A 253697-nucleotide genomic window follows, 5' to 3' on the forward strand; every position below is an offset into this window, starting at 1 on the left:
CAGACCTTGAATTCCTGTAGAATTAATTACACCTTTCTCAGGAAAAGACCTCAATATTTCTGCTATGAATAACACAGCAACTAATGTCCCTGAATGAGACATTAAACAATTTAATACAATTTAAGAATGCAACAAAATGCAAATTACAAATCTTTATCTTAATTTATGTAAAAACCTCAGTTGGGCACAGGAAAAACACTGATATATCCATTTTAATGCAGGATAAGTTAAGCCTTGCGTTAACAACTTTGAATAGTATAAAACCCATTTGATAATGGAAACTATGAATTCATGAATTATTTTTTTTCTTTTTTGTGTTTGAATATGTATAATATTCAAGAGGTTTATTTTTATTGTAATCAGTTCTTTCAGAAAGTTTTCAGTGACATCAATATATGCAACTAACACTGGATAAAACTGCCAATCATTTGATATTAACTGCAGCTCCATTATGTTCTTATCAAATGGAGGATGAGAGTCATTTTGTTTAACAGCCCTTATAGTGTAATTATTTCTTAACAGTCTGCCATTTGTCCGCGAGATACATCTAGCATAGAACTGTTCACAATTACAAATTGTCCTAGGTTCAGCCGAGAATGTCAAAAACTTATTTGCTGTGGGACTGAGGGCTTAGGAAACACACAACTCAGAGGATTTACAGGATCTTCAAGAAAAGACAGATAATTTCCAAGATATTTTTGATGAAAGGTGTCATCAACAATAAAATAAAGCAAACAATTATTTCTTGAAGACCTTCTTGAAGTCACAATCGTATTCAAGATAAATGAAAGTTGTTTTATCATTTACTTTTCCTGTGTCCTTTGTTTCTATAAAAGAAGACAGTAAATGGATCTATTCTGTATGCTGGTATACCGTACTGTACAGAAACTGTCTTCTATTTCACCTTTTTACTGTATTATTTTTCAATTCTCTTCTGCATTTGACAATTTTAAACTCTCCAAATGCAATTTATATTCTTTTTTAAGCTTTTCTTTCTTCCAAAATGCCTTGTGTTTTGAATTCCATGTCAGTAGTCCAGTAAGAGCTCCCAAACAATGTCTTTTAAAACAGCAGGATCTGAGGACTATATTATTTTCGTAAATAATCAATCAAGAGCTACTGTATCTTATACAGCAGAAAAGGTCTAAAAATAACTGGTTTCTAAGTGCAAGTAAATGAGAAACCCATCTTACATAATAATACTACATTAAGTGCTCAAATTAAGAACACAAGACACAAGAATATTTCCAGTAAACCCTTTTCTCCTATTTTCTGTTAAAATAAAAAATAAAAGAAAATATTACTGTGTTGTGAGTGCAAGTTTAAAGATACAAACCTGAATTTACAACAAAGTATTCAATATACTCTGGGAATATTTCAGAATAGGTATATTCCCGTTTTCTTCCAATTTATCTCAAAGGATGATTTTCAAAATGGTTTTTGCTCCAGATCAAAGTTTCGTGGCGATTTTCTGAATATAATTGTAAAAGTCTAAAGATGTAACATCATACAGAAGCATCACAGGACTGTAAAACAGTATTAAAATTATATTGTTATATTTTTAGTTAGGAACAGATTTGGAATTTTTTAATTAAAAGTAGTGCAAACAGCAAAAGGTTGAAAGCATCAATAAGTAATATTGTGCTGTTTTTTTTTTCAGAAAAAATGGGCAGCAACATTGCAGTTTAAAAAAAAGTTCATCCAATCTTTAATGTAACATTTGTGTTCTTTTATGCTGCAATAATCTATTACTCTGTCTGAAGTGTAATTGAGGATTTAATTAATGTTAATCTGGAGTTAATCTGCGACACTAGAGTAAAAACTAACAGATTGGATGTGCAGTAAATTGAGTAACCTGGTGCTGAGTTTATACTGACGATCCTTTGTATAGTGTGCCAGATAAAACCATTGTTTTTCACACAACAGGAGAGCTCATGGAAGTCCTGACATGCTTATTACTCTGCTTTACATTTACCCCCCGAACTCCTTCACATATTATAGGGTAAGTAAAATGTTGTGCATTTTAACTGGAAAATTATTAGGTCAATGAATTCACACAGGTCTTCTCATTTACTTCAGATTTAGTAATCCCAAGGTAAGAGCTTCACCAAACTCCCAAAAAACCAGTGTAATATAAAGTGATTTGATAATATGGAGTAATTAGCATCTGGCAGTTTAAATTACTGATCTGTTACAGGTAATTGCTATCATCCCACATGAGCTTTTGTGAAAAAGGCAAAGAGCTTCACTGTTATCACGTAACTTGACACCTTACTATACAATCATAATGTTAAAACTCTATTATGACACAGTGGAAGGGATAAACCATCTGGATTGTTTTAAGCTATTACGTTAATTCTTTCATATTTTTGGCCATGTTAACTAATGAAATTTTGATATTACTTTAAAACAACAAGTGTCTTTTTTAGGATTGATTACTGCAATACTCTGTTCGGTAGAGCATGTAATTGTGTCTTAAATAGCGTAGAGCATAGAGGAAATTGTACTCCTGTTTTATATTCTTGGTATTTGCTACCCATTGAATACTGAATTACTGTAATTTTAAAATTACAGTTCTAATCTAGGTAATAGTTCTAATCTAGGTTTGAACGCAGGACCCCAGAGCTGTGAGACACCCCAACGCCACCCACGCTTGTTTCATCTGTCTCAGAATTTTTACAGAAGATAATAAAAAATGGGGGAAAAGTTTGAAAGGTTGAATTCTGTAATTGATGAAGAATGCAAATGTCTGCTAATATTTCCCCCTGCTTCAATTACTCCCCTAGGTTACAAACACATTGTAATTTTCTCATTTAATTTCAGTCTTCTGAAATGAATATATGCAGAGTAATGAAGCCCGCTTTCAATATTAGACTCCAACTGTTTTTCTTGATTTTTACCTTGTTTTGCTGTGAGTTAATCACCTGGTTAATTGAACCATAGCCTTACAATACACAAAGATGGATTTATTAATGTACCACTCTGTGAAGTAAATTTTTTTCCACCACCTAATTGTACTGTATGTAAAAGGGAACAGGTTCCCCAAATAATGTTTTTCGTAAATGGTCATGTTAAAAATGAGACACACTTTTCATCCTGCTGCTGTATTGTGGATTGATGAGCCCTTTCTCCAGTCTCTTCCTCCAATCAAACGAATTGAAGATCTCTGACGTGATATACTGTATGTGTTGGAGATATCTGTAATCACTTGCCATATGTGAGGTCCTCCTACAGGAGCTCAGCTCAGGACATTATTTTTGTAAATGACACATGTCATTATTACAGGACTCCTGCATTACGCATGCTTCCATGATTTCTGTTCACAACAAATACTTGGCAGAATGATGCAAAATGTGTTGTAAGTCAGGTATAGTGGAATTTGAATAAACATTTTTTCATCTATATTGAAAAACATTCCAACCTTATTGAAGTAAATAGGTCCAATCGAAAATCTGTCAAAGCAAAATTATTTAAATTAAAAATTGTGCCAACACAAAAACGGAATAATTGCAATACAAAGAGATTTGTATCACTGAATCAAGTATTTGACAGTTTTTGCCTACATATTGTAGTTCCTCATTTCTGGTGCTTTTGCAGCAGAACAGAATGCTTAATCCCCATTGAATGCAGTCTTGGTCTGAGGAGGCAAAGATTGGCTGTAGATTGTAAAGCTGCCATTTCGTATTGTGGTATTTCTGTTTCCCCCCCTACTTTTAAAGGTTTTCATCACACAATGACACTGCCATCAATTGTGGGTTCATTCCTACCTTTCTCACAACTTCATTTCTATAGCAGTTGAGATAAGACGTGTATGCTGTATTTAAGAAATGTCTCCCGAAGATGTTGTTACAGACGCTACATGTGTCAACTCTATATAATTTTGGTACAGAATGTGATGCACCCTTTGTAAAAATAAGATTTCATGAATACAATGCCATCGTACTTCAATCCTAAACTGTGTGTGAATAATAAATTAAATTAATAAATTTAGATTTAATTGGATTTCAAATTCATTTCTAATTCCTCACATGTCTATCCTTCTTGAGAAGAACGGCAATACTGCTGCAGGTACAGATTGTGATCACTTTGGCATTCACTGGCAGTCAGTAAAATCAAGCTATAATGAGGAACTGCATAACCCAGGCATTGCTTTATTACATATTTGTAAATGTTAGAAATCCCATCTAGGTTATGGAAGTTGTTCAAGATTATAAATTGAACCTGTTTAACTTTTCTTAAAGCAGGTTTAGAAGAGGTAGACACACACTGCCAGTTGTGTCAGATCAGTGCATTTGCTTCATGAATGTGTGCTGTCTCCTTTAGTGTGGTATGCATGGCTCTGACTGTGCCACGGTATTTTATTGTTGTGTAAGAGAGACGACTTATACATCATGGTTGCACAAGTGCGTGTTTTACAGTACATACAGTACTGTAAGTGTTCAGTTACAACACATGGGGTATGCTCATATTGTCCCAAAAACTCTTGCTCTTGGAGAACAAACATAAGACATGGGTCACAGGAATCAAAGTCTCCTAGCCTGCCTGATATACCATTCTGACACTTTACAAGATATTAGTGGTACAAGTCAAGAAAAAGATAGTTTAATCCATTATTGCACAGCTGGAGTTTGTGGAGGTCAGTATAACAGGTTGCTGTTTGAAACCTGTGGGTGACCAAGTGCTGTACTGAGGTAATAAATTATTAGCATTTGCTCCTAGCACATTCTCAAAAATTACTTGCAGTACAGTATGTATCTGATCTCTGTACATTTTAGAAAAAAATTGAAAATGACATTCCAAATCGCCTCTGGTTCATTAGACACATTTCAAATCAGGTTTGTAATGCATAAAAGCCTGAAAGAAATATTTATATGAAACCAATGATTCACACCTCATTTTTTCAATAACAAAGAGACAAACTCAAATATCAACACAACCTTTTCAACATTGTGTTTTCTAAGGCAAGGTAATCACAGTAAGGACTCTGCTGCATGATTCATAACAGATTTTTCTATGTAGTCACTGTACGTAGCTAATTCAATATTCCACAGACTAAAGCAAAATATAAAGGGAACCAATTATTGCTTTTATTTTAGTAAGTTAAACATTTTCCTTAACTTCAGTATAGCTGCCATACTGATTAAAATTACTCCTCATCTTCTATCCTTCATGAAACATTCCTGGCTACAGCTCACTATGAAAGCAAGATCAACCATTAACCTTTTTTAATCTACTCTATTTATGAATACCAGAAAACCCAAATGCCTCCTTCTCTTATTTCTTAGTGTTGTATACTGAAGGAAACCTGGTATCATTTTCTTGAAAAATCAACTCAAACTTCAGACAAAACTAGTCAAATGCCAAAGGGCTTAAGTAGTTCATCCCTCCCTGTCTGGATCAAAGAGAGATCCTGTCAGAAAGTCAAACGGAAATGCCAATTCTTAATGTTTAAGGGGAAATCTTCCACATCTGACATTTTAACAGGCAGACAAAACCACAGACCTTTGAGCTAGCTAGCAAAGTTCAAAACAGCCTTTAAAGACAGCAGCAACTATGAGGTTTATTAATTCTTGGCATTGCCCAGTTGTCTTTGGTGACAAGACAGTGGCTTTTCAGGTTCAGCAAACAGGGAAAGATGTAGCCTGCTGCATCATACTGAGTTTTCTATTTAAAGGAGTCTATTTACATTTTCTATTTAAATTTCTAACATTCAGATCTCACAGTCATAACGTTGTATAGTCATTATGTCCAAATACTGTACATTCAAGTCGCATCCAAAATTCTCCAATGTCTTCATTTCTAGTTTATTTTCCATCTCAGAATTAGGATTAGAGAAATAAATAAAGAAAATAGTCATGGTAAAACACATGAAAAGATATGTCACAGATGAATATGAGACTCCAGGAAAGAAGCATGCCAGCATGTACCAAGTTTCTCTTCTATTGCTTGATCAGCAATTAAAAATAATCCTGGAGATAACTTGTTATCAAACAAACCTGAATGGGAAAGTAATAGGTTTATTCCATGCTGAAAAAAAAGGAAAGAAAACACAACATTTCATGTGGCATGTAGAGGAAGCCAGTTAGCATTGCTATTTCATAAGGCCTGATTCCCAGGTTTGTAAATGGGCTCTCACCAGGATCTCCAGCTTCCAACCCACATCCCAAACACACGTTTCTCATTTGTTCCCTGTAGGCATGTGTGATGGATCAGTGTCTTGCTCAGGATGCATCCTGCATTTTGCCCACTGCCTTCCAGGTTTGACCCCAGCTCACCGTCATCTTGTATTGGACTAAGCAGGAATTGAAAATGGGAATATAGTATAAATGGGATCATTCTTTACGTATACTGTCGCTTCAGTAGTTTTGAAGCAGATGGCTGAAGATGTGAAACCAACTGAGGGTTAAAAACCGTTAACAAGTTTGAAAGGTCTTAAGGCATGTGATGTATCGCTTCAATAAGAGGTCCGTATAAATAAAAAATAAATAAATGAAAGGAAGAAAAACACCAATAAAGGAGAATGACTGAAAAAAATATTCAATGTCAATGTGTGCCTGCAACATATGAATTATAATGTTTTAATTTACATACTGTATGTCAACGGTATGGGATTAGATTTTTTACATTTTTTCTGGGAATACACCCAATATTGCCATATCTACAGTAAAACCACAGGATGTGTTCAAACAAGCGTAGCAATGCTTTGCGTTAACAAACCACGTTAATTGTTTTTTCAACAAATAAGAAATGAATACAAGATCTACGAGAAGAAATGGCAGAGTAACAGGTTTTCATACAGCAGTTCCTAACTCCTCTGAGCCTCTCCCCAGAGCTATTTTAAACGAGCAAGTTCTCCATCTGTTGCCTGCACAGAACAAAGCAATTGATTGAATTCTCGCATGTGACCACATTTCCTCAGTGCTTCCTTTGATTATGATGAGATTCTCTCTTCATGAAAGTTAAATAGCACTTAAGCACACCAGGTGTTATTTTCAATTTAAAAAGCTGATATTGTTTTAGACTTGTACTATTTTCAGTCTATTTTCTGCTAATTTGTTTATATTTGCATGTTGCACCTAAGAAATGTGGATCAGAAAATAAACAAACATGACCATACAGTAACAGATTTACTTCAGTGATAAATATCTTATTGAAAAATATTCAGACCTGAAGGTTACATCATTTTTCATTTTGTGCCTTCCCATGCAGATATCTTACCGCTTAAATTCAAAAAGCTTCAACTAGACAAAATTAGAGAGGTACAATTACATCTACGTGAGAGAAAAATCGAATGGGGCGCTTGGCTAACCTACAGCAGTGCAGCTAATAATAACTCCAAGGCAGTTTGATATTCCATACCATGAAGACAAACCACTCAGGCTGCCCCATCAGGAAAAGCAGTCACGCCCACTTTGCCTGGAGCACTGGCTGCTACAGAGTCTTTGGGATATACTGTACCATCCTATTGTGGAAAGGTGGTATGGGCTTGTTTTTTAAATAGTATAATTGCCTTCAGCCCTGGGTGATGATGATAAATTGCTAATTTAACAAAAGCAATCAGAATATACTCCCCCAGGTTCCCTTAAATGCTCTGCTGTGACAGCATTTTGTCTATTTTGTGAAAAAATAAATGATACACATGAACAGGATGAGGTGTAGCCACGCTGAAATTGCAACACAACAACATTACAATAATGTAAGTGGGTCTGCAGCTAAAACACGTTAATCTTGTGTTAACACCTGTTAAAACAGATGAGTGAATCAGATATGTACAAATCAGATATGTTTGCGTAGGTCCAATCCCAATTTACAAGGGGCAACGATATCCAGGATTTGAATGCTTGGCGAAGCAGGGGTGGAGGGACGGAGATAGAGAAGATGTGCACAGAGTTGTGTACAGCAAGGCAGTATTTATAGGTAAGGGAGTTGAAGTGCAACATTAACATTTGAGTTCCTTCTAAACATCTGTTAATATGCACAGGGTTTCACCGTACCTATGCAATGACAGAAACTGTCAACGTACGAGAAGACAACTTTAGAATTACTACATGACGCGGTGCACCTTAATGAAGTCTATTATGTAACATGAAACATTTTTTCAGTCCTTTCCTGAGGAACCAGCCTTCAGCTTGCCTACTGCTGATCAAAGAAGCACATACAGGAGGTCAGTGAAGATGAGTGCATCTAAATATAGTTCTAGCAAGCTTATGTGATGTTGTTTGTGGGGTTCTAGACAACTGAACATTGCTCTCTGAGAGCACAACCTGCTTCGGAGCGGAATATCAGCTTGGTCATGAGTAAACATGAGTGACTGGGCTTTGATGGAAGGATGTTATTGCGAGAAGAAACATCAGCTGCTTTATAGTTTCAACGTCAAAATATTTGGAAGCATAATGCCACTGTCTTGCTTTATCCAAAACTGTGGAATTACATTTCTTTTTAATTAGAAAAAGTCATAATATTTGAATCAATTTTTAAAATCAAAATCTTCCTCAATAAATCACTCTTGACCAATGTTACTTCTCACCATTTCCTAGTAAAATCCTTCAGCTGAACTCTAAAACTATGAAGGTTTCAATTATCTTGCCTGGTGGTACTAATTCTTTGTCACTGAAGTGGAAAATGTGCTGCAGTAGATATTAGTTTACACTGTCATGAACTTTGAGCTCAACAATAATTTATTTTGTTTGTAGAACCAGTGATGTGTATCATCTGAGATGTTGCATGGGGCTCATATTGAAGAGATGCGGAATCTGACAAGATTTCACAACATGAAACATTTCCAGTGAAAGAGAATGAGAATTTTTTTAAATTACAATTTTCTTTAATTCATAAGTCTAGGGTTCCCAAGCCTGTCAAAAGTAAAGGTTGGGCTTCAATGTCTTAAGAACAAGAAGGATTACATGTGCATAAGGCACTTCACAAAACATAATAGTTCAATAAATTACCATTCATCTTTTTAACTTATGTTTCTGTTTTTTGCAGGCATTATACTAACTCCATCAAACACAACTGTGAACCGTAGTGCACTATCGCTTTACACTGTTTTTTTCCTGTGAGCAGAGTATCTTTTCAAAATGCAGTACTAAATGAAATCCATGAAGTTGTTTATCTGCACTTGCAAATAAGCACTTAAATAGTAGTGTACAGAAATGAATACATTTGAAAAGATATTACACAAAAGACTTTAATAATGTTGTAGGTAATGCTTTAAGGCACAGAACCAAAATGATTCACCTCTGCAATCATGTTTTACATTTAAATCGAAAAGTGAAGGTGACAACTGCAATGTACGTTCAACACCCTCAAAGGGGCCGGACAGCAAGTGTCAAGGGCTACAGTTAACGCAAGGTTAATGTGAAATGGAAACTACAGACTGACTGCAGGACAGACAGTCCTGCAGGACTAATCTACAAAACTCAGACATGAAAGAGGAAACAGTCTTAGAACCACTGCTGAAGATTTAAACAGTGGATTGCAGGGAGCCAACATGCCCACAAATATTTATTTTAAGCTATGTAGCACAGATGTTATACTCTGACATTGGTTTATATAGCCAATAGAAAAACATATTACACAAGACATTGTTAATACAATGTGTATATTGGGTCAGCACCCAGCACAGCTATCTAATCACAACAAAGCCCAAAGTGATACGTTTTGACATCTACAAGCACATGATCCTTACCATGCTGGCAGAAGTATATTGTATGTACAGTACAACGCACCAAGAGCTTCCCAAAGACAAGCCGGGGGAGGAAGCAGGATGTTCCAACAGAAACCAGTGCAACCAGAAAACAGCCAGCAGGTGAAGAGTCAGAAAAGACCTAAACTCTGGTAATCAATAAAAAAAGACTTTTAAAAGGTACCTCCACACTGCTCTGCAGGAAAATAAATGACCATTCATTTCATTTGTGATCTCCTGTGACAATGCTTATTTAAATTTATCATGGTAACTTTGTGGTAATTGTGCACTTTTGAGAGATCTCACTACAGTATTTAACAAAACCGTATCCGTTTTACAGCAATTTTGCAGTGTTTTATTACAGTAGGCTGGTAAAATGCAAATTATATAGTAAACATTTAGAAGGACAGTGTAAAAGATACTCCGATTGGTGTACACCTTTTTTAATGTATGACCTACTTTTTCATTTGCCAGTCCAGCGCAATCTACCAGTGTAAATTTGAAGCTCTGATATAGGAAAAACATCCATACAATAACTATACCCATCTCTAAACCAACAGCAAATAAAAGCAAGTGATTCATGCTACAATGAAAAAGTATTTTTCCCCATTTTAGAAAAAAGAATATCCTACCTTAATGTGAGCATTGGCACTGAGAAGCTTACTTGAGAACACTTGCAATTTTTTTTTGAACGTGTTGACATTGCTGATCATGTCGATGGCACTTTTATTTTGTCCCTGCAGCTTGAAATTCAGCTCATTTAGCAGCTCAGCCAAGTTTGTGAAGATTGCTAAATCCAGAAGGCACTGGTCATCCTCTAATTGAGCATATTCACCATGTTTAGACAACCTGAGAAACATTTTGATTTCAGGCAACAGCTATCTGAACCTTGCCAAAAAGGTTTGTTTTTTAAATCTCTTTGTTTTTCGCCATTTCCCTATATTTCCCTTTTGTAGTGAATGTGAGGTACATGCGGCAACAACCAAGAGACGTTCTTGGGTAGCACACACAACACTACGGAGCTCCTGTGGCCTTTTTTTCAATGTCAGACAGCACTCAGGGAAGAGACTTTTACAACCCATTCAACAACGGTTAAACACACACAAGGACAGTTAATTGTATGACATTACATTACGCACATATCTGAATGACTTTTTAGGCTATAGAAAAAAGCAGTCAAATATCGCACTTATTTTGTGCTGAACATTCTTGCGATCAACTGGCAAGCACTCCTTGACTGGCTGGGCAACGAATGTAATGTCACAGCAACCCAGAAAAAAAGCCAGGTTGAATATCAATGGTACAATGTTAAATTACCAAGATGATTTAAAACACTGTAACTGAACAGTGCATTCCTGTCTCCTCAGAAGAACACGCCGTACAGTAATTCAAAAAGAGACATGTCTGAAATCAACGAAGCAATGCCAGATCCTTTACTGTTGGACACACTCTACATCTGGCTTATTTAAGAATGCAGACTTGTTACTTGTTACCAGTAATGGAAATGGTGCTTGAGACAAAAAACAAGTGACGTTTTTTTTAACTGTTTTGCAATTTCAGCTTTTCTGCATGTGGGCACCAGTCAGGGGTGTTGATGTGAAAGACAGAATAGAAAACCAAGGTGTCAATAGTAAAAAAAAATTAGGAAATAAAGATCCCATGAACAGGTAGAATCCAAATATTTTGGCGGAGGACTGAGTGGCAGGACCAGGTTATCATGACTCTGAACCTGGTGGGTTATAGGGCTTCTCTTTTCAGCGTGCCAGTCGGCAGCTTTGTCCCGGCCTGCCAATGATGGCACCCGCTCCCTCATCAGAATGTGATAAGAGGCACAAAGGATGTGACAGGTTCTATTATTGCAGCCAGACAACCAGGTAAAAAAAAACTATTAGCATATGAATGAGTTTAAAAAAAAATATTATAGCAACCTGACTCCTTTTAGCACCTTGAATAAAAACAGGATGGCTACATCAACCTTTTGAACATTCAATACTTTCAACTGGTTTTTATCCCACTCCAATGTGGTTTTGTAGGTAGTAAAAATTAAAAAGTATGTTTAGAGTATAAACAGATAATTTAGACATTTATACTGCATATAAAGACAAATCCTATCTTCCTGACTGTACATGTCAGTGTGATATCTAATAACCTCTAGGACACCTCTGAGACAATTTTAGGATGTCATTAGACATTTGTCCACAATTAAATTCAAGATTAATGGTAATACAAAAAAACATGAAAATTAGAGGCCATTTGAAAACATTCGCACTCATTTTGAATGCAAAGCATTACATTTACTCATGAACATGCAAGATGCATTCTAAGTTTGTACAGCACTGAAATTAAATTTTCTCACAATTCTTATATAAATTAAAAACAAGATTTGATTGTCAATATTCTCCAGTTTGGAATGGGCCTTTGTTTTAAGTTTGTCTCAGTCTGGAATCGTTAATTGTTGTTCAATGATGAATAAGGCTGTGACATCTGCACCAGAACCTTTGGACAGAGTTTATATTCAGCTGTTGTCACTGTGTCTTCCTATGTAAAAAAAGTGACAAAACATTGGAGCTGTCTATACTTAGTGTGGGCTGCATGGGGGTGCAGGTGTTAGGATTGCTGCCTTTTTGATGGCCCTTAATTCTTTTAATTTCACAATTATATCCGTATTATTGTATTTGTGTTATTGTATTTTCAGTTTACTGTATTGTTTTCTATTGTATAATTTACGTAAGGTGCCCTAAGAATGCTCGGTATGGAAAAGGTGGAATGTGATCCAAAAATTTGTTTTGCTACTGCCATAAAACCATTTACTGTATGTGCTTCACAAACCATTTTGGACAGTATACTCAACTGTATACTCACTCAAACCATGCAGAAGATGCAGGCTGGACTCTTATAATCATCATGCTACTAAAGCATGTCAATTCCTTTAACTATCAGGATTTTAGTCTCCTTGGAAACATAAGAAAACAGACTTTTGCAGTGAACGGTCATCAACCAAGAAAGCAATATGGGCCCTGCCAACGGAGCGATTAAACTTGGCTCATTGGAGGATTTTGGTGCTTATGAATATGTATCCATCATCTAAATGTTGAGTGCTGCCTTGTACTTACACTAAACACTGGAACATTTCCTGTCCATTTAATTGGCTATATTTTCTTGAGAGTCAAATGCAAAACAACATTCTTCTATGACTGAAATATTATGATTCTCTTTTAAAATTATCACTGCACTGAATAATATTAGGTTTGCACTGGAAACAATAACCACAAAGCTCAACAGATTATAAGTTCTAGATGGCCTGAAAAATCTGATTTTCTAGCAATACTTGATTTCATTTTGGAACTTGAGAGTGAAAATAATTGCATCTATTTCCCGTTCATTGATTTTCTTCTTAAGCCATACAAACTAAGCCTGAACATGTCCTGTATCCTCTTCAGAACCAATAACCATGGCTAAATGCAATTTTAATCATTTTCTTTTTAATGTGTCTTTGTACATTTATTCCCTATTAAATAGGATGTACTGTATGACAGACACTATGAAATCCGTAATAACATGACCCACATTAAGGCACAAATATCTATCTTATCTCCTGTATGCCAGCTGTAGAATTTTGCAAGTAATGAAAACTAATTCTGAAGGAGCCTCTGCAACAAATGACCTCCAATTCACAGAGATACGTAAAGTCCTGCTACCAAAGACAGCCACACCTTATTTGCTGGTGCTAAATCCATGTTAATCATAGCAACACAAAGCACTGTGTCTCTAGGCTGAAGGCTGTAATTACTGCTGTAATAAGTATTGTATTATACTTGTACTAGCATAGACAAATAATTATCCAAAGCACATAAAACAGTGCTGTGACTATGATGTTCCACAAACATCAGGACTTTGAAATGAAACTCTGTTGTACTTTAATTTAGCAACATTTTATTGAATCAGATAAGGCAATTAGGGGGAAAAATCCTCGATCACAATAATTGCCTGGGATTCTCCTGTCCTGTGTATTTTTACGGAGTGCTTAAGGAAACTCACTCAACCGACACCTGGCTCCAAAATCAAACTCAAAGAACCCTGGAGATGTGAGGCAGCAGTACTGACAACCAAGCAACGTTGCCATCCATAAAATACATGTAATCAATTTAATACCTGTCAGGGGCAGCATGACGGCACAGGAATGAACACTTCTGCCTCGCAGTGCTGGGGCCCTGAGTCAGTTATAGACCATGGGGTGCTGTGTGTGTGGAGTTTGCATGCTCTCCATGTGCTCCCGTGGGCTTCCTACCACAGTACAAAAACATACTGGCAGGTTAATTGGCTTCTGGGAAAATCAGCCCTGGTGTGGGTGTGTGTGCTCTGTGATAGACGGGAGACCCACCCAGGGTGTCTCCTGCCTCGTGCTCGTTTCTAACTGGGATAGACTCCGGCTACCCTGAGACCTGAATTGGTTGAACTGGATGGATGGATGAATACCCAGTCAATAAGGTCTTTTGTAAAATAAGTAATTAATGAATACACAAGTACACCAATATGGTTTACTTTTTCACATCTGTTTCTTACAAAACCTCAACTGAAAAACGTTATTTTGAAGAATACTTAATTTTCCTTCAGTTGAAAAACAGTGGACTTTCACAGCATAGCAGAAAAGTGTACGGGTCTTAAACTAAAAATCACCAAAAAGTAACCTGCAAGTTAATTGGGCATAGTCCTTTGTTTTTTCAATACGGTGAAGCCAGTTATTTTACCTGACAAAAAACAGCTGTCAAACACCCGGAAGCAGAGAAGTAAATTGGCAATGCATTTAATCCAAAGAGAAAAACATTACAAAGTAGTAAAATATAATAACCATTGAATGTAATTATCTGATAGCACATTTCAATGTTTGCTGTTTTGATCTAAGGAAGTGTGCTCTGCCTTTGGAAAATTAAAAGGCTATTTGAATTTTTTACACGATTTTAAAGAATGAGAAAATTAGACAAGAAAATGGGTAACAGAGATAAAATAAATGCCAATGGAACTGTCAGGGTGACATATTAAGAAGTCACAGATAAAGTAAGGCATCTAGATGGGATTAAGTAGCAATCTGAATGATCAGTATCATCACTCACAGGATATCTGGCTTTTATTTCTGGCCTGCTTTAATGGGAGCACAGCTCAAGACAAAATGCTAGGGGAAAAAAGAGCAGCACTATTCTGCATGGAGCATCATTTCCTTAACACCAGCCATTATGTCTTCTTTATGGAATATTGATTACTTGACTTCCTGTTGGGAGGTAACAATTATATTACATCTCCTCTTACAAAAAAAGAATAATGGTTTTAATTACTCACTTTAACACCTGTAATCTGATGCAAACCCTGCTTAAAGTATTGCCTTTGACAGTGCTGAAAAAGCAAAAGACTGGAGGTTAACCATGAGCCTAATAATTTGTTTCATACTTTGACAAGTTTAAAGAATGAACGATTCCCTATAAATCTGCAATTTGTTACAGATAATTAAAATTAACCTGCCAGCACTTCTCATACTCCAAGAGCCTTGTGAACAGTGACTCTAATCTACCAAACTGGAAGGATGTGTGTCATAAAAATAATGAAATCACATGACACCATGCAAAAGTCAATAGCATTTATTTAGCAAACGGTTAAAGTACCTTATCTAAACATTATATAAACAAAACTGAAAAATACTGGTAACAATGCAGAACAATCTACATTATATGCAATTGATCTGATAATCTGACTAAATATCTTCTGATCAGATCCTTCTAAAAAGCAGAACCAATTGACCTCATTTTGGATGGGTTCCAATACCTTTCCCTAGTGCATCCTGATAACTTTTTAATAAGTAGGAACTTGCCAAGGAGTGATATCCTATCCTGAATCACTTTACTACTTTCTATCTCCATGAAATTACATAGCTATGGGATCTGCAGAAGCAGCCACACTATAATGTAGCTATGCCACCTATACAGATATTTATGATCCACTGCCTTGCACCCCAAGCAAGAAGGCCATGTTTAACCAAGGTATTCTTCCATCAGGAAATCCAAGTTCCCTAAAAACACAGAATAACAAGCTTTCTGTAGCAAGGTTCATACATGTAGGTTCAAGCTTTGGCTCCAATGAGGTTTTTTCAGACAATTATGAAGTAGGGATTCTCTCCTGGCATAAGCTTCAAGTTCTGTCTGATCCTGGCTTCTCTCTCTCTTGTAGTCTGACCTTCTTTCCTGTGTTTTTTTTTCCCTTTTGTTTTTCTCTGTCTTGATCTGATCTTATATGGTGTCTTTTTTGGACTGTTGATTGACACTTGAACTAAATTGACTAAGGTAAACCAGAAAATTGTTCTTGGTTTGAAGCTCTCTAGGAAGTGGAAATATTGACACTAGTTACAGTAGGTACTGTATTACCCATTGTGTCTAGATTCTTAGAGAGACCTCCACTGTCTACCTTAGCCTATAACAGCATCGCACGTACAGTACTACCTACAATGGGTTGGTTTTCACTTTGAAATTTAAACATAACATTTTAAGAAATTGTAAACTGAAAAGGTATTCTTTTACTTTCTGTTGCGTTCAGGCTGTAGGATATTTTAGCAGGTTCTTGCACTTTACAGATTTCTAGTGAAATAGAGCGAGTGCAAATTTGGAGTCTGTATAAGAACTTTCAAATTACTCACTTCAATCTTCAATATACAAATTAAAAAGAAATTCAAATGTTCAATTTTTGTTAGTTTATTTTGCTAACTACCATATGTTACAACAAACATATGAAAGACTAAGCATTATATTTTAGGATGTTTAGATAAAGGAATAGTTTAGGCAGCTAAAAATAGATGATTTATCCAAGTTATTTTTATAAAGTTAACTTTTGGGTTCAATAAACATGTCTGAAAATGTCTCAGCCAATTCACTGCTTGTCTGATCCGAGCATGTATCAAAACCAGCCAGCCTCACTTGGTTGCATTCCCAAGAGGTTATGTTTTAAAAAAGAAAAATAAATAACAAAAACATTTCTAAAGGGGGGAACATGTGGCATAATGTACAATACTTGTGACACTTCTTGCCACCCAAAAAGGCAGTTTGGGATGTGCCAATTCAAAAGAGCTCAACACATCCCTGGGGTGTTGGTGACTTGCGGCATTTGTGGTTGGTGTACACACATTCTTAAATTGTACTGCTTTAGAAATCCTTTTAAACCAGACCATTTTTATTGCCTCTTCTGTTTATTAAAAGTATGGAGATTGTTCCAAGTCACTTCACTAATGACATCTTAATAACTTTATCATTCACTCTTTCTAGATGCTTAATGACTGCTCCCACAGCTTTAATACTATTATAACCACACCTAACATAAAAGTCGATAGTTTATTAAATTCAATTATATTTGAGCTTAAAGGGCAAAGTAAGACAGTCTACACTTTCATTTTTGAAAGGAAATGGTGCTAGAACACCCTTTATGACCTTGCACACATTTCTTATTGAGACATTATGACAGGGAGCCTGCTTTGTATTAAAATTACCCATCTTTGTATAAAAATGCAATCAGATTTCAGACAAAGTCAATACAGAAGAAACATACATTGTATTGACCTTTTCCCGCCTGGAATGTTTATTCCCAGCAATGGTGTAGTGAGATATAAAAGAATCCATTTGCAATTTAAAATATTCAATTCAAATAATCACAATGTACATGATCAGTGAAAAGTTATACAGTAGCAGTGCTATCGGGAAGAAAATTATTTTTATTCATTTCGTTCTGAAAATATTTTCATTACCACAGCAGAAAGGGAGAACCTGCAGGGCCACATTGCTCCTTAACTTTCATAAGCTGGGATAAATGACTTTACATTGTTGTGTTCCTGTGGTGGTATTATATTGATCACATATGAAAATTTAATGTAGTAAAATAGCAGGGAGAACATGCCAATATTGTTGACCCCCTGCTAATGTAAATGTGACACTGTTTTAACTCTTTAAATGCCACACCAGCTGTTTCTTTTGAGGGTCCCTGTAACTGAGCTGAACAGCTGAACTGCTGCAATATTTATTGTATGTCTTGTTACTTTATTATGTGCCATTTAATTGAGAAAATCCGAGGACAGAAAGGGTTAAATGTAATGGCAGATGGAACAATGTAAAATCGAAAAGCTAGTGAACAAAACATCATTGGGCATGGATGTGACATTGAAAAAGTAACAAGCAAAGACAGCCTGCTTCCCTATATTTAAACCTGTCACACTTTCTGATTAATATTTTTCACATGGACCTGTTGATTATTCCACAAACATGGGAAACAATATATTTAGAAACTGTGAACACAAGCTGTAGGATAGCAACATGCTGCTATTCAGAGATGATAGCCAAGCTAGAGCTGCAAAATGTCTCAACATGTTCAAAAACAGTCTTATTAGTGAGACAATTGCAGAATACTGGATCAATAAACACTAAGAATATACCTTTTTCTCAGCAACAGATGTATCTCCAAGAGTCTGAAGACTCTTTTTGAATAACAAAGATATTATAGTTCTTTTTAAAGATTATGCATTTTTTAACAACAATAAGCAGTAGAATTGTGAAAAGGGCAATCAATTTCACAGCTAAAATTAATAATTCATTCAATAAGAACTTAACAGGAAGAATCTAAATGTAGAAAAGGCTTGAAGTTTCCAATTATTTTCCCAGATGCATGTTACTACAGTACATCCTTTAAACGTTTTTTTGCTGTTGGAGTATTAAATGAATGATTTTATTTCGGACTCCACTGAGGTATTTTTTTCAATCTCTCTCTTTTACCAATATGGTAAAAAAATATGGGCTACAAAGACTGATCTTGTTAAATGCATATTCATCGCTGTGTATGATTTACTGTGCCTGATGTTTGATCTGCCCTTGTGAGACAAGATTAGGAGTTGTGATCAGCACTCTTTCAAGCCTTAAGAATTACATTGAAGAATACTGTTATCCGTTGATGAGAACCAAACTAGAAAAGAGAGGGACCGGTTCAACTACTATATTTATAGTGCCCTAAACTAAAAATAGGTTATTAAATATTGGTGTCTGGAACAGAACAAATTGTCCTTTGATCCATGATAGCAAATGACAGCCAAGACGTGTACTAATGAGAAGACTAATCAGAAGTAGATCTCCACAAGGGCTGATCCTGTCAGACATATGAGATGATGATGATGATGGCAGAAAAGTTCCTTCTTGTCATTAATGTCTCCCTGTCCCTGCATCTATCATCTATCCCTGCTCAAAAAGACCACAAATATCCTCTCCAGAACTTCCAGCTGAAAAAGCCTGGACACCTGAAGAACACTGAGCATCTTATCATTAGAATCAGACTCCTCTTACAACAAGCTCTTGGAACTGCACATATTTGTAAGGTAATACTATTTTTTTAAGTTGACTGACAAAGATTTTAATGCATTTAATATTGTGGACCATCGATAAACAAAAATGAAATAATGTCACTAATGTCAACAGTGGACTCCAAGGCTTGGTCTTGTCAATCGATTCTGTTGTCTTTCAAGAGTTCATAACTTGAGAGGTATATTTTTCACCATTCTGTGTTTGGGTGACTCCTGGTGATGATAAACATGAATAAACCTCTTTAGTTTTGGTTAGGTTAGAAAGTATATCACTGAAAGAACAGTAACAAGGCTCACTGTAAACAAAACCTCAAAAAATAAAGAATTTAAAATACTTTAATGATTCAAAGCCCCATTTTTCATGCTTGCATACCACGTATAGTATGTAAGGACATAATACATGGAGTGTTCAAGTTTGGTCTAAACGTATCATGTACAGTACCATCAGAGTCCCAAACAGTGTGGTGCCCTTTGAATGCCACAGTGTATTGAAGGTTGGTGTCTACATTGACAAAAAAAGCACCACCTCAGATTTAAAAAAAAAACACAAAATAGGCATTTAGTAGGCACTTTTATCACATGGAACTTGTAGCCAAGAGCTACTGAAGAGTTACTGTTCTAATACAGTAGTGTATGTCACATTTTATTAGAACTGAGTATGGGTGACATAAGGATTTACCAGCCCAGGTGGAGATCAGTATACAGTATACACCGATGGTATTTTCACCACTTCTTATATTTTTCATCCTATTTAAAGGATGCGTGTCCTTTATTTTATTTTTATTTCACTAAATGTGTAAGAGAAAAGTTGAGAATTACAGAGATTGTTTAAGGTGGGCAGATAAGGGAAAAAAATAGTGTGGTAAATTTCCTGGAGACAGCTATTCTGTGCTCAGAAAATGAAGTGTGCTGTCCACCAAAAAAGAAACAGCATAACATTTCTGTGATTCACACATTGCATTCACTGCAACCACATAATTCACGTGAAAATGAGCGACAACAGAAAACTTGCAAGCATGGCACAAATTCCTGAAGGTAACCGTGCAATGTGTGAACTGAGTATATTTATAACACTTGCTTCAATGCCAACTACTATTAAAGATGACAACTCAGTCCACCTAAAAATCAGAACAGTCTGTCAGAACAGTCCACAGTGATGCCATGATTATCCAATGACTGTAAATAAATAGGTTTTCTTCAAGATGGTATGTCCTAACAGCTTGTGATACATGCCTCACACACTATTATACTGCAGCATTTCTGAAACATTACAATCCCAATCATAATGTCAATGGTTCAGGACAATTGTATCAAGAGCCGTTACGTAACTGCCAAAGTATCGACCTTTGCTCCTGCTGAGAGCTACTGTATAAGGTGCCTGCTGCCTCCTGCCAGAGCTAAGCCAACCTCCAGTGTTGCAATCAGTTGTACCACCGTGAGCAAATGTTAATAAATTCACCCTGTACTACACAAAACCCCCACCAAAAGACTTTCCCATTATTTTTTTTCCCGAGTTTCTTTCAAAGCCCCAGGCCCGTGTTTTCAGAGGCGCGAAATAAAAATTGTCACCAGAGAACAGTCAGAAAACCAGAAACTCTGGCAATAGAAATGCCAGCTCATGCTTGGGGCAGATTCAGTAAAAGATATTCCTGCCTTCTCCGCAGTCATATGAAGGCAAGGCGGTTAAAGAAGGAGGAATACCATAAAAAGGATGCAATTTATTTTGTTCAGATGTTGGATTTTAACAAGAACGTTTAATACTTCAGTTTTATGCTGATTAATACTGTAATGGGGTTTAGTAAAAATACAAAAGGGAGTATGAAAAAAAATTAAGTGAAAGACTTGTAATAAAGTTAAAACATCACAGAGCTCATCTATTTGATGTACCTACATAATTAGAAATTGAAGAGAACGCATTTCTGGGCTGTGTTTCACCACCTACAGCCAGGTTAGTGGCAGACCCTTTGAAAATCATGTGACAGGCTTATTTCAGAGTACGTCAGAGCGGCTCAAATGTCTTGACTGTACCTTCTTAGCGCAGGAAGTGGGTCGAATAAACGGCTACAGAAAACCGCATTTCACACTCGCGCTTAGCAGAACGATTTTTTTTGGCAACTTTTCGCTATGGCTAGCGCTTTTCAGAACTGCCGCTCAGTTATGGTCACCGGTGCTAGCCGAGGCTTAGGTCTGCAAATAGTGGAGAGCCTGGCAAAGAGCTGCCACTGTCCGGGAAAAGTGATTGCTACAGCCAGAGAGCCAAGCAGAGCCAAGGTAAAGCTGTACAGTATGCAGTGGTGTCAAAAGGCCATGAGCTCATGTAGTGAGTGCATGGCACGTAAATTATCACAGCCTTTTCTGAACAAACTATGTGCCTCTTTTTACTGTGCTATAAAACGTTATGACACCACCAACCTGAAAAAAACAGAACAGTTGTATTTATAAAGTTGTTAGAAACGGTGCGGAAAATGTGGACAAAAAAATCTGTTGATTTAATATTTGAACTCTTCTCCACTCATAATAATCCATATTTTCTTAAGGTATACAGAAATAGAAAGTACAGTATTGTAACGCTTACGGCCGACAGGCACTGTGTAAGAGCTGGCGTACCAGAGCAGGTGATGTCACCGCCCTTCCCTGTGATAGCAGGACTACAGCTACTGGGCTGTGGAGAGATCTCTCTTTGGCTCACGGGGCTAGGTCGCTGCAGAGAGACGCGGAAGTCCCGGGGTCGAGCCTCAGTCGGATGGGGCCGACCTAATGTGGCAAGGGCGCCCGCCTGAGCCCCCGTTGCGTTACAGTATATTGCAGACAAACAGTACGGTATGCTACAGATTTCTCACGTGTCTCTTCCATAGGAATTGCGGTGCTTGGTTGAGAAATACCCAAATATCCATATTGTGACACTCGGTAAGTCTCCCGACAAGTTTCAATAAAAAAAGTAATACTTTGTACTAAACAATGATTTAAACTGAATAGGAGTGGTTGTTGCAGAGTTAATTCTTTGAAGATTAACGAAATATTGCTGTACTCTTTTAGAATATTATGTGGAATTTTGGTCACATGGTTATAGAAAAGATATTGCTGGTCTGGAAAAAGTCTGCGAACAGAAAACAGATTCCAGGGTTTAATGGAGTGTCCTGCACTAACAGGCTGAAGGAAGTGAACCAATTTAATCCCGAACAGGGAAGATTATGATTGGACCTGATTCAATGCTTCAAAATCCTCAAAAGCATTGACAAAATCAGCCCAGCAGATTTCTTCCGAATGTGCAGTGAACCCTGAAATGGAAGACAAGCAGAAGCTACATGGAGGTGCAGTTCAAACTGAGAGCAGGAAGCAATTCTTAAAGGGTTGTGGGAATATGGAACATGCTAGCCAGCCACGCTGTTGAAGGCCTGCTCTCACAGTATGTTACTCTTGTTATCTTCTTCTTCTTTTTCACAGCCTTAGTCCCAGACTGTCCTGGGGTCAGCTGCTTTTGTTGCCCTTCTCCACTTGTCTCTGTCGAGCACATCTTCCTCACTCACTTCACATACCTCCATATCTTTTCTCACACAATCTATCCATCTCTTCCCCTGTAACCTTCCACCTATGTTACTCTTGTTATATGGTGATGAAATTGAACATATAGTTTGAAGTGAAGTCTTTCCAATGCACCTGCGATATTAACATGACTTCATTTTAATTTTAAGTCTACAGTTTTGACAAAGCATTTTGTGGACATTTTCCTGCCTCCCCGCCATTTGTAAAGACATAACTTTGCACATGAACATGTGAAGCACAGAACATGTGCCCTTTTGTCAGCACTTGTGCAGCATTTGTCAACATGAAAATTACTTCAACCAGTGTCTGCCCAGTCCTGGGCAGGACTTTTCCATGTGCTCTGCTGCAGTGTTAGTAGCTGCACAGCAAGCCAATAGAAATTCCATTTGCAAGTTATTTGTTTTAAGGAAGGGCGGTTTTGTCTCTTTCTTTAGATGTGGTAAATCAGGAAAGCATTGCTAACGCTGCCAAAGAGGTGGAAGCTCTTGTGGGCGAGGAGGGACTGAGCTGCCTGATTAATAACGCTGGAATTAATGTCGTGGCAAATTTGGAGAAGGTGACGGCAGAGCAGATGATGCAAAATTTCGAAACCAACTCTGTAGCCCCCCTCATGATCACAAAGGTAGTGTCTGTCCATTTCCAGACTACACAAATATTTTTTCTTTTACTTTTGTTACATTTCATCCAGAAATGTCTGTATTTCTTGCAGAATGAATGCTTTTCCTCACGTTTCGGGATTACTAAATATAGCTTGAATGTTATGTTCTGTTTGTTGTGTGATCTGTAAGGTGATTGGTTGTACCTGACCAAGTTTACAAATGCAATTGTAAGGGGGTGTTCACTAATCCCAATAAGATATTTCACTGTTATTAATTATTCATTTTGGTTTTGAGATACACATAATTTAAAAGCCAGCCAGCCTATTTACATGATAATTTAGAGCTGTACTTTAAATTTTAACGTGCAAATAAAGGAATATTTGAAAAGGGTGTAGAACTGATCTTTTCAGAAATAACTGCTTTACCACATGAAAACATCTGTTCTTTCTAACAGACGTTTTTGCCACTGTTGAAGAAAGCTGCAGCTCGCAGCACTGGAATGGGAATTCACAGAGCTGCTGTCATTAACATGACCTCCCTCCTGGGATCTGTTGAACTCAACTGGGGTGCTAACACAAATAACTTTAAGTGGTACCCATACAGAACATCAAAAGTATGTGTTTCTTGTTGTTACAAAGGCACGATATTATGGTTTTGTTGTGGTTCTGGGAGGAAAAAAAACAGCAGGTTACTGAAAAGTCAGAATATTGCAGCATGGCAAAAAGGTACTGTAAATGCCTTGTTCATAGGAAAACATGACTGACAAATTGTATTCATGTCTGAGTACATTGACATAAGCCTTCATCCACCACATACTGTACTTAGAAAAAAGTTTGGTTACCGAATGACAGCAAATGTTTTGTTAGATACAGAATTATTTTTCAGTTTAGGACTTTCGAGTTGCGTATGAATTACTGAGCACTGTCTTGACAACACTGAAGAAAAGGTTCTTATGTGATGTCTATGTTTATAGTGTATTTTGGGGTGACTTTTTGAATTGCCAGTCTATGGTGAAGAGCAGGATCTAGAAAGGCTTGGATAGTATCTTCAGGAACTCAGAAACCCTAAACCTTTCTGATGAAGCTTGGGATACAGGACGTACGCATTAATTGCCTCAAAAGACATTATGATCCACCTCCACACAAGAGTGTGACCAATATATAACTAATTTAAAAAGTCCACTTCTTATTTCAACCTGCAAGAGAGAATTTAAGTACTCTTTAAGTGAGTGCAGGTAGTCTTACAGAAAATATTGCCACAAGTTAGGAACAGCTGTATCTATTTTTACTTCAATTTCCATTGTCTTGACAGAGTCTGCAGTTACACTTCGCAATTGTTAACTTGCGCATAGAGTAACTGAAACCCAAGCTTACTCCACACATGCAAACACCAGTGCGTTTTTTATGTACAAACAATTGACATTAGCAGGTGTCCCCTCACCTGTGTGTTAAAAAAAGTTTTGTTCATTTCGTCCTTCAGGCGGCTCTGAACATGGTGACTCGCTGTCTGGCTGTTGATTTAGAGGCAGACGGTATCCTGTGCACAGCCATCCACCCAGGCTGGGTCCGCACTGATATGGGGGGGGCAGAGGCAAGTGATTCTGTCATTTGGTGATTTATATGGCGGCGTTTTTTAACTTTTCTTTTGCCGTAATGACTTTTAGTCTCGGCTTTTCCGGGGTCTGATCTGTGCCTTTTCTGCACCCATTTACGGAAAAAAGAAATTAATAAAATTCTCACGTCAAGTTTCATTTAAAAAAAGCTGGGACGCCTGTACCAAGTATTTAAAAAAAAACTAAAGCTGCTCCAAATCTTTGAGTTTTTTCTTCTTAAAACCCATGGAACTTGTAGCGTTTTGAATAGCTGCTTTCTGGTACAGTTAATGTGCTCTGTGCCTTTTTAAATTTAAAAAAAAAATGTGGGATAGAAATTCAAGTTCAATCTGTTAGGACATTGCATTTCGGTTTTGCTCATGATAAAATGGTGTGAGTGCAATTCCATTCAGCCCCATTGAATGGATTTAAATGATACCTTTTAGTGGACATACAGTACACTTACAGAAATTAAATTTAAAAAATGTATCAAAACTTTTCTTATCTGAAATGGGCCAGCTCTTGGGTATTTGTTATTTGCTGTGCTTCCAGGCTCCTCTGAGTACAGAAGAGAGCATCTCTTCAGTTCTCTCTGTGATTGGCAACTTGTCTGAAAAGGATCACGGGGGATTTCTGCGCTACACTGCGGAGACACTGCCTTGGTGAACTGGTGGATGTTTGTCTGAGACAGGAATGGTAAATTTCTTAGCAGGAAACAAAAGTAAATCAGTAGTTCCCAATCCTAGTCCATTTATCTGCTGGTGTGTATTGCATTTTAGCTCTTTGGTTAAATAATTTGTTTTTAACCAGGGGTCTACACTTTCTACACTTTCCTTTGGTGTGGAAGATGCCCTTTTTTTCGGGGGTAGTAGACATGCCAGAGTTTTTAAAAGGTAGAGTAAATCATTTAAAACACAAGGAAAGTAGAAGCAAATTTTGTTTCATCAGACCTAGGTATTTTAAGGTAAACTTAAAAAAGGTTAATTTTCTATGTATTCTTTATTCTAAAAATCTATATTTCTGTATTTTCATTCATGTAGTGACGGTATCTTAGGTTTAAAGAACTGACCTACAATAATGATGTTTGATAAGGGGTGAGAGGAGATATTATGAGAAGCAAAGGAGTGTAGACTGCAGTAAAGATTAATAATAACTATTATTCATTACACCTATATAGCGCTTTTCTGGATTCTCCACTCAAAGCGCTTTACAGGTAATGGGGACTCCCCTCCACTTAACATTGCAACTGTTGTGAATATTTTATAATCTATCCCTTAAGCACAATTTACATGCAACAGTGATCAGTTCCAGAGCTCATTTAACTTACATTTCTGTCCTGCAGTTTGTCAATTGTGTGTATAATGTATGTTTGCACATTTCCTTTCAACAGAATGGATACACATGTGATGTACAGTATAATAAGCGAAAGAGCAGTATCAGTTTAAATAATTATGAAAAATCATGATAAATAAACATCCTTTATCCAGAGGGCAATTAATATTTTTTCTCAACTGGGACCTAATGAATATGCAATGACTGCTAATTTCCTTTTACTTTAAGGTGTGCTGTAATAAAATAAAAATTCTAAAAGTGAAGAATACTGCACAACAGTAGTGTTGCTCTTTAAAAATCTGTTGCACCCAAAACCATATATGAGTTTGATCCTACTTTTTTACTTTGATCTGTATGACCTATAAAAAAAAATATACAGTATATTTAATTTCTTAATATAACTAGATTCCTTGATGGGAAGTCGACAGTCCAAAATGTGACAATGTGGTTGGATGCTTTCCCTTGTCTTCAAATATTTATCCAATTCAATCCTTTTGACCACTTTTTATTTCATGTTGCCTTCCAATTTGTATATGTATGATATATTTATATTTGTTGTAGAATTGTTAGTATTTTTATAATATATGAATAGATATTCATTAATTTTTAAAGACAGTGGTGTTTATAAATGTAAGCAAAAATAATAAGACATGGATAGCTTACCATCCTTGCAAAAACGGGAACTCCCTGAATTCTCATGCACAGAGTATTACCCGTTAAGCATGTTGTAAAACAGAGCCCCATGTGTAATTTCATTTACCAAAAATTACCAGAAAGCAAAAGCTCGATTTCTCATTTCTCAGAGCCTGCTAATTAAGATTAATTGCCTTACCTTGCTCCTTTGAAACGCCACAGGAGCTTGCAAATTGGATACATTTTTGCAAGCTGGTCATGAGATATGAAAAATCTTATGAAAGATTGAGCTGATTTTGCTTAATGGTTAGTGCCTATCTTTTTAACACTGTCACCAGCAATAATACAATATGATAATATTGTGTACATATAGTATGAGAGTAGATTACAGTCATGTCATTTTCCTAGACCCTTGAACAGCCTTCACACTCCTGTAACAAGGGATTGGTTTGCAGACTTGGCCCTGGAAAAACAGTGTAGCCATAGATAGGTTTTCTGTCTAACTAGGCTTAATGGGACCAGTTAAACAGCTTCTGCTGGATCTTCAGGTGCTTTTACATTTAAGACATTAGAAAGTCTGCAGACAGACACTCTGGCCCTCCTGGACCATGGTCAGGTACACATGCTCTGGAGAGCTTGGGACACTTCGTAAGTGTACTTTAAATCCAGAGTCAGTCTGGACCACAATGACTGGAATACAGTGTTTTTAACTGGTAATGGACAAAATACATCTGTGGACTTGCGATGGACTAAACAAAGGTCAGAATTCGTCCAATACCTCAAGCAAGTACACATGTATCTTTTTACAGGGTAGTATAATATTTACCATCAAGAAGAGAATGATTACACTGTAACAGGACTTAAACAAGAGGTTCTGGAAATGAGGTAGTGGAGCAGGAGTGACACAGCATGTTCCTGGAGGACCATGGTCACCCTTAAGTCACCCTTAAGTATTGCATTTTGACCAATGTAGTAAATACATTATAATTGTCATTGAATTAATATTATAGAAATTAAATCTCTAAACTACTTTTAGAACTGGCCACCCCTGCTCCAAAAGTTCAGTTGAGGGATCTGAATCTTTGTTTTCGAAGGCCTACAGTGACCTGAAGAGAGTTTGTAGTTAATTTATTGAACTACTTTTCAGTTACTGCAGTTTAATGAGATAGTAGGAGCAGTTCCAGTAATTAAAGCAGAGAGATGTACTACAGCATGTACCAAAGCTGCTTTGACTAATTAAAGACAGGCATAAAGCGTAAAGAAGTGGACTTAACGATAAAAGAAAATGGCATGTTCTAATTGAGAAAATCAGTAATCATGCGATTAATGAAGTACAAATTAAAAAAATCTTCATTTAATTCTATTCATTCTGAAGATCATGATCTTGTTAATTGAGGTATATTTTAAGTCATTTTTATGTAAGTATAAAGTTCTACTTAAAAATCTGCATCTTTTAAAAATATATTAACAGGCAGTCATATTAAACTATAAAAATGAATATACTGTAGTTCAACTGCATTGTATGTTCTAACCTCCTGTCCCCTCAACATACCGTACTTATGGAGGTTCTCAGTGAATTCAAGTTTTTAACATCATACTGCAGGGTAGAAATACAGTAACAAACGTCTCAGTGTACTTCAAGTGTACACATATTCATCAACACTGATACAGTATGTCACTATGTTTTTATTAAACGTGAGCTAGGAACTGAAAATGTCAAAATACCCCTTTTCAGGTTTACACTAGCACAGGACTGCTAGCACAACAGTTAAACCATTTTTTTCCATTTGCAGCTGTACATCTTTTCAGTTTGTCACAAATGTGAAGTATAGTCATATTTTTTAAAACCCTGGCTAGGAATAAGGGATAATACTAGGGATAAGGACTTTTTTTTTTAAATCATGATTATGGCAAAAGGAAGCTGCACAAAGCTTTTTTTAAAAGAAATATTTTTTCCCCGAGTTCATAATCCTCAGTATATTCAAATTGATAAGCAAAAATAACTCAACTATGATTAATGCATTAGTTATATTAAGTTAAAGTTAAAGAGCTGCACAAGCTCTAAATCTGTTAGAAGGCAGCCATATTAAACTAGATAAATTAATACAAACACTAGGAATTCTCAGGCACTGCAATCCCTAATCAGCTCTAAATTGTTGAGCCAAGACAAAGTGACAAAGCAAGTGTACTTACGATGATGGGTGATGCTAAATTTAAGTGACAGCCTGAACCCTCTATTATAATAATCTTCTCTAGGGCAATCCACATAGACTGATGCTGACATGAGGTAATCACTTCAAATTGAGCCTTGAATAACTACCTCTCCAGAGTGAAAAATGTCTCAGAAAAGCAAGTGCTCTCCCCCTTTACAATGTCCTGATGTAAATGGCAGAATTTTTGTTATTATACGATAAATCCCACAGTGGGCCTTAAAGTAATGTAGTCTTTGAAATGTAACCATGGGGGTGAGTGGCAAATTTTTGTTGACATGCCCCTAAAAAGTGTTGTATGATGGAGGGTTTTGTTCCCCTCTCTAAGGGGAAGGAGAGAGGTGTTTTTAATATTATTATGAGGGGCACTGAAACAACAAATGAGTATTAGGACCAATAGCAGTTGTTGCATTTTTCATGCCTCTCAGTATGCATTACTATGTTGCAACTTTGTTTACCTTTATAAAAAATGAGCTCAAACAATCCTGTAATTATAACCGTTTTCAGTTAATAACACCCAGAAATGTAAATCAAACAGTTTACAAATGCAATGTAAAAGGAAAATTGACAGCTTTGTGGACCACAGCAGGGTCCACTGCTACTGTGTCCCAGAGCAATAAGGCTTACTTATGGAACCAGGCTACATGAGCCATTTCTATGCCTGCCAAAGACTCATAAACATTTTCTAATCAGTTTCTTTATCTGGCTTGACTGCTTCAAAAGAGAACATTTTATTTCTGTGAAAGTCTGTCAGAAGCAGCAGCTCTTGAGATTTTACTGAGCTGATGTTTGCTGAACTGGAAAGAAATCAATTTAGGAAATCCTTTGGAAAAGCTGGGCATGACAAATTTAACTCTCATCCTGAAAATAAAAAAAATGAAACGATGGTCACAAGAGTCAATATTATTCTTAAGTACATTCAAAAAGACCTCTCAGCAAGCTGTTTGTTGTTCAATTTTTATAAACAAACTCAAATTTAAAAAAATATTCTTCATGTTCAATGGAAAATAAAATGATTAATCTGGCAAGGTTTCCTAAACTAAATTATCAGATACATTTACTGTAATACATACATTTACTGTAAATCTCCCCCTCAGTTCCAATTTACTTTATACTCAGCACTTAGGACATACTGTATGTTGTTAACATATTAAATTTCAGAATTTAATTTTCTCTTGCAGATAGCTCTAGAAAACTAAAACCCAAGGAAAGTGAAAAACGATCTCTTCTTTTTCAGAACATCTTTGCAGAACTGTTCCGACTGTGATGTTCTCCAGTGTAAGTCCAGGTGAAGCAGTTTGAAATCTGGACCTCTCCTTTCGGAGCTTCTCCAAGACTTATACCACCTATAGTCCGCCCCAGATTCAGCTCCATTGCCGTGATTTACTTTGTATTTTCAGTTTCAGAAAACAAATGGTAAAATTAAAAAATGTAGAAGTTTGATCCGTTAGATAATTAAGATTCATTGCACTTTTGTTTCAATATCCAAGATTCATTCAGTGCTTAACCTAAACTTATTTCAACATTTATATTCTTATAGCATTTGTGCATATATCCATTTTCAGTCTCATTCTTTAGAACCTCTTTATAGCCATTTCAATAACTATCAGTGCACTGAAACTTCATTTTAGCACTCACTAGCAAACCGGTTCATTTTGAAGAAATGAGCCATTCAGACTCTCAGAATTAAGGACAATAGAGGCTGGAAATGAGGCCATAGATCTTTAAATTTATGTGCTTATGTGCACTAGGTTAATATTTGTGATACAAATCCAGAAGAGTCAATAAATTTTGAAGTGGAAAAACTGACACAAACAAGTTATCATTTTTTGTAACAACCCAAATGTTCTATATCTAGAAATTCACAAACGTGATTTTTAAAAAATACCTTACAACCTAACTTCTCACGTAGACACCACCTGAAAAAAAAAACTATTTTTGGAATACAGTATAATCAGAGTTGTGCACAGTTCTCTGAGCTGCAGAAAGCTTCTCTTCAGATGCATTTGGATTTGTAACCTGCATGTCTGGATTTAGGCTGTAACAGAGTGCAATGGTGCAAGAGACCTGCCAGTATTAGGTCTCATTATCAGGCTTTAGTGCACAAGGGGAGGGTTAATAATAGCTAGTCACAGTGCACTTTTTCAAGTGCTAAAATGCTCATATTTCATTAACAGTTCCAGTACAGTTTGAACTAATGCTACTCTGCATCATTGTACAGTAAAAATTGAGTACAAATTGAGTACCATGGTAGGCAATTAACCCCTTAAGTCTCTATTTTTGAGAAAATGAAAAATAGACTACTATCTGCCAGGCGTGTTGTAATAAAGTTAGTGCGATAGCATACAGTAGCAGTAGTAGTTTCCACCATCATTATTTTATTGACACAATTATGACAAAATTATGATGACAAAAAACATATTACTCTTAATGCTTAGTAGCTAACTTTGTGGACTACATCAGAGTGGGAAAAAGGTTATGGCGGGAAAGCTGTAGCATACCTTGGAAGAGGACTCCAATTAGGAAATGAAACACACTTTTAACTCCAACAGAGTTAAGCTCAGAATCTATCTCCATTAAATAAACACAAGGTTTTGTACATGCTCACATAAAAAAATACTGCAATGAAGGGTAGAGGAGAGAAGAACTCGCACAACAGCCCTGTTGAAGTCGGTAATGACTAAGCCACACACTTCAAAATCACACGGACTTGTTCTCTCGCCCAGTAAGAAAACGACTGCCATTAAAAAAATAAAAATGAGGAGAGAGCTATTGCTGCAGTGTCTTGCTTTAATATTTATTTACTTGTGGTGCTGAAGGAAAGTAGAAAGTATACAATATACACTGCCGAATTACACATTCTAGTCTGGATAAAGGCCCAGAGCGAAACATTTGTTAATGGTTGGTCTACATATGTGGACACATCAAAAGACTCTATTACTCTATAAAGTGACAGCATGAGATAGCAGCACTGTTTCTGTCTTCTAACACAGTCAAAACATTGCAGCATGCCGCCCACTCAGCCCTGCAATTATGGAGTCTCTCACTTAGTTACAAATGAAAAACATAAATCTGTGAACAGTTATTCATTAAAAAACAGCATCCGTACATAGAACTGGTGCTGGGAGACTTGTAGCCCTCAAGTTTTATTTTTGGTAATGTAACACCCTGAAATGTACATCCAAATGTACTGAACATCACCTTTTTCACCTGAATAATAAGACATCCTTGCATTTATACAGCAGTTTTCATCCTGAAAGTAGTCAAAATATTTTACACATAGGAGAAGACACACTTCATCCACTATTGAAGTGCAGGACCCACTAACCCAACCCAAAACATGGGTAATGAGGAGCACCCCAGAAATGCACCAGCAACCCCAATACATAGTAGTTCAGTTAGAAAAGTGAGAAGCTGCTTCTACCTCTGAAGCAATGGGGTCTGGAAAGCTAGACTGTACAAACCCAGACTGGAATCTAGCCAGGACACTAGGTTTAAGACTCCTTCAAAAAGTGCCATGGAAGAACCTCTCATGACCAAGTACTCAGGACCTCAGGAGGGTTTCTGTTCAATGCTTCTCCCAACTGGTTTTTCTATTTTTCAGACTACATGTCCTTGTCATTGACTCAAACTGCATGTCAGGCCAATTAGGCCCATTCCTGTTCAAATCACTTAGCATATCACTTATACTCCCGCCCTTAAAGAAGGATTGATGCTGATGAAAAATACTCAAGTGAGGTAAAAGATGTGTCAAAATGAAAAAGTAAGTGAAAACTGAAGGAATGCATAAAAATGGGTGATGCAAATGGGAAATATTGGGGGAAAAAATCTAAAACTGAGTACTGGAGGCACAGGTTTACACAGACGATTGAAGGAGTCTGGAATAAACTTCCTGACCTGTTGATGAACATGGCACCCTGGTGCTGTATCACATCCTCGTCACATTTAGCTATTAGTAATCAAATGAGCTAGACAAGCCGTAAAGCCTTCTTATCTGCAACACATTGTATGTTCTTATATTCTTTGGCATCCATCTGCTCTGACCTGATCATGCAAATATTAAAATGACTCTCCTCTCACTTTCCCCCTCTCTCTCTGTTTATAAGCACAGGGTTTCACAGAGAATAAGGAACATTCCATCAGATCACTGCGCTGCAGTGGGAAAAAAACCTGTCAATTTCATGGCTTCTTCCTTGAGCACCCTCTGTTTCAGCAGAAGTGTGAAACCATGCACTGTAAGGAGAGAGAAGAGAGAGAAAGTGAAAGAGTCAGTCTTGTGTTTTTGCATTATCAGGGCAGAACAGATGGCTTTCTGGAAAGATTGGTTCCAATACTGTTGCTGAATGCCATGGAGATTGTCAAGGAAGGAACTAACACCACTGACAGATCCCCGAGCTTTTCAGTCATGTCTGAAGGGTTCTGAAAGTTGTCTGGCACCAGATGAGAAGAAAACGGAGGTGGGTCACTCGGTATAAGAAGCAAAAACACATTTCACCCCTTTGACACAAAAGCGCATCTTTGTGTTGAAAGCAAATTGCATTGAGTCCAACTTAAGATAACTCTGAAATGCAGAGTACTCAACAGAAAAGAATGTACAGCTGAATGAACCATTTAGTGCAGTTAGGAGTTCAATAGTACAAATACATTGACACTAGAGCATGCGCTGAAAACACTGTTTTAAGTGACCTCACTCCACCCTGAAAAGATCATGTAAATTCCAGAATCCTGCAATTCCTCCAAAATCCCCCTGTGTGTGGAGACAATCTCATTTCTCTTTGGGGTGTATTTCAGGGCTTCCTTGAGTTTTAATGCAAATGGAGATTTTTTGGCTATTAAGAAAACACCCATAGAGATACTCAACACTTTCACTGGGAAGTCAAAATCCCTACTGTATGTCCTGGTTTCACAATACAAAGCACTAAAAAGTATTTTATAATCAGCACTGAAGCACACCCTTTGAGGGGACTTAAATCCCAAAAAGATTCAGAAAATCTTTATTCCCTCATTGGAATTAAAAAGTTTCTCACTACTGAATAAATTCCATCAAAAGAAACTACTGCTGTGATGTGCTTTTATGAAGGTATTATGAAAATGTAAAAAAGCTTACATCTTACCATCCACCTGTAGTACCATACTTGTGCTAATAAGGCTTATTATGTTCTGTTTTCACAGACAGCATGGATTGTTTTCTTCCGTAAGTAATGGAGAAGTGTGAAATTTAAGTAGTTTTCTTTAATGGCGCGGTACTGCTAAAATATAGTCATAGCAGAGCAAAAATCCACTCAATAAATATGTTGTAAAAGACCATGATTACTTATCATACTGTATGTGGCATAACAGAATTCAAACAAAAGTACTGATAAAAAACTGAGTAAAGTACACATCATTAGACGTTTCCTTAAATGTCAGATAGGAATCTAACTTTAAATCCCGGTTTATCAGATGCACATCAGGTTTGGAAAGGCAAATCCCCACAAACATCCAAATGAATTGGCATCTCTAAATATGTGCACCCAGCAATGGGGGCACCCTGCCTGCTGTTCACTGGAACCCTGTATGGAACTATGTGGTTGTTGACGATGGATGGATGGAAACAGAGCTTATCTATGGGTGTTTTTCACAAGTGATTGTCTCCATCTAGGGGCCAACAAATGCTGTACTGAGCTCCATGCATCTCGCCTAGAAAAACCGTGTTCTGCTCTGCATTTGTGTTATGAATCGTGTTGGCGCCAAGAATGTCTCAATCAATTCCTGGAAGGCTGTAGTGTTTCCCTTATTCATCTGAATTGTTCCTTTAAAAATAAGTCTGCTTGATACCGGAGATGGCCTGGTATCTTGTCCATGGTGTGGTACCACCCTGCCTCCTATTCCTCCACAAGAGGCCCTGGGTAACTGTGACTCTTACCAGGAAAATGAAAATGAATGGATCAGTGGATGGGTGGATACTGGATTAACTGAATTTAGACTCTTCTCCGGATTTCAGTTCTGTCATCCGAAAAGTCTATCCTTTAAACGGAAAGAAAAAAACATCGGCTTAATCTAATTTGGACATGTTGAATATTTAAGTGCCTGGAATCTTAAAATTACTAAAAAATCCAGAAATAAAAAAAATCTGTGAAAGCACACACATACTGTACACTACAGTTACACCAAAAGATCTTGTCTGCTTACTAGGGGTGTCTTCTTGTTCTTCTCTTTTTAAATTCTTAGGAGTACATCCCAGTTAGGGAGTGAGCCCTTTATACTGTAGATGGAGCAACGTGCCTCAGAAACAATTCCCAGTTTGCTTCATTTCAAACCCAAAAGACATCTACATTCCCTATAATGAACCATTTGAAACAGTTTTGGAACCAGACTTTGTTACAGTGTGTCATAATATTTAAAAAGTACATTTAAAAAGCTAGCTGCCAAAATTTTAATGTGATGGTTGTGTTCCAATTTACATTCAGCTGGCAATGTAGTTTTTAGGTCCATGCAATTTATCTGCAGAAAATAAAAGCAGAGAATTGTTTTCTTTTGTTTTCATAAGCATTTTGATTATGGTTCTTGGCAGTTCTTTCAGTTCTTGGCAGTTAATATCTTGGCAAGAAACTGCAGGATCTCAGAAACCTGTCTGCATACCAGTCCAACTGGCAACCCCTACCTTTCTTCATCTTCCACTGATCAACATGTCTTTGTTCCTTTCTGTTCTTTCTTGGATGATTGCTGGCCTTTCCAGGTCTTGCACAAAGCACACGGTCAGCATCACCTTAATTTGAGATGTTCTCTGTCACCGAGCAAGAACATGATCTTCATCAAAAAGAACTTCGAAAGGTCTTAATTATTTAAGGCTTCATGTTAATAGAACTATAACTTTTAAATTCATATATTCTTTAGTCACCCAGCCTGTCCCAAATTTCTGAATCAGTTTTAAAAAATATATTGTCTCGGAATCTAAATTAAACTGGAACCAAGGCCAAGTCCTGTACTGACAGGGTAAAACAAAACATAGAGGATTACGAGGGGACCTAATGCAAGTGTTCAAATACTAAGGCACTGACAAAGTAAACCCAGCAGTCTTCTTCAGAATGAACACAAGCACTGGCTTCTTTCAAGAAACAGCTGGAAGACTCCCGGGCTTAATTACAAAACTATCAAACAGGCTAGATGAGCCAAATCGCTTTGCCATCATTCCTTTGCCAGAATTTCAATTACACAAGAAGTCAACATTTTCCACAAATTGGTCTTTTCATTTTTTGAATTTCTCTAAGAAAAAAAACTGATGTAACTTATCGTGTTTTGGGATATTAGAGTCTGAAAAATACATTCTGTTCAATCAGCGGTTTCAAACCCTAGTCCAGAAGGACCACAGTCTCTTCTACTTTAAATTCCATCCACTTCTAAATTAATTTAATTTGAATTTACAAGTTATTAGGCAGGAGCTTAGGTGAGTGCTCAGTCAAGGAACTGATGAGGTTGGAAGCCACTGTTTTGAAACATTTAGTGAATTTACTAAACTTCATTTGAAAGAGTCTCAAAGATATTATGAAAAAATATCTTTCAACAAATTCTTTCCCATCTAAACTTTTTTTTCCAGCAGTCAGCTCTATTATGGCTATTAAGAATTATGCAGTAACTTATTAATTGATGAGTCACATTATGTTTCAGCTTTCAGTTTTCAGTTCCTTTCCCTAAGCTTCATAATAAAAATATAAGTAACATTCACGAAGGCAGTCATGTGAAACTAAAAATAGAGAACAAATAGATGAGTTCAGATTGAAAATAGACATGTAGTACCGGTATAAGATGTACAATAACAACATATAACAGAGGAAACTACAGTAGCTCCATACTTTGTCACTTTGTGTTTGTCTTCGCTCAACGCTCTTGTTGTTGAGGTACTGTTTGTTTGCCCAGATACATTCCCAAATCATTCGCAACAGAAATATTGGTGAGTACATAGAGCACAATGTCTGTAGGTGTGGTCACAATAATATAATAATAACATGGATATTAGCACTACCAGGGGGAAGTTATAGAACTGCTTATATTAAGGAGAAGAAACCTGAAAATGTTTTGTTTATGCTTACGGTGACTTCTCTAAGGCCTTTTTACACTAGGCTGTGAAAGACATTTGAATGAGGAAAGCAATGATAAATTATCCAGCAATTTTAGTAGATATCTCTTTTACTTTAGTAATATGTACTAAGGCAAGATATAAACCAGACATAAAATTGGTCATAGCTTTAGAAAATGAAAATTTAATACAACACAGTCACAGAATTAAGCTTCTGAAAATAGAAAATGAACATAAAAATAAATTTCTGGCAACATTGTTTTTTACTGAATTAATAGCAGAAAACAAAGGAAATGAGAGCGTAAGTACTCATTAAGCTGTCCTGACCAGTTATTTAGTTTTATAACAAATGACCATTTTTTGATGAAGCTGAGCTCAAATAATAGCCTATTTCACTTGGGTATTATCTAATCATTCAACCAGGAATGTTATTTGCATAGTGTTTAACGATAACTTCAGCTGTGCATAGCTTTGCAAATAAGGCTTGCCTGTTACGTTTTTGTTCATGAGAAACAAAACTAGCCTGCAGAAATGAACTAGACAGAACTCAGTATCTTGTGCATTTACCAGGGACTGGTAAACGTGCTTAAGAGCACAAGACAGTCTGTGTGCTGAGAGACAAGAACTAGTTTTTCAGGTACTAACAGTATGGGAAGTTAGTGCAAGCAGGAGGATGGAAAAATGGGGATAAGGCAATATTAGGCTCTTTTCCGGAGAACGACAACAAAAGGTACTGTCTGTTTTAATTCTTCTTTCTTCATGATCATGTAGAATTGGCTGTAATGGACACAGAACTTGCTTTACATTACAGTAGGACATCAATCTACAAGCTTTTACTTCAAATGGGAAAAACAAAAAGACGTGTTACCTAACGGTTTTACTATTTTTATAGAATTAAACAGTACGACACAATGAAAATAGAAGACAAATTTATCCCCAGCCATATTGAGGAGCCAGAAACACAATGTTCTGCATGCGATTTCACAGCTTTTAAGCTACAATGTTGAGCACAAATGTAGTAATAAAGAGCTTTTCAGTCTTAAAGGAAAGATTAAAGTACTTGGTATAAAGGCTTGCAACCTGTTCAGTGGGAATGGATGTCATTGGCTAATCAATTGCTTGTTACAAAATCCAGTCTTTAATTTTCAAATCCAGGAAAATGTAGCAAAGAGCAGTCCAGATCAGATTTGCTGCAAATGCTGGATCAACAATGTAAACATAAGTTCATCAGTGTGTAACAGCTGCTTCTCGCTTTTTATGTGTACAGTGCCATTGAATTGGTCCTATACGTACTGTAAATAAATCCAGCCCCTATTGTTTAACACCCATTGATATAATGATTTAAAGATGCAAAGGTCCTGAAAGTACTGTGTACTGGAAATCAGAATGGACTGAAATGCTCCATCCCTTTCATTATGTCTTTTTCAACTTGTCTGCCACTTTTTAATGCCGAGCCAACATGATTTCTTTGTACATCTGGTGGACAACAGTAATTAAATGAATAATACAAGCGAAAACTATCTCTGTAAATTGTATCTTTGCTTTTTTGTTCAGATAAAAAAAGCCCATACGATTTCGCTAAATGCCAAAAACGCACTTGGAAGTATTCCAATGATTGTGTATTAATCGCTCTGCTGCATTTTCACTTGGCTGAACAGCACATTGCAGGTAATAGGAACTGCGAGTATAATGAAAAGCAAGCTTTGAAAGATTCTTCTACATCTAATTTTAAATATTCTGTTTGTCAGAGGTAAGAAAGCCTAACAAAATTGACTAAAAACTGCTGTACATTACGGCATAGAATGAGCATTGCTTTTCTATGTAAAATCTTTGCTCTGCTTTATACATGGAAAAAGAAATTGTACTATATGTGCTTAGCCAAAAATAAATACATTTCAGTGTTATGAACTCCATTATTCTCCTTACAGTGATTGATGCTATTTTGTTGTTTTGGGTTTTATGTGACTATGTGATTAGTTATTGTCGATGTTTTATGAGTTTTAGATATTGAAATGAGAAAAAAGGGGCCAGCAAACATGAAAATATTGTCTCACTATCAAGCCTAATATTTCCATAGATGAACAAACTAATCTTGTTGTTCTGCGATGGCCTTCCATTAAATCAAGCTGATTTGTTTTTCATCAGATTACAACCATTTCATGCAGATATACGTGTTGAGAGCTGTGCTGACACCTCCACCATGTTTTATTTAGGGCTCAATCTCACTTGTAAATACACTGTTAATAATTCTAAACTGACACCCTCAAGGAACTGCACAGTGGCCTATACAAGATCAAATACCTGGGGCTCGGCTTGTTGAAAATTGTACAGTCAAATTATATTCCTATGTCTACAATTTAAATTTACATTTTGCAGCTACAGAACTGTCAGACTGGTTATCAGCTAAATAAGGGATATGAAGGCAAGTGCACTGGATAGAAACTCCTGACATTACTGATAATATTTGGAAATGGCCTAGACTTTGTTACTAGATGGTGTGACCAGGATTTCCCCAATAAACATTCAATAGAGCACTGCCAGGGATGAATGGGCATGAGTCAGCCGATGTTTCCTCTGCCTGGTAACACAAGCTTGTGAGCTTGCAGCGTCAGGGGTGAGTGACACCTTTGCTCCCTCTGGTACAGACTCTCCAGTTAGGCACTTGTGAGGGTCACAGCACGTCAAATGACAAATGGCTCTGACTGTTGAGGGTGCCGGAGCAGATACAGTGACTGTAGTAGTTGAGTTGATTGAACAAGGTGATCCAAGATCGAAATGATAGAAAAATAACTCAATTGTTTGACTACATTGCAGCACAATGGCATGTTAGCGGCACCACAGCAATGGCTTTCCATCCATGGGGAGAAGAGTCTCATACTCAAAGATTCTCCCTTACACCCTGTGCTTCTGAGACAGGCTCTGCCTCATCAACAGGATTAATGTCTTACTTATAATGTACAGTATGACCATTTTGAGTTGTGACAATGGAAGAGAGGCTTTCACAGCCCTCAAACCTAGAGGTGATTGAGTTCAGTTGGCTGTGGTCAGCTTTTGGGGTCTCATAGTTACCTCAGACAGCCCCTTTCCAGAACATTCTTTTACCCTTTCATGTCCCCTACACCTACAGGTCTGGAAGGGTGGGACAACCATGAAGCAGAACCACTCTTCCAGCACGCCAGCAGGCCACCCCTGTGGAGCTGTGTGTGTGTAATCTTCACATTCTGTCTGGGCCTCACTACCTCTGAGCACAGGTAGAGCTCTGCACGTCCACCTCCATCCAGACACCATACAGGATCCACCTTATTCTGATAATCTACCAGCACTCTCCTCCTCCTCTGCTGCTTCTTAGATATACAGCATTATACAGTACAAATACATGGTTCCCGTCCATTTGTATACACAGGTAGAGAATTCGAGTTTCGCTTTCCAGTTCATGAAAAGAAAATGTAGCCTCCCAAGGAACATAACCCTAGTATGAGATGAAAATGAATCTAAAAAAATGTGAACAAGTGTATAACCGTCTGAACCTGGAAGACTAACAAATTCTTTGATTTTGCTTATCGTACCAATTTACCTAGTCTGAGATCTACCATTGGATATCTACATTTATAAATTTATTCAACAGTGGTATATAGAGTAGATATTATTTTTTCTAGCTGTATACCATACAAACAAAAATAAAAAATGTCCCTTGTCTTTTACTCCTTTTAGACTGTAGTCTTGCACTCTTAATGTTTTTGCCAGCTCATCGAGCTCGTGAGCACAGGTGTTCATTTCTTGCCAGTGCTTTGTGCGTCTCAAAGCAGCCTGGGAACAGCACACTCAGGCAGAACATGGCAAATCAATGAAAAGTAAAATCTTTGCTTTTACCTTTTCTACAGGGGTTTGCATGGCAAGAAGATATGAACTTCCCAGCTTTTCTGCAGCTTTCTTTGGGGGATCTTCGAATGCCGTTCTCTAATGAGATCAAATACACCATTTTGTCCCTTGCAATCCTTCTGTTTCTTGTGGCGGCATCCATATTAGCGTGGCAGATATACCGATACTGCAAACAGAAACCAAGAGCCAATAGAAAAGGTATATATTCAGTGCTTTAACCCATTTTGCCAATGGTCTCCCTTCAACAATGGGAGTATAAAACTCTGTGCCCAGTCCTATGTAACTCAGAAAATATCCAAATGCCCCTTTTTTCCCTGGGTTTTATTTGTCCAGCCGTTGACCTCTACCCTAAAAGAAAATAATGCCAGACCTGAACACTACTGAAACTCAATAAGAGAAAACACAAAAGTGATTCACAGTGGCAAATGCAAGGTACAAGGAGACAGTTTTCTGTCAAATCACTGTAAGAAGAATAGTGGCCTTTGCCCCAAGAAACTGTAACAAACTTCACAATCACACAAAAGCTTGGATTAAATAAAAAAAATTTCCCTCCTGCTAATAACACATTTCGAACATTGCTTGATGGCAAAAATATAACTTTCTTCTCTTCAATGGGAAGATTCCATCAGCTATCAGATCTGGAGCTGTAAGTGGACATTTTAATTTAACTCAACACTCTAATTAAAAGAGGCGGGGATAAACACTCATCATCAAAAGCCACATTGAGGGCACTTTACCAACTGTGAAAAGATGAGCAGAATCTGGAGACTCTCTACCCACAAACTCATCTATTTTTATCCTTCATTTATTTCAGTAACAGGACTCCAAAGCACAGATGAGAAAAGTGCAAAAGAGAGCATTGTTGAAAATATCCGTGATGGTGGCTCAGACACACATAACCTCAAGGTGATGGTCTTGTGTTCAACTTGAGAGACAGAACAGATCAGTAATGTGAGAGATAGGATGTAAAACTGTTATCAAATACAGTCACCTGGGTGAGCAGTGGTCAGTACAGCTTTCTCCTTTGGGTTATATTGTAAGAGATTTTTTTTACAAAAAGCTTAATAACCTGAACTGTACAATCAGGACTGTATCTATTCACTGGGAAGGTGTATATAAAACTCTGATACTTTATTTTATTATATTTGCTGGGATGTTATGCAAACATTTGTTCTCAGAGTTTCACCAAAGTTAAAGCATTTAGACAACGTTTTGGCCTCATGTAGTAAACCTCTTAGTTTTCTTAATTACTAATGATTTTCCAATGGGAGATTGAGATTAAAAAGTACATGACATTTTGGCATGACTTCCTGGAGAACAGGAATTCAGAGCTAACAGCAGGATATTTGATTAGTTGAGGGCGTTTCCAAGGATTGTTTCAGACTGCGGTTTAGCAGGAATTTTCATCTACTGTTCAAAGAGCAAAGACTATATTGTATGCTTTGTATTTCACAAACCGTTCCAGAAAACTGATACAAACCCTCTTTATCACAAGCAGTAAACCCTTCCAGTCTGGGGTGGTACAGTGTAGTGGCTGATAACACTGCTTGCTCACAGCTCTCAAGTTCTGGGTTCGATTCTGGACTGGGGCACATGCTATCTTCTCATGGGTTTTGCTCGGTGCTCCACTTGCCTTCCAAAGATATCCTGGCTAAATCGGTGTCTCTGATCTGTCCCTGTGCACTTGTGTACAATGGACTGGCAACGTGTCCAGGGATTCCACAACCCTCATCAGCAATAAGAAACTTTTTGACAAAGGATGGATTGATGCTGTAAATCCTGATGGGTGATGTCGATCAACATTCACAGAATTGGACAGATTGAAATACGAATACAAAACCTCATGCATCACGCAGCCTTAAACTTCTGAGAGACTGCAGCTCAAAATAAGAGTTTGTTGTACAAAATCACTTAGACCCTTGTCACAATCTTCTCTCAAGGACTGAACTCAAATGCTCAAATCAACCCAGCTCCTAGCATTTGCATTGAAACATTAGCATACTGTAGTTGATTATGATGCATATATTAGTTATTAAAATCATGTTTCGGGAGGAACTCTGTATCTGAAGGTTTATATTCAAACACAACTTAATCACAACTGATTATTGCTACCTGTAACTGAGCTGCATAATGGTCTTGATTTCTTTCTGAACTCAGGCCTTGGTTTGAAAAATATCCTAGAGCACATAATTTCCAACAATTTTAGGATACAAAACTATGCAGTCTCACCTCTACTTGCCTGCTAAGAATTTGCTTCATTTCTGAGTGAACAGCTCTTAATAGGGGATCAATGAAGATTAATTGGCACAAGTGGGAATGACACAAACAGACAGCTCCCACAGTAAGTCACTGTTTTCCTCGGTGTTATATTTCAGCAGCCACACCTGCGTGAGGGCAGTCCTGAAACATTCTAATTAGCCCAGGGTTTACACTGGATCTATACAAATCTTATTCAGCTTTTTAAGAGCAGAAAACGAAATTTAAAAAGGCCTCAAATAGAACATTGAAATCAATGAGCCTGGCTGGAGAGAAAATAAGAAGACACAGGGGTTACGGAGTACCGTTAAGGTATACACCTACTGTCAAGCCAAAATTACATTCAGGGTGAACTCATGTAAATGCTAATTGGCCTGTACTCTTGCTTCAGGTTTTTAGCATGTGGGTAATTCCTGACATGCAGTCACACCACACATCTTTCTTTCTTTCTCTAGAGCTGCTCAGACACACTAAATGAGCTCCTTCTGATGATTTACTTGAGCCAATTAGCCAGACTGTGAAAGAAAGCATGAAGTTAGTGCTTTATTGCCCATCCACCCATTTTCTAGCTATTTTATCCAGTACAGAGTTGTGGGGAAACTGGAGTCTAACCTAGTGAGGAATAGGGCAGGGCAGGGCACACCATGGGTGGGACACCTGTCCAGGGCGGAGAGACATTGCACACCCTCCTCACACTAGGGACACTTTTCCCAGAAGCCAACAACCTTACCAGCATGACTTTGGACTGTGGGAGGAAACCGAAACACCTGAAGGAAACTCACGCAAACATGAGCAGAACATGCAAACTCCATGCAGATAGCACCCCAGGTCCAGAGACCCCAGGACTCCAGTGCTGTGAGTCACACTGCTAACAACTCTCATGTCCCGGCCCCCAGGTGGAGAAGCTGCAGGACGAGATCGAGAAGCTGAGCAGGTGCCTGTCGCCAGCGTCCTCCCTGTCCGAGCAGGACAGCGTGGATCTGGACAGCATGTTGGAGGAGGAGGAGCAGGAGAGCCCCAGGGGGAAGCTGAGGTTCTCCCTCTTCTATGACAGGGAGCTGTCCCGGCTCCTGGTGACCGTGCTGGGCGCCTGCGAGCTGCCAGCCCGGGACTTCAGCCAGAGCGTGGACCCCTTTGTCAGGGTGCGAGTGCTGGCAGGCCCCCTGTCAGAGCAGACCGGCCTGCACTGCACCCTCCACGAGTGGGAGACCAGGCTGGTGAAGAAGAGCAGGAACCCCTCGTTTGGGGACCAGTTCTCCTGCTCGCTGACCGAGGAGGAGGTCCCCAACATCACGATCAAGCTGGAGGCATGTATCTCGAGCTGAAACCAATCAGCATGTCATGTATCAGTGAACCGCTGCAGTTTTTCAGGCTCCGCTAATACTGTACTTTAGCCTCTAATGTAGTTTTAAGGAAATGTCTTTAGTTCAGTTGTTTTTAATTCTGGTAAAGCAGAACACTACCAAATTAGTACAGTTATGATTAGGACACTTCACCATACTACTATGGATTTTTCATTATTTTTTTAAGTGTGATCAATATTTATAAGAATATGCAGTATGAATATAGCCCTTTGTTCTATTTATATTTAAGAAAGCAAATAGGAAAAATGTTTCAATATACAATGTGGATTTGTAGATTAATGACAACCGCAATGAGGATATGCCCAGATGCTTAGTTCCTGATGGTGTCACACTCTCATTGTCCTGTTTGAACCATATCATTTCCAAGTAACTTCTAAAATCTCTCTTGTAGGAAGGCCAGGTCCCCAAATCCCTATCTGACTGCTTCTTTTCACTGCTTTACAACCTGAAACAAGCTTCTAAAAATCAAAAAGTTATAACTGAATTCCAGAGCGGACCCATAGTAGGTCATTGAACTTTGCTGACTCAGTGCTTAAGCATGTCTGTAGCTTCACCCTCTCATTTCTCAAAAGACCACCGCTATACAGCCAAAAATCATTCTGTAAACGGACATAAAGGCTCATTTTTGAGGTGTAATTGCAGATGAAGGTTACAGACAAGATCTCATGTTCTTCACTTGGTTGTTAGCTGCCTGTCAACCCAGAACCTCATTTCTCAAGAATCATTTCTTGTCAAATGTCAAATGACATGGCTGGGTAGTTTTGTTACAAACACTAGAGACTGTGAAAACGAGCGCCTTATATTTTCAATCTGTATGGATACTTGCAAGTTGTATGTGTAGTGTTTTTTCCTAAATAATCAGTTAAAATGCCTGTTGTGCCCGTGACAGTTCGAATGTCAGTAGGACATTCTTTCCAACTACTTGCAACATCCATCATAGACTCTATCATTAAAAATTGGCTCCCTCTAGTGGAATGTTTGTTAAAGTAGCTCATTCACTTAATCAGCCACAGATTATACAAAATTTAATGTTGATTTTGAAGTCATTTTTTTCATGTGTGATTGGGGTTCAGTTCATTCTTGAGTACAATGCCTCATTGGAAACATTTTTCACAGGTCAGAGATTTTGATAAATATTCCAGACATGCTGCTCTTGGAGAAGTCAGGACATCTTTGACAAGTTCGAACATTTACTACCCTGTGGAGACCCTGGACGACTTACAGGCTGTAAAGAAGGTGGGAGATCCTACCATGTTGTTTTCTTTTCATGGGTCTTCTAACAGATTCACCAAGGACTCCCTCACCTCTGCTACTCAAACTCAGTTCTCTGGGACATCACCTACTGAAAAAACTATCAATACCACAGCAAGCCTCTCGCTCAAATTCATCTTTCTGCTTCGCTCCTCCACTCCCCTTGGTCAATGTATCTACCTGTATGGGGATTGATACAGCCAGGGGGTCAGCACTCAGCTAAGGAGTATTCAAACAAGGTTTCACGCACCCTTGACTCCTCAATGAACACTCCTGAATGCATTTTCTTATTGAATGATGTCATTCCTTGTGAATTGTTAACCAACCTGACAGTTACTTTAATGCTTTAGTGGGGAGTCTCAGTTTTCTACAATATTTTACAAGACATAAGTAAAGGCTACCACACAACACACTGAGAGGTTTCTAGAGTACTAAGAACTGAAAATAGTAATAGTCATTTCAGTTACAACTGAATGTAAAAAGTTTATTTGTAAGCCAAGTATGTGTCTTTGTAGAAAACATATCTTGTGGAGCCGAGTCCCAGCACCTGCCCCCAGTGTATAAACCACTGCTAAATACATTCGCATCTACATTCTGGGTTTTCACATGCAAAGGTTTATAAACTACAAGAGAATTTTAATATATAATTTAAGCTGTCTGAACGAATTGGGCTCTGGCTGCAGATTCAGATGTATTATTCATAAATATGCATGATGAAAAAGATCAGGACTAAGGTTGCAGGAAGATTTCAGAAAACAAATGTCTTCATAGTAAAGTGTTTTACCTCCATTTGAAGCAGATCCTAAAGACTCTCCCCCCTTGCCTGGCAGGTGATTAGTTCTCCTGATGACTAATTCTTATTTGCATTTTCAAGTGACTTCTTTCACCGCACTTTTCATTTGCACTTTCATCCGTTTGAAATTGCAGGACTTGGTGGGAGAGGTTCTTCTGTCTCTCAAGTACCTCCCTACGTCCCAGAGAATAGAAGTGGGGCTTCTCAAGATCAGAACTGTTTCATGGACTAACAATCAAGACAAAGGTGGAGTATTTATGCTGCCTTTTCAAAAAGGGGGTGATCTTTAAAGCTCAGTCTCTGTCTTTACTAAAGGACACTGAATCCTTGCACAATGCTTTCATAGCTGAAGGCCTTAAAAAAACACTGATTTCCAAAGTATTGCATATAACTCTAATTACAATCAAGATGCCTTTGTATTTCAATTTTCTCATTCTTTTTGATAACATTCCTATCAAAAGGTTAATTCTAAAATTACAGGCTGTAAGTTTTCAGGGAAACAAGAGTGTTTGGATTGAGATCTGTTCAACAAACAGAAAAGGGAGTACAGAACAAATTCAATTTTGGGTTAAGTATTTAGTGGAGTACAAAAGGGATCTGTCTTAGAACCCCAGCTCTCCCTAATCCATTTCAACAATCTACATTCTGAAATTGTTTTTATAGAAGTCTAAACTACACAGATGTAAACGTAAAACTGAGAACAGTATTTTTTTGCAACCATGTTGTTGAAGCTGATGCTCTGGTTTTCTTCGCGAAACACCTGGGTGAGAGCCTTAGATGTCCCAAAAGATGGACCAAGTTGCCCCTTCTCAATTGTAGTCATTGTAGTCAGCGACTGGAATGGCACACGGGAGAGACAACAGAGGCTAAAGACTAATAAAGTGACTGTAATAGAGTACTGTACTGACATCTGGCAGGGATGTGATTGTAGCTATGCTGACTTAATATACCTGTAATTCCTTATAATTAAGTCTATTAATTTTTCACAGGTTATAAAAGCAAACATGCAAACTAATGGACTTGAAGTAATACTAAATTTTGCTTTAAAAGGTAAATAGATACCCTGTTGAGCATTATTAAAATAACAACAGACTAATTATGGCATTTAAGTGGTATTGGTTTGGAAATACAAGGACGAAACATCCTGGCACAAGGCTTAACACTTAACAAGAATGCCAAGAATAGGAGCAAACTCAGTCACAAATACCCCGTGTTGTAGCTTCCCATCCCAAGACATTTTAACACCAGAGACCAATCTTTATTTCATGCTCTAGCTCTTCATGTCCTTGTCTTCCAGCACTCTATGCCAGAACCAGCATCTCCTGTAACCAATGTAGGCTGAAGACTCAGAAGACACCTCAGAAGTCAAAACAGGACGTGACCGTCTTCAACGAGATCATGACCTTTTCGCTGCCCGAGCCCCACATTAGGGAATGTGTCATTGCAGTCACCGTGTTTGAGACGAGCACAAAAAGAAGGAAGTCCAAACGCTTGATTGGACAGGCTGTCGTGAGGAAGAGAAAAGCCAGCGAGGACGAGCACTGGAGCCTGATGATGCAGTGCCTGCGTCAGCCAATCGCAAAATGGCACTCCCTGTTAATCTGACTCAGTTTGGTCACCACGGTTACAGGTGCGCAGAACTGAAAGATACTGATGCCACGAGGAAGAGCTTGTATCAGATCCCTCTGGTTCCAAGCGGACTTCCTCTGTTAGAAATGATTATTTCTGTATATTTCTCCCTTAAACCTGACCGAAAGAACTGATAGCTGAAAAAAAACAACTACTGCATCTGTAGGATTAAAGCTTATTTAAAACTTTGAATAGTATTAGATTTCAAATTCGGCACTTCTTGCTCGTCATGATGTACAAATAAAGCCTATTGCAACTATACAGTGCGAGCTTGGAATTGGATCATCTCATTTGGGTTAGAACTCGTCTAATAGGTGGGAGGTCCCTTCCTCGTTCAGCCATTCTGTCGGGAGCTGCTCTGCTTCAGGACTATTCCCACTGAAGTTGGGATCGTTCTCAAGTGAAGAAGACAAAGAAAACGTATCTAGAATAAAATACGTTCTTCCTGGCCAGTGGCAATGCCAAAGGAAGGTGTGGGTGTCTCCTCCTCCTCTGTCTGCCCCCTCTAAGCTTCCCCTAGAACACGAAATGTTGCAAGGGATGCGACCCCAGAACATGAAGATGTTCAGATAGGACCAGAGCCCTGAGCCCCTTCTCCGTGTTTGTGTCACGTACCTCTCCATCCCCCCTACCAGGAAAGATGATCCCAAGCCCCTTTTCAGAACTCATATTAAGAAATCTTAAGAATAAGAAGGATTTTGACAGGCATGGTGACAAGTTGTTTTTCCCCAAGGACTTGTTTGTACTGTACATGAAAAACACAGGCTGTGAAGACAGGGATCAGAAGTCGTCACGTGTTTAAAAAAGGAATAACAGCATGTGACATGCCCTCTGGGTGATTTACAAGCCAACATTTCCCCAGTACAAAATGTAAATATTCTATAAATATTTAAATTTATATCCCATGGCATCTTGACTGGGGCATAATTCTTCATGTATATCCACTGAACAGAGTGTTTATGGGCCTGCACACAGGAAAATAACAGCCTACAGTATTCCCCGAGAAACAGTCATGATGACGTCAGTAGATGCATGTCGTTCCATTAGAAACCAGACCACTGGCTGTAGAGTGTTATCAGTGGAAATGAAAAGAATCTGATTGTTTGCCTATGGTGTAGCAAGTAAGCAGTCACTTTTATTCAGTCTAGGTCAATGAGCAAACTTTCATCTATTTTATTTTTTGGAGGGGATCTTTTGTCTCTCAAGAAGAGTTATTTCTTAAGTAAAACACATTAAACAGAATAAAGAATCATATAGTAACAAAATGAATTGATAGCTATCAGTTTGTAGAACAGGCAAGGCAAATGTTGATTTTTCACATTAAACTTTGGTACCATCAAGTTCAACAGCCACCAGACAATGTACAGGTGTGTCACCCTCCTTTTACAACCACATGTCTGCAGTGCAGAAAGACTCCCAAAGGAAACAGTCATACATCGTGGGAAAGGTTACCATGTTCCATCGATTAAAAACCTTGCCGTGAGAGACAAAGGTAAGCGGACCTGCCCGAGAAATAAACTGAGTCCCTCCCTCGGCCTTCGGAAAACACACTGTCACGAAGTACTGTAGCAGAGGTCCAGAACCGACTCCCAGCACAACCAATGACATCAGCACACGCAAACACTGCTTGCTTGCTGTGGCAAATTCACTTACTCGTCACACTAGGCATCATCGGGATCTCCGCAAATGACCTTTGCCAGTTATCCACAAAGGTTCTCAACCTTTTATCTGCTTCAAATGTTTATTTCCATGGCATCATCGTGTAGAATTTCTTTTGCTGAAGAACGCGTCTTATCTGCGATCAACCTTTTCGGCAAGGCACGTAGAAACAGTTGTTCCACCGAAATCCGCTAGAGAGAGACACAACACAAATAAAGCCCTAAGAAAAGTGTTCTGGTGTGATAGTTGAACAGGAAGTACATTATACATTGAAAATCACAATGTAAGTACATTGTGATTATAATATAGAACGTAACAGACCTAAAATGTACTTCTTCATTCTTTCGAGATCTCTTCCATGCTCTAAAGAGGCTTTCATGTTAGGATCTTCATTTGTTAGCTTTTGGTGATCCTATCATTTTTAGAGACACTGTGGTACAGGGAAGGAAAAAATACCATGTGTGTTGGTAAAAAGATTATTGGAAAAACCAAATGAAATAGGTGATTTTGGCATTGCTGCTTAGTGCTTAGTATGTGACAAGTTACAATGAATTAATGTTGTTAGTCATGTAGTGAAGGTGTTTATTTTAGAAAGGAGAAGCCTAAAATTAATGTGCCACTGTTTCATAAGCTAAAAATATAGCAAATATAGTTTGAGATAGTCACAGACTAATATACTATGCTAATATACGTCTGCCATTTGGAGAATTTGTCCCTGTTGCTTATAAAGTTTTTTTTTACTGGAAAAGCTGACCACCCCTAGGTATACAGACAGGTGAGAATGGTCATGACTAATTCCACAATATGAGCTCTGGGTTTTTTCCACAATCAATGACTCAAGTCCCAGTGGGTGTGATTCACCATTTACCTCATCTTGTTACAGACTAATTCCAAACAACATCATTAACCTTCAATTAAATGTGTGCTGGTGAAGGTTTGCTAAATTCAACACCTTATTCAAGCAACACATGGTACCCTTATTAGGCAGGATATGTAATTGAAATATTTTTTGACTCACATTATCCATGCACAATGTATAAACCAGGGAATTAAGCATGCTGGAAACATAAATGCTGTAGTACTGTATGTTCCCCAACCTATCACACCTGGACGCAGTCACACTTATATATTCACTCCAAAATGGAAAAAGTACTTTTCTTAAATGTGTATGAGACTGTATATGGTGAAAATAACACTTGGATAACTGCTGTCAGTCTTAGACCTTAGAGAGAACTTACAGACAGGAGTTTCAAAAGCCAAAGCAGGCATGACATGACCTTCAAGTGTCCATTTTAAAAGATTGTCTCGGTATCACAGGAGGCTGTCAGATGCACCTTTACACCTTTACTTTCATGCATTTATAAAATCTTCCACAATGAGACATTGGTATGTTTCACCAATGCGTGATATTCATTGGAAAAACAACTGCCTTTTCATGCATTGAATATTCCTAATCTTTTTACCGATTTGAGGACTGAGAATTTCAACGCCCGTATGGGACGGAAAAGGTAAATGACTAATAATACTGATATTTGTGTTTGAGGGTGGGATGATTTGCATTAAAAAGTTTAAATGAAGGCGTGCCCCAACATACTGTATGTTACCCATTTCGTGTTTGTTGCACCAGCAGTGTAGCTCAAATCATTGAACTATTTTCTCTTCTCTGTTTTTTCCTTCTGATGAATGTTTACCAAACATCGCTTCTTCAACCAGTGGATCCAGATTGTACTGTGGTCACATGAAACAGCCTAAGGCCTATTTATTAGACAGTATCAGCTGAGAATGTGTGGAGGAAGGCGTGAGAACATTCTAATAAAGGCCTTGAAGATTTTTTTGAGAAAATAATTCATAGGCAACTAATATCTTGGTTGTTCCATGGATGCAGCTGCAGCTGTTAGAAACCAAGCTGCCATTTTCGTCCCTGGGGAACGTGCTTAAATGAATGCTTGATTCAACCAAGTTTATTAAATTAGAGCTTTAAAGTTTCCAGGTCTTAAACAGCTGGAATTATTGACTTACCTATAAAAGCCACAACATAATGTGGAATCTGCCCCCATTACAAAAAGGATGGAAACAAGACTTCATCATACAAAATATTTGGTCAAGTCTTCAATTAAGGCCAATGTGAGCAAAACTCAAACACAAGCAACCCATCCACCCAATTTCTCACAGCTTCATCCAGGTCAGGCTCGGATGCAGGATTGCCAGAGCAGCAAGCAGTGGGCACACGACACCATAGATGGGATGCCGGTCCATCACAGGGCAGACAGACACACACTCACACCAGGGCCAGTTTCCCCAGAAGACAGTTAACCTACCAGTATGTCTTTGGATTGTGGAAGGAAACCAACATATGCACATGGAGAACATCCAGACATCACACAGATAGTGCCCCAGGTCCAGAATTGAGCCCAGGGCCCCACCACAGGAGGGAAGCAATGCTATCCTCCCTGCTGCCATGCAAATGTACAAGCAAATGTGAGAAACAAACCAGGGACATTTTGGTCTAATTTTTGTTTATACCACCTCAGATCGAATAAAAAGTCATCTGCACTCCCAAACAACCTTTAAACAGGTGTGTAAAAGAAAAACATATACAGACAAGAATATGACCCACACACTGCTTCTTTTGATGTTTTGTGTATTTATTCTTGGAATGAAGCTGTGTGCCGGAATTTGTATGCAATTTTTTTTTTTTGCAAACTTTGCTCTGTCCTGCACCTGTGTCCTTGTTCCTCCAAAATTATTTTCTGTCATGCTTTTCTAAATCTGCAGTTAATTTAAACATCCCCAAGGTCTGCTGAACAGAACAGAGAACATTTAAAATACACCGCTTAATCTAACATCATGTTATGTTGAAACTCAAGTCATTTATATTCTGAGACTTCTAGAATATGAAATTGTGTACAAAGAAAAGAGACCAGCACCTGTCAAAGACATTGAAATAGAAAGTCTGCCTACTCAACGGGCTGAAATAATTTAACTTGAAACCTTAAAGAATGGCTCCAAATTAGGGTTTGGCTTTTTGAATGTGTTTCCTGGCAGATTATATTAATAAACAATAAATGCATTTCTTCAAAACGAGGCATGTACATGCATCTGTCTTTAAAAAATAAAGGAACAAAGTATAAATTTAAAATTGAAAGGTCTGGGAAACAGGACTCTACAACAGGATTGTTGCAAAGTCAGATTCTATTCGTTGGCCTTTCAATTCTATTCCAGTTTGGGCCTTCCAATGGTTTATGAAATACTGGAATGAAATAATGTCCTTCTCTAGACCCCTGGGTCATTTGTAGGAGATAATAATAAGCAAGCACAACTGAACACTTAAGTACAGATTCAAATGTCCATAAAATATTAAAACTTTTCTACCAGCAGAGAAATTTTAATCAAAACCTACTAGACTATCAAACAATTAAAAGTACTGCTTTATATTTATTAAGTATGGCACACTATTGATCCTGACTCTTCAATGAGGAGAAGGTGTACAGTTATTCTCAGCAAATATCAGCACAGTTCATGTTGTTGTTCTGAAGAGAGCAGCTTCTTACGGACACTGTAAAATCCGTTTTTATCACAATGCAGTGTTATCATTTGTGCAGCGTTCAGTCACTGTTAGATCCAAATTACTCACTGCCTTAACATTACAGTTGCTCCGTCCTGTAGAATTAAACCCAGGTTACAATTCCTTCAAAATTTGGTATCTAAAAATTCAGTGATGTAACAGGGAAAGCTAGTGTTGCATTATGTGTGGTACAAACATAGTGTCCGTATCAATATCATACATAAAGTCCAGATAATGATGAATAGTGTGGCCCAGAGGTACCATATGAATGTGTGTGCGGTGTTGTTCAGTAGCTTGGAAGTTTCATAAAGAAAGGCTAACATTTGTTAGATAAATCATGGCAAGGGACATATTTGAACAACTAATTGAATTAAAATATTTAGCGATTAAGTGAAACTGGAAACTGAGTCTAAAGAGAAACATTGAAAAGGGAAATATAAGTTCCGTTATCAGAAAAAATATACCCACTCCCCATCTGTACAGCTTTGCCAGTAAATGGAAAGGAGATGGGCTGAATGCAAAGATTAGAGCACCTGGGGATAAAATTGAAGATTGAACAGATTTTTTCCCCTTACCCCAGTCTGCTTGTAGTTTGTTAATGTGGTTTGCAATTTTTTTTAAAAGAGCTGAATGTGCAGTTCGATCACCAGGTCTGGTCAAAGGTAAGACACTGTTCTCATGAGACAGAAATGAGGTGTGGTGACTTGTTCCCTCCTTCCGAACGAGCAGACAGACACAGAACCCTGGGCCATGACTTTATCAGTGCCAAACTTCATGTACTGTAAGCCATGCGGGCCTTAGACATAGCATACAGATATTTAAAAAAAAAAGAAAAAAACATTCCCAAGTGTTACTGGAACTTACAGAACTAACCCTATTAAAAAGAATGGAATGGAACAGAGTTGTGATGCCAGAAACACTCTAAGACTCAAGTGTTTTGTAGCATACAAAGTATAAGTTGTAATGTTAAGATCGGAAATGAAATACAAACCTTAAAAAATCCCATAATTGTTCCTCACGTGGAAATTGGTGTACTATGATAGCAATGTCCATACTTTATTGAGAAGGTAGTGACTGAGTTAAAAAATGAATATTTTGCTTGCTTCCTTGATGTGTAAATATCCAAAAATAGCAGTCTCAAACCAAGGCAAGAGGCATCATCACACAGAAGAATGGGTTCTGATTTCTTTGGATTTCCTGCCTTGAAGAGCATAAGGTTGTGCAAAACAGGTGTCACACAGAACTTAAGAACGGTGTAAAAATATCATTTTGACATGGCAGACAGATTTAATAATCGGCTTGTATATCACTCTACAATTCAAGACACTCCATAAAAAAGGTCTAGTTTTAGTTTTACACATGAAAGAACAAATGCCAGGCCCTGGTTCTGCAGTGCAGGGATTGCATCTTCCAGACTTTAGACAGCAGGTTCATGGATCAGTTACAACAGGCCCCTGGCAGCCAGTTTAAATGGCAGGGTTTCAGCTTTTTAAAAACAAGAAATCTCAGTACATTTTGTTGTGAATCCGTGACTGAATCACTGTAAGAACCATTAAGCTATTTAAGGGCCAATTAATTGTAAATTGTCCCTGCATGGTTGTTTCAGCTCATGAGACAAGCTCAAATCCTTTTGCCTCTTTAATCGTATTACTGTTTTTAATATGGAGGCCTGTTATGGCAGATTATCACCATTTTTCCTTTTCTACAATGTGGTAACAAATAGGGTGTTACTAATGCAGATAAAATGCTTTGGTTTAGAACACAGGGGCTTCTTTGGAGCGCTGCATCAGGATCAGGTGATTTTTGGAAAAGCCAGGGCAAAAATGTAATTTGTCAGCCTATACCATCGCGCTGCTTTGGGTGAGGGCCTGCCTGACCTGTGTCAGGTCTACGTGGAACGAAGTCCTTTGGTCGCTTTCGAGAAACAACAGCTTAAATGACCTGGAACAGAGGACAAATCAGCACTCTTATCAGGTTACTTTGATTTAAACTCCACTAGGTCAAGGTAATAAAAGCAAAACGTTTAAGAAAGGACATGCTATAAATGTTACAACACACTGTTTTACAGCAAACCTCGGACCTTAACCACACAAATGTACCATTACGGAAATCATGCTTGGAAGCCCTGCTCCAATTAGATAATGCTTTATTTGTGTTATCATATTGACACGAGAGATCAATATTTAACCACTGAAACTGGAGGTTTTTTTTCCAATTGTCCAAATTGCATTCTTCTCACAACATTGCAGACTGTACTCAAGGAAAGCTGATCATATTTGTCCGAAGACAGGAGTTAATTTTAGAAACAGTAATAATAATGCACAAAAGTGACATAGCAAAATGCCCTCACTAGTCAAATGGTGGCACAGTGGCATGATGGTTAGCACTACTGTGTTATGTAGTTCAGGTGGGTAGCTGCGTCAGCATGCGTAGGCTGCAAAGGAACAAGTAATAGGTTTATTCCATGCTGAAAAAGAAGAAGAAAGAGAACACAACGTTTCGGCCGTGGAGCCTTCTTCAGGTGTGAGAGAGACAGGGCAGTAGGCAAAGGTAAAGTAGCGGGAGAACAAAGGTTGGGAGGGAGGAGGAGTGAGAGGCGGGAGCAGGGGACAGAAAGAGAGGCCAATCAAGAGGTGTGAAGTCAGAATGAGTGCAGAGAGGTGTGAAATGAAACTTCCAATGAATGGAGAAAATTTAAAAGAACAGTAATCTGTCGTTAAGGGAAGGGAGAATGTGTGATCCTAACTGCAGAATAATTTTAGTTTCGGTGGTCTTTCTGATGTATGAGTTCGGAAAACCGTCTTTGAGAACACAGACGGAGAGATTAGTGTGGTCGTGGCCGTCAGAGGTGAAATGAGAAACAATGGGCTTGGAGAGATCTTTAATCTTCACAGCCCTGATGTGTTCTCTGAAGCGGTCTCCGAGTCTCCTTCCTGTTTCTCCAATGTAGATGGCTGGGCATTTACTGCAAGAGATACAGTAAATAAGGTTGCTGGAGGTACAAGATGCTGTCTGGGTGATCCGGAATTGTCCTGAGGGGCCTTGAATGAGTGTGGTGGTGGCTGTGTACTTGCAGGTGATACAGCGAGCTCTGTTGCAAGGGAAAGTGCCCGGTGTGATGATTGCTGAGGGAGGTCAAGGGAGCTGTGAACAAGGAGGTTACGCAGATTAGGTGGTCGGCGATATGAGATGATAGGGCGATCAGAAAAGAGGGCCCCACTACTGTGTTATACTGCTTGTATAATATAGCACAGCCATTTAGCATTGGGAACAATGCAGAAAAAATTGAACATATTAAAAAAAACGGACTGAAACGGTCCAGCATGGAGTGGTTAACATTGCTACCTGACAGTGCTGGGGCCCCAAATTCAATTCTGGGGGTGCTATCTGTGTGGAGTTTGTATGTTCTCCCCAGATTCTAGCGGGTTTCCTCTGGGTGCTCTGGGATCCTCCCGCAGTTCAAAGACATGCTGGTAGGTTAATTGAATTCTGGGAAAGCTGGCCCTGCTGTTTGTGAATGTCTCTGTGTGTCTTGATTGTCCCACTGATTGCTGACGTAGGCTCTGGCTCCCCCAACAGTTAGATGAAGAGGTTAGAAAATGGACAGATGGGATGAAAGCAACACACAGGTGTCCAAGAGTCACCATGTGCAAGGCAGGCAGTTTCATTGGGATTTGTTTCAAGAACAAATGCAACAAGACAAAGTTATAGCAAACACATTAGAAAAGTTGTAATACTTGTAATAAAATATCGAGGTAGGGCAGACATCAAGGCCACTGTTGAAAAGAATGTGATATGGTCATAAAGTCCCAGCTTGGATGTACTTTATGCATAATGTATTTGCATTTAAAAACTTCAGGGCTTCAGTACTGCACCGGCCTCAGATATAAGGGAAGTTATAGTATTGGCCATCCTAAGAAGCTACTGGAACATCACAGGTCTCGACACATCCAAAAGCATCACTGCTATGAGGCCAAACCTGATCCATACTGTTTATCACTCATGGTTGAAGGAGTGTCACTGTCACGGTAGTGTTACTAGTAACAGCAGTGTTACTAGGTGGGAACCTTTTACAAGACAGGTTTCACTCTGGTGCTATTGCTGTCATATTTTATTTGAGAGCAGCATACCGAGGCGGTTTTAAAGATTTTTTTGTTTTGTTGACTTTCACAATAGCCATCTGTAAGCCTTTTTCCCCTTACCTTCCCAGCCACCTCATAATGTCTTTTAACACCCAGTTTTCAGCAATAAAAAAAACGAATATAATCATTGTGCTGTACTATTGCCACTGTACTTTTGTCACTGACAACAGTTTCATATTCCCGAAAAGGAATGTTTGAAATGAGGTGAAAATCCATATCCAAAGTAGAAGTATTTTCCTCACATTTGTGTTGTGTGTTGATCTATACCAGAGCATGGTAAATATAGATTTATACTACATCGGTTTAATTTGGGCATGAATGGTTTGCTACCCTTTAAACTCAGCGCCATTCATCAGTCAGGAATACAACGTGCTTCAGGAGAATGTTCATTGGTGAGTTTAGCTGTTTAGCTGTAATCCTCCACAAGGTATAACACAAATCTCAAAGCAGTCATCAAGAAGACCTTACAAGGACGTATTTTAACCCTAAAGCCTAATTCTGTGAAGGGCAGTGGATGTTTGTAGTGCAGATTGAGAGTTTCAAGCTTTGTGCTTTGAACCTGTTGATCGTGTAGGCCCAGGCTCTCTCTTCTTATCTGATTCTTCTACCAGGCTGACGTCAGAAGCATCAGTAAAAAAGTCTGTTGAAAACAGGGCTTACTTTTGCATTGTAAACAATGTCCTTCAGTCTGTGAAATATTTGCACATTTTCGGGAATCCACACAAGCCTTGTCTGCTCTCCGAGAGGGATGCTGACGTTTGAAAACTTGGTAATTGGCTGTACCAACTAACAAGTCCCAGAAAGACTTTACACCCTTCCTGATTGCTGACCATGGATAATTCACTACACAGTATCTGTGGCCTCATCGGCTTGTGGCTTCAAGGCTACAGTACATTCCCCAGAATACAGTACTGTATATCCTAGGTAGTGAACTACATTTTGAGCCACAACTGTTCTGTTGCACTGATGGTCAAAGGTTGAAAACTTATATTATCTTACAACTTCCTTCAGATGTTTCAGATAATCCTTCTACTCTGAGCTATAGATAACACCATCTGTGTAGGCTGCTGAAACGTCTTCACATGCTGCTGTGGCCATTAATTGTTGAAATGTTGCATGCACTCTGTGCAAATCAGAGTGGACAAAAAATCCAAATGGGATGTGAAAAGCAGTCAATTGTTTGTCCCTGCTATCAAAGGAACCTGCCAAAACCTCTTGCTCACATTTAAATGACTGATATAGCTTTATTCCAGCTTCCCCATTAGTTTTTCTATATGAGGCATAGGATATAAATGAACACTTAGAAACCTCAATTCATTTTTTGAAGTTAATACAGAAACATAAATTGCTTTGTAATTTTGTATCCCCAGGTTGTAGGTACAGGAAATGGTCTAGACAGTATGTTGTGGACATCCTTTCAGGGAATCCCTGTAGTCATAATGTCTAAGATTCAGACTGTAGCTTTACTGGAAAAGGTGAAATACTTAGATCTTTAATTTGCACTTTGGTATTAAGGCCAGCATCGCCTGCATTCTGACACTGAGCACCTGAGAGAATCTGAATTCTACTGATTGTTTTACATAAATGCCTCTAGCTAACTAAATACATGTAACATCATGCTGATGATAACCAAACCTGTTTCCTGCATTCATCAATGCATCAAAGACCAGTCTGGAGTTTTTGTGTCACAGTTGTAATCCCTGTGTGGAAGACAAAGTAATCGGTAAACTGTAGTTTGTTTAAGCAGCTTGTAAATTACACTATCATTATATATACACCCACGGTATTACATCCATTTTCTTAATCCAGTATGTGTTGTGGGTAATGCTGGAATCTAACTTTGGCACGAAACACCCTAGATGAGACGTAACTCTATCATAGGGCACACACAGACACACAGTCACACTCACACCACAGCCAGTTTTCCCAGGAGCCATTTAACCCACCAGCATGTCTTCGGACTGTGGCAGGAACCTGGCGTTCCTGGAGGACACCCAGGGGAACATGGGAGAGAACATACAAACCCAGGCAGCTCCTCAGAAATCGAACCCAGAGCCTCGGTGATACACTTCATTAAACAGGACTGTCTCTTTTCCAAACCTTTATGCAATGTACAGGCAAGATGCGTCACCAGCAGCCATATCACCTTGCAACTCACAACTGGCAACCCACTGAAGCTAAGCAGGTGTGAGCCTGGTCAGTACCTGGATGGATAGAAAAACTAAGGTTGCTGCTGGAAGAGGTGTTAGTGGGGCCAGCAGGGGGCGCTCACCCTGCGGTCCATGTGGGTCCTAATGCCCCAGTATAGTGACGGGGACACTATACTGTAAACAGGCGCCGTCCTTCGGATGAGACGTAAAACCGAGGTCCTGACTCTCTGTGGTCATTAAAAATCCCAGGGCGCTTCTCGAAAAGAGTAGGGGTGTAACCCCGGTGTCCTGGCCAAATTTCCCCCCTGGCCTTTACCCCATCATGGCCTCCTAATAATCCCCCTCTATGAATTGGCTACATTACTCTGCTCTCCTCCCCACTGATAGCTGATGTGTGGTGAGCGTTCTGGCGCACTATGGCTGCCGTCGCATCATCCAGGTGAATGCTGCACATTGGTGGTGGTGGAGGGGAGTCCCCATTACCTGTAAAGCGCTTTGAGTGGAGTGTCCAGAAGAGCGCTATATAAGTGTAAGCAATTATTATTATTATTAATAGTGTTTTGTACTCAGTGTACAGTAGCAGATGACACACCCTGCTCTCAACTGACAGCATGACCAAGAAATGATGTCAATCAAACTATCTCTATCACCTACAAAACAGCCTTTTGTTCAGGAGTCAAAGAGAAGTACCCTTAGGTGTTTTTTTAAGCCTGTGGAAATGTCTAGTTATTTTGAAAGAATACAATAAAGGCTATACAAAGAAGGGAACATCCAGTCAATCAAACTGGTTTAAGAGATCGTAGTGATTTTCTTATAATCCAACCACTTCTTACAAAAAGCCAGGGTACCAGCTTTGAAAGCACAGATGGGTAGTTTGTGTTTGTGTAAAAATAGTGCTTAATGTTTTAAATGTACTTCTCCAGAGTCTCTGGAATAAAGAGTGTTTATAGAAATAGTATATGGTTTATGCACACTTAAAATGTCGCAAATAATTATCTAAAAGACTTTTACTAAAGGATCATATACAGTATATGTGTCTACATATTCCTATAGATTTTTGAAAGTTCAGCAAAGGCTAAAAGTGAATACTGAATAACACAAACTCCCCTTTTAATTGTATTGCCACTTTTCCATACAGAAATTCCTGGCATTGCTTGTATATAACTCCATTTACTCATATTTTCTGAAATAATCTGTTTTTATATATTGCAGTTTTGATGTTCATGTTTAGCAATGCACCTACAGTGCATTCTGACTGTTTTATTGCATTGCTCAACAAAGTGTTCTCTCTTCTCTTTTCAGCATGGAATAAACCTATTACTTGTTCCTTATACTATACATACAACCTGTTTTAAACAGGCCACAGAAAACATGTCAAAGTCCAGATAAATTTCCACCTCATCAGTGAAACAGAAAGACCTTTCATTTAGTCAATGTACATTATAGAAACAAACAGTATTTGTGGTGCTTTACAGATATCTAGCAGGTTTTTTTCCAGTTTAACTAAGAAATGCAACTGAATTCTCTATTTTTGTTTATATTTATATATATAATATATATTTTAAATAATAGTGCAATGTGAGCTCATCTCAGAACTAGATTTCAAAGTCAGAAGATTCTGAGTAAATCTACAGTACATTACTGCATTGGTAAAAAGATTGTATTTTCTTGGAAAAGACATCAGTAAATGCTGAATGCTGTAAAGAGTTTTTTTTTAAAGAAATGTCCTTGTCTATTAATCAGTTTCTACTGAAGAAACAAGTGACTGATAAACTGAGACTTCATAAAGTGAGAGAAATCTAGTAACAGTTGTGCTCATATATTGGTGTTCCTAGAATTGAACTACCCACACCGGGTTTTCCAACAAAACCTTGAAATTCAAGTCTTTTCATTTTAAAGCCACACAAATATTTCATGGAGATTTTGTTTTTAAAAACTAATGATAACAAATTGCACAATTCTGCTGTTAAATGTGCAGGGAAAATGATTTTGAAACGTTTTGTAGTCTCCTGGTCAAATCCCTCAAACCTCAAGAAACGAAGTCAGAAAAAAGCATGATCTTGAACAGCCGGGATGAAAAAAGCATGCTTGTCACCATTTCTCCCTTACCTCAGTTAAGACCTTGAATTACATCATTAGGACACTTAATATGATCAGGAAAGGGTAGGGAGATTCTTCAATCACTTCATTTACCTGTTTTTTTTTCTGCTAAGTGGTGGCTTTACTGGAAGCACCTACAGTATACCAGGGGTGGTGCAGTGGCTCTGTGGCTCAGGATCTGCACCTGTGGCTGGAAGGTTGCTGGTTCGTACCCCGCAGCTGGCAGAGGAATCCTACTGTTGGGCCCCTGAGCAAAGCCCTTAACACCAACTGGTCCAGGGGTGCTGTATAAATGGCTGACCCTGTGCTCTGACCCCAAGCTCCTCTCTCCCTGCCTGTGTGTCTTGTGGAGAGCAAGCTGGGGAATGCGAAAAGACAAATTCCAAATGCAAGAAATTGTATATGGCTAATAAAGTGATCTTATTTTATCTTATCTGTGAGATAATGGAGACATTCTTGATAGTTCCTAACATTGATGGCTTCCCTCCTGAGTTTTATCTGACTTTTTGACCTCAGTTAACTCCCCTTCTACCTGAAATGCTGCTGCCATGCAGAAAGACATCAATACTGCCATGTATGCCATGTATATGTTTATAATGGTGTATATTACCATTATAAACAGTACAAAGATCCCCTTTGTGCATCACATCATCCTATCTCCTTGATTTGCTCAGAGTTCATTTGCTATCATAATGGCTGGAGGACTATATGATCATTTGCACTCCACCAGCAGACAGGCTTTGCACTTGGTAGTGTGCAATGGTTGCCTCTTTCAGTATTATACATGTGGTTACATTGTCCCTCTTTGCTATGCAGTACTTCTGTTAGACACAGAGAGGGCTTTTGACTGGCTTCAGTGGAGATGTCTCTAGCTGCTGGGAGTTGTTTTATTAACATAGCTAAAAATTTCTAACCGTATGAATGAACGGCCCGCACTAACCTCCTTACTCAAACTGTGGTGATCTAAAGGCCTAGTGTTCTTTTACTCTCATGACGAAAGACTGAATCCTTTCCTTTCTCCAGATCTTAAATCCCCTCTTTTTCAGGACTGTCTCCACTGAAAATTCTCTCTTCGCAGAGCACAGGCTCTCCCCCTCTGGCAAACTCTTTTCCCGTGACCCCCTCGCGCTCCACAGAGCTATCCTATGTTATGCCACCTGTCCGTATGAGATTCCTGCAATGTATGGAGTGTCCTCCCTGACTTACTGTATGATGCTTGCATTCTCACAAGACTCCTAAACACTACAACAGCACCTATAGACTACAGAGAACTTAATCTAATAGTGTAGATACACATTAGTAGTTGCAAAGTCCCTTTTATGCGTTGACTCTAGGTATTTGAGCAAAACCTCTGTCCTGTTCATCATTGCAACTACTAATTTCACATTCTCAGAATCCCAACACTGCTCAAGGGCATTCTGGTTCAAATATAGTTCCCACCACAGTGGTCAATATCACTGCCTTGCAGCGCTGGGGCCCGTGTTCAGTTCCTGGGGTGCTATCTGCATGAAGCTTGCATGTTCTCCCAGGTTTCCTCCCACAGTCCAAACAGTGTTCGATAAATCGGCCTCTGGGAGAATTAGCCCCGACGCGAGTATGGGTTTTTATGAATGTGTGCCTCGCATTACGAGACCTCCAGTGTATTAAGTTACACATTACAGCCAAAACCCACTGCTCTCTTCAAGGAATACCTCCTAGCAGCTGACTAGACATGGCACAGTGTGAATGTGTTTAAAAGACAGACTAAAGTAGATGTAGCACTTTCAAATACCAGAACTTTCCAAAGCCGGATTAAATTGTTCAACCGGGGAGCTGCTGTCTACCAGTCAGTCTGACTTGTCTTTTCTTGTACAAAGTCTGTAGCCCAGCTTGTCCCTGAATTAAGCTCTTTTGTATACTGTATTTTAGTGATTAGAAGCTTTTCATTGTCCATTGGAAATGTGATTTCAGGCCCTAAAGGAAATGTTCCTTGTATAGTGAGATGGACAGAGAGGTAAGAGGGAAAAAACAAAGACTGAATACAAAACATATTCTGAAGGTTTTTATTGCAGAAAAGAAGTACACAAAGCAATTTTACAGTACCTAAACTCCATTAAGATACAACGTGGGACATTTGCTAAGTTTCTCACCCTAGCCTGACATTAACCATCTTTAACATTACAAATATCTGGCCCTTTTTCAACTTCATTTTTTTTTATACTTAGCGTTCCAATTCATTGAGGTTCATTCATGTCATTTTGGAAAAAAAAATTAGTTTTTTTTGGTTTACAAAAATACATTAAAAAAAGATTTCCCTTCTAGGAATATCAAAGTTAAATTCAACAAAAAGCAACAGTTATTTGCTTATAAACTGTTTTAATGACTGACAAGTGCTCTTAACACTATCTGCAACAATAATAACTGAGTTTCTCAGTATACTATGTTGTTTAAATACTATGTTATATACAGAACTTTAAAAATGATCAGTTTTTTTAATCACATATCCATTCTGTATGTTACTTTTAAATATAACAAAAATAAGAACAAAAACAAAGGTAGATTTTAATGTTTTATCACAAAAGGAACCCCAACTATTTTTTCCCCACAACATTTCCCACACCAAAGTGATAAACATCAAGGTCCAAAATCCAACATTTTTTTTTGCAGTCAACCGAGAGTCCATTCATCAGGTCACCCCTGCTTCACAGTAAAAACACAGACTCATTTCCAAATCGCTTGAGAAAAAAAAACCTGCCCCACTTGCTTCACAGCTATAAGTAATATAATAACCATTTAAAATTGAAAATCCAAACTTTTCCATTGGTAATGCAGACAGCAGACCACAGCCATATCCAAATACCAGAGAGCAAACACCAAAAGTTTTTGAGAATGTACCAACTGTTGGCTGACCAACTTGAATGAAATCAGCTCCAGCAGAGAGTTAACTGCTAAAGCACTCGGTAAGCCCTGTATTTCACGGATGAAATACGGTTAGAAACCGTCAACACAAGGTTGTAGCACACAACAGGCAACATGAAGCAGATTATTTCTTCATTTGTATTTTCTGTTTTAGGAAAACAGCCCTTATCCTCCTAATGGCAGTCCTGTTTTCATATGTACTGTAGATGCAAGAAAGTTACTAGTAAACTGAAAGTGTCTTAATCAGTCCTGCTGCTATAGGTGGTCACTTGCAACAGAGACCTCCGCAAAGTTTAGTGTGCAGACATCAACCTTTCCACAGAGCTATAGTTCACAATAATTCTGCAGTGTTTCCTTGTGGGTCATTCTAATAAATATACATATATAGGGACACACATCAGAAGAATTCAAGGAACCTATTGTTCCTCAAATGGAATACAGTGACCTTGGTGGAAGGTCAAACCAAAATACATATTCCCCCTCCTCTAGGACAGAATAATATTGATCTTCTAGGTCAGCAGAACCCCCATATCAACCATTTGAACTGTGATCCAATAATTCCCAAATTAAACAAGCCAACACTTTCTTCATGAGACTGGGTGTCACACCCAGCTGGGGCTCAGGACTTCATTTTGCAGACGCTCAAAAGCAGTTCTCCAAGGAATCCCACCCCGGCACCCCTCAGTTTCACTTTGGTCCGCTGCTCCTCGCAGAATCCCCCCAAAGCAGGGCTGCCCCCCTCTGAGAACTTCACCTGCCAGTCTGTAGAGCCCACCCCAACCCCTCAATGAAGCACCACCCCTCTGATCAGCTGCCCTCCTCCCTCTGCTCTTCACACGCCCAGATTCCTCTTCTGTTCGAAGTAGGCATCAAACCTCGCCAGAGCATAATCCTGTAAAACACAGACAACATGGTACCCCAGTCCATACAGTCCCTTACCCGATGGACAGATTAAGCAGTCCTGAGACAGTTGGAGGACCAGTTATATCAAGAGATCACCCTACGTTTCAATTTGACACGATTAATCCTAATATTTTCCAATATGCATATGAAAGCTTTGCCTAACTAGGCTTTCTACAGAATTCTGAAAAATAAAATCACACAAGGGGTGCTCTTGGCTGCCTCTGATCGACTACAACTCAGGTGCACTGAATAAGAGAGAAGTCAACTAATGCAGCTGACCAAACGCATTGAATTAACAGGCTACCAGTCTGTAAATCAAATTATTTCACAGGATTTGAATGTCAGCAGAGCTGCCCCTTAATATATTATTTAATGAAACTGGATTTTAAATACAAGGCAGGAGTTCTGTATTAAGCATTAGTTTTCCTAAATTGATAAGTGCATTTTGACAATAATAGCAGTCTAGTTGAGTAGAATGCTCTTATTGCAATTCTGCATGTGTCTAGCACCATGAGGCATGGCTTTGAATACTGAAGTACTGCCAATAACTCGGGTATGAAATTACTTAAACTGTGAATGCAGCAGTTCTGCACTGGTACAACCAACTTTGTTTAATCAAGGATGAACAATTCCTTTTCTTAAACTGGCATTTATCTATAACATTACAATACTACAATGCAATGCTGCAATGCTTACAGTACTAACAGCCACCTGTTAGTTTAATGACAATTGATCTAGAGGTCTCATAAAAAGGAGAGAGAGTTTTCATACTGAAACTCCATTAAAAAGGCCGGATAGGTGTACTCACCATGTATCCAAACTCGATGGTGGAGATTCTGGCTTGAATTATGGACCACAGACCCCAGAAAAAGTGAGAAGCCAAAGCAAACCTACAGAACATTGAATGATTTAGTTTCAACAAAACAGTAATGGAACTAACAGTGTAGAGGATGATTTCCCAGAAAAATATGACAAGAGCTGCTTAGGGAAGCTTATGAACTATTTGCTGTATAACACAGCACTATTGTATATTCACCAGGAGGGGTTATTGCAGAAGTGGGAGCCCATTCACACTGTCTTGTACACATCACGTATGTATGAACATCATGGCCAGTTGCTCCTAATGACAGTTTAACAGTATCTTGCATATCGGGATGGAGCCTTGCCTACAGCAGGAATAGAGCGCATTAAAATCTTAATGGATCAACTGCAGGGCTAATGCTTCCTGCAGAACAGGCCTGAATTCTACCCTTTAAATTCACAGACTACAACCAGTGTAATACAGGGACAGGCGAGCCGTAATTCAGGTCACAGATGGACCCATCCAGCCTGACACATGGGATTATCACATTACCATGCTGATCAGATATCAACAGTCTGTAAGAAGATAACTGTGACTGTGTAGCCTGCATCCATAAAGGAATTAACTATTACAGCAATCCAGCTCAAAATCAGAATTTCTGTAAGTACAGTACGTATACCCTTCACTGCAATCTTTTACAGCTGTATCGTCAGACAGTGCACAGTAAGATCACCTGTCCTATATGACAACCAAAGAAAAAACAAAAAATAAGATGAGCACTACACTTCCTCCACTTAGTGCAGCTTAAGAATAAATGTTGTACAGCATAAAATATATAACTTATTTTAAGTCTATAAATCATCCTTCTGCACAAAGAATCCTCACCTGTTGACTTCCTCCAGCATTTCTTCTTTAAGTTTCATCTGGCTTTCTGGACTTAAATTTTCAATTCCACTGTCAGATTCTGCCAGGTAGCTATTGATGAAATGTAGCTGTAAAATAACACAAGTATGTAAAGTTTCCATTACATTTTCCAATCACTCTTGGTTTGTCTCATTTATCCTAGGCAAATAGTAGATCAGATTTCTGGTTAATTAACTAGTTGACAGAATACCAATATCTATGATGGTAACATCTCAAAAACATTACCAGAAGTCTAAGAAAACATCCCTGTTCTGTAAAACGTCAATAAATATTTGTATGCAGTAATGTATGAAAAATGATCACCACTTTTGGTGTCGTTAATGTCTTACAGCGTAAACTGTAATCATTTTACTGAAACCTTCTCTATGTTCCCTTCACTGTACATCAACAAAAATAAATTACAAAACTCTCTGCCGTCCATGGACGGTCTTTGTGCAAAAGCTGGACATTTCCGGCAGTCCTTGAAACACGAACCGTCCTTAGGGATGTCAGAATGTACACACACCTGCTGCATTCTGGTTGGGTAATTCCTAAAGTTAGCTTTGAAGAATGGAAACTTGTCATAGGTGTAGTCATACATCCATTCACAGAAGTGGTTTCCAATATCAAATCCTCTGGGGAACAAAACAGCAAAAATGAAATAAAAATAATGACAGCCAAATCCATTTAAACTAGCCTAATTTTGTAGACTTTCACAACCCTTAATTACCCTTTCCCTTAACAACAACCTTATAAGCAACTTCATCGTTAGTAAAAAAAATTCAGCAGGAACACAGCTGAGAACACAACAGGGAACAAACTTAATTCTTCCCCATTTCTTCGGTGTTTACCCAATTTAAATTTTGAAACCGCAAAGAAGGATTTAAAGACTCTTTATACAGTATACATGTGTAGTCTCTATCATTGGTCAGTGAAAGCAACACTACACTCATTGTTTTCCAGTCTGCATGTTCCAGAGTTTTATCTAAGCCAAGAACTCCCATGATGCCCTGTGTCCGTAGTGCCAACAGCTCCAAATGAAGATTAGAAGCTTAAAGCGTGCACTTAACAAAGATGACCTACAATGCCACATGAAGTGCAATTCCTTTTGTGTGTTTAGGCAGGGAATTAGCATCTTTATAGAAATCCGAGTTGCTCTCCTTTTTCCATGTCCGTTTTCAAGATCTTAAGTTTCATGAAGGCACGGAGCTACCAACATTTTTAAAATGTAGTACAAAAGGTCAATTCAATAGCTCTGGATTTCAGATGGCAACAGCAGATGGGAAAACCTTACATGACTGCGTCCATGTGAATCCCTGTACAGTGCACCTGTCCTATACCATCTCACACACAAATGTGTCTGGTGCAATCCACACTCCTGGTCATTTCAGAGCTGGATTTCTTCATGCAAAACGGCATCTGCTTCTCGAACGTGAACTAGCAAATCTAGAGGCTTACAATAAAATGTTTTTGATTTGATTGAAAAAGGGGCATCTGAAATATTTATCCCTCCACATCTACAAATGTGGAGGGATAAATACGGGAGGACTGAATTTCCCTCCCATATTTATATTTTAATACGGGAGGACTGAATTTCCCTCCCATATTTATATTTTAATACGGGAGGACTGAATTTCCCTCCCATATTTATATTTTAATACGGGAGGACTGAATTTCCCATTCAAACAAGCTGGCACTTCCAGCAGCTGTAAAAAAACAAAAAAGGGATCTACAAGCTCTTAAACAGTTTACAACAGGAGAAATCCTTCCCCAAACCTTCATCTCTGTGCTTCAAAGTGAAAATCTTTCAACATTTGAGTGTAGTGGTAGCTTTTTTTCCCTAAAAGGAACATGACTAAATGTTATTGATGCAGTGTGACAGAACAGCAGGGACACAGTATCTGCTGTACAGGGTAAAGATACATCCAACAAGTCTCGGACTCAAGCTGTCAACAATGCCTAGTGTCTGAAGCAAATGAGTGGGATGCTACCCTGTAGGAAACTGACCTGAAAATCTTCAATGTTTGACCAAAGTCATAACTAAATGGTTAAGTTTGGAGGAGGATCAATGGAGGCCTCCTAATTCCAAAATGCTAACATATCAAATTCCTGGTATCAACCAAACAAAAATGCTTAAAGTGATTCTACAGAACCTACTATAAAGTAGTAAACACCACACCAAAAATGACAATTTTTAAAAATACTTGATAAAATGTCCCCATTTAAAGCATATATACATTAGGTTAATTACTCACCTGTAATTGTAGCTGCTGTATTCAAAGTCTATCAACATAAGTTTCTGTCTGTCTGAGTTCTCCCTGCCTTTCAGAAGCAAGATATTACCTGTGAGGAGAAAAAGAGAAACATTTTTGAGAAAAAAAGAGGAAAAAAACTTAAAAAACATAATTAGAGAATGATTGAAAATCCTAACACAGTCATCAACAACTTACAATTTGGTCAGGATTGTTTTGAACTCCATCCTAAGATGGCTACTTTCTTGGTGAATACAATTTTAAACCACCCTGCATTCATTTTAACAAAGGCCTGTGGAGATGCTGGTGAATGACATTAAGAAAACAAGCTCACTGTGCAATCCTGCGAGAACCACTCAAATAAATGACGCTGTTCTCCTTTATGTACATCACGGCAAATAACTCAAATATTTTTACAAGGACAAAATGGCTGCCAAAGCTGATAAACAGAGCTGCTTGTGCTACAGTCTGTGAAAAGAAAAAATGCTGCTCTTGAGCGTCATCTTACAAAACGATTCATATTCCAGACAAATCAAAGAACAGAGAAAACAGTGCTGCCACAAATGTAAATAATAATGATGGACAACAAGCTGTCCTGAAACAAACACTGCACACTGAATTTGGTAAGGATTGGCGTCAATGGCTTTGTACAACCCAACACTATAACAGGAGGAATGTGGAGGATTTTAAAGTGGCTGGGATCCTTGGCATAAACCTGTATCGAACACTTCAGAGCGAATTTGAATCTGCTTGCCATTAGAGAGAAGGTGATCTTACCTTCCTGGCAGTCATTGTGGCAGAAAACAACAGGAGAAGCAGTGGATTCCAGTAAAGACCTGTGGCACACAAAAGACATGCAAGGGAAGAGGTCAAGGCTTAGGTGCCACAGGTGACAATCGGGTGTCATTATATGCTCCGGATCAAAAATATCCTGGGAAAGATATTACAGTTGTAGTTTACAACTACAACAGACCCACAAAGTAAGAAGGCATTTCTTATGCAGGAGCTTCACAGTCATGCATAGTAAATCCACTATAGTGATAAACGTTTGACAATATCAGGGTGCCAACTATGAATGTATCGCGTCTGCAACGCATTGTTTTCACTACGTTGTACTTGTGGGATTGTGTCCCAGTCCTCTTGTATGGTATAAGAACGTAAATCTCATAAATGAGAGAAAACCATTCAGCTCTTCTAGCCTGTTTGGTAGTTGGACATGAATTGAGCCCAGAATGCTGTTCCATGGCTTACATAGGCCACACAAGGATGTGCACTGTACCGCTGGGATGTGCATCACCCTTCCCTCCCTGTGGTGGGCTCAAGTCCCAGGACAAGACCAGTCCTGCTCAGACCTCCCCACTGATCCCGGTGTGGTATCGGGAGTCACGGTGGCACTGCTCTTAGATCCAGCATCTTGCCAGGTTAGACATGACTGGCTCACTCCGACTGTGGGTAACTGTGCACCAACAGTCCAGCCTCCCGCATTGGACATCAGGAAGGTGGTGCTCTCTTGGCAAGCAGGGCATACTGGTTCATTCCTTGACATTTACTAGCTTAGACATTCACCTCATTACCTGTGTCCAATCAACTCTCACTACAGCGATTCTGGGCTTGCATATCAAAATAACTTGAGCACGTCACAGCCATGAATTACAAATGCCAATTTGTATACGGTCCAATGTCCAAAATATGTTTTTTTTTCCCCTTAAAAAATGATCAACATCCTTTGGTACTCAGTACAGAAAAAACCTAGCTGTACCTATACAGCAGATCCTTCTTTAAAAATATGGGAGAGAAAACTAGAGTTACTCAGGGCAATCCAGTTCGGCCAATATCTAACAAATGATTTACAGGCATACTTCAGTCAACGTAAATGCTATACATTAACTAAAAAAAGCAATCTTCCCATGGGAACAAGAGTGTTGTGTAATACAATGTTTAAAAAATATCATTTAATATTTTACCTTAAAATCACTGGAGCATTCAATCCAGGAAAGTGCAATTTTCAGAAAGAACACCTTTACATTAAGTTACCATATATAGAGAGCTAAATACATAATATATTCTCCTAAACAATTTACACTCAATTTAAACAGATCGATTTTTGCAATTTCTTCACGAGCAGAGACCTATTAAACGTGTTAACGAAAAGTTTGTAAGTATGCAGTATCAGAATTAATTCCGCCCTCAATTTCTTTTCAAGGCTAGAAAAAAGAAATCAAGATCCTTTACAAACTCGCTTTAACCCTGCCAAAAAGATGAGGTAGCTCTAGGTGGTGAGTGTAAACTGTGGCGCCCACACTCCACAAACATTCAAAGAATGCGTGGGCCCAGTTCTACCAACATCTGAGCTTGTATTTCGCAAACCTATTTCACGTGAACGCTCGGTCTCAACACGTGGTTAAATGATAAATGGCCGAAATGTGCGATGGAAAGGCACAGCTGCCTGTTTGTGAACTCCTTAGGTTGATCATTATTCTCACATTTTTGGATCTAAAGCATCATTAGATCTTAAATAAAGTCTTAATAAAAAGTTAAGGTAACCCAATTAAATTTACTGGAAATAATCCAAATATATCTTATTTAATTCTAACAGTACACATGTGTGAATATGTGAATGCTTAGATTCAGTAATGGGGGTAGCTCCTTGTCCAGCACTGACTTGTAACTGTAACTTTTGATCAGTTTCTTCCCTTTCAGTTACTGAACTGCGTCTAGTTAGCGATGTTCGAGAGTGTCCTTGCATGAACAGCTCACTACACACTCTGTAGTGTGAATAAAATTTCTGCGGGGGTTCACAAACATTTCCTTGGCTCTGGAATTCCCCATCAAGTTCACTGTTAGGAAACGATGCAGCTTTTTACTTAAATTTCACAGACCCTGAAGGTTTGGTGTGCATAGCTGCATTAAGTATCCACCAGTGACACCAAGAAAATTTAGTCTTTCATTCATCCAAGTTAGTGAGATTTGTTTTTGCAATTCTGTGGTAAATCTGAGATTACAAGAATAAATATTATACACAATTAAAAAGTTTAGAGGTAAAGGCTGGAGGGGGCAATCAAATTTTGCTGGGAAGTTCTAAAAACTTCCCACAACCTGGGCTATCATTCGACTTACAAGACACTTGTACAAAAACCTTTGTGATCTTTTATAGCTACCGTAGATAAAATAGAAGACTAGCTTACTTGAGGTTCTCCATTTCTTGTGGCAAATTGTAGCTCATGAGCTTGGCGAACTTCCTGATGTAGGACTCTCTCGTGAAGGTTATCCTCAGCACCTGGTTTAGGTACCTGTTTTGAGTCATACTTTGATTAAAGATCATGATATATAAAAAAAATAAGCAAATTACAGCAAAATATACAGCGTCTTCACTGTGCTTTGTCTAAGAAAAAAAAATACCCGAAGAAAACAGTCTTTTCTTTTTTAGTCTTCAAAGGAACATAGCACTTCTCAGTATCATGTTTTCTTTCTCCTGAAAATGCCTATAAAATATTTTTGAGGACCATGCAGGTGGGTCCTGTTGACAATAAAAAGGTGACAATACAATCTGTTGACAATTGAAGATCAGAGAAGAGTAATATGGAATATTTTCTGAAAAGCTCTAACTTTTTACAACCCATAAAGTCTGCTTCTGTGTCTATCAGCACCAATAGAGCTGGAAGTTCTTCTCTTCATTCTGGCTCTACAATGTCATAGTAGTCCAGTAAATGAAAATGTCACACAGGCCCTTGGAGCCTAAATACTGTGATAACCTGTACCCCTGGGAAACCAGACAAAATTGGAAGAGACTATTGTAATTTGAAACCACCGATCACTGCAGCTGCCCATTTGACAATGACTCCAGATAAGAACATTAGGAAGTTTGGAAAGGAAAGAAGGCCCTTTGGTCCACTACAAGGCAATACAGGGCTTCCAGCAGATTTATGATCCAAGCATCAAAACCTTCCAAGGGAATCTACATCAACAGCTTGGATTACTAGCTTGTTCCAGACATTGTAGGCATAACCCTTTGAGTCAAGTACCTCTTCCTACATTGGACTGTCTAGAGTCTGAGGATTTGTTTGCTGTCAGCAGCCAAGCAATTCATAAGAAAAAAACTCACTTGTCCATTGTCCCAAACAGCCATTTAGGTTCTTTGTTAAAAGGCATCCTCATTCCATGGAACCTGGCCATCTTCTCTGCTATCTCAGCAGATAAGTCTGGTAGTGTCAATTCGCGAGTCTCCAGTTTCCTGCTCTGTAAATGAAATTAGGCCATTGTATGCACTTTAGTTCAGTTTCATTGCTGGATAGGAGTTGTCTTTTATTTACTTCAGTGAAATACGAAATAACATCATCATCATTTCCATGAAATAAAACCTTAACTGGGTGATTGATAAACTAACAATCCTTTATTTAAACTGTAAAAGCAGAGAGCTTTCTTCAAAACACCTTGAGACAATTAAGTAGTCTACCAAAAGCCTTTTCAACTTGGAAACACAATGGTTTGGCAGAAAAAATAAGCTGAACTGTCTTGTCACACTGTTTGTTTTATCAGGGCTAATCTCACTCAACTTCCTAACCATCACAGACCAAAGAATGCTCCATTTTCAACCATGAACAAAACAGAGCAAATTCTATTAGACTCAGTGCTGCTGGGATTTGTGCCAGTTCTGAATGGCTTATTTAAGAAAACCCAGCTAGCTGATGCCCATTTCCTTCTATCAGCCGGTTGCTGGACAAATGGTAATAAGCCAGTTATGTAACTAAAATTAAAAAAGAATGCATATTTTAGGTACTCCCTTTCAGCTCCATTAAATTAATTTAAGCCTCAAATACATTCAAAATGATTTGAGCTTGAATTGGGCAATGCGATACAAGAAACTTCAAGCATTAACACAAGCAAAGCTGGTATTCGCAACTTCAGCTGTTGAGCTGTTGACATCTTTTTAGGCTGGCATTTGTTTGTGCGTTTACTTTTTGTAACCCAAGTCTTTGATATAGCTGGATAATAGGGGAAAAAAAACAACCAAAAGGCATAAAATGGAGACATATGAGCCTTCAACATACAGTAGAGAGTATTTACAACAAAGTTCTGAGTTTTGGCTTCTGTGCCTGCCATGACTTTAAATCACTTGGCCTTGGTTCTTCTGAACTCTGTCTGCAAATCTTACGATGTAAGTGAGGAAATAGAGGGTTAAAATCTCTTAGCCTAAAGAAGGTGCTAAAATGAGCAATAGGTGTATTTACTAGAATGGTGTGGTGTTAACTAATCAACTGCTAATTCGTACTGTCGTGTGCCTGCTGGTATTCAGCATTTTAAACAATTAGCACTAAGTATTCCAGAGGGGAGGACAGACATTCATTGTTTCAATGTAACCATGCCCTAGTGTTGACTGGTCATGAAGATAATGGCACCAATTGTGTTTAGTCTGTTTCACTGGATTTCAATGAAATATTTAAGTGCCGAACAAGATAAAATAGTACAGTAAAATAGTCTACATTCTAGGAAACCATCTAATGGCATCTCTTGTTGCTTTGAGACCCAAATAAAAATCATTTTTAACCTCATTTCTGATGTTTTCAACATCTCATAATTTGATGGCACTATGAAAAAATGAAAGATGCTTTTGTGCACGAGTACACAGTGCTCGACAAAGCTTGGAACAACACGGAGCAAAGCTGAGCAAGCAGGCTGCCACCACGTTCCCACATAGCAACTCACAGGAATGAACTGCTCCAGGCGCCCCTGAGGAAAGATGCCATACAGTTTCGGGCCCAGTTCCCTCTCTGCCAAAATGGCAAACATAACACTCTCCAGCACCACGGCTTCAGCTCCCTGGAAAACAGAAAAAAAAACAGCAAAGATCAACCCCCAGCCAAAGAGCAGAAACCACTGCAGACTCAACTTGTTCTTCTGTGTCAAAAAAGCTTTGGTCAGTGACTCATGTTTTATCTTTTACAAAAACCGTAGATCACCTAAAGCGTCTGGAGAGACCTTTGTAAGTCAAAGATGAAATAAGTGAGGCAGAAACAATGCTGAAATGTTCTATCGTTGACCTGATATTATTTGTTAGTATTCAACAGCTGAAACCCAGCACCCCATGCTCAAAATAACACTAAATGATAAAAAAAAACATGAACTGCAAGATGATGTAGCTGGCATGAAAAGCTCGTAGTAATGCAAAAAACTATTCCGGTTTTTCAGTGATTGGTTGTTAACCATGATTTCTGCAGCACTATTGATTCGTTATTATTAATAATTGCTTACACTTATATAGCGCTTTTCTGGACACTCCACTCAAAGCCCTTTACAGGTAATGGGGACTCCCCTCCACCACCACCAGTGTGCAGCCCCACCTGGATGATGCGACGGCAGACATACTGCGCCAGAACGCTCCCCACACACCAGCTCTCAGTGGGGAGGAGAGCAGAGTAATTTAGCCAATTCATAGATGGGGATTATTAGGAGGCCATGAATGATAAGGGCCGACGGGAAATTTGGCCAGGACGGTGGTGTTACACCCCTACTCTTTGAGAAACGCCCTTGGATTTTTAATGACCACAGAGAGTCAGGACCTCGGTCTTACGTCTCATCCGAAGGACAACACCTTTTTTATAGTATAGTGTCCCCGTCATTATGCTGGGGCAGTAGGATCCACATGGGCCGCAGGGTTAGTGCCCCTGCTGGAACACTTCTTCCAGCAGCACCCTTAGTTTTTCCCAGGTGGTCTCCCATCCAGGTACTGACCAGCCTCACACCTGCTGAGCTTCAGTGGGCTGCCAGGTGTGAGTTGCAGGGTGATATGGCTGCTGGCAATATTAAATTATTAAAAAGTACAAAGGCAAAGCTGTGTATTTGTACTATTATAGGAGACAAAAATCCAGAGAATTTAAACTACAGTTTTTAACTTTGCCATAGAGGAAAGATGTGGTGAATATAGTGTCACACATAAAGGGCACACTTTGTGGACTGCTACTACCGTCTTCAAAAAAAGACAAAACCCTAAGCACAGCTGCAAAGTCAGACTTAGGCAGGTGGTCCATAGTTTTTAAAAATAAACATAAAAGCATTTGAAAGAACTGTTTTCCACCTTAAACTACAAAGCCAATTTACTGTGCTTAAAAACCAAAAATTACTTCAAAACATGCCTCAAATAACATCATAACTGAGGGCAGGGGGAAGAAGAGCTGAATTGCGTAATGCTTAATTAAAGAAGTTTAATGCCGTCAATATTCTTCTCCACATCACAGCCCCACTGGGCGAACAGTGATTACGTGGTAAGCTTGCTTTTAATTACCATGTTACAGTTAAAGTGAATACCATAGACACTGCAGAGTGCACAGAAATGAATTAAAAGCACAATGCACACATATCCTGTTAAAGTTCACGGCAGTGCAACATCTTCGAAACAGATGCAAATGCCAGTTAAGTGGAATTTCCCCATGTCTCTTCCTGGTTTGACTGAGGCGCTAGTTCCTTGTGCATCCAGTCAGGAAATGTTGTGCAATAGTTCCTGATTTATCAAGTGTCCTTTTAGACCAGGCACTCACAAACAGTCCAAAGGGAAACCATGTTTGCCACAGTTGCTCTGTGAATACCCAGCTCAGTTAGCTTCAGCTGGGCATAGCACTTCCAGTGATTAATCTCGATCCGTTATGAATGAGATTGTGTCGTTCACATAAAATAACTTCACAACGGTGTTAAAATATTCACTCCCTCAAAATCAGCATTTTAAATATCTTAATAGTAAATCCAGTTCACAACCAAATTAACAGAACATGTCTTCTTAAATCCACCAATTTATCACTCTCCTGTCGTCTTCATGTGCTGACAGGACTCAGACTAAACCTCCTAAACGCATTACCCTGCAGGAATACAACTGTAATCCTACCAACACACCTGGCCTTTAAACAAATGCACACAGGGAGAAAATGTTTAAGGGCAGTACCAGACCAAGAAGGCCAAAAAGAGTTTCACACAGTGACAGTCCATTTTTTAAAACGAATTTTTTACTACCCCAGCAGATATTTCTAAATAACATTGAAGCGACAGGTTTCAGTTTCCATTTAACTATTCTATCCACAAAGGAAGCACAGCAGACAGAAAACATCCTAACTTTGGCACAGTACATCAGTCCCTCAAAACCATCTGCCAGAACTTCATCTGTAAGACTAAAAACTTCATCTAACCTTGTTAGAAACGTCTAGAATCTATAGTTTAAAGATTTGTCAGGGATTATTCATTTTTTTATCTCAAATTATGAACTCCATGGTGACAGCTGTCAGACGAGACTTTACTGGAATGCAGTAATTAATTTCCATTTATATTCCTTTAAACTTAAGCACAAGCTTTTAGTGTCCCTAAACGCAACTTGGACTATTTTGTATGAAATTAATAATTAATTCTTGCATTAATATAGTACTTTCCAACCTGAAGGATTTGAAAAACATGAAGACACTTAAAAAGGGTCTACACTTTGAAATGTTGCATTACTTTTACTTTTCACAATAGAATTAACCTTCTCTTACTCCCCAGTTACGCATGATATAAATACTGTATGGTACTGTATGTTTCTCACAAAACAACTTATAATCCTTACAACCTTACAGGGGGCAGCAGTTACATTTTTCCACTCACACCTTCACAACATGCGGTCATGTTTCTCACCGAGAATGACTGAACTTTGGCAACACACACGACTGCACTAAATACCACAAAATGGCTCCCGCCACGCCGGGCAATCATGGGACCTGCTCATGTGCCAACTCCTAAAAGTGAAAAATGAGCTTATCAGAATGAAAACTTGAGAATGATTAGACTTGACAATAAACTGCTTACTGGGGGGGGGACATAGGAAAAGTTAACAGTCTTTAGCTCCGTGGATTTTGATTTAATCCCCAGACTCAATTGGGAATAAACACACTTGTGTTATTACTCATTTTAAAATCAATTTAAAATCAATCTAGGCTAACAATAATTCATACAATTAATTCTCAATTTAAAATACAAACCAAATACACTAAAGTAGTGAACTAATACTAGTATTAACTCAAAACTCATTAAAATGAATATAGCACAACATGTAGTACTCATGCAGGAATGAAGTTACTACGTGCAGAATGTAGACCAGTTGTCCTTTCACTAGCACTAAAGAACAGGAAAGAAACTTTCAGCAGGAAGTCTTAAAAGAATGTTCCTTTTAAAACAATGTGTACTCCCCTCCACCAGCTCATTTCTCATTCAAGCAGTGCCAAAATGCAACAGGCAACAATTCTTCAGTTATATAGCTGCAGAGCAACTGAACTTTCTGCCTCATTTAAAAATGCCAGGTCTATATAAGCACACTTTGTAAAACAAACACTGTATATACAGTACCAAAGTGCTAAATAACAGCATGAATACAGCAGTGTGAGACTGCCAGCACCTCATACCTCTCAGCCCTCGACGCTCCAGTACTCTCCACAGATGTACATGACCATACTATAAACACTACCCTAGGCTGTGATGCCAACTCATTAAAGGAAAACTGTGTACTGCTCAAGTTAAATGCAAATGAATGGAAACATTCAAACATGAGGTAAAGTGCTATAATACCCTTTTATGAACAGGTGTCACAACAGCCATTATCGGCAACACTCAGGGTTCTGAAACATGTTTTTTCTGAACTTTTGGAGGAAAAAAAATGGTGGTAAAGAATGAGGCAAAGTGAAATGATATTTTAAAGCCGCAATAAAGTACAAAGCAGTCAAAAGTAGTCAAGCATTACTCTACTGTTTCTTCACTAGACAATTACTACAAACATGCCTAAACAATGCAGGGCATGAAGTCAGTCCTTCCTTTTCTACACATTGAGTTTTATGTTGCATAAAAATCTTGCCTCTCTCCTACAACGACGGGGCTACTCAAGACATATTAATACAACAAACACACAAGGTGAAGGAGATACAAGGTCCTGATGATGTAGACGGGTAACCTAACTGACACCCGATAATATTGAGGCAAAGAATGGATTATCCTCTAATAGGATGCCTGCCAGTAATCACAGGTGTTCAGAAACACTAATGTAATTATTTGCATACATGATGTAAAGCCTGGGCTTACAACAGGGCTGTCCTGGTCCGGGAGGGCTGAGGTGTCAACTCCGTGCTCAACAACCTACAGCAGCTAGATACTTGCTTAAATACTGCTGCCCCACAGTGCTGGGGCTCAGGGTTCCATTCCAGACCTAGGGTGCCACATGCATGGAGTCGGTATGTACTTCCCATGTACACATGGGTTTCCTCCCACAGTCCACAGACATACTGGTAGGTTAACCAGGTTCTGGGAAAACTGGCCCTGGTGCGAGAGTTAGCATGTCCTGATGTCTATTTGTTTCCTAGGATGGACTGGAGTGCTGTTTAGGGTGTATCCTGCCTTACACCCTTTCTTGCCAGGATAGGCTCTGGCTCCCCTGTGGCCCTGAACTGGATGAAAAGGTCTGAAAATGGTTGGGATGGACTGAAATCCTGCAGAATCATCTGCCCTCCATGACCAGGAGTGAACACCTCTAAGTTAAAGAACAGTGAAGTCCAGGGCATGGGTCTCACATGTGCAAATCAAATTAGTGTTGTGCGCCATATTGTAAATACTGCACAAAGCTTACTTGTGCTTCTCACCTATGTCACTGATTCTCCTTCGACATCCAGATTGATCACTGAAGTGCTTCAGTCATACCACTGCATGGCCTCAGTAAACTGCCCGACTCATTTTCCTATGATCGCATTTCTACAAATTTGTTTTGCAAAGTCCTCCTAGTCTAAAGCAAAACAGCAGGCAAAAACAGAATGTTATCCTCATGACATTTAACATATACTTTTTTTTTAAACCGAGATAGAGAAAATAAAAGCATTGCGATGTGATCTCGAGTAAAAGTAGAGTAAATGGGTGGAAAGATGGCTTTTTCAGAAGTTCCTTGTAAACCTTGGCCATTTCAAAAACCACATTACCTGCTTCTATAAAATGGCGCAGTGCATTAGTAAACGGTCATCCCATGAAAACTCCAACGTAACATCTTACAAAAATGATAAGACTGGCCTTCTATTGAGGAAAAGATAAATTTAATAAACACTGAGATGGCTCCAATTGGAGTTTGGGATTTATTTTCTCTGACCGAATTCAATATGTAGCCGTTTTCTCCATCCAACAATTTTCTAACCACGTCTTCCAATGCAGGGTCTCAGAAGAGCCAGAGCCTATCAGAGGCCTCAAGACAGGGTACTGTACATCCTGGAAGGGACACCAGTCCATTGCTGGGTGCACACATAGACACACACCAGGACCAACTAACTTATTCGCATGTCTTTGGACTATGGGAGTAAACTCCAAACACCCCAAGAAAACCAACATGGACACAGGGAGAACATACAAATTCCACACAGATTGGCACCCCACAAATTGAACCCCGGACCCAGTGTTGAGAAGGCGCAGTGCTAACCACCAAGACACCCAGCTCTTTTCTCATTTTAACCTTTTCTCTCAAGTTTCGTTTCCTCCAGGCCGATATCATTCTTCTGGACCAAACCACATTAATTTTCTGATGGGGGGAGGGGAAGCTTCCTTGCTTCTCCTTTTTCTTAAAACAAAAATCGTATTTCTTCCAATTCTATTCGTTACTCCACTTAATCCACGTACAGTGCAGAGTACTGAGAAGCGCAGGAGAGGCAAATACAACATCCATTTCCTCCCCCCAGCGCCAATATCTGCTATCAGACAGAGAGCACTTCTTGAGGTGTCTCAGTCATTCACCAAAACCCAGCCTTAAGAACATAAGAAAAGTTACAAAAAGCAAGGAAACCATTCGAGCCACTTAGCAATTAGTAGTTAACTTAGCCACTGATCCCATCTCGCCCATTTCTTCTAAAAGAAACCAGGGTGTTTCCTTCAACACTGCTGTGTAGTTTGTTCTATGCTCCCACAAGCCTTTGGGTAAAGACGTCCCTGCTGTTCTTGGACTTTCAAATGCAGCTCCACAGTTCCCACTTGTGGCCTCTGGTTCGTGTTCCATTGTTCTTTCCCAAGCAGTCCACTGGATTGACTTTCTTAATGTCTTTGAGGATTCTGAATATTTACAACAGGCCTCCTTGTAATTTTCTCTGTTCAAGACTAAAAAGGTTCTGTATCTTCAGCATGTCACTGTAGGGCATTCCTCTTGTTAATCATGTGACTGCCCCACACCTCCCCAAGAAACTATGCCTTAAGGGCTTTTTTTGATCCATTTAGGAGGAAAAAAAACCTTTTTAAAAACAAAATGAAAGCCCAAAATACATAAACTGAGAATGTAGCTTCATTAATGTTAACGTCATGCGGCAAATTTTTTAAAACGCGATTTCATAATTTGAGCCAACTTTACATAAATAAGGCCAAAAGGTAATCCTTCTTTAAAGAAATTTAAATAATGAAACTGGGAAGTATAGGACAGATGAGACCTTTATTTTCATGTTCAAAATATTTTTCAGATTGGCAGCCCTGGCAGTAAACAAAAACTGCATACTTGCATCAAGGAAAGGAATGTCTGTACACCCGTGCTCCAAGTTCCTATGAAATTCCAAAGATTAGTGAAGCTGCCCTTCAAAATATCCCCGATGCCCAGGAGAATGTAAGGAATGTCAGTGCTAACAGGAACATTCCTTTTGATCTCCCAAGGAGCGCAGCTTCATATCCAATTAAATGGGACCACTTTGCTCAAATAAAAATCTGCTACTACCAGAAAGTAAACGAAAAGGGAAGCAAAAAAGCCACTGTCTTCTACGCCTGCAAATAGAATTGCATTTTTAAACACATCATTGAAAGACATTCACAACACAAATCGGGATATTACTCTTAATGTGCCTTTGATAACACTGGAGATTGCAATAATCCAAGTTTACCATGTTACATTTCTGAGCATTTTAATACACAGTGGAATCGGTTAGTTCAACAACAAGAGGGTGTAGCTGTCATTTGGGTTTTTGTTTTATACACCCTGCTAGTCGGGAAACAATAACAATTATGTGTGGACTCATGCCACGCCTTCCTGTGGGCTTGTGAATACGTGCCATTTTGAACCATTCGCCCATGAGGCGCGTCTGTCTGTGGGCCGACTCCACGCAGTGCCTCACAGGAGAGTGCGAGCACATCGAGGAGCGGGGAGCCCCCAGGCACCCAGGGCAGTAACGGCGGAGGGGGTGTGAGACCAATCCCAAGCCTACCCCCAGTGACCCTGCACGGACACCTGGGGAATTCCAGTTGCAGGCCGGGGACTGTAACCTCCTCATAACTCAGAACAATTCCCAAAATACAACAGCTTCTCATTTAAAACGGCATACATCTTCTCAAAGGTTTGATATTCAGAATCCATAGGAAGCAAAATAAAATCATTTTCTAAGGCCTCCCTGTTATATCATACAACAGTTCAGTAATCCTTTCAGGTAGATGTGGCTCCTACAGGCAGCGGAATGAATAAAGCTGGGTTAAATGGAGACTCTGATATTCAGGCAAAAAAAAGTTAAAACACCCAGGACAGTTAATCCTTTGTTACACACCTTCAACCAAATAAACGCTTGACACCACCACCTTAGATTTACAAGCTTTGAAGTGCTCAGGAAGAACACTTGCCTCAATATTTACACCGGTTCTGGGGAAAAAAAAAAACTCTGCCCAGTAAGTTACTTACTTGAAAGTGATTTTCTTTGTTTGCCTGTGTGGGTTCGCCTTTATTACAGGACATCTATCAATGAAAGAAAAAGCAAGAGACTAGCCGTGAGTACATTGCGTCTGTCTTATATCAAGGTCTTCACACACGGAGAAAAAACACAGGCCCCACCCCACCCCCTCCCCAACAAAATAATCACTTAGAGGGACAGACTGTGAAAGCAGTCCCATATTAAATATAGGTCTCTTTCTTTTGCAGCAGGACTGTAATATTTACTTTTTAATTTGATTTTAATGCCTTATGTTTACATTTGCCTATTAATCTCCCTGATAAGGACGTGTGGAGAGACGTATTTGTTAAGGTAGAAATATTTAAATGTGAATTAAACATCAGCTAGAACTCTAACAAAAAAAACACATATGCAGCAGTAGCAATTTGTGTATTAGTTCGATGCTGGAATTCAACTGTAAAGCTTAAGAAAGTACAGAACCTATTTGTGTGACGCAAAATTAAAATCTCATTAAGATAAAAAAAAGACTACAAATTCCTCTGTAGACTGGTTGAAGAACCATCACTGTAACGTGTTATGAATTTATGGTCAGGTTATTATGAAAAGCATGTTGCAGCTAGTTTCCTTCTAAACTAAACCAACACTGCAATATGGCACAGAAACCCATTACGGACTTAAAATAAACCTCCGAAGTGGATGGCCAAGCCAGGGTTGCCTTAGTGAAGGAAGTGCTTCTTTTACAAACAGAAGTTGCTTCAAATAACTGGACGAATTCTTCTGTTCTGGAGATGAGGTCCCCCTCAATTCCTTATGCTAGACACAGCCAAAATATGGGCCAAAATATGGGCCATGAAACAAAAAGCATGAGAACTTCACAAGTGATACATCAAGACCTAAATACTCCTTACAAATTGCTTTGGCAACACAGACAGACTACAGGGTAGCTAGTAGTGTAATTCTTTCTACATAGTACTCTACAGTTAAGAGCTCATTTGCTGAAGGATACTGCAGTATTGAAAGCTACTCTTTACTCTCTAGTCTTCTTCTCCGCTCAGGTGAACATGAAAGTCTTCATGAAAGCAGCGTGTCATGTCCATGGAGATGGTGCTCCGGAGTATAGTCATAGTCATATTAAGTATAGTCATATGACTTCAGCCACTCATGGAGCAGAGCTCTGTGTGCCAATCTGGATTACCAGCAAGCCATTAGACCAAATGCACGACACTTGAGTAATAAGGTCATATGATTCAATGATGTCACCAAGAAAATGACATCATAGTTTTGGTCTGTTTTTTTAAGTTACATAAATAGGCTGTATACAAACTACAAAATGGGACCACTACTAGGAAAATACCTCAACTTACTGCTACATGCTTTTCATTACAAGATCAAGTGAACATTTTTGCTTTAGCTTCTACTACAGCTAAACTCAATTTCATGCCTTTCGGCATCATTTCAATTTGAAGATTTTATAAAAATACTCAGAAAAGATTATATCAGGAGTATTTTTACATTTTGCCTCCTCAGCCATCTGAAACTTTAAATATTCACAAACTGCTGTACTTTTCATAAAAAGTTCCAATTATGCATTTAAATAGTGTGGACAACTGCTACCGTCCAATGTGTTAGTACGTTTTTTTTCCCCCCAATTCTCTCCAAGTGTTTTCCTTGATCGCAGAGCATCTTGAGGATAAACCTCTGGCTTTTACATCAATGAAACATGCGCCAATACTAATATTTCAGTCACTGGCCAAATGTATGAAACAATAATTAAAGAAAGAGGTGTATAGCTATTTAACTGCCTCTTGACAGAAGTCTAGCTGTCTAGGTTGATAAAGAAGATTAAAGGTAGTGCTGCAACTTCAGAGATCTCATACTGTACCGTGTGTGGTATCGTGTCTGTCACCTGGAAACAAGAGTGCTCAAGGCACCATCCTTTCGGAAAGCCTACGGCAAAGAACACACGCATGTACAGCCATGGTGATACATCACCCCACAACAAACTTAGCCCCACATTCAAGCAGCTCACATGCAGTCACTACGCTGACACACAGGAAGAGCTCTCCTCCTCCTGCACGCACCAAGAGCGCAGAAAGGCCGGCTTTATTTCCTTCTGCCACAGAAACCCTTTCAGGCATATAAAGGTAGAAGGAATCGTTCTGTTTTTGGTCAACTTGCTTATTTTAAATTTAAACTTAATACAAGGATACCAAACCTGTAGTGGTGATCCAATTAATCATTTCTCTTTTCGCTTTCTTCCAATATGTTGCAAACGACATTCTTGATCGCAAATAAAAAGTGAAATGCAGAATCCCCACCAACCAAATGTAAAGTACGGAAATGAACAGAATTTCACTTCATATGCTTTCACTGCCCAAGTGCACATTTTAATGTATAAGCTTGTTAAAAAATACAGCCGAGAACAGTGTGAGGGTTCACAATGCAGACAAGTGTCAACACTGAGTGCATTCCATATGGTGGAGAACTCTGCCATTAAAATGTATTTGTAGTTTTAAAAGATCTCATTTTATTTATATATATATATGAAATGATTGCTCTACAAGCAGAGCCTGTATCTGCCAATATTTCATTTGTTGCTGCTTTTGAAATAACAGAACGTCTTTTCTGTTTTACAAACATCTTGAGGTTCAGTACAGTCAGAAATATGAACTGACCTATACAGACGACAAGCCAGCTATTATGCATTAACGACTTAATTATTAATATTATTAACTGCCCACTGCTCCCATTTGAAGGGCACTGGATACTGGAATTTGAACTGAAAGGAGAGGGAAAGTCAACAACCTCCGATATTCTCATTGTGCCAATCACTCGGCACAGGAAAAGTGCCCTGGAGAAAGTGAGACATGGTCAGCCCTCAGCCAGTCCATTATTCACTGGGACCTGCAATAGTCAACAAGCATCCATCTCCCAGCCCAAGCTTCCACTCTCAAACCCTGAACATGCACGCGTGCTCTCATAAAACCGCGAGCTCCAGCAAGAACGAACCAGGACCTTTCTTGAACATTTAACAGGAGCTACTCCCAGAAACTGTTTTTTTAATGTATTTCCCCCCCCCGCCCCCCAAGTTGTTTGAGACAAAAACTTAAACATTACAAAAGACATTAGGAAAAGAAATTGCAGATTAATAGGAACATGGTGTAATACATCAGCAACAAGCAGTCAGAACACAAACGAGAGCAGAACCTCAAGTTTATTGACAACATACAATAAGCACTTGCCCACAGCCTATGGCTCCATAATTTAATGGCATAATGAATAATTTACATTCAGATGTCACAACATGATAAAACAGATTATTAAACAAATGCTCCACCCACCTTCAAAACTTAAGTTTTTTTTTAATGAAACCAGGAGATTTTTATTACATTTTATTTTGCATACTACAATTTTGTGCATGAATATTCACCAGAAACAGACTAATAAGGGAGCCTTTTGCTGAAACTGAGAAATGTATGCGATGTAGAAGATATTTTCCATCCTCCTGAACCTGGATTTGTTTTACTGTAAATTCTGGTTTTGGAGTGTTCACAATTTTTAAGTGGGGAATTTGTATCATTTGCGATTCCACAGCCATCTCTAAAGGATATGTGTAATGAACAGTCATACACTGTAAGTCAACAAGCATATGATACCACTTACATTTCATACAGACTGGTTATTGGGGGGGGGGGGAACCCCTATAATCACGTCAAATCTATTTCAACAATATATCGCTGACTTTTTTTTTCTCACCCCATTCAAGAGTCTCTTTTTCCAAACGATCTCAAAGTCAAACGGTAATAAAACAAGGTCCCGTGTCAACGAGCTGGGGTTCTTACACCCCGGTCCCGGCCAGACTCACCTGCAGAATTGCACCATACAAGCGGAGAAGCACATTGCGGGGTTCATCAGCTACAGTTCCTTGACTTTCGGGCAACGAGCACAAGAAAAGCATGTTGCTGAGGCCTCCCCTGTTGTAAGTGAAAGGATGTTATTAAAGATCGAAAAATTGCACAATAGTTACCAGGGCAGGCTATATTCTTGGGCGTAGGGCACCTCCAGTACAACATTCATAAGACTCAACCCATTTCGGTGTTCCGAGACGCTCATTTTCATACAGTTAAAAAGAAAAAACGTTGGTCACAGAGGGTACTGAGCTGGAATGGAGACTTCCACACGTCGGAAAGCTAAGCTTTACACTTAAACCCTCTCTGTGTGTGACTTGGAACTTTGCCCGTTCAAAAGAAACGAGAAAAAAAAACTTTCCTTTTGAAATTCCGCATCAGATTATCACGTGAAAACGTTACACGCCCTATATTTAGCAAAAGAATTTCACACATTTCTGCGAAGATACTCAAAATACAGGAATCGATGTTGCCTGCGGATATTGAACAATAAACACGTCTTATGTACTCAAATAGCACAACTTAAAGATACATTGTTGAAGGCATCACCAGTAAACCTAGACTGGTCTACCTCAGCGGATCGCACAGCGCGGCGGAAAACTGGTAGCACCGTGTCTACTGATTGAGGTTTTTTTACATGTTCATCAATGGCCACCTGAAATTGAGCAAAAACGGATTTCTCTTAAAATGGAAACTGAAAAGCTGAACGTGGGAGCTGCGTATGGCTTTGTACAAAAAAAAAACATCACTTCCTACTCCCACCCCCTTTCTTAACCAGAAACGCAGACGCAAATGTGTCTGGTTAAAGCGCAACATTAATGGCAAGAATGTCGAAAACGGCTCTCTGGAGGAACAAGGAAACATCGCCTGCAGGTGGACGGAGCAGCCACACCGACACGACGTGACCAAAGCCACAACAGGAGAGCCCACGCCGCCAAGCCCCCTCAACATCTGGTACAGGACGGGGGTTACCTGATTATGCTGATCTGGAAATCCTCCTCTCTCAGTGTTTTCCACGCACCGTGCAGGAATTCCTTGCACCACAGGACAGCCTTGCGCTTGGTCTGCAGATCGGGCTCGTCGGCGAGGACGATGTCTTTGCACTCGGGCTCGGGGTCCGGCTGGACGTGCAGCTCGCTGGAGCTCACCAGCAGACCGAGGGACATGGAGGGAGAGGACGAGACCCCGTTAATGAACTTGGTTTTCATTGTTGGTTGTTGTCTTGGAGAAGGATCGGGAGGAAAGATGAAAGAGAGGATATCTGCTGAATGGAACGCGTTTTATATAAAAAAAAGATTTTATGATCAGTCTTTTTTTTTAATTACAGTCGATTCTCTTTATCACACGCTTATAAACTAAAAGTAATACTGATCTTTTCCTATTGTCCAACAACCTAGCAAAAAGAAAATTCCAGAGACTTGGGGGAGTTTTTAAACGATATCCTGTGTCTCTCTCACACCACACACACACTGCAGCAACTGAATTGATTGAATGTGCGCAGCCCGTTAAATACCACAAGCGCTCTGCTGCTCGATTGACGCACCGATTGGGTTTTACATTCCTGACGTCACGCCACCACGCCTTTGATTCTCGCCCCTTCTTTGGCATGTGATATCATAGCCTATCAAAATCAATGGGGACCGACCTTGGGCAAATAACACTGCGTAGCAGCAGCTGGCTCTGTGCTGGGCGAGTGTTGTCTGAGATGTTGATGTGGAGGGACTTCATGTTCTCTTTACGTAAATACGGCTTTCTCCCACGGTTCAGGCGGGAGATTGTTGCCGTTTCTCTATACAACCTGGGGGCACTGAAGGAACTACGTGACACAGTCTGGGGGGCGTTGCTGTGACTCTGTGCCTGTGGCTGGAATGTGGCCGGCAGAGAAATCCTACTGCGTTGGGCCCCTGAGCATGGCCCTTAACCCCAACTGCTCCAGGGGCGCCGTATAAACAGCTGACCCTGTGCTTTGACCCCCAGCTTCTCTCTCCTCGCCTGTGTGTCTCACGGAGAGCAAGCTGGGGTATGCAAAAAGACAAATTCCTAATACAAGAAATTGTATATGGCCAAGGAAGTGATCTTATTTACCTGGACAGTTTGTACTTACTGTAGAGGTGGAGTCACGTACTGTATAATTGCTAACCAAGCAAACTTTATAGGACGGCATGATCTGTTGTTCAACAAAATACACCCATTGCCACAGCATACCCTATTAAAATGAGATGTTCCATTGTCTCAGTTCTTACACTCCTATCTGAAATATAAATGATAATGGTAGCCTTATAAGGCGTCTCCTACTTTTATGGAATTGATTCTTGACTATTTATTCTGAATGAAGAACTGTAACCTGGGTATCCTTATATAAGTCGTGCCAAAGACCAGAAAAAAATGGATATAATAATGATATTCAGTTTCAGGTACGCCTTCCAATTAACGTCAGCTACTATTAGTGATTCCTGCTAAGCTTAGAGGGTTGTATGCCGACAGAAGTCATACTGCGTAACTAAGGTGAAGACTAAAATCCTAATAGGAAGAAATTAACCTGGAAGCTGTGTTTTTATCATGCTGCACCACAGCAGGACAGTTGTGTCAACGTCAGATGTACACTTCAGACACCCAGCACTGAGTGGTCTTTCTTCATGTGAGACAGGCCTGTTATTGAATGGAGTTCAACATTGTTGCCTTGGCGACAGGCGCCACCTATACTGGAATAGTATTGCATTTTTTGTGATGTTCTTAGACTTGTTAAAATTTCTCCTCCTGTGTACTTAAAACAGTCCAGACAGATGTAGTGAGTCAGGGCGGCGCTGCTGCCTCCTCACAGATCCAGGGTCCTGGGTTCGATTCTGGCATGCTTGGAGTTTGCATGTTCTCCTGCATGCATCTGGGTTTTTCTTCAGGTGCCCCATCAAACTTTCCAAAGATCTGCTAAGTACACTTAATAGGCTCTTTTTCATTTTCTTGTTGGCCTTTAATGGACTGGTGTCCCACCCAGAAGGAGGGGAGTCTTCTGCTCTCAGACCTGCCTCTCAGCCTTGTTGATAAGATAAGATAAGATAAGATAAGATAAGATAAGATAAGATCACATCACCTTATTAGCCATATACAATTTCTTGCATTAGGAATTTTTCTTTTCGCATACCCCAGCTTGCTCTCCATGAGACTCACAGACAGGGAGAGAAGCTTGGGGTCAGCTTGCCATTTAAACGGCACCCCTGGAGCAGTTGGGGTTAAGGGCCTTGCTCAGGGGCCACAAAGGGTAGGATTCCTCTGTTGGCCACAGGATACAAACCAGCAACCTTCCAGCCACAGGCACAGATCCAGAGCCACAGAGCCACCGCTCCACCCAGATAGTAAGGGGTTACTCAAAAAAATCGAAATTATTAATACAATTTCCTTGAATATTGATTGCACTTTTTTAGTCCATTAAACCAAAAACGTCAAGAAATTATTTAAAATATACCTTTGGCGTGAAGCTCTCAATTCAACTTTTGTTTATTGGTGCCCTGAGGTGATTGCTGATGTCTAAAAACTGTCAGTTGTTCACATCTGCTCATACAGTACCTAGAGTTACGAAGTACGAACCATTAGAATGTAGAAAATGTCGAAAAACAGGCTCTGCAGAGACATGTTGATATTCATGTAAGTGTTAAACTGTTGATTTATGGCATGCGGAAGCCATATTGATATTTCAAGAAACATTTCAATCATTTTTGTGTTTTCTTATTTTTCTAAAAAGGTAAACTCTCAAGAGAGCAGTTAAAAATACAAGATACCTTTGCTTTATTCTGGTAAGGACATTTATGATTGGGACAAAGTAAGTCTAGAAACCAGCTTTATTGCCATTTTTTGCTCATTAAATTGAATAATGAAAACACTTTTTCCAGAAGCTTCTAATTTGTTATGTTTATTCTCGGCTCATTCTGTACTATCACTGTGTTGATAAGTGGACTTTATTACACTACTGGCTGTGTGAAAGTTATTCAAGTGCCCTGATGGCAGACCCGGGTCAAAGCAGAGTGTGCCAAACATTACATGGAGTGGGCTCTCCAGCCTTATACAGTCTTAAGAAGAGCCTGTAAAACCACTGATAAGGCATTTGAACAGTAATTTCAAAGGCAACGTCAATGGTGAAACACTGCAAGGAGTTTTTTCAAGATGATTCTTAACATTGACCTTTACTGGTTCCAAGCATTTAAAAATAAAGTTAACCATAACCATTTATTAATAGAAAACAAATATGTTAAACATACTGTACAATTCCACCAGCTACTAGACATTTTTTTAAAGATTTAAAAAAAGCTTTAAATTTTAAAGGATCTTTAAACCTTAAGGATTAAGGTTATGTGCTAACACTTTATAGTTGTTTACTTTTTTAATGCCCCGCCATAGTCCTTCCTTTATTCTTTTTTTGTTTCTTAGCTCTGTTTGCATTCTTACAACTAGACTGCTGTTCTCCACATATTAGAAAATGACTGCAGCATACTGCATAATTGCATAATATCAAATATCACATGTTTATGAATGTGCACTTCCCTCATTCCCATTGCAAAGGAATCGTAAACAGAAATGATAAAAGTTTTGTTGTTTTTTCTCTCCCGTTACTGGCACAGTATATTCATTCATGTGATCAAGGCCGACTGTTCACTGGTTGCTGTTCTCTAACCTTGTCCTCTGTCAAGGCCTGTTTTTGTTTTCACATATAATAATGGATATTGCCATTTTAAAGAAAAAGAAGGCTGTTCTTAATAATGTCTATTTAAAAATAAGGAATGTTCTTTAGTCAGTCCCAGTATTCACTGGGAGGCCAGTTAATAAAGGCAAACACAGAACTGATTTTGAGACAACCAATTCTTACTTAAGGGTGAAATAAAGGTATCTTTCTTTGCATTACTGTAATTACGTTATTTGTTACTGTATTAACAAACAAGGCTATAGCCTTGTGCTTAAGTCATCATTCTCTGTTATTAATGGGTGTTGTCTTTTACAGTGTGCGAGTTACTCACTGTTGTTGGCCACTGTTTACTTGTGGTTATGGAAGAATGCTTTTGTGACTTCTCTTACAGTTGTGTTTATTTGTGAGCTGTCCGGGGTGTATCCTGCCTTGTGCACCTTGCTTGCTAGTCTCTGGCTCCCCCACGACCCTGGATTGGGTAGGGACATTAGACAATTAATGGATTGATAATTCTTATTTAAATAAAACATACAGACCTCCTGCTTCCAACAGTCCACCTTAATGACAGATTACATTTATAAAGTGTTTTTTTACCAAACATCCAAAGAGTAACTTGTCGAACTTGGAAAATCTCACACACTACATCTAGAAGTGTCACCCCTTTTCTATAAATAATGCAGGTGGTCCAGCATGTTGTCTTGAAAATAGGTATTCATATTAATATAGATCAAATATTTTAGATTTTCCTCATGAGGAAACAACACTCCATAACGAAAATGCTTTAATTAAATAAATTATTTTTAAGCCCCTCCCTTGAAGGTCTGGCAGTGAGTACACACAAAGGAATGTTCATCTTTTAGATTGAGCTACAATCTTTCAACTGCTGCACTACAGGAATTTTGAGGATTACTTCAGCTAGCTGTTTCATAGGGCCAGCATTCAACAATTCTTATTGAAAACATGACACCCATCTTGTTTTGCCATAAAATGTATTTATGTAATCATACTTTTGACAAAGCAAATTGAAATCAAGGTTTATATGAAGTTTTTTTTTTCTGTGGTTGTGTGTGCACAGTGAAAAGGTGAGAATTCCCATCACTTTATTTTTTTTTTGTAAGTGGTGAGTTAAACAATTTTAAGTTTTAAAAAACTGTTCAGAGGATATTAATGGACTACAAAGTAAAAATGAAATACTTGTGTGACTATATTGGAGATACGAGGATAGCTATCATTAAATAAAAGCAAACACTTTCATTCTACTCCAGTATTTCAACACAGTGAGAGTGTCATTACCAGCTTATGTCCTGATTTAATCAGATCTTAGAAGCATCACAAGGCCTTACTACTTTATCTCTAAGTTGGGGGTGAGTTGAGTTGAGGTTTTCATTACAACTCTTTTCCTAACCTACATCAGCTCATAGTTGTCTTATTGGGCCAATTTAACACCCCCTCCCAGGTCTCAGGTAATGCTGCCTTGAAGAGATCTTGAACCCCTGCAGACACAGCAGCCCCCACGAACAGCTCTGCACACCTCTGCTGTAGGGCAGGGAATCCCAGTGCAGTAGCTTAATGACAAGCTCCAACACCTTTAAGAGCTGGGAGCAATCCACCCTTTCATATTAATCCAGTTATTAAGGCTGGTGTTAATCACCTGTGTAACTGTAACTGAGCAGCTATGTGGTCCTCCAAAACTGTGGTCTTGGAGAGGTTGTTCTCCTTTCATATCCAGTATGTTTAGTAAGTTTCCATCAAAGATTAGATTGTTCTAAAGATCTAAACAGGCAGTTTGTTAAAAGAATTGATCTGGTCATCATCTTTCAGGACACAGGGTCAGTTCTGCCTTAACAGAACAGATGACATAATTAACTTGCAGGGTTCCAGCGTCTTTAGAAAGGTGATCTGGAAGGCAAACTGGGGCTCTGAAGGGAATGGGGTTGGGGTGCCGTGTGCTGAGAAAAACAAGGTTGCCAACATAAGTGCAGTTGGTAGGCAAGTGGTATCCTTCCCCCTGGACCAGAATTTCCAAAAAAAAAAAAAAACAATGCTCTGGTATAGTGCCTTCCTTTGGATGAAATGTTAAACTAAGGTCTTGACTGCTAAGTCATTACCGATCCCGCTGGTTTGTTCATTAAAGTTGGGCAGGGTGTTAATCCCAGGGCCCTAGCTAAATTCCAGTCTACGTCTTGCTCAGTCTGGCCGCTGAACTGATAATGTTTCTCACCTCGTCACCCGATACATTGTGATGGCATGGCTGATGGCACATAGTAGCTGCTACACTGCCTCTCTCTGAGCCCATGTCCTCCTACTGCGCGCTGTGCTTCAATGGTGAACGAAATGGGTACCTTCCTACGTGTAAAGAGCTTTGGGATCCTTTGGGATGAACAACACTATACAAATGCAAGGCATTAATGAAAATTATAAGATTTTTTTAATGGGAAATTACAGCTGTTATACTTCCAGGTGCTTACAAGGGAATACCACCTGATCTATACAAAGCCACTTGTTTGAATCCCAAAGTTTTACCACATTCTTCTATTTTCTGTTTTATTCTTGTGGCCTAACATTACTCAAAATATAACACTTTAATATTGATCATAATAGCAATGGCATCCACTTGCTTAAACATCAAATCAGAAAGGGAAAGTAACTCCATAAATGAGTTGATTTGAGCTTTACTTACAAGAGAGCTCAAACCCATAAAATCTAATGGTGGGTTAACCTCATTTTATGAAATGTTGATATTTTATGACAAGATGGGGATATATACTGCACTAGGAATGCCTTTGCAGACCAGTCAGCCTTCACTAGTTGTGAGCAGCTGCTGCCATTCATATTGCTGCAACAAGACACCACAATGCCAGACACATACAAATACATAGTAAACACTATGAAAACAGAAGTCTTTATACTGTTGCTACTTATTTTTGAGCTGTTCTTATTCAGTCCCAGTTCTGGATTGGATGCGGTTAATCGCATTTGACTGCAGAATTTTAACCAAGCACCTCCTGGTTTCCACCAGCAGCTGGACACTGTTCCTCTGCAGTACTTTCTGTTGATGCACAGAACAGCTGTTTTAGTCTTCCTTCATTGAGTTCTGTTCTATACGTTTTCTTTCTCCTTTCACTCATAACCGCCACTGCAAGATCTTCAAATCCAGAAGACATCATTCTCCTTCTGCTGGAACGAGTCTGGCCAATGGGTACAACATGCAAAAAGTGTTCCACTGCACACGAGGTCCAGGACAGATTCAGCTGCACCTGAATATAAGTAAAAACACCCCAGAGGCAACCTAACTGAGGTGCCCAGAACAAATGGGACAAATGCTTCTCTCACAACATCTAGGAGTCATAACCTATATTCTCTGGACTGAGACTTGGTATCTTGGTCTATTATGTTTATGGAAAGTCAGTATATGTATTGACATTTTCACAAGGTTGAAATTACACAATTATAAAGTATTTATTCCTTAAAATTCAGGTCATTTAAAATTTGACACCTCATATGCAACTGCATCATCATCTCATTAGACACTAATGCATTTTGGCTTTTTTAATAAACAGCCATGTTTTAAGACAATTATTGGGTACAGTATAAACAGTTTAGCTAACAACTGCATGTAAGTAATTTCCCAATTTAAACTGTTTTATTATATAGACCATTCCTACATAAAATTAACTAAGAGCCCAAATATTTGCTCACAAATTTTGGCTGGTTTGGGGCTATATTATAAAAAAAAGATGAATCCAAATGGAGTTCCCGTTAAATACATGAGTCACTAATGAGATCCTTCTGAACAGTCTTAACACTCAGTGTACTATAATCTTGTTTCATTATAAGGAAAAGCACTAATGGCTTCAGTAAACATTTTCTTCCTTTCAGTTGCCCCTATACAGTGGCATGTATCATAAAAGATTAAGCATGCCCATTAAATCACCTCAGTTTAAAGCACAATAAATGGAAGGTTGCACATTTTCAAAGTGCTCTTGTAACATTTTCTGAAAAATGCCAGTGAATTGTATGACAGGGGAAATTTGGAAACCAATTTCAAACCAGGGATTCCACAGTACATCTTCAGAAGCCACCAAGGTCTTAAAAAGTGGTGTTTGTCATCCTTTTCGAATATATTCATACAGCCAAGAAAACAACTACACACTCTGAACACTGAAATATAAGTCCGAGAATGCCTCCACAATTTGTCTATACTCATGTAATCATAATAGATTTGTTACATATTATTGTATCAATAAATTGTTGCTAATGCTTAACGAGATCAGAGACAATATCCTGACTTGATTCTATGCCGTGTATCCTGTGCCCCAGGAACTTCAAGCACTAACTCCACACTTAGCTCCAGGCTCTTCCATTAGTAAGACCCCTTTAACAGACCTAATAGTAACAGGTCGCAAATTGGTTGAAACTGCAAGAGGCCAGAAAAAAAAATACACTGGTGATTTAACCATCACTTTAAACAGAAAATTGAATTACAAATTTGCAAAACCATGCTTGAAACATTTCCTAGCCCCTCCAACCCTGAAAAAAAAAAGACAAGTGGGTTCTTGCAAAGAAACTTTATCTTTTTCAAGTATTCAAAACTGTTAAATAAGTACAAGGTGTTCACATCATTTACATGGTGGACAATATCAGCACTGCCCTTATCTTATTCTGTATACTGTATACTGCTACCCTTGTACACATAATGCTCTAAAATGTCAGCAAACTATTCACATGTATTTTTTGTTTTAATAAATCAACTGGAATTCCAATAGCTGGCTACTAACAAAGACCACAAACAGTACACCTGGGACAGTATACAGTGTGAAATGGACACGTCTGAGAGGGGAAAAACATTTAGCAAAGTTCAAAGCTGCAATGGTCTGCTGGTGATATGAAGAACAAAGGAAAAGAATGATGGGATGATTATGCTCCCGTAATCCCTTAATTCTTTTGAGCAGTATATATGTACACACACTGCTCACAACAAAATGATATACAGAACGACTAGGGGTGGGTCACTCCATTACTCTACACTTCTATCACACACTCCAAGGGCTGTCAATCAAAAATAGTACTGTTTTCACAATGAAAGAATGACTGGATAGAAGTTATTTTCTTCAATTTACAACAACGGGCAATGACAATCCTGATGAGTTCCGACCCACATTCTCCTTTCAAAAACACAGAAATTTGTCAGGGCTAAAAAGGGCATGGGTTATATTTAGATTAGCACTATGTTATGGGAACACTGCACAGGAAATAAAATTTTCAAAGACACTTTTTTAAGGGATGCCAAGATATTTACTAAAGGAAGTATACCAAGCACCATGCACCCCCACCACGACTGAAATGGTTTCCTATAAAAAGACAAAATGTTGAGATGAACTACAGCTGAGAGATGTGTTTTGCATATTTTAAACAAACCATGTTTATCTGACAGATCATAATTTAACTAGTAATTTAAAGGTTTTTTAAAGTTAAATCTGCACCCAGTCATTCAGTACATCATGTTTCCTGGATACGTCTAGTGATGCAGTGTGTAAATATACATATATAAGTGCTGCCACTATGAAACCTAAGGTTAATTTTCTCGTAACAGAACAACTTGACACTCGGAGTTTAAAAAGTCTAGGGTAGTTTCATTATTGTGTTTCCCAATGATTGAATTAAGTGTATAACTGGATAGATCTGTTTTAGCCTTTATTCTACAACTGAGCATGAGCTCTTAATAGAATTTAGAATTGCACATAAGGCTAATAAAAAGTACAATAAAAATCTGCACATATCAGACTTAGGAAGAGTTAATATACTGTACACTTTCTACAATATTTATGTTGATAATGAATAAACAATTGAGAAATGCCATCACTAAAATTTACAGAAAGGTCTTTTGTGTTGTTTTTTTTTGTATTTCTGTTTTTCCTTTTTTTAAATCAACATACAGTTGATTAGAAAGTTAAACTTTATGTACATTAAGGTCAAAGACCCTCAGCTTATGCATTAAGCCTCAGCGACTGATCCTCTCTTCTCCTAGAGGAGATATCAATGTCTATAGAATCTTTCCCAACAATAAGTCGGAGTCTTTTAGCTGGAGGAAGTGGAATGAAATCATCATCAAACTCCTCATCATAGTAATCCTCTTCTTCCCCGGATGAAGATTCCTGGTCTGTGTTTCTGGCCCCGTGAACCCTGTGGTCATAGATCTCTCCACCTTCACTCACGGGGAGACCATTCCCAGTCACCTCCTCCGAACGCATCTGAGTCACCCCCCTGCCATCGTCTTCCCGCTTGAGCTGGATTTTGAGCTTTGTTGGGTTGCTGTTAGGTCCTGGGTTGAAGCCGTTGTTCAGCTTTGCTACATAGGAGCTGTTTTTGTCCTTGTCGTGGTCTTTGCTGAACTTGATGCTTATCTTCGAGGAGTTCACCATGTCTGCCTCCTGCTCATTCGTTTTGCTACTGCTGCTGTCGCGGCGCCGGCGCAGGGTTAGTTTGGGAATTCCCGAGCTGTTCTCTAGAATGAGCTGCGCATCGTAGCGCGTGATGCTGCGCTTTTTTTTGCCTTTGCCCACTGTGCGGCAGGCAGCTTTCCCCTTTTCTACAGCCATTATTTTTCCTCCGTTGGCTGCCCCGTTGTAATCCTGCCGCCTGTCAGGTAAGCCCAAGAGCATCTTCCCACATTCCCCAATGTCACTTGCACAGGAAGGGCTCATCAGGTCAGGGACACCCTCCTGAATGAACACCTCGCTGAAGGAGCCCCTGTCCTCCAGCTTAATCGCCCTGTCTGTTTTAACCTGCGACAGCCGCCTCCTGCGCAAACATGTTCCATTTCTCTGGCAGCTGGCGTCCAGTTTCGGCAAGGGGCTGTTCAGTTTTATTCCCCGCGTCACGCACATGTGCTCCTCAAAGTCCATCGGCTCCGTTTTTATCACAACCCCGCCGTGAGTGTGACCGTCCAACATATTTGGTTCAAGCTTTATGTCGGAGGTCTCATGAGGATTCAATCTAGTTCTTGTCGACCTCCGAGTTCGGTAAGTGCAATTTAAGCTCCCATCATACACAGTAGCACCTTTTAAAGAGTTATGCTTGTTTTCTTTTGCAGCGTGGCGGGTCAAGCACCCACTTGACCCCTCCACTTTCACTGGTCCCCCCGTTTCTCTCTCTTTTTTCACTGGGAGGTTTTTGTAAAGAACAACTTTAGGCTCTTTAAGAACCAAACTCCCCACATCTAGTTTACTCGAGGAAGTCTTTTGCTCTGGCCTCCGACACTGACTCCTCAACCTTACTTTTGAGAGCAAAGGCTTCGTGGGTTTTGATTTTAGTCTCTTTGGTACCCTGGAATTATTCATATGACTTTGTTTAGAAGATGAGGTAGACGAAGTTCTTTGCAAAGACTGCCTGGTCAGAGTCCTGCTTTTGTTGAACTTTTTCATGCTTGACGATGATCTTTTCCTTGCAGCTAAAATGACAAAGAAAACAAAAAAAACACAGATTAAACCTGTTCACTCACTTGTAGTGATATTTAGTACTACTACATTTACTAAGGTGACTTCTGTAATTCTGATTTTTATCATAAAAGAAAGGATTTTTGAAACCCTGGAATACCTTTCAGCTAAAGTCTTGAAAATAAACAATCACAAACACAGATAAAAAGTTATTGCTAAAAAATCTTAATAATGGTAAAATAACAGGAAAATCCATTCTTTACCACCTCTTCTGCAATACTATCAAAATCTTATCTGGGACATAATGTCAGCCCTGTGTCACCCAAATGCTTTACATGAATGGGGGATAACATGGATCTCTCTGCTTTTGTAAATAAAGAGCACTGGGATCATTTGTGATGAAAAATGCTACATAAATGCAAGGAATTATTAATATCCCTAAATAACACTTGATTTTTTGAAAACAGCTGGTATTTCCCAAGCAAAATGGTGGCAGTTTGTTCTTAATTACAACCAACAAAATAAGTTCCCATTAGTTTCAGTTTTCAACAGAAAAAATATAATTCATATTCATATGGGTTTTAAAGATTACATCATCAGGATAATGATCTACAAATTGCTAGAAAATAATTACTAAATATCTTACATTTACTGAAAAACACCAAAAAGCTATTTTCAAAAAATATCAAACCAAAATAATTTTTTAACGAATGTGCATCATACTGGTGAACCTACATGCTTGTGCATGAGACATTTCCTGAGAGTTATCTGCATCAGTATGAGAGCCAACAGACTGGCTGTCTGAGTTTTTGCTGCCCTCCCCCAACTTCTTTAGCCTGTTCAGGCGCTTGTCTGTTTCTCTCAGTCCATACTTGCTGTTGATTACGGGAGTAGGAACAGGCAGGCCAGCTTTAGATTTGAAAGCACCAGTGCCCCTTCTATAAAAACAAATAGACAACAAATATGACTCAGTAAAGAAGAAAAAGTATTTTTCCCCAAATACAATACATTTAAATTAGCTGTGACAAATAACAATGAACAAATGCTTAAGAAATATTTTCAAATTTATCATTTGTAAGGAAGTCCTTGGGGTGAAGCTTGTGGGAACATGCACTTGGTCAAAACTATTAAATTAATCTCAAAGCTACTTAACTTCCAACATTTCCAATCTCTTCCACTGTAGTATTTTGATACAGCCAGCTTAATTGCTATAATGATTGCCCTGCTTATGAGTTCAATAATTAAGGATCTCGTTGTTGCCAATTCCTACAATGCGGCACACTAGAGGAGCCACATGTTCAACAGTCCTGCTCTAAGACAACAATTTAGGGATCTCCGAAGTTTGATGATTAAAACAGTATTAACACAAAATTAACAATAAAATAAAATACATAATATTACACAGTGCCATTGTCCGAAAGACATTCAGCTTCAAATAAAACCTTTTCTCCTTTGTGAATCGAGTTTGCACTTTGTTCATAGCTGGGAACAGAACCTTTACTAAATACAATTTTATCTAATAACATAAGACACAACCATAGAAAAAGTAACAAGAGTAAACCAAGACAGATTCAAAGTAGATCACTTTGATATTAATAGTTTTAATCTTCCTAATTTCTGGTAAAAAAAAGGTTTTAAAAAAAAGAAGGTAATCAATATCTTTCGGTTGGAAGGTTTTGGCACACTATGGCAGGCCGGTGAAAAGTTCATACTGATTTGATTTTCAGCCCTTGACACCAGCAAAATTGCTGCAGGTTCACGGTGTGTGAACAGGAGAAAAGCTGTCTTTTGCCACATCATCACCGTTTAAAAATTATAACTGTGCTTCTAGAAAATTAAATTTACTTATTTATTGTAATGTCTACTGAAATTTATTTCACAAATTGGTAGTTCATTACAACAATATTCACAGAAAAGCTGAAGAGGGGCTCCTTAATGTTTCTAATTACAGACACCCTGTTAATGTTTTTTGAAGAAGAAAACTTTGATATCATTCTACTATGGATAATTGAATGTTAGTACAAGAGGCACTGCATATGTATCAATATACATGTGTAAACGTTTTTCCATCACTGGAAAACACGAAGAACAAAAAGAGTAAAGAGCACGACCTTTGAGTTTGTCATCAATTCTTCCTTGGCTAAACTGTTCTAGTCCCAATTTATTAATAGCAATAAATTACTCTTAACAAATAAGAATTAGAATGGGGTGCAATTGGTTTTTATATGTGCATTGGTGAGCAAAAATGTTGAAAACAAAGCACACTTTGTACAGCTTTAGCACCTGTATTACAAAACACAGAGATCAAACCACTGAAACAAAACTTGAAGTGGGGTTCCTAAACTATTAATATAAACTGTGTATAAACAAATTTAATTAAAACAATAAAAGAGCAATAAATACCTTTCACATGTGTAGCATTCACAGAATTCATTGTTTTCACCAAAGAAGCCATCACCATAATAACAGGAAATCTCCTCTCCGGGTTCAATGTCCCTTAGAACCTTCACACATGCAGTGTCTCGGCCAGTTGAAACAAACTGGAACATAGCAAGCCACCAACACGTTTTACTGCCTTTTACTTTTGAATAACAAATACTGACTTGTTTGCTTAGAAAAGTTATTTTAAATAAGACCACAGCATAAAAAACTCACCTTGCAATTTGGGCGGCAATCTGAAATACAAAACAAAAAGTTATTTTAATGAATAATTTAACTAGCAACACTAGGTTAACTCCTTTCCAACTTACAACTTGAGATTTCGGCAAGGTTTTTTTGTGAACTTCTACAGAAACCTCAAGTTTATGACGTTACAGCAGGAGACTGCAGCTCATGAATGGAAATGAAGTGCATCCACTCTGGACTGAGCGACAGTCCACATGTCACCAGACGGAAATAGGATACATACAGAACACAGTAAATACATACACGGTCCTCAACATTTATTTCACTAATTCCATTAATCACCACTGTCAGATATCCAAAGTATTAGTAATGAACTTTTCAACCACATCAACCTTTGTCAGGATGAAGCCAGGGGAATATTTTAGAAGTGACCAACTCTTCCAAGATATTTGGTAACTTGATATGTATAAATTTGGCATGCCCCAAACCCCCAAGTTCAATTTTTTCTGGCAAAATCTGATACGGAAGGGCAACAAGATGCCCCTTTTCTAGTTGAGCTGGCCTGGAATGAACCTTCAGTAACGTGGCCCGCAGTACAAGTGGATACAAACATAAGCTGATTTGGATAAATGCATCATATTTTGTAAAGGGACAAATAATAGGTTTATTCCATGCTGAAAAGAGAAGAGAGAATACACGTTTCAGCTGTGGAGCCTTCTTCAGGTGTCAGATATTTGTGCAATGCAAAATATAAAGGTTCAAAAGGTAGCAAGACTATTTATAACATAATTCACAACAAACTAAAATAGTGCCCATCTAAGTGCAACAGATGCAGCCAAGAAATATTAATAATCACCTCTTATCCCATTTACAAGAAACACACTGCAATTCTTTAAAAACATTCTTCAGACATTTCTGAAACTTCATGATATTCTATTTCCCCAAATATAGAAGCCCGCCTAACATCTCCTTAAAACATCACATTCACCCCTTAGTTGCTTTAAAAATGGGTTTAGTTTCCATATGCTTCTAAATTCCTCTGCCTGTGCTGGAAGTATTGTATCAAACTGATATTCCTTGTTGACATGCAAGTTATTAAAACAGTCGAATTACCTTTTTAGCACTGCAGTTCTTTTTTTTAATTGAGCCAATTTTAACAGGAAAACGTATTTCGAAATTTTCAATTCAAAGTTATTGATCCCAAAGGGGCAATTTAAGTTTTTAAGATAGCCAGTAAATATGGACTATACATTTGGAAAATGCACACCTTGTCTTATTTTTAAGCTTTGTATAATCTGTCAAGCATTAATTGCATTATGTGGAAAATATGACCCATGTTCTTACTGGGTAATACTTGATTCCACACTATAATTGGGTATGATAGCATTTCTAATGCTGTGAATATCATTGCACAATATTATGTAATACCCCATAATACCCATATTTAATTGAATCTTCTGAATCTAATAAACAGCATTTTTTTATTGCCAAGACCGCCTTCATACGAGAACATATTTGATATTAAATGGTGTTTAACTTTGCATTTGTTTGCTCTGTTTCCTTGTGATTGGGACCTGTGTAACAAAAGAAAACAGTTCTTTGATTCAATTTTTTATGTTAACAAAGTTAATATTTCCCATAATAACATTACTCTAGTGTGGACACTGTGACTCATGTCTAGAGAGAATGCGCCTTTAGATTCACAATGTTTAAAGTAGAACTTTCTTCTTCACATTCAGGAGTACACTGAAACTATGGTTATAAAGTATTTTGTTTGAATATGTTGCAAAAAAGTAAAGTGAGAATGAGAAACCTCTCTCATTTTAGTAACTAGCTACACTTTAGCAGCTACGGTTAGTAACTGAATCGACTTGAAAATTAACTTTTGTATCAACATAATTAACAAGTTAGTCATGCTGTACTGATTCATAATTCATAATTACTCCCCAGCTGCAAAGATGGGTCCAGGCAGACAGATTGAGCAGGCATACCATGGTTGATAAAGGCAGCTGGTCCGAGCCACAGCTGAGCACAGTTCTTCCTCGTGGAGTACATGACACTGAAGTCATTCTCCCCGTGACGAAGCAGCATGTTCTCCTCGCTCTCCGACAGCTCCGCAATACAGCCCACCAAGTACTCAATTTTGTCATTCCTTTTCCTAAGGGATACAATTGCACGAATCTGAATGACATGTGCTTGACCGCTCCCGATACTGTCCCCGTTTGTGTTAACTAATTAGTAGCAGGATTGTTAAAACTTACTCACACCCGGAGGACCAAGGTTAAGCCAGACATGCTTTTCAAATTAAGGACTTATTGAATGTGTGTAAAACTTTATCACATTAAAAAAAAGCTTGTTTTAACACAGTGCAGGCTACAGAGAATGACATTATGGCCCATTACAAAAGTTTACAATTTTCAAAGCAAAATGAATCAACCTCTTCAGTGTGTAGATTTAATATGGCAATTACAATATACATTAAAGAATCAGAATTATTGCACCTTTAAATTTAAATGTTCTACAAAAACCTGGGGTTTTAAAAACATACCACTCTTTTGTTGCAACAATTTTAGCTCCGTTCTGCTCTGAAGAATAGCGATTACAAGGAAGAATTTCAAACCCACTGTCAGAGGCAAACATTCGTAGATAAATGAATACCTAGGCAAGAGAAAAAACACAAAATTAATTTCCTGCAGTTAAAAATATATATTTTAACACTGCACAAACAATGTCTCACAACAGGAAAAAATAAGTGTAACAGAGGTATCAATCATATAACATTCTAACAAAATATAAGCCTCTTAACACAAATTAGCCAACAAAGCACACAATAAGGATGCGTGCAGAGGAAAACGCTTTGGTATGCTTCCTTCATTTCTATGCCGTCTCATAAATAAATATTTAGAAGCCTAGGCAAACTGTATGTAAGCAGGACTAAACTCCTTTATAATAAATACGCCCATTGTAGTACAAGTTCCATCATTTGTATGAACTGAAAACAACAAGAGTTCAAAGTAATCTTATTACTAGATCAATCGAGGCTTCAGTTCAATTATGTATCGGAGTTCAGATGGAATGAAAACGAGCAGGAGTGGGGATCCACAGGACCAGGGTTAGGAACCATTGCAGTGAAACCATTTAAAAGTGGCTCTCTACCCCTTAATTTTGACATGGTTGTTTCTTTCAAAATATTACAACATAACTGCTTCCTTAGCAGAAATCAATGCATTTCAAACAATAACTTATAAAGAACTTTCTCCTTCCAATGGCTATTTCTGTGTTTTTGATTGAAGAATTCTTACATGCTCCTTGAAGAGTTTTTCCTGGGCTTTCGTCTTATGAAGAAAGTAGTGTCTGGCCCAGTCTCCTGCAGTCAAGGCCTGAAATGCCTTTTCCAAGCTATCATGTTTTTTAAAGTATTCTATCACTTCCTTTAGTTCTTCTTGTCTTCCTTTGATGGGTCGAAACCTAAAAATATAAAAATGCCTTCAGTTTTTTTTTTAAGTTCAGGGTGGCTTATTTAAAAACTACCCCACTGGTGCACAAAAATATTGTTTTACAGGAAGAGCAGATTTTCAGAGATCTTCATTTCTTGTTTACAATGTTAACTAACTGTGTTAACTAACACAGCTAACGGTGTTAGAACACAGTTACTAATGCAGTAAATAAAAGCTATGGTTGGAAAGCATCAGGTCACCCAGGCTACTTACACTTTAAGAGATAGGCACACAGTAATTCTCTGTTCAAGCCTTACAGAAGGCAGAAAAGTAGTATTCAAGAGAAAGGCATTCAGGAATTTAGATGTTTAAACACAACCTTTTTCCAAGATTTGCAATAGGTTTAAATGGCACTCAGGACTCAGTTTTTTTATAATAAAGAGAATGGAAATATTTTCTATTTCAGTGAAATATGTTATTAAACTTCTAATATGTATGACATTCGTGCTGAAACATGCAAAAAATGAAGAGACACTTTGCACTAAAGAAAAATATTTTATCGCTATATTGCAATTTGTTCCCTTATTACCACCATTTTATTCTGAAAGAACATAAGGAATTTTCCACACTTAATTTAACAATTTATCTAGTGTTGAGAATAGAACCTTGGAGTTAGTTTTATTTGAATTACTGATTTATGGCACTGCTGTACTTTTAACAAAGTATTTTGTTGCCTTCCACTTACATTTTATTCTACAAAAATATATTTTTACTTGACAGATGCTACTTTTAACCCAAGGAGAATATGGTTCAGAAAGAAACTGGTGTTCTCCCATGGTCTCTAGACCTTTGTCAGAAAATATCGCAGTCATCAGTAAATCAAAAGTTCTCTGCATTGCACCATGTTTTAAGCTAGTCATTTAAAGAAAGCTATCTCCTTCAGAGTTAATTTTACCACTGTATCATACAGGAATATATATTCCAATCCATAAAAGCACCAAGTCACCACCATAGGCCCGTGCAGCTGAAGTCTTACAAACCTGGTGTTCATTTTGTGTGTCTGAAATCCTAAGTAGGGATCAAGGATCAAACTGGTTGCTAGATCATCATTTTCACACAGCTCTTTGGCTGTCATCCCTGAGGAGGGGACGTATCGTCTCTCCACTTCTAGGGAAGCACCACTGAAACCTGTGGGGAATAAAGAGAAATAGAGAAAAATGACTACATTGAGAAAAATTTAATGTGGACCTGTCTAATGCCTTTTAAAGAGCACTTAAGTTGTATTATGAGTATAAGAGAATGACTTCAAAATATGTCTATAGCTACAGAATAACTGTATTTGACTTACTGCACCTAAAGTAAAATGTAAATAGATTCTTTCAAATACTAGATACTGCAACTAATTCTCAAAATAATCAACCAAAAGAAAGGTTATAAGGCTTTTACATAATACATTCACTACAAAATAAAATTGCACGTACAAGTTTATCTAATTATTCTTCCTTTAAAATCTTTAAGAATGGACTGAGTTCTTAAAATTATGACAAAACTGGAAATTCAAGAAGCTTTACCAGAGGTCCCCACTGGAGGTTAAAACTCATTCAAATGAAATACAGATGCTGTGTTAGAAACAGGATTCCATTAAACTTCAATGCCTCTCTTTATATATGTGCGAAACATTATATGATGAAATGGCTAGGTAATCAAAAATAGTCTGGGCTCAAAAAAACATTTCTGATTTTTAAACTTTTTTTTTTACATTTGGAAACATTACAAAATCTGCATCCCCTTGAAAAAGGTTCAACATCAGAAATCTATCACCATCCACAATGTAAAAAAATGTATTGTCCTGTACTTGTATAGACATGCAATTGTTTCCACTGCAAGACAAGTAATGCAGCTTAAGACTTGGCTTTAAATCATTAAACAAAGGAATTCATAAAAAGGTTTCTCCTGCGTTTAGAAACAACCCACAGGAATGACCCGACATTCATTTCAGGCTTTGCGCCGCCATTTAAGTTGTCATCAACCTCCTGTGGAAGCAAAACTAATTTAAAACAAGATTTAAATTAAATAAAAACGCATCTCTTCATACATCTACCACAACGCCGGCCACGCTCTGTGTACTCCATATCAACTACCAGTCTCGTGCTGACCAAAGGACTTCAGACCAGCATGAGAAAAAGAATCTCATCTATTTCCGAAGTAGTTTAAAGCACCAAAATCGTCCTTTTAGTTAATGCCTTCTTTCCTACTCCAGTTAGGACATAACTCTATTAGCGTTATTGCTCAACTCATTTGTCAAATATTCAACAGAAGCATGTTTCTGGCTCACAGCTCCGCCAGGAAATATACTGTATATAGGGAATAACTGGCTTTGCCCAAACCCAAAGGTTGAGCAGTTAGAGCTAATTACAGAAAAAAAGGAATATGTACTATGTATGAACTCATTTCATTTTAATGCAATGTATTCAGAAGCTTAATTCTCTCGATAATAGGCAGTTATCACAGAAATTAACTTCAGATGTAACACGCATCACAGCAAATCTCAAAACAACACCAACGCTGCCCAAAAAACGTTACTTTCATTGTTGAACTTGCACAAACAATGACAGAAGATGACACGAGAAATGAAACCGCAGCGCGCATGAGCGAGAGAAGTGTTTAAAAGCGACAAAGACAAGCTTACGTCGACTACATCGTCTGCTACTTGGAGAGCTTTTGCTGTGCCTCAGGTGTGCTCTAGGAGAATGCTGCAGCCTTGACTGATTCGGAGTCTGTTCACTGGAGAACCTGCTTCCATGTCTCCTGCCATTTAATACCATGTTCTTGGATTCTCCCAACCACTTCATACCAACAAACAGCCTGATCTAGTTGCATTTAGTCTCTGTATTTATGATGCCCTGTAGAGTGGGATAGGTAAGCCCAGGTCCTTCCCCTGCAGGAATAAAAGATAAAAACAGCAATATTATTACAAATTCAAGACCAAGTATTTTTTTCCACTTTGAGACTCCAATAAATTCATAACATTCTTTCTGCTCTATGGGGTACTCACAAAAACAGTTTTACGGTGTTTTGAGAAGTGGTGAATGGCAATTATGAAACGGAATTTGGATTAAGAAGCACTACCCCTTAAAGATCCATTTCCACCCATTGTCAATAACTGGTAACTGCTCAGAGTGCGGCATGGTGGCGCAGATGTTAGCACTGCTGCCTCTCAGCGCTGGGGTCCTGGACCTGAAGGGTGCTATCTGTGTAGAGTTTGTATGTTCTCCCTGTGGTTGTGTGGGTTTTCTTTGGGTGCTCCAATCTCCTCCCACAGTCCAAAGACAAACTGCTACATTTATTGGCTTCTGGAAAAACTGGCCCTGGTGTGCGTGTGCTGTGTTTGTGTCTGTCTACCCTGTGATGGACTGATGTCCCATTTACAATTCTACTACAGAGAAAACTAACAATGTAAGCATGCATCTATCTGTGTGAGGTTAGTAAGGTTAGTAAGTTTGTTTGAACCAAAAATTACTTTATATAGTCCCTCCACCAAAGCACAGACAGAAATAATTAAGTCAGTGATTAATGCAGCATGCCTGCCACTCCACACATCATTTTTGATGATACATCCGCATTTATAGAATATATTTTAAAGACAAAATTTATAAAAACGTCCTTATTACTTCTAAGTTGATGCAAATAGAAAAATAACTGTAATAATATACTCGCTACCTTTTATTAACCTGTATACAACGTTCCAGCTCCAACCAACCAGAGCTACAGGCCATCTGGGTTTCCAAAAATAAAAACGTATCGTGCACAATTTCCCATTTATTGACACACAATGAGTACTGACAGTTATTTCATATGTCAGTTATATGTCACCCCATATGCTACTGGAGTGGCATATAAGTAGTATTTGTACTTTTAACTTTTTAAGTGGTGATTTAGAGTACTTCAGCTCTGTAAATATTTCTCAAGTCATTGATATGTTTATGGTACAATATAGCCAGTGTTCTTCAGTTGGCACACCTCCCAGCTGCTCTGACTGCCATGACAGATAACTAACAACTGGGAGTGATGTCATCACTCCTCATCAATGACACTGACAAGTCTTAAAACAATACACAGTTAAAAACTATCACAGGGAGGTACTAAACAAAGGAACAAAAAAATAAAATTAACTTTACATTTGCAATTGTAAGTGAATCCAGAAAAGTATCAAACAAAAAAAAAACATTACTTGATGTATGACAATTAGTGGCATACAAGGAATTGAATGCATAAAGTTTCTTATTTACCTTCTTCTGAAAGTAAATAGCAGACTTCAAAAATTCCCCAACACAACCCATACAAAATAATTAGTGCCAAATAAATAACTGCTCCTGATTACAGCAACAATTAAGCTAGTCATCATAAAATCATTATCCTTAATTTCAAATATGAAGGTCTCAAACATCCCAAACTACTGCAAATGAACACCTAAAAGCAGATTTTTAACAGTGAACAAGTGCCACAAATACAGCAGATAAAACCGTTCTGCTTCGAACATGGCTTGAAAAAGATTGCAAGTAGGGATTTGAGATGCAAGGTGTAGCTTGGAATTCACTCAAAATAGCAACACCTGAATGTGTTTTAATATGGTGCTCAGACAATGTGTCACATCACGTTTATCTGCATTATTGATTTACATTTTCAGAATTTAATACATTTCAACACAAGCTGTTCTTTAACTAGAATAACTGGAAATTCTTAATGACCAACGCATTTTAAAAAGTATTATGAAGATTTCTTTGGTGCAATAGAACTGGAGTAATCCATCAGTCACCGTTTGCAGTGCTAACTTTTAATCATGCATGACCCCTTTAGAAAAATCACACAGGTTGAACTCTGCTGCACAGTAATAAAACAATTACAACACTGCTGATTATGGCACAAGGTGAACTGCTCTGCATAGCTGCTAAATGTTTTAACTCATCAAAGCCCAAAGAAGTTCAACTCTCATTGCAGCACTGCAGCTCCATGACTTGGCCAGACCAGCCTGTGAACACACTGCTCCTTCACAACAACGCGAGGGGGTGCTTGCTCTCGACACAGTCCGGATCCAGCACCCTGTCGCTCTCATCTCTAGTCCTCTTAAGGATTCACACGCAGCTGATGCTTTGAATTGCTGAACAGAACTGGCATTCAGACGGTACAATGGGTGCAGATAACATTTCCACCTCATTACCAAGCAAGCAAGGAGCACGTGCTACACAGCGGAGGAAGAGTATTGGGAATCGACTGTAATGTAAAACTATGTTGAACACAATGTTTTTGTGTGGAAAACTGAAAAATGTGCAATAATGTTAATACTGAACTAGCTATGTATGCTCAAGACCTTAAAACATAGTAATAAGCACCCATTGTGCATATTAAGTTAAAAAAAACATTATAAATGTTCTTTATTATAAATTTACCAGTGCAGATTCCTACTGACTCCTGAGTGCGTTTTCAACACCTGAAGGTGCTGCTTTCCAATCTGGCCTAACCAAGACTGCAGCGCCCCTCAGTGGTAACTTACTGCTAGTTTTCATCAGTTGGACTCCGAGCCTGCAAGATGCGCATGTGCAGAGGTTCTTGTCTCTCCGACCCAATACGGAAGCTAGGATCCCTAACGCATAACTTTCCCATGGAGCACTGCACGGGATTTGAACGTAAATGACCCTACATCTCTACAGAGATAGACCGCAATTCTATGTTATTTCAGACAGCGCTCTCCAACCTTTCAACTGGGTTACAAAAGTCAACATCAACTCCACAAATAACGTACCGATGAATATAAGATACATGTAAAAGAAATCTACACTCAGCTCAACCGATTTGCCTTGACCATGTACTCCGTGACGTAGTCCAAACTTCATTAAAACAACGTTTTACACGCAATATGCAGAGACAACACAAAGGACCTGGTGCTTGTGGCAGTTTCGGCAAGCACGCCGATGCCAGAGCATAAACGAAAATGACGAGAAGTGACGATCATACGCCTCGCAACTGTGTGTTTAACAGGTTACAAAACACGCATCATACAAATACGGGGGAGGAGAAACACCGCTTAGATAGACTTTAATTAAGAAGACATTTAACTACGTCCAGAAAAAAAAAGCATGCGTGGGCGGGTGAAGGGCTGCATGTTACAGATCATTTACAACCAGATATTGAATTAACATATACCGGAATCTGAATATTGTATTTTAAAAATTCAAAAAAAGGGGTGTTTGATTCCACATCAGCCAGCCAAACCACAGCACTACACCCCCAGCCCCTTAACAGAGGATGCCGTCTTGTAATCATGGAGGAGAACGACAGCCTATGGCACAGCGCTCCCACATGCTGGGAGCGCTGGGGAACAGCGAGCTGGCCGCTCCTGTAGGCACCTGACCCCATCAGGAGGAACAGGAGAATGCAGCCCAGCGGGGTATTTTTTTTGAAAGGTTGTTTTCATTGATAAAATGCTGCCACCTCCTGGTTGCTGCAGCCTCCCTCTGCGCTCTAAACTGTAACAAATACTAAAAGTACCCCAAAGACGTGAAGGAAACATAATTCGGTGGCGTTATGCCCCGGAACCCCGTTACAGTTTGACATTACACAAAGGGGGGGTGCCGGGGACCCCCTTTTTGTGCGCACGGAGTTCGGGGGGGGTAGGTGGGCCTCCAACAGCGTGGAGACGCTTAAACCCCTTGTCTCTTTAAATCACTAAAATGTATTATTTATTTACACCTGTCGATAACGATAGCATAAAAAATAAAGAATCTACGTCAAACGATCTTTTATATATAGCTCGGTTTTAACGGGGGAGTGAATGCGTTATATTCTGCGTTCATAGACAAAAGAATTCTAAAACTTAAGGTGTGTTTTTTAAAAAAAAAAATCTCACTAAGTATCGGGCCTCTTTTTAATGCACACTAACTCATCTCCATGACCCTCTCGGCTCCATCCACCACTACAACCACCCTGCCAACAAATCTTCACCCGGAAAAAAAGTAACAAAGACACAGAGGGTTTGATCGACCAGACGTACTCCTTAAAAATACTCACTTTAACCTTTCTCCTGGGGTGTGGGTGCTCCGTCCTACGGGCCCAAAATGTCCATGAAATCCCGTCTGAAAAAAATCGGAGGAAACAAAAATTTCCAGAAAATTAACATTAAAATTCAAGATGGCGGCCGGCACAGGAGAGGAGAGAAGGGCCGCAGCACCGCCGCCGTAGACAAGAAATAGATCCCGGCCAGTATCCGTGCCATTAACCGCCCGTCGAAATACGAACCCAGTCTCAAAATTACGTAAATCGGTACACTCTTCAGCAAAACCTCAGTTTACGACGAAGGCCGCGCATCTTATCGAGCAAGATCTCGTGTTTGTTTGAAATCCGACTCGGAGGTATACAGAAAGTAGTGCAGCAAAAACAAACCCCGTTCCCTTTAAACCTCTTCCCCCAGAAGGCACCGAGGTAGTCCGCTGCCGTGAGAGCGAGAGAACTTTGTAGGTAGATAAAAATAAAACGTCCACTTGGTTTTATTGCCTTTCTCTACTTTTATTTTCAAGCTCCGTTTACCTCTTCAGGAGGTCTCAAGCTGCATCTGTATGTTTCTTCCCCCTCCGTGCTTCAGTTGGAGTCATTGCACATCATACACCCATTAATGCGAATGTGCCTCAGTCTCGTTTGCTCAATCCATCAGTAATTCCACATCATTTTAAAGTTTTGTTCTTTCCAACAGTGTATCCAATATGTTGCACGATGGTTTATGTAAATCAAGGACCGCCCATGCTAGGGAAAAAAAAAGGGTCGTCCAATGTAAATTAAAAATGTTGTCACCAGTATTACTATTTTTGTTTGGCTTGCTGGTTGATCCCGTCAACGGATGTTAGGGCTTCGTCTTCCTTTACAGGAAAAAAAAAATCAGAAGTGAATGTAAAATGGACAACTAAAGAGCTGTTAACAAATGTGTGTGTTTTTGATCATTCTGTTTTAACATGTTAAATATTTTTAACGATTCTTCCATTCAGCACGCAAACTTAAAACAGTGTGCAATTTTCGTTAACCGACATAGTCAAATAAATAAAATTATTTTTCTTCGTGTGGAATTATTGTAAAAGAGTTATTCAACCATTGCGTTTTTTTTATTTAATGCATACATTTAAATTTGCTTAATACTTAAATTATAATTCCCGACATATTTTTATGGTACTCGCTATTGAATTACTTTTTTTTGTTTTAGAAAATGCGTTCCAAATTTGTAAACATGCAGTTCTATCTACAGTGGCTAGCAAAAATATTCACCCCCTTCCCCCTGGACGTTTTCACTCCCCCCCCACACTTTTTTATTGTGTAACAACATAGAATCATCCATCTATCCATCTAACATCCATTTTCTCACCGCTTCATCCAGTTCAGGGTCATGGGGAGCTGGAGCCTATCCCAGCAAGCAACGGGCTCAATGCAGAGCCTTGGGTGGGACGCCAGACCATCACACTGCACACACAGACTAATTATATATATATAAAACAGCAAATAACCCATTGCATTAGTATTCACCTCCCCTGCCCCTTGAGTCAATATTTGATAGAGGCACCTTTGACAATTACAGCAAAATTGCTAAAGTTTCCTCGAGATGGATGGGGACTGCTTGTGAACAGCAATTGTCACTTCCTGCCACAGGGACCGAGGTTCCAGGCTTTAATTGGGCCAATCCAGAACATAGATTTTTTAGTTTTTGTTTTCAGGACTCCAGGATGTCTCTGTACTTTACTACATCCATTTTGTCTTTAGCTTCACAAGCCTTCCAGGCCATAAAATGGTGAAGCATCCACATCCAATGGGCTTGCCACTACCATTTTCTATGGTAGCGATGGTACTCTCAGGATGATAAGTGGTGTTACACTTGCACTAAACATAGCTCTTAGTGTTGTGGCCAAAAACGTCAGTTTCGGTCTCATCAGACCACAAAACGTTCTTCCACTTGGTCTCAGTTTCTCCCACGTGCCTTCTGGCAAACATGCCTTCTGAAGTCAAGACCTGATGTGAGTTGTTGTTTTCAACAATAGCTTCTGTTCTGCCACTCTTCCATAAAGCCCAGATTTGTGAAGCACCTGGGCAATTGTTGTCATATGCACAGTTTCCCCCTCCTCAGCTGTGAAGGACTGTGATTCCTTTAGACTTTCATAGCCCTCCCTGACTAGTGCTGTTCTATCCTGGATGCTTAGTTTTTGAAAACGTCCTCCTCTGCAAAGATTCACAGTTGTGCCATATTTATTTAATTAGAATGGCCTTCACTGTGGTTTGGGGTATATTTAATGCTTTGGAATTTCTTATACATTTCACCTGATGGGGCTTTTCAATAACTTGAAATATAACTTGAAAATAATGAGTCTTTTTTCTCCCCTCCTAATATATGTCAAAGAAATGGGTTAGGGTTTAAAGTGTAAACTTCTTAAACCTGATGACAAAGTAAAGAGCTCCACTTTGGAATTTCAATCACATATTGATAACAAACATGCAAGAATAAAATGACTATTAGGGGAACATTCAAAATATCACCTGCTGTACATGCATACAATGTACACAGCTGGATAACACTCTGGAAAAGAAAGCTGAATTTGTCATGATAATTTAGAAATCATACACAGGCCATTTGGAACACAGACCAATTATTCGGGGATATATGTAAAAACACAGAAAGGAAGTCCATCGAGGTGGCTCTGTGGCTCAGGATCTGTGCCTGTGACTGGAAGGTTGCTGGTTCAAATCCCGTGGCCAGCGGAGGAATCGTACTCTGTTGGGCCCCTGAGCAAGGCCCTTAACCCCAACTGCTCCAGGGGTGCCATACAATGGCAGACCCTGCGCTCTGACCCCAAGCTTCTCCCTGTCTGTGTCTCTATGGAGAAAAGCTGGGGTATGCAAAAAATACGAATTCCTAATGCAAGAAATTGTATAGGGCTCATAAAGAAATATTATATGTTATGGTGCAGTTCTACAGCACTCACCTTCTAAAATAAGATAGTTCTTAGTTCTGAACACATCATAAACAGGTTCCTATTTAATTTAAAAACTTGACCTGAAATACATTGGTTATGAAGCACAATTTTTGTAATTTTTGTTTTATTTGTAATCAACAATCAAATTTTTATGAAATGTCAAATCTCACTTCATTTGGTGCCTGGTTTGCAAGTACAGAGTAATGAGAAGGAGGAGACATTTCTGCACACTTTAAGTGTGTATATAGCAGAAGAAAAAAAACTCAATTAAAAGTAACTCATACATTGAAAGAAACAGTGAAAAGGGAGGTATTTTCTGCAAATTTTAATGTTGAAATTTGTGGAGTAATGGATTTCAGCAGTGAGCTGCAAATACTCTTCTCTTCCACTGTGTGCACCTGAACAGAGTAAGAAGGCCTGAATCAGCAGATCCCAGATGAAGAGCTGGACTATAGTTATGTTACAAGTCCTTAAGAAATCCTGGAGTTGTACTTTTCAGTGCCGATACATGAGCAAAAGTAGTCTGATCTTAGTTTTTTTTTTTAATTCTGGACATACTGCTGAACCCTATTTAATGCAGGTAACCCAGTAAGTAGGTGTCACAGTAGCATAATCTAGACAAAATAAAGGCATGTGAGAGAAGGTAAATTGGATATAGGATAGTAGTTGCTAAGTACCTGGAGGGGATCCGGGTCAGGTTTTTTTTAACACAGGTCTAGTAGCAGTAGGTTTTAAGTCTACAGACATAACTACAGGCATAACCCCACATTGACAAGGTCAGTAACAAATGAGCAAAGAGCAGAGAAGTTAGCTTAGTGTCAGGGTGTAGAATGGGGTCGAAGACACAGGTAGCAGGTTTTAGGTAACAAATCAGTCACATGAGTGACATCAACTGCGGTCAAATAAAGACTCTCAAACCTATGAAATCAGGAGAGGAAGAAATTGTCATGATCACAGGACATGAGTTTAATTTGCTGTGAGAGAATTTAGTTAAGAGTTTAGAATTTTACAATGATCACTAGAGGGAGAGACCGCAGAGATGAGCTTATTAAAGTATTTTGTTGTTGGTGCAGAAAAGGTCTGAAGGATTAAGGTGACCCCTTTTAATAAGACTGAAACCAAAGGAGGAGGTGGTCATCTTAATGGAGTCCCTGTGGGTGAACAGTCATCCTTGTCTTCCTCAGCACAAACTCTGAAGACACTGACTTGCTGTCTTTAGAGAGCACAGTACATTTGTGTAGAAGGGGAAGGATGAACAAAAAGAAAAAAGAGTTTCAAGACAAGTTTCAGGACTTGCGTCAGTGTTGTGTTACAGATAGAGATTTTAGTGCTCTACTGTCTCCACTTGCTATACAAAATGATAACATCACAATGACTTGTTGGGGACTGTAAGGCTCACACAGATTACAGAAGTCTAGATAAGTACCTGTGGATGGTGTAATAGTTTATACTTCATACAAACATATGATATAAGATATAAGAACAAGGCTTACTAAAGTCTTCATGATTTAAGTTTGATATAAATATTTTGGATATAGTTACAAGAATAAAACGACCAGATGCCACAGAGCTCAGTCTGCACCTGGAATGAGCACCTGTACTGGATTATAATGCAATTAAAAGCAGCCGTGGTATGAAATGCGTGAGGGGAGACTTTGTAGAAGTCCTTGAAATCTTTTAAGTTTACAAGGGGAAAACTCAAGACATACTTGATAAGGACAAGGAAGAAAGTTAAACACTTTTAGCATGAAGTGGATTCTTGTAACAGTTCACTAAAGTTTGCTGCAAAAAACAGGATGTTCGAAATCTTCAAACAATCAGTTTTGTGTTGTATTAGAATTACATGGCTTGAACTCTGATAGTACAGACAGCTCAGTCTTGTGGAATTCCTTCAGTTTTGTTTTCAATAGTGCCAATAGGATTTTGTGAAAACATTAAATTCCTTCCAATGGTTCAAATCATTTTAGGAGTAAGATCTGTACTGCTCCAATTAGAAGCTTCTAATACTCTTTTCTTACTAAATCAGTGAAGAATGCATGATTGCAGTTTTTTTTCTGAACTTTATCATACTTGCTTGTTCATTCTGCAGCATCACTTTCAGTATCAGCTCAACATGCGAGAGGGTACAAAGCCCCATTCCAACGTCTTCCCCTTGCTGTATTAGAATATATAGTGCCCCCTGTAAGTAGTTGGACAGTGAAGTCAAATTTGATATTTTTGCTTTATACTCAAGCAATTCAGATTTGAGATGAAAAGATGAATGAGGCAAAAGTACCAAAAGTCACCTTTTATATCTGGGGATTTCTGTGCTTTAATATTTAATAATAATAATGTTCCATCCCCCCATCTTAGTTGAGCATATGAATTTGGACTAATTAACTATATGTACATTGAAGTAGTATAAGACTGAGGGTTTGGTTACAAATCCTTTGTACACAATAACTGCATCAACGGCCCACTGACATCACAAAACCTTTGGCTTGTTCTTTTGTGATGCTTTGCCAAGTCTTTGCTGTAGCCATTCCCAGCTGCTGTTTGGGGCATTTATGACTTCAGTCTCCTTTTCAGCAAGTGGAATGGATGCTCGATTGGATTTACATCAGGAGTGTAAGACTATCCTCTTTTTCCCCCTGATGAACTCTTTGGTCCTGCTGGCAGTGTGTTTTGGGTCATCGTCTTGCTGCATGATGGTGCACTGGCCATTGTGTCTGGAAGCATTTTCTTGTACACAGGCAGACAAGATGTTTCTGTACGCCTCTAAAGTCATCCTCCTGCTATAACCATTTATTACGTCGTCAATACAGATAAGTGAGGAAGTTCCAGATTATGATACCTTGACCCATGCATTGCGGAGATTGTTAGTGATTGCAACAACTTGTTTTGGAGTTTTTCTTCACAGCTCCAATAATGTGTCTATTATCAACTGCAGGTATTTTTGTAGACTGACCTGATTTTTGCCAATTGCCAAGTACACCAGTGGTTTCTTTTTCAAGATTCAGGATTTTGCTATGCCCAGTTTGTCTGCAATGGCTCTTCAGAAGGGAATGCCTGAAAGGTGTTAACCGGGAACTTTTCAGTGGAATCACAACTGCTCTGGAAATGTTGTTTTTTTTAAGACTCAAAACAGAATGATCATGTATTAAAGAGAGAAAATATGGAAACTTTCTGGGATGCTGGCTTTGTATGATGGTGATGAACTTCAGCTTCCCTTCAATACCTTGATGGACAGGAGAGGTGTTTTCACAGCTACAGCATGTCCTTTTATTAATCTGTCAACACAATTTAGATTCAACCAGCATGTTTTAAATGGAAGAACACACACCGTGGTGGATAACATCACCCATTTACCCCTAGTTTTACATTTCATACAATGATTTAAAGACACATGGTAGATGCTTCAACTGGACATATATCACCACACAAACTTTTCCAGTGTTCAAAAAGTGTTGATGCACTTGGGTAGGAGTGAACCAGTAATATGCAGACAAAGCTTCTTCTAAGTAGTGGAAGATTCCAATCTACATTTGGGCAAATTGAATGTAATGAACAAACACCCAAGCCCTCCACTTCCCCATATTTTCTGTTTGTGTCCTATGAAGAAGCCCAGTGTTACTTGTAACGGTGCAATTCAATTCAGTATAATCCATCTGAGGTAGTCCACATCTAGACCCTTGTGAATGGAAACTGGTTTCCAGTCAAACATTCTGTAACACGTTTTTCATAAAGATATAACTAATGCATTGACGGCCTACATTGCATTCTGCGCTGGATGCTTTAAAAGAACTATGAAGAAAACTGACATTTAATTTACACAAATAAACAGTAGGGCTTCAAAGAATGTGGACTAAGTGATTTGTTGTAAAGCTTTTATCAGAGTAATCAGCAACAGTGTTTCAAAAAGAATTAAGTTATCTCTCCAGTTTGCTGCAGAGGTAAGGAATTTAAACAAACGTGGTCCCTGGATTAGCGGCCTACGTTTGCAATAAAGCACAAAATATCCTCATATCCAATACCTGTGCCAGGGCATGTTTAATAAGGTGAAGGTTCCGTTTTGATCTCTTTTTACTTTCATCGCAGTAGGTGGTTTTAAGAATTAACGAGGGCCTATCGAGTGCTCTAAAAAAATCAAATGTATATTGCTGAGATACTTTGAGCTTTGATTTCAAATCCGATTATGTATCGATCGATAATTCATAAAAGCGTCGATCTCTCTCGTATGAACCTTTGATATTAGGCTTCTTTTGTTGTTGTTGACAACCGGTCTTTACCATTTTAAACGCACGCAATTAAAATGCAACCCGCGCATAATTTAATTATGTCAGCTATTGAAATGTGCACGCTTTCCCCCGAGCCGCTGCCTAGTGCGGAGACACCAGCATCTCTGCACTAATTCCAGCTTCTAGCTCGGGTGCTGACTTACATCAGTTCCGCTCTCTATAAACTTCGCCCTCTGGTTCCTGTTCAAAAATGACAAGCCTAGTGTGGAGGCACGCGGTGACGTGACAAGATCCGTCTATTTTTTTTTTCCCTTTACGAATAGGAAGGAATAAACTTTATCCTGGGCCGCAGAGAAACCCGAGATCCGACATAACCCCACTTTGCGAAGCTACCACTTTGCATTTGGCGTGATTAAAGGCGCTGGATGTAAATACCTTGCGTGGCTGCATGAACGTAGACCACGAAACACCAGAGGAACGGTCACGTTTTCTTTTTTTTTTTCTTCTAACGGTGGTAAGTCATCAAACAGCTTTGTTAATGCAAAGTTTCATGCTTTGGTACCGTTTAAAGGGAAACGCATAAAGGGCTTTAATCATGAACATGCCACACTTAACGTTACACCTCCAGGGGGAAAATGCACGGTGATTTATTGTCGACTATGATTTCAGGGCTCTTGTTTTGACTCTTCACTTTAAATTTGACTTTTGTTTCAGTGTAAGTACATTGAATGATCTGTAGAACGCAGTTCAATAGTAAGGAACACAAAAAGCCTAGGATCATATTGTTTACGAAATATAATGTCATCAGATACATTTCTTCCGGTTTGCTGTTACAAATGTGCAAACACCGTTGTACCAATTAACTTGACGAAGCTCGGGTTTAGTAGCCGGGTCTTGTAAGTAATTGTGTATTGTGGTTTTGCACTTTCACAGATTAGCTGTACAAAAGAAGTTGACGTTGTCTATTAATTTGGTAATCTGACATTATTTGTCACAAAAAATACCAATTGAATTGGGTTTTTTTTTTTGCACAATTTGACCTTATTTTATTTTGAAAGAATTTGTATTTGTCGAGTATAATGTCTGGAATTTACGTCATTCAGCTATTGTTTGATTTGTTTTATGCTGCCTTTTGTTTCTAGAAAGTCTAGAACATGTGTTAATAATAATAGCTTACACTATTAGCGTCCAGAAAAGCGCTTATATAGCGCTTTTCTGGACGCTCCACTCAAAGCGCTTTACAGGTAATGGGGACTCCCCTCCACCACCACCAATCTGCAGCATTAAGATGCTATTTCTTTGTGTCATATTTGTCAACTGTTTCAGGATCAAGCAATAAAATTCTAAATATTTGGAGTGAATTGTATTGTTTTTCAGGTTAATTTGTTAGCTTCGATTCTGTTATTAAACCTTTTAGTGATCATTTTGTTGTTTTCACTTTTGAAAGAATGTGTAATTTTCGATCTGCCTGCAAGATTACCTAATACAAGTCTTGGGGGGGGGGAAAAGTCAACCTTTTTTTGTGGGTTTTTTTGCCACCAAAAGGTTTTTCCACAGCTCAATAAAAGCAACTGCTTTCCTCCCAACCACGGTAACTTTGTATATAAATAAAAAGGACAGCTAAAAAAAAAACCAAACATATAAGGAAACTTTTTAAGCAAGTCTAAGAACAAAGCGATTAACTTACTGTAACTCATTCAACATCAGTACACCTACTGTCAAATAACCGTAGCAAAAATCCAAAGTTTAAGGTTCTGAAGTGATTCCAGTAGAATGTATGCAGTAGTGGCGGATTCTACACGCAGTATCCTTCAGACTTGAGCTAATGGCAAACCAAGGGTGATCTGTTGGGTGGGAAGCTTTGGGGACTAACCTGGCTAAATCAAAGTGCATTCCACACATCACTTCGTTTGTACTGCAGGAGTGATATCGCGTGAGGTATGCATTCAACGTTTCCAACCAGAAGTGTGTACATCTTTCTCCAACTAAAAAAAGACAGCTTTCCTCTCATTAACTCCTTGTGACTGCCTATATCATGTGTTGCTTGGTTATTGCAGGATTTTACTGTACAGCTGAAGTCATGTGAGGGCTTATCTTAACCTAGTGCTCTGTGATGCACTATTGCTGGTCTCTTTAAGACACATTTGTCCTTTTTTTTTATGGGCATTACTTGCATTCCTCAAGCATAATCATGTTTTGTGTTGTCTGTACCTATTTATTTTTTAATTCAGAACAGAAAAAGAATCTTCATCTATGTACAAGGAAGTCAGACTTCACTAAACAAATTTGGTCGTAACATTTGAATTTAGAAAGTATTTCTGTGTTGGTTAAATACTGTATTCATTTTGATAGGCTCTTTATCTTATTTTCAAGTAATGCAAGTTAATGACATTTAATCAGAAAATCAGATGTGTGGTTTGAGCTTATACCTTAGCCACATCTAATCTCTAAATATACCTCAGGCGCTGACCACATTGATTGAGAACATCAGAGTAAGACAAAGTTGTTGGTAAAGAAAACTAGGTAAACAATCAACACACTATATAGTTGATCTTTTTAGTGCAACAAAAGATCACAGTTCAATGATCAATTGATCATCTCGTGATCAAGGGTCTCTGTGATTCATGTGGTCTAAATGCAATATTAATAGTGATGTTGGTGTCAGACAATGATTTCTTAGCCTAATGCTTGGTTATTTTGCCTTTGACTAACTGGTAACTATTGCGTCATTGAAGTGCATGTTGAAACAGAATCGGCAACAAGAAGATTCTGGCTATAAACCTCAAACGGCACAAAATCTCTGGAGTTTTAGAAATATTTTAGTTAAAACAGGAAGACAATAGAACATGACTGGTGATAAGATCCCAACAACACTGCACATCGAAAGCACAGTGGCACTTTTAAACCTATTGGGTGCTTATTTTAGCATCCTAAGATGTCCTGTCAGCACTTAAGATACCTGCCACTTTGCAGCTCCCTGTTGTCTGGCAACACAAGGCTGTTTTTTTTTTTTTTTTTTGTACCTGCTACTGTTTTAAATGGATATTCTGTTTATGCTTTCTTTGAATGTTTTTTTTTTAATGTTGCCAGGTGTATAGTAGTTGTTGGGTACTATCTGTCTGCATCTCTAGTATCACTGAATGGTCATGGAAGATGGTACTGTAGGTCTAAGTTACAAAATGACTGAGGCAGATGCTAATTCTGACACGGGCAGACTGGCCCAATAAAAACGGTTCTCTATACGATATCGAGAGCAGTGCGATTGCTTAACGAAGTGTTATGTTTTTGTTTGGTTTAGGTTACAAACGGGTAAATATGTTAAAAGACCAGAAGAGCCAGTTAATCCGTTTCATTGTTGGTATTTGAAATAAGGCTGCAGTTGAAATCTAACACTAAGGCAAAAAAAACATGGAAAATGTATTGACTTAGGATAATAAGGCATATGGTAAGCTGCCACATTTTCAGATGTACAGCAGAAGCACAGTCTGCATACACGTGTTTGCTTTATAGGCTGTGGCCAGATTTGCACATTCTCCAGGATCTTGACCACTAATCTATCGACCTTGCTGTTGATACATGATTGATCATACTGCAACTTGAGGCCCAGTCCATAGGTCTTGCAGTTAGTGGGGGGGAGAGAGAATAAACTTAACTCCCCAACATTGGATTTAAAATAGTTTTGATCTTGAATTATGAAACTTAATATTGATGTGATTGAGAGAGAAGATGGTAAGAGGTGTTTTCTGTGAATACTATACTGAAACCAAATGGAAAATATGAAATGATCTGCAAGATGTCTGTAGTTGGTACCTGAATGTTGCACAGGTGTACAGTTTGGAAAATGTTTTGATTCTGAAAATGTATGAAGCACTGTCAACAAACTGGATGACGAGGCGGGCGATGGTTATCATTGCTGCCTCACAGTGCTGGGGTCCTGCATACAATTCTGAGCCCTGCTATCTGTGTGGAGTCTGCATGGGTTTCCTTCTACGGTCTTAAGACGCATTGGTAGATTAATTTGACTTCGGGGGGGGGAATGGCCTTGGAGTGAGTGTGTGCGTGTCTGTGTCTGTGTGTGCCCTGCAATGGACTGGCAGCCCACCTAGGGAGTTTCCTGCCTTGTCAGTAGCTCGCTGGGATAGACTCTGGCTCCACCGTGACCCTGTATTGGAATGAGTGGTTAGAAAACTTATGGATGTACATGTACCATCATATCAAGGAGTAATGTGTCAGGGTGGATACTTATTTCAATGCATATTTGGTTAGAAATGCCTGTCTGGTGCTCCCATACAGTATTTATTGTACCCTGAGTGTTCATGATGTGTGCCCATCTCAGAGCTGTGACAAGGTTGAATTGGATGACTGCATATATCTTTTTGTGAACACCTGTGATGCACAGAAAGACATCTAAGATATTACAAGATTAAAGCTGTGCACACATTTCTGAACACATTGTACCTTAATTGTAAAGGGCAGACTATAATAGCAGAATGCAGGTTTGTTGAAGTCTGATTTGGGCCCAATTTGGTTGTGTGCTCTCACCACTCGGTCGCTTTGCTGGAAACCGAGCAAGCTTAGGCTCTTCAAAGATACTGAGGAAATGCACTGCACTTCATGGACTGACTAATTCATACTGCTTAGTACTTCCTAGTCACATCTATTTCATGTATTGTTCTGGTTGAGTTAAATAAGTCCAAATCCCCACAATGTTTAATTTATTATCATGTGGTCTTCAAGGGTAAGAAACATTCTGTTTTTTACATCCCCTCTCCTATGATGAGTCTAATAAGTTATGTACAGTATTGTTGTGTTTCAGAATCATCATAGTACCAATTAAAAATCTGGTACTCCTAAAGTGGCCAGTTGATCTTGCTGGAGAAGTTGCATGATGTGCTTAATGTACTCTCGTATACATGTTTTCTTTACAGAATGTAGTGGAAGCAGCAACATAATTTAAAATCACCGTTATTAAAATGGTGTAAGGGAATTTGAGAAAAGTGAGTCTGAGCTATTCCAAAGTGACGGACTCTAAAGTATTCCCTGGATTGTTAAGAAACATTGACCTTGTCATTGTTACTTAGCAGCATTCTGAATAATAAAGGGATAAATCAAAAGTCTGGAAAAAAGGTGCAAAGTCTCCATGATACAATCATTTTTCTTAGCATTAGTCAACAGAAGCATAGAAAGATGCATGTGCCACTCGCCATTCTGATTTAATTTACACTTCAGTTAATAATCCTGATAACCTTTGCAGGCTGTAGCAGAACTCATTTATCACCCCTACCATGCCCGTATGTTTCCTGTGGTGCTTTGGTGTCTGAGATGAATGTTTAAAATACGCTTACAGCTTCGCCCGGGTGAAAAGGCAGAGCGTTCTCTCCGAAACTGACAAGTCTGCATCCTAGAAGCAATATCAGTAATGCTGCACAAAGTTATGAAACACTGTGCATTTATTTTCTCATGAAAGGCCCTTTATAATGGCATAATTTTGCCTTGTTTAAAGAATTAGGGGTTGAATTTTTGTTTCGCAGAAAACAAAAGCTTCTTCACTGCGAACCGTATTGGCACATTTGCATTAATCGTGTTTACGGTTATGGTTGTAGAGAAAAGTGGGTTGCAAGTGAGCAGTTGCAAGGGGGCATCATCTTCTTGCAACCCCCTCATGTTGGAAAATATTTCTAGCTTGCAGAATTGAGTGGTTGAATGTGCTGATATGAACAACACGCTTGTGAATTTACTGTGTGAAAGGTTTTGAGAAACAAGGAGCAAGCCTATGGTGACTCTTGGCTCATGTAATGTACATAAGGGGAGACGACGCGTTGTGCATTAATTGTCCTCGTTTTTCCGTCTTCCGGTTGGGTCTTGGTTCAGATCAAAACGCAAGAAATACGTTTTCACACTATTAGGGCCTTCATTTCAATTGTAATGAACAGTCCTTGTTTCTATCCCAGGTGCTCTCTGGAAAGGATTTCATGCTGTACTGTGGGGCAAAATGTTTGTTGTCTGAAATGTGGCCCCTTTTAAAGGTTTAAAGGTAAAAGATGCTACGGTGTAGAGCTGTGGCAGGGCACTCCATCACTGTGCACAGCAGGCCAGAAGATGCAGTGCTGAAAAGCATAAAATCCGACACCTGACAGGAAGGCGGGCAGCACGCTGATTGATGCGGGAGAGTTTTGTGTGTCCTGAGCAAGACGCCTCGCACAGATTGCAGATGGATGCCAAGTGTGAATGTTTTCTTCCACTGCTCATTTTTCAGTTTTGCCGGCAAATCGGCCAGCTTCATTTAATTATGGCTTGCTGTAGGCAGGCCGTCCTGCGACTCGCAGTGTGAAATTCACACCAGTGTGTGTTCTGAGAATTGAATTGCTTGAGGATGTTTGCAGTAGAAAGGAAAAAGTAACAGAATTGGGAAGATGAAAATACATAAATCTTGGGAGGGAGGAACAACCCTTATTAAGCTGTGTTAGCGGAGCCTGTGATGAATTAGGTTGATTGAAATTGGAAATCTTATTCAATGTGTATGTATTCTAAAAGTGAACTTCCTTGCATCTTTTCTCCATTGCACAGAAGTAAATGAGCTCTTGTTTCACAATCTGTGCACTATGGATTGCATTTAATTATAAATGCAAATTTACACGCCTTGTTACAAAGGCTGGCTGGTGACGGAGTAAAACCTTAAGCAATACTGCAAGGGATGTTATGTTGGTTTCTGAAGTGCACTTAACTCTCTTCAGCTTCAATGCCGCACCTCTCTCACTGTCTGCATGGCATGATGATGTTCTGCCCATGTAGCCCTGACTGAAGTGCCGTGGTCCCTGCTGGCCTTCTTTGTATTGGCTTGCAAAGCTAAGATGAGAGCAGAGCACTGTGTTTAATTTACTACTTCAATCCACTGACTCAATATTTGCAAAGCACTGTGCTTACACACCCTGTGGTTTTGCTAAGGGGCTGTGATCTGTAGTGGTGAAATAGACTTTTTACACTGGAGTCTGGTGTTTGTGTGCAGGGCTCAAATAAAGCTAATTGTGGGTAAGACACTGTCTCGGCCCATTCATAGGAGAGTGCATTGCAATGATTGTTGCACATCAAGTGAAAGATGCAGAGGCTGCAAAAATGACCAACATTACTGTATACGACTGTAACATGATAAATTGCTTATGAGTTAAATATGAAAAGTCCTCTTCTGCCATTCATCTGGTAACTTATTTGTCCACTAACAATTAAATCATGCAGAAGGAATAGCAGTGCTTTAAGGTTTGTAAACTCTCATGTTTTAGGATTTAGAGACTCTTGCCTGTTTTGCTTTTTTTTTTCACATTTCAGTTTTCAGCGGTTTTCTTTGTACACGTTGTCTAGCCATCATTCCAGACAACAGAAGTTATGAACCTGTATTGTCAGAGTTTTCTGCAACTCTGCCAGTAAAAAGACAACCAAACACATACAAGGCTGCTTTTTAAAGTATTTTGCCTTATGTCTAACATTCGCTTAAAGACTAAACTCTTCCGTTCTGGATCTTGGCTTATCTTGGTGGAGTCAAAGTACAGAGTGCCTTTTTTTCTTTGTAGTGCTTCAGTCTTGGTCATACCCAGGATATTGGCACATCATGTATTGCACCATTGCATCCATTTCATCAGGCAAATTAAGGTTTGACCTTCATGCCTATTGATTTATTTGCGGTTTTTAAATTTCAAGAGAAGGAAGAGCAAAGAAGTTCTAATTAGCTACAGTGGAGGCGCATAATGTATTGATCCTCTTTCTTTTACAAGGTCAAACTTTATGGCCAGGGGTTCCATCCTCATTGTTTATTCAGGGTTGCCTAGTTTATTTTACCCCCAAATATAGGTTTTGGGGGAAACCTAGCACTGTCATACATGCTTTTACTGCTTGTCATCTGTTTACATTATTATTTCTCATCAGATGCTCTTCTCTAGGTCCAAAATACATCCTAAAAACATCAGTACAAAAATCATTCAAATACACAGGAAAAATATGTGAGATGGTCACATTGTAGTAAGTGTAAGTAGAGCAGAATGAAACAATGTCATAGCTTTCACCACACATTTCAGATTGTGAGCCATACTTGACTTTTATTTACTCCTTTCATGCTTTCTGAAAAAAAATTATCCAGTTATTCCCAAGATGCATGCAATTTCTGATCTAATTACTTTAGATGAGTCCTAGTAAGCTCATGGAATTGAAAGACAAGACTAGATTTCAGGCTCTTCTGTAATTACTCAGTGTTGCAGGAGTGTTGTGAGTGATAGGCAGCAAAACAGACAATTGGACGAAGTATTGATCTGTTTTCTCCCATGGCCTCTGGGTTTTGAGCCGTTTCTCTGCAGTGGGTTGGGTGCTGATCGAGTCTAGGCAGTGCACTGACCGTACATTTCCTCCAGAGAAGCTACTCCGCTGACATGCTCATACGTGAATTTATGGATGGATCATTGTATACACTTATTTGACATGCAGTGTAAATTGGGCTGATGTGCTTTCTTTAAATTCATTTTTATTCCCTAGAGAACTTTGCCTTTTTTTCCTGTTCAAGAGGCCTTATAATGGATAGTGTGTGTGTGTGTATATATATAGTGTAAGATTTTTGTTGGGGTATCTTCATGGTGTAGCATTTCCTGACGTATTGTGAAGGCTGGCTGAGAGAATTAGTGATCAATGGTGAGACTGTCAGAGCAGAGCACATGCTGTCGGAGGGATTGACGCGGACAGCCGCAATTACATCGCACTCGGCGTGGACATCAGGATCACAGACGGATGAGCACAAACTGAATCCCGTCTCCGAGTGGTGGACGTGAGCAGGTGTGGGCGTGTGAGCCGTAAGTTACTGCTGTGCACGGCAAACTGCAGGATATGGTTAGATAAGCTTTTTTTGCTCAGTGTGCCCCAAAACAGGGTGAATGGCCCCTTTTGTCATACTGGATGTACCATTTCTTTTTTTTTGTTGTGGTAGAAAAATGTTGAGGTAGCCCAAAACTGTTATTAAGAAGCTCATGTTTCATCCAGGGTGCCTTGCACTACATTAAAAACCCTGAACTGTAAAAAGGGCATAGTGCCATACATTACTTAATGTTGTTCAGGGAATGTTGTTGCTGCACTGGTGTGTAGCTTTTTTAGATATGCTCAATCTTAGTGAGAAAGATGGATAAAAACTTTATTTTTACATTGTAATAATGAGAATAAATATAGTCAGAAATGGAAATAAGGCTTTTTCTCCTGTTGTGGCTTCAGTAAGTTGGGCTACACCAGTGGACACTGACCTGATTATTGAACCAAGACGAATGAGGTGGTTTGTTCTGGTTCAAGCCAACGTGTGAAAATGACCAATTCAGGGGTTACATGGCATGTTTTGCCCGTATGCATGAAACGGAACACATTAATCCGGTTTTCTCATCGAGAACATATTAAGGGTGTTTGAGTATTTCCTGTGCTTCAGAAACCAGTACACCTCACCCACGTTCAGATTCAAAATGTGGGTCGTGCAAAGTCCTTCTAGCTTCAAATAAGTACTGAAGACGTGCACATGGAGAATATGTTGGTAAATGGCCATATTGGAAATAATTCTTTTTTTTGTACTTCACCATATAGACAATAATACAGCTCAAAAATGCAAATACAGTTCCTGGTGCAGAGGAGCACAGGCAGTATTGAGCAGACTGTTGTCTCCAGATCTGTCTTCTGTTCTGCAGTTTAATTTGCAAGCGTTTTTCTTCTCTACTCTAAACGTAAGAAATTCAGCTCTGTATTTCTTAGTCCTTGTTTGTTTGTGAACTGCCAGTTCATGGGTTTCAGCAAGTAAAAGAAAGTTGTGTATAATATAACTTGTCCCTATTCTTTTCAAAATATTTTTGAATGATAAGGACTTTGTCAGTACCATTGAATGTTTCACCAGCAGAAACAATTTGTAGCACTAGAAAATGTTTAGAAAATATCCTGTGTTTTTTTTTTTAATTTGTGTAAACATCCATCATCTGAAACTTTGTTTTCCTCCTCAGACTTTTAGAAAATGTTTGCCATTGCTCATTTCAGTGTGCTGGGACAGTGGCGGTGATGCAGAGATAGCTGTGTTACTGTGGTCAAAATAAACAAAATTGATCTCAATTTGTATGCAGTAAATTGGGGCCTCCTGGAGATGTCAGTATTTTCATTATCATAGGATGTGATGATTCTAGTGAATCTTTATCTTCTGCTGAAACTTGAGTTTAAAAATCTGTGTAGGATGAAGTGCTTGAATAGGTTTTTTTTCTTTGACTTCTATATATATGCCTCAATTTCCCTTCGGGATCAAAGTCTTATCTTATGCATGATATTCTTAAAATTCACAAAAATTAATTTATCCTAATTTAGACATTTCAAATACTACTTTTAAAAAACTAGGCAGCAAAAAAGTACAATTACCCCCCCCTCCCCATCACACATTTAAAATGTTTTAATGATGGAGTGCCTGTGGACCAGCATACCATGGATGGACAGTGGTAAAGAGCATCTCCCTTTTTACAGATCTCGGAAGTGAGAGCAGCACAGTTAATTTCAGGACTATTCATCGCAAACTGGTTTTCAGAAACCAAGCTGTTTTATTAACACAATTGGGAATAAGCTTTGTAACATTAAATGCCTTTCAGGCAACCAAAGTTTACAAGCAGTTTCCTGTAGAAATGGAAATGGGAAAAATAAGTTTCCAAAATGGAACAGTTTTTCTATTGTTGCCCTTTGGGGGGCGCGTGTGGTTTGTGGAATGGTCAGTGTTCGGTCCAGTGCAGCAGTTAGACATGATCCATGGAAATATGGATTAGCTGTAGGTAGTCCATTGAATTTGACAGAGATCTCACATGGAGCCTTCTATATTCTCTATCAGAACATGTTAATAACCTAATAAATAATTAGGAACACGTAAAAGGTTTATTCCATGCTGGAAAGAGAAGAAAGGAAATGCAAGGTTTTGGCTGTGGAGCCTTCTTCGGGTGAAACGTTGTTTCCTTTCTTCTCTTTCCAGCATGGAATAAACCTTTTACTTGTTCCTTTGTTGACTCGGCTACCTACTTCAACTAATAAATAATTATATTAATTTAGTACTTGTTTCTTTTTCAATCGTTTGAGTTGACATTTTCTCTGATAAATAGTATTCCAAGCTGAATGACAAGAAGTTGTGAAAGAAAGTCCAAGTGCCAAGGTAAAGTGTGATGCTACAATAACTTCCTCTGCGCTCTTCTCATGTGTAAAGTTTTTCCCAAGGTAATTTTACATAATAGTTGATTATCCTTTGTTTCTTAATGAAAATAGTATAGACATTCTGTTCCTTACTACTTTTTTTTGTCCAACTTCGAATGCAAACAAAAAGGCCTGTTCAGTTTCTTTACCATTGTGTAAATGAGGATGTTGAATCAGAAAGGATTATTGAAACGCTTCTGTTTCATGATGCTTCACCCCTGAACACGAATTGTGCAACGATGATAGACCCTTTTAAGTGTGATATGAATAGGTTACATTTTTGTGATATGCTTCAAAACGTGTTAGTGCTCACAGCCCTGGTTAACACACCTCATTGCTTTCTTCATAGAAAATTAAATGAATCGTTTGCAAGAAGGGTAATAGGCTCTGTGTGTCAGCCCTTCACATCTGTCCTCTCTTTGTGAAATTAAATTTCCAGATGGTACATCACTTGCAGGTTAAGAAATGTATGGAGAGGCCCTAAACCCATCTTGCCACCCCCCAGTCTATGGACTGGCCCCAGTCCCTCCCTGCCAGCACGGCAATTAAACTATACTCTTTTTAGCACACGTGACCCTCAGAGGACGAGGGCTTTAAGGAACTTGTTCCTGGTATAAAAACAATAAGGAGAGTTTCTCGGCCATTAAAGTTGCAGGTTGAATTCTATGGCCCGGACCTGACTAGTTGCAGCCTGGTTCATGTCACTAACAAGGAATCTGTGTCAATTTTTGCATCTCGGTTTAGGACGGTGGTGCAGCTTGCAGCACAGCAGGTTGTACTCATGCTCCAAAATGCACAAGCTTGACTTGGATGGCTAGTGGCACACAAGGCTTTAGAAAATGGCAACCTCTGGCATTTTCGGTTCCCTGACTGAATGCTGACTTACCTTGCGAGGGCAATGAAATGTCTTAGTCCTCTGCTGAGCTACAGAACTGCCCTTATTTGGCCATCCTTTAACGGGCTGTGGGGAGGAAGATATTGCATTGAAGAGCTCATTGTGGAGAGAGCTGTGGATCGTAGTGTTGGGTGTCACCTGGGGGATGATTGGAGCCCGTGAACATTACTTGGGGGATCCTTCTCCACAGCAGGGGAGTGTGGAGAGACCGTTAAGCAGACACACTAGGATTATGGGGATGGCGCACGTCTCAGCTTCACAGGGGTTTTGTCATACGATGACTTTAATACAGCCACAAACTGAGTGGAGCTTGGCATGAAACATTTACATATTTAAAAGATATCTTTATCTAAAGTGATGTAACATTTAAAGCAGCATTGCTGAACAGGGTAAAAAAAGTATTTGGTGTAATACTGCCAAGTGGTATAATAAAAAAAACACTTACCAGTCAAGACTAGTAGACACTTCCAATAACTGAAGTTATTGACAGATGTAATTCCAATTTACTCTACATTTTTTCTTAGTGGTTGTACTCTGTGGTTATTTAATTTACAATTGAATCAAGTAACAATTTAAGTTGGTTACCCCTGATAAAAATGAAAAAATAAAGCATTAAATACATTTACAATCCATTAAGAAAGAATCTCTGTTGTGGTATGTGATACTCTATTTTTCTGGTTGGGATCCTTATAAATTACACCCATTAGACCAATTGTACAGTAAAAAAATGCCTTATAAAGAAAACTCTTTTGTTGAACTATAATAATTTTAATGACCCTTAAAGCTTCAAAAACTTTAATAGGTGCTTTCTTAACAATACATATTTTAAAAAACAAATCATATTGTTTTGATCCAATATTTCTCTTTCTAGTGCAGAAGATAGCTTAAACATTATAATACACAATTATAGGTAATTAAGAGAACTACAAATCATCTTTGCAGTTTGGATAAATTATACTAGATGGCGCACTTGAGTTATGATTTGGTGGCGAGATTAGTTCAGTGTACACTGCTACAGACCATAGAACTGTAGATGCACAAATGAGTGCTTTTTAAACGGGAACATATTTTTTTTTATAATGGTAGTCAATTAAGGATTTAAATATCCAAAAGCATAGTGACAAATGTTGCCTTTTTAATTATTTAGAAAAATGCAGATGTAGAGAAATGCAAAGATTTCCGTGCAGTCTGTTAACAACTATTCTGTGCTGCTGTGAAAACAGTACTCTAAAAAGACTCTTGTACATTAGAGATTAGTTATCCTGCACACATTTTAACTTCCCTCCAGGGACATTTTAAATCAAAAATATTTTTTGCAAAGAGACCTTTTTGAAGGATTGGAGAAAACCATATAGATGTGTGCGGACACTTGATATAAACCAGTGAGGTAAAAAGCTATAATGGGCATGTGTAACTCGTGTGAATAGATGTCAGTTAATGATGATGGCAGATCTAAAGAAGAGAAAAAGAACTGACAATTTGTTAAGTAGACAAATCAGAAGTCTCGGAGTATATATACTGTATATATGGTTTAGAATCCTCAAAAAAAACATTATAAAGGTACATTGTTAGGACAATAGACTACCAAATACATATGTTTACTATAACATGTTATCAGCACTATATAATGATTTAAATTGCATCTATTCGCTTAATGGTGTGCATAAAGAAGTTGTTTTTGTGGGAAACTTAGACGTACACTGTGTAAGAAAGCAATCATTAAGTGGTCTACCATTTAGGTTTCTGCTGCTGACAGACCCAGTTTATTGAAGCACGTACGAAAGAAAAGGTTTTGATCCAATTTTCAAATCTGAAGTAAACAGGTGAGAGAACTGTTAGGCAGATTTGATCTAAACATCATATGCTACAAGGTATACTGTGACACTGTTCAGATGCATTACAGTTGTTTACAATTCCTGGAAAGATGTCCTTCAGAGGAGGAAGTGAATGAGATGGGATCAGTGGAGAAAAGATGGCAGTGTTTTATTAATGATCTTCAATTATCCCAAGAGGGAGTAATCCGAGAGCTAAAGAACTATATCTCAAATAGTTCAATAGACCCATCAGGAAAAATATATAAAATGATTTAAAAAAATAAGTTAAAGATAAAGGATTGCAATCATAGCTAAAAAAAGGGATCTTAGAGAGATGGAAAGCAATTTGCATTGGAGGCAAAAATAATTCAAACAATGAAAACAAAATAGTTGATGCACTAAATGAGTATTTAAATCATATGTCAGCTAGGGAAGAGGTCCACAATCTGTCTCTGAAGGAAGAAGGACAAGTCTTTATTTTAAATAAGTATAACCATAGAAGAGACTGAAGCACTCTGGGGAACTAGAAGCACGGAAGATTAAGAAATCCACAGGCTTGATGGTAACTTGCCAGTTGTACTCAAGGAAATGAGATGTTTTTCAAAAGCCACTGACTCAGGTCTTCCAACAGTCACTCAAGACAGAGGTACTACCCGTGCATCGGAGAACTGCCCATGATGGCCCCATACACGAGATTAACAAACTCGCCCAAGTAATTATAAACCAATAAGTCTGATGTCTGTTATGAACATGTAAGATTATGGAAACAATTGAGAACCAGAAAAAAAAGATTGCCTATATGGAAATAATATAAACAGGAAGTGTTTTACATGCTGATACAAACAAAATGGGAAACATCTGTGCTAAAAGAGGCTACTTACGAAGAAGACTTAGGTGCTTCTTTTGATGCATCAAACATTGTCTACAGTCTTGTACAATTGGGGGAAGCAATAATGAAGGCAGACAATGTTGTTAGATGTTCTGATGGGATGCTCTATTGAAATTGTATAACAAACTGCTAAGGCCTCATCTGCAGTATTGTATAGAATTTTGGTCTGAATCCTTCCAGAGAAGAGCAACCAGATGTGGCTGAAGAGAATGTTCTACACTGACTGAAGGACCTGAACCTTTTTAGACCTGACACAAATAGTCAAATTCTTCAAAGGTATTGACAAAGTGGACTTATTCAGAACAGACAGTGAATTGTGAACTAGAGGACACAAATTGAAACTAAATGGAAGTGCATTTAAAACTGAGAAACTAAGTGTTTAGCCAGATGTTTGTTTGAGTGCAGAACAAGTGACCCAGCTGTGTTATTGAAACTAATATCTTTGCTTCCTTCAAGATGCGGCTTGATGAGATGTTTGGATCATTAAGCTACTAACTACCAAAGTCTGGCCTTTTCTCATTCATAACCATTATTGTATTCTTGTCTTGCAGGTGCTGTAATGTAATGTTGCTGTTCCAGATGTGCGCATTCTGATATTTCCACCCATTTGCCCAGTCCACAGACTTTAAAGCCACCAGCTCAAGATGATCTCCAGGACACTTCTTGTCCTTGCTGTTATTCATGTGCAATTCGTAGTGGTCTGCTTCTCCACTCATGCAGGGACTTCCCAGGTTTCGGATGTCAGTCACCAGGAAAATAAAACTCAGTGCGCTTCTGCATGTAAGTGTTGTCTTCAGTCTGTTGCTTTTCCAAGAACAGAAGGTGGTAGATGTTGATTCGGCCACCAGATTTCAATCTTCCTGAGACTAATTGGACCCAAATAACAGACATTTGCCTGAAAGATCAAAGGAATCCAAAAGACGCTATGGACAATGTTACAATTAAGAACACAAATGTAGGATGTGAAAATCATCTAAAATTATTTTGTCACATTAGAATATTAGACCTTCATGTGCACATATCAGTTCATTGGAAATAACTTGCTATATGAAATATCATGTTCTGTATGAAAACTAAGCTAGGTTTGTTTACACTTTTAACTGGAACTTCGCCAACTCCTGATATTTCAACTTCCCCTTATAAGCAGAAGTGTAAAAGCAAAAGGGTTGTCAATATCTAAAAAACACGCTTATTTGAGGGCTGTATAATTTCAAAGGCACCATGTGTTTCAGATTTAACATTAAAGGAATGCTTGGGCCTTAGCTGTGTTTATGAGCTTGGTGCTGCACTGGAGAACTGTTTCTGAAGTCTTTGTCGTAACATGTTCTTTCTAATTAAAATCACACACCGCCCAGCACCACACACGGTGTTGTGGGGGCACACAACCTTGGTGTCTGTGGCAAAGTAAAAACAGAAGTGAGGAGAATGGAGAAACTGCACAGTGGGTGCAGATTGCAAAAGCGTCTTGTTGTGTGTGTGTGTGTATATACAGTAGACTGGAAAGGATTATTTAGCCACCCCCTGTCCCAGCCAAACTATAGGATTTCCAAAGGGCTTACGCTGAAATGTGGGTTATGTGAAGGGCATAAAGACAAAGTCAGCAGTACCATCTGGAAATGTGCAGCATGGTATGAAGGAGCATTCAGCACGCCTTTTCAAAGGACTCGACCACAACAGACACTTGAAGGAGCGAGGGGCTGGAATACTTAGTGCTGAGAAAAGCACTTCACCTCCATTTTGATCCCAAATCCATTTTTATGCAGATGAATAAAGATGTAGAATCAATTCAAGCCACTTGGGGGGGGAATCAGACTTTATAAACAATTCATTCGATTAATTTGTTCCAGAAAAATAAGTGTTTTCTTCTACTTGAATCGTGTTTGAGTGGAAGAAAACTATTTTGAATAATTCCAGAGCCAGGCAGAACATGAGTTAATGAAAGTAGTGTTTACACTGACAAGCAACAAAGCACTTAGAATTAATGTAACCCTGTTTTCTGAGAGAGTGCCATCTATAGTTGTTTAAAAATAACTAGAGATGACATTGGCTTCTGTTGTACAGTGCAAAGCTCTGAATTCCCAAGGTTATGCTCTGAAAACGTGGCTTGGCTGAATCTCTTGACATATCACACTAAATTAGTTTTATTTCTGCCACCTAACATAGTTTGTTGTCCCATTTAGTCTCAACATGATTGTTACAGTGCGGTAGCAACATATTGCACGGAAGTCAAATTATTCTTTGACGTTTAAAAGATAATTTCTTGTGATGATACATGTAAAGCCACTGAAGTGGATTCTCTCTCTTGGGGGGGGGGGGGGAATCTTATTCCGGAGACGGTCTTACATCCTGAACACTTTTTTTTTTTTTTTTTTTTTTTTTTTTTTATTCTCTGGTATTAAAGAAAGGCAATCTGCCCAGGAATTTTGGATTTGAAACAAAGAAACTGTGTTGTGTAAATTGTTTGGTTTATATATCTCCAAGAAAGATAATGTTGTCTTTCGCTTTTTGGTTCACCCAAGCCAAATATGGTGTTTTCTTTGCAATGGCATTCTTTTTGTGATATTTGAGATTTTTTAAATGTTTTTCCATAAGCAAACAACTCTGAAGGCCCAGCATAAGCGTGAGCTTCCTTATTCGTGTGTTTTTCTACTGCGCGTGCTAATAAATGGATCATTCAGAATAAAAACAGCTAGAGATCAACACCGATATCCAGAGAGTAGTCAGGTTATTTTTGTGGACTGTGTTTTGAGTGGAATAAATATATTTTCTATTTAGAAAGAAACGCAGTGGTGCATTGAAGCTACAGTGAATTATAATAAGAATATTTATTGAAAATAAGAATTTTTTATTGTTTTCATAATCCATTCATTTTCCGATCGTTTCATCAAATTGACGATGGAGGGGAAGCCGGACCCTATCTCGGCAAGCAACGGGTTCAAGGCAGGACAAACCTAGATGAGACACCTGTTCAGTGCAGGGTGCATGGTCACAAACGCACACACTCACAGCAGAGCCAGTTTTCCCAAAAGCGAATTAACCTGCCAGTATGTGTTTGGAGTGTGGGAGGAAACCAGCAGATACAAACTCCATTCTGATAGGTACCGAAGTCTGGTGAATGCAGGGCCCAAAGTCTACAAGGCAGCAGTACTAACCACTGTTTCCCTGTGGCACTCATCACTCAGATTCTTCATCATTATTATCATCATCATCAGTGTTTTTATCACTGTAATCCATTCATCTATAGAACAAGGAATATCCGCTTCTGGCCACAGTGTCCTCGTCAGGAAAGCATGAATTTAAATTCCTAATGGCGTGTGTGCGTCTGTTTTGCAGGTGAAAACAGCACAGGCTGTATGTGGTCTTTCTTTAATGAAACCGGAAAACAGTGCTTTTTCTTAAAGTGCCCTAATGTGTCCATCTGCCAAAATCTCACCTTGGAAGACATTCAACAAAATTCAGGTACGTGCATGAGTGTGGGTCCAAGCAGAACCGATTCCTAGACGTGCACTAGACTTTCCTCTTTAATTAAAGAAGCGCCTGAATAGCTGCTAGCTGTCTGTGACCAGGGTTCCCTTTAGCAAGCTGATTTGGGTGGTTTTTAAATGGCAAATTCTAAAAATGCAATTATAGCAGTAGAAATTGCTTTTCAAAATTGATGGCATTCGCCCAGACCATTTTCAAGGGTTAATATAATTTTGATAACAAGCTTGGATTCTTAGCTGCTTCACAAAGAGCATTCTAGCATTCTATTGTAGGTAAAATATCAGGAAATAAATCCTCAAAATATATTTTTACTGTTTAAAACTTGTTTACCGCAGTGCTACAGTACATCATTTTGCTTCTCGCGTCTTATTGTCTGAGTATTACATGCTTATGAGAAACTGTTGTAGTTCTTATAGTATCCTTTCATTAGTTAACAAAAAGTCCTAGTTCGCCCACATCTGGAACATTGAATTCAGTTTTGGCCATAGCAAAAATGGACATAAACAACTTTGAAAAGATCCAGAGAAATACTGTTACGCTTCTCCCCAGGAAGAAAGTCATGAGTTATGAACAATTGACAGAGCTACATCTTTTTACTCTTTGTAGTTGATGGATGGCCCAGGGGAGAGTTGGAATGACCTTTTTATGAAAATCTTGGAAGCAATGATAAAGGTTGATTCCAAGGGTTATTTCAAATTCATCCACTCCGTTTTCTGTCAGAGAGCCGTTTCTCCTCAGAATGATTTGCCATGTCATGACTTTGTATCGGTAGACTGGGATCCATCAAGAATCGGCTAGAAAGCACATTTGGATCACAGGAAGGGAGGTCTGGCAAGTCAAGGGCATTGCTTTACTGTTCTTAAAAATAAAAACCATACTTTAGCGGTAATAATCGGACTCAGAGGTGCGTACATCTGCAGACAAGCTTGAACGCTCAAGAGTTCTTGTTTATCCTTGCAGACACCAGAAGGGAAGGAAGCTCTGCACTCCAGAACTCCTCTCCTGCAGTCCCATCCCCAGCGTCTGAACCAGGCCCTTCTATGTTAGTATCGCCAACAGCGTTGACAAGAGCCACATCCTCACCTGCCACAGCAGCCAGAGCAACGTCACTGGCTGCCACCAGTACCCCCTCCAGCAACAGTAGAGCCACGGCAACGTCATTTCCTGCCTCTGTAGCTACAAACACCTCACCAATTCAGGACTTGAATGCCTCTTCGCCTACTATAGAAGGAAACCCTGAATCCCATGTGCCCAGCTCTGGCAGCTTAAACACCACCCAAGAACAGAACACATCGTCCTCTGTAAATAATTCTTCACCAGAGACCCCATCGCTAACTAGCCCCTCAAATACTTCAACGCCAAACGCTGGGTCCCCTGAACTTCCACTGCAAAGCATTCCATCGCCTTCTGCCACGGTTCCTCCACAAACCACTGCCGCATCCCTGAGGACCGTGTCAGCCGAAGTGCCAGTCACCGTATCGACCAACACCACGGCTGCTCAAACTCCGCAAGGGGAAGCCCGGAGTTCCCCAGCTAGCGCCTCGGAGACAACGAAGATGACCGCAGTGACAACTGCTGCAACAACAACCGCAACAACAACAGCAAAAACCAAGGAGGCTCCAGTGGCAGCCACAGTGAAGGCCAGCATCCCTCAGTCTACCACGCACAGTGCAGCCTCAACCTCTCAGCCCAGGCACGTATCGGAAAGCCTTCCAGGCAACATGTCCACCTCGCGTAAAACTACCATGGGAAATGGGGAAATAACTGATAAAGGCCTTTTAGGCATCGCTGCCGGGCCACTTACCAGGCAGCTGGTGGACACTAGCTCCCTGCTTGCTGTATTTCTCTTTGGACTTCTGTTTTTTCTTGTGACTGTAGTCTTGTTCCTCACACAAGCTTATGAGAGCTATAAAAAGAAAGACTACACCCAAGTGGATTATTTAATTAATGGAATGTATTCCGATTCAGGAGTTTGACTTTTTTTTTCCACAGAAACTATTTTTTGTCCGATATCCTGAGAAACTAAGATAAGGTTTACGAAGGGTATGGTGTGCCAACTTTAATTAAGAAAACATTGCTTCCAAGACTCGAGGTACTACACGGTTAGCTACTCATCAGAACATCTGTAAGGCTTATCCATACTTTAATCTCTTGAATCCTGCAATTATATGTGTAGTTCTTCCTCATACTTAAGCTGACCAAACTCCGTCTTAAAAAAATTCTGACCTCTAGTACATTGAGTTAAGTTCACAAAACGGCTCAATGGCTCTACAGAGCATATTTTACATTTTTTGTCTATGCAGATGGTGCTCCCTTTTAGAATTAATACAAATGAGATATACACCTGAACACTGAAGCTTAAGTATTTGTCAAACCCTATCATTTATCTGTGAATAGTTTTTCTGTTAAGGGTCAAGACCTTCTGTAAATAGTTTTTTTTTTCTTTCTTTATGCATCCACTACTGTTTGGTGGATTAATACGGTACTGCATATATTTTCTTTAATATTTATTTTATATCAATATGCTTTCCTGAAGATAAGACATGATCGCATTTACAGTATCTTCCACTGATGTTCCACTTGGTGATGGGATGCCAAATGCCTAAGTAAAGCACATACTTAAAGCCAATGGAATTGCTAAGCCATTTAAAGTGTACTCCATGAACTAACAAACTCAGTTTAGAACAATAGGACTTAACAATGAATATGAACCTCAAAACATGGAATAATGCAGATCAGAATGTCTCTGTGCCAACTTGCGTAAGTATTATTTTTTTACTAACGCAGTGTTGAAAAATGAAACGGGTTTTGCAATAATAAAAACTAAAAACAATTTGGTCATAGTTTGTTTATTTTGAAGTTAAGGTTTTCAAACCTGCTGCTTTTTATTTGATAGAAGGAAGAACATACCAAATATGTGAAGACGCTCTTTTTCGTTACTATCCTGTAATGGTTCACCATTGGGAAGCCTGCATGTTGATGGAGTAACTGGGAGAGCCTCATCAACCATGTCTTGTGCAGCTGTTGTGAATCGCGGTACTACACCTTGGCTCTTTTAAAAACGCTAAACTGCAAGTTATTTCAGTTACTTTTACTTTTTTTTGTACCATCACAATTCGGAAGCAGCAGTTGGTGATTTTGAACAAGGACGAGGAAAGGGGCTCGGACGAAATAACTCCATTCTACCCACTGATGAGCCACTTTCAAACACTGTGTGCCTAACAGGGGGGTTGTTAACTGAAGGAAGGAAGCCTCTTGGTGATGAAAGTACATGCAGCTCATGGGTACACTCCGGCTCCCAGGGGTTGCTTTTGCGTAGTAAGCTGAGAATTCCCAGGCTCTCGCATGCATCCAATCGGAGCAGCACTTGGCAACTACAGTGGACTGTAGTCAGCTGTACTGTAGACTAGTCACAAATTCCAGGCTCTGACCAGAGATGTCTGGACTACAGGCCTCGGCTTGCATCTAGAGTGAAACATGCATGCTCATCCTGAAGGAACCAAGGCATGGTAGCACATATGTGTCCTACCTAATTAGACCGCTGTTTAGAAGAATATTCTTAGCAAATAAATCAAATGATGACCACAGAGTACCTATCTGGACACATAACTGTAATAAAGAGTGTTTTGCTCTCTTCCTCTGCTTGTGTGCTGAACGAACTGTTGTCAGTCTTGCACTATGACTCATTTGGTCCTTTCCAGGAGCACTTTAGGAAATTGTGTTTTGCCTTTAGAAATAACAGTGACTTGTTTACTTCAATAAATTATTTACAAATTCCAGAATGCAATTCTGTGGAAGACCAACAATTCAGATTATATCAGCCTGGGCTGCTGACATGGTAATGGTATTCAATATTTCAGTAAGCAGTTTATGTAAGTCATTTAATGGAGGTTGGGAAGTATGCTCAGGTACTGCAGCAGACAGATACACGTTAGTGATAATTTAGAGATCAAAGATTCTGCCAATAAACCTAGAGGGTTAATTTCAATGAGGAATTGAAGTCATAATCCTTAATATCCCCTGTCCATAAAAAGGATATGGATGTATGCTCAGTCTTTTTTTAAAAAAAAAAACAGTATTGCATTACCGTATCTATTTGCTCCCAAAGCCAATTAATGTGCACTCAGTGTCAGGTTTTAGCACTTAACTACATAAAAGCAGAGCTGTACTGTAAGCACATCAAAGGAACTGGCACTAAGTTTTATCCCATTGTGAATGATATTTCTTGTGTACTTTTCTAAGGCTGCTAAATTAGAAACAGGCCAATTTGGATTAATCAGGTAGGAAATACAGAACATTTCATACAGAAGGGTGTGGGGTAGTGAGTGCATTTGACTATTCTTTTTTTTTGTCAGTTGATATAGTCAAGAATCCATTGTTAGAAAAAAGTATTGTTTGCCCAGGGCTGATTTGAAGGAAGCTCTTATCTTCCCATATGGGAAAGAGGATTAATTTAAATGCATTCAACTACATAAGTTAAATAATACATTATAAAGAGACCACCTTTTATATTGGAAGGTTGGAAACAGTAGAGATCTTACCCAAGTGTAATTTTTAGTTTCCACTGCTTTTAGGCTTGTTTCTCTGAATACTTAAATTTGTGAAAAAAGAAAACTGAGCTCTTGTGCAGTAATTGAAATCTGGGAACATAGCAACAGCTGTAAAATAAAATAATCAGGAACAAGGTGCAGATGCAGCGTTTGTGTTCAAGCAAAGCAAGGGCTCTGGAAATTTAATTGGCAGAGAGGCAAGTAATGAGTCGGTACACTTTTATTCGGGAATTTCAGACACCTTTAAAGGGGGCACATCAGGGAGGCGATTTTTAAGTGAAAACAAAAGCAAACTGGAAAAACATGGCTCAGATTAAAATGACTGTGAAGGGTTCCAGCTCTATCTTGCAGCCAGATCGACACGCCAACCTCTGCACTGCAGTGTCTGCACTTCAGATTGCCTTTTAAAGACTGTTTACATGCATTTTTAAACCCTGATCATTCACACTTTCTTCCTGACCGTCTAACCCATGCCAGATGGTTTGCAAAAACCAAAGAACGTCTTCCAGTGATCTCGTATTAAATCGGGTTTTGGGTGAAAGTAAGGAGTTGCTTCATTTCAAAGTTTCACAATCATTTTCCTGCTGCATGTGGGGACTTTTAATGGATTCTCATTAGTGGCATTAATGGCGTCAGGAAAGAGAGACGTATATATCAAATGTTCAGTTTCGCATTGTGCTTCTACAGTGCCAGATGAACTTTTTAACAGTTGAATCTTGTTGTTTCTCCAGCTAACCACTCCACGCACTGCTCTTACGAAGCGCATGCGTCGGGATCTGCAAACAACACCGTTGTGTGGCGAAGTTGAGAACAGGTTTTTGGGAGGTGGAAGTCCTAGCCTCCAGGACATGCTCTGGTATTATCTGGTGTTATGAGTGTTTAGTGCTGAATATGGAATGAGGATTTAGCGAGAAGCTGCTGTACACCATGAATGTGTAAGCCTTTGTCTGGAGTGTGCCTCTCCCAGATGTTCCTCATTATGGCATGAAGAGGATTGGTTACAATGAAGCCAGTGTATATTACTGTAAACCCAATATTTATAAGCAGTCAAAAACCACAGGAAGGCAGATCTTTCATAGGCAGAGTATGCTAGATCAAAGAAAATGCTAAAGGCTACTCTACGTGCAGGTGACCATGAAGGCAGGTTTTATTACACTGGTTTTTCAATGTGCTGGGAATTTTGGCCCCTTCATTCATATACCTTGATTAAGACGAGCTTTAGATTTTACAGAGTGAGTGACAGCCTACGTTATCAACCAGAGAAAGACTTCAGTGTCCGCTGGGAGCTTATGTAGAATGGCCAGGACTTGCCACTCCTCAAACCCCACATGAAGAAATGGGAATGTTTTCTAACTGAGTTTCTTTACATGAGATTTTTTTTTTAATTAAAACCGGCAATACTCAACACTGAAAAATACACATTAAAAATGCAAACTTCTGTTTTGTTTTTTTTCATTTTCCTTTGGTGTCATAAAGATCAGGTGCAAAATTAAATGATTGATCAGAACTGGCATGGATGGACAATGGACATTGTGTCTAAAACAAACATAATTTCAATGCATTCCCACAAACCAGTGCTCGTTGAACATGCATGCAAATCAGGAGTGTGGCTTGCATTGACCAAAGTATATGAGCTCCTACCCTGTGGTCATTGTTCAGAATGAGAAAAAGCAGATTGATTTCCCAGCAAAACCAATTCAAAGATCTTGGAAACAGACTGAAGAGCAGGACTAAATGAGTGACTTTTCTCAGGGACTCTGTCTGCATAATGTAAAGGTGAACAACTGCAAACACTTATCTATGAACACAACACATAACATTGGGCATAGTGTACCGAAGAATGTGTCCGCTTTCTCAACCTCTGGAAGTCTTTTCTGTCTTACAGTCCACGCATATTTTTAAAGTAAAAAACAGATTAGAGTAAAAACAGCATAAACATACCCTCCTCTGTCATGAATAAGTCACTGTAGCTGGTATCCATCTCCTTACCCAACATCCTTCATGTTGCTGTAGACTGGACTGTAGCTTATCAGCCCGTTTTCTCTCCATGCCTCAGACCACCAGGGTAAACAGTGCTGAGGTCATAGGGATGGGCAAATAGCAGCCCCTTCCATACCATTCCATAGTTGGATGTTGGTATGTCTCATTCATGTTGAGCACTTATAAATTAAGACCTGACAGCGCCAAAAGCTTGAGATGGAGTTAATTAGAAACTCTCATATTTGACTGTTCTGGCACTGCAGACATGGAGAAGCAGCCAAGGGCAAATGTTCCAGCTAAACACACCATTTTGTGATTTAAGAACACTGCACACTTGAAATGCTGCTGATTTACCCCTACATAGTGGTTTGGAGATGGAGCTGTCCTTCAAAGTGAATGTGAAAAATGGGTTTCCTAAATTCCAGTTGCTCAATGCCATTTGTATATGAACCCCATGCTTTATCAGACATGTCGGTGCTTTTTGTACAGCCCAGAGTACCCCAATTGTATTTATAACACTGCTAATAATGTGCTCTTGTAATGGTGAAAAAATGCTTTTAAAGAAAAGGGAAAACATGGACAACACATTACAGTGCGGCAAACTCTGACTAAAACCGTAATACAATACTGCTTTCTTTATCCACTATTATAAGGCTTCGATACCAGATCTTGTCTTTATTTTAATAAGAAGAGTTTGTAATCCTTGGACTGGAAAGACTGCTCGACTAATCCAAGGTTCTGTGTAAAATAACAAGGGGAAACGCTCAAACAGCCCTGCTGTCAATTATTCTGAGATTGTACGACTTAACAAAAAATGAAATGTTTTTCGAATGCGAAGCAATACTTTGTACAGTTTCGTTCTACGAAAAACAGCAGAATATTCTGTTGAACCCATCGTTTGCTGCTTGCAAAGACACAGGTGTAAAATCAAGAAGCGTCCGAGATCCGTTCATGTCTGCACTGCAAACTAGAATATTTTGAATCACGTTCATGATTTCGTATGAGGGTGAGAAGGAAAATAACGATAAAACCGATAAAAAACGACAACATCGATAAAACCACCATACACGCATAGGCCTATACATATGAGTGTTTTCCTGTGTATGGGTTTTGTAATATCATGGTGAATTAGAATGTTGCTATTGAAAAGATGCCTTTTGTCCCTATTCAATGTAAAAAAAACAATTTAGAAAATTCAGTTAGTTGATATTCTGCTTTAGTCATTTAAAATAACGATTTAAGAGACTGAGAAGCTCAAATATTCTATTCACCAGGCTTTAATTACAATCCGGAATAAAATTCTTACAAGTTGACTATTTTTTAGCAGGTCTTCCTTGAAAATATAAAAATAAATGACTCGAATGCATAAAAGCCACAGCTGGCTCTTCCACTGAAGAAATATGGTCATCATGAGACATAAACGAATGGTCTTATTGGAGGTATCGATCTTGTTATAGGACACCCTTGACCTCACGCTGATCATTGGTGTATTACTAGAGCTCGTTGTGCTTTACTGCATTATGTAGCTTTCACCATTGTAATATTTTTACGTGGGAAGGTACCGTGTAATACAATCACCTTACATTCAGACTTGCATGAGTAAGTACTTGGAGGTTAGAAGTGGCCAGTTACACAATAGCACAATAGCTACACAAAATCAGTCCAGAGCATTAAATCAACAAATAATTCGTGGACATTGGCGCAGATAAATGTGATTAAAAGAAATTTCAATCGGCATCTATTCTTAGAAACAAGGAATAGGTTTACTCCATGCTGAAAAAAAGAAGAAAGAGAACACAACGTTTCGGCCGCGGAGCCTTCTTCATCTATTCTTAGAACCGAGTTACAGATTGAAAGGGAAAAACAGATTTTAATGTAGAGGTCAAAGCTCTTTTCTAACTTCGAGCGACACCTAGTTTCCGTCTCTTTCCACGGGCTGCCACAGTTCGTGTAAAACTTGGACTTTAAGAAAACTGCCGCAATGAATTTTTTAAGTTAAAGGTATCGATGAGGAACCTTTTCACTTTTTGTAATTGTCTGAAATAAATCTGACTACATTCTACAATCTACAGCATACAACAATTGTTTTTGTTTTTAATTACAGAATTCTTCCAAAACATAAAATTGTTTACATTAATTAAAATAATGTGCCTTTTTAATTGTTTGAAAAACTTCACGCAGAGTGAGCTTTAATGTAGTTCTTTGCTCGTCAGCTCCAGGGGTACATTTTCAAATATATAGCAGAGGCCACAAAGAATTGCGGTGGGCGCTATCAGGTTCTGTGAAGAAAAATGAAAATAGATCTTATATTATACAGATTTAGATGATATTCAATGATACAGCTTCGCACCACTGAGGAATGGAACCAGCTACCAGTGTGAACAAAAAATAAACATCCAATGTATAGCGGCGGACATAAAAACGCAGTGCAGAAACTTAAAAGCAGACTAAATAAGTTAACAGATCACCTGAACTTAAACGGTATCTCAGACTGCTCGAGGTATGTCTTGCTGTTGTGGAGCAGCCCCTCTTGGTCACTGAGAGAGACGGGCTATTGATGCAGTAGCTGGACTGCAGTCGAGTTTGTCCAGTGACGTCACCCGGTTTCCGCTGTCAGTCGCAGCTCTCCTCTGATCCTTGCAGGCTGGCGCTGAGCTTCTCACAAAGTAACCACCGAAACACTCTCTCGGATACAAACTTTTCTTCTTGCACAAGTTATTTCAAAGTATGGAGCCGGAGTAACGAAACGTAGCGCCGCGAGCACTTGCGATGGGGGCTTTTCTTGCCGGGTTACTGCTGTACAGTCTGTTCTGCGTACTTGATGGTGAGTTTGTGTGACTTTGTTTTTAAGATCCCGAAGCTGATGAAATGAGAACATTGTGCTTGTTAAGAATAAGGAACCAGTATGGCTCCCGGATTCATATAAGGATTGTACATATAGTTTTAACTATATAAGGGAAAACGTGGTAGTTTTCAACGAAATAAAACCTTTTCATATGATGGATACGCTTTCGGGGTGCAATGTAAGTTACCATGTTTTCAGTGTGTGCTGTAAATTAAGAGTAAGCGCTGGAGTCTGCTGTCTTTCTCAATTGCGAGACTTTATCTTGGCTCGCCTTCTTCAGAGGTTGAGATTTCCCCTCTTAAGAAGAGCCTGCTGGTCTCAGACACGGTCGTTAAAACACACGGCAGCGACTGCGTTTTTGCACAAAAGTGTAACATAGTGGTAGTGAATAAAAGAAAAACACTTTTTTTTCCTCCCTTCCCCCGAGGCCTCGGTGCGCTACGATTGATTGTCGGTGTCGGGTGTCACACGAAGTTTAGATCCCTTTGACTTCAGAAACATCTGCTGCGAGAGGAAAAAAAAATAACCCGCGATCTTTTTCTTCTGCCTTCCTGGTAGTCTGTCCTGGAGTCCGAGGTCTAAATGTATCATCATCATCGAAATTATTTTGATTGTTGTAACAGCGGAGCGCCGTGGGTAACTTGTTGATGCGGGAAACATCTGTTTAAAGAATATCGTCCCAGCAAGCAGAAAAGAGACGTTTCAACTCTTGGTCTTGCCGTAATATTTGGAACTAAAGTTCACAGATGCACTACAGAGCAAATAACGAAATGTCCAGGAAACCTCTTTGTTTGTTTGTTTAGGATTGTGCGCTTATAAACATGGCTTGTGTTTTCTTCGGAGTTTACCTGTGAAATGGAAGTGCTGTTCATTTCGAAAAAAAATAAAAGACGTGCTCTCGTGTTTTTTTTATACATAGGACTTCAGCATATAAGCAAAGAAATAAAGACATACATGTAAACTTGTGAATAAAGTCATGAAAGTAGTTCAGTCCCCCGCTGAAAGGTCTTTTTTAGTTTGAATGTCCGGTCTGCAGGGTGGCCGTGACATTTGAATCACAAAATTCATACTATTGTAGTCATTCTTTTCTGATGGAATTATTTTTAACAAATGTGTGTCAAAACAAAAAAACAGCATTTCTGCAGAATTCCGCAGTGTGACAGAACACACGGGTTTTCCTAAACGACATCCCTGGTGTATTTTCCCACCTTAAAGAATCGTTTTTTTTTATTAATAGCTTAAAGTAAATAAAGAATTCATTTATTGACGCTCTTTTTAAAACGCTCTTAAAAACTGACATTCAGACGATTTACTTTCTTTCTTTTTTGATGAGCACCACGAATAATTTCCATTAATTTGTTTGAAATTAAAGTTAGTCTAACAGGAGTTTCATCCGGTTAAATGATGACAAAGTGGACGTCTTAAGACATGTTTGAGCTGTTGTAAGCTGATAGTCGGAGTAATTTAGGAGGGGGGTTTGAAGTGAGAACTGGGGGCAGAAAGCAAATAAAAGAGATTTGGTGTTATTTGGTGAGTAATAGGGCCTCCAGTTACATTTCTGAACAAAACAAAACTAAATCTTCTTAAACGTAATTGACTATACAAACCAGATCGCTACCATGCAAGACGATCTATTGTTTAACACAGCTCAGATTTCCAAAGGGTTTTTTATTTTTTTTCCCGTACTTTTAATATTAAATGAGGGTGTTTTTTTTCCTCGCAGTTGCGTTTCGCACCTTTTTCACTCCAGTGCAAAATTCACGCCTTTCTGACCAGTACTTTGTTTTTGTTCTTTAATATATAAAGCGACTTTCGTAAAAGAGGGTGGAACTTGGGTGTCAAAGCAAAAAAATAAAAAGTTGAAAATCCCCTTGGTGCTATGACAGCTTTGAAGTGATAGATAAATCTACTTCGTATCACTTCTTTGAATTCTGACAAATCTCGCCTAATTCAACTCGCCCCAGCCCTGACTGACTTCGCTCTCTTGCTCATGGTGTGGTATCCAGCGGGCTATTGAATTGGATACGAAACTGGTAGTCTTGTCTGCGAAAGGAAAATAAACACGGGCCTTCTTTGTGGCCGCGTCTAGGTACCGTCACAAATTAAAATAAGGGACATGAAACGTATGTAAGATGTTGTACACCACAGTCGATTGTCAAAGCGCAGTTCTTTAATTTTTTTTTACATCACAGTACTTTATATTAGACAAACATATTAAAAGTCGCTGCGACAACGAGTCGATTTTAGTTTATAAACCTGTATTGAGAAAAGATCAATTGTTTTCAATAGGTTTTCACATTCAGAACATTTTATTGACCGATTTGTTGGTAAGTTCGGGAACTGTGTACTCTTATCTCGAATGAGTTACATGATTTCATCATCTTGCTAATAAGGATGGGTGTTTGATAAGGCAGAGATGTCAGATAAGTATACTTTAACAAAACAAAGGTATTTCCTCCAATGCCTTTGTGAATAACCTTGCTTGATAAACGAAGCTTGTCCCATCCCTTTCACACAACTCTTTAAAAAGTGAAAGTTAAGTTTCAAATAGTTGTCATTAACGTGCAAAGAATAAGAATGTCCCAGAGTTACCCTTTATCTAATCAACGCATTGGGATAGGGATTAATTGAACGTCAGCTGCCTTTAAGGTCACAGATACTTAAACTAAACCTTTGCACCTGGTTAGTTACAGCACGTTGGAAACCAAATTTACAAAACACGCTATTGGATAGGGTACATTTAGTCTATATTGTGTGGGATCCATTTGTCTTTTTTACATTGACATTTACAGCGAGCAAGCATTTTTTTTCTATTTACTGTATGCATTTCCGTATTACTGAAAATATCCCTACAAAAGGGCGCCTACCAAGTAGGTTAATAATGATCATTTTCTAAAATATCAATGCGAGATGTGGAATATTGCATAGTAATCACACGTTAAAGAGACTTAACCTTTTACTAACCTAAGAATAAAAACATTGGTTTTGGATTGCAAGAAATATATTATTATTCTATACTGTATTATTTGTGGACATACATGGGTGTTGTATATGTCATTTGTATTTCAGCACCATGTCAGTTAAAAAATTAATGGATATATATTTTAAATAGTTTTTTTTATTTGCTTTGGGAAAAAGAACAGTTTTGCTTTCGGGGAAAGTTTTGTATGATCAGATATATTTAAGGTATGGCAGCAAAGTGCCCTAAAAATGAAAAAAGAAAAAGATTATCTCATAGTTTTTAAGTGTTCTGATTTATTTGGGTTTTTTCCTGCTTCATCAGTACATTCAGGTTTGCAATAAATAGACCACTTTTCAGAATTTAACTTAATAACATTTGAAAAAAGTGCTGTCTTGCTCCCTGCTTGTGTTATAATAAGGCATTTTATTAAAGCCCTTTGCCTTGATGTGTCCTGAAAATTTGTTCAGTTACCAGATTCAAAAAAGGGCATATGAATTGTATAAGTGTAAGAAATTACAGAATAAATAAACAGATTTAAAAATGCCTCAAGCAGGATTACAGGATGGTTCTGTACAAGAAATATTAGTTGGTTTGAATCATTCGGAAAAGGTACTAGAGCAGGCAAATTTCTGTCAGTACATCAGTGATTTATAGTGGTGCTTTACACATTATTTCCCCTTGTTACTACAGAAATCAACATTGAGCACCAAGGCTTTGTTTAAAGCACTCCAAACTGCTCTTAATTAACGCTCAGGTTTGAACATGTTACCAGACACACTCACACAATGCTTTATCAAAGGACCAGCAGCTCTGTGGATATCCCTGCTGTTAATACAGTAGGTGAGCTGCAGTCTAGATCTTAAAGAAAAAGTGGCACCTAATGTTATGCTGTCTAGATTTTCGGCGTGTTTTTGTACTGAGGAAACAGGTGATATGACGTTCCTTGAAATTAACATTCAGGGAAAGACTTTTTAAAAAAACTTTTATAAACCTCTGATCCAAACGTTTCTGTCAACACTCTGTGTCAGTGACCTTCTGAGAGAAAGTGTCTATCAAATGACCTGTGTCAGACAATGACTTTATCCATGTGATTTGCCAGCTGCATTAATCATTTAAGGGTTTTTTTCTATCCTAAGTGTACAGTGCCATTTGGAATGACCGTGAGTAACAAAGCATTTTTTATCTGAGAAGGAGGACTTGGATACTCCTCTTTAGTCTACTTCACACCGAATACAATTTGACCTAAGCTTCTCAGACAGTGGGAAAAGACCAAAAGGAAGTATTTAACTTATTTATAGTTTTAATAGGCAGTAGCAAGTAGCAAGTTGTTTGTTACAAACATTCCAGGACATTAGTTTTTTTCTCCCATCTTACTTAAAACACTAATTTGCTGCTTGTCAGTGCAGTAACAAAAAAAAATTGCATTAACACTAGACTACATGGTCTTTTATTAAATGTGATCAGTCATTTTTTCAGATCTAAATGATAGAAAAAAAGGTGCGTGCTGGAATCGCATGGACATTTAAATCAGCAAGTCCACACCTTCTTGGCTAAATTCTGATGTCAATGGAAATTGGCCTGAACATTTGTCTGGAGAAGTCATTCCAATTCCCATTATGTAAATGTGGGAATTAAAGTTCTTGATTAGCTTTGGATGCTGACATCTGAATGGGTGAGCAGTAAAAGGCTTTGGGCTGAATACACAAAGCTCATCTCCGCCGCATTAGAGCAAGAGTTTTCTTTCCCCAGAATGCAGACAGTAGCTGTTTTGATTTTATGGTAACTGTTTTTAATTTTTTTCAGACAGTGAATTTTTGTTTTATTTTGTTAACAAAGGTACTTGGGTTGTTTCACCAATGTTGAGAAAAGATTCAAAATGGGAGTTTGTTTCCTGGTTGTTTGTGTGTCTAATTGCCACTTCAGTACAAATCTGGGAACAATCTTGAGTTCAGTAGCTTGCTCAGGGCCTAATTCAGCAGGACCTCACTCCTTTACCTTCCAGCTATCCTGACCACTGCAATCCCACTTGCCAGCACTCCTCAGGGTGGTGCAGCACAACAGGGAAAATAAGCACATCCTTTGGCTTCCGTTCCAGAAGCATTTTAAATACGTGTTTTGTTCCAGAATAAGGTATCATTACTTAATGTGGAATAAAGTTCTACATTTACAATTCAGTCATTTGGTGCCGCCACCAGAAAGATTCTACAGTCCCTTCAAAACTCTTAAGTTCGCAAAAGTTCACAAAAAACACAAGTGCTGTCTCTTATGTTGTTCTGTGAACCTTTGCGAACTTATGGTTTTGAAGAACTGGTCATTAGTTAGGCTTATTAACCTTCAGTTAATTATTAAGGCTCTTAAGAAATTAGAAGAGGTTTTTAATTAAAATCAACCTCGATCGAGTTTTGATTTTCAGGTACATAAAAGTAATTAGACTGTTACAGAACACATTTGCTTTTTTGTGAGAATGATTTAAACGGTTTCTTTCCTACATGCCTGGTCACCTGTTACAAGCTCAAGACAGTATTACTAAGCAAGTTGAGGAAAGAATGTATTGATGTTTTCTGCTTGTGATAGCATTGAAAACATAGTTTAAATGAAGACAAATAAAATAGAATTGTTTTCAGTCTTGCCTGATTTATGTCTGATTAAGACTTTTTTAATCAGATGCATCTGACACATGCCCTGGGTCAGAAATACAAAATTGTGCATTTATATTGTTATAAACATCTAGCAAAATGAAAAAAAAAAGTGCAGATTTTTTTGTTCTTGAAAAGTTTGAATTATTTATAACATTCTGAATTTCTTAGTTTGGCTTTAAGGAGTTTTTTTAGCTCTTGTAATGTAAATGTAAATATATAACCAAATACATAAAACTTTTATGTATTACTTTAGTACTGTACAGGTTTTGGCATCAAAAATTATCCTGCCAGAATAATTAATAGTGGCCAAGTGTGGTTTGTTCCACTTATCAAGTATCCTCGAAAGGTTGAGTCCAATCCATATTCCTGATCCAGTTCCTTGCAAAAATATTCTGACCCTTTTTCTGGTGTCCTGCATTGTGAAATTAATCCCAGCATTTACAGTATATAAAACCCGATTGCTCAAACAGACGACTTTAAAGCTACAGTAAATCTCCCAAAATATAAAGAGGCAAAACTGAAATATGATGATTGCATAAGTATTCAGACCTCTGAGCACAATATTTGATGGAAAGCACCTTTTTTAGAAATTACAGCAACAAGACATTTTGAGTAATCTCAATTTGAGCACGGAACCACACAGAGACAAGGGTTTTTTAATCTGAAATCATGAGAATCACTATTGTTGCAAACAGACTGAGGCCACTTCACTAATTCTGTAGCTAGGTAAGGTAGGTTTGTGTACCTAAACGCATTGTGGTTTGCCAAAGCAAAGTTTTTTTTTCTGTAATTACCTTTCCATTTTATTTTAATATTGCTGTAATTATCTACTTCTTTCTCTTTGTTTTCAATTTGAATGCGTGAAATTGGTTGTATATATAATACATATTAATTGCTACTTCAAATTGTCGTAATTGCAAGCTTGAAAGCAATAAAACGTTAAAACAGGTCTGATTGTTTTTGCAAAGCCCTGTATGGGACCATATATGTATGCTGTGTTCATCCATTCATCATTGAAAACTAGGCTAAAAGGTTCTAATATAAGGAAAATAGTTTGATATGTACTTTTCTACTTATAAACTCATGTTGCAGAAAATTGCACCAATGTAATATGTTCACAGAAGTCCTCTTTTAAAAATGAAACAGATACAGTAGTCTTCTGGACTTTTGCAACTGTGGTTAAAATTCACCCAGGTGCAATATCTTAATATCCACGGTTGGTCTTATAATTCTCCAGTTATCTTTTTATCTCTGTGCCACTGTGATGCTCAGACACATATATGTTTCAGAAAATGTAAAAAAAAGGTTTATTGTGAAACTGGAAATGTTTTATTTTTCCCTTTAAAAGTAGAACTCTGGTTATTTAGGACTTTCACCTCTAACAGCAAGAGGTTGCTGTCTCTCTGGTTGTCTGTGTACTAAGTTCTAGAGGGTGGTTGTTAAACGGAAGCTGTTGTTTGACTTAGAAAACAAATGGCAGTTGAGCAGGCTTAAGGAGAACTTTGCACTCAAATGTTATCACAGGGAGCAGTTTTTTTAAGCTAACAAACTAACACCGGTTTCCTATCAAATTGTGTTTGGGACAAGTGGAAGATGTCTGAGAGGCGCAAACTTCAAAAGGCGGTTTCTTTATTGCAGCACAGTTGGTGGAAAACAGTTATTTTATTTCTTCCCAGACAGTGATGGACAACATCTGTAAGAGGTCCCCTCAGGCTGTGCCTTCTCACACCTTGCCTCACAAGTGCATCCAGACATCACGTGCACCAACACAGAGAGAGGCCTAAGCCTTAGGAAGGTGTTGGAGGTTTTAAAAGCAAGGGAAAACAGCGATACTGCTTCAGCTGGATAAAAACATCCTTGTTTGGAAGGCTGCCTTTCAAGTCATTTCCTGTGCCCCCAGACCTTTCAACGCCCCTTCTCCCAGTGCCCTCCCCCTTGGTGCACTGTTGATCGGAGTGACAAGCTCAGACTCATCATCAGCTGTTCCTTTGTGTTCCACAGCACAATGACAGAGCATAGCTGATCCAGGTGTCCTCGGCCTGAGTAGACTGGAAAAGCTGGAATAGGGCAGGGTGTAACGTGAAAGGTCAACAGGTCTCCCTAGGTGACTGCCTATCAGTGTGATAAAACATGGCTGAGGAGGCATTAGACAGTATGTGGCTTTTAAATGCTTCTAAAAACCAATAACAGACAGCTTTTGTTATTAAAAAATAACCCGTCGTAACTTGTGTTTTAAACATATTTTGCAAGGATTGTTGTTTGTTTTCGGGTATCAGAGTATCTGCTCCCGGTTTTTAGGTTTAAAAACCATGAAGAGTGTTAACTAAATGACATCAAAATACAGCGCTTTGAATTACACTGTCGTTGGAGAATCCTCTTTCTTGAAATGATTTGACTTCCTTCTGTAGCCTACTATTCAAGTGACTTTCTGGACTCTTGTCTCATAATGTTTCTTTCCATTTCCAAGGGGGAAAAATAGGACATGTTTAGGCAAAGTATCAATTCTTTTTCAAGAGATCAAGTGAAGCGTGCTTAAAAGCACAAAGGAACAAAATGGCTGAGACTTAAAGGCTGCAAGTTTCATTATCTCGTATCCTTTCTGAGGAAGCAAGGGGATTCTCCTGTGTCCAGCTATTTGCAAAAACCTCAGCATTTGGTATCTGCTCTGAACAACCCACAGGTTCTGCTCTGTGCCATCTCCCATCACTCTTATACATTTCTGTATTAAGAACCTAATTTTTGACAGTTCCTTTCATGCTCCTGAACAAGCAAGTGTCATCATTCAGCCTAAGCAGGTTATACCTACAGTACTAGAAAAATAAAACCAAAAGCCACATGGATTCATCTGAGTAGGAAGCAGGCAAAGGAGTTTAAATTTAGTTCTTTTAACCCATGAGCTCCTGACCATTTTTCTGTTTTCTGTCTGTCTTTCACGTGTGTGAAAATTATATTAAAAATAGAAGCGTTTATGAAAATCGTCTCTGGTATTTAAGAAGCTCCTCTTCTGAGTTTCTTAACCGAGAGATGTGTAAATTATCATTAGAACATGCACAAAGGTTTACTAATAAGAAGCTTTGCCAGAGAGGGATAATATACACTTCCATTATGTTTCCATTCTGCAGGCCTAGTAAGATATTTAAGAAGCCTTTTTTTGCTGGAATAGTTCTGCAAATAAGTCAGAAACAATAACAGATGTGAATAATGATGACATTAATTAGGTAGCATTAGGAAGTGAGAAAAGTCTGCTCCATGAAAGTTAGGATTGGAAACGTCTCGGGTTCTGCAGATAAAAGCTGTGAAATGTGTAGAGAAAACTGCTGTGACAAGCAGTGGCCTTTCCAGGCATGATATTTGCATGCTGATGATCATTCTTATCTTATGAATGTTCCTTTAGTTGTGTTCAAAGTGGTTATACCAGTATACTGGTCTAGGTTTAGGTTTTCAGGTTTTTTAGGGCATAAAAGGTCTATAATTTGGCTTGGGTCCTTCATTTGGGAAAACATCCCTAATTATTTTGAGGTGTTACTCTTCTTGATGTGAAGGCCTAGGCTGATACAATTTGGTTTTCTCATATAATCCCACTGGTTCATAAGAAGGCTCCTTCCTCTCTGTGTTTGTGCCCCTGTGTTGTAGTAACGATCCTGCTGACTACTGGAGTTGTTATTCATGGTGGTGTAAATATACACTGTGAGCTTGCTCTAACCAGCTCCTCCTTGATGCTTTACTGTGAGTTTCTGTTGGTCACCCATAAAGAACACCCATGAAGATGTCTCGGAGAAAGCCACAGCCTTTGGTTTGTCAGTTCAGTTAGTATTGTCCTCAGTTACCACAAGCTAAATTGGAAGTGAACAATTTAACAGAGATCCTAGTCTAATCCTAATTATTACCAGGAGCAATGTCTTAAGCACATGCTAGGTCTTCTTGACCTTTTTAAGTAGTCTGTATTGTTTTACATTCAATTGCCTTAAACATTTTTACAAAACAGAAATTCTGCAGATTTTAGTAATTTCTCTGATTTTTAATTATCAAAGTTGGCAATAAGTTTTAGTTGGCCTCAAAGTACAATACATATATAATTTTAGGTATTCTTGTTTGAGAATGAAAAGCTCTGTTAGGAGTGACAAGGCTGAGTTCCTCTAATCCCCTGTTTATGAAGATCTCCTTCTGGTCTGGCTTTTGTCTGGGTTTCATGTTGCTCTGCCTCTGTGAAGAATATCCAAAGACTAACACAACAAGTATTTTGGGTGTGTGTTGCTGAGGTGTCTGTGCTGCAGTCAACATCTACAAGAAAATCCTTGTTTTGACATCATTTAAAATTGAAGTTTTTATTTCTATTGAAATTGTATTTGTAAAACATTGCATTTTTTAGCTGTGCAAATAAAACTAAAGCATGCTGAAGTAAAAAAAAAATTTTTTAATGCATTCACGTGTCTCGGTGCTTGATTTATTGGATTTAAATGCGTGTCGGTTCTTGTTTGAGATCTAGGAATTCTAATTTTAGATTTTGTTGTCTTTAGCTCTAATATTCCAGGTAAATTTAGGTTCTTTGAGTATTATTATTTTTACAGTAAACAGTTCTTTCCTCTTCCCATACTTTCTACGGAATGTTGGACCAGTTATTAACTGAAATCTGTAATGTTATTATCTTTATTCAGGGTTTTCAGATAAAGTGCAAATTGCTGTTATCAAGGTCTGGAACACAGCAAAGCAAGCTATTCACTCCGTCTCTCAGATAGTTCTAGTTCTGTAATAGTCCCGAAGTCTGTGAGGCTGACATGTTGAAGCTGTGGGCAGGTAGTGGAGTCCAGGGTGTAACTGTGAATGTCTGATTCACATTGATTTGTTGCCATTAGCCTGCCTTTGAAAAGTTAGGATGTAGCTACTGATGCTGCATGTGATACAATTAGGATAGTGGTGGTCATAAAATTCTGAACCATTGTCACCTTCGGAAAAGTAAAACTGTTAACGCTTCCTTGTACATATGTTTATACTCCTAGTCCTTTTCCATTTAACTGGTAGGTGAAGTGCACTGCTGTAAGGGTGAGTTGGGAAAGACTAGGGCAGCATTTGATCTTTGCAGTTTATTTGTAACTTGGCTCAGTTCAATCACCCCGGAGTTCTTTTATTCTGAACTAGACTGACTACCGGTTGTCTTTCTATGGGGCAAAGAAAAGCTGTAAATTGCGGTTTGTTTGGTTTCTGCTTTGTCAAGAAAGGAAGTCCTCAGGATTAGTATTGTCTGTTGTATGCAGAAATTGCTCAGGGCTTCATCTTGTACATACTCTCTCTATCTGACAGGGCAGGGCTTGTGATAAAAATTGTGTATCTGTCTTAATATTCAAACACCGTCCCCAAAAAAATTCAGATGTGCTTTGGGGGTTACATTTTTTCCTTCATTGACTGCGCCCAGACCGTGTGCAATTTGTGCAGACGTGTCTTCAGTCTGTATGGAAATCATAACTTAAATAGCTATGAAAGACTTCTGAAGGACTTAGTGTTTATATCTTTTTTTTCAGGTAAATGTCAACAATTGTGAATTTCTGTAAAGGTTTCAACAACAAAAAATACAGATAAAAGCACTGCCAATGCTTGCGTCACCGTGTGGAGAGCACTTTCCAAAAGCCTTTTGTCTCCCATTGAGATGGGGAATGGGATGAAACGCATAAAGCTGAGAGAAAAGACAACTGCTTGCTGAGAATGTCACGGTACATAGTTTACTGGTATGCTGGTACACCACTGTATAGCACCCAAGCACTACGGAAACCACAGCTTCCTCACCACAGTCATGGTGACGACTTTGTGCCTGACTGCAGCTTTCCTATAGATGACATCAGCCCAGTGAGGAATCCTCACTCGCCTGGATAATATTTCATAGACTTTATACTCTTGAATATGAATATATTAACGTGAAAGAGCAGAATACCACCAGCTCGGATTTATTCACAAACTCATGGAGAATCTGATTAGACCCTGTTCTGGATAAGTTTGATATTTAGATAAGCGTATAGTCTGCAGTGCACACAGAATGCTGCATTTTTTTTAAACGATTGTCCCATCAGATGCACACCTGAACAGTTTGCTTATGCCGTTTCTATGAAACCCCAATTGAATTTCCTGGGAGTTTGTGAGAACCCAAAGTACTCGAACTCAAAGTAAAGTCTTTCATGTAAGCCTTTTCTTGAACAGGGTTCCACTGCAAAGACCTCAAAGGCAATTTCTGGCAAAACCCTAGGCTGTTAGTGATAAATGCAGTTTGAAGTTAATTAAATGGCTTCTTTAAGTGAAGTTAATGCATCATCAGCCTTCCTCACCCTGTACATCATCTGCTTTTGTCTCACATTTTCCTCAGGGTCTCCTCTGCTGCTGTTTGCCAATCGAAGGGACGTCAGGCTGGTGGACGCCGGACTGGGCAGGCCGGAGTCTACTGTGGTGGTCAGTGGCCTGGAGGACGCAGCTGCTGTGGACTTCCTGTTCTCTGAGGGCTTGATCTTCTGGACGGATGTCAGCGAAGAGGCCATCAAGCAGACCTACTATAACCAGTCAGGGAATGTGCAGAGCGTCATCGTGTCCGGGCTGGACTCCCCTGATGGCCTGGCTTGCGACTGGCTGGGGAAGAAGCTGTACTGGACCGACTCGGAGACCAACCGCATCGAAGTGGCCAACCTTAATGGAACATCGAGGAAAGTGCTCTTCTGGCAAAACCTGGACCAGCCCAGGGCCATTGCTCTTGATCCGGCTCACGGGTAAATATTTCCTACTGCAAATATCATTACTGTCTTGTGACAGCAGTTCAGGGTCTGCCACACCACAAAGCTGGGGCTGACATGTCTGTGAGGGTACATGCTGTGTGTAGATGCTAGTGTGACAACTTGTGGTGTTTTTTTAAAACCTAATTAGAAAAATGGTAAAACGTTTTATAGGTCTGCACATACTTCTAACAAAATCAAGTTAAATTTAATCAACCATGAAGCTTAACTCTCCTTTCGGATTTTTTTTCCCCACAATGAATTGCAAAAAATAGGCTTCCTTATACTGACACTAATGGTGCTTTTCAAAAAAGCATGTACTTATGTAATGTGAGATTTATGATTTGGTAACCTCTACCTGTAAGTAACAGTATTTTCTTATTGGTTTGCTTGGCATTTTCTTTTAGAAACCAGAAGCGCTTTGTTGTAGAAATCTAACACTTAAATTTCCAAGCACCGTTGTCTGCCATTGACCTGTTTTTTTGCTGATCTGATGATACATTTTAATTTGGGGATTACAGGGGCTGATGGATTTTGAATGTAAATAATTTAATGTCTGCTCCCTAGTGAAAATGCATTTCCTCCTGTAGTTATTTCTTGCTTCAGTATGTGTGTTCAGATTTATGAACAATACTGTGACAAGAGAGAGAAAGTTACAGCCCGGCCAATAGAGCCACATACATTTGTGCAGCACAGTGCCAAGACAAACATAAAAAATCAGCATACTTCTGACTTTGACACTTTCAGTCCTCAGACATCATGGCGAATCTTCTGTGAAAGCAGATTGTTTTTTTCAAGCCACTTGTCAATGGCTTTAACATGCACGCAAACACAGGCCAAAGGAAAATAAAGCAGTCCTTCATAAATAACTTAATAAAGCTGTCCTTTAGAAAAAGTGGTGAACAGTTCATTCTGACCATGTATTAACTCATTCATGTAGAAATATTGACCTGCAGTTTGCAGTGAAAATTAAAATCATTTTTTTTATGAGCCAGTAATAGGCCAGGGTAACAATATTATACAGTAGCACCCTATACAACAGTGAATGAATTATAAAGAGGAATAGAAAAAAAAAATTTTGGTCAGTTTTGTGCAAATATCAGTAGATATAGGAGTAAAATGGAATTTTATGGGATTATTTTCCTTCCAGGGCAGCATGGTGGTGCAGTGGTTAACATCTCTGCCTTGGGGCCCTGGGTTCAGTTCCTGAGGTGCTGAACTCGGGAATAGTGGTATTCAATGTTCTCCCTGTGTTCACGTAGGTTTCCTCCCACAGTCCAAAAACATACCGGTAAGTTCATTGGCTCCTGGGAAAACTGGCCCTGGTGTGAGTTTGCGCAGATTTGTGTCTGTGTGAGCCTTGTGACGGTCTAGCGACCCATCCAGGGTGTACCCCGCCTTGTGCTCATTGCTTGCTGGGATAGGCTCCAGCTCCCCTGCAAACCTGAATTGAAAGAAGTGGTCTGAAAATGGAGGGATGGACCTTCTTCTTCCAAACTTGGGATTGCAAATATAATAATATGGCCCAGTAGCTGTGCCATGTGGCCACCTCAGGGCGATCAGCAGGGAACCAGTTCCGTCCACAGACCCACACTGTGATGTCAGACAGTAAGATGGCGCACGCTAGCCTGAATTAAAATCATACATGATCCCGTACATGCTCTGCAACAGGTAGTCACCTGACTAGCTTGAGTATTTCACAAATTGTCATGCAAAGCAATCCAGTCTCTGTCCCCACTCCCACAGTTCTCACATGATTCCCTCAGTCACCAGAGACAGATAGCTCCTGCCCACCAGGGTCGCATTCCTGCCGGTTGTTTCCATTAACAACTGATTAGCACTTAAGAAAAAGGTAATCTGCCTTTGAATGCAAATAATTAGTGTAATAAAGCAATTAAAACCGGCAGTAGAGTGAGAATGGGCCTTTGAGGTGTGGGGGGTAGGGGTAGCCTATCCCTGATCTAAATGACTCCACCTCACAATATACAATACTAAATGTTTAGTCTTTTTTCCAGTTTTCTTGGTTCTGACATTTCTAGGATACAGATAAGAAAGTCAGACAGCTTTTTAAGTGATACTGATTTAAGTTTCTTTAAAATTGCAATGCAACTGGGGTTAATTTCTAGTTATCTTTCCCATTGTCTAACCTGGAGCAGTTTTGCTAGACTTTGTTTTTTGTTTGCTGCCTTAATGCAATGTCACAGATCCATCTGCAAGTGTCTCAGCAGTCTCCACTGAAAACCTGATTACAGCATTTCAGTAATTCAGTTGGCAGAGTGAGATTCGAATGAAATCGGCTGTATTGAGTTATTATTGGTGGTTTAAATGTAATTTAATAACAACAAAAATGCATGGCATCATGCCACTTATACCCTATAGGTCCTACTACTGTTTTTCCTTTAGAAATCAAAGACATACACTAGCCTTCCAAATACTTCCTCCACCTGAAAATCCGCAGCATCACATCAGAGACCTCCCAAGCTCTATTTCTCTTTCAAGTTGGTTGTTAGCATTCGCAATAACCTAGGTGTGGTGTGAGCAAACATAGTTAAGAAAACAAAACAACAAGAGCAGACTTGAGCGCTTTGTTTAGTTTGGCGAATGCAAAGCACATTATACATGTAGCGACCACTGCATCTTTAGACAATCGGGTGTTAATTTAGAATCTTTTATTTCCAGTCTGGTCCTTTATCTTATAGACTGCAGCCAGCAATGCAGCACAATTTTTATAGGCTACTTTGAATACTCAGACCTTTGACTGAATATTTAGTCTTATACTTATAAGTATTATTTATATCTGTCAGTGCAGCTCAGTAGATGGAGTCTCTGGTGGACTACCACGTCTACGATGTAGCATCTCTCTTAAGTTTGTTGAAAACACAGATCTCCTCGCAAGTTGGACTTAGATTCCTAGCTTAAGGCACAATGTGAGTATCTCTGCATCTGTGTAAAAGTCTGTGGAGATGTGAGTCATTGATGTTTTTTTCCCCATTTTTTGAGAGTCTGTTTATTGTGTCAACCCTGCGAAGGACTGGAGTCCCATTCCGGATGTATCCTGCCTCGCACCCGTTGTGTGCCGGGATAGGCTCCGGCTTCCCTGCGACTCTGAATTGGATGGTGGTGGTGGTTGAGTGCCGTCAAGTCAGTATTGACTCATGGCCACCGTATGGACAGTTCCACCGTCATTCAGATCCATACAGTTTTCATGGCATGATCCGGAAGGAGGCCTTTCTTCCACGCCGATAGTGCGAGTGTTGTTGTCGTCGTCACAGATCTTTACTTTTAACAGTTGATTTCAGGGCTTACCTAGTGCCTTGCTCTCCTGTGATGGAGCCAGTTTAACTGATAGCCACCTTTTACAGCCTAGCGGAGGGCAGACAGCACTTTTCTTTATCCCCATTAAGATACTAGCAAAGACCTGATCAAACAGCCTTTCTTCATGGCATAACCAAGAGGTGCTGTGCTTGTTCATTTGACTGAGCTCAAAATGGAGCATTTTGAAGGCGTTAATTAAGATAAATGTTCTGTTGAATTAGGTACCAAGACCAAAATATTAAGTCTAATTTCTGAACAGGTTTAAGTGTTCATTCTCAATAAACGCCTATGGCAGGTTGAATAAGCATGTGTATAAGTAACTGATTGTGTCACTACATCATACTTTACAGATCAAAAGGCTCTTCCAAAAGTCTGCTTTATTTTAGTCTAAGGAAATTTGTTTTAATTTTAAGCCTTGTTGGACAAAGGAACACATAGTGTTTGACAGGCCTAGATTGTACAGTTGAGCTACGTCTTGCATTCTAATACAACTCTTAACTGGGGATGTATAGTTAGTATAACAAAAACCGTAGTGTTAAAATATTGTAAATAAACAACTTTGAAAGTTAAACATAAGTGATCTTTCAGATAATTCTTTCAAAAACGTTATAATGGCTTGCAGCAACTACAGGTGAACTGTGAATCAAGGATTGCTGTACTGACCTCCTGGATTTGTAATCTCTTGGAAACAAGTCACTTACATTAGCAACTGTAGCACCTAAAGTTGTTTGTTAATATATATGTGCTGTGTTTGAAAATACCATGTTATAATAATCTGGGTGCTTAATCAAATCTGCAGCCAAGCAAAGGGTGCATATCCATTTGTGAAGCAGTCATAGTTCAGTATTTGAAGGTCTAATCAATCAGTGCATATCCACTGTTAAATTTAATTGAGTGACTCTATTGAGTGCCAATATAGTCACTGTCAATTATGCTAATTAAGATTAAGGATTAAACCATAGTGTTGTCTTCAGTGTTTTTGTTTGCTTTTTGTTGTCTCTTAATTGGTTTACTATTATGCCAATTAATCAATCAAGATTGAAGAGGCTGTGTAACACTTGCACACACCCATGTCCTACTTCTGCTTTGATTCTGTGGGGCAGAACTGCAGTGGAGAAATGCTGGTCCATTAGATAATGACTATTAGCAAACTAGTACTCATGACAAACTGAAAAAAGTAAGCATCAATTTGACTGCGAAATATGCAGCTTTATTTCAATGTCATCCTCCGGTGTGGAGCAGTGGTTGCATTTTGAACTTGTAGCTAGAAAGCTGTAGAAAGATACTGCTGCTGTACCCTTGAACAAGATGCTACACTCAAGGAAATGCTCTAGTAAAATGCACAGCTGTATAAATGTGTGCAAATGTATGTCAATTTGGATAAAAGCATTAGCACAATAAATCAGTAATTGGTTGGTAAAGAATTCTGCACCCTGCAGTAAAATAGGAGCAAAAAGTTTGACTGTTTCAGCTCCTCTCACTGTCACACTCACAAGTGTTTAGCACAATCTCTGCTCTTTGATAATTGTTTATAGCTCTGCAGATGCAAGCAATCATTTATTGGATCAAAGAATCTTAGTAAACGAAATGTGAAGCTGGAGCAAATTATGTGATGATATTTTAGCAAAACAGTCTGTCTGGAAAGTCATTGGACGTAATCCTACAAATGCTAGCGTTAGGAGCTTAAGTCAAAGTGGCACAAATAATATGCATGGAAGACAGGGCAGGCTCACCAGTGGAAAACCTCTTGATTCTCCTCTGGTTTTGAAATTTTCTGTCATAAACACTAGAATTCTAACTGATAAATTTACGGTGAACAAGAATTCTGTAAATGCCTGCACAGTCAATCATTTGTACTGTAGCATAAAGTCCCAGTTTTTCATTTCAGAAATCTTGGTAGTATCTTTTGGAAACAGTCACCATATCTCCTTATGAAGAATGACAGTGTGTGGATATACAGTATGTGTTCACGTATGGGCCTGGTATGTCTTAAATCACCTGACTGTAAAACTGTTTTGACCCTTCCTTGTTCTTTTCCCTTGCTCTCTGATGTCAAAATGTGATCACAGGTTTTCAAAAAACAAAGAAAACCAATTATTACCTCCAGTGCTATTCTGGTTTTACCTATACTGTACTTTGTTCATGTTGCCTTGTGTAGAAATTTCACCCTTGATTTAATTTCCAATAATTTCTCTGTATTGTAACAATGGTTGCTGCTGTTTCAGAAATATTTGAAGCAAATGGTAATCAGTCAAGTTTATAGATTTCTATCAAATTCAATAGCCATTATTTATCAATGTGGTGTTTTTAGTGTGTAAGTATGAAGTGGGAAAGAGTGTTTGAAGTGAGACAGGCCTGTCTGATAAGCCCTGCTTTTTAACTATTTTGCTTTTGATATTGTACTACATGTTTAGTCTAGCTGACAGGGTGGGTTTTTCATTCCTTGATTTAGTCCATTTTTCAAAACAGCTGTCATTCCATAGTTAGGACTAGCACTGTTTTAGAAGACTTGTAGGGGTGAAGACAATTGTAGACTATTTCATTTCCATAGAGGCGGCTGAAGTCCTCTGTGTTTTCCTTTCTATTAAAGAGCACCTTAATTGTTATACTGGTGTTATTACTTTCTTTTATTTCTTCTTTAAAAAGGCTTTGAATTAAAAAAGAATAACTTTAAAACTCTAAAAAGGCCTTTTTGGAGTTTTCTATCTTATCTATACAGTTCTAACTTCAGTATACCATGGCAAGCTCTAAATAGTTTTGAATAGTTATCATTTATAGGGTCATTCAGACTCCTCAGATTACTGGCAATGTGTAAATCCTTTTTCTGTATAATTCAAATTAATGGAAAAAGAGATTGGGCCCTGAAATAAAAAAAAAATCCTCAAATACTAATATAACGTGTTTCTGTTTGACAAATTGAATTTTCTTTGACACGGTTAAACAGGTTAGTATGATTTTTGTAGGTCATTTTCAGTACTAACAGAATATTAAAGAAATTTTGATTATTGCTTTGCTTGTCTGTGACTTTCTATGGAGACCATCTTTAGCTGATACAGACAGTGCTTGGTGTGATACCGAATACCAAAGGGGAGCATTGCTCCTAAACATCTTTATTTATGCAGAGAACCACAAGACAATGGTCTGCTTCTCCACAAGTCAGAAGGAAGTTAGATAATTATGCTCTATTGTGATGGATTCTTCTGGGCACGATTAAATGAATTCTGTGACTTCCCTGCACTGCAGTGGGGGTTAAATCCTGGCATCCTGTCTGCCTCCCTCAGGTACATGTACTGGACAGACTGGGGAGAGGAGCCTCGGATCGAGAGGGCAGGGATGGATGGCAGCAGGAGGGAAGTCATTGTGGACTCCGATATCTACTGGCCCAACGGACTGACCATTGACCTTGAGGAGCAGAAGCTCTACTGGGCCGATGCGAAGCTCAGCTTCATCCACAGAGCCAACCTAAATGGATCCAATCGGTGAGTGTCTCATGTGCATCTGAGGGCTCGAGGCCTCGGTTTCTCACTTTTCTTGTGGTGAGCGTCCTCCCGCTCTTCAGACACAGTAAAATGATTGTGGCAACAAACTTCTCAGGCTTTTGAAACAAGGCTTCAGACCAATCCAGCCGAGGCAGAATGGTACTTCTAGCTCTCCAATCCAAGCTCAAAGACCCAAATTAGAAAACAGGTCTTTGAACCAGGTGCTAGAAACAAGTTGAGTCCTCCTCTAAGATTCCACCCCCCTGGAGCACTGGTCACGCCAGGGCAGCCCTGCCAGTCTGCCGTTTTTCTGCAAGGAGCTGAGAGAGCTGATTGAGTGGTTTTCAGTGTGCACAGGTCAAGGACGGACTTCAGAAAAAAACAAACCCAGCCACCAATGGCACCCACCCTTCAGATACAGCACTTGCAATGCCAGAGGTATTGGGTAGTGGGAAGGAAACATTGTGCACTGCGGTGGAGAAAAAAAAAAGCCTTTTATTCATGGTGAGGTTGAATAATTGTAGTCCGTGACTTAATTCGTTTAAGAAAAACAAGATTTGCAAGATTTGAGTTTGCTAGATATGAGCTTTCCTCATATCGATCCAATCAAGTGCTTTTGACCATTTTTAGAATTAAAAACTTTGTTCATGGCAAATATATTTTCAAATAGGGTGGCTATATATTTTTTTTTTACATGTCCAATATCGAATGCAACTACTCCAAAACGTGGTAACTGCAAAAATGCATAGTCTCATTGAAAAGATGTGAAGGCCTAATTGTTACCAGAGACTATAGCTTCATTGTTGGCAATGTAAATCTCCGCTGTAACTTACATTGTCTGCTGTGTTAAAAATCATGTTCAGCAACCAAGTATGCAAGACCACAAATGGCCATGAGATCTGGATATAATTAATTTTTTTCAGGCTTCTGCACTACTGGACTAAGTTAAATACCCAAAGACAGGATCATGGTGTACAGCAAACAGATGTGACTTGGTGCTTTGCACAATATCTCGTAAATGTCTTCTCTTTAACTCTGCCACAGTATACTTTCCTTGCTTCCTTTTGTTGTCCCTGACCATGTGCAAGAATGGGAATACTTGCTGTGCTGTCAGAAAACCGAAGATTAAACCTTATACTGAAGAGTTTAAATGTCCTGCACGATTTCATTTATCAAATTAACACTCAACATCTGAAAACAAGTTATTTGTAACAGAAAATATATCGTAGGCATAGAGTTACTCTTACTGTAAAGTATTTGTAAAGCATTTTCTAAGTTGTTAACCACTATGTAGTTCTAGTTCGTAGTTCATACAACTGAGTCATTGATATAAAAAAGCATTAAATTTATTATTAAAGGTTTTACTTCTCTAGTGTATGATGACAGCCTTGTAGATGTTGGAAGGCATTCCCAAAAGCTATTTATACATTGTTAATGTGAAACCCGTGGAAAAGAAGACTGCTGATTGAAAGGATTTAACTCTTTCCAGATAGGACCTCTTACACTGTCATGTTTCTTTTTGATCCGCCCCTGATCCAATTACAAAAACCAGTTTCATGCTTTCAAAGAACTTTTGTCTGTTACCAAAGTAAGATATTTTTAAAGATTGTGCTTTTCTGTATTTGGACCCTGTGTTCTCCTGTTTAGGATTTTGTCAGCCCACAAATGTGTTCAGTAGCTCTGTGACCAGACTCAATCCTGTGAGCTGCTTCCCCAGTTATTAACGACAGCTGTACTGTCAGCAAGAGGAAACTCTTCCCTGCTAATGACTGGAACAGACATGACTCCAAGGTCATTGACAGCCTGATTTGTTTAATTTCCCCCTGGAAAGAAGCTGTACATGTTTGAGAGCAGGGCTTAATCTTATACAGTACATGCCACAGATACTTTTAATGATCTAAGCAGAACCTTAGCTACATTTGTCAGTTTCTGTAGCATTTCTCACTCCTGGAGGATGTTTGTATTATGTGGATGTGTAACCAATCATTTAATGGGGCAGAAGTGTTCTGAATTTGTTTTCTGTGTAGTGGTAATGTATGTTGATGTTTTTACTGTTTTCTTAAGGAACAGCTTCCTTACCTGAGTTTCCTGTGTGATAACACCACTTTTGTATTCTTATTGGCACGTGTGCTTTCTCTGTTTCTGATAGTTATGGCTTTAATGTGATATCAAAGCTATTCCTTTATTTTTTATTACTTAAATATAACCCATTTCCTGCTTGTCTTTAGCTGGGAATTCTCTTTGCTGTGTTTTTGAACCTTGGTTTACTATCAAGTGTTGGGAGATGTATGTCAGCCCCAGTATTGAAGAAAAACTGGCAGAATCAAGTGGGATTAGACAATTAGTCCTTAACTGCCTTTAATGTAGATGAAAAATGTTGCTAATATTTTTTTTTCAATTTATTCTGCACTACATTAGGCCAACATCATACTGAAAAAAAAAACATTTTTAATGAGTCGTTTTAGTCTTATTTTCTTATTTTGACAGTTTAGTTTAGCCTTTCTTTCTGTCAGTAGGGTAGGTGAGTGATGCTTAGAAATCATGCTTTTTAGGTCATGTGACAGGGGGCTGTTCGGCCCCTCTCTTTCTCTTCTGGCTTGCTAGTGGTTTCACGATCCCCATTTTCAGCATACGCTTCTTTAAGCATCCCATGGAGTCTGCTTCAACTACATTGCTGGTTCTGAAATCTCTCAATCCACTGTGCAAAAACAAGGTCTCCAGTTTTCCTTCCTGAATGCCCCTATACTTAATTTCCTTACATCCCTGAGTCTTTGTAATGTTCCTGAGCTTAAAGTCTTATTTTTTTTTCTCATGAACAGGCAAACGGTTGTTGAAGGCACCCTGACCCACCCCTTTGCTCTCACTCTGTCTGGGGAAACTCTGTACTGGACAGACTGGCAGACACGGTCCATCCATGCCTGTAACAAGAACACAGGAGAGAGGAGAAGGGAAATACTGAATAGCATTTATTCTCCCATGGATATCCAGGTGCTTGGCCAAGAGAGACAGCCAAACAGTAAGTTTACTCTTCTTTGAATAAACCTAGTTTTCAGAAGCCTAGTTAAGATACCTATCTGCATCTGTAAATATGTAAATACAGACTTCATATGTATATATCTGTGTCTGATGTGTTTATACAGTATGTGTTTATGCACGCTATAAAATAATCTTTTGGCTATTTAAAATCTAAAGTTTTCCTTGATACTTTAGTACTAATTAAATGACCTTGCTTTTAAGATAAGTAAATTCTGGATGTTTAAATGGATTTTTGTTATGGAAGAGTGGAACGCATTTTCAAACCCACAATTTAGAAATTCACTGGAAGCTGTAGTGAGGGTGTTTTCACGTGGACCATGCAAGGTTTTTATAGCAGATGCACACTGGGTACACTGTTCACATCCCCACTCCTGTAAAGCAATATCTGAATAAAAACTGGTGAAAAATTGAACGAAGGCGACAAACCCTCCAGTGAATGCTCTGAACGGAAAATAGTTTGAACCCTTTTCTGTAGCCCTGAGCGCAAGGGTAATGATTACGTGCCATGTTGAGTCAGTGAGTGATACATTCCTATTCTTCTCTGTTTTGCTTGTTTTCTCATTAAGTTTATCTGGGTCTCAGGTGCCATCCCCAGGACATTCTGGGCTGTCAGCAGCTGGGACAAATTGTTTGTGGGGAATGATCATTGGAGGAAGTTCCTTTAAACACTGTTAATACTTAATGCTTTGAGAAAGCTTATAAATCAAACCCGAAAGCCTCAATCCAAGTGCCTCTGTTAGTTTTAAGCCCATTTAGATATGTAGGTGAACATTTTGTGTAGTTTTTTTTTCTCAACACAGCAGAATTTCTTATAGATATTATGTTTAAGAAATGACTCCAAGGCTCAAACAGCATTCTTATTTTTAAGTTAAGAAACTATTTTTTATTTTAATTTAAAAAAACTTAGAGCAAAACAGAAGTAATGGCACAGAGATTTGTTTATTTTGCAATAATGGTTTCTAAAGTCGAAAAAGGGACTTGTGGATGAAAAACATCAAGTAGTCTTTTCTTTGCTGGAATGAAGAACAACATCATTTATAAAAACATGAATAGATAAAACAAATTTGGGGGGGATACATGTATTGTGAGACATTCTCCATTATGAAAATGCAGTAACAGGGATCTTTCTGTTTCAGTCCTGTAATGCAACTTGCTGATGGCCTACTACCTGGCACAGCTTGTAATTTCTGTTATGTTCTGCTTTGCCTTTTTTTCAATCAAATTTGAAACCCAACAGTCTCAGAGAAATAACTACTGGAAAAGGAAGCAGTTGCACTAATTTTTATAGTCACCTCCTTTTTGTCCGTGCACAAGCTGAAGGACAGGTTCCAACAGACATCATAAATCAGAACAAAAACAATACGACCTTGTTCACTCGGTTTAAACACTGCTGGCAATAGCATCTTGGGAGCTTTCCTTTACAGATAAATAAGATGTACATACAATTAAGAGAAGTTTGTTCCGTGTTCTTTTTCCCGCTTTTTTGGAAACCCTGTCAGAAGTCAAATGTAATGACAATCAGTCTGTCTTGGCACAGTGTAAATGTCAGTGTTGCCGTGTGTCGCTATCGCCATGGGAGAGTGGCACTGAGCCTCTTCCACAGGGGGGTCATGATTCCTCTCCACGTGCTTGTTGATATACTGTAGGGGCTAGTTAAATGTTTGAGTCAAAGATCAGCTGTCTTCAGGAGACTGTGAGAGTTCCACAGCAGAACAGTATGGGCCTCAGGTGAATAGAAGCTGGCAGTTAAGTTCTAGGCTTTCAAATACACTATGTGTACAACGTAAATACCCACACTGTGAGCCCTGATTTTAAGAGCCAACTCTTTAATTCTGACTAGAAATAATTGGTCTCCAAAGCTCTTTTTTCCTGCTCACATTCTTGAATGTATTTTAACTCAATTTCCGATGCTGTATTACATTGAAAAATGATTTTTTAAAAACTTTTTTCATACTTTGTTCACCAGAACCCACCTGCATCCAAAAAGTGTCCTAAATGTTTCATCCCTTTACCCCTAGACACCTGGGGTCGTAACACCTACAGAGTAGGTAGATGTGCACCTTTAAAGATGTAGCAGAGCAAAAGTTTGTTTTGTAGAAAATAATCCCTGGAAGACATTCTTTTAAGAGTTTCAAATACTATCTTGTTTTTGTGCTAATGCAATGTAGTAATAAAAAAGGTTTTTCTCATGTTTGATGTGTATTTTTGAATATTTCTGATTTGGGGAAGGAGGAATAAAAGTCACATGTTTTCCACATGCATGTAATGGAACTAGGCAATAAGCATCGTGATTTCTTGTTAGAACTGCCAGGTGATGAGGACATTTTACAATTAATTTTTATTTTTATTGGATCTATTTTCCTTTGAGCAGCCCAGAAAAGTTGTCAAAAAATTGCCAAAAAAAACAATACTGGGAAAGCTAACAGAAGCAAAAGGTATATTTTTAATTTCAAAAGACGCCATAACTTTCTACCCCCATTGGTGAGTCTTATTGAATGTGCTGCTTAAGTTGGCAAAGTTTCTGAACAAGTGGGAATGAAAAATGTGGCACATGAGGAAATGATAATACCTTATTGGCAGTCTCTCAAGTGCCTTCCATGTTCTTGGATCATTTTTTGTGTAGCTAAGCTCCTTTTTCAAGAATTCCTTTAAATCTGTCATGACTGAAGGTAAAAAAAGAACGATGTGCACATCATTCAAAAGAGAAAATAGACTGGTTTTATTTTCAAGCAAAGGACGTAATAAATCACTGTTTTCAAGTTTAATCTTCTCCAGCAACTCCGGTGCTTAGTATTTTCAGTTAAAATTAATTTAAAGACCATATCTTTAAGCCTGGTTAGCTGCAACTTGACTGGACTTAATAAAATTGCCTAAAAGCAGGGCTATTTCATCTCAATAGATACAGCGCAGGGAGTTCATGTATTTACAGACACCTGGATTTTAGTTTTGTTTGAATTTTGCATGATTTTTCCACATATCCTAGGACTTGATAAAATTATTTCTATCTCCATCGATGGGCCTTGGATGGAAAATTAAGAATATAAGTAATATTCTCTGTTCTTTCACCTGCAGTTCCTACCCCCTGCGTCCATAACAATGGAGGCTGTACTCACCTGTGTCTCCTGTCGCCAGAGGAGCCTTTCTACAGTTGTGCCTGTCCTACGGGTGTTCAACTCCAAGAAGACGGCAAAACCTGCAAACCAGGTATCAGTCGACCTGTCTGTGTCAGTCTGCGAATCTCTAAAAACGTTTATGGGAAAAGATTTGCACCACTCATGGGTTTGAGCATCTTCAAGAATAAAGCAATGGCACTGTTCGCAATGAAGTGAGTCTCAGAGTCACTTCATAAGTACTCAAGGAAGTTTGCAAAAGAGATTACGTTTTTCAGCACACCTAGCTTGTTTGCTACGTAGTAACTAATTCATCAGTGGATCTCAACATTCCTTGAATAAAGCACTGGTATCAAGGCTGGGTAGCTTGTTTCAGACACTTCCAGCTCTGTATGTGAAGTTGTGCCTTCGGTTTCCTGTTTTAATTGCATTTCTTAATTTCTCGCCATACTGCAAACAGGTTTCTTTTTTAAGTATAATTCACTTTTCAAGTGTCATGTCAGTTGCATGTGTTTGTCTGGCTTTTTAAAATTTCTTGGGACTCTAAAGGGGAAAGATGTTATATGAATCTTTCTTCTGGCAAAGTGATTTTGTCTTGATTCGCTTCTCAATTTCTGCTGCTAAAATTACTCAGAGATTTATTTGTTAAGTTGGATCTGGTTTTGCATCAAAAAATGTTTGCCAAAGGCACATGAAACTCTGCGTTTTCAGGTAGTTCTCAGAAAGTATGATGTTTAACTTCGATTAAAACTAAAAGAAAACAGAAAAGGTATGACAACTGACACAGACTTTCCTTCGCACATCACTTAACTTGACCTTATTTTTATTTTTGTCAGTTGAGTTGTTTCTTCATTTTGGCACATTGGTCTCTCACAAAACTTTTATATGTAGTCATAACCAAAAAGCCGTGAAAGAAATGGTTTAGTCTCTGACGGATGGCTGCTCTACAGTTCTTAATGCTATATTTATATAAATAAATTTATATAATCATCAAACTTTACAAGCAGCCACATTCCTTGCGTTTGCATTTACCTGGCTACTATGTTACAAATATGCATCCTTGCTCCATGAATGTTGAGTCTATGTATAGCACTACATAGTCAGCATTTCCCATCCTGACTTTGTTATTAATTAAAACATAATGGAATAACATGTGGTATATTGCTTATAATGACAGCAGCACAATGAAATTCACAAGAGTCTATCCTATGATGTCTTTGTTTTTCCTTGTTTGACTGTTGGTGCTGTTCTGACATTGAAAAGCCCTGTAAATGTGCAGCACTATTAAATGAGAGACGGATTAGGTCTGTTTACCATAAAAATAAAAAAATTCTGTCTCCCTTATTTGAAAGGATGATTGTACATATCTCGCATATCTCAGGTTCTGTTTGCTTTTGCTGTGCAGTGAAGGAAACCAGCTGGAAATAAACAGTTGTGCTGTAGTCTGCTGTTAAAGACTAGTTCAATGAGTGAAATTGAGGAGTACAGGAAATGGAAATTTGGGCATGCTTTATTAATGTGCTTATTAGAGTATACAAGAGTGTTTTGGGGCTAACTTGAACTTTTTGCACAGATTTGAACCATGAAACTCACTCTATAATCCTTTCAGATAGAAATGTAGTACTGTATTTAGTAGAGATGAGATTATGTCTATAGTAAGCATAAGTAACTTTATGTTGTAAGATTAGATGTCTTCTTTTTTTTTACAAATGAATGGATGTCACATTAAAAGCATCCAGATTAGGTTTCAGCAGTAATTATTATAGATAGATAGTAAGGGCAGATATTTCACCAACTCTAAAGCAAATAATTTATGCGGAAATAAAGATGTGATAATTAAGTGCTTTTGTCAGTACTGCAATGTACACATAAGGTACAAATGTGTCTTACGGTGGATTGCCAGGAGTCATTGCTGCTTCTTATCAAGATCTCATACTGGTGGTTTAAAACTGTTAAAAGTTAACAAAGTTTCTTCTACCTATATTCTGTAAGCACACAATCAGCCCATTGTCTGTCAGTTCATAAATATGCTTCTCTTCTCTCACTGCAAGTGTTGGCGAAATTCATGTCTAAATTTCCTATATGGGTCATTGAGGATTTGAATAAAAATAATACAACAGCTCTGTTTATTATAGAGCAGGGCCAGCCTTGGCCTGTAAATGGGTATAAATCAGCTCGTTTAAAGCTGCAAGAAGAACACAGCCTCACAAATTTTAAGTATTTATGGTGGCTGGAGAATGTGTTCGGAGCCTGTGAGGCAATGGAACTATTAGCAAAATGCTGGTGAATGCAGATTTTCCAGGATCCCAGGAGAGCATAAAACCACTTGTGAAAACAATGCCACAGTCTTTGGCTTTTCTTTTTACACACATGGTACTGCGGATGAGATGTTTATTTTGATAGGTGAAGGTCAGGCCTTAGAGGAGTCTGACCCCTCCTCAGGTCTACTAGTGAGTCAGAGGCACACCCGTTATCAAGGAAATCAGACCTAATCATGGCCAGGCACAGTTTATGTATTTTGTCAAAATGACTAAAACATGTTTTGCACAATGAAGCATGCTTGTCCAGCTTCCTACCAGCCATTTTTATCCATTTCTCATTGCGTTTATTTTTTGGGGAAAAAGCATTTTTCTTTTTGATGCAGACCACGTTAATACCTTATAAATGTGGTTCAGAAGCCACATTCTTGAAATACACATGTATCTGCTACACACAGTGATAACATTCCTGGCAAGGACATCTCTGGGATGTTAGAATCCTTTCTTAATTATTAGATGCATTTAAAGAAAGCTATTTCTGCGTAAATGTGTATATAGGTTTGTTTGAAAATGTAAGTCATACTTACAGGCCATCATAACAATTTACATTAAATTAAATTATTAAAAAATTAAAGTAAAATTCAAATATTTTCTCATTTCTGTATTTATACCACCAGGATTGCAAGGCAGGACTGTGACCTGTATTCGTTAATACTCTTCATTACTCTCCAAGTACAACTTGGAGAAATGGAGTTAATTTCTGTAGTGCAGGGGCTTTCTGGGTAGAAAATGGAGACATTCAGATGAGCTTCCATCTAAACTGAATTTAAAACAGTGTCTCATTGTATCGACCTGATTAGCTGACTGGGGAAAGGGACAGGGGCAAGGATTAGAACCTGCAGCATCAATAGTCGCCGCTTGTTTAGGTTGAGTGGGTAAATTGGGGCAGTTTTTGTCATTTTATAGACGTCTTGTCAATTACCCAATGTGGCGTGAGCCGAAGGCAAGATTGCAGCCGAGAGAGGAACTGTTTCTGTGCTGTCACTTCTGATCGGAGTTAATTTCACCAAAAGATTGCAGCTGACATTTTCGGCACTGAAGCGTGAATTGCTAGAATGAGATTGTTTTTTTTTTAAATAAAGGGTCTTCCACTTAATTGCCTCCACAGAGTTTTTAGACTAAAAAAAATAAACAATAGAAATTTAACTGTCTCCCAGAAATCAATTGAAAACATAGGTTCACAAAAACACTGATTCAGTTTCTTACAGCAAAATGTTTAACTGAAGACCAGTGTGCAAAATTATGTGTCCAGTCTGCAACTCTAGATCTGTGGCTCTTTTCTATTTCGGGGGAAAAAAAAAACGATAAAAATTTTGAATTTTACTGAAAGCGTTTTGCGCTCCTTTTGCAATGCTTCATCTGTATTTCTTATCTTGTTATTAGGAGCCCAGGAAGTGCTGCTTCTTGCTCGGCGGACTGATCTGCGCCGCATTTCTCTGGATTTGCCCGACTTCACTGATATTGTCCTGCAGATTAATGACATCCGGCATGCCATAGCCATTGACTATGACCCAGTGGAAGGTTATGTCTACTGGACCGACGACGAGGTCAAGGCCATCCGGCGTGCCCAGATCGATGGCAGCGGGGCTCAGACTCTCGTGACAACGGAGGTCAACCACCCCGATGGGATCGCGGTGGACTGGGTGGCTCGGAATCTCTACTGGACCGACACCGGCACCGACCGCATCGAAGTCACCCGGCTCAACGGCACGTCCCGCAGGATCCTGATCTCGGAAAACCTCGATGAGCCCCGGGCCATTGTACTCGACCCCATTCGAGGGTGTGTAGAATGAGCAGTCGCACATTTTCATCCATTCGCGTTGCGCTCACTTGCCTGGTTATTACCCTCTTTCAACACATCGTGTTTCAACGAAGTATTTTTCCGTTGTCATTAGATCAACTTTTCTTATAAGTTTTGAAAGGCCTGAACCAATTAATTTTCTTGCTAAACCAGTCTGTCGCTATATGGTGGAGCTCACTCTGTAATCTTAGGGCAGGCTCAGATCACAAGCATCTGACCTTCAGGTACATAGCATGTGCCATCCACATCACAGGTTCTTCAAAACAAATACCTGAAGATTATTTTGATACCCTTTGACAGTCAACACAAAGGTAATGTTTGATGTATTGAGGTGCTTGCCTTTGTTTGCAATCATAAGGAACCAAATGGCATTTTGCTTGTGCAGGTATCATACTTGGAGAAACTGGTGCTCCTGCTGTTTATCGGAAACACCATGTGAAGATGTTACTCTGCACTTTCTGTACAAACCTGTAGAGACTGAAATCACTTCTTGTGAATTTTCAGCATTGAACTAAATTGTGTCACAAACAGAGCTTTTAATTCCGATAAAGAATAAATAATTGTTTTGTAGTTTGGTTTGTATTTTGTACCATAAGCTCAGGAGATGGCTGTAGCCCGGGGCAGAATGCCCGATAATGTGTTTTAATTTTTGTCTGTGTTGCAGCTACATGTATTGGACTGACTGGGGGGAAAAACCGAAGATCGAACGTGCCAACTTGGACGGAAGCGATCGCGTTATCCTTCTGAACACTTCCCTGGGCTGGCCGAACGGGTTGGCGATTGACTACGCGGCGGGCAAGCTGTACTGGGGCGATGCCAAAACAGACAGAATCGAGGTATTTAAATAAAAACGTGGAGTTGCAGGAATTTACTGTCGCGTTGCAGGGATTGTCTCGGCTTGCCTTCTTCGTTCATCGGGACTCTCTGCCAGTTGTTTGGGTGAGCTCACCAAGCGGTTGTTAAAGGAAGCAATGCGCTGCTGTTGCAGGACATGCAGTTTGACAATTTTGCCCAACCACCTTCTGTTGGACACTGGCCACACACTACCAGATCACTAAATTCCAGTTCTCCACGTAACGCTGGGGTTGGAACCTCCGAGACTACCACACCACAAAATTGAACGTTTCCCCTGCTCCAAGCTTGTGCCACGTCCCGCAGGCTCTCTCATTGTACTTATTGTACTTGTTGTCTTGCTACCAGCAGAGGTTTGCTTCTTAATTAGGCGTGCTTTCAGGTAGCGTTGTGTTCTTTATTGGAGACCTACACAAACATGTCTTGCCTTAGCTGAGAGGGTGCCTGAGAATATTCAGAGCTGCGAATAAGTGTTCGCACGAGGCTTGTTCATTTTTGTACCACGTTAATGTGACAAAAACTTTTTATTTATGTGACTGTATAAAATACATCAAGTTGATTTGAGAAAACCATACAGTGCGGGCCTGCTTTCTGAAATAGCAGGGACGAGTGCTTCAATTCACTTCTGTTCTGATTCTACAGACTAGCGGTGTTATACATGAGGTTTAGAAAAATCTTTTGTCTCGTCAAGCAGGGTGTTTAATTGGCCATGTTCACACACAATAAACTACTTTACTGGAGAATATTAGCAATTATAAAGAATGCTATGAAGTACTTAGCCTAGTGACTCACTCTGGCTGTAAGAACCTTCATTTTTAGACTGTGTTCTCTCTAGAACGTTTGTCGTTTTGTATGCACTCTTTGTTTTGTTCTCTTCAAAATTAACATTTTATTTCTTTTTGGAACACTGTTTACTTCCTTAGGATAGGGGTGGACAGCCTTAGCTGTACTAGCTAGGCTTTCAATGACTTCATTGCATATTTCCTTAATTAGTATAAAGTTGCATGTTATTGCCATTTTGCTCAGTGACTGTTTAAAAAGTACCTATAAAACCATCGTACTGTGGCTCTCCAGGACTGCCTCTAAAGATCCTGTCACGAGGAATGTAGAGGCTTCTGGTTTCCACTCAAACTCCAGGCCTTCATTTCCTAATTGAACTAGCTATATGCAGTTTAATCTCATCCCACATCAGAAACACATATTGTCACCTGCTCTCTCAAAACAGATCTCTTAGAGGCTATTTCTCTAGTTGACTTGCTTGGCTCTGGTATATTTTACTTAGCAAAATCCTCATAATTACATTACATATCACCGTAATATTAATACTGATATACAGGTGAATATAGAAAAATTACATTATCTTATTTTGACCAACAGTAGATTATACTAGAGCTAATTATTGAAGGCTGTGGCTTATTTATAAAGCCATCGGTTAGAAACTGGCAGTAAAAAACACAATTGATCTCAACAGCCAGGTTTTAGGATAAGGGGTTACCGGGTTAACATAACCGGGTAGATCTGGGAGATCTGAAAAAAACAGTCAAACTTAGTTTAGATTCCAAATTAATGGTGCTGTCTTATTGTGTATGTGCATATACTTCATGGTTTAAAGGTTGTGTAATGGAAACTACTTGCACAAACAGGTTTGCGCATTTCTGAATGCCTTGACAGTCGTATTTCACTCAGTCATGTGCTCCACAGGGTCTATTGTATAAACAGAAGATAATGATGTTTGCCAGAAACCCATCTTAGTAATTTGTTTAACCCTTATTGCACAGTCCCATAAAGGCAAACAGAACACTGCAGGAAGATCTCTTGTGTTGTACAATATTTTTTTTACAACATTTTTGTCTTTTTGAATTGCAGTCCTTTTCAAGGCAAATTCCTGGTAACACAAGTTGTTAATGATAATATGAATTCTCACTGTAGAGTAATGAGGGTAATGGGTAAAACATTTCATTGTGTGCGTGGTTTATTTTTCTTAAAAGACAATAGAAGAAAGGCCTCTTTCTTGTCACTTGTTGCTCTTATATTTGTGAAAACACACCATGTAACACACCATTTTATTTTATTTGTACAAAACAACCAACTCTCTCTCATCTCAAAAGTTGTCATTCAGTCACAGCAAGCCTGAGACTGAATCATAAAAGCTTGTTATTGATTTATCCTCAACTGGGAGGAAAAAAAAAACAGTTTCTCAATGTTTCCGGCAAGGTTAATAGATTTGTCTGTCAGCAAAAATCTAGAGGAAGGTGGTGTAGCTGCACTATAGCTGAATGTGTAATGGTATGTTGATTAGATGTACATTTTCACAGGGTGTATGGGGTTTCATGTGGGGAGACCAGCAGTTATTCTTTCCTTACCAAGTGCTTCCCATCTGCATGTTCAGCTGTTGCACAAAGGAGCCAGTCACTTCAGAAAGCGTTTACACACTGAAGGAGCCATTTGGCAGGGCCTGTCAAGAGGTGCATGACAGCAGTCTACAGGGCTTACCCCTGGCTCCTGGCACCCCACGGGAGCATTGTTCCCAGCTTCTAAAAACATTAACTGGAGGAGGGGGGGACAGAGCAGAGGAGCTGCCTGAAGCCTGTTTAAAACATATCTCACAGCGAAGGTTTGACTTGCAGAAGCACTGCCGAAATGAGGAAGGGGAGGAATGTGTGTGTGTGTGTGTTGGAGGGGTGGGGGGCAGTGGAAAGTGTTGATTTTCATTAATGGAAGCAGGCATGCAGAGCTCTGTGAATGAGATGAGAGTGAAAGGGATTAGGGTGCCCCCGTGGAGACATTGAACTCAAGAAGAGGCCAGTTGCATCCACGTGCAGTTTGCTCCACTCTTTTCGTTCCCCCTTCTCTTTCGCGATAGTATTCTGGAGGTGTTCTCGGTTGATTCAATTAGAGATGCAGGCAGGAAGAATATGTTGATTTGGGGTTTTTTTCTCTGTCCGAAGCAGTTTTTTTTTCCAGGGAGAGCACTTCTGAAAGTATGACAGTATGTTATAGTGCCCTACAGAAAAAAAAAGTGTCCCAAACCCAAATTTTGCTCACTTTGACAGGCTTGGATATGAGAATTTTTTTACCTTGGTGTTAGAGTGAGCTAAGAGGAATTCTTAAACTGGAGTTTTTTGTTTTTTTTTGTATGTAAATAATAATGTGAATAATGAATATAAAATAACAACTTTTTAAATAACTTAGTAAGTACTATATTAATGAAAACTAAACAATTATAAGTATTATAATTTCTGAATATTGCCTTAAAAAACTATCAGGCATTTGTGATTTCAAACATAGCAGTAGTTTTGTCACTTTTGTCCTTTTAATTGATGATGTTAGGTCTTATTATAGTGTTAGGATTATAAAGCTTACCTTGTCTGGAGAAATAACGCAGGTCAGATTATTTTTCAAAGCAAATGTGCCAGTGTTTTTCTCTCCTTTCTTTTCTTGCCTGTGCGTGTGAGAAAGTTTATAACTGTAGAAAGATGGTTTCTATGGGCCTTTTTGAAGAGTGGAGAGACAGCTCCACAGTTGTAGTCACCAGAAAAAGGGGCCCTTCTTTCACACTGCGATTGACCAATGGGGTCTGGTGGGAAAGGCAGCCCTCTTTTTCTACACTGGAGGTGACCCTTGGTATTGAGCAACAATGAAGACATAATGGGGTCCTGGTTAGTCCTTGCTGGAACCCCACAGCCAGATGCACACTTCAGTGACTGGGGTGGTTTCAGCTCCAGAAACAGCTGACAAGCGTTTTCTGTTTGCTTTCTTTCAGAAGGGTTCTTAAAAGTCACCTAATGGAACTCATCCTTTCTTCTGGAAATCCACTTTAAACTGAAAGAAAGAAAGCGCTTGAAGTGCTAATGGGCAGAAATCCCGACATTTTAAAGCCATTAGTAATTTCTCATTAAAGTTTTTACATAATGAGCTTTTTCTTTTGCATTTTCCCCTTTCTTTTTGTCATGAAACGAACCAAGGCCATTTCTTTTCCTGACGGGGAAAAAAGCACATTTACATGTTTCTGTTTACCATTTCTTTTTTTTCTTTTTTGGTGCCAGACTTTTTTAGAGATGAAATAAACATCAGGTTTTGAATGAAAGGTTCTGAAAGTGCCTTCTGGCATTTGGAATGTGCCTGTTCACTGCCTGAATGGTTATAAATAGAAGTCTGGAAGCTTTGTAGCCCTCCTCCCAGTCTTTTTGTAAAGCCTTCCCTGTGTAAGTGACAGCAGATTTTCTGAAAAGAACGTTTTTCGTTGTTGCAAACTGAATTACCTCAAGACCCCCCCCCCCCCACCATCCACACACACACTTTCCTCATAGCCTGTGATCTGACATTTCTCTAAATGTGTGCCCTTAGACATTCGGATTTTTCTGCCAGCACTTAGTAGTTTTTTGTGCTTTTGTGGTGAGCTACCAAAAACTGCCTTAAAAAGGGTTTAGTTTGAAATGCTGAATGTGGGGCTGCAGCCTTCATCCCTTTACATTTGCTAGTGAAAGCTTGGTTTTGAACCACTTCCAAGAATTGTCTCCTTTCATCTCTGGTTCCGTACTTCTGAAAGAAGACTAAATTATTGGCACTCAGGTTTTGAGATTTTCTTAAACAGTATGGGAATTGTGAGCCTTTTCCCTTTTCTTTCAGAGTTCAGATTCTCGTTTTCCAAAACCCCTTTGATGTCACCGGCACACCACCTTTCTTTAATGTGGAGATGCCCTAGATGATTCATTTGACTGGTGTGCTGTTTGTAATGTGGAAAATCCTCTTTTGTCACACAGTTATGCAGATCGACGATTCTGTAGTGTTTTGGTCCCTGTGATTCTAAGACGTGTACATTTGCGGAACTTCATAATTGTATATGTGAGTCTACATAACAGAACATAGAGCATAAGACATGTTGTTTCTTTGAAAAATCATTGCAGAAATTGTTCAGGACCATCTGGTATTTAATATGACTAAGTTTTTTTTACTAGTAGTTTCTGTAGATCCAAAAAGCACACAACATATATGTTCAGCCAAAGTGGTCTCACTTTAATGATGAGTTTTCCAGTTACACATTTTCTTCAATGAGGAGTTTTCATTGATAAACATCAGAGAATTGAAAGAAAAAGTTTTAGAAGTGTTTTAGTGTATCTGCTTGAGGACATAATTACCTACACAGTGTGCTGTATGAATTGATATGAATGGAAAGTAGCCATGTGTTAGCACTAAATCTCAAACGTGTCACATTCCAGGTAGGATTGTTTAAGCTAGAGAAAAGTTACATTTCCAAATTACATTTAATTTGAATTTATAGCGAATATGACTGTTCATACTGACTAGATATTGATGATGATAATCAATCATGCAAATGTCTTGCACTGTTTTAGCACTTTACAGCCCACAGCAGATTAGGTGGAGAAGTGTGAAATTGATTCACCAGCTCAACGAAGAGAGGTTGAAGAAGCCTAGAGCAGAATTTCGAGAAGACACATGGTTTAACGCAGTTACTGTACTGGAAGGTGCCATGTGTTCTTTAATGCTCAAGTACTCAGCACCTCAATTTAACATCTCATTCAAAGAAAGACACCTTCTCCAGCCTGGTAAAAGCATAAAGCACATTTACTGTAGATGAAAATAAAAATAATTATTTCTACTATACAAAGCCACAGAACGTGAACTGTAGTTATTTCGTTTGGTCTTTTTTCTCCTTAACATTTTTAGGCGACTTAATTTTAATGATAATAGGTTACTAAAAGTAAACTGCCCAGTTGTCCAGATCTATCAGATGTTGGGTAGAATGAGACATGACCAGGCCAGACAGCAACCAACACCAACATGGTAATTGTAACCACGCAGCAGAGGCTGATAAAATCTCTCAAAACCACAAAACGTCTGCTGTTCTTTATACATCCCTAGACATGGCAAATATCTTTTGTTTTAATGACTGAATATCCTGTAAACAAATCCTCATGAAATCCTGTCAGAAGCCTGCCTTCGTGCTAGCTTTTGTGACATAGCCGGTGGTAGTTTTATTAAGAGATTAATAGATAAATGTTCAAAATAAATAGATGTCTGGAGTGTGGACTTGGCACTAGTAGTATCATGTTCATGTGTAGCTAAAGGCAATGAAAGTCCCTTTATTGTTTTATAAAGATATGTTTCACTGCACATGGTGTGCAGACTTAGGCAATGGAATATATCATAACACAAATATAGAACAAATTAATCAGCTTTAGCCTTTAATAATCAGATGTTTTTCTCTGCTAGGCATGCAAAAACATTTACAATTAATAATCACATATATCTGTACACATCAGCATGCTTATACCTGTTCTACACTAAGTCCTACACTAAAGTGCCGAACTGCGGATTTTTTTCATTTTGAATTTAATTTTTAATGATTTCTTAAAATGAGTTATTTTTCTGCTTTTTGCCACTCCCAAGTGTTAATCAACTTAAAACTGTGAACCCCCATTGGGAAGAACTAGGGCTGTGGACATATTTCTTCAACATGCCCACTCAGCTGTTTACTGTTTTCCACAAGCAGCTCCAAGTGCATTATAGGACTGCAGCATCCTTTGGAGAAGCATCCTGTGTCTTGCTAGAGCCACTGCAAGCTCTGGGCACCTCTCATGTTTCAGTGTTGTAAAGTAGGCTCAGACTGTTCCGGCCACCTTGAGGCCCTACAAATGTAGTCGCCGATTCATTCTCACTCAATAGTAATTTTGTTTTATATCTATTATAACATATTTGATGAAATCCACTAGACATTAGTGTTGCATTTCGTCTGTGCAATTTATACATTGTGGTGTTTCAGTCTTTGTTTAGCTCCATTTGCTTTTGATTCAAAAAGGTTTTAACAAGAACCTGATTAGACGTAAGATTTAACAATAGTCTGTTGTCTAATGAAATGTGGCAACTATTATTAAGTTAAAATTTGTGGTTAAAGTCATGAAAAACAAATCAATAATTATTTGAATGCAGTCAATATATGGACTATTTCATGCTGCACTGTGCTAAATTTGACAGTCTTAGATCTATGGGCTGTGGGTCAGATAAAGGAGGATAAAGGAGGATAAAGGAGACGTCAGATAAAGGCAGCGAGGAAGAGGAGGAAGAGATGAATGTGGAAATGAAGCTCAATGGCAACTCGGACTTGGAGCCAGAGAACGAGAGTGAGGAGGAGTGAAGACCGAGCGACACAAATATAAGGATGCAAAGAAAGGAGAATTTATATATTTTTTTCATTTCTTTGGATTTTATTTTAAAAGGTTCAGTTTTATACTGGCCCTGTGGCCAGTGCCAGGAATAAGCAGCTTTCTGATAACGGAGGATGAACGTTTCAAATGTGTACAAGTTGTGTGGCAAGATGGACAGATTTGTAGCAGACAAGTCCTACTACAGTGGTTGTTAGCATTGTTTCCTCATTGCTCTGAGGTGCTGCAGTGTCTGTGTGCAGTTTGTATGTTCTCCCTTGTTTGTGTGGATTTCCTCCCCCAGTCCGAAAACATACTGGTAGGTTAATTCGCTTCTGGGAACGTTTGCCCCGGTGTGAGTGTGTGTGTCTGTGTGTGTCCCCTGCGATGCACTGGCGTCTTGTCTAGGGTGTATCCACCTTGTGCCTGTTGCTTGCTGGGATAGGCTCTGGCTCAGCTGTGACCCCGAATTGTACGAAATGGCTAGAAAATGGATAGATAATAATAATATTGTTTTTGGACACTCCAGTCAAAGCACTTTACAGGTAATGGGGATTCTCCCCTCCACCACCACCAATGTGCAGCCCCCATGTGGATAAAGTCCTTGTGCATTTACCAGGGCTCAGTACGCTGAACGAGTTATAGAACTGATGTCACTCTGAAATTCACACGGTGCAGAAATCTGCCATGGCAGAGGACTGGGTCTTTGGGCATGGCAGGAATGTTGCTAGTGACCGGGATAGAATCTCAGCAGGGGCAGGGAGAACTGTATTTCAGACACACACATCATTTTGCGATAATGCTTATCATTTTGTAATATTGGATGTACAGCCTTTGACAGGTATTCTTGCGGAAAGAGTTCCATACTGAAGTGACTAGAACAATTGAAGGAAAAAGGAAAACTGGTTCAATATTGGGTCTCCTCCTTGTAAAGAGGCAAGGTTTTAATAAATTCAGATTATGATGGTCGCCAGATAAAGCAAAACTCACTTGCTATGGCTAAGAACAGTATTGTTTGGGTTTGCATAACACTCTCTTTAATTTCCTGAGGGATACACACTTGCTTACAGCTGCTCACGGACAGTGCAAGAATCCACTCCCCAGCTTCTGTTCTGGCTGTGTTTGTGGCTTATTAACATGATTGTGCTGAGGTTTCTCCTTTTTATAGCAATGTTGCGGTGAAGAGTCGCCACCACAGCTGTTGAATTGTCTGTTCACAATGCATTCCATATGTGCCTAAGACCACATTATGTAGGAATTTACAGGCTACATGATGCCATTTAAATAATAGCCTTTGAAACCCTTTTCTCTTCGCCGAATCCAATTATTACAGTCCTGATGGATCAGCAGGCATAAGTTCTTGCGTGTGAACTTTAAATCAACATGCAAATGCAATTTAATTTTGGCAAAGCATTCATTGGATTGGCAGGATCTGTAATATGAGTACATGACTGTTTATAGGTTAGTGTATTAGATTTATTGCAAGTGAAACACTCCAGACTGACTTGAGCACCAGTGCTCAGTCACACATCCATACTGAAGGAGGGACAAGATATTGTTTTGAAGGGAGGTTAAATTCACTGTTCTTTTTTAATATTGAGACATTTATTTGGAGCTATCTGTTTGACTGTTCTTCTACAAATCACAACCTCAGAAAAGCTTAAGACATACTTGAGGTTTTGTTAAAGAAGTTTTAATCCATCTGAGATTTAGATGGATATTAAGCTATAGCGTGGTGTTAGTTTTGCTTGTTTCTTTGTAAAAAAGAAAGGTCTGGTTTCTTGGCAGTTTGCTCCTCATGGTGGCGCAGTATTTAGCATTGCTGCCTTACAGTGCTGGGGCCCTGGGTTCTGTTCTAGGCCTGGGATGCTATTGGTGCTCTCCCTGTGCTTGGCTGGGTTTTAGCTGGGAGCTCTGGTTTTCTCTCACAGTTATAAAACTTACTGGTAGGTTAATGGGCTTCTGGGACAATTGGCCCTGGTGTGAATGTGTCTAACTGTGTGCCCTGTGATGGACTTGTATCCCATCCAGGGTCTGTCTTTCCTTGTAGCTGTTGCTTGCCGGGATCGACTCTGGTTCTACTCTCCCACCTGCAACCCTGAAATAGATAAAGTGTTAGAGAATGGATGGATGTTTAATCAGAGACCTTCTTCTACCTGCCTTGTTTTCACTTAAAAAAATATGCAAAATTAGCACTGTGCAGTTTTATGCATCCGGCCCTTAAATTCTTCCAGTTCTGCAATGAGGAAACAGATGGAGCAGCAGAATGAATTTTTTACTCAGTTAGGCTTTAATCATAATCATTTATTTGTGCGTATTCCATTGTACTGTATTCTCCCTCATGTTTCAGAGCTGTAAGTTTCATTCCATAAATTTAAAAGATGGGGAGAACCGGATTCTGATAAAATAAGGATAGCTTGAGATTGTTTCTCTTTAGGAGGGAACACACAAAAAAGAGAAAAGCATATGTTAAAGAAAAAGAATCAAGTCCAACCAATGTGCAGTTTGTTCTGAAGTAGTTCAAGCCACGGCCAAAGTCTGAGACCCTAGATAAAAAGAAACTATCTTTGTACAATATCCATAGTTTTTGAAGCTTGGGCCAAACCCTCATAAAAACTTGAAAGAGTGCAAGTGGACTGTGGGTCATGCGGCATTTAACAGTCTAAGGCATCTAGATTTTGGATCTGAAGTATTGATTAAATGTGGCCATTATACAACCTTCAATAATACGCCAATACAAATCTGTGTGCTGTTATTGCACTTTTTTTTTCCCAGGCAAGAGCTGTGGGTTATAGCTGTGAAAACTAAAACAACTAAAATAGTTGGAGGTTCTCCAGCTCCCAAACATGTAAACAGTATGGAAAGAACCATGAGCTCTAACAATGAACAGACCCCGCTTGTGTGGGCTGTGCTGCTGCCTGGCACTTTTCTTTCTGCAGAGAGATAGCACAGGTGTCTATAGATTACTCTGCCTTGGATTTTGTTTATAATGGCCAGTGTTAATGTCATATAAATCCATCTATCTATTTTCAGTAACCTCTCTATCCTTAGGTGTTCACAGTGAGTCAGGAGTCTACCACAGCAGGGTACAAGGCAGGACTACACCCTGGATGGGTCTCCAGACTGTAGGATACACATATGCATTCACTCATACACATATTTACATAAGGCAGTTTGGAAAGACCAGTTAACCTGGACAGCATATCTTTGGACTGTGCAAGGAAGCAGGAGTACCTACAGAAAGGCAGAGATCATGTTGTCCCCTAGTACCCCAGAGGTATGAGTCAACATGCTGTCCAAGTCCACATGAGGATGCACAATGTACGCATTTACTTTACTATTATTATCATTCCTATAGTATGCTCCATAGTTGCTGTTGCCTTAAATTTTTTTTCAGGTCAATTTCAAACATACCCTTTGTGCTCTTATTTCGGGTCCAACAATTTTTAATTAGTAGGTTTTTTTTGCAACTAAACTGTGATTAACATTTGATTTAGGGTGTCTATCTTGCGTTAGGATTAATTTTATTTAATTTTTATTTGAGGAAATGGGAGGGATTAAAAATTGTCAGCCTAGTGTCAAGCCAGTACTATAAAAAACAATTTACTGAGTGCAAAGCTGTTGTAAAGACAAATTAAATTGTCGTCTCGTAAATGTGCCAAATTAAATGGTAACTGGAAAAATCAGAACTTGCTGTTAACTGTAATTTAATCCCATCAACACTGGAATTTCTGGCAATGGCTGTAAATTAAAAAAAAACCAAAGAGTTGGAGCACAGTACTACAAATCAGAATTTTGAGTTTGGTAGTAAACTTTTTCTAAGCAGAAAACTCCACAGTTGTTTGAGAGAACTTGAAAGCATTAAAAGTACAATATCTTATTTACCCTGTCCTTCTCGTAACTGAGCTATTTCCTGTGAGCTCTCCTATCTTTTAAATTATTTTATATTCCTCACAGGACATTGACCTGGCTTTCTTATAGAGGCAGAACCCATGCTGTTGCCACTGCTTTGCAGATTTAATTTGCTTTGCATCCTAGATATGGAGAGGCGGAGAAGTATTCTTCTAGGGTTTTTTGAGTCTGACTTTGTCTGAATCACTGATGAGATTTTTTTGTTTTGTCTTCCTGATCGGAGAGGTTCTCACACCACTAAAATCTCACCACTGATTTCTTTAAAAACTGCTCAAATAAAGAGCCAAGGAGAAAAAATGTTACTCCCATCCTGTAGCAGTGTGAGCCATGTCTAATTGTTCTTTTAAAAATGAATGGCGTTTTTGTAATGGGGGAAAAAAAGACTCCTGCTGATACAAAAGCCAACAAAAGTGCATTTTTTTATCCCCTACTCAGCATCAAATTCAATGGAATGGATAAAATAATGGAAAATATTTGACTTCCCGTGTCATTGAAGTCTCAATTTCGTATACTGTCACCTAGTACCTTTAAATTGCAAGTTGCTTTTGCAATTATTTGTTGATGGTTTAATTGTAAATGTTTTATGTTTGATTTAACTAAAAGTGGGAAATTAATCAAAACATTCTGGTATTTTTTTCCTAGTTTCTGTCTAGGAAAGTCACAGAATACTTGTTTTTCATGGTATTAAAAGAGTAATAGAGTAAAAATGCATGTTTTTGCACAAGCTAGGAAAATTGAGCATTTTTTCTAGAGCACAGGTAATGTAAACATTCTCAGCAAAATAGACCATGTTTTTCTGGCAAATATTTTATTTAGGTGTCCTGTCTGACTCCATATTTCTACCAGAATGAAATTGTGGGCTTTACAGAACCTTTACAGAAAGTGCTGACTGCTTGAAGAGGTGGATTTAGTGAAGGGAAAGCGTGATGGTAAATTCTCTGCTCTGTAGGAAAGTGGCAGAGCATTGAGCAGCTGCACACTTGATTCTTTACACTGCTTGGATAAATAAATTCTGGGTCTGTCAAATCCAAAGAACGTGGTGCCACACAGGGACCTCCAGCTCTACCTGGGTGAGATGAAGACAGTGAATGTAACACGACAATGTAGTTAGATAAAGCATTTTCAAAATCACCCTTTTCTATCCAGGCAAGAAAAAAGTAATAATAACAGTAAAAATTAATATATTTTGGTGGTATGCAAAGACAATAAAATGCCCCAGACAATGCCAACGTGATGAAAACCTCAGTCACAACAGAAACAAGTTCACTTATTCTGGTCAGGATTGAGCTGTAAGAGGAAACAGATGTTCAAAGGCATTTAATCAAATGAGAATTCTAATAATAATAAAATCACATAGCTCTAAAGGAAATAAAAGAACAATGGCCGCACACAATAGCAGCTTTTCCCACTCCAGTTCCGTATTTCTTAGGTGTACACATCATGTCATTGGAGTACCATATTATTTACGGTGAAAGTACGGTCACTTTCACTTTTTTAAAAAAAATGGTATAGCCATTATGTTTTCAATCCAAAACTCTATCATGCTAAATGTTCCTGTAACAGTGATGAAAGACAGTTTTTATTCCAGAGCTATGGCTTTTGGCCAGATAGAGAAAAGTAGCAGGAATTTGAATTTTGAAAATAAATTAGTGGTTAACTTTCTTCCATGTACTCGTCTCTTACCACACACACACACACTTCATCACTATAACTGAAATTCCAGAAAGACATTAATAGTTTTCAAGGACATTATAGCATTCCAAACTTCCAAACTCGTCCTTCACTAGAAGCAGTCAAATATCAATTTAAAAGAAAACAAAACATTATTTTTCTAACTCTTATGAAAACTATTACCACAGGCTCCTTCCTCCTGAGAAAATGTGCTTGTTTACTGAATTTGAACACCAACAAAGTGACTTGGAAGGGGTTGAGTTAAATCTGAGAAAAAAATGGTTTTATCACGATGTGACAGTTCCAGTTGAAGGGGTTTTAAAATTGTTCAGATTTGTGGGAGTTTATTATTGCAGATAAACATGGGCCAAATATGTCTCTAGGCCCCAAAACAAGCCCGTGACCTGATAAAGGGCCTCTCAGTCTGTGATCACATCAGATTACCGTTAAACTGTGAGATTTGTGACATTATAATATGCTGCTCGGTTATATTATTTAGGTTTCAGATTAAAAACTAAAAGGGAAAAGGATGGTGTTCATTTACTGTACTAATAATGGAAGCCTTGCAGAAGCCTACATACTGTATTAGTTCATGGAGCTTTGTGAATCAGGTTCACAGAAGAGCTCATTCTAGTGCTGAGGCTGAATTTCTAGGCTTGGCTGGAAATGGTAAAAGTATTAAATGTGCCCCTTTTTTTACCCCACCCCCCTTTTAAGATTAAAGCCTGACACCGGTCAACCTAGCAAACCTAAGAACAGGTTTGTTCCGCTAATTTCAAAATTGTGACTCTGTGGTCAGGTACTTTCTCTATTTTCACAACTTGTTTAGCTACCTTCATTTTTTAGTTAATCCAATTTTTTGTATTTCTTGTTTTTTTGTTTTTAAATGAATAAACAAAATGTTTGAGGACAATGACACACTTATGAATGTGGCGGTCTCTGCCATCTTGGAATTCTCTGTGAGTGAGAAGAGAGTCGTTTTCCCCTTTAATTGGCAGCTCTGCCAGTTTTAGGAAATCGAGAAGCTGCGTTATTGAAATAAATCAAGTCCAGTTGAGCTAACAATCTCAAAGCGGAGCCAAGTGGAACATGACCAACATTGTGTACAAGTTCACCACTCAGGAAAAGTACAGGAAAAGCCTAAGAGGGGAACAGAGATTGAAGAGGAAGTTCTTAGTTGAAGAGCTGCTTAATAAGAAGCAATAGATACAATTCTAATATGCGTTATTCATAAAGGGTCATGTCAATTCTTTTTGCTCAATTTTTGTATGCTTCAGTTAGATGTATTAATTTAACCCATCGGGTATTTCTTGATAAATTAAAATTATACCTAAAAGTTGCTTTATTTTTTGAAAAATATGTAGAATCATTAAAACATAGATGGCCAGGTCTTCATCTGAATTGCTTGCTGTTTGTGAGCAGAACTGCAGACAAGAAATTGGTTTTCTGAAAGATTTCTACAGGAATGCTTGAGAACTTCTGCAGGCCATTATAACTTCATCTTCCTCATTCCACAACAGGATGTGGAATTGTGTCGATTATTTTCACTGTTTTAATCGAGATAACCACATTAATGAATGTCAAAAGCTGATTCTTCATGTTTGCATACTGGCCAGAAGTAGAACAGCAGACGTGTTCTTCATAAAGTCCTACTGTGTGCAGGAGACTTTTAATTCCTGAATGTCTGGGGAATCAGATACAGCCTTGCTCTAAACCTACAGTCCTGGTTTATTAGCAGTATTTGGGGTTTTGAGGGTGTCAAGACTGTGTGCTCTTCTTAAGCATGGAAGGTATGATTTATTAAAGGTCCGTGCTGTTGAAAAAAAGGTAAATTTCCGCCGGGGCAGGTTTGTATGACTGGAAAAATTCCAGTTGTTTGCACTGAAGGAAAGCCAGGCCCTGTTGCCTCAAGTGAGGTGCCACTCCAGATGTGGCAGAATGAACTTTTCAACTGGAGTTTTTCATTTCACTCAGTGCCTCTGAGACCTGGTTCTTTACAATATAAAAGCAGCAGAGCCTAAATGTGTTTATTTTAATAAAATGGCTATCTTGATAATGGATTGAACTGCAGTTCAAATTCTTGTTAGAAACTGCTAGAAATTGCAAAACGTGTTTGAAATTGAAAAAAAGCCTTACTTTTTGTGTCTTGTGTGTTGTGCATCGTACCTGATGCTTTTTTTTTTGCCAGACTATATTTCAAACCATTTCACCATCAAGATACTGTCAAAGAAAGGATATCAAAGCTGAATGTGAAAAGGAACTCGCCATATAACCTAGGTGAAAAACCGAGCTTCAGTCTCAGAGAAATTCAGCACTCAAAAAGCCTTTCACCTATTGGAAACTCATGTTATTCCCCAGTTTAACAGAATAAAGAACAAATTACAGGACCAAAATATAGTGAAAAAGTTATACCTCTCATAATTTCTTAACACAACATTCAGTTTATAAAGACCAATGTACAGTACATGTATATATAATGAAAAAACACTCTAAATTGATACTGGGGGTGAGAGGGCATAATCATATAATATTGTAACGCTTATGGCCGACAGGCACTGTGTAAGAGCTGGCGTACCAGAGCGGGTGACGTCAGCGCCCTTCCCTGTGATAGCAGGACCACAGCTACTGGGCTGTAGAGAGATCTCTCTTTAGCTCACGGGGCTAGGTCGCTGCAGAGAGACGCGGAAGTCCCGGGTTCGAGCCACCTATACTTTGGGCCGACCAGATGCGGCAAGGGCGTCCGCCTGAGCCCCCGTTGCGTTACAATATTTTTAATTATCAGTAGACTGTAAGTGTGTGTTCCATAGTGAGAGAAACAAATTTGTGTTAATTTGGAATATAAACTGCCAACTACTAAATTATCATAGAAAAACAAAACATGAAGTGCTCCTCACAATGTGAACAGTTATTCCTCAGCTTGTCTTTGTAAAACACTTCCTAAGGGGGGTAAATTTCTGCATGATATGTAGAATGTTTTTCCAATGGAGATGTAAATATTTTCTACTTTTTTTGTCAGGTAGCTTTTGGAATCCTTTTTAGACGGGATTCTGTAGCTTGAAAAAAATCAAGCTTTAACAATGAAGCTGGTGGAACACAAAATCATATTGTTGCCTTCAGCTTTCAGGTTTCAGTCAGACTGGGATGCAAGCCACTGTATGGCACATCAGGGAAGGCTTGGAGACACTTGCTAACTATTGTTAGAAATGTAAAACATATCTGTAATCAGATAACACAGAATTCTTTAGTTAAAAAAGTTTTTTAAGAAAGATCTGTAACAATCTGTAAGATCTGTAACAATACAGAAGCTCGTGCTGTGCCATCATTGACTGTTCTTATACTGTGTTTACCTGAAATCCAGTGGTAAGATAAACTCAACGGTGTCCTGCCACATGCTCAAGTACAAATATAATTTGCTCCAGTAGTAAGATAAAGTCATATTCTGTGAATGTGTATCCAAAAGATGAGGATTTGATGGCAGCTCTTCCTTACCATCAACGCATTTACAGAAGCTTGAGTGTCATTCTGGCTTCTGTTTTGAATAGACCTGTGTTCTGTTACTGTCTCTCTCATCATCTGAAGAAGAAACTTTTCTGTATATAGAAAGGAGGCAGAGATATTCGTATTTAAGGTATTACTTTGTAAAACCTGTACAGACCCAGTGACCTGAGCAATGTGCTGTCATGTTCAGCAGTTTGTGAGAAATGTATTTAGCTTATATCTTTTTATATTAAAATAATTAATATGAGCTGATATCATTCCATAGAAAACACTGCAATATATAAAAGTATAAAAATAAGAACTTTTTTTAAAATTAGTTAACTTTATAAAGAAAAGTTGTTTCAGGGTGTCGGGAAACATTTGAGGATTTGCAGAGTTCTATGAAAGAAGTTCAGATGGGTATTTGTAGCTCTTCTTTTCTTGTGGTTCTTACACAAAATTTGCGAAATAAGAAGACCAAAAGCAGTGCTGCTGATTTATTTAAGTTGTACAGTTTTTTATCTCAAGAGCCTGTTGATGTCAGTGGACCACTCTTGCTGGGCTTTTGTGTGTACTTCAAAGACTGTGCTCTTCTTTCATATGCCGGGCTGTAGTTCGTTCTTCCTGCAAAGGAAACAAAAAAAAAATGTCTATAAGACAACCCTGTCAGTTTACGGAAGCTCTTGTCATTTCCTTTCGTCAAACTGTGTTTTCAACATGTCGCTGAGGGCCCAAGGATACGGTAGTTGGGTAATACTGTCTTGTTCCTTCCTTGCCACAGGTCATCAACATTGATGGGACAGAGAGGAAAACCCTGCTGGAAGACAAGCTTCCCCACATTTTTGGCTTCACACTGCTGGGCGATTATATCTACTGGACAGACTGGCAAAGGAGGAGCATCGAGCGAGTGCACAAGACCAAAGCCACCCGGGAGATCATCATCGACCAGCTGCCAGATCTCATGGGCTTGAAGGCAACCAGAGTGACCGAGGCATTTGGTACGGTCGACTTTAATCTTATCGGCAAATATCAAATATTCCTCACAAAAAGCTTACATCGTCAATTTTAAATTGGGAGGGGAAGGAAGAAGTGATCAGCACTCAGACACCGGCTAGCCAAAAGTCTCCTTTGACCTCTGGATTTCAGTTTTCATTGTTTTCCCGATTAATGAGATTATAATGAAGCACAACACAAGCTCTTCCTTTCTTCCACAGGAACTAATTCATGCACAGAAAACAATGGAGGCTGCAGCCACCTGTGTTTCTATAGGCCTCAGGGCCTGAGGTGTGCCTGTCCCATGGGCTTGGAGCTACTGAATGACATGAAAACTTGCATTGTGCCAGAAGCCTTCCTACTCTTCACCACCCGGGCGGACATACGCAGGATATCTCTGGGTACCACTAATAACGACGTGGCAATTCCTCTGACAGGGGTGAAGGAGGCTTCTGCCTTGGACTTTGACGTCTCTGACAATAGAATCTACTGGACTGATGTCAGTATGAAGGTAATTGGCCTCTGTTATCTTGTAGCTACAGAAAGTAAAATAAAAATAAGGTGGATGCTTGCTTTGGGTCCAAATGGTTGAAGTGTATATTGATTTATGTTTTGATTTGAGAAAGGTGGTGATTAAGCAAACTCCAACTAAAAATGAAACTAAACTAAGATGTCCGTGAAGTGTAGAATATTTACAATGTTCCATAGGTATTTAGAGAGGAACAATTTAGCAGAATTATAAAGTACTTTCTGAACCCATTTCTATAAAAGCTATTGTTCTGCATCTGAGCCCTGTTAAGTATTTGTCGTATCTGACAGTTTTGGGAAAGACATGCAGTATACTTAGGAAAAACAATGGTTTATTCAGAAAAATAATTCTGTATGAATTTCCAGGTCTCTAATTCTTTTCTGGACACCATCCATTGCACGCCACATGCAGACACGGACACACACATTCACACCAGGGCCAATTTCCCCAGAAGCCAGTTCACCTGCCAGTATGTCTTTGGACTGTGGAACAAAACCAGAGCATCCGGAGGAAGCCCATGCAAACATGGGAAGAACATACTGTACAAACTCTGTACAGCCCCTGCAGTGTCTCTTCTGTACCGAATGTTCGGTTTCCAAGCTTGTTCGTCACTGAGTCTCTCTGTCTCTCTGCGCAGACCATAAGCCGAGCCTTCATGAACGGCAGCTCCGTGGAGCACATCATCGAGTTTGGGCTGGACTATCCGGAGGGCATGGCAGTAGACTGGATGGGGAAAAACCTGTACTGGGCCGATACCGGGACGAACCGGATTGAAGTGGCGCGCCTGGATGGACAGTACCGCCAGGTCTTGGTGTGTAAAGACCTGGACAACCCCCGCTCCCTAGCGCTCGACCCTGCCAAAGGGTAAGAGGCTTAAACCACTGCCGTCTGAGAAGAAAACCCCTGGGGGTCGCCTTGCTGTTGCTGGCCATTTCTTCAACTCAGATTAGTTCTTGAAAGATTTTGCATAAGCACTTTGATCGTTTTCTGCCAGTGGGTGAAGATTGTGGTGATATGTACTGTATATCAGTAATAGAGGCACTCTTAGTTTATTATCCAATGTAAAGTCCTCATGTCACAATCGCTTGTTATCCCTGAATGTTGTTTTCCTAATTGGTCAAATGTAACCAAATGCATAACAAAGGGAGAGAGAGTTGAGCAGATCCTTCACTCCACAGGGTGATCTAGCTCAAATTAGAAAAAAAAACTTTTTCACTGTTGTTAAGTTAACAACAATTAAAGTAATATTTCAACAAAAAAAGCTAAAATCTCATTTTTATAAACTATATAAAGACCTTTTTTGTCACATTTTTAAAGCTTGCGTCCTGGCAGGTGCTTAAGTACAAATATAATTTGCTCATTAAAAAAAAACATTTAGTCTTGTATTTGAAAAAAAAAGTTTTCATTTAATTTTGGGCTTCAAGCTTTACTTTTCCTGGTATTTTTGTGTTTGTGCATCTGTTTTTTGTTGACTTTGCAACCTTCTCAATCTCATCTACAGAGACTAAAGGTAGACTATTTTGATGTCATGACTAAATAAAGACATTTTAAAGAACTATGGAACAATGACCTCACTTTAACATTCATGTTCCTTGTATTTTAAATTTCTTGTGTGAACATGTAATTGAATTGTGTGTCATTGTAAGACTGAGATTAAGTAATGTCTTGGACAATCTTTGAATCGCTTATCGGAAAGTTTGTTATTCAAGGGATATTTAATTGTGTTTGAGACTAGAATTCACATTAATGTGTTGTTCAGACTTAGAGGTTGCAAACTCTTGTGACAACTTAAATGAAAAAAACAACAGTAGCTTTCAGTAAACACTGATTTCTGTAAATCAGAGCTTTTGGTTTGTCTTGTCCTTTCGATTGGGTTATTATTAGCAGGCGTTTTACTCAGTAATCATAATATATTTTAAGTCTAAGTCTACTTGTTTTCTTGCTTCTCCTTTCAGCATGGAATAAACCTATTACTTGTTCCTTTGCAGCCTACGCATGGTGACGCAGCCACCCACCTGAACTACTTATAATATCTTTTCTCTTTTTAAGCTACATGTACTGGACAGAATGGGGCGGGAAACCACGAATAGTGAGAGCACACATGGATGGAACCAACATTGTTACTCTGGTGGATAAACTAGGCCGAGGCAACGGTCTCACAATCGACTATGTGGATCAGAGGCTCTACTGGACAGACCTGGACACCTGCATGATTGAGTCCTCAAACATGCTTGGTAAGATCTCCTCCTAAGTTCCCAACCCATCTCTTGTCTTCAGTCACCCCTTCACTGGCAAAACAGTATCAACGGAAATTTCACAGGTTCACCTTGTTTCTGCTTAGGAAAACAGCCGAAAAACACTTGTGAGGCTTCATTTGAATGCTTTTGCTTAAGAGCTTCATAATCCTTTCATAACTGCTACACAAGATACTACAGTATAATGACATTCATCATGCTTTGAAGGGACATGCACAAATGAAATAACGTGTGTGTAAGAGGTCATGACATTTGTTTTAGCATATTTTATAGTTCTTGGTATGAGGAGATGCTAAAATGAAAGACATGACCTCTTATGCACATTATATCATTTGAGAATGTTCCTATAAAGCATTACATATGGGATTATAATGTCTTATAATGCATTATGCATGAGATTATAATGTATTGTGTAGCAGTTATAAAGGGATCATGAAACCATTATGCAGCAACATTCAAATATAACAAAAAAAATCATTGTTTTTTTTCACAGTTTCTATTCATTTAAGCCAGTGCCTATTTCCGCAGTATTAAATAAACCTTTAGTACAAGCCAAGATACAATGCTGGTACCTGTTTATACAGCTGAGAGGACTGGAGCAAGTTATTCAAGCATACCAAAGCAATGTCAGCAGCTGAGACTTGAACCCGCAGTCTTCTCATAATGGGTTATGAGCTCTATACACTATTCTGTGCTGCAAATTTAACATTGTTAGAAAGGAGGGTCTGCTTCAGAAAGCACACAGTGTTTCATTTTTTCCCAAGCTGGAATAGGGAAAATTTTAAAGAGTAATGTGCTGTAGTGTTAAGGATGAGGCAGAGCAAAAAAAAACCTTGATAGACTTGAAATAAGCCCTTTGCCTCTACAGGGAGAGATGAGGTGGTTCATGCCTCTCAAACTCCTTTCTGCGTCCTTAAAATAAGTCTGCTTAAGTCATAAGAGCGATAAATGTATTTGGCATTTAGATTCTGTGTTTCTAAGGGGCTGATCATAATGTCAGTGACCATGGGAATACTGCAGTGTGCTTTCTCTTGGATTCACACAGGGCAGGAAAGAGAAATCATAGCAGATGATCTGTCCCACCCGTTCGGGCTGACCCAGTACCGTGACTTCATCTACTGGACTGACTGGACCCTGCAGAGCATCCAGAGAGCGGACAAGAGTAACGGGCAGAACCGGACCGAGATCCAGGGCCATCTGGAATACGTTATGGATATTTTAGTGTTCCACTCCTCGCGCCAGGATGGCTGGAATGAATGTGTGCAGAATAACGGGCAGTGTGCCCACCTCTGTTTGGCCGTACCTGAGGGATATAAGTGTAGATGTGCTTCCCATTACACTCTGGATGCCAATGGCAAAAACTGTAGCTGTAAGTTTTTCTTTTTCCCCAGTTTCTCTTATTCTTCTGCCTAGATGTCTGTTTCCACTTTGTGTCTCGCATTTACCTGTTCTACGTTTTGTCTGACTATTACTAAGGGTACATTAGTATGTACCATTGAAATGATATTTGTATATTCACTTTCAGCTCTTCTAGGCATGTCATTTCCACCTCACAGCAGCTTTGCATTAACCAGTTTCTCCAGCATCTTAATTTCCCCTATGGCAGCATCATCATGGCAGCTGAAAGAAACAGGTTTGGGCCCTGAGGTGGCTCTCGGAAGGAGTGATCTGCTCACTTCCCTGGTGAATCTTACCACCCTTCTCCCTGCTTACAGTTTTGAGAATTGCTCATCTGGCTGTTAAGTGAAAAATGGGATTTAAGAATGAAATTACTAGTAGTATCTAAAAAGAAAACGTTTTGCAGCTTCCAAAATTGATGTACCTAGTGCCACTCTGGGGAGGGTTACCTTTTCCTCATAAAATGCTCAGGTATCTTCAAGGCACTCTCAGAAAGCTTGTGAAGATACTATTCCAGAGACTTACTTCATCTGCTTTTCCGCTTTTTGCCTTTTGTTAAGTCCAGAGTGGAAACTGTACATAAAGTAGTACCACGTTAAATACTAAGTTAAACATAATATTGGAACATTTTAAAATCATCTAAGGAAACAAAACTGGCCTTGTAAGAACATTTAGATCAAACTTTATTAAAACTAAAAATGCAAAATGTTCAACAATAATTTTGCAGTACAGTGTATTTAGATAAACCATTCAATGTGTGTGTAAATTTACAAACAGATTAAAAATACCACATCAAACAGGGCTCTAACCTTTTCAAAATGCTTCTTAATAACCCCAAACTAAAACTGGTTACTAGAGCCAGTCAGATCACTCCTTCCGAGTGCCACCTCAGGGCCCAAACCTGTTTCTTTCAGCTGCCATTATGATGCTGCCATAGGGGAAATTAAGATGCTGGAGAAACTGGTTAATGCAAAGCTGCTGTGAGGTGGAAATGGCATGCCTAGAAGAGCTGAAAGTGAATATACAAATATCATTTCAATGAAGATAGAGGAAGGAGGAGGACTGGTGATTTAAACCCTGACCATGAATGTGTATTGCCGAACACTTTCTAATTTAATGTTTCCCTGAGACTGCTATCCTCATAGTTTTCTGTTGTTGAGAAGCAATGCACAGCATGTTTTGTCTAAAAGTCTGTGAGTCACTGCGTTTCATAACAATCTGCATTCCAGCCATGTCTAGGTGGACTGGCTATATCAAATCCAGGCCTTCTGGCTCCTGGCCACATCGAGCACTAGGCAAATGGAACACAGGGGTGGAGAACTCAGAAACCGCTGATTTTTGGATCTGCGCTTCATATGTATTGAACATAAGCAAAGCATTTAATATTGGGGATTGCTCAAGGACTTTTTTTTGGCTGAGGATTAAGGCCCTTTTCTGCCCTAATGCATACCTGTCTTTACTCTGTAATGCTCTTTGATTGAGTATTATAAGAGGATTACAGTTTGTATCATCAAAAGAAGTTCTCTTTCTCTCAAAACAAGTAAAAAAGAAATATACAAGTCTTTGATTAAATCCAAATGAAAATGTTGGATATGAAGGTTTGGCCTTTTATAAAGGCAGATATGGGAGACTTATTGGGTCCAAAGACACCTGCAGTAGTTTATGATGAACATGTATGGAGCATAGAATTTGTATTCAGGATTTAGGTTACATGGTCTTTCATGATACTAAAATCTATATTATAATGAACCCCTAATTACAATGCAAATAGTATGCAATGCAAATAGTAATCAAATATTGAAATAAGTAGTGCAGCACACTTTTCTCTCAAAACCTCCCTGAGATATAATCAGGGCATTTCTACACGAATAAATGGAAAACCGATGACTTTTTATTACTGTTCAGATTACAGGATATCTAATACTTGCCAGTTTTCTGAATGTGGTCTTTACTGCCTCATAGGATCCCCAATCCACAGCTGTTTAGTGACTGGATGATTAGTTTCTAAGAGTTCACTGTTAGATAATTTGAGTACATTTAGAAAGGTCTAATTATAAATTAGATGAAGCAATTATAGTATGAACCATCTTTGCTGCAAAGATTACTAATACCTTAATAGTCTAATTCAACAACAGGTATCTAGAGTTTATGGATGAGTGATTAGGTAGCCACTTAAATGTCATCAAAGCATTTACTACACACCTGGAATCACACAGATGTTCTGTGGGACAAATATATCTCTGTCCTGACTGTAACTAAACTGAATTTGAATTTGCATCCCCCGAGTCTTGTTTGCTTGTCCTGAAGATGTTCCCTTGTATTGCCGCAGTCACCTGTCTTCAGGATTTGCAAACCTGAATAAAATCCCCCTCTAATAATTTCTGTTCCTGGCTAAAAAGATTTAAATCCAGTTAATCCATCCCAGTACGCTGTTCTGGGTCTCGGAAACAATAGTACAGTCATTTATATCATTTTGTTTTAGACATGTTGACTTCCTCAATTAATGCTCCCCAACATTTTGCAGCTCCTTCTAGCTTCCTCCTGTTCAGTCAGAAAGCCGCTATCAGTAGGATGGTGCTGGGAGAGCAGAGCCCGGACATCATCCTGCCCATTCACGTGCTGAGGAACGTCCGAGCTATCAGCTACGACCCTGTGGACAAGCTCATTTACTGGGTGGATGGACGACAAAACATCAAGAGAGCAATGGATGATGGCTCACAGGTAGCCACTGAAATATAATCACAGCATTTATTACATGCTAAAGTTGGACTAGGGTATTGCTTCTTGGGCAGCATGCTAGGACAGTGGTTAGCAGTGCTGCTTTGCAGCTGTGGGGCCCTGGGTTCAATTCCTGACTGAGGATGCTATCTGTGTAGAGTGTATGTGTTCACCCTGTGTTTGTATGTGTTTCCTCTGCTTGCTCCAGTTTCCTTCCACAGTCCACAGACATGCTGGTCTCTGGGCAAATTGCCTCTGGTGTGAGTATGTGTGTGTGTTTGCCCTGCTGTGCCTTGTGTCCATTTGCTTGCTGAAATTCACCGGAATGGGGTGAAATGGTTAGAAAAAAGGGTGGATATAATTATATCTTTTATATTACTTTAATTGTTGTTAACTTAACAACAGTGGAAAAGTTTTTTTTTTATAATTTGAGCTAGATCACCCTGTGGAGTGAAGGATCTGCTCAACTCTCTCTCCCTTTGTTATGTATTTGGTTACATTTGACCAATTAGGAAAACAACACTCAGGGATAACAAGCGATTGTGACATGAGGACTTTACATTGGATAATAAACTAAGAGTGCCTCTGTTACTGATATACAGTACATCTCACCACAATCTTCACCTACTAGCAGAAAACGATCAAAGTGCTTATGCAAAATCTTTCAAGAACTAATCTGAGTTGAAGAAATGGCCAGCAACAGCAAGGCGACCCCCAGGGGTTTTCTTCTCAGACGGCAGTTTATAAAAATATGGTTTTCATCAGCGTCCTTCCATTTTCATACAGCTCCTCTGTCCTTCTGCTTCTTCTAGGCTTTTGTGGTGGTGTCTTCCTCCGGCCACCTTCAGAACCCCGACAAGCAGCCTCATGACCTCAGCATCGATGTGTTCAGCCGGACGGTGTACTGGACGTGCGAGGCCACCAACACCATCAATGTTCACCGGCTTGATGGCAAATCTATTGGCGTGGTGCTGAGAGGCGAGCAGGACCGGCCTCGCGCTATTGTGGTCAACGCAGAGAGAGGGTAAGGCTGCCATGGGCATTTGTTATACTGTGTTACATCTTCTCAGTGGAGCTGGCAGCTGAGTCTGAAATCAACTTGGAGTTTGGGGCCTGGATATACTTCAGAAGATGATAATACAGTTACTCCTGCATTGAGTGAAGTTGCACGGTTGGATCCAGCATCATCATTTATTTGGTAGTCATCTGTAGCAGACAGCGAAATGTTTGCAAAGTAAGAGGAAGACAAATGTACCTGTGGATAAAGAATGGAACCGCCCAGATATAATCCTTCAAGTATAGTAGCTTCACTCAAATTAAATTCACAATGAAGAAGCGTTATAAAGAGCATGAAGAGTGACAGTCCTGAGTGATGGAGGACTCTCAAGAAGAGGAAAAATGGATGACAAACGAGGGAGGGAGATGTTGTGCAGTGTGCTGTTAGAGGAGGACATCTGCGGATTTGATTGTGCGGTGAATATTTATTTGTACGTTTTTATTTTTAAAACGGGTAACTTTACTTAATGTGGCACTTTTAAGAAGAGTAATTGGCTTATGATTGGTCATTTGTGATGTGGTACTGTATTTACTTTTTGACACAGGAGATACTGTTTAGTGTGTTTCAGAGGTAAATGAACCACTCCCTGTGTAAGCACTAGAATATTCTGAAATCCGCTTGAGCAGTTTCCATATCCATGTGTTCAACAGATGGACATATGATTTTTTTTCCATGTGGTTGAGTGTGGTCAGGGGTTTGGTTGTCTGCTCTGTAATTGCCTGCCCATTGTTAGTGTCACTGCCATCACGGTTAGCACAAGTTCCCTATTTATAGCATTCCTGGATATGCTTGGGTGTGGTAGCCATTGACCTTTGGCATAATATCGGAGGCAAAGGAGAAATGAACAAGCAAGTGTGTACTATAAAACAAAACAAAGCATTCACAAGGCAGGCAGGAGAAGCAGATGCAATTACGACGAAGGTGGTGTGTTTTTCAGATACAGTAACGCAATTGCGAACATGCTGTTTTCCTACTTGCTTCGGAGAGTGTGCCTTTGAAGTAAGACATGTATCTCATTGAGAAGTGCTTATTTTTTCATTTACTTAAATCCAGGCAGGGTGTGTGGAATTCCCTTGAGTATGTGTATCACTATATATATATACACTACTAAAGCTTAGTGAATGGAGATTTGTTGATTAAAATGAAGGGTTATAGTGTAGGATAAAGAGAACATAAATGTCCTCAAAGAGAACTTGAAAAAAGAAGAAGCATAGATGTCAGGGTGAATTTGTTAGCTGATGTTTTTTTTTTCTGTAGTAAGGATATGTTTTCTAATTGGAAAGACAGTTTTTCTAGCTTTTTTAATAGCCAAAATCCTTTGTCTAATTTGTGGGGACTTTGCGTCAGATATTGAAGGAAAATAAAATACAGCCTTGACTCGTTGATTATGATGTTTATAAAGGGGCAGCGCTAAATTGCAAGCAGATGATTGCAGGTTTTTTCTTATTTTTAAACTCGCAAATACCACAAAACCAGCTGCTCTTTTTGGAGCTCACCAGCTGCGCATCGTAAGATTAATGTGACATCTATCAAAACAAACTGAAAAACACCTCTACTTAATGAGCACGTGCAGTCCTGCAGTTGTTTCTCGAGACGCACAGCTGAATGTTTCAGTAACCCTGCGTTTACCAGCCATGACAATCTGAGCAAGCTGCCTGGCTGCAGGCCCTTTGTCATTTTCATTTGTAGTCAATCCCATCTCTCCATGAGAACGTCAATATCAAAGGTTACATCCTCTTTATTTCCTTTGGGCCATCTTTGGACTGTTGGAGGAAATCAGAATACCCGCAGGAAACCCAAACGGATACGAGGGAGATCATACAAACTCCACCCAGACAGTGCCCCAGGAAGCCCTGCGAGGCAGCACGGTCAACCACAGCGCCACTGTGCTTCTCTCCAAAATCTTGCCTCCTTTATTTTACAGAGCAGAAAGCAATTACACTGAAATCAAGGGCTACGTTTTGGTCCAGTGCAATTTTCTTGGTCTTAACAATTGCCGTACTGTGGACCCCCAGGTACATGTACTTCACCAACATGCAGGAGAGGTCCGCAAAAATCGAGCGTGCTTCCCTGGACGGCACTGAGCGCGAGGGCCTCTTCACCACCGGACTGATCCGACCCGTCGCCCTGGCCGTTGACAACAAGCTGGGGAAGCTCTTCTGGGTGGACGCTGATCTGAAACGCATTGAGAGCAGCGACCTGTCTGGTGAGTGCATGGGTTAACACAGTGGGGCTGTGGCACAGGACCGCTGAGGAGCGTGTGGGTTGTTTTGACAAGAATCCTGAAAAGTAAAAACTATGTTTTTTTTTAAAAACCTTTCCAAGATCTAACTCATGAAGACCTCTCCCCTTTCTGTCCACTTCAGAATGTACAGTATTGGAGGGTATGACAGGATAGAAGTTTGACTTTTCTTTAAAAAATAAAGTGTAAGTGGGGTTTTGGACTTGAGAGTTTTCTAATAGTGTAATTTGAATTGTTCTACTTTCACATTGAAGAAGCTTTTATACAGAATATACTGGCCCTGGAGCCAAATGGATGTGAAGAGCAGTAGTCAGATTTGTGGCTGTGAAAGTGTTGTGGTGGGATGACATAGCCCTGGCTTGGTAATTAGTCTTTTTCTGCCCTACCCTTTTCCTTTTCTCCATCTGATTAGCTCCCTTGAACATTCATGATGAAAGTTGGGCTAAAGTGCCCTGAGATAATGCATCCATAACATGGAAGATATCTGGCCTTTACCAAAGAAATCGCCGTCTTTGATCTAGTCACAGAAACTTGATCTTTTGAAGTTTCTTGAATGTCTTGCGAGGATACTGCATCTCTGCAGGTCCAGGGACCCAGAGCTGCTAGCAGAACTGACATGCCTTACTTTTCCATTAATTCTTTCCAGTAAACTGTTATCTACTGCTCCCTTTCCTCTATTTGTAAAATACCAAGTAAGCCTTCTGTGCCAAAGACTGTAAGTTATAATACATTGGTTATATCATGTGACTGTACCCTGTATGAGGTGGCATCTAAGAACATTCTTTTGTACAATACAATCGTTTGAGATTCTTGGTATGAAAGGTTCTCTATAAATTAAAGTTTGATGTTGTAGAGGTATGTTTTATATCAGTAGACACCAAAAAACAAATACCTTTACACTTCTTAATAGATTAAATGTTTGCATAACACTGTGATGTTGAACACACACACTACGTACTTAACACAGCTGACCACTGTTACAATTGTTTTAAAATATGGATTTTTATATCCACATACATAAAGTCACCTGACAACATCAAAGAGGACATAATCTCTGTTGAGAGTTAAGATCTGAAGATTGCATCGCACTTTCAGAATTTGCTCCATCAAAGCACACTCCGTCCACTCTGCTGTCAGTGAAGGACTGCCTGCAGTTGTAATACCTGCAACTTTATGATCCAATTCCAGAAACATGGCAAAATCCAAGTGTTTCTTACTCTTCCCAGGTTTCAGTGGAAGCGATATGTGATTTGATCTTCTTTATCCCCGAGCTGATTCATGACCAAAGCTATATGAGTTAAAATATGTCAACAATTGTAACTAAGCTTGATGGGTTTTTTTTTTTCTTCGAAATTGTGCAGCCTAGAGACCAGGAGGCTTTGTAATTTTGGGTACTTCTTACGATTGCACTGATAAGTAATGCATCACAGATACTTTTCTAGGGCACCCAGTGTTGATTGAAGTGATATATGTAGGAGGGTTTGTCTGTGTAGACAAGAGGGAACTACGTCTGCTTGAGAAGACAGTTTTAGGTGGGGATGAAATGATTACAGGGGACTTCAAAAGAGGCTGTCATTTCATCTTTATTGTAATTTGGCAGGTGCCAGACAACTAGGTATACTCCAGAGGCAGTACAAAGGTTTGATGTCTTCAGCCTGATGAGCACACCTTAAATACAGTCCACTGATCAATCAGCAGATCATAGTTGACTTTCATTTTTGTTTTACAGTTGCCTTTTCCTGCTGTAAATCAGGTGACACGTCATTTGCAAATAATTTAGCGTCATCGGAGATTCCTAAAACAATGGTGATATTGAAGAGATCCGGCTTGCCAGTTGTCCCTGAGACCTACAGTACATAGACATTTCATCGCTAGCATTTCCTGTAAATAAGAAATCTCTCTAAATCTCTGCCGAGGAAAAGGTTCTTTGTGCACCTTGGACTTGACTGCTGGGAGAACCTTGAAAAATGAAGTGACTTCATCAAAGCTAACTGTACAACACATAAACATTTGTGGAGGCATATAACAAGGAAAAAAATGTGGACAGGGAACATGATCTTTACACTCAGGCTCTGAGGAAGTGTCAGTCTTCTTCTGGGCCATCCCAAAGGGCCTCCTTATCTTCTCTGACAACATAGACCAATTGGCACACAGAGAAATCCCCCAGAAGGTTACAGGTTATAATGATTAATAGAAGTGTAATTATCATATCACAATCAGTGAGTTGCAGAAAGTGTGATAAAGTAACCACTGGTATGACTAGCTTGTTTTATGGCCCCTGGATAAATGAGGACCTTCCCATTTTTACTTCAGTTGCAAAAGGCAGCTTTGAACAACATTTTCTAGCCTTAAGATCAAAGCTGATATTGTGGCAGATCAATTTAAACAGAAACAAGGAAAGAGAACCATGTGCTGCACATGCACAGACTGCTTCTCAGATTGTGATATAACTGGAAAAAATGTGAAATTATGAAATGTTGAGGCCCAATACAGACTTCTTCAGAAAGTTTTACCAAAAGGCTTCTCCAATTAAGGGGATTTTGCTCGTAATGACATAAGGAAGCATTCCAGTGCCATTTCTTTTTTCCTCCAGCGTAGACACTTCCACTGAATAAAAGGGGAAGCATTTTTTATTACAAACTTTGCATGTGCTTCTTCGCTGCAATTTTGTAGTTGTACCTTCCTCTACAAGTGATCTAGAGCTATGCCCGTGTTAAGTATAATGTGCAATTGCAACTTGCTTATATGCATCTCCTGTTGCTCTTTAAAACAGGAGCAAACCGCATCACCCTGCAGGACTCCAACATTCTGCAGCCCATGGGGCTGACTGTGCTTGGAGAGCACCTGTACTGGATTGACCGGCAGCAGCAGATGATTGAGCGAGTGGACAAGCTCACTGGGGAGAAGAGGACACGAATCCAGGGCAGGATCTTCCACCTCACCAGCATCCACGCTGTGGAAGACATGGACGCCACAGAGTTTGGTAGGTTCTCGCTCTTGTCTTTTTTCCGCCTTACAAATTGAGAAACACCTGCAGAGGCTGTTTCATCTAGGTCTCTGTTATGTTTGTGTCTCTCCCCGGGGGAGAATCTGCCGCTAAATGCTAATTGTTGGTGCTTCCTCCAGCATCACACCCTTGTTCCCGTGACAACGGAGGCTGCTCTCACATCTGCATCGCTAAGGGAGATGGGACTCCTCGCTGCTCCTGTCCAGTCCACCTTGTCCTGCTGCAGAACCTGCTCACCTGTGGAGGTACGCAGAGATCCCCCTGCAAAGTTTTAGGGCAACGATTTTGAACTCCTAGTTTTAAAATGCTGTAATGAGCTTACTTCCCCGAGACAATTCTTGGATAAAATTTGCCGCCCCCTCAACCTTCCAATAAGGTCTTGGGTCCAGAAAGTCTGTACTCTCTCAGCTGTCAGCCCTGCAAATTTCAACACACCCAGTCAAGCAGACACGTGAATGCCCTTAAAACGCATCACAAATCATTATGCTTATTTTAATATAATAAGCTCCTACTTACTATATGTTCTTGTCTTTATCAACATGCTATTCATTATCAGGAATTTTTATTATCTTTCATTTATTTATCATTTAGCTTTGTGGGGGCACATTCAAGGGTTAAATCTGCTTTGGCACTTGTAACCAAGGAACAAGCACTGTTACTGTGGAGGGACTCTAACACAGATAGCTGCAAATGTTTCAGCTCCCTCTTGTGGAAAATAATGTGTCTTTTGTTTCAGGGGAGTCTGAGAGATTGTGGTTTACTTATTTAAATAAAAAACACAAATGATAACACTTATAAGAAATGTGTACACATGCTTGATTTAGTTCCTCAAAACCATATGACATGTTTCAAATGAAATCCTGACTCTTTATTTGGGTGTGAGACTCTGAGGGCCTCATGGCTGGGTTACGTCCATTGTTACCACATGTTAGGGAGATATGTAGATAAGCAATTTGCATATAGATGTTACTTGGGAAACTGCTTGTGTCTACAGACAACAAAGCCGCACAAGTGCACTGGAAGGTAATATACACAGGATTAAATTGTATTACATGTATATACAGGACCAAATACTGCGCTGTGTGCCCTACCAAACTCCAGGGGGAGGCCCTGTAAACAAATCACCAGAAAGAACAGTATAGCTGTGACCCCCACTTTTCAGGTTTTATCAATGAAAAACTCTCCTGATATAAAGCACAATGATATGTTCTCAAATATAGTACTTTTTGACTGAATTCTAGGGATATTAGACTAAAGGGAGATACAAATGTTTAAATGTTATTTTCCAGAATATTCTGTTTTTTTCTTCTTCTTGTACACCAAGAAGAAAAATACCTAAATAGAAATGAAGCTTCAACAGATTATAAGTATTTCTTCACTACGTTGTGGTCAACAACAAAAGTCTTGTGGTGGTATATTAAAGGTCAAAACACAAAAGTTGCTGACTGGAAGGTATCCTTGAAATCACAGAAAAATATGGCATGTTTTGAAATATTATTACCAAGAAACAGAAACGCTCAGTACAACCATCTTAAACAGAGGCTCTCCTTCTCCTGGACGTTCGCGTCAATGAACATGTGTTGAATGGTCACGTGGACAGGGCACACCTTGTTACAGGAAGTGGGCAAGACCAGCCCACTAGTGGGCTGGGAAACTGACCATCCTGCACTGTAATTTGAGGGCAGAGTAAACAGCTGTGAAAAGAAGCTTTCTGTATTGAATGTTGGTAAATGTTATTCTTATTTTTAATGACTCTTATTTGCTTGTGATGATTCTGTTGGACTTGATTTATTGATGATGGGTTCCATCACGAATTACATTTTAGAATGTCAATTTTCAAAGTGGAATGGGTCCCTTTCGATTCGATGGCAGACACCTCGCCTTTACACCTATTCCTTCACCTTGGGATCCATGCACATTTTAATCACACCTTTCTCCAGTGCGCCTCACACATACTGTCCTTCTTTTGTACCCTTGAAGGATATGAAAATATCCCTCCATCTGTTTTCTATCCCATCATAATTTCCATCCATCAGTTCAGGATCGCGAGGGAGCCTGAGCCAACCTTGGCAAGCAATGGGCAAAGGCAGGGTACACCCTGGATGGGACGTTTGTCCATCACAGGGAAACATAAATATTCATATTCTTTTGCATATGAAATTGGCATTTGACTCCCCTGTTTGTTTGTTTTTGGTCTTTAATGGACATTGCACACTGATGAACGTATGTTCTGATCCCGTGTGCCTGGCAGAGCCGCCCACCTGTTCGCCGGAGCAGTTCACCTGCGCGACGGGCGAGATCGACTGCATCCCCATGGACTGGCGCTGCGACGGCTTCGCCGAGTGCGACGACAACAGTGACGAGGAGGACTGCCCCGTCTGCTCCGCCTTCCAGTTCCAGTGCGAGAAGGGCCAGTGCATCGACGCCCGGCTACGCTGCAACGGAGAGGCGGACTGCGCGGACAGCTCCGACGAGCAGGACTGCGACAGTACGCCCTACCGCCCGCCCGCCTGCCCGCTCTTTCTCCTCTCTTTCTCTGCCCGCCAGTGCCCGAGACTAGGGCGACTTCCTGTCCAGTTGCGGTCTGCGCGTCCTTTCGTGGAAAGTGTGTATTTTTTTGTTCGAAAAGGACGTGACACATGTATATGAGGTGCCATAAATAAACTCTCGGCTACCTCCCCTTGCAGCTATCTGCCGTCCAAACCAGTTCCGCTGTAGAACCAACCAGTGCATTCTGAAGAAGCAGCAGTGCGATTCCTTTTCGGACTGCAGCGATGACTCCGACGAGCTATTCTGTGGTGAGTTATGGGCCTTTGAGGACTGAGCATCGAGCCGTTGTGGGGATGATATCATGAGTCTGAGATCACTCACTTGTATATTCTCTGTACTTAACACGATCTTGATTTCTTACTGCTCCGCCCTAAGTAAGAAAGAACACAAAAATCTGAGATCAGATTGTTTGAAATGTCACTTACTGTAGAGGTGACTTCAGGGGTGTTGTGTATTTTTAAAGCACACAACCAACTTACAATGTGGTTAAAATCCTTTTAACCTGAACAGGCGACAACAATGCAGACATTCGATGTTCAGTGGAAGCATGTCATCTTTCAGAGACCTTTTTTAAAATGAAGTCCCCCTTACTCAGCTCTTCATTCGTGCCATCTGGAAAGCAGTGGAAACAGAGGAGAGTCAGTTTTGTAAGATGTCGTGGTTCAATGCATTATGCATTTTTAAAACGGCTGAGTTCCCTGCTTTCTCTTGTGCTTACTAACTTTTCAGTCTTCAGTGTATGATTCTGTACTCACTATATCTCAATCTATTTTGGCAGAGTATAACTCCCCGCCAAGCGATCTTCAGGCCCACAGCAGCACCATCGGACCAGTCATTGGGATCATTCTCTCAGTCTTTGTTATGGGAGGGATGTACTTCGTGTGCCAGCGCGTGGTCTGTCGCCGCTACAAGGGCCCCAATGGAGCTTTTCCAACTGAGTACATCAGCGGGACTCCCCACGTTCCCCTCAATTTCATCGCACCGGGAAGTTCGCAGCATGGTACTTTTACTGGTAAGAACTTCGACTCGCCAGCTACAGGCACAACTTTTCCCTTTGTACGTATTCCCTTCTCTCTACTTTCTTATCCATTTCTTCAAACACTGGAGTCGTTAATTCTGTGAAATACTTGAAGTCAGATAACAAAGGGTCTGGCATTTGTCCTGCACATTTTTTTTAACTGCTAAGGCATTGAAGGAGATGAATGTTGAAACATCTGTTACCAAGCCTGATAGGAAAACATCTCAAAGCCTTTTCTTTTGCGCCAGGTTACAATTTACTCCATATGCTTTGCAATACCCAGTGCTAATTCTGGGTTCTGATAAATCAGCGAGGGAAAACGTTGCCTCAGATACTGTCTCATCTAGCTTTCAAAAGGCAACATGTTCTTTCTCAAAAGAAAATGCTATGTATGTTGTTTAAGATTTAGTTGGTCTGTAAATTACACTGGGGTCCTTCAATCATGAAGCACAGATTAAAATCTTCCAGGGTGACTCCTAAACTACGTGTCTCAAATCCTCATACTTACACCCCACTGTTTTTTTGCACTGAACTCACAGTACTACCAGTACTTTGATTTTGCACACCTCTGCTGCCTGAAAGCTGCTGAAGGTTACAGCTGTTACCCATGTTCCAAATTGTCTTCAATGTATGTCGTTTATTATGTCATCATTATGCCTTCAGTATATTATCTGTTATGCCAGATGTCATGTGAGGGAAACATGTTCAAGGCTTCTCGTGGACTTAAGGTTTACAGTTTCTACTCATAGGGCAAAGCTTGCAAAACATCATGCCAGTCATGATCCCGGCCATACTGCTCCCTCCTGGCCCCACTGCAGAAGGGGCTGCAGTCATGAGGAGCTGTGTCCATCTGACTGCTGCTTTAAAGGTTCATGACTGGCATGGTCACAGGGAGATCAGATGAGATTGTGGGTACGCCCCAAGGGGCTGTCTCAGATTAATGTGGGTTAGCTTGACTGATGAACTGCCAACCCCAAAGGGCAAACAACTGAAACTGGGTATGTTGTATATTTAAAACAATAGGGTGCCAACCTTAGTGGGTGGCACCAATGAATGGAAGTGGTAACACAGTGTACAGTAGATGCTTAAAGCCACTGAGCTGGGACGATCTCAACAGCGAGGCGCTTTGCCTCTCTCCTGTAAACCCTCCACCGTCAGCGTGTGTGTAACGTCTGACATCGGTGTGCCCGTGTGTGACTGCCCACACAGGAATCTCCTGCGGGAAGTCCGTGAGGAGCTCCATGAGTCTGATGGGCAGCAGTGGCAGCGGGGCTCCGCTCTATGACAGGAACCACGTGACTGGGGCGTCCTCCAGCAGCTCAGCCAGCACGAAGGGGACTTTCTACCCTCAGGTACCTCACGGCTTTCTACAGCGCAACACAGGGGGCGTGAAGAGAAGTGCTGTTCTGGCAATCGGGAGAATCAGGGGCCCGGGTTCATACTTTAAGTGGTGCACTTAAATAATTGTATGTTCCTAAAACATTTTCATTCTTGTGTCAAAGTTAAGACATAAAAGAAAGCATCTTAAAGGCAGTGCATCTTTACTGTTTGGGGTTACGTTTTGACTTTGCAAATGCATGAGAGATGCTTCTTCAAGATTTGAATATGCCGGCTTGTGACTCGTTTCAATTTTATTCTCCCCATCTTATCACAGATGCACTCACAACCTATAATCGCATCATTTTATATAATATTAAAGATGTAGTGCCTTGTTTTTTTTTCAGAGCAAATTAGGCCAACAGTATAGTGCTCCCAAATAAATGTGTTTACAATCACATCATTCAGTTATTGGTGCGTTAGAAAAAGAAAATGGTGTACTCTAATCCATGCAGGTAAATTATACCAGCACCATTTTGTCACTCCTTTGAGGGAATTCTTTAATGACTCATTATCATTTTCCAGTGTGGTATTTTGGAAACATTCAGTAGCTTGCTTCTGTGAAGCTGCTCATTTATCTATCATCTATTTGCATCTGTTGAAGAGTAGGCTGATTTGTTTTGAAGATTTACAATCCCTTATAAATTTATGAAGCGGGTAAGTTGCCAAATTGGAACTGGGAGCATTTTATATTTCTAAACTTTCTGTTTGGATAAAGCCAAGACTAATGTTGGGGCACATGGTTATCCAATAAGTCAACACCTCTTTATTTTTTCAATAAATTAAAACTTAGAAACAAAATCTCTGCTGGAAACGGAAAGCTTACTTTTATCTTTTGATCTGAGAAAACTGTCTTTTTGGACTTACATTTAAACATAAGGAAATCAGACTGTGCAGAGGAAACTGCAATTTCTGTGGTATCCTAAAAACATTTCAGATTACAGTTTTGAAACACAGCAACAAATTAAGCAGGCATGTGAGTTCAACTCTACATTAAAGGAAGAGTTAGAAGATTTCCCGAAAATACCAGATTAAGAGATTCACTTGCCTTAGTGAGGTAATAAGCTAAAATGGCAACTTTTTAACCATGGGTCCAAGCCAGTTTTCCTATTTATGAGCGAAGTGTTACAGCAAGATATGTGTAAAACTGCAATATTTTGTGTTTTTGTTAAACAAAAACTGCAAAGTTTTCTACACGTCTATATGCATAATATAATCAAAAAGAAGAAAAGCTTCTGATTTTATTTTAAAAAGTGCAACCACTCTGGACCCTGTGTTGACTGTGTAAGCAGAGAGAAGTTGGGAATTAGAACCAGCTCCCATTCTTGACTCAGCGTTTCCTGTTCAGATTTTGGTGATGTACAGTATCTTGCAGTGTACAGATGTATACACATCTGCATACCGCAGACCACAAGCTTTTATCCCCTGCCAACCCACAGATATAAACGCCTTTTCTTGTCTGTTGGTTTGATCTCTTAGATTTTGAATCCACCTCCATCACCAGCGACCGACCGCTCTCTGTACAACACAGAAATATTTTACTCCTCCAACAGCCCCTCCACAACAAGGTCTTACAGGTACGTAAGAACCATCAATTTCCATCCTTCTCTTTTCTGACCACTGTTCAGGGCCGTGGAGTAGCCAGGGCCTATCCTGGCAAGCAACGGGCACAAGGTAGGGTCCGTCCTGGATGGGCTGCCATTCCATCGCAGGCCATCGTCCTTATTAATTGAATTATTATAAGTCGTATGCCATAGTTTTATATAGAGCATCTTAAAGAGATGACGAAAGTGTACTTTATCGGTCTTTCAAATTTGGAAGTGCCGATCTATTTTTTTAAATCCGCCAGCAGCTACCTCTCCTGCCCAGAAGAGTAGGCGACACGCTGCCGTCTTCCTCTACCGTTCCTGTTCTGTTCCTGATCTGTTGGTCACTTGACACACTGCCCCACCGCACCTGACAGGAGAGTTTGTACTGACTGGAGGGGTCCGCAGCTCTCTCACTGATGTCACTGCAGGCCTGCAGGTTCCTGGCAAGCCACTGTTTGCCAGGAAGCTGAAAGGGCCCACCCTGCCCTCTTAGCCAGAGGCTGGCTAATAATAATCCTACCTTGGCGATGCTCTCCCAGGCGTGCTTCTCCGTTTGGCAGCTGATTAGTGACGTGACCCAGTAGCCTGCAATCTGGGAAGCGGCTTGAGCCGCTCAGGAGCCCCAGTTTCAGCTCGACTGTGTCCATACTCGTGTCCTCGGGCTTTGATTCCTTCTTGTTGGCTTGACTCGTTCTCAGGCCCTATCTCCTGCGAGGCATAGCCCCACCCACGACTCCCTGCAGCACGGACGTGTGCGACAGTGACTACACCACCAGCCGCTGGAAGACCAACAAATACTACATCGACCTGAACTCGGACTCCGACCCCTACCCTCCCCCCCCCACGCCCCGGAGCCAGTACCTGTCAGCGGAGGAGAGCTGCCCCCCCTCGCCCTCCACTGAGAGGAGCTACTTCCACCTGTGCCCTCCCCCTCCTTCACCCTGCACTGACTCCTCGTGACCCTGGGCACAGCCCCCGCCGCACACCTGTAAATAATTTTAAATATGAACAAATCAGATAATTATATTTTAGTAATTTTCACTAATGGTTGTTTGTTTGGGAGCGTTCGGGGTTCAATTTGGAGGGGAGGGGGGGACTTGATAAGTGTGTGTACAGTACTTCTAAAGTGAAGTCTGTCAAGCCATGTGAAATCTTTGCACAGCAGAAGTGTATTTATAACTTTTTTTTTAAAACTGTTTCTGTTTCTTCACAACATCCCCAGCTGTCCCCCAAGGCCGTGGCGCAAGCCACCATTGCACTTGGCTGAGTGTGTTGCCCATGTGAGAGAAAGTCCTTTTTTTTGTTTTTTTTTTGTACGTTATTTTTCTTAAATAAGGAAAGAAAATGCCAGCATTCTTTCCCATCATTTGGACAACACTAAAGCTTCTACACATCTTTTACGTGTAAATAGAAAACTTTCAATAATGTGTTTTATATTTCAATACAGTGGCCATGACTCTTTACAGGCTGAAATTTGTATCTTATTTTGCACACATACTGTAATCCCACAATAAGATCCGAGTAACTTCTATCCTCCAACAGGCTCAAGTGTTTTACTCTGGCAAAACAGTCTCTGGAATCTACCATCTTCTTTCGCACAGTGACAAAGTACCTCTGAAAGATATTTATAGCATGGCTCCAAGGTTTCTGATTTTGACATTGCAAGTTACAGAAGGTACTACTACTACTAGACAGGGCCAGTAGGTGGATACGTCTGGTTTTATTTTGGACATTAAATGCCCATTTACATGTAAGTAGCTCCTGCACCTGTGTATTAGGTGTAAAGGTATGTTTAGCCATAGAGCATACTGTATACCTCATTTTGAAGTTAGGAAAATTGCAAGGTCTCTTGAATATTTGAGTTTATTCTTTTTTATATGTTTTTTTAAATGGTAGAGGATTTTAGGGAGCATTTTGCAGACATATGTATTGGGTCTCGGTACCTGAAAAAAATGAGTTTTTACAAGTTTATTAAGGGTCACAAGAGGAAATCAAGGGATAACACATCTAGGACTCAGCATAAGAAGCATGATAAGGTGTCTGTCTGGAACACGCTGCCCACCAATGTTATTGAAACCCAAACCTTGTGTTGGTTATTAAAATAAACAGCAGGATGAGACCCTTGAAAGAACTGGATACTCCGTAATCAAGTGAATAAAATGGACCCAGTGATTGCAACAATGGTAAAAGTCCTTTTGGAAAACTATTATAATCTCATGTTCTTATATCCTACAGTATCTCTATCTCTCTGTAAACCCTCAAAGGCTCATGCATAAGCATGAACAACAGAGAACTTTGTGCAAGAGAACACCGTTCTATCCTGTATTTGCTAATGTTGCAAGTGTGTTAGGAATGATATTTACAAAACTATTCAGAAATGTTTATAAGACCATTCAACTACAGTTATTCATCATTTTATACATTTGTTAAACACTTATCCTAGTAAGAGGGAGTTCTATTTTATTAAGTTCATTTAGGGTACAGGGTGCTAATACTATTGTCTGTGGTTGCATATAGTCATCAACTCACTTCATGGAGTCACTGTATGTGGCTGCGCTGTTCGGCAGTTTGTGGATAATCACTACCTTTAGAAAGGCTAAGAGATACTGTATGTGACTTCTCAAACTCCTGCACTTCAAAGTTAAAAGTAGTTGCTTGGACAGGTGGAAGTTTCACTCCAAAGTGGGAGTTCTGACCAAGGTAAGATCACCGTGTTTCATTCCAAAAGTGCACCGCGTGTTTGCGGGTTATTCTGAACAGTAATATCTTACGGCTAGATGACCTGCCGGTCAGTCACTGCTTTGATGACAGTTATTGGGGGTTTTGGTGTAGCAGGGTTCATAAGAGGGCCATCATTTTCCACCCCAATATCGCTAGTAAACGTCAACCATACACTGCATTGTAATTATTTGCTGTAAAAACCTGGATAATTGTGAACCATGAGCCTTGATTATGCATAGACATTATTTTTAACAGTTGCCACAGTTTTATGTGGTTGTCATTTGAAGTTCAAGGTCACCCCAGGGACTAAGTGCTTGAAAAGGGCTCTCTCTGTCATTGTGCATTCTCGCTGGGGACGTGTGGTGAGCCACTTCACTCTGCACATACCAAAACCATTTCAAACAGAAGTATTGTAAATATGTATTATTACATTTTAATTACAAAGTTATTTTTAATTATTTTGTGTGAATATGATCAAGGCCATTCTCGTGCTTCTCTGTGAACTATTTTGAAGTCCCTAAGCATTTTATTCATTCTGCTCAGTTACCAAAACAGTATGTTTGCTGCTAATGTACATATAAAAAGATCCGTTGAAAAAAACCCGACAAAGTCAAAACTCACTTTTATCAGTACAGATTTTATAACAGTAAATATTATACAAATGTTAAGAATAAATCATAAAGTTTAATAAGTTATTAACCTTCCATAGCACATTGCATTATAAGCATTATTTTATGTGTGTACTGCATTTTATATATGTATATTATAAAAAAGTTCTAATTTTAAAGTGATGTTTATGGAATATTCAACACATTACCTTTGCTTTCATGGTCTGGCTTTAAATTTTGAGAAAGCACACAGCATTGCGTTTAAAACTATTTGAATTGATAAAAATAATGTGAGGTATGCTGAACACCACATCTGCTTTTTAATCCTAAGAAATGTGTGTTGTTTGTCCTCATCCTTGATCATTTGGGAAAATATGGTTCTGTTGTCACCATTGTAATTTATGCATGTGGGTCCTGTATTTAGAGATCCTTGGTTTTCCGTCCGCAATAAGTTTGGGGCAAAAAAACTAAATATTGTTTAGATTTTCTAAAGAAAAATCACTCAGACCTTATCCCCCAGTTTTGGATTCTGTTTTCCTCTTATACCTGCAAATTAAACCTAAGCAGGAGCATATCTAGAAGTGTTTCTTTTCTTTAATTGAAATGTACTTTACAGCATTTTAGCTCTTCTTTCATATGACTCGCATAGTGTATTCCTGTTTGAGAATAACTGGTGTCATGAAGTGTGCTGTTCCAGAGAAAACAATCCTCTTAATGTTGCAGTTTTTGAAAGTTCAGTTTGGCTGAACAAATTTTTTGAATGCTGAAAAGGAACATATGGCTTTTTATCTGTCAACCAGTTTTGGCACATAATTGTACAATAGGATTCCTAGTTATGAAGTACAGATAGAATCTGTGTTGATCTATCATTGAAAGGGGAATTCTGGATAGGAATTCTCAGGTAGCAGAGTTTTGTATGCATCTCTTTTGATCAAAATTCCATTACTCAACGATTACCAAGCTGAAAGCTATACAGTGAAGCTTCACACTGTGTTGTCTTGCATGGTTCATTTTGATGGGCTTCAGTTGAAAGGCAATAGAGGTGACAAAAGAAAAAAAAAGTAACTATTATATTGTGTGGAAAGGATCGTTAAACTGTATAGAATTGTCTTGTTGCTATTGTATTGTCAGGTCTTCATATTCTGCAGAAAAATGTTTCCCTTTTGTAGAAAAAAAGAGTTTGCATTGAACCCTGTAGGTATGGGAATGAGAGAGGTCTTTTAATGGTTTAGATTTTTTTTACGTTAGCTTACGTAACTTTGTTCTCAGTAAGGCCATGTGCTTAAAACATGTTTTGGCTCTTCAGTTTGGGAATCATACAAATACACTTTTCTCTAGCCTGACTTTAAATGTGTTGGCAGTATTGGACAGGCTTATCATATCATTTTTTTTTACTGTCAACTTCATGTATTTGTGATGTGATCATAAAAAAAAACAAGTTCTTGAATGCTTTACTGGAATCCCAAAAATCTACACATGGATGGTGACTATTAATTGCAGTAGCAATTTTACAATGCGGTGGGTTACAATATGTAGCCAGATCAGTTTTTAATGCACAGAGACAGAAAGTGGAAATTAAATTATGGTTTTAATTAAAAGAATAACTGAGGAGAAAGATCTCATGTGAATATAATAATTCTATATAGTTTGTGTGATTACTTTATTCATTTTATCCATTTAAAATGTTTTCTAAAAATTCTAATTAAAACTGTTTAATGTCTGAATCATACCAATGATACTGTACAGAAATGCATGGCATGTTATCAATGTTTTTAATACAGTGTGGTTGAGCCTTGAAATCAATATGTGTTTGGCAAATTCAAGCAAACTCTTGACTATTGCCAAATAAAGCACTTATTTTTAAACCTTTCTAAAAGCTACATGCACATGATGGCTGTATGATGATTATGTGTAGAAGCAGGCTATGTAATGTTTACAATACTGCTGGCCATGACACTGCAAAATGATAAAGAACATTTTGACATCCATTACATGGTGTACCCAAACAAAAGCTCTTTGCAATACCTCTCACAAAAGCATATTCTAAATATCAGAATAACCTAAATTGCCAACTCAGAAGATGCATTTTTCTTCTTCGGTAATAAAGAGTAATAAAATTACTTTTTATTTTGCCTTAAACTACCAGTAAAAATACAAATATTCTATATATCTATCAAGACTGGAATTATTTTGTTAACTGTTGAAATGTGTTTCTGTAAATGCCTGCAAAAGCAGCACAGGCAGCTTAAAACCCTCATTCAAAAATTCTATTTTTTTCTTTGACATTTGTAATTAATTGATTAGACATGCAAGGGTGCCAGTAAATTACACACCAAACAGTCAACAGTTTGTAATCAAAGAAGATACAAAACACATACTGTAGCTCTGTCCATCCTGATTCATAGTCAAAAAGGAAAGACAAACCCTCTCTTCATTAAGATAGTGGTATTTGGTGAATTAAAGAACTTAAAAAACACGAAACTGGGGTGTCTCCTTGTGAAAAAAATCAATCAATGGTTCTTATTATTCCCAAATTCAATGGAACCTGGGTCTTCTAAAGACCTGTTTCATTATTTCTAAGTTACTGACACTTTGTTATCATCATACATTTTTTTCCACAGCATAAGTTTTTTGTATTTGTTTCTATAATTCCTTAATTAAGGAAAAACATTTTTTTGCTTTTTTCCTTAACCTGTATTTGATTGGGGAAAAAAGCAATACAAGTTTTAAATATAGTTCAATCAGATCTTTTAATTATGTACCATTTTTGTTAGCAGAACATAGCCTGAAACTGCATCCTCCATTTTAACAGTTATGTGTCTTGCTGTGAAGCAGATGGTGAAGCCATCATCAATCACTCTAAAATCTTCACCAGATATACCTCTCATTGAAGCAACATTAGTAGATTTCATGTTATGACCAAGAGTTAGCTTGATTCTTGTATGATTTTTCTTTGCCTTGTATTTCATGTATAAAGCCTTGTAAATTAAAATCTTGCAACTTTTGTTAACTTTTGTATTATAGCAATTTTTATATAATAAAGGTTCTATTTTAAGGAATTGCACGCAACATTTATAAAATGAATGCCTTTTTGATAGAAATTGAACTGTGGTTATAGCAGAAATAAAAGACTTTCATTTACAAATCCTTAAAATATATTCATTTAGAACTCATTAAAGACAAAATTAAATTAAGAATTGTTGTTTACCACTTGTTTAGGTGCAAAATGAATAGTCTTATTATTATGCTAAGGAAATGCAGAAGTCCATGTGCTAAATAAATATTCTCCACAACACCATTAATTTAACATTTTCAAAAAACGTAATGTGAAAGAAAAACAGGTAAGATTCGATTATCACATAGAAGATAGGTTTCTCAAATTCAAGAAGTTAATATGAAAAACATGACCAAGTGGGCAAATATAATTTCTTTATGATAATTAAAATGCTGTTATCTTTATTCTGAAAAGATATTCCTTTACGGCAATATACACTGACTAATTATTCTGCTGAAATACTCTCTTCATGACTATTATTTCCCCATTTTACCTCTTGCAGAAGATTTTCCTTTATAAACAAAACTAGGTAATAGTGATGATTAAAAAAACAATAGGCAAACATAAGTAACCTTTAAGTAAAATGAGCATGTTCTATTATCTTCTATTTATAAATATTCTATTTTTAGTCATTTATTCTACGCTTAGGTCACTGAGAAGAGGGAGAGATTTTGCTCTTAAAATGGGTGTTGTCATTGGCTAATTTCTCTAACATTATAAAGTATAGGCTCAATTTCATTTAATTTTCTTAACATATTTAGGTGGGGAGTACTTTCACTCACTAGTATGCATGTTAACCCCAACAGCAAACCCACTATCATGTTTTGTTTTCCTCTCAAAATGGCTCTAAAGATTATGTGGGCCCCAGTTAGCAGTTGTTGATCTGATCTAAGTCATGCAAGCAGACACTCTTTATGATGATGGCAGTAACATCTGGATGGTTTATTGCTGCTTTGTTGCCATTTTCAGCCTTCAATCATAGGCCGAAAATGACCCATCTCAGATTCTTTCAGCCTCTTGTGATTGCAAACGTTGCCATTTTTATTTTTCACTCAGCTGTGAACAATCCATCTTCTAAGGAATCTCAAAGGATCATACATTCTAGAGAAGACTTCAAACATAACCTTCCAGCATACATTTAGTAAAAGTCGTCCAATATCACATATCTATGGGCTAGGGGGGTTGCTATACTTAGTGTTCTGGAAAAGATACATATTATATAGTATAGTGTAAAGACATACTGGTACTGTAGGTATATTGGCTCCTGGGAGAACTGGCCCTAGTGCGAATGTGTGTGCGCCCTACGATGTGAATACACTGGCATCCCCTCCTAGGTGTATCTCACCTTGTGTCCATTGCTTGCCAGGATAGGCTCTGGCTCCCCATGACCAGGTATTGGATAAAGCAGTAAGAAAGTGGGTGGATGGAACATTTATCATTGGCAGGTTTGGTCACCAGGGAGTCCACTTCGAAAGTCGCAGGCTAGTAGTGTGAGTGGCCCCTGCTGGATGCATTACGAGCTTTACAGTATATTTGCAATGCATGCTTTACCTGAGGTTGGAGATAATTGTCCTGTGAATTTGTGTCCTATGCCTCTCCCAGAACCTAGGCAAGCATGTGTCTTTTCACTGCTCTCTGAGCCCTGGATATCTCACATCATCCACGCATTTTGTCTTATCCTAGTCATGGCCTCCTGATAATCCCCATCTCTGAACTGGCTTCATCACTCTGCTCTCCCCCCACTGACAGCTGGTGTGTGGTGAGAGGACTGGTGCATCATCCAGGTGGGGGCTACACATTGGTGGTGGTGGAGGGGATCCCCATGACCTGTAACACACCTTGGGTGAAGTGCCCAGAAAACCGCTATAAAACAATAAGAATATTTATTATTTATTTGTATGTATTTCTGTGACTGTTCATTGCACCTTCTAATACATTTCTAATCCCTTGTGGCTCGTGATTTTACATTTTAGAATTATTTTGCATTGTTTTAAAGGTTCTGATATGGGCAGACAGCATACACGATTCTCTACTGCCCCCTCATGGACAATTTTCAGAAAATTCTATTAAATTGTTTTTTTTTTATTCCTTGGCTGAAATCTCTATATTCTCCTCATTATTAAGTTTTTAGAAGTACTATGCAGATTTCTATTACTTTGTCATGTTAAACCTTGATATTACACTGTCTACTTCTGTTCTTTTGAATAATGCCACATTCTATATCCCCATAAATAGAGCTTTTTACTACATAAGTACAATATATTCTGACCACAGCTTGATTTTACAGTGAACCTATTGGAAAATACTGTACTATGTTGCCACAATTGTGTGTAATTGATAGGAATAAAAAAATGTATGGCACTAAACATGTATATGAATGCTAACTTATTGTTATCCAGACATGCACACTTTATTGGCCATTGCCAAGTGTGGGGATATTGAGTTCTTTGAGCAGTGTTATGCTCTATTAAAAAAATCCACAATTATTAATTTGGTTAATAGTTTTATCCAAAGCAGCTTACCCATTCATGCAGCAGGGCCTTTCGCTGGTGCAACCTGAGTGAAGTACTGCTCTCAAATATGAAATATGACTTCATGGTGTTTTAGTTACAAGTATAGAGTCCTAGTCACTACTCCACACCTTAACTCTACTGCAAAGGACATCATGTCTAACAAAATCACTAAATTAAAATAAATCCACATCCGCTGATTAACCTCTGAGGATAAATACACGTGGCAATAAACCTCTTTGTTAGTGCCAGCAATGTGCTTTCTTGAGTCCTAAATTATGCTACAAAGTGCAGTGCTAGTATGCACTAGACAGGTATGTGGTTGTACATAGACACCTAACCTGTTGCGTCATACGCACTGCAGCAGCTCAGAGCTGGAAATAAACAGGACAGGCTGAAACAGGCCCAGGAGCGTGGTGTGCTGAGAAACAGACACCGAGCTGCAGAAAAGAGACCCCCAGGGCTGCACTGAAGAACCCGAGCTGAAAGAGAGGCTACTGCACGCGCTGGAGCTGTGCAGACAGAGTGGAATTTCCACCGCTTGTGCGCTGTCACGCTGGCACACGTTAACACAGCCCAGAACGTGCCCAGGAGACAGTGCATTTGCTTCCAGTAAAGGTTTACTTCATGGGTTGAGTGCCAGCTCATCTGTGAGGATCTCTGTTGGGCTGGAAAAAAAAATACAATTGAAGTATAATTATATATAAATAAAGATGATGGCTGTGTTCTTACCACCACTTTCCCTGTTTTGAATTCTACACTTCAGCATATCTCTTGGCCTTTTTGACTGCCTCCTAACATTGCCTCATCTTGGAAGAGGATAATGGCAGATCACCATAATCTCCATAAAAGCTAGAGAATATTTAGCTATAAAGAAATGTTTAAACTTCGAAGCTGGCCTGTATGGTTAGGGACACAATATGACTTTAGAATTTATGTATGACCATACATAAAAACATTTTACTCAGAAAGAGACCTTGATTTTCTTCAGTTTTCTAGCCTGTTGTTCTTAACTCTTATTTATAAGGATTGAAACTCTTTCTGCTATAACATTTTAACTCTAAAATGTTTCTTGATGAGTGTTGCACAAATTACTTTTCACTTAAGTATCAGACTAGTGAAGAGAGGTTATTTTCCTATGGAATGTATCATATATATCAATTGGATACAAAGCTGGATTGTTTACTAGGAGAAATTGCGAATTTATGGATTATTATAAAGCTCTTTAGCAAGCCAAAGTAAAACTAAAGTGCATTTGATTATTGCATAAAGGAGACCTCTGACTGCGGACACAGAATAATACCACCAAATTCTTAAGGAGTGAAGACTTTTCAAGCATAGCAACGTGGAAACAGTGTTTTGTGTATCGGGAAACCCCTTGTGGTTCAAACAAAAGTATCATTCAGCACTTTGTTTTGTGTTTTTCTGTAATCCTGGCCTGCTTCCACCAGTGCACAGATGACACTATAACCCACATTACCGCTGCGGCCCTCAGTACATTTTTAATTGATACTGTATAAATTCTAGTTAGAGATTTCATTACCAATTGCACTCCTCAAATTGCTATCCTATATACGTTTTAATTACACTTGCATCAGCCCCAGGACTAAAGCCTACTGTATGTTACAGGAACAGCAGACCATTGTCAGCTCACTTGCTTTTTTCACCTTGTGGAAATTGCGCATTTGTTTTTATCACATGGTACAGAGATGGAAATCAGAAATCAGATCCGTGTTATCCACAGCATAATCTATTAACAATATGGTGTTGTGGCTTTATGGACAACCATCTCTGGATTCAACTCAAAGACAAAAAATAAATCTACCGTAAAAAAGAATATACTGTATTTAATAGTTGTACGTTGATAGTGTGTGAAATGGTTAGGGTGATAACTAAATGAATAGACTGTTCCTGCAGGTGTGCAATAATCAAGAATACTTATTTAAATTTAATGATGCATTGTACTTGTAGCTGAATCCCATAGGGAAATGTCAGGGTCTCTCTCCTCTACAGGCCTGACTTATTGTGAAAATGACAGTCTTGATTTTAACCAGCTGTTACAAAGGTAAGTAGGAAAGGTTTGCATTTCATCTGGATAAGAATTCACTACTCAGAATTCCCAGAGGACCCAGAATATTTCATACATAGTGCTTGCCATAAAACCACGTTGCAATATATATATATATTTAGACCAGATGCTTACTTTAAAAAGGAGACTTATTTTCAAACATATATTTTTGCTTAGTCTAATGTATTATTTTAATTAAAATGTGCATATTGGAACAGATTACTAAAAAAATATCATAACACTTAGAACAGAGAGTGTTTTGTTACATTGTGACCTGAAAATGATAGAAATGCAATGAAGCCATGCTGTAGTTTTCATCTGCGATGTCCTCTGACATGCTGTTTTTTTGGAATCTATAGAAGAAATGATTTGAGCAGCTGAAGCTGTATTTAAGGCAGTTTAATATCTTCCTTGTCTGAGGGGGATACACACACACACACAAATGCCTTAGAGGACTGCAAATACAGCACCAGACAGCTGGGTTGGATTTAATCAGTGTTTACAACACTACAATGCATGTATACAAGGCTTCTAACGATTAACACAGCTGCGATTGGCACACAAATCTTAGCGACGGTTTTGTAATCCGCCAGTTTCTGATCCGCACATAATCTAAGGGTCAGATGCCAGTTCTTGTTTTTTACGCTGCTCTGAACATACTGTAGTATTCCTGCCCTGCATTATGGTGTGCACAGTATACAGTGTGCTACAGCAACACTGAGGTACACCACACTGCAGCTGACCCCATTTCAACAACTGAGGGATGTAAGAAGACAGGGATATCCAGGCACACCTGGGAAACAACTGGCAGAGCGCACGCACATAAGACACAAGTAAGGTGTGATTATTCTCTCCTTTCTTCAGTGTTATATGGTTTATTCTTCAGTGCTCTTGCTCATACTGTTGTGTATGTAGCTTTGTCCAGCGTTGCAGTGTAATCAAGTAAACAAGCTGTTAAGGAGACCTGCCCATTTTCTTTACCCAGAGAACCGTACCATTGCAACAGGACACCAAGAAAATCACAGGCGCAGAATGTAAATCTAAGCGACGCACATCTGTGCACCTGTAGTTAGTGCCAACACACACAAAGCAAGTGCAACAGTGCTGAGAGATCAGCAAACGGAATTGCTTTTCAGCTCCAGGGAGATCCTGGAATGCCCTTATGCAATAGGACTGTGGAACATCACTGTCTAATGGCTTCATCTCTTGGTCTGTGACCACTACACTTCCCCCTTTCTTTAGGTCCAGCGCCCTTTTCCGACTTCACTTTTCATGAAGGCAGCAGTCACATGTGTCCAGGTGACGTGGCAGCTGTCAGCTCTGTCGGATCAGTCCTGTTTATCACAGCCCGTGTGCTGCAAGCCCTCCCTCGCATGTGTGAGGCTTTATTTGTCCGCGGAAACTGCTCACTTTATCAGGCCACACTGCTGTCAGCCAGAGCTGCCCCCTCCTGAGGCCAAGGGGTGGAGATTCGCTTCAGTCCTCATATCTGGGGACAGGATACTGCACGCAGCAGGTGTACGAGCCTTGGCTGCTCACACACACAGAGCCACCCGCGACACTTGCAACAGAGATGAAGGCACTGTTCACCAGAGACCGAATTGAAGATTTCACTTACTCCTTTCTTGCCTCCAGACTACATGTGCCAAAGCATTGGTTTTTTTCCATATAGGATTAAGTCTACTTAGTGACAGAGCAAGAAGGATTGAAGACATGAAGGGATGTCTATGAGAAATAATATCTCTATATGTTCTTAACATGTATTAAAGAGTTGATAATATGATAATATTACAAGAAATATATTTGAACATAGAAACACCTTTGTCACCTGTGGCAATGCTTTGTAGTTAACGTTTAATTTTCCCTAGTGCCCTAATGCATGTTGATCATATATTTGACATATACTACTGTGTGCCAGGGCTCCTGAACCCTGATTCTGGAGGACCAGTGTGTCTACAGGCTTTCAGTCCAACAGGGCTCTTAAACACCAAACCTGAGTCAACTCAATATTGCTTTAATGGCTTTAATGGGCCAGTTTAAAAGCTTCTGTTAGCTCTTCGGGCACAGCTGCTTTCAAGAGACTTGAAACACCTCCTGACACACCAGCCTTCTGGGACAGGAGCTGGTAAACCCTGATACTTGAGTATCACAGTAATGCTTCTTCTGAGTCCCCATAACAGGGACCTCCAGACCCGGTCCTGAAACAACCAGCTTTATTGCCTGTTTTAAAGGAACACCTGTAAGCTATTGATAAATTCAGCAACCGACATGTTCTATTAAATAAATTGTAATCCTTTGGCACTGAACATTTGTAACAAATTACTTTGATTGCAAAATGTACAACCACTGATTGCAGTTCAATATGTCCCAGTCTTCAGGACCCGATAGTCATCAAGTATGGCAATAAAGCCGGAGCCATTGAGGTTCAATCTGAAAATATAAAAATGTTCAGTCATGAGACTGTGTAACTGCATCTTTATTGAAGCTGCCTCATCAGAGGTATAATAAAGTAGAGCTCAACAACATACATACCCTGATAATTGCCTAGGAAAGGTTCTCTTCCTCCTTTATGGTGGTCATTGTGTTTCGGTGCAATTTGAAGGGAAAAACTTTGCCCTTAGGAGTTAACTGCATAAAATGTTTATTCAGCACCTAACTATGGAGCTGGTGGCCTTTAAAATGTTTTACCACAACAGTGGTTCGGGCAATTGCCTTTCTGTTTTCTGTTAGCGTTTTGGTTTCCTAGATTCTAAAGATTAAACCTGAAAGATACAGCTTAGAAGACAGCAGGATATACAGTATACAGTACACAGAAAAGTCAGTTCCTTAAGGGAGTCTGAATCTTAATAGTATTGGAGTGTTTTTGTCTTTTGCATATGTACATGCAAAATTGTCTTAAACCTCTACTTGACAGATTTATCTGGTATTCTTCTTTAAAGACATTAGACTGGGTTAAATCATAATTTAAGTATTTTTTTCCATCAGAACTTCGCAGGCTTCATGAGATTTACACGTCTTTTTTATTATTTCCCAGTTGCGCTCATTATGGTAGATTATGTTAATAGTTTTACTTAATCTTGTGTGTGGCTAGTTACTCACTATACCAAATAACCCCCCTAAAGACCCAGCGAGTGCCGACCCATCTAGCTGACTTGACTTCAAACCAGTTTCGCTCGCACTCAGAGACAGAGGCCCGTATCAGTCAAAAAAAAAACAACAAAACCCGCTTTTCCGTTCACACCATTGGCGATCGGGCTCGCCGGTACTCGTCATCCCGAGGTGGTGATTGGACGCAGCAAATGTCAATCATGTCAATCATAGCGACGTCACATTGTTGCTAAGGCGTTGAAAACAACTGAGGAAAAACGTTCGCGGCGAATCCGAAAGCGAGTTGGATGGGGCGTTGAAGGTAGGGCGACTGATGCAATATTTTATTACAGTAAGACATTTTCGCCCCGATATGCGGGCTCGTTAGTTTCTCGGTGAGTGAGCGCCGCCGTGCAGTTCACGGCCGCTCAAAGTTGCGAAGTGTTTTAAACCCTCAAAAGTGGAGCGATTCACTTTTCTTCCTTTTGAGTCGTGCGGGATACTGGTTTGACTGACGACGGCCTCGGCCAATCAGCTTACAACGCCCAGAGGCGAGTGTGAAACTGGATCCATCTTGGCTCCAACACCACGCTTCCGTGTCGCGATGAACTCCAAAAAGAAAGGCACCAAAATGGCAAACGTCGACCGCAGTTTCTATCGCAGTGCCGGCCGTCTGCAAAACGTAACCAATCACGCCTGAGAGAAGTGTGCGTAACGCGTCACGCTGCTAATATGATTGACAGTCGGCTCGACAAATCGCTCTTCTGTATGGAGGGAGGCTGAGCTTGACTGACGTCGTTTTAGCCCAATCACAGACGCGCTGGCAGCTTGAGTGGCAGGTGTGGCAGTTATGTATGGGGGGAGGGGTCGCTGAAGTTGATAGATCCGCCATCTTGGAAGGTCCTGGTAGATGGTCTTATCTATTTTTCCCGCCTGCTGTAAACATTTTATTTTTTTTTAAAATACGATTCCCCGTTTCCTTCGCGGTTTATGTCCGAAACGCTCGTAGCAAAAACGTTTTCAAAAGCTACATGCCTGGCGGTCGCCATTTCCCCTCTGTTTGTCGGTACGTAGTCCATGCAGTTCTTGCTATTGGTCAGAGAGGACTAGTTCGCAACTCCGCTGTTTTGCAGAGTCAGAGTGGTTGGGGTTTGTTTTCTTCTTTTATTAAGTTTCAGAACGGGTGCGACTGTGGCCGTGTGACTCTTTCGTCTGGTTTGTGTGCATGCTTTGTGCCGGCTCTGTTCCGGTTCTTTCGTGTTAAAAGCGTGCCGAAAAAGCCGGTTGACAAGTTCGTGTTTTGTCCGTCCCCCCCCCGTCGGCTCGGCGTAATCGCGAAGTGTGTTTCCAGGCTGTGTTATCGTCTGTTTGTGCTTTTCGCGTTTATCCGTCTCCAGCTCGGCTGGTGCGGGTATCTGCCCCTGGCTTGGGAAGTTCAGTTTCTTGATTCGGCGATTTTCCGGTTTGCCTCCCGCCGCGACGCGAACTTGGGTAAAACATCGCTCCGGTTTGCTCGCTTTTTATTTCCACCTCTCGAAGTGTCATTTTAGTTGTGTGGGGGTTTAAATCTTTTTAGCGATGTTACATCTAAGTTCACGAGTCGTGAACCCACACTGCTGAATGTAATAACGCTTAGGGACTTGAATATTTCAAGGCTTGGGCCTGACAGATGAGGAACCCACCTTCCAACATCAACATTTTGCAGCAGTGTTTTGGTCGTATACTTCCTTTATCGTGTAACAAAGTTGACCGGACTTCCACATTAGCTGCATTATGTGCCTTTTTGTTTTCGCCACAATGGTCAGTTTTGTAATTAGCGAAACGATTTCTGGCTTAAAATTACTGTCTATGTGTATATACGTTTATATACAATATAGTTACTTGCGCCGATTTGGCATAGTATTTTGAGAAAATGAAGTCGTACCCACAGGAGAGGATTAGATATGTAGCATAAACTTTTTTATAATTGCTGAGATACTGCTTCGTCTGCATAAAGATGTTGGGCGTTTTAAATGTTGTCCAAACATGACGACTATATTGCAGAAGTATTGTATGCAAGTCTTTTTATGATTTAGTAGAGTAGTAGTGGTCCCTTATTAAGACAAATCACATTCAAGCTTTAGGTCAGTGATTCTCAGTCCTGGTCATGGAGTACCTGGGCATGTGTGTGCTGGGCATTTAATCACCACTGTGCTAATAGCTGCCAGTCATTTCTGCTTTTTGTTAGGCTTTTTATTGCACTCAGGCCTTGGTTTTAAAAATATATTTTTACGGTGTCTCTCGGTGCTGGTCCTGGATAACCTGTGTGTGGATTCCTCGGAGTTTGGTCCAGGGAAGTGTTGATCACGGACTAATTATTTTAAAATCCTGACTCACTGGGAGTTGTCAGATAGTCTCGGTCCCACGTGTCTGTCGATCAGTTGATCACCTATAGATGTTTAGTCAGAGATAAGGGAGCGATTTCTGAATTGAAAGGTTGAGAAGAGATTGCATGAAGAGATGTGTGATGATGGCATTTCTGAAATCAAGGACTGAATGCAGAAAAAGTCTAAATCAGTAAGCAGATCGGTTACAGGTAATTAGCACTGGAGATAAAGGGCCCAAGAGTAACAAAACACAGCAGGTACAATAGTATTCCAGCACTGGTATTGAGTACCAGTGCTTCAGATGTCTTGGATTCCCACTCAAGTTTGCATTTTACAGTTAGTGTTTTTAATAGAATCTATAAAAGGGCCTGCAAAATGTACAGTGGAAAACATAATATGCGTAGAGTCGTCATTCTGCATTAAGGCTTGCCCCTAATTCTTAAGTCGTTTAGCTTCTGCATCACCAGTCACTATTCCTAAGTATCATGTCTCTTAGACTGGAGGTTGTGATCTCACACCATGTGACAGCCAAGTATGGAAGATGAGCAAAACTCTTCATTCTTTTGGTTTGATGAAATATAAATGTTATACCTTTTTTTAGATTGAACTGTCATTTGTTTGTCTTGGAGTTTCTAATGATTGGACACCCGTTAATAAGCAGCGTCGTGATCTGTTCATCTTTACTTTTAATTTAATCTGTCATGAGTTCAAGTGCTTGCTTTCTTCTGCTGATACCACTGCAAAAAAAGTGAAATTAAAATCCCAGAATTCAAGTTGGTAGTTGGTACAGATTTACTATAGTATTTGCATTCTGAAATAATTTAATGACTTTTAAGTCATAAAAAATAGAAGTAAATTACGTGAAGCATTATTGTACACTAATAGAGTGGTGAATGTGAAGCAAATGTTTGGATAATGATGTTTGTTGAACCAAAAAGGGAAGTTTATTTCTTAGTTTATTTTTTAGTGGGATATTTTTTTTTATCAAAGTTATAAGTTGCAGCTTAGTCCAGTAGGGCATTAATATCCACATTAGGAGGTGCAGTTTCTCGTCTTACGATTGTGAGGTTTTGGACCAAGTCCAGCACCTATGCATAGCCCAGCCCCTTGAAGAATCTATTAAAAGCTTTCCTTCCTCTCCACCATTCATGAGAAAGAAAACTAGGCCAGGAGAAATCCAGATTTCTCTCCTGTCACCTTTCACCTTCATGAATGTATTTGCTTTATTCTTTTGGTTGCCTTCCCAAAGACAGAGCTGAAAAGCTAAGCTGCATCACTTAACTACCGTAAAAAAAATTGATACCCAGTCCTGCTTGGCAGTCCTATTCAGTTTTTGTTTTGATAAACATTGTATCTTTTGGGGATTCTGAGAAAAAATATTATGGTAAAACTGGCTGAGATATGGTTAATTTATCAGTCATTTAAAATTGTTTTCTTTTTGAGAAGATACTGTTAAGCAATTTGCCAAAGGTTTTTAGAATGAGTTGTAGTAATTTACTCTTGTTTATCAGGGTACTGCAGGTTGGTACATGTGTCATAAATGTTAGTCTTTTGTAGTAAATTTGTACATAACATTCATTTGTCAGAGTACCTTTACCTCTGGAGGGGCAGAGTTTGGCTATTCATGCTTTGCTTTGAGTCCCACAAGGATCTTGGAAGGATGGCTTCAGTTTCTTTTTTGGTGTCAAAGCATTCTATAGCTATGATGTCACAACAAGGAAGTGCAAACCCAAAGAATGACTAACACTAAATCATGGGTTTAAGTCCACTGTGCATATTTTGCTGAGCTCTTTCAGGTTTGTCTCTTGCTGATACTTGAGTGGTTTCAGTTATTAAATTAGTTATAATTATGTTTGCTGGGTGCAATACACGCCTCTTGATAACTGTTTTGACCTTCTTAAATCATTAGTTAACTACTATAGTGAAGGATATGTCTGTAGTTCAGTGGCAGGTACAAAAAAGTTTTTACAGTCACACGTTCATTGAAGGAGAATAACAAAAGTTAATTCTAAGTGACTCACTAACATTAGCTTACTGTTAAGAGGTTTGATTTATAGTGTCTGATCCAATTGTCAAGGATTTACAAAAAATATTGCAGTGTTTAAAAGTTCTGGATTACGTTTTAAATAGGTATTTTTATTTCCTGAATTGCATTTTGTATGAAGTTTCCAATATGGACCATAATATGAGCAGTTGTTTTGCTTTTTGATGAATATCTAGGTGAAGTGTTTTTTTTTTTAAGTGGACTGGGAATCTGAAGATCGTATGAGGTTCTCTACAGAATCCCTATAAACAAAAGGGAAATATTTAGTCTTTGATGTATTACGGTGTAGACGTGGCACAAAGGATGTGATCTAACAGTTCTTGCACTGTTTAGGTGCTGTAGTACTGCCTTTTTAAAATAATTAGCAGCATTATTTAATTATGCTTCTCTAATTTTGTTAAAAGGTGTCTGCAATCAGAATAGGTTGAAAGGTCTACATTTTTAGGCCTTATGGTTTTAATATCTGTCAGTGGGATAATTTTCTTTAAAGTGTAATGTTAAAATATTGTCATGTCTAAGAAAAGTGCCAGTATCTGAATAATTTTGAAATGAGTTCTTCTGTGCCTCTGTCTTACAGGTGCATGCTGATTTCTCTGCTGCTTCTGTCTGGTATATCAAAGGGTTTCTCCTGTTTCTGCTGCTTGGAAAGCCTGTAATGGGCAAGATCTCAAAAAGAACACAAACATTTTATTTTTGATTAATATTTTTCTTTGAGGTTACTGATTCAACCAGGTAAGTATTTCTAATTTGTGTTTACTGAATGCTTTTGTTAAGGAATGTTAATATTGAAGGTATAATTGGATTCACAGTTTTTCCGGTGTTGCGTGATAATGGTGGATTGGGAATAGATTTCAGTAAAAATGCAGGGGGAAATACAATTGCGGATGTCACTGGGGGTGCTCGTCTTAGTGCTCCAGTGAATAAATAATTAAAATCAAGTCAGCTTTCAAAGCTGAACTAGGCCCTAACTATGCTGGTTGTTGTATATTAATGTGAAGGGGGACCTAGTTTGCGTGTTAGTTCTGATCAAATGTTATTTTGTTTTTCTTCCAGTAGCACATCATGTTTTGGAAGTTCGATCTGCACACGACATCCCATATAGACACGCTGCTGGAGAAGGAGGATGTCACTCTCACGGAGGTTATGGATGAGGAGGATGTCTTGCAGGAGTGTAAAGCTCAAAACCGCAAGCTGGTGGAATTTCTGGTGAAGCCACAGTGCATGGAGGATCTCGTAACCTTTATAACACAGGAGCCCTCTGAAGACATGGATGAAAAGATCAGATACAAGTATGTACATTCTAGTGGTTCCTTTTGAAATCCGAAAAGCAAAGAAAAATAACCTATTTCTGGCGATACGACATGCCTGTGGTTAGAGTATTGAGGGGATAGAATTGGTCCACTTTGTACTACATCCTCCTGGATTCAGGGTGTCAGTTTCTGCTGAGCACATTCCTTTGGTGGGGGTGGAAAGCTGAATGTGCAGTGTAATTTGAGTTTCACCTCTTTTTGTCCGCAATGTTGCAGCCCTTCCTAGTTATTTCTAATTTTATTAGGAATGAGATGTAAAAAAAAATTAAATTGTGGGTTTAATGGAGTTTGTTTATTCCTCTGAGATTAGGTTGCTGGGTGGCGGACCAAGCTTATCACTGATATTCCATTGTACAGTTTTAGCAGACATGGTTTGACAGTGGTTGGAAAGAAAATCTTCTGTCTACGTTTTTCATTACAAGCTTAAAATGTGTATTCCGTAGTAAAATTCTAGCTGCTTGAGTTTATTTATAGTAGTTGTTTGCTGAGAATTTTAAGGGCTTGTATTTATCTATTGACTGTCTCTTGGAAATTTCAGGTATCCAAACATATCCTGTGAACTCCTAACTTCAGATGTGGCACAAGTCAATGACAGACTAGGGGAAGATGAAAGTTTACTAATGAAACTGTATGGGTTTCTACAAAATGAGTCTCCTCTTAACCCTTTATTGGCTAGCTTTTTTAGTAAGGTGTTGAGCATTCTTATCAGCAGAAAACCAGAACAGGTAAGCATCCAGTTTGGAAATCTTAACAGTTTTATAATTTGTGGTGGTGTGAATTTGTATCCCAGATCTTGTCATTAGTGATTAATGCGTGCAGCTCTTTAGTATGTGTATTTAATTTTATTTGAAGATTACAGAGATCTTTAATTTGGCTTCTGTTTTCTATCGGATTTGACTTAAACAACATTCGTGTAACCTAGTCTGTGATATTTTATTAAGGATCGTTTTAGCAAAGCACTTGTTAAAGGGAACATTGTGCTTTTTTGTTAACAGGCAGTTAATTTATTTTTTTATTCATACAAATTAAGAGTATTAAGCATTTGAGAGGATTGTTGGAAGTTTTTTGTCATTCTTGGATTATTTTTGTCATGCGTTTTAAAAGTTTTTATTTTCCATCTTAGATTGTGGAATTCCTTCGGAAAAAAGAAGACTTTGTGGATTTAATGATTAAGCATATAGGGACCTCTGCTATTATGGACTTGCTTCTCAGGATGCTGACATGCATTGAACCACAGCAACTTAGGCAAGATGTTTTAAATGTGAGTGGAAATTTAAATTTATAAACTTTTGCGATTAATGAATTTAATGTTACAGGTGAACCTTTTCAGATCAGTTGGTTAGTTAGTGTTACAATTAATTTTTCAGAATTCATTGAAAAGCCAATGAGAATTCTAATGGCTTGAGCCATACTCACAAAAGTTGCTCTTATTAATGTTAGACATCTGATCATACTGCACAAGGTCATAATCGGACTTCATTTCTCTAAAACTAAATTGGAAACGATATGTCCGTCAGCCTCTTCTTTACAGGTATTCTGGTGACACTCTTGCACATCTTTTCTGGCTTTGTCTGGAATGATGTAAATTTTGGATAGAAATATTTCAGTGGTACTTGAAATTGCTTGGGAAAAATATACCCCCAGATCCTGAAATAGTTGCGTTTGTTCAGGAGCAACTCTCAAACTAACAATGAAAGAACAATCAGCACTGATGTTTGGAATGATTGTGGCCAAACAAATGTTGTTAAAGAATGGAAATCTTTCATTGTGCCCTGTTTCAAGGGCTGACTCAATTAGATGATCTCCTCAATTACAGTGGTGAGGATTTTATTTTGTAGGACAGGGACTTCACAGTGCCTTTCTTGAATGTTTTGAAAAAGACTGAGCACTGTACATATCCCTGTCTGTTTTACACATACGAGAGTGATTGGATTACCTCTATCATATATTTGACTGTTCTTAAGAAAAGTGTAAAAAAGGTATAAGCAATTATTTGCTGTTTGTGTTTTGTATGGATGTTTTTGTTTTTGTGTTTTTATGTATTTATTTTTATGTTTCTTAAAATTAAGTATTTTAAAATACAAAAGATGCATTACCTTTCTAAAAAGCTTTTTAAATATGGGTGTTTTATAAAGCTATTAACCATTCAAGCCAAATTGAGAGGTGTACATCCTTGGGTTTATGGTGGAGTATAATATACATGAACCCATTACAAATGTTTTCCAAATTTAGCAGTAATAATGGTGAAAGAAGATGGGCCTGTTTGATGTCAGAGCTTAATATAAAATCAAACATTCTTCATGGATGAATCTCCATTTTTATTTGATATTTCGTATTAATTTGTTCTTATTTGCTTGGTTTTAGTGGTTGAACGAAGAGAAGGTTATCCAGCGACTTGTAGATATGGTACAGCCAAATCAGGATGAAGATGTAAGACTGATTTGTTGTTGTTTTTTTTAACTCTGCTATTTTTTGTTTTGGATTATATTGCTTTTTATAGAGTTTTTTCACCACTGGTATATCTGATTCCTATTATCCTTTTATCAGCACTGCTAACTTCAAATGAAAACTTCCTTTTAGTAACAAATATATATTTTGCATTATGATTTGCGCAAGTGATTTCCCCCAACTTTTTAAGTAAAATTATTTTTCATGTGCCCTATTTAAATCTTGTTTATTTTTGTTTTTCAGAGGCATTCAAATGCATCCCAGTCACTATGTGAAATAATTCGCCTAAGCAGAGACCAGATGTTCCAAGTACAGGGCTGCACAGAACCTGATCCCTTACTGGCCACACTGGAAAAGTATGCTTAACTTCACCTTAAGAGGCAGCAATATAAAACAAGCCAGGAGAATGAAGTACTAGAAAAACATTGCATAGTGACTGATATTGCCGTTTTTGTGGTAATTTGTTAAAACTGTGAGGAGCTGCTCTGAAATTTGGGTGACTCAGTTATGGACAACACCTGTGGGCATTTAAGGATTTCAAAGGGAATAGGCCATGTATGGTGTCAGTCAGTATAAGAAAACCAAATATCTGCTAAAATCTTTGAATATTAATGTTGTAAAAATCTTCACTTTCCAAATTCTGTATAAATGCTAATGAAAACTAGTTCATAGTTGTATCTTTTATGATTTTATGGAAGTATTTTTATATTTAGTTTTATAAAATTATATGGGTATACTTTGTATTGGATTGGATTATATACTTTTGAAGCATTCCCTCTTTGTGCAAAGGATGTTAATCTCTCATTACAGACAGGAAACAGTTGAGCAGTTACTGTCCAACATTTTCGACAAAGAAAAAAATGAATCTGCAATTGTCAGTGTTATCCAGATACTTCTGACACTTTTTGAGACCCGCAGGCCTGCGTAAGTGTGAACCATTGTTTTGAATTTAACAGTTGCAGTGATTTACTTCTATGCCATTCATATTTAATTGATTGTTTTGTGTTCTGTGAACCTATTTTCTGAAATGTCAGAATATATTTTATTTTGAGGCTTAAGGCTCCATTGCCTGGCAAACATTGTTCCAAGGCAATGCCAAATGTTTGCCTTGTCCTGCAGTATGCATGAATGATTCTCCGGTACAGTTCACACTTAAGTTGAATCTGGGCAGTGGAAGAAAAATTAAAACTAAAAATCTAATAAAAAAAATACTTTAAGCATTAAGACTATCTTTGTATTAATCGTCTGGTGAAATTAACTTATTTTTGTCTTGTAGCTTTGAAGGCCATTTAGAGATTTGCCCTCCTGGTTTGAATCACCCTTCATTTTCAGTCAATCAGAGTGTTTTAGAAGCCATCAGGCCGCAGCTGAAACACTTCCACCAACTGCTGCTTGAGCCCCCAAAGGTACTAACACTGTGTGTTAAGTTTTTAGTAAAATGAGGACCATATTCTGAAAGTCTTTTTTCTATTTCTAAAATCGTATTGGTATTTCTTCCACCTATACAATTTAAATATGTATTTACTATGTCTGTAACTGTATTACGTATCATGTATAATAACCGTTGTGCTGGTATTTATAAGATGAAGACAGTATTTGCTCCTGTTGTAAGAGTTTCCTTTTTTAAGTCTGATTGATTCCGTCATTTATAGGCCGTCTTATCATAGCATGTATGAAACAAGCTAGTTTCCAGTGCCATCTGTGATTGTAGTCTTTGTTTACTTAAAGATTCTGTGTCCAAGCATGACATTTCCACTTGGATCTATTAATAAAACTATTTGCAGAAAGCTAGAACGTCTTTTGTGTAAAGTTTTACAAACGCCTATCTTGTTTGCAGGGAGACTGGGAAAACATGCTTTCAGAAAGCTCTTCATATTGTTGCCTGTTTTATTTTTCTTGCAGAAAAATGTCATGAAAACTACATGGGGTGTGTTAGATCCACCTGTTGGCAACACTCGATTGAATGTGGTCAGATTAGTGGCTAGCCTTCTCCAGACAAACACACATATCATAAACTTGGAGCTGATTGATCTTAACACTGTTGGAGTCATACTTGTAAGTCAGAGGTTTCTTTGTGCAGTTTGGTTTCTTAAAATGTTTCACTCTTTTGTATTTCATATTGTGCTTCCTTTTCAATTCCACATGGGTCTGAAGGTCAGTTTCTGCTTGAATGTGGTACCGTTTTAGATAAAAATCGCTGAAAGTTAGTTTGTACTTAGTTTTGCCTGGGAAGAAGTTGCCACAGTTCCCTAAGTGTTATTAAATAAAAATAAGGGGACTAATGAATATTAGTTTTTACTTTATCAGCTTTTTTTCTCTCATTTTACCTTTAGGATATGTATTTTAAATACATATGGAATAATTTCCTTCACCTCCAAGTAGAAATCTGCACTGCAATGATACTAGCAATCCCGCCAGCCCAAAATGAAAATGCAGAAATCAACAGAGATGCTGGTGAAGAACAAGTCAGGGATAATGTCCTTGTAAAACATGTGAGTAAAGATTTTTTTTTGTTAAGCTGAAATTATACTTCAAAGAAAGCACTGTAGTAAACTTTTGTTTCATTGTTTTAGTTGTTTCAGAAATGCCAGTTACTACAGAGAATACTTGATGCGTGGGAATCGAACGAGAAGGAACAGTAAGTAGTGGAATTAATTTAGTTTTAACGTATAAAGGGGTGGTCATTGAGACTATAACTGCTGGAGGTAAATGTAGGACCGATGAAGGACTATGATACCCTGGCTTAAGGGTGTTGGTTTGGCCTGAACTGTCATACTCCAAGTTCCAGTTGGACCAAGCAGAAGTATCCTTATACAGGAAACTGAGAACCATGAAATGAGAACTGAATACTACATGGTAGGACCACGATTAATCTGTAAATCCCTTATTACATTTGTCTATATTGCTAGCCATTTTCCAAGTGCCATAGGTAGCAGTTGTATTTTCCTGAGTTATAATGTTTGTCTTTGTTCTGGAGTGGTTAAACTTGGATATAACATCTGGCTTTATTCATCCACTAGCATGGTCTTCACTGCCAACTGACTACCAAGTCGTACTACCAGCAGTATTATAAAACTTGTTTCACAGCCAAAGCTACCACTTAGGAATAAATAAAACTGATTTGTTTTTTTACTGATTAACACAAAATTTCACCAGATTGAACACTAGAAGAACGCTAAAACCTATTTGGATTGCCTTGATTTAAGCTTTGTTGTGGGTTTAAGCGCAGCTGTTGGTGCCCCGCCTCCTCAGGATTTCTATATATGTGTATTATTAGGTCGGTACATCTGGCCTCAATAACTCCATGGAAACCAGTCTTACTTGAATTACAATGTAATGCCGATACTTTGTGGTTTTAAAAATGCTAATTACAGAAGTATCTTAGTCTTTAACAAGTGTGCCCATGGTCTCAGTTCACAGTGGGGGAAGGGTTAGTGTGCAAGCACTGCTAAGTCACCATAAACATACTGTACCAGTAGATAAATCTGCTGCACTTCTAGTCTTCATGAGCACCTGCTGTCTGAAATAATGTAAAACTTAGCCTTGAATACGATTCGTTTCTATTCATGTGGCATGTTTCTCAATATTAAATAGCGATATTAATGTGGAAACCGAGATGTTTATAATTAATGTCTCATTGCTTTGAAACTTGGAGAAAGCAGTCCTTGATGACAAGAGCTCTAAACACTAAAAACAAAAACAGACGTTAATTACATGGAGTGGTTGCTGATGAATGGGCAGGGGTGAGGTACGCAGAACTGGGAAGTGACTGGTTAGTAAAAGTGAAAGCACCAAATGATTTGAAAGTGATCTATATCCTTAAATTCCCATTTTGTGACCAAGTGAAACCCCAAGTATTTTCTTTCCCACTCTAGTGTTTCATACTGTTCTGATTGGAACTTTACTGTTTTCAGAATTGAGGCAATTTGAGGGCTTGATAGCTTTCCATGCCTTTTGATTTGAAACCTGTTTTAATTATCACTTTTCTCACAATGTTTTTTTTAAGCTGCAATAAATAGGTTTTAAGGCTTGAAAAACATAAGTTGGATCTAATGTTTCACCAAGGTTGATTACAAGAGATGAAACTAATCATGATGTAATTCCTTCTTTTAGATCAGAAGGAGGAAGGCGGAGAGGATACATGGGCCACTTGACTAGGATAGCCAATTCTATTGTGCATAATAGCGAGAAGGGGCCTAACAGTGCACTAATACAGCAACTTATTTCAGGTAAATTGTTTCTGTATTTGAGGCAAACATGAAATATACAGTCAATATTGAATTATTGGATTTGCTTTGAATCTTAGTTTTTTTTTCCCAGTGTGTGGCATTTACCTCAGTAACACATTGTGGTTTGGACGTACCTTAAGAGTTTATTGTAGACAGTGGTAGGCAGCTGAGCTTTAACACTAGAATCTACAGCAGGTCTGTGTACCATATATTGACTAACCCCTTACATTTTATTTTAAGAAACCTAGCTGCACTTCATGCTTGTTAGTTTACTCATTCATTTCAAAGTTTGGAATAGTGTGCATACCTAGAGTGCAGCCTTTAGGATTTTTGCTGTGGTTCATGTTTAACGTTATGAGTGTTATAATACACTGAACTTTCTTGTCTTTAATCTAGACCTACCAGATGATGTCAGGGAACGCTGGGAAGCATTTACATCTGGTCCATTAGCAGAAACAAATAAGAAAAATACTGTAGATCTAGTAAGTTGACATTGAAAATGGATCCTGCTTTCCTTCTCTTGAAGCTGTATAAATTCAGTAAAGTTGTATGGTTCGCTTTTTGTGTCTGCGCCAGTTGGCTGAAATAAATTATGCTTGGTGAAAGTATTTTTCAGGTTAAGTTGTGCTTTCCTTACGGTTTAAAAATATGCTTACTTAAGATTATTGTGACCTTTACAACCTAAGTGTTAGGTATTGTGGAATGAATTGCTTACATAAATTTCTAAACTAGAGCCAACAATTCAGTTTTTGTACACTTCATGAAATTGTTCAATAGTTTTATACAGCAGTTAAACTTGGAAACACTTTTTCTAAGCAAATAAAATCTAAGTACAAATTATGAGCTGTATACCCATTGGTTTGTAGGGAACTGTTCATGAATTAATTTGTAGTAATTCATTTTTTAATGTTTTGTTTCTTGAAAAATAGCTTAGTTGGGTAATTTTTAGCTATGGGTTTCTACTTTTAAGCAGTCTTCTGATGTTTTATATTTCTTTTTGTGTTACCAGGTAAATACACATCATATTCATTCATCCAGTGATGATGAGGTTGACTTTAAGGAAAGTGGGTTTCATCAGGATTCATCTTTACAACAAGTAAGTCTGTAACGGGGAAAGGTCATTTTTCATCATTAAAGTTGTTACAAATTGTTGCTGGTCTGTTTCAAACATTCATAATTGTATGTATAGTGCAATTGTCTTGTAAATGAGTCCTTTTCATTTGCTGATTTGATACTTTGTTCAATATTAACTGTTTCATTGAGATATTAAAGGTTTTGTAGTGTCAAGACTATATCATTATCGTTGGTCCTGGGTTTGCCAGGCCTTTTCTGATTATCAGATGCAACAAATGACGTCCAATTTTATTGAGCAGTTTGGCTTCAATGACGAGGAGTTTGCAGATCAGGATGATGTCGTGGAGTGAGTACTCATAATGCATGTTTGCATAAAATTGAGTTTCTTTCATAGTCACTTATTAAACCAAAGCAAATATGGAGGAAGAGTTTAGTTATCAGTTTTATATATATTTAGTTTTCATGGTTGGGTATTTTCAATGGGGAATATTTGCTTACTGAACACAAAATGGTCTATAAATGTATTGAATACATTGATTTATTTACAAATGTTTGTTTAATTTGATAGATCATTGATGTAAATGTTCGGTTTATTGGACCATTTAGTTTCTTATCCTATTCAAGATTAACTATCCAGGACTGTTTCCTTTTTTCCGTATGCTATGTATCTCCTACCTGTACGTAAATATTTCAGTCGTGCCCTGCTAGCTTTGTTGGCACATGTTTGAGGACTAGATGCACAAGCTTTGTCTGCGTATCATTGATATGCATTATACTTTTGTAAAATCATAGGATTCCAATGTGTGAAAGCGGGAGGTAATTGCATCTGATGCCCTAATCTTTTGAACCTTATGGTATTTTTCTGCACTGCTGGGTGGATGTTCTTTTAAATCAAAATGTCACTGGTTGGTTTGGTCTTGGTGGGAGTATTTTTTTCATTTTCTAAAATGAGGGTGGCTGGTTGACATCACTGTCCTATTCTTTGAACTCTCGAGCTATATTCTTATTAATTTAATGAGATTGAGAGTATGTCACATGAGTTAGTATAGTGAATCTTTCAAATTTATGCCTACTTAAATGTTGCCTTCTTTATTATTGCAGTATTCCCTTTGATAGAATATCAGACATCAATTTTTCTTTGAATACAAATGAAAGTGTGAGTATTTCTTTTAGTTTTTGTGACTAGAAATGTAATGCATGCTGATGTTTATTCAAAACTATTAAAAGTAATAGTAATTAATATTAATAATAGTTAATTTCCCTAGATCACTTGTGCCATTAGATAATATTTTTCAGATTTTATGTTTAAATGGATTTAAAAGGATTTGATTTATTTTACTAGATTTCTGTGTGATATATTGTCAATTTTTTTGACAGGCAAACATAGCTCTTTTTGAGGCATGTTGTAAGGAAAAAATCCAGCAGTTTGAGGATGCTGGATCTGATGAAGAGGATATTTGGGATGAAAAGGATGTAACTTTTGCACCAGAATCTCAGAGGCGTCCCAGGTAATGAATTATGTTTAAGACTATAGAATAGGATAACGTGAGATTCAAACAGGCCAAATGACTTCCTCTTGTTAGTAGCCAATTGATTTAAGGACCTCTTCAGCCTTTTCTTGACAGAAGCAAGGATATAGGCTTCAACTACAAGGACAGTTTATTCCATACTCGCTCTCCCCTTTCTGTAAAGAAATGTCCCTTGTTCTCAGTTTTAAATGGAGTTCCTCTTGCACTCATCAGATACACTAGTGCACTCATTTTAGTTTGTGTTTCACTGTTCATTCTGCAGCACTCCACTGGGTTGACTTTTTTTATGCCTTTGGAGGATATTTAATGCTTCAATTTTGTCCCTTATAGTCTGTGTTCTAGTGAAAGACTAAGAAGGTTCTGTTCTTCTAGCTTGTCCGTGTAGGATATTCCCCCCTAGCCCAGGAGTTTCTGTGGTTGCTCTTCTCTTGACCTGTTGCGAGAGACCAAAATTGTACTTTATTCTCAATATGGACATAGTAATGCATTGTACAAGAATTTGATCAACTTCAGATCATGCGGTTTGCTTTCTCAACCCTTTTTTGTTTTGAAATCGGAACAGTAAAATAAAAAATGGGAGGTCACACAAACACTTGGAAAAATGGGTTAATTAAGCTCTAAAGATGAGGGAGCATCTGACCACTATCACATCATGGTGTTATGGACTAGAAAAATGTAGCTTAACTACTATGTTAATTACAATTGCAGTACATTAATGCAACTGGGAAGGGTATGTCTCAACCTTGTCTAATCAGTATTTTTCATTGGAAGAGGACACAAGACCTTATCTAGGTTCAAACTGTGTTGACGTATGATATTTTGTCTTGCTTTTTTTAGGAGTTCTGGCAGCACTGATAGTGAAGAAAGTACAGATTCAGAAGAAGAAGATGTAAAAAGAGATCCATTTGAACCTCCAAACACAAATTCAGATGATAGAATGGAAGTTGATGCAAATGAAGGTAATTTAATATGATTAACAGTAAAAAAAATGGCCTTGCCTATTAAAGTATCTTTCATGGTAAACTTTAGTACATTTTTCTATTTAAATGTTTCTAAATGACCAAAACATAACTATGGCCATGTTCCTATAGTATTGGGTCTCCCAGCTCATTGGTTCAATGGAATTGACTGTCTTCATCAGTACTGATAGCTCCTGTCATTAATACCACTGTAACACAGTGCCTGTCAAATGAGCAGGCCTAGTTATGGTTAGTCCTGAGGCAAAAGCAGTACTTGGCCATTTTAGGAATGCTATTGTTTTCTATATCGGTCCTTAATTGGTCATTATTGTGTCTGTCGTGTCTCTGGATTCTTTTTCCGATTTTATAAAACCATAGGGGAGCCAGTAAGTTTTTTTATATATGTTAATTTGTAGTGGAGTATTTTTAGAAGAGGTGGATGTTGCTGCTGTTTTTCAGCCCCTGGGTGGACAGCTAATTTTGATGATATACCTATGGACACAGGAAGTACTGCAGTAGTGGCTCAGTCTGCAGCTCCAGTGACAGTGGGCTCTTCTGAGGGCTGGAATTCAAGTGAGCCCATATCAGGAAAAGAAGGCGGTTGGGCAGATTTCACTGACTTCTCACCAGAAATAAGGTGTGAAATGTTTTTTAGCACTTGATGTGGTCGATGCCTTTTTCCCTTTTTTGAAAACTTTACATTTAAGTCAGAATAAAATTTTCAGAAACCTGTATGTGACTTTAGAAAGTTTTTTTTGTAGTGTCGTTATTGACCAATAAGAGTTGGAATATTAAAAATACATTGAAGGGTGTGTTAAGTGCTTAATCTCCTAAACTCCGGTTTGCTTTATTTGGGTGTTACTTTTATTCAAACCCGTTACTGAAATAAACTAAAAAGTAGTCAAATGTTTGAGTAAAAGTACGTTTCATGACACATGCTGTCAGTGCAGCTGTAGTGTTTCCCCCCCGGGAATTATTTCATATATAATGTTACATAAACAGAATATAACCCTCCATTTAAAGCTGCGGGATGGATAATTACTCCAATAGGTGTTGATGCAGTAAGATTCCTCCAGCTCATTATAGATGTATCTAGCCTGTTGGATGCATTCTTCACATATTTTACATCTAAAACTTAACTTCTCCACGTCTTTACAGTATGCAGTACGTTCTGATGCGTTTTTTAAAGTTTTCTGTTGAGTAAAATATCTTGTCAAACACTCTGCAGATACCCTTTCGCAAAGCTTGTATTCTGAAAGCAATTTTCCCCAAAAATATTGCATATTCTTCTACTTGCATTTTGGGGGTTTTAATCAATTGACCTGGAGGTGAAATGTGGGTGAATTTTAAGGTGTTTTCTTCTGCAGGGCACAGTGTAAGCCTGATTATATTTTGGTTTTATTCAAGCCCCAAAGATCCTTTAAGAAGCAGCTCCCCAGTGGCCATGGAGACTAGTTCGGAGACTGCTGACCCCCTGGGTGTGAATTTGCCGGCACAACCAGAAGGTTGGTGTTTCCCCTCCCCCAGCTAGCTTTTTATTATGGTCACTTCCAAACTTTTCTGGCCAGATGTGCAGATGTGAATGCTAACTTTTGTATTGCTTGTCATGCTGAAACTATTTTCACCTACTTTTATATAATAGCATATTATTTTTGCTATAATGGCGTATTATTTTTGCAGTTTTTCAGTAAATTCTTCTTGTTGATTTTATCAAGAGTTTTATCAAGAAATTGATGTTTTTTTGCAAATAAGGGTTTCTTAAGATGCTTTTTTTAAACTGCCACTACATTTTCAAAACTTGTTCACAATCCAGTTTATTTTCTCATTGTCCTGTTACATTGCTTTGTTTTCTAGAAATGGAGAGGTGGCCAGTAGACAGTACTCACCCACAGGCAGCACCCAGTGCGAAGATGGACGCAGGTTCTGATGGAGAGGAGGAGGAGGACCGAATAACGGAGACTGTCACCAATGGCTCGATGAAGGAGACAGTCAGCCTTACTGTAGATGCCAAAACTGAAACTGCTGTTTTTAAAAGGTAACGTTGTGATTACTGTAACCCAAGAAAAAACATTTACGTTGTTTATACTGACTACACAATGCCAAGGTTGCATTGTGTTCTTCGAAGTTTTATGTTTCTATATTATTCTAATTAAGACGACCTTTGCAGGAGACCTTGGGTTTGGCTTTTAATGTTTATTTTTTTCCACTCCCGTACCACTTTTTATGAGCGTGATTTGTTCCCAGAAGCCCTGTTGTATAGCAAAAATTTGTAAAAGGAAAAATGTATAACTTCCCTCCATGAAGAAATAATGGAAATGATTTTTTTCAGTCCCCAAAAATGTCACCCCAGCTTTTTTTCCATAAAAAAAAAAAACATTCATACTGTGGTTTGTTTTTAATTTTAAAAAACTGCTTACCTAGTTATAAGTAAAGTACTCTACAGTTACCACTTCATTTGCTTGTTACACACTGTAGTTTTCATTTTTTAACACCTTAAAGGTCCATGATGAAGTCTAAACCAAAAAATGATTCTTATAGAAAGTAAGAGTGTATCATAACAAACATATAAAGGAAAACGCAGTGAACTGTATCACGCATCTCTCCACTTCACTGCATAGGCTCTGTGCTGGCTCGCACACATACTGGTTAGCAGATGGTGATGCAGGCACTCAACATGAAACGAGTCGTATGACGCCTTCCTCTTCACTCTACATTTGGCGGAGGTTTCAAAATGTTCCTTCATATTGCTTCTTTGGAGCATTAAAGTTGGCTTTTGTTATTCGCAATGTGGGGGAAAAAAATCACGTGATTTGTAGTATCATCACAAGGAGAATATTCGTAAAAAAGTACAGGGGTGTTGTGTAATACATTATTGTAAAATCAAGAAGTCGCATCTCAATTTTCTTGCTTTCTTCAGTGTCTTATTTACTATTCTACCTTAATACCTTTGCAGCAAATCTCAAAGTAATATAAACTGGTGAACACTTTTTCATACGACAGACCAAAAAATGAACCCTTCAGAATACTTTAGCAATGGCTGAGAATCTGTTTTTGTTTGTATGGAAACGTTCTTTACCTGCAACGCTTACAACATGAGCTTCCTCTTTCTCTTTGGCGTGCGTGTGGCTTCAGAGTGTTGAAATCCTTTCGGTATGTACAGCAAATAAGGGACACGCTGTGTATGTTTTCATGTCAGCCACTTCAAGTCTGTCATCTCCATTTGCATGTTTTTCAAATTCAAATGTGAACTGTGGGTATTGTCGTTTTTTCAATATTGCTATGTTTCTTCTATTTTCTTATAGTGTAGGACAGATAATTGTTAATAAGGCCCAGCTGACTTCTGTGGGACCCATTCCCTCTCTTTCCCCTTCTGTATGTTTCCCCTTCCCCTTCTATCCCAGTGGCAGATAAAGAACATTGCAAAGCTTTGTCAGTGTTAAAGCTTTTGTTTTATTCTGCTCGGTTTGGAAAACGTCAGATTTTGTTCCATCAAACTGAAGTTACAGTGCATAGAATTGTTGCTAGGTTGCAGTTAGGGAGAAGAATAATGGTAGCTCAGTGCCCTACACATTAACAGTAGGCTTATTTATATTTAATAAACCTCTTTGTCCACTCCTGGGGTACTGTGGCAACCATTCCCCTTATAAAATAAAAGAAGTGTTCATATTACCCGTCTTTCTAGATGTCTTTGAGTTTTAAAATCTAAAAATTAAGTATTTTGTTTTGGTTTTAACATTGTTTTTCATTATTCTTTGGTAAGACTTTCTCATTTTAAGTGAAGCGTTTTCTTAAAAACTTCTTAAAGTTTTTCTGTAAAGCTAGCATACTTTTAAGATCTTTTGAGTGTTGTGATACTAGGTAGGTAATGTACATCAACTATTTTGATGTCATTCTGAAAGAGGTGTTTTTTAAAGGTATGGAAAACATTTTTTCAAACCAAAGTAATTTATCAGGTTTTCCTTCCTACATACTATAGAGTTTTGCAGTTAAAAGCAAGATTCCTTACTAGCCTTTATGCCTTAATATTGTCAGATATTTTAATGACTCATGTAAAATCTTTTTGTTCCCTTAATTACTGTTATGTAGTAAATTATATGCTTAAACATTTCTACTAATCTTGAATGTTTGAGGTGAGAATCCAGAATGGTAACTCATTACTTAAACATTGCCAAGCATCCCATTTCTGAAAATGTTTCATGGAACTCTCAGGACCTCTATACTCATTTGTGTTAATGCAGTTGGCACATTTATTTATACCGTTCTGTTGCATTAATTTGACCTTTATTTCCATGTTGCATGCATCTGATACATGTTCATTTTTTAAGTTAGAAACTTGCACTGTTGATGTGTAGTTCGTCATCAAATAGGCATCTCTTTTTTTTGTAGTGAGGAAGAAAAATTGTCTACCTCTGAAGATGCGTCTGTGAAATATGCAGTTCCAGACACTGCAGAGACTGATAAGAGTGTTCCTACATCACCACAGCTTGCCAGTAACTGTCAGAAGCAGAGGTAATACAATCTCTGAAATAATTATTAGTATAACTTGACTCCCTCTAGTATTTACAAGCTGCAGAGCATTTTGATTGAGTAACTCTGGCAGTATAAATCGTGGAGTTTCAGAAGTCAAATTAGTGTATTTTTTAGATTTGTATTACAAATTTGTAGTTTCCTTTCCTATTTGTATTTCAAGCTATTAATATTTGAAAGTGATACAACACCTTCTAACATTTAGAAGGCATAATTTTGCGTTTTTCCTATCTTTATTTTCCAAGAATTCTGATGCTTTAAAATCTGTTGTTACTATTTTAATTCACACTTCATTATAGATGGTTTTCATATTAAGTGTGCAGAAATTAATGAGCCAATCCCAATAAACTTAAGTAAAATCCATTTTTTGAGTGACTCCACCAGTACAAGCCCTTGCCTGATCCCAGTTTAAGCTCTGTGATTGTTGTGAGAGCCTGTGTCATGTCAGTACCCAGCTGTGACTTGGTTTCCACAAGCGGTAGCATTCGGACAGTTTTATGGGCAGTGTGGTCTTCCTTGACCTGGACTCTTGGTGACAGTGACCCCTACAGCCTTCTGTGTGCTTGTGGTAATGTCTGTGAGGCAGTAAGCGTGCTGTACAGAGCTCATTACTGTGACCTCTTGAAAGGGAAGGACTTGAAGTCTGCCTCCATTTCCTTATTCTCCAGTTGTTCTCTTCAGGGTTTCTCATTAATATTCCACTGATGTTAGTAATGTCCTTTACTCCCAAGCTGTTAGAAAGTTGGTTTCTGTGAGATGTATTAAGTCTTTTTCTCAACAGCTTAAAGCACTTGGAGAAATCAAAATCTCCATCAAATGAAACTTTAAATGGTCCCCATGATGAAGTAACTGCTATGGAGGAAGCCAAGTAAGTCACATTATGAGACAATGGGAGTGGATGGTGTTCTTCTGTTGAGCTTTTTAGTTCTATGTATAGAATGCCATTTTTACTACCATGTATGTTTTAAGTGCTGTTAGGCTTAACATAGACAATAGTTTTAAATCATAATCTTTAGGTTAAGTCTTTTGAATTAAGAAATTCCTTTTGTTGATTAGTGGTAGCTGAGATTTTTTTCAGTGAAAATTGTAGTTTGTATTTTGAGTTGGTAAATGTACATAAACTAAACAACTGGTCTAAGTATATTCTATGGTAATACTTTTGGCTAGCCACTTGGTTTTATAGTTTCTCAGACTACTAATTAAATTTTTTAGAGCAATGCTTAAAAAATTAGTTGACCTTTGTTACAAAGTCCTAAAAATTAAACACTGCTTTTGATCTAACATGTATGGACTTAGGCATCAGTTTCTCTGCCATAACGGAGAGTTAGATGCTGCAGTGTAGTTGAGACTTTCTAGAAATTCATTTACACAATACTCTCCACTTTAAAAAATTTGAAACCATTAATGTAATTATAGCATATCACAAGTATTAATTTAAATATAATGTCCTTTATGTTTTCTGTTCAATGTGGGTACACTGTACCTTAGGAATACTCTGTAAAACTTTTGACTATTTGACTTTCTGATGACATTTTATGATTTGGTTCTTCTTAGAAATGAGGTGGTCTTAATATTTAAGATACAAATTGTACATCACAAAGTGCAAAATTCTGTTTTTCAGAACAGATCAACGTGTCCCTTCACCAGAGGCTGCAGTTAATGGCCCAGCTTGATGTGATGCCAGTTTCCTGCTTCTGTCTGAGAAGCTTTTATCCAGGGGGTTCCAGTAGGGTTCACTGGAGGCACACCACCAGAGCCAGTCAAAGCCAGCCACTGCTGCACTAACTTCACCAGTTCAGGACCAGCAATATTCATACAAGACTTTACAGACAGTTGTACAGAAAGTTCGAACTGTATGAAGACTCTAATGGATACAGAGAACTTTTTTGCATTTGTTTATATACTGTTGTTCTTATGATCTGTCTGATATCTTGCCACTCAAGTTAATAGTCATGTTGCTATAGTTAAAATGATTGTATGAATAAAGTATTTTATAAAAAATGTATACAGAAACCGAAAATATCTAAGTGAACATCCCAATTGGAATACTTGGTGTGACCAAATAATTAAGCAGTTTTTGATAGGGTATCCTCTTGCACAAAATCAGATATTTAATTTCTTTCCAAGTTAAAACAATGGCTACCACGAATATGTTAATCTGCAACCTATTTTGGTCTGTTTCCTTATTAAGCTGATTATTAGAGAAAAGTATAATTTTAAATATTCAACAAAGGGTTTTTTGCTACCGGTATTATTTGTAAATGTTTCTTGTATCCTTTAAACATAAGCAAGATTTGAAAACCTTTGGTATAGTTTTTAACTTTTATTTATTGAGAAGTAGTTGATAATGTGTAATGTTACTAAAAGAGCCATACGCTTGTTCTCTTGTTTCACAAGATTAAACTGTACATCCCCCCTGCAGGTGAAAACCCCAGAAAATGGTTTCAGATGCACGTACTGTAGCTATTGAGTGGTGTCAGCTCTTGCTGAAGGCTTGTAACTGCAAGTCCTCTGAACGATGTATTCATTCACTGAAGTCAATCTTTATACCTTTTAAATGACCTGGAAGAAGTTCTATTTTACCATAGGAATACATATTATGAATAATAGTTGATATATCCCTGATATTTGCGTTGACGTTCTATCTTGCATATTATGAAATGAGAAAGCAGTCAGTGCCAGAAATTCAGAATTCAGGTGGATTAAAAATTTCCCTTTTACATCAGCAGTGTGTTTTAATTTTTATTCTAAGAGCTCAGCCTCTGGTAGGCAATCTCATGTACCTTGTTTAATTTCTTTATGGACTGATAATGATTTGATGAACCAATACAGCTATAATACCTGAACACTGCTGAAAGAAAATCTGCTTGGTGTCTGTTTAATTTTATTTCACCTATTTTAAGTAGTCTTTGTGAACGCTGGATGTAATGTCTTCTGCACTGAAATTTAATATAAGATCTTGACAAGTCTAAGTTGGGTTGTGGCATTCAGGTGACACCAGAAAACCCAAGTTAATTTATATTGAGCTTCTGTGTATTTGGCAATGCAGTGACTCATTCTCAGAAGTTGATGAACTTTCACTTCACTTCTGTCATGGCTTTGACTGCTGTAGAGTTGCCTGGATATGCTATATGCTGCATCCTTTTCCTCTTACCCGTCATGACAACTGGTGGCATGGCAACAGAAGGCAGCTGCATGACTGGATACGCAGGTATTTCAATATTTAGTCCATGCACAAATTTATTCTTAAAAGCTGTTTAGGTTTATAAGGGAACTTTTTTTTTTTTGTTTACAACCAAGTAGTGTACATAGGAGTTATAGGTTTCTGTCTGATCACAAACTAAAATGTAGATTTGTACCACTCATTTTAAATATCTGGGGTAACTTCTACTATTCCTTCATTATTTTGTGATGGAGGGCCAAAGAATTAAGTAACTGAACTTTTAAAATTGATCACATTTTCCTTAGTGTTTATTTTAACCATTTACAATCTGCCTTTGTACTCAAGATAATTTTTAAAACTTATGAAATGGCAAGATCAGTATATAGTTGTTAATATGACAGTTAGCTAGCCATACCCTGCTAGCTAAGAAGAAAAGCTAAGTCTGAGAGTTTTTTAATTTCAGTTTTGTTAGCGTCAACATGAGTGTCTTAACTATGGCTTTATAAAAAGAAGCCTAAATTAAGCAGTGTGAAAATAAAGCATTTTATGCTCTGCCCTAACATTCTGATGAAGAAACAAATGAAAGACACATTGGTTTATTTTCAGAAAATAACATTGCCTATTGGCATATGATTTATACATAAATGTGATTAAGCAAGCAATCAACAGATCAGTAGACAACTGGTGATACTTTTTAGTTCTTTAAATTGCTATTTTATTTTAGCCCTGAAGAGGGAGCTCTTGTCCATATGGGAGCTAAGAGTACCCAGGCTTGTGAATTGAGGTAGTCTTTTTTGTAGACATACTATGTGGTACTCGTATACAGAGTACTTAGGTTTGATTCCTTTCTCATGTCTATGTGGATAATATGCAGATGAGCTTTCTTTTGTTTAAATTGAGCTTCTACCTATTCAGATAAACACTAGATTTCACACTTGCATGGAGCCACACTGTTTTTCTTGTTACTAAAACCTGATGATTTTTTTTCTTTTTAAAGGAAAGTAGTTAATGGGGTTTTTCAGAACCCTAGTTCTGTGGAATCCCTGGATTCTAGTTTTGTTTTCCTTTGGAGCTTCTGGTTGCCTACCTCACATTTCAGATTAATACATGAAAAACAAATGTGTATTATTAGCCGATATTATTTGAAGATAATAGCATATGCTAATTACAGGAACGTTCCAGTAGATGGTGCTAGAGTCTACATGGTGCAGTTGATTTTATTTTGCAAAACAGTATTTCATAAAGGAAAAACTACACACTGCAACGACATTGATCAACAACTTTTCTTTCCCTGAGTAATTAAACAGCCAACACCTTCCCACAAGGCTTTCTAATTGGAGGCCAGGTCTATCAAGAGGGAAATAAAAAATGTTCCCGGTTATAACTGCATATCAAATTAATAATTCTAGATTGCTTACACGTATATAGCTCTTTTCTGGACACTCCACTCAAAGCACTTTACAGGTAATGGGGATCCCCTCCACCACCACCAATGTGCAGCCCCACCTGGATGATGCAACGGCAGCCATAATGTGCCAGAACGCTCACCTCACATCAGCTCTCAGTGGGGAGGAGAGCAGAGTAATG

The 253697-nt window shown here is 38.8% G+C and overlaps 7 protein-coding genes and 1 long non-coding RNA gene across 19 annotated transcripts; 5 read left to right on the top strand and 3 right to left on the bottom strand.

The window, feature by feature from the left end:
* Positions 1–21072: 21072 nt before the first annotated feature.
* LOC102688210 (C-signal-like) lies at positions 21073–31730 on the top strand. Of its 2 annotated transcripts, XM_006642475.3 has the most exons (7): positions 21073–21329; positions 21914–21965; positions 23036–23223; positions 23655–23813; positions 24680–24790; positions 25344–25487; positions 30204–31730. In XM_006642475.3, the coding sequence occupies exons 1-6, from the start codon at positions 21183–21185 to the stop codon at positions 25455–25457; spliced, it is 771 nt and encodes a 256-aa protein (XP_006642538.2). In that variant the 5' UTR covers positions 21073–21182; the 3' UTR covers positions 25458–25487; positions 30204–31730. The 2 variants fall into 2 exon arrangements, with proteins under 2 accessions (XP_006642538.2, XP_015193549.2); XM_015338063.2 differs by lacking the exon at positions 23655–23813.
* Positions 31731–37546: 5816 nt separating this feature from the next.
* On the top strand, positions 37547–48455 carry syt19 (synaptotagmin XIX). 2 transcript variants are annotated; one of them, XM_069181763.1, is made up of 9 exons: positions 37547–37752; positions 38577–38690; positions 40150–40273; positions 40904–41099; positions 41716–41807; positions 44054–44464; positions 45638–45757; positions 46700–46811; positions 47863–48455. In XM_069181763.1, exons 4-9 carry the CDS (start codon positions 40925–40927, stop codon positions 48168–48170), a joined length of 1218 nt encoding a protein of 405 aa, XP_069037864.1. In that variant the 5' UTR covers positions 37547–37752; positions 38577–38690; positions 40150–40273; positions 40904–40924; the 3' UTR covers positions 48171–48455. The 2 variants fall into 2 exon arrangements, with proteins under 2 accessions (XP_069037864.1, XP_069037863.1); XM_069181762.1 differs by lacking the exon at positions 38577–38690.
* A 15383-nt stretch (positions 48456–63838) lies between these two features.
* Positions 63839–88630, bottom strand: chka (choline kinase alpha). 2 transcript variants are annotated; one of them, XM_006642474.3, is made up of 12 exons: positions 88110–88630; positions 87095–87203; positions 83241–83294; positions 75272–75385; positions 73671–73804; positions 72754–72858; positions 70346–70404; positions 69572–69659; positions 67843–67951; positions 67299–67405; positions 66420–66501; positions 63839–65600 (listed from the first exon to the last, which is right to left on the bottom strand). In XM_006642474.3, exons 1-12 carry the CDS (start codon positions 88343–88345, stop codon positions 65541–65543), a joined length of 1257 nt encoding a protein of 418 aa, XP_006642537.1. In that variant the 5' UTR covers positions 88346–88630; the 3' UTR covers positions 63839–65540. The 2 variants fall into 2 exon arrangements, with proteins under 2 accessions (XP_006642537.1, XP_015193764.1); XM_015338278.2 differs by lacking the exon at positions 83241–83294.
* A 5584-nt stretch (positions 88631–94214) lies between these two features.
* On the bottom strand, positions 94215–113221 carry kmt5b (lysine methyltransferase 5B). Of its 4 annotated transcripts, XM_015338389.2 has the most exons (11): positions 112889–113221; positions 112373–112437; positions 107997–108245; positions 106348–106495; positions 105173–105338; positions 104419–104528; positions 103862–104028; positions 101901–101920; positions 101649–101785; positions 99981–100183; positions 94215–99259 (listed from the first exon to the last, which is right to left on the bottom strand). In XM_015338389.2, the coding sequence occupies exons 3-11, from the start codon at positions 108157–108159 to the stop codon at positions 97797–97799; spliced, it is 2577 nt and encodes an 858-aa protein (XP_015193875.1). In that variant the 5' UTR covers positions 108160–108245; positions 112373–112437; positions 112889–113221; the 3' UTR covers positions 94215–97796. The 4 variants fall into 4 exon arrangements, with proteins under 4 accessions (XP_015193875.1, XP_015193874.1, XP_015193877.1 ...); XM_015338388.2 differs by lacking the exon at positions 112889–113221 and having other exon boundaries at positions 112373–112869; XM_015338391.2 differs by lacking the exons at positions 112373–112437; positions 112889–113221 and adding an exon at positions 110859–111222.
* A 6513-nt stretch (positions 113222–119734) lies between these two features.
* c21h11orf24 (chromosome 21 C11orf24 homolog) lies at positions 119735–140656 on the top strand. The gene is made up of 4 exons (XM_015338022.2): positions 119735–120039; positions 134892–135120; positions 137674–137799; positions 138784–140656. Exons 2-4 carry the CDS (start codon positions 134985–134987, stop codon positions 139797–139799), a joined length of 1278 nt encoding a protein of 425 aa, XP_015193508.2. The 5' UTR covers positions 119735–120039; positions 134892–134984; the 3' UTR covers positions 139800–140656.
* Positions 140657–145614: 4958 nt separating this feature from the next.
* LOC138224406 (uncharacterized) lies at positions 145615–146931 on the bottom strand. Its single transcript, XR_011182879.1, has 2 exons — positions 146822–146931; positions 145615–146632 (listed from the first exon to the last, which is right to left on the bottom strand). It is a non-coding gene; the product is annotated as an uncharacterized lncRNA (long non-coding RNA).
* A 46-nt stretch (positions 146932–146977) lies between these two features.
* On the top strand, positions 146978–220800 carry lrp5 (low density lipoprotein receptor-related protein 5). Its single transcript, XM_006642470.3, has 23 exons — positions 146978–147177; positions 159149–159542; positions 166142–166339; positions 169159–169355; positions 172448–172579; positions 176187–176583; positions 177269–177440; positions 194461–194677; positions 194894–195183; positions 195839–196065; positions 197251–197435; positions 198502–198825; positions 201379–201575; positions 202385–202596; positions 204645–204835; positions 207645–207854; positions 207998–208123; positions 210130–210366; positions 210566–210676; positions 211207–211440; positions 212656–212798; positions 214303–214400; positions 215111–220800. Exons 1-23 carry the CDS (start codon positions 147123–147125, stop codon positions 215370–215372), a joined length of 4809 nt encoding a protein of 1602 aa, XP_006642533.3. The 5' UTR covers positions 146978–147122; the 3' UTR covers positions 215373–220800.
* Positions 220801–229329: 8529 nt separating this feature from the next.
* ppp6r3 (protein phosphatase 6, regulatory subunit 3) lies at positions 229330–251672 on the top strand. Of its 6 annotated transcripts, none has more exons than XM_015338356.2 (26): positions 229330–229527; positions 233449–233603; positions 233925–234160; positions 234720–234906; positions 235305–235442; positions 236546–236611; positions 236873–236985; positions 237440–237553; positions 237906–238035; positions 238532–238684; positions 238963–239121; positions 239203–239267; positions 240743–240858; positions 241255–241340; positions 241868–241954; positions 242181–242278; positions 243034–243088; positions 243310–243440; positions 244299–244420; positions 244880–245057; positions 245828–245925; positions 246275–246455; positions 247553–247570; positions 248807–248929; positions 249729–249815; positions 250569–251672. In XM_015338356.2, the coding sequence occupies exons 3-26, from the start codon at positions 233934–233936 to the stop codon at positions 250618–250620; spliced, it is 2784 nt and encodes a 927-aa protein (XP_015193842.1). In that variant the 5' UTR covers positions 229330–229527; positions 233449–233603; positions 233925–233933; the 3' UTR covers positions 250621–251672. The 6 variants fall into 6 exon arrangements, with proteins under 6 accessions (XP_015193842.1, XP_015193843.1, XP_015193846.1 ...); XM_015338357.2 differs by having other exon boundaries at positions 242199–242278; XM_015338360.2 differs by having other exon boundaries at positions 242232–242278.
* The last annotated feature ends 2025 nt before the right edge of the window (positions 251673–253697 follow it).

Source organism: Lepisosteus oculatus, chromosome 21 (assembly GCF_040954835.1).
Source record: "Lepisosteus oculatus isolate fLepOcu1 chromosome 21, fLepOcu1.hap2, whole genome shotgun sequence".
Taxonomy (NCBI): Eukaryota; Metazoa; Chordata; class Actinopteri; order Semionotiformes; family Lepisosteidae; genus Lepisosteus; species Lepisosteus oculatus.

Coding starts and splice junctions, on each gene's coding strand:
- chka (XM_006642474.3), bottom strand. CDS start 88,345: ATGAAAACCAAGTTCATTAACGGGGTCTCGTCCTCTCCCTCCATGTCC. Junction 87,204..88,109: donor TTCCAGATCAGCATAATCAG/GTAACCCCCGTC, acceptor CACTTACAACAG/GGGAGGCCTCAGCAACATGC. Junction 83,295..87,094: donor TGTATGGTGCAATTCTGCAG/GTGAGTCTGGCC, acceptor TTTCATTGATAG/ATGTCCTGTAATAAAGGCGA.
- LOC102688210 (XM_006642475.3), top strand. CDS start 21,183: ATGGCTAGCGCTTTTCAGAACTGCCGCTCAGTTATGGTCACCGGTGCT. Junction 21,330..21,913: donor GAGAGCCAAGCAGAGCCAAG/GTAAAGCTGTAC, acceptor TCTCTTCCATAG/GAATTGCGGTGCTTGGTTGA. Junction 24,791..25,343: donor CTGATATGGGGGGGGCAGAG/GCAAGTGATTCT, acceptor CTGTGCTTCCAG/GCTCCTCTGAGTACAGAAGA.
- kmt5b (XM_015338389.2), bottom strand. CDS start 108,159: ATGAAGTGGTTGGGAGAATCCAAGAACATGGTATTAAATGGCAGGAGA. Junction 106,496..107,996: donor TAGCAGACGATGTAGTCGAC/GTAAGCTTGTCT, acceptor TATTCCCCACAG/GTTTCAGTGGTGCTTCCCTA. Junction 104,529..105,172: donor AAAAACTCTTCAAGGAGCAT/GTAAGAATTCTT, acceptor TCTCTTGCCTAG/GTATTCATTTATCTACGAAT.
- lrp5 (XM_006642470.3), top strand. CDS start 147,123: ATGGGGGCTTTTCTTGCCGGGTTACTGCTGTACAGTCTGTTCTGCGTA. Junction 169,356..172,447: donor CCAAGAGAGACAGCCAAACA/GTAAGTTTACTC, acceptor TTTCACCTGCAG/TTCCTACCCCCTGCGTCCAT. Junction 208,124..210,129: donor GAACCTGCTCACCTGTGGAG/GTACGCAGAGAT, acceptor TGTGCCTGGCAG/AGCCGCCCACCTGTTCGCCG.
- syt19 (XM_069181763.1), top strand. CDS start 40,925: ATGAACTTCCCAGCTTTTCTGCAGCTTTCTTTGGGGGATCTTCGAATG. Junction 45,758..46,699: donor ACTTACAGGCTGTAAAGAAG/GTGGGAGATCCT, acceptor TTGAAATTGCAG/GACTTGGTGGGAGAGGTTCT. Junction 46,812..47,862: donor GACTAACAATCAAGACAAAG/GTGGAGTATTTA, acceptor CTTGTCTTCCAG/CACTCTATGCCAGAACCAGC.
- c21h11orf24 (XM_015338022.2), top strand. CDS start 134,985: ATGATCTCCAGGACACTTCTTGTCCTTGCTGTTATTCATGTGCAATTC. Junction 135,121..137,673: donor AACTCAGTGCGCTTCTGCAT/GTAAGTGTTGTC, acceptor TCTGTTTTGCAG/GTGAAAACAGCACAGGCTGT. Junction 137,800..138,783: donor AGACATTCAACAAAATTCAG/GTACGTGCATGA, acceptor TTATCCTTGCAG/ACACCAGAAGGGAAGGAAGC.
- ppp6r3 (XM_015338356.2), top strand. CDS start 233,934: ATGTTTTGGAAGTTCGATCTGCACACGACATCCCATATAGACACGCTG. Junction 238,685..238,962: donor ACACTGTTGGAGTCATACTT/GTAAGTCAGAGG, acceptor TTTTACCTTTAG/GATATGTATTTTAAATACAT. Junction 244,421..244,879: donor GGAAGTTGATGCAAATGAAG/GTAATTTAATAT, acceptor GCTGTTTTTCAG/CCCCTGGGTGGACAGCTAAT.